Source organism: Chiloscyllium punctatum, chromosome 1 (genome assembly GCF_047496795.1).
Source record: "Chiloscyllium punctatum isolate Juve2018m chromosome 1, sChiPun1.3, whole genome shotgun sequence".
NCBI lineage: Eukaryota > Metazoa > Chordata > Chondrichthyes > Orectolobiformes > Hemiscylliidae > Chiloscyllium > Chiloscyllium punctatum.
The window spans coordinates 106,315,916-106,604,273 of record NC_092739.1 but is presented as its reverse complement, the minus strand read 5'-3'; the positions used below and the strand labels follow the sequence as shown (position 1 = coordinate 106,604,273).

At 39.9% G+C, this 288,358-nt stretch overlaps 2 protein-coding genes across 5 annotated transcripts; both read left to right on the top strand.

Annotated features, from left to right (window-relative positions):
- The first annotated feature begins 30,704 nt into the window (after positions 1-30,704).
- LOC140479505 (uncharacterized) lies at positions 30,705-65,016 on the top strand. The gene is made up of 46 exons (XM_072573335.1): positions 30,705-30,876; positions 31,344-31,415; positions 31,508-31,618; positions 33,261-33,332; positions 33,424-33,552; positions 35,191-35,262; positions 35,354-35,482; positions 36,170-36,241; positions 36,333-36,461; positions 37,154-37,225; positions 37,317-37,445; positions 38,136-38,207; positions 38,299-38,427; positions 39,116-39,187; positions 39,279-39,407; positions 40,100-40,171; positions 40,263-40,391; positions 41,080-41,151; positions 41,243-41,371; positions 42,062-42,137; positions 42,225-42,353; positions 43,041-43,112; positions 43,204-43,332; positions 44,023-44,090; positions 44,186-44,314; positions 45,002-45,073; positions 45,165-45,293; positions 45,986-46,057; positions 46,149-46,277; positions 46,968-47,039; positions 47,131-47,259; positions 47,950-48,021; positions 48,113-48,241; positions 48,929-49,000; positions 49,092-49,220; positions 49,911-49,982; positions 50,074-50,202; positions 50,890-50,961; positions 51,053-51,181; positions 51,874-51,945; positions 52,037-52,165; positions 52,856-52,927; positions 53,019-53,147; positions 53,839-53,910; positions 54,002-54,130; positions 64,898-65,016. Exons 1-46 carry the CDS (start codon positions 30,705-30,707, stop codon positions 65,014-65,016), a joined length of 4,695 nt encoding a protein of 1,564 aa, XP_072429436.1.
- A 65,336-nt stretch (positions 65,017-130,352) lies between these two features.
- On the top strand, positions 130,353-278,135 carry epg5 (ectopic P-granules autophagy protein 5 homolog (C. elegans)). Of its 4 annotated transcripts, none has more exons than XM_072571781.1 (44): positions 130,356-130,541; positions 131,105-132,172; positions 139,081-139,321; positions 146,070-146,206; positions 150,426-150,533; positions 155,179-155,252; positions 156,827-156,941; positions 163,273-163,387; positions 166,646-166,796; positions 168,942-169,103; positions 170,274-170,431; positions 176,983-177,137; positions 182,384-182,524; positions 184,760-184,924; positions 192,043-192,165; positions 194,310-194,569; positions 197,629-197,769; positions 199,292-199,436; positions 202,850-203,047; positions 204,152-204,262; positions 206,030-206,152; positions 219,982-220,148; positions 221,240-221,470; positions 224,944-225,067; positions 225,326-225,467; positions 225,880-226,051; positions 226,477-226,642; positions 232,746-232,888; positions 234,229-234,385; positions 236,348-236,542; positions 238,920-239,133; positions 240,746-240,891; positions 242,088-242,295; positions 244,141-244,216; positions 249,303-249,406; positions 249,819-249,998; positions 253,297-253,478; positions 254,789-254,992; positions 255,624-255,768; positions 257,922-258,161; positions 266,265-266,484; positions 268,117-268,332; positions 270,041-270,155; positions 275,909-278,135. In XM_072571781.1, the coding sequence occupies exons 1-44, from the start codon at positions 130,491-130,493 to the stop codon at positions 276,086-276,088; spliced, it is 7,869 nt and encodes a 2,622-aa protein (XP_072427882.1). In that variant the 5' UTR covers positions 130,356-130,490; the 3' UTR covers positions 276,089-278,135. The 4 variants fall into 4 exon arrangements, with proteins under 4 accessions (XP_072427892.1, XP_072427882.1, XP_072427875.1 ...); XM_072571774.1 differs by having other exon boundaries at positions 257,919-258,161; positions 275,909-278,134; XM_072571786.1 differs by lacking the exon at positions 197,629-197,769 and having other exon boundaries at positions 257,919-258,161; positions 275,909-278,134.
- Positions 278,136-288,358: the final 10,223 nt, after the last annotated feature.

Sequence of the window (288,358 nt, the reverse complement as noted above, 5' to 3'; positions counted from 1 at the left end):
TGTGAATGCAGTGCCAATCAAATGGGCTGGTTTTTTCATGGATGTTATCAAGCTGTTGGAGTTGCACTCATTCAGGCAAGTGGGGAGTATTCTATGCCTTGTACATGGTTGACAGGCTTTGGGGAGAGTATTCCTAGGCTCTGATCTGCTCTTGTAGCCATTGTGTTTATGTGCTCAGTCCAGTTGACTTTCATATCAATGAAAACCCTCAAGATGTAGACAGTGGAGGATTCAGTGGTGTAATAGCATTGAATGAAAAAGGGACAATCGTTACGTTGTCTCTCATTGATGATGGTCATAGTCTGGCATTTGTATTGTGCAAAAGCTACTTGCCACTTGTCAGCTGAAACCTGAATATTCAGTATGTGGATGTACCTACTAGTGAAGGTGCAAAACTTGACCTACTCTTGGGAAATAAGGCAGAGCAGGTGACTGGGGTGTCAATGGGGGAGCACTTTGGGGCTAGCAACCATAATTCTATTAGATTTAAAATAGTGATGGAAAAGGGTAGACTGGAGGAAGGCCATTTTTGATGGTTTGAGACAAGAACTTTAAAAAGCTGAGTGGGGGCAGATGTTCACAGGTAAAATAATGGCTGGAAAATGGGAAGCATTCAGAAAAGGAGTAACAAGAGTCCTGTTGGGGTGAAAGGAAAGGCTGGTAGGTATAGGGAATGTTGGATGACTAATGAAATTGACGGTTTGGTTTAGAAAAAGAAGGAAGCATATGTTAGGTATGGACAGGATAGATCAAGTGAATCCTTATAAGAGTATAAAGGCAGTAGGAATATACTTAAGAGAGAAATCAGGAGGGCAAAAAGGGACATAATAGCTTTGGCAAATAGAATTAAAGAGAATCCAAAGAGTTTTTACAAACACATTAAGGACAAAAGGGTAACTAGGGAAAGAATAGGGTCCCTCAAAAATCAATAAGGCAGCCTTTGTGTGGAGCCGCAAAAATGGGGGAGATACTAAACAAGTATTTTGCTTCAGTAGTTACTGTGGAAAAGAATATGGAAGAAGTAGAATGTAGGGAAATAGATGGTGATACCTTCAAAAATGCCCATATTACAGAGGAGGAAATGCTGGATGTCTTGAAACGGTTAAAGGTTGATAAATCCCCAGGACCTGATCAAGTGTACCCGACAACTCTGTGGGAAGCTAGAGAAGCTGGGCCTCTTGCTGAGATATTTGTGCTATTGATAGTCACAAGTAGGTGCCGGAAGAATGGAGGTTGGCAAATGTGGTGCCAATGTTTAAGAAGGGCGGTAAAAACAAGCCAGGGAACTATAGACCAGTGAGCCTGACATCGGTGGTGGGCAAGTAGTTGGAGGGAATCCTGAGGGACAGGATGTGCATGTATTTGGAAAGGCAAGGACTGATCAGCATTCCTGAAGAAGGGCTCATGCCCGAAACATCGATTCTCCTGCACCTTGGATGTTGCCTGACCTGCTGCGCTTTTCCAGCAACACATTTTCAGCACTGATTAGCAGTAAACAACATAGCTTTGTGCATGGGAAATCATGTCTCACAAACTTGATTGACTTTTTTTGAAGAAGTAACAAAGAGGATTGATGAGGGCAGACCGGTAGGCGTTTGACAAGGTTCCCCATGGGAGACTTGTTAGCAAGGTTAGATCTCACAGAATAAAAGGAGAACTAGCCATTTGGATACAGAACTGGCTCAAAGGTAGAAGACAGAGGGTGGTGGTGGAGGGATGTTTTTCAGACTGGAGGCCTGTGACCAGTAGAGTGCCACAAGGATCGGTGCTGGGTCCACTACTTTTCATCATTTATATAAATTATTTGGATGTGAGCATAAGAGGTTTAGTTAGTGAGTTTGCAGATGACACCAAAATTGGAGGTGTAGTGGACAGCGAAGAGGGTTACCTCAGATTACAACAGGATCTTGATCAGATGAACCAATGGGCTGAGGAGTGGCAGATGGAGTTTAATTCAGATAAATGCAAGGTGCTGCATTTTGGGAAAGCAAATCTTAGCAGGACTTATACACTTAATGGTAAGGTCCTAGGGAGTGTTGTATAACAAAGAGACCTTGGACTGCAGGTTCATAGCTCCTCGAACGTGGGGTAGTAGATAGACAGGATAATGAAGAAGGTGTTTGGTATGCTTTCCTTTATTGGTCAGAGTATTGTGTACATGAGTTGGGAGGTTATGTTGCAGCTGTACAGGTCATTGGTTAGGCCACTGTTGGAATATTGTGTGCAATTCTGGTCTCCTTCCCATCGGAAAGATGTGTAACTTGAAAGGGTTCAGAAAAGACTTACAAGGATGTTGCCAGGATTGGAGGATTTGAGCTATAGGATGAGGCTGAAGAGGCTGGGGCTATTTTCCCTGGAGCGTTGGAGGCTGAGAGGTGACCTTATATAGGTTTACAAAATCATGAGGGCATGGATAGAATAAATAGACAAAGTCTTTTCCCTGGGGTCGGGGAGTCCAGAACTAGAGGGCATAGATTTAGGTTGAGAGGGGAAAGATATAAAAGAGACCTAAGGTGCAACTTTTTCAGGCAGAGGATGGTACGTGTATGGAATGAGCTGGCAGAGGAAGTGGTGGAGACTGGTACAATTGCAAGGCATTTAAAAGGCATTTGGATGGGTATATGAATAGAAAGAGTTTGGAGGGATATGGCCCAGGTGCTAGCAGGTGGGACTAAATTGGGTTGGGATATCTGGTCGGCATGGACGAGTTGGACTGAAGGATCCGTTTCCATGCTATATATCTCTATGACTCTAACCACCAGAGACTTTGCCCCCTGACACCCACTGGCTCCAGTTTTGCTAGGGCTCCTTGTTGCTGCACTCGGGTGAATGCAGCCTTGAAGTCAAGGGCAGTCACTCTCATCTCACCTCTGGAATTCAGCTGTTTTGTCCATGTTTGGACCAAGACTGTAATGAGGTCAGGCTAGCCTCCACCACTTCCTCAGGCAGCTCCTTCCATATACCCACCACCAGCTGCTTGAAAAAGCTGCCTCTTAAGTCTCTTTTATATCTTTCTCCTCTCAACATAATCCTATGGCCTCTTCTTCTCAACTCCCCCATCCTAGGGAAAAGAGTTTGTCTATTTAACAAGATCCAAGTTGGAACTGAAAAGTGGAAGTTGACTTACGTGGTGAAGGTACAGGGTAGGAGTAAGATCAAATCGATTCATAGCCAAAAGCCTGATGGGAATCTGTTTAAATATGTCCAAACATTACCAAAGTTTGATGAGAAGGACAGAGAAGAATTTTCCATCTCATTTGAGAACGTGGCTAAACAAGTGAAATAGCAGGTGACCATGTGGGTATTGCTGGTTCAAACAAAGTTAGTAGGCAGAACTAGTGACATATTTGTATCATAATCTGATGAGATATCTAGGGAGTATGATGAGGTAAAAAAGGCCATCTTTAGTATATATGAACTAATAGTGCCAGAGGCCTACACACAAGGTTTTAAAAATCTAAGGAGGAAACCTGGTCAAACGTACATCGAGTTTTAAAGGATCAAACAACGTAATTTTGATAGGTGAATAAGGGCATTGAAAATAGATCAAACAATGACGCTTTTAGAAGAGTTCAAAAGTTCACTTCCTGGAGCAGTGAGAACTCAAATAGAAGAGCAGAGGACTTAAATTGCAAGACTAGCTGTAGAAATGGCAAATGTTTATGAATTAATTCACAAATCAAAGTTTGGAATCCAACATCAATTTCAATCTGTGGGGGACAGAAATTGGGGAAAAGAGAAATCCTCAGGTAGTAAAGGAATAGGAGATCTCATTGAAAATAGTAAACATAGTTTACCACAGGTTAAAAAAGAAACCCATGAGGGAATAAGCGAAATAAAAACCTCAGATAGTTTCATTATAATAAAGCAGAACACATGAAGTTGCAGTTTTAGTTGGTTAGAAAAGGAACTGAAAAGATGACTGTGAGAAAACAGGAGAAGCCAGTGGGGGTTATTAAAGTGGTAAAGATGATCCCAGTAGAAACTAAACATGTATACCATTTTGGATACTTTTGAGGGGATGACTTACCAAGGGTATACAGTGGGTCTGGCACAGAACCTGTCCCTGTTGCACACAAGGGAAGGAGGGAAAGGAGGAGAGTGTTAGTTATTGGGGACTCAATAGTTAGAGGCTCAGATAAAAGGTTTAAAGGAAACGAACGAAACTCGCGGTTGGTGTGTTGCCTCCCAGATGCCAAGGTCCATGATGTCTCGGATTGTATCTTTGGGGTCCTGAAGGGAGAGGGTGACCAGCCTCAAGTCGTTGTCCATGTAGGTACCAACGATATAGGTAGAAAGAGGGATAGGGATGTAAGGCAGGATTTCAGAGAGCTAGGGTGGAAGCTGAGAATTAGAGCAAACAGAGTTGTTATCTCTGGTTTGTTACCCCTGCCATGTGATAGCGAGGCAAGGAATAGGGAGAGATATCAGCTGAACACGTGGCTGCAAGGATGGGGCAGGAGGGAGGGCTTCAGGTTCTTGGATAATTGGGGCTCATTCTGGGGAAGGTGGGACCTGTACAAATCGGACGGTCTTCACTTGAACCAGAGGGGTACTAATATCCTGGGTGGGAAACTTGCTGGTGCTATTCGGGTGGGTTTAAACGAGCTCAGCAGGGGGATGGGAACCGGAGGTGTAGCTGCAGTGCACAGAAGGACAGGGTCAGGATTTCAGGGTCACAGAAATGTGCTGGCAGACAGCAAACTGGTTTGAAGTGTGTCTACTTCAACGTCCGAAGTATCCGAAATAAGGTAGGTGAGCTTGCAGCAAGGATAGGTACCTGGGACTTTGATGTTGTGGCCATTTTGGAGACATGGATAGAGCAGGGTGAGGAATGGATGTTGCAGGTTCCAGGGTTTAGATCTTTCATTAAGAACAGGCAAGGCGGTAAAAGAGGGGGAGGCGTGGCCTTGTTAGTCAAGGATAGTATAACAGTGGCTGAAAGAACTTTTGATGAGCTCTCCTCTACTGAGGTAATGTGGGCTGAGGTTAGAAACAGGAGAGGAGAGGTCACACTGCTTGGAGTTTTTTATAGGCCTCCGCAGAGTTCCAGGGAGGTGGAAGAGAGGATTTACAAAAGTATTCTGGGTAGGAGTGAAAGGAACAGAGTGGTCATTATGGGGGACCTTAACTTCCCCAACATTGACTGGAAATGCTATAACTCTAGTACGTCGGATGGATTAGGTTTTCTCCAATGTGTACAGGAGGGTTTCCTGACACAGTATGTCAAAGAGCCGAGAAGAGGGGAGGTCACACTTGATCTGGTGCTTGGTAATGAACCAGGCCAGGTGTTTGATTTAGTTGTAAGTGAGCACTTTGGAGAGAGTGACCATAATTCAGTACATTTAGTTTAGCAATGGAAAGGGATAGGTACATGCCATAGGTCAAGAGCTATCGATGAGGCAAGGGCAATTATAATGCAATTAGGCAGGAATTAGGATGCATAGAATGGAGTAGCAAAATGCAGGGGATGCAGACAATGGAAATCTGGTTTAAGGAACAGATATTGCGTGTCCTTGATAAGTATGTCCCTGTCAGGCAGGGAAAAAGTGATAAGGTAAGGGAACCGAGGTTTACAACAGAAATTGCATCTCATGTTAAGAAGAAGAAGGAGGCTTATGTGTTGATGAGGCAAGATGGTTCAGATGAGATGATGGAGAGTTACAGATCAGCCAGGAAGGATTTAAAGAGAGAGTTAAGAAGAGCAAAGAGAGGACACGAGCAGTCTTTAGCAAATAGAATAAAGGAGAACTCTAAAGCTTTCTGTAGGTATGTGAGGAATAAAAGGATGATTAGGGTAGGAATAGGGCCAATCAAAGACAGGAGTGGGAAGTTGAGTGTGGACCCTGTGGAGATCGGAGAGGTGCTAAACGAATATTTCTCATCGGTTTTCACTCAGGAAAAGGAGAATATTGTAGAGGAGATGAATGACGTACAAGATATTATACTCGACAGAATTGAGGTTAGTTATGAACTGGTGTTATCAATTCTAGAAGGAGTGAAAGTAGACAAGTTCCCTGGGATGGATGGGATTTATCTGAGGATTCTCTGGGAAGCTAGGGAGGAGATAGCAGAGCTTTTGGCTTTGATATTTGAGTCATCATTGTCTACAGGTTTGGTATCAGAGGACTGGAGGATTGCAAATGTTGTGCCCTTGTTCAAGAAGGGCAGTAGAGGTTACCTGGATAATTATAGACTAGTGAGCCTTACTTCTAAAGTAGGAAAGGTTTTAGAAAGGACCATAAGAGATAAGATTTATAATCATCTAGCAAGCAACAATTTGATTTCAGATAGTCAACATGGTTTCGTCAAGGGCAGGTCATGTCTCACAAACTTCATTGAGATTTTTGAAAATGTGACCAAGCATGTGGATGAGGGTAGGGCAGTTGATGTGGTATACATGGACTTCAGTAAAGCCTTTGATAAGGTTCCACATGGTAAATTGTTGGAGAAAATGCAGAGGCATGGGATTGAGAGTGATTTAGCAGTTTGGATTAGAAGCTGGTTTTCTGAAAGAAGGCAGCGAGTGGTGGTTGATGGAAAAGATTCAGCCTGGAGTCCGGTTACTAGTGATGTGACACAAGGATCTGTTTTGGGACCACTGCTGTTTGTCATTTTTATAAATGACTTAGACGCAGGCATAGGTAGATGGATTAGTAAATTTGCAGACGACACTAAAGTCGGTGGAGTAGTGGACAGTGTGGAAGAATGTTACAGGTTGCAGGGGGACTTGGATAAATTGCAGAATTGGGCTGAGAGATGGCAAATGGAGTTCAATGCAGCTAAATGTGAGGTGATGCACTTTGGGAAGAATAACAGGAAGGCAGAATACTGGGTCAATGGAAAGATTCTTGGTAGTGTGGATGTGCAGAGGGATCTTGGAATCCATGTACACAGATCCCTGAAAGTTGCCACCCAGTGGATAGTGCTGTAAAGAAGGCATATGGTGTGTTAGGTTTCATTTGTAGAGGGATTGAGTTCCAGAGCCACAATATCATGCTGCAAATATACAAAATGCTGGTGCAGCCACACTTGGAATATTGTATACAGTTCTGGTCCCCATATTTCGGGAAGGATGTGGAATCATTGGAAAAGGTGCAGAGGAGATTTACCAGGATGTTGCCTGGTATGGAGGGAAGGTCTTATGAGGAAAGGCTGAGAGACTTGAATCTGTTCTCATTGGAAAGAAGGAGGCTAAGAGGGGATTTGATAGAGACATACAAGATGATCAGAGGATTAGATAGGGTAGGCAGTGAAAGTCTTTTTCCTAGGATGATAACGTCAGCTTGTATGAGGGGGCATGACTACAAATTGAGGGGTGATAGATTTAGGACAGATAACAGAGGCAGGTTCTTTACGCAGAGAGTGGTAAGGGCATGGAATGCCCTACCTGCTAATGTAGTCAACTCAGTCACATTAGGGAGATTTAAACAAGCCTTAGATAAGCACATGGATGATTTTGGGATAGTGTAGGGGGACGAGCTGAAAATAGTTCACAACATCGAGGGCCGAAGGGCCAGTTCTGCGCTGTATTGTTCTAGGTTCTATGTTCTAAAGAGTTGCAAAAGAATATACAGCCTGGTCAGTGGATGGTTAATATGAAAGTACCAGATCTCTTTGAAGAATTTCCCTGTGTGGGTAACGTTTAATGATGTGTACCAGGAGGAATAGGGAAATAAATTAAAATTTTAAGAGATACAGAAGCAAGTAAATCTTTGATGGTGAGAAATAAGGAGATGTGAACTTTGGAAATATTCCAGAAAGGTGGTAATATGTGGAATTTGTGGTGAGAAGAGTAGTGTTCTATTGTATAGAGTGAGGTTAGAGAGTGCGGTGAGAAGTGAAGTGGTGGTAAGACTAATAGAGAAATTCTCTATTCTGGAGGCATAGTTTATCCTCAGGAATGATAGCTGCATCTCAGGTGGAAGTGATGCCTGCTTTGGTTGAAAAGCTAGTGGAAAATCAGGCAACTGATATATTACAGCAAGTATACCCTGGGACTTTTCCTGACTGTGTGGTAACCAGGTTACAGTGCCACAGGAGCAGAAATCAAAGAATAAAGATAAGGAAGTTGAAGTTCAATTATCAAATGATGAAAAAAAAGCAAGAACAGATAGAAGACAAAGTGGACTTTTGTTTGAGAGGTTAGTTGAATTGCAACAAAGAGATGAAAAACTAAAGTGTTTGTATCAAAAAGCAAACACAGAAGAAGAATGTGATGTGTATCCCAAAATGTTACCGTCTTAAAAATGAGGTTTTGATGAGGAAATGAAGACCATTAGATATTCAGGCAGATGAAAAATGTGCAGACATTATAAATTTGTATTACCAGTGGGTTATCGAACGGAGGTGTTGCAGGTAGTACATGATGTATTAGCAAGAGTTCATTTGGGAGGAAGGAAAACAGAAGCCAAAATACAACATCATTTTTTGAGCGGGACTACACAGAGATATGGTTGAATTTTGTCAGACATGTCATAAATATCAGGTAATAGAAAAACCTCAGGCAGTGATAAAACAAGTTCCATTAATGCCTATTCAGTATTTGAGGAGCCTTTCGCAAGGGTCTCAATTAATTGCATGGAAATGCTCCCTAAAAAAAGAGTGAATCAATATTTTTTGACCATAATGGATGTGACTACTCGATTTCCAGAGTCCTTTCCACTATTGTATTGTTTTCCCTGGAGCGCGGAGGCTGAGGGGTGACCTTATAGAGGTTTACAAAATTATGAGGGGCATGGATAGGGTAAATAGGCAAAGTCTTTTCCCTGGGGTCAGGGAGTTCAGAACCAGAGGGCATAGGTTTAGGGTGAGAGGGGAAAGATATAAAAGAGACCTAAGGGCCAGAGGGTGGTATGGGTATGGAATGAGCTGCCAGAGGAAGTGGTGGAGGCTGGTACAATTGTAACATTTAAGAGGCATTTGGCTGGGTATATGAATACAAAGGGTTTGGAGGGATATGTGCGGGGTGCTGGCAGGTGGGACTAGATTGGGTTGGGATACCTGGTCGGCATGGACGGGTTGGTCCAAAGGGTCTGTTTCCATGCTGTACATCTATCTCTATGACTCTCTGACTATGACTCTATGTAATATCATGGCCTCAAGGTTTGCAGAAGAGTTACTCAAACTGTTTACTAGAAATGAACTACCTACAGACATACAATAAGATCAAGGGCAATATTTTGCATCAAAATTATTCAAGGAAGTTATGGATAGCTTCGGAATAAAATGATTTAAATCAACTACACACCATGCAGAAATGCAAAGAGCATTAGAATGGTGGCATCAAACTTTAAAGATCATGTTGAGGGATTATAGTCAAGACTATCCAGAGAATTCAGATAAAGCATTTCCATTTGTACTGTCTTGCAATTCGGAATGCACCTAATGAATCAACTAAACTCAGTCCATTTGAATTAGCTTTTGGGTATGAGGTGAGAGGACCATTGAAATTAAATAAGGAGAAATTGGTAAGTGAGAGTTCAGAGACCACATATTTGGACTATGTGTCAAATTTTGAGGTTAAATAGAATGGATGAGTTTGCTAGCAGTACTTGAAAGTAGTTCAGGCAGCATCTGAGGAGCAGGAAAATCGACATTTCAGGCCAGATCCCTGCATACTTCATTCCTGATGAAGGGCTCCGACCCAAACTATCAATTTTCCTGCTCCTCAGATGCTGCCTGACCTGCTGTGCTTTTCCAGCAACACACTCTCAACTCTGATCTCCAGCATCTGCAGACTTTACTGTCTCCCAGCACTTGAAAGTAGCCCAGAATGTGATGAAACAGGAAGCAGACAAGAAATCAAACATTCATAGTTTCACTGGAGGAGATAAAGGTTTAGTCCTACTACCAGAAGTAAGTAAACATTTAAAAGCAAGGTTTAGTGAGTCTTATTAAATTGAAAGAAAACTACATGAGTTGAATTATTTGATAAGAACACCAGATAGGAGTAAAACTCACAGAATGTGTCATGTGAATATGCTCATAAGGTATTTTGATAGGGAAGGAAAGCAAAAGGAGAATGTGTTAGCTGTTACAACTCAGAGTGATGAACCAAATGCAGATGATTCTGAATTTGACATTGCTCAAATTCAACTGGATAATGTGAAAGTTTTCAAAAACTGGGATAAATTATTGAATTACCTTCCAGAGGAAAATCGAAATGATCTGAAAGAGTTATTAATCACATGAAGAGATATGTAGGAATAAGCTGGGAAATACTAATATGTTTAGGCATGATGTAGATACAGGAAATGGTATTCCAATTAAACAACATCCTGAAACACTTAATACTCTAAAATGGGCACAGGTTCAAAAAGAGGTTGAAATCATGCTCAAAGACAATAAATTCCAAGTGAGTTGCGAAGAATACAGCTCACCCACAGCGATGGTGCCAAAACCAGATGGAAGCCAACGTTTATATGGTGATTACCATAACATCAACATAGTTACAAAATATGATCCTATCCTATTCCATATGTGGAAGACTTCATTGAGAAAGTGGGACACACAACTTATATTTAGAAGCTGGACTTACTTAAAGGATACTGGGAGAAATTTTATCTGAGAGAACAAAGGAAATTTTGTTACACTGAAGGGAATTTACCAGTTTAAAGTTATGCCATTTGGTATGAAAAATGCACCAGCTACATTTCAAAGACTAATTAATAATGTCATTTTGGGATTACCTCATTGAGTGGTATACATAGACAATCTGGTGATCTTTAATCATACATGAAAGGAACATTTGAAGCATCTATTGGAATTTTTTGATTGACTTCAGAAGGTGGGCTTGGTGATAAACCTGGCTAAGAGTAAGTTCGCAAAAGCCCAAGTCATATATCATAGGCTGTATCAATGGACATGGAGAGATGGCCCCACTGAATTTGAAAACAAAGGTGAAGAGACAATAGACAGTAGACAATAGACAATAGGTGCAGGAGTAGGCCATTCAGCCCTTCAAGCCTGCACCGCCACTCAATATGATCATGGCTGATCATTCCTAATCAGTATCCTCTTCCTGCCTTATCTCCATAACCCTTGATTCCACTATCTTTGAGAGCTCTATCCAACTTTTTCTTAAATGAATCCAGAGACTGGGCCTCCACTGCCCTCTGGGGCAGAGCATTCCACACAGCCACCACTCTCTGGGTGAAGTAGTTTCTCCTCATCTCTGTCCTAATTGGTCTACCACGTATTTTTAAGCTGTGTCCTCTGGTTCAGCACTCACCCATCAGCAGAAACATGTTTCCTGCTGCCAGAGTGTCCAATCCTTTGATAAACTTATATGTCTCAATCAGATCCCCTCTCAGTCTTCTAAACTCAAGAGTATACATCCCCGTCGCTTCAGTCTTTCAGTGTAAGGCAATCCTGCCATTCCAGGAATTGACCTCGTGAACCTACGCTGCACTCCCTTAATAACCAGAATGTCTTTCCTCAAATTTGGAGACCAGAACTGCACACAGTACTCCAGGTGCGGACTCACCAGGGCCCTGTACAGCTGCAGAAGAACCTCTTTGCTTCTATACTCAATTCCTCTTGTTATGAAGGCCAGCATGCTATTAGCCTTCTTCACTACCTGCTGTACCTGCATGCTTGCCTTCATTGACTGGTGTACAAGAACACCCAGATCTCTCTGTACTGCCCCTTTAGCTAAATTGATTCCATTGAGGCAGTAATCTGCCTTCCTGTTCTTGCCACCAAAGTGGATAACCATGCATTTATCCGCATTAAACTGCATCTACCATGCATCTGCCCACTCACCTAACTTGTCCAGGTCACCCTGTAATCTCCTAACATCCTCATCACATTTCACCCTGCCACCCAGCTTTGTATCATCAGCAAATTTGTTAATGTTATTGCTGATACCATCTTTTATATCATTTACATATATTGTAAAAAGCTGCGGTCCCAGCACGGATCCCTGCAGTACCCCACTGGTCACTGCCTGCCATTCCGAAATGGAGCCGTTTATCACTACCCTTTGTTTCCTATCAGCCAACCAATTTTCAATCCAATCTAGTACTTTGCCCCCAATACCATGCGCCCTAATTTTGCTCACTAACCTCCTATGTGGGACTTTATCAAAAGCTTTCAGAAAGTCCAGGTATACTACATCTACTGGATCTCCCTCGTCCATCTTCAGAGTTACATCCTCAAAAAATTCCAGAAGATTAGTCAAGCATGATTTCCCCTTCATAAATGCATGCTGACTCTGACCTATCCTGTTACTACTATCCAAATGTGCCGTAATTTCATCCTTTATAATAGACTCCAGGATCTTTCCCACCACTGAGGTCAGACTAACTGGTCTATAATTTCCTGCTTTCTCTCTCCCACCTTTCTTAAAAAGTGGTATAACATTAGCCATCCTCCAATCCTCAGGAACTGATTCTGAATCTATCGAACTCTGGAAAATAATCACCAACACATCCAAGATTTCCCGAGCCACCTCCTTCAATACCCTGGGATGTAGACCATCAGGCCCCGGAGACTTATCAACCTTCAGACCTAACAGTCTCTCCACACCAAATCCTGGCAAATATAAATTCCCGTAAGTTCAGGTCCTTCAGCCACTGTTACCTCAGGGAGATTGCTCAGGGAGATCAGTGAACACAGATCTGAAGTACCCATTTAATTCTTCTGCCATTTCTTTGTTCCCCATAATATATTCCCCTGATTCTGTCTTCAAGGGCCCAATTTTAGTCCTAACCAATTTTTTTGCCTTGCACATACCAAAAAAAGCTTTTACTATCCTCCTTTATATTATTGGCCAGTTTACCTTCGTTCCTCATTTTTTCTCTGCGTATTTCCTTCTTAGTAATCCTCTGTTGCTCTTTAAAAGCTTCCCAGTCCTCAGTTTTCCCACTTATCTTTGCTATGTTATACTTTTTCTCTTTTAACTTTATATGTTTCTTAACTTCCCGTCAGCCATGGCCGCCCATGCCTCCTCCTGGGATCTTTCTTCCTTTTAGGAATGAACTGATCCTGCAACTTCTGCATTATACCCAGAAATATCCACCATTGTACCTCCACTGTCATCCCTGCTCAGGTATTGCACCATTGAACTTTGGCCAGTTCCTCCCTCATAGCTACATAGTTCCCTTTATTATTGTCACTTCCAATTGTACCCTCTCCCTCTCAAATTGCAGATTGAAGCTTATTGTATTATGGTCACTACTTCCCAATGGCTCCTTCACTTCGAGGTCTCTGACCAATTCTGGTTCGTTACACAATACCAGATCCAGAATTGCCTTCTCCCTGGTCGGCTCCAGCACCAGTTAGTGGGAATTTTCCCACACCACTGACAAAGAGGGAAGTAGTGCTATGATTCCAGGAACTGAATGGTTTTATTGAAAATTTGTACCAAATTTTAACTGCATGGCTGCTCCACTGACTAACTTTTTTAAGAAATGCAGAAAATTTCAGTGGATGGAGGAATGTCAGAAGGCATTTGACAGCCTGAAAACTGTGCTAACCATCATTGCAATGCTAGTCACACCTAATGTCGCAAAGCCATTCAAAACAGTTATCGATGTGAGTGATATTAGTGTTGGTGCTGTACTCTTGCAAGGAGACAAGATGATAGAAAGACCAATTTAACCTTTTCCAGAAAGTTGAATATTCATAAACGGAAATATTCACAATTGAGAAGAAGACCGTGCATTTGGTGTTGGTGCTGCAACATTTCAATGTTAATGTTGCCAGCAATGTGTCTGAGACAATTTTACATACTGATCATAACCTCATATGGTTTTTGGAAAAATTTAAAGATAAAAATACCAGACTGTTTAGATGGAGTTTGTTGTTGCAGACACTTAATTTGAAAATTATATATGTGGCAGCATGTCAGAACTCAATTGCTGACACCTTGTTCTGACCTTGATGAAGGAAGACAAAGGTTCGGTGGTGGAAGAAACTGTGTTAATTGGACTGCAGCATTGTACATTTGCATGCTCAGAGTCAATGTAATAGAGTAAGATTAAAGAGTTTTAAAAATGAAGCCATCTTTGTATCGTGATAGTTCTTTTTTGCGGGGGGGGGGGGGGTGGGGGGGATGTGCGGGTGGTGAAAGATGTGAGGATATAATGGTTCCAAGAGGTGTATTGTATCCTTTTCGGGAGCAGTTTTGACCCATATGTATGAGCTGTCTCTTTCAAGCCAATAAAGTGAACAACCTTGGGATTTATTTTAAGTTGGAACAATAGAAACAGCATGAAAGGGTGGCTCAGGCTCCCAAAGAACCAGGGTTCATTCAGCATTTGTTGGGGTATTGATGTTGCTTGTTGAAGCATGTGTGTATCTAGAGTCACAGAATCCCTACAGTGTGGAAGCAGCCCATTGATTCCACACCAACCCTCTGAAGAGCATCCCACATATAATGACCCCACTACTACATCCCTGCATTTTCCATGGCTATACTGCCTAGCCTGCACATCCCTGGACACTATAGACAATTTAGCAAGGCCAGTTCACCTAACCTGCACATCTTTGGACTGTGGGAGCAAATTAGAGTACCCGGAGGAATCCCACACTGACATGGGTAGAACATGCAAACTTCATACAGACAATACCTGCGAATGGATTTGAACCCAGATTCCTGGTGTTGTGAGGTAGCAGTGCTAAACATTGAGCCACCATGCCTACAGCTAAAAGCTTGGGTTCTCTCACCGTTGCCAGAATCATAAGTGAGATAATCTGCTTTACTGAATTTGCCTTTGCAAACGGTATATTTATGGGAGTTTACTACATGGGAACATTTGCTGTTTCGTAGTTTAAAATTCTACAATGCAATTAAATGGAGCTGCGATTTTAAAAACAAAAGAAAGAAGAATTTATATTATAATATCAGGGCTAAAAACCCAGCTTTGCTTAAAACTCTGCTGGAGAAAGTGAGGATTGCAGATACTGGAGAGTCAGAGTCAAACAGTGTGGTACTGGAAAAGCACAACAGGTCAGGCAGCATACGGAAAGCAGGAGAGTGGACATTTCTGCATAAACCCTTAATCAGGAATATGGAAGGGAAAGGGGGCTGAGAGATAAATAGCATGGTGAGGGTGGAGCTGAGAGGGAAGGTAGCTGGGAAGGCAATAGACAGATGCAGGTGAGAGTAATAGTGAAAGGATGTTGGGGAGACTGGAGTGGATAAATTGGAAGGAAGATAAACAGGTGGGACAGGTCAAAAGGGGGATGCTGAGTTGGATCTGGAATGAGGTGGGGGGCACTGGGAGATTTGGAAACTGGTGAAGTCAATATTGATGCTGTGTGGTTGAGTCCCAAGGTTAAGATGAGGCATTCTTCCCCATTTGTCAGGTGGCTTGGACTTGGCAGAAGAGGAGGCCCAGGACTTGCATTCCTTGTGGAGTGGGAGGGAGAGTTGAAGTGGCCTGCCATCAGTTTTTTGGTATGTGTCCCAGAAATATTCCCTGAAACGCTGTGCGAGTTGGCATTCTGTCTCCCCGATATAGAGGAGACGACATCGAGAGCAACAGATACAGCAGATGAGGTGGGTGGATGTGCAGGAAAATCTCCACTGAATGTAAGATCCTTTGGGGCCTTGGATGGAGGTGAGGGGGTAGGGTGGAAAGAAGCTTTTATACCGCCTGCAGCGGCAAGGGAAAGTGCCAGGTGTGGAGGGTAGGTTGGTGGGGGCCATGGACCTAAAGAGGGAGTCACAGGGGGAACGGTCTCTGTGGAATGCAGATCGGGGTGGGGAGGGAGGCTCTGATGGTGGGGTCTGATTGTAGATGGCAGAAATGTAGAGGATAATTGCGTTATATCCGGAGATTAGTGGGTGGAAGGTGAGGACCGGGGAGGGAGGATTCTATCCTTGTTGCGGTTGTCAATCTCTGATTTATAGTTCTCAGAGACATGCTTTTAAATACTACTCTATTAAGACACTCAAGCAAAGGGTGACCATAAAGCAGTCATACAACTAACTTAAACATAAGCGCAGAAAATTTGTCTCTCTCTATTTCTATAGAAACAGAATTGTACGCATTTCTAAATTTAAAGTCTGTTTCACCACCAGCCTCCAATGAGACAACAGAGGTTCAATCCATTTCTTCCCAGTCATCACATAAGACAGCATCACCTTTGGCAGGTTAGTACATGATCATCATTCAGTACTTCACTGTAATTAACTGACCACTTTCAGACACATTCTTCAAATAACGTTATCTTCCATGCCTACAGGTGGGTTAACAGAAATCACAACAATTTCATCTACATTATCAAGTACACCATTCGAATCAGCAACCACGCCAGCAGAGCAAACAACAGACTCAATATCATCCCACATAACTACAACTCCACAATATACAGGTCAGTATTAATCAATCTTTACAGTACTCCTTCTAACGAATAAGCAAAGGGAGTTTTCATCCTTCCTTCAACAACTCACCAATGTCTTTTTTTCAAAATACTCGCAAAGTACATACTTGGACAAATTTCTATCAACCAGCATCTCTGATTAAATAGTCATTCAAGTGCCTTCCTCCAAATTCTTTATCTCTTCATACATTTTCAGCACAATCTCCAACAAAGTTAAATCATTCATCCCTACCTTTAAAATGGGAAACAATTTTTCCACATTGTGTGCTACATTGTCCATTTGACAGCCATTGCTTTCTCACAATTTTAATCTATAATTGACAGCCAAGAATACCAGGAAGTTGTTCATTAATCTTACATTTGACATCAGTCCCACTTCCATAACGTTGTCAAATTAGCATGCACCAACAACACTAATGCAAATTCAGCAGATACAATCATTGATTTATCATTCAATATCTGATTACTGCACTCAGAGACATGCTTTTCAACACTATGCTGTTAAGACACACAAGCAAATAAACATTCTACATCATTCATACAACTAAATTGAACACGTGCAGAAATTTCATTTCTCTATATTTCGACAGAAACAAAATCATATGCTTTTCTAACTTAAAAGTCTGCTTTCTCACCAGCCTCCAGTGGAAAAATAGAGTTTCAATGTATTTCCTCTCAGTCATCAAGTCAGACACCATTTCATCTCTTTCTATTTCTATAGGAACAGAATCCTGGGCAACTTTAAACTTTAAATCTGTTTCTTCATCAGCCTCCAATGGGACAACAGAGGTTTCCTCCATTTCTTCCCAGTCATCAAGTCAGACACCATCACCTTTGGCAGGTAAGTACATCACATTCATCTGAACATCACTGTAATCAACTGACCGCATTCACACACATTCTAGTTACATTATCTTCCACATCCACAGGTGAGTCAACAGAAATAACAACAATTTCATCTACATCACAAAGTATGTCATTCGAATCAGCAACCACACCAGCGGAGCAAACAACACTCTCAATATCATCCCACAAGACTACATCTCCAGAATATACAGGTAGGTATTCATCAACCTTTACAATAGTCCTTCTAACGAACAAGCATAGGGAGCTTTCCTCATTCCTTCAACAACTTACCAACATCTTTTTTTCCAAAACACTCCCAAAGTACATACTTGGACAAATTCCTGTCAACCAGCGTTTCTGATTAAATACTCATTCAAGCACCTTCCTCCAAATTCTTCCCTCCTTCATAAATGTGGAGATCACTCTCCAACAAACTAAAATCTTTCAATCATTTCTTTGAAGTGGTTAATAATTTTTCCATATTAGGTTCAAACTCCATACAACAGGCCCTCCTTTCTCCCAACGACATTCTTTTCCATAATTGACAACAAAGAAATGGCAGGAAATTATTCATCAATTTTGTATTTCACATCATTCAGAACTGCCGTCACAATGTCCAATTCAGCTGCACCAACAACATAAATTCAAATTCACCAGAGTTTAAGGGAATTACAGTGATTTGATGCTTTCATCTTAACAATCATAAATGTTGCAATCATTGATTTATCATTCAACCTGTGATTTTCTGCTTTCAGAGATTGGCTTTTTCATTCACGCACTCAAGTAAAGAATGATTCTACTTAATTCATACAACTAACTTCAACACAAGTGCAGATATTTCATCTCTATTTCTAGAGAAACAGAATAATACACATCTCTAGACTTTACATCTGTTTCTTGATCATTCTCCAATGTGCTGCTCCTTTATCAAGGTTAGGTTGTCCTTGGGGTTTTTTTTCAGGAGGTCCTAAGGACACAGGCTCTGAAATGTCTGGGGTTAGACAATAGGCAATTGAGAATAGGTGCAGGAGTAGGCCATTCTGCCCTTCGAGCCTGCACCACCATTCAATATGATCATGGCTGATCATCCTTAATCAGTATCCTGTTCCTGCCTTATCTTCATAACCCTTGGTCCCACTATCTTTGAGAGCTCTATCCAACTCTTTCTTAAATGAATCCAGAGACTGGGCCTCCACTGCCCTCTGGGGCAGAGCATTCCACACAGCCACCACTCTCTGGGTGAAGAAGTTTCTCTTCATCTCTGTCCTATTTTTAAGCTGTGTCCTCTGGTTTGGCACTCACCCATCAGCGGAAACATGTTTCCTGCCTGCAGAGTGTCCAATCCTTTAATAATCTTATATGTCTCAATCATATCTCCTCTCAGTCTTCTAAACTCAAGGGTATACAAGCCCAGTCGCTCCAGTCTTTCAGTGTAAGGTACTCCCGCCATTCCAGGAATTGACCTCGTGAACCTACGCTGCACTCCCTCAATAGCCAGAATGTCTTTCCTCAAATTTGGAGACCAGAACTGCACACAATATTCCAGGTGTGGTCTCACCAGGGCCCTGTACAGCTGCAGAAGAATCTCTTTGCTTCTATACTCAATTCCTCTTGTTATGAAGGCCAGCATGCTATTAGCCTTCTTCACTACCTGCTGAACCTGCATGCTTACCTTCAATGACTGGTGTACAAGAACACCCAGATCTCTTTGTACTGCCCCTTTACCTAAATTGATTCCATTTAGGTAGTAATCTGCCTTCCTGTTCTTGCCACCAAAGTGGATAACCATACATTTATCCACATTAAACTGCATCTGCCATGCATCTGACCCCTCATCTAACCTGTCCAGGTCACTCTGTAATATCCTAACATCCTCATCACATTTCACCCTGCCACCCAGCTTAGTATCATCGGCAAATTTGCAAATGTTATTACTAATACCATCTTCTATATCATTAATATGTATTGTAAAAAGCTGCGGTCCCAGCACGGATCCCTGCAGTACCCCACTGGTCACTGCCAGCCATTACGAAATGGAGCCGTTTATCATTGCTCTTTGTTTCCTGTCAGCCATCCAACTTTCAATCCAAGTTAGTACTTTGCCCCCAATACCATGCGCCCTAATTTTGCTCACTAACCTCCTATGTGGGACTTTATCAAAAGCTTTCTGAAAGTCAGGTACACTACATCTACTGGATCTCCCTTGTCCATCTTCAGTGTTACATCCTCAAAAAATTCCAGAAGATTAGTCAAGCATGATTTCCCCTTCATAAATGCATGCTGACTCTGACCTATCCTGTTACTACTATCCAGATGTGTCATAATGTCATCCTTTATAATAGACTCCAGCATCTTTCCCACCACTGAGGTCAGACTAACTGGTCTATAATTTCCTGCTTTCTCTCTCCCACCTTTCTTAAAAAGTGGTACAACATTAGCCACCCTCCAATCCGCAGGAACTGATTCCGAATCTATCGAACTCTGGAAAATAATCACCAACACATCCATGATTTCTCGAGATACCTCCTTCAGTACCCTGGGATGTAGATCATCAGGCCCCAGGGACTTATCAACCTTCAGACCTAACAGTGTCTCCAACACCAATTCCTGGCAAATATAAATTCCCTTAAGCTCAGGTCCTTTAGCCACTGTTACCTCAGGGAGATTGCTTGTGTCTTCCCCAGTGAAAATAGATCTGAAGTACAAATTCAATTCTTCTACCACTTCTTTGTTCCCGTAATATATTCCCCTGTTTCTGTCTTCAAGGGCCCAATTTTAGTCTTAACCATTTTTTTGCCTTTCACATACCTAAAAACGCTTTTATCCTCCTTTATATTTTTGGCCAGTTTACCTTGATCTACTTGAGGAAGCTTTTAAGTTTCAAAACAAAACGTGTACAATGAAAGGTGAATGGCCAGTTCTCCCAGCTCAGTTGTACTCTGGTTTAGTTTGGTTTTCGCAGGCCATCATCTGTGAAGCAGGTCCATGCTGATCATCCCTCTCTCTGACATCTCTCTTGTTCGAACCTGTGTTGGACTTTACCATTTTTTGCAAAGGGGTCTTTATAGGGATTGTTGCAAATATTTGGAACAGCATCATTCAGTTAGGATCATCAAATTGGTTTTTGGATAGCTCAAGTTATTCTGTATTCTGTTGTCTTTTGTTTGTGTTTCATTCAGTACTCATGCAAATAAATTCTGTTTTGTTTAAAAGTGGTTGGGTCAGCTACATCACTCCTGGTATGTCCATTTTACACCTGCTTAAAACAATTAGTATAGTTGGGGTCTGTACTACTTTCTTGAAAAGTTTTGAGGAGGTCTAGCCTGGTCTATAACAGTTTGGGAGCTCTTTGCAGGATTTCTTCTATAGTTCTGATTTAGTATTAGGATTGCTGAACGCAAAGGCAGTGAGTGGTAGCTGTTCGTGCCTTTTGTTCCGGGTGTTGAACCTGGTTAGTTTAAACAATGCTTGGGATAGCAATGGCTCTTTCAGTCACCAAGAGTTTTCTGGGGGTGAAAGAAGTGACTTCATGGGTTTTATAAAGGTGAATAAGGCCAAGCTTCTGGAATTAGTGGGCACGCTGAGGTTGGAGCTGCCTCCTTTCCATAAGTCATTAATTGGAAATGCTGGTGTTGGACTGGGGTGTACAAAGTTAAAAAATCACACAACACCAGGTTATATTCCAACAAGTTTATTTGGAAGCACTAGCTTTTAGAGTGCTGCTCCTTCATCAGGTGGTTGTAGAGTATAACACAGAATTTATAGCAAAAGTTTACAGTGTGATGTAACTGAAATTACAGATTGAAAAAGACCTGGATTGTTTGTTAAATCTTTCATCTTTTAGAATGAAAACGTTGGTTTCAGATCTTTTATATGTAAATCACAGAATATTTAAAGATACATTCTCAGGTGAGCTTTAAACTTGGCATCATGTCGGCCCAGATAATGCGTGTAAGGTGGGAGTTGCCCTGTGTGAGGTTGTCTGTGCCGCAATGGTCAGACTGATTCTAATCTAAAAAATGGATTTACAGAGTCTTACATGGATTCATGCAGTTTTTGAGCAAGGTGAAATGTAATTCTGCACATACAAATTCACCCCACAAACTTAAATGTGTAAGTGTGTGGGAACAGGGGAGCTCACACCTTCAATGCATTATCTGGGCTGACATGACACCAATTGTGGAAGTTTACTTGAGAATGTAACTTTTAAATGTTCTGTGATTTAGGAATAGTTTAGGTGGCACGGTGGCACAGTGGTTAGCACTGCTGCCTCACAGCACCAGAGACCCGGGTTCAATTCCTGCCTCAGGTGACTGACTGTGTGGAGTTTGCATGTTCTCCCCGTGTCTGCGTGGGTTTCCTCCAGGTGCTCCGGTTTCCTCCCACAGTCCAAAGATGTGCAGGTCAGGTGAATTGGCCATGCTAAATTGCCCGTAGTGTTAGGTAAGGGGTAAATGTAGGGGTATGGGTGGGTTGCGCTTCGGTGGGTCTGTGTGGACTTGTTGGGCCGAAGGGCCTGTTTCCACACTGTAATGTAATCTAATCTAATCTAAAACATTTCAAATCTACTGCATACTATCCAGAGTCCCAGGGAGCACTATAAAGGCAGCATCAGACATTAAGTACCATGTTGAGGATTTATAGTCAAGTTTATCCAGATGATTGGGATAAGGGAATTGCGTTTATACTTTTTATGATGAGAGATGGACCAAATTCAGTCCATTTGAATTAGTTTTTGGGCATGAAGTGAGAGTACTACTAAAATTGATTGAGGAGAAATTAATAAGTCATAATTCAAATACCACATATTCGGACTATGTGTCAAATTTTAGGAAACGATTAAATCGAGTGGGGGAGTTAGCTAAACAGCATTTTAAAGTATGACAGCATACAACAAAACAGGAAGCAGGCAAGATATCAAAGATTCGCAATTTTTGTCGGGGATAGGTGTTAGTGTTACTTCCAGCAATAGGTGAACCGTTAAAAGCAAAGTTTAGTGGACCATATCAAGTCGAAAGGGAATTGAGTGAGGTGAACTGTTTGATAAGGTCTCCAGACAGAAAGAACTCTCACAGAGTGTGTCATGTGAATATCCTCAAAGGGGTTTTTAACAGGGAAGGAATGCCAAAGGAGACTGTGTTATTGATTACAACACAGAATAAAGAACCAAGTTCAAATGATTCTGATTTGGACAATGAGGAAGTTGTCAAAAATAGGGATAAATTATTGCCTCTCTATGCCTTCTAGGTATAGATAGAGTGGATAGCCAGAGATTTTTTCCAGGGTGGCAATGGCTATCACAAGGGGGCATAATTTTAAGGTGATTGGTAGAAGGTTTAGGGGAGAGGTCAGAGGTAGGTTCTTTATACAGAGAGTGGTGGAGCGTGGAATGCCCTGCCAGCAGTAATAGTAGAGTCTGATAAATTAGGGACACCTAAGCAACTCTTGCACATGGAAGATAGGTTCATCTGATCTTAGAGTAAGATAAAAGTTCAGCACAACATTGAGGGCCAAAGGTATTGTATTCTATGTTCTATGTTCTCTTATTGAGTTACCTTCCAGAGGAAATTCAAAATTACCTGAAAGAGTTATTACTATTGCATGGGGAGATATGTGCAAATAAGCTGAGAAGTACTAACCTAATTATGCCTGATGTAGTTAAAGGAGATGCTATTCCAAATAAGCAATATCCTTTTCGGCATAAACTTCTGAAGTTGGCGCAAGTTCAAATGGAGATTGAACGCATGTTCCAAGACGACATAATCAAAGTGAGTTACAGTGACTGGAGCTGACCCATAGTAATGGTGACAAAGCCAGATTGTACCCAACGGTTATGTGTGGACTATCACAAAGTCCATGTAGTTCCAAAGACTATTGCATGTCCAATTTCACGTTTGAAACACTCAGTTGAAAAGGTGGGACAAGCAACTTATATTTTAAGTTGGACTTGCTCAGAGGATACTGGTGGGTATCTTTGACCAAAAGAACGAAGATAATTTCGGCTTTCATAATGCCAAATGGACTGAATCAGTTTAAAGTCATGGAAAATGTGTCAGCTACATTTCAGAGATTAACCAATAAGGTCATTTCCGGATTACCCAATTGTGTAATTTATATTGATGACCCATTGATTTTCAGTCACACATGGAAGGAACATTTGCAACATTTATCAGAATTATTCAACTTCGGGAGGCAGGCTTGGTGAAAAACATAGCTAAAAGTGAATTTGCCAAAGCCCAAGTCATCTTCCTGAGCCATGTTATTGGACATGGACAAATGGCCACACTGAATGCAAAAACCACGGTCATAGGGGAATTTCCCATATCATCAGCAAAAAGAGCAGCACTACATTCCTGGGATTGAGTAGATTTTATTTAAAATTCATACCAAATTTTAGCAGTGTGGCTGCTCCATTCACTGAATTGCTAAAGAAAGGCAAAAAGTTTCTGTGGACAGCATACTGTCAAAAGGCATTTGACATCCTGAAAGTTATGTTAACCACTGCCCCGGTATTGGCCACACCTAACTACGCAAAGCCAGTCAAGGTGAAAAATCACACAACTCCAGGCTATAGTCCAACAGGTTTAATTGGAAGCACACTAGCTTTCGGAGCGATTCTCCTTCATCAGGAGCGTCGCTCCGAAAGCTAGTATGCTTCCAATTAAACCTGTTGGACTATAACCTGGTGTTGTGTGATTTTTAACACCGGCATCTCCAAACCATTCAAGGTGGATATCAAAGCAGGTGATGTAGGTGTTAGTGCTGTGTTCTTACAGGAAACAGTGAGAAGATAAGAAGTCCTATCGGGTATTTCTCCAGGAAATTGAACATTCATCAGAAGAAGTATTCAACAGTTAAGAAGGAGACTTTGAGCTTGGTGTTAGCATTACAACATTTCAGTGTTTATGTTACCAGTAATATATCTGAGACGGTCATATACACTGAACATAACCCAGTGAAGTTTGTGGAGAAATATATCAACAAAAATTCCACACTGTATAGATGGAGCTTGTTTTTACAGCCATTGAAATTCAAAATTGTGCATGAGGAAAAATGAGAAAATGTGATTGCAGACACATTGTTAAGACCTTAAGGAGCAAACGGAGGCATTTGATGGATGAAGTAAAACAGACTGAAACAAAATGGAGTAGTGCATGTTTGCATGATTATTGTCAATGTAATGTATATGTGTTGCAGTGTACCAACAATTTAAGATTCAGGGGTTTGAAAATTAAACCATCTTTAGATATTGATGGTTCTTTGTTTTTAACGGGGGAGGTGTGATGAAGCTACTCCTTTAACAAGGTTAGGTTGTCCTTGGGGTTGTCTTTCAGGAGGTCGTAAAGTTACATGCTACAAAATGTCTGGGGTTGATCTACTTGATGAAGCCTTTAAGTTTTAAAAATAATACTTGTACAATGAAAGGGGAGTGACCAGTTCTCCCAGCTCAAGCTTTACCCTGGTTTGGTTTGGTTTTAGCAAGCAGTCAGCTTTGAAGCTGCTAGACCCAAAGAAGCAGGTCCATGCTGATCCTCCCTCTCTCTGACATCTCTCTTGTAAGAACCTGTGTTGGATTTTTCCTTTTTTTACAAAGAGGTGTTTATGGGGATTATTGCAAATATTTGGAACAGCATCATTCAGGTAGGATAATCTGTTGGGTTTTCAGATAGCTCAAGTTATTCTGTATTCTGTTGTCTTTTTTGTTTGTGTTTCATTTAGCATTCCTGCAAATAAATTACATCTTCTTTAAAACTAAATGGTTGGGTAGGCTGCAATACGCCTGGAATATCCACTATACATCTGCTAAAAACAATTAGCAAAGTTAGGGTCTGAACTAATTTCTTGTAAGTTTTGAGGAGGTCTGGCCTGGTCATAACAAATGGGACAATAGAGTTTCAATTCATTTCATCCCAGTCATCAAGTCAGACACCATCACTTTTGACAGGTATGCATCACCTTCGTCCTGAACATCACTATAATGAACTGACCGCATTCACACACATTCTTCAAATTACGTTATCTTCCACATCTACAGATGGGCCAACAGAAATAACAACAATTTCATTGACATCACAAAGTACAGGAACCATACCATCAGAACAAACAGAGGCAATATCATCCCACAAAACTAACAACTCCAGAATATGTAGGTAGGTATTCATCAATGTTTAAGATACTCTTTTTAACAGCCAAACATGGGGGACTTTCTCTTCGCTTCAACAATTCATTAACATCTACTTTCCAAACCACTGACAATGTGCACACTTGAACAAATTTCTGACAATCTTCATCTCTTATTATTTACTCATTCACATACCTTCCTCCAAATTCTTTCTTTCTTGTTCCATTTTGAGTACACGATCTGACAAAGCCAGATCATTCAGTACTGTCCTCGAAGTGGGAAACAATTTTTCAACATTGCATTCTACATCGTCCACGTAACAGCCATTACTTTCTGACAACATCATTCTTATCTATAATTGACAACAAAGAATAGCAGGAAATCAATTTAGGTAAAGGGGCAGTACAGAGAGATCTGGGTGTTCTTGTACACCAGTCAATGAAGGCAAGCATGCAGGTACAGCAGGTAGTGAAGAAGGCTAATAGCATGCTGGCCTTCATAACAAGAGGAATTGAGTATAGAAGCAAAGAGGTTCTTCTGCAGCTGTACAGGGCCCTGGTGAAACCACACCTGGAGTACTGTGTGCAGCTCTGGTCTCCAAATTTGAGGAAAGACATTCTGGCTATTGAGTGAGTACAGTGTAGGTTCACGAGGTCAATTCCTGGAATGGCAGGATTACCTTACACTGAAAGACTGGAGCAACTGGGTTTGTATACCCTTGAGTTCAGAAGACTGAGAGGGGATATGATTGAGACATGTAAAATTATTAAAGGATTGGACACTCTGCAGGCAGGAAACATGTTTCCGCTGATGGGTGAGTGCCGAACCAGAGGACACAGCTTAAAAATAAAGGGGTAGACCATTTAGGACAGAGATGAGGAGAAACTTCTTCACCCAGAGAATGGGTGGCTGTGTGGAATGCTCTGCCCCAGAGGGCAGTGGAGGCCCAGTCTCTGGATTCATTTAAGAAAGAGTTGGATAGAGCTCTCAAGGATAGTGGAATCAAGGGTTATGGAGATAAGGCAGGAACAGGATACTGATTGAGGATGATCAGCCATGATCATATTGAATGGTGGTGCAGGCTCGAAGGGCAGAATGGCCTACTCCTGCACCTATTGTCTATTGTCTATTGTCTAACAAGATCCCATGACCATAAGTCACGGCACGAAGCAAAAACTAAAGAGAAAGATGAAGGAGTTGAGGTTCAGTTAGCAGACATGCTGTTTGACGTAATGGTGCAGGACAAACTTGAACAGACAGAGGGTCAGAGAGAAATGTTTATTCCTGAAAGGCTCAGGGACATACAACAGGAAGACAAGACGATAAAAGATATATATGTGGATGCATACTCCAAAAAGGAAGCAAAGAATATTCCTGAGGGTGATTATCTGAAAGATTGAATCCTAAGATGGAAATGGAGACCATGGCAGGTTACTGCAGAGGAGAAATGGACCAAAGTTTTCCAGATTGTGTTGCCAGGAGGGTACAGACAGGAAGTGTTATGGGTAGGACATGAACGACCTATAGGAGGCCACCTACAGGTATGAAAGACTCAGGCTAAGGTACAAAAGCATTTATATTGGCCTGCAACGCGTAAGGATGTGGTTAACGTTTGCTGTATGTGTCATACATGCCAAATGGTAGGTAAGCCACAGGTGGTAATAAAACCAGCACCATTGTTGCCAATTCCCGCATTTGAAGAACCTTTCATGTGGGTCATAATTGGTTGTGTAGGTCCCCTCCTGAGAACTAAAAGTGGGAACTAGTACTTGTTGACCATAATGGATGTGTCTACCAGGTTTCTGGAGACAATTTCATTAAGGAGTATCAAGGCAAAAAGGGTGGTAGAAGAGTTAATAGCTTTCTTCACGCGGTATGGGCTACCCAGAGCTATTCAGTCAGAACAACATTGTAATTTTACTGTCAGGCCTAAGAAGATCATAGATAGCTAAGATATACAGCACTTTAAGTCAAGTGCATATCATCCTGAATCCCAGGGAGCTTTAGAAAGGTGGCATCAGACCTTGATGACCATACTGAGAGCATACTGCCAGGATTACCCAAATGATAGGGATATAGGTATCCCATTCTTATTGTTTGCCATTAGAGATGCCCCAAATGAATCCACTCAGTTTACTCCCTCCAAGTTAATATTCAAAAATGAAGTGAGAGGCCCTTTGAAATTAATTAAAGAGAAATTGACAGGACCAAAATAGGAGATCTCACACTTGGATTATGTATCAGAGGTGAGGGAGAGATTAATTTGATTAGGTGAGTTAACTAAACAGCACCTAAAGAGGGAACAACGTAGAATGAAGCAGGTGGCAGATAAAACCTCTGAGACTTGGATGTTTTCCTGAGGGGATGATGTGTTAATACTGTTACTGTGACACAATCACTTGATGAAGGAGTGTCGCTCTGAAAGCTAGTGTGCTTCCAATTAAACCTGTTGGACTATAACCTGGTGTTGTGTGATTTTTAAGATTGAGAAAATGTTGAGTCAGGTGAACAATCCAGTAAAGATGCCAAGGAGAAGAAAACTATAAAGGGTATATCATGTGAACCCTGATAAAGTGTCAATGAGATTGGTGTCTATTCAATGTTATATATATGTAGTGGAAAAATGTTAAAATTAACTTTGATTAGTTTCATATGTATGTCACGATAATGTGGTTAAGGAATAGAGAAAAAAGAAATGAAGCAATCTTTCCATTGCGATTGTTCATTTTTGCTTAAGGGGGGAAATGTTATGAAGGTGTAGAGGTGTACTGTACTTTTAAGAGAGAGAAGAAGCTAGCAAGCACTGACTGAAAGCACAAAATGTCCTAAACAACCTAAAAAAGTAACTCTTGGTTGAAACAAAGAGCTGGAGTTGTGTTGCCATGGAACAAAAACAAATCCAAATTCAGGTAATCAGTTTAAATTATGCCCCAAATACGAAAATCCAATCAAATTTGAATATAGTGTTTTGATAACATCCAACTAATGAAATGATCTGATGTTTGGGGATATAAAACTGGACATTTTGAACACTTAGGGGGAGAACTGCCAAGAACACCAACAAGTATAGATTGCTAGCTGAATTGCTCTCTGAAAGGTACCTGTCCACAAGAAATTTGTGCAGCAGAACAGTGAAGTCGAGCTAGAGAACAACCTCCACAGGAAAATATAAAAAGGACAATCGACCAAGCTGACTGCTTCAGAAAAGTAATTCTTTTTTTGTAAATCTTAATCTGAGTATTTTATCAGACCAGTATTGTAGAGTGGGAGGTAAAAGATAGGTTTAAGAGAAAGGGTTTGTAAATACTTGTCTAATGTTCTCTTTTGGACTTAAATAATAAAATTGTTAATTTTTACTTGAAATATTGACCTTGGAGATAGTTCTTTGCCTCTTGATATTTAATAGATTATGACTCGAGGTGAGCTTCTCTGTAATTGTCATGTCAATGTATTAACTGACCAAAATCATACACATTCTTTAAATTACATTATCTTCCACGTCTACAGATGGGTCAACGGTAATCACAACAATTTCATCTACATCACAAAGTACACCATCCAAATCAGCAACCACACCATCAGAGCAAACAGCAGTTTCAATATCATTCCACAATACTGCAAATCCAGAAAAAACAGGTAGGTATTCATCAAAATTGGCAATACCCATCTGAGCATAGGAAGCCTTCCTCTTCAACAACTCACCAAAATCCATTTTCCAAAACGTTCACAATGTGTACACTTGGACAAATTTCTGTAAATTTTCGTCTCTCATTAATTACTCATTAATATACTTTCCTCCAAATCCTTTCTTTCTTCATACATTTTCAGTACATGCTGTGACAAAGCCAAACCATTCAGTACTGTGCTCGAAGTGGGAAACAATTTTTCAACATTGCATTCTACATCGTCCACATGACAGCCATTGCTTTCTCACAACATAATGCTTATCTATAATTGGCAACCAAGAATGGCAAGAAATTGTTCACCAATTTTACATTTCACATCAGTAAGACTACCACATTGTAAAATTCAGCTGCACCAAAAACACTAATGCAAATGCAGCAGAATCCATGGATACTACACTCATTTGAAATTTTTTAGCATTGCAATCACTGCTCTCAGAGACATGCTTTTAAACACTATTCTGTGAGGACACGCAAGCAAAAAAACATTCAACACATTCACACAACGAACTTAAAGACAAGTGCAGAAATTTCAATTCTCTCTACTTCTACAGAACCAGAATATTCCGCATCTCTAAACGTTAAATATGATTCTTCACCAGCGTCCAATGGGACAACACAGATCCAATCCAGTTCCTCCCATCCTTCAAGTCAGACACCAGAACATTTGCTAGGTTAGCCTATGATCTTCAATCTGTACAACACTGAAATTAACTGACCACCTTCACATATAACATTTTAGTTACATTATCTTCCACGACTACAGGTGGGTCAACGGAAATCACAACAATTCCATCTGCATCACAAAGTGCACCATATGAATCAACAACCATAACATCAGAGCAAACAACAGACTCAATATCATCCCACATAACTACAACTCCAAAATATACAGGTCGGTATTCATCAATCTTTACAATACTCCTTCTCACGAACAAGCATAGGGAGCTTTCCTCGTTCCTTCAACAAATTACGAACATCTTTTTTTTTCAAAGCACTCCCAAAGTACATACTTGGACAAATTCCTGTCAATCAGCGTCTCTGTTTAAATACTCACTCAAGTACCGTCCTCCAAATTCTTCCTTCCTTTATAATTATGGAGATCACTCTCCAACAAGCTAAATCTTTCATTCTGTTCTTCGAAATGAGAAATAATTTTACAAAATTGCATCTGACATCGTTCATAAGACAGACCCTGCTTTCTCTCAACATCATTCAACCCCATAATTGACAACAAATAAATGGTAGGAAAACATTTATCAATTTTACATTTCATATCATTCAGAACTGCTGTCACACTGTCAAGATCAGCGGCAGCTTTAAAATTAATTCAATTTCAGCCGAGTTTAAGGGATCAACAGTCATTTCACGCATTTCATCCTAACAATCATAGTTGTCGCAGTCACTGATTTATCATTCAACCTCTGATTTGCTGTTTTCAGAGAGAGGCTTTTTTATTAACACACTCAAGCATAATTCATACAACTAACTTCAGTATAAGTGCAGATATTTCAACTCTATATGTATAGGAACAGAATCATATGCATCTGTAAACTTTAAATCTGTTTCTTCATCAGCCTCCGATGGGACAACAGAGTTTTCCTCCATTTCTTCCCAGTCGACAAGTCAGACACCATCAATTTCAGCAGGTAGGTACATCACATTCATCTGAATATCACTGTTATCAATTGACTGCATTCACACACATTCCTCGAACTATGTTATCTTCCACGACTACAGAAATCACAACCATTACATCTACATCACAAAGTACACCATATGAATCAGCAACCATACCAACAGACTCAATATCATTTCACATAACTACAACTCCAGAATATACAGGGAGGTATTCATCCTTTATAAATATGGAGATCACTCTCCGACAAGGTAAATCTTTCATTCTCTTCTTCGAAATGGGATATAATTTTACAACATTGCATTCAACATCATCCATAAGACAGGCCCTCCTTTCTCTCAACATCAATCTTCTCCATAATTGACAACATAGAAATGGCAGCAAAATATTCATCAATTTTACATTTCATATCATTCAGAACTGCTGTCACATTGTCAAATTCAGCTGCAACTTTCGCACAATTTCAGCTGAGTTTAAGGGATCTACAGTCATTTGATGATTTCCATCTAAACAATCATAAATGTTGCAGTCACTGATTTATCATTCAACCTCTGATTTGCTGCTTTCAGAGAGAGCTATTTCCATTAACACACTCACCAAAGGATGATTCTACATAATTCATACAACTAACTTAAGCACAAGTGTAGATATTTCAACTCTATATCGACAGGAACTGAATCATATGCATCTCTAAAATTTAAATCTGTTTCTTCATCAGCCTCCAATGGGACAACAGAGATTTCCTCCATTTCTTCCCGGTCGTCAAGTCAGACACCATCACCTTTGGCAGGTAAGTACATCACATTCATCCGAAACATTATTATACTTACCTGATCGCATCCATACACATTCTTCAAATTATGTTATCTTCCACGGCTACAGGCAGGTCAACGGAAATAACAACAATTTCATCTACACTACCCAGTACACCACTCGAATCAGCAACCACACCATCAATATCATCCAACAAGACTACAGCTCCAGAATATACAGGTAAGTATTTCTCAATTTTTACATGACTCCACCGAACACCCGACCAAAGGAAGCGTTCCTCTTTCCTTCAAGAACATCTATTTTCCAAAACACTTACAATGTGCACATTTGGTCAAATTTCTGTCAACCATCAACTCTTACTAAAGACTCATTAACATACTTTGTTCCAAATTCTTTCTTTCTCCATATATTTTCACCTCACTCTCCAACAAAGCCAAATCTTTCATTACTGTCATCCATGTAGGATGCTATTTTTCCACATTGTTCCATGTAACAAGCATTTTATTCTCTCAACATAATTCTTCTCTATAATTAACAATCAAGACTTGCCAGGAAATTGTTCACCAATTTTACATTTCACATCAGTCAGAAATGCCAAAACATTGTCGAATTCAGCAGAACTCATGAAATCTGCTGTCATTTGATGTTTTTCATCCTAATAATTGGAAAAATTATAATCATTGATTTTTCTTTCAATCTCTGAATCTTTGCATTCAGAGAGAGGCTTCTTAATCCTGGTATATTAAGATCTTCTCTTTCCTCACTATTGGCCTGGGTCTCAACACCCCACCTTACGAATTTACATTCGTACAACTACCTTAAACACAAGTGCAGAAATTTCATTTCCCTCCTTTTCTACAGAAACAGACTCATCCGTACTATAAATTTTATCTCTGTTTCTCCATAAGCATCCAATGGGACAAAACAGATCCAATCTGATTCCTCCCAGATTGTAACCAGACAATCACGCCTGCCAGTTAGTCTTATTATTTTCATCCTGTAATCCACTGACAACGTCCACACACATTCTTCTGGTTACGTTATCTTCCATGCCGACAGGTGGTTCAATGGAAATTACAACAATTACATCTACATCACAAAGTACACCATTTGAAACAGCAACTTCAGCAGCAGACTCAATCTCATCCCACATAAGTAAAACACCAGAATATACAGGTAGATATTCATCAATCTTTACAGAACTCCTTCTAACGAACAAACACAGGGAGCTTTATTCTTTCCTTCATCAATTCACCGACGTCATTTTTTTCCAAAACACTAACAAGTTACATACATAGACAAATTTCTGTCAACCCACGCCTCTTATCAAATACTCATTCAAGTACTGTCCTCCAAATTCTTCCTTCATTTATAAATATGGAGCACACACACCAACAAGCTAAATAATTGATTCCGTTTCTTCAAAATGGGATATAGTTTTACAACATTGCATTTGACATCGTCCATAAGACAGACCCTCCCTTCTCTCATTCTTCTCCATGATTCACAACAAAGAAATGGCAGCAAAATATTCTTCAATTTTACATTTCATATCATTCAGAACTGCTGTCACATTGTCAAATTCAGCTGCAACTTTAACACAATTTCAGATGAGTTTAAGGGATCTACAGTCATTTGATGATTTCCATCTAAACAATCATAAATGTTGCAGTCACTGATTTATCATTCAACCTCTGATTTGCTGCTTTCAGAGAGAGCTATTTCCATTAACACACTCACCAAAGGATGATTCTACATAATTCATACAACTAACTTAAGCACAAGTGTCGATATTTCAACTCTATATCGACAGGAACTGAATCATATGCATCTCTAAAATTTAAATCTGTTTCTTCATCAGCCTCCAGTGGGACAACAGAGGTTTCCTCCATTTCTTCCCAGTCAGCAAGTCAGACACCATCACCTTTGGCAGGTAAGTACATCACCTTCGTCCGAAACATCACTATAATTATCATCCGAATTCACACATATTCTTCAAATTATGTTATCTTCCATGTTTACAGGTGGGTCAAAGGAAATAACAACAATTTCATCTACATTATCAAGTACACCATTTGAGTCAGCAACCACGCCATCAGAGCAAACAACAATCTCAATATCATCCCACAAAACTACATCTCCAGAATATACTGGTAGGTATTCATCAATCTTTACACGACTCCACCGGACACCTGACCATAGGAAGCCTTCCTCTTTCCTTCAACAACTCACCAACATCCATTTTCCAAAACGCTTACAATGTGCACACTTGGACAAGCTTCTGTCAACCATTATCTCTTATGAAATATACATTAACATACTTTGTTCCAAATTCTTTCTTTCTACATATGTTTTCAGCTCATCTCCAACAAAACTTTCATTACTGTCTTCCATGTGGGAAACGATTTTACCACATTGTCCATGTGACAAGCATTGTATTCTCTCAAAATGTTTCTTCTGTATTATTAACAACCAAGACTTGCCAGGAAATTGTTCACCAATTTTACATTTCACATCAGTCAGAAATGCCAAAACATTGTCAAATTCAGCAGAAATCATGAAATCTGCTGTCGTTTGATGTTTTTAATCCTAACAATTGTAAATGTTGCAATCATTGATTTTTCTTTCAAGCTTTGAATCTTTGCATTCAGAGAGAGGCTTCTTAATCCTGGTATATTAAGATCGTCAAGCAAAAGATGATTCGACATCATCCGTCCAGTTACCTTAAACACAAGTTCGGAAATTTCATCTCTCTCCTTTTCTACAGAAGGAAAATCATTCATATCTCTAAAATTTAACTCTGTTTCTCCATAAGCATCCAATGGGACAACACAGGTCCAATCTGATTCCTCCCGGATCACAAGTCAGACAATCACGCCTGCCATTTTAGTCTTATTACTTTCATCCTGTACATCACTGTAATCCGCTGACAACATTCATACACATTCTTCTGGTTACGTTACCTTCCACATCTAAAGGTGGGTCAATGGAAATTACAACAATTTCATCTACATCACAAAGTACACCATTTGAAACAGCAACAACAGCAGCAGAACAAACAACAGACTCAATCTCATCCCACGTAAGTGAAACGCCAGAATATACAGGTAGATATTCATCAATCTTTACAGAACTCCTTCTAACGAACAAATATAGGGAGCTTTCTTCTTTCCTTCATCAATTCACCGATATCATTTTTTTCCAAAACACTAACAAGTTACATACATAGACAAATTTCTGCAACCCGCGCCTCTTATCAAACACTCATTCAAGTACCTTCCTCCAAATTCTTCCTTCATTTATAAATATGGAGCTCACTCACCAACAAGCTAAATAATTGATTCCGTTTCTTCAAAATGGGATATAGTTTTAAAACATTGCATTTGACATTGTCCATAAGACAGACCCTCCCTTCTCTCATTCTTCTCCATGATTCACAACAAAGAAATGGCAGCAAAATATTCTTCAATTTTACATTTCATATCATTCAGAACTGCTGTCACATTGTCAAATTCAACTGCAACTTTAACACAATTTCAGATGAGTTTAAGGGATCTACAGTCATTTGATGATTTCCATCTAAACAATCATAAATGTTGCAGTCACTGATTTATCATTCAACCTCTGATTTGCTGCTTTCAGAGAGAGGTATTTCCATTAACACACTCACCAAAGGATGATTCTACATAATTCATACAACTAACCTAAGCACAAGTGTCGATATTTCAACTCTACATTGACAGGAACTGAATCATATGCATCTCTAAAATTCAAATCTGTTTCTTCATCAGCCTCCAGTGGGACAACAGAGGTTTCCTCCATTTCTTCCCAGTCAGCAAGTCAGACACCATCACCTTTGGCAGGTAAGTACATCACCTTCGTCCGAAACATCACTATAATTATCATCTGAATTCACACATATTCTTCAAATTATGTTATCTTCCATGTTTACAGGTGGGTCAAAGGAAATAACAACAATTTCATCTACATCACAAAGTATAACATCCGAATCAGCAACCATAACATCAGATCAAACATCAGACTCAATACCATCCCACGTAACTATAACTCCAGAAAATACAGGTCGGTATTCAAAAATCTTTACAGGACTCCTTCGAATGAATCAGCGGAAGAAGCTTTCCTCTTTCCTTCAACAAATCACTAACATCTTTTTTGTCAAAACACTCCCAAAATACGTACTTGGACAAATTCCTGTCAACCAGCATCTCTGATTAAATACTCATTCAAGTACCTTCCTCCAAATTCTTCCTTCCTTCATAAATGTGGAGATCACTCTCCAACAAGCTAAATCTTTCATTCTGTTCTTCGAAACGGGATATAAGTTTTCAACATTGCATTCGATATCGTCCATAAGACAGGCCCTCCTTTCTCTCAACATCATTTTTCTCCATAATTGACAACAAAGAAATGACAGCAAACTATTCATCAATTTTGCATTTCATATCATTCATAACGGCTGTCACATTGTCAAATTCAATGGCAACTTTAGCAAAATTTCAGCTGAGTTTAAGGGATCCACAGTCATTTGCTGCTTTCCATCTAAACCCCATCATAAATGTTGCAGTCACTGTTTTATCATTTAACCTCTGATTTTCCGCTTTCACAAAGAGGTATTTCAAGACACTCACCGAAGCATGATTTTACATAATTCATACAACTAAATTAACCACAAGTGTAGATATTTCATCTCTATCTCAATAGAGATGGAATCAGATACATCTCTAAACTTTAAATCTGTTTCTTCATCAGCCTCCAGTGGGACAACAGAGGTTTCCTCCATTTCTTCCCAGTCGTCAAGTCAGACACCATCACCTTTGCCAGGTAAGTACATCACATTCATCTGAACATCACTGTAATCAACTGACCGCATTCACACACATTCCTCAAATTACGTTATCTTCCACGACTACAGGTGGGTCAACGGAAATCACAACAATTTCATCTACACCACAAAATATAACATCCGAATCAGCAACCATAACATCAGAGCAAACAACAGAGTCAACATCATCCCATATAACTGCAACTCCAGAGTATACAGGTCAGTATTCATCAATCTTTACAAGTACTCCTTCTAATGAACAAGCGGAAGAACCTTTCCACTTTCCTGCAACAAATCACTGACATCTTTTTTGTCAAAACACTCCCAAAGTACATACTTGGACAAATTCCTGTCAACCAGCATCTCTGATTAAATACTCATTCAAGTACCTTCCTCCAAATTCTTCCTTCCTTCATAAATGTGGAGATCACTCTCCAACAAGCTAAATCTTTCATTCTGTTCTTCGAAACGGGATATAAGTTTTCAACATTGCATTCGATATCGTCCATAAGACAGGCCCTCCTTTCGCTCAACATCATTTTTCTGCATAATTGACAACAAAGAAATGACAGCAAAATATTCATCAATTTTGCATTTCATATCATTCAGAACGGCTGTCACATTGTCAAATTCAACGGCAACTTTCGCAAAATTTCAGCTGAGTTTAAGGGATCCACAGTCATTTGCTGCTTTCCATCTTAACCCCATCATAAATGTTGCGGTCACTGTTTTATCATTTAACCTCTGATTTTCCGCTTTCACAAAGAGGTATTTCCATAAACGCACTCACCAAGGCATGATTCTACATAATTCATACAACTAACTTAACCACAAGTGTAGATATTTCATCTCTATCTCTATAGAGATGGAATCAGATACATCTCTAAACTTTAAATCTGTTTCTTCATCAGCCTCCAGTGGGACAACAGAGGTTTACTCCATTTCTTCCCAGTCGTCAAGTCAGACACCATCACCTTTGCCAGGTAAGTACATCACATTCATCTGAACATCACTGTAATCAACTGACCGCATTCACACACATTCCTCAAATTACGTTATCTTCCACGACTACAGGTGGGTCATCGGAAATCACAACAATTTCATCTACACCACAAAGTATAACATCCGAATCAGCAACCATAACATCAGAGCAAACAACAGAGTCAACATCATCCCATATAACTGCAACTCCAGAGTATACAGGTCAGTATTCATCGATCTTTACAAGTACTCCTTCTAATGAACAAGCGGAAGAACCTTTCCACTTTCCTGCAACAAATCACTGACATCTTTTTTGTCAAAACACTCCCAAAGTACATACTTGGACAAATTCCTGTCAATCAGCATCTCTGATAAAATACTCATTCAAGTACCTTCCTCCAAATTCTTCCTTCCTTCATAAATGTGGAGATCACTCTCCAACAAGCTAAATCTTTCATTCTGTTATTCAAAATGGGATATGTTTCGAACATTGCATTCGACATCGTCCATAAGACAGGCCCTCCTTTCTCTCAACATCATTTTTCTCCATAATTGACAACAAAGAAATGACAGCAAAATATTCATCAATTTTGCATTTCATATCATTCAGAACGGCTGTCACATTGTCAAATTCAACGGCAACTTTAGCAAAATTTCAGCTGAGTTTAAGGGATCTACAGTCATTTGCAGCTTTCCATCTAAACCCCATCATAAATGTTGCGGTCACTGTTTTATCATTTAACCTCTGATTTTCCGCTTTCACAAAGAGGTATTTCCATAAACGCACTCATCAAGGCATGATTCTACATAATTCATACAACTAACTTAACCACAAGTGTAGATATTTCATCTCTATCTCTATAGGGATGGAATCAGATACATCTCTAAACTTTAAATCTGTTTCTTCATCAGCCTCCAGTGGGACAACAGAGGTTTCCTCCATTTCTTCCCAGTCGTCAAGTCAGACACCATCACCTTTGGCAGGTAAGTACATCACATTCATCTGAACATCACTGTAATCAACTGACCGCATTCACACACATTCCTCAAATTACGTTATCTTCCACGAGTACAGGTGGGTCAACGGAAATCACAACAATTTCATCTACATCACAAAGTACAACATCCGAATCAGCAACCATAACATCAGAGCAAACAACAGAGTCAACATCATCCCATATAACTGCAACTCCAGAGTATACAGGTCAGTATTCATCAATCTTTACAAGTACTCCTTCTAACGAACAAGCGGAAGAACCTTTCCACTTTCCTGCAACAAATCACTGACAACTTTTTGTCAAAACACTCCCAAAGTACATACTTGGACAAATTCCTGTCAAACAGCTTCTCTGATTAAATACTCATTCAAGTACCTTCCTCCAAATTCTTCCTTCCTTCATAAATGTGGAGATCACTCTCCAACAAGCTAAATCTTTCGTTCTGTTCTTCAAAATTGGAACATAAGTTTCCAACATTGCATTCGACATCGTCCCTAAGACAGGCCCTCCTTTCTCTCAACATCATTTTTCTCCATAATTGACAACAAAGAAATGACAGCAAAATATTCATCAATTTTACATTTCATATCATTCAGAACGGCTGTCACATTGTCAAATTCAACTGCAACTTGACCACAATTTCAGATGGGTTTAAGGGATCCACAGTCATTTGCTGCTTTCCATCTAAACCCCATCATAAATGTTGCAGTCACTGTTTTATCATTCAACCTCTGATTTTCTGCTTTCAGAAAGAGGTATTTCAAGACACTCACCAAAGCATGATTCTACATAATTCATACAGCTAACTTAACAACAAGTGTAGATATTTCATCTCGATTTCTTTCGGCATGGAATCAGATACATCTCTAAACTTTAAATCTGTTTCTTCATCAGCCTCCAGTGGGACAACAGAGGTTTACTCCATTTCTTCCCAGTCGTCAAGTCAGACACCATCACCTTTGGCAGGTAAGTACATCACATTCATCTGAACATCACTGTAATCAACTGACCGCATTCACACACATTCCTCAAATTACGTTATCTTCCATGACTACAGGTGGGTCATCGGAAATCACAACAATTTCATCTACATCACAAAGTATAACATCCGAATCAGCAACCATAACATCAGAGCAAACAACAGAGTCAACATCATCCCATATAACTGCAACTCCAGAGTATACAGGTCAGTATTCATCAATCTTTACAAGTACTCCTTCTAATGAACAAGCGGAAGAACCTTTCCACTTTCCTGCAACAAATCACTGACATCTTTTTTGTCAAAACACTCCCAAAGTACATACTTGGACAAATTCCTGTCAACCAGCATCTCTGATTAAATACTCATTCAAGTACCTTCCTCCAAATTCTTCCTTCCTTCATAAATGTGGAGATCACTCTCCAACAAGCTAAATCTTTCATTCTGTTCTTCGAAACGGGATATAAGTTTTCAACATTGCATTCGATATCGTCCATAAGACAGGCCCTCCTTTCTCTCAACATCATTTTTCTCCATAATTGTCAACAAAGAAATGACAGCAAACTATTCATCAATTTTGCATTTCATATCATTCAGAACGGCTGTCACATTGTCAAATTCAACGGCAACTTTAGCAAAATTTCAGCTGAGTTTAAGGGATCCACAGTCATTTGCTGCTTTCCATCTAAACCCCATCATAAATGTTGCAGTCACTGTTTTATCATTTAACCTCTGATTTTCCGCTTTCACAAAGAGGTATTTCCATAAACGCACTCACCAAGGCATGATTCTACATAATTCATACAACTAACTTAACCACAAGTGTAGATATTTCATCTCTATCTCTATAGAGATGAAATCAGATACATCTCTAAACTTTAAATCTGTTTCTTCATCAGCCTCCAGTGGGACAACAGAGGTTTCCTCCATTTCTTCCCAGTCGTCAAGTCAGACACCATCACCTTTGCCAGGTAAGTACATCACATTCATCTGAACATCACTGTAATCAACTGACCGCATTCACACACATTCCTCAAATTACGTTATCTTCCACGACTACAGGTAGGTCAACGGAAATCACAACAATTTCATCTACATCACAAAGTACAACATCCGAATCAGCAACCATAACATCAGAGCAAACAACAGAGTCAACATCATCCCATATAACTGCAACTCCAGAGTATACAGGTCGGTATTCATTCATCTTTCCAAGTACTAATTCTAATGAACAAGAGGAAGAACCTTTCCACTTTCCTGCAACAAATCCCTGACATCTTTTTTGTCAAAACACTCCCAAAGTTCATACTTGGACAAATTCCTGTCAAACAGCTTCTCTGATTAAATACTCATTCAAGTACCTTCCTCCAAATTCTTCCTTCCTTCATAAATGTGGAGATCACTCTCAATCAAGCTAAATCTTTCATTCTGTTCTTCAAAATGGGACATAAGTTTCCAACGTTGCGTTCGACATCGTCCCTAAGACAGGCCCTCCTTTCTCTCAACATCATTTTTCTCCATAATTGACAACAAAGAAATGACAGCAAAATATTCATCAATTTTACCTTTCATATCATTCAGAACGGCTGTCACATTGTCAAATTCAACTGCAACTTTAGCACAATTTCAGCTGAGTTTAAGGGATCCACAGTCATTTGCTGCTTTCCATCTAAACCCCATCATAAATGTTGCAGTCACTGTTTTATAATTCAACCCCTGATTTTCTGCTTTCAGAAAGAGGTATTTCAAGACACTCACCAAAGCATGATTCTACATAATTCATACAACTAACTTAACCACAAGTGTAGATATTTCATCTCGATTTCTTTCGGCATGGAATCAGATACATCTCTAAACTTTAAATCTGTTTCTTCATCAGCCTCCAGTGGGACAACAGAGGTTTACTCCATTTCTTCCCAGTCGTCAAGTCAGACACCATCACCTTTGGCAGGTAAGTACATCACATTCATCTGAACATCACTGTAATCAACTGACCGCATTCACACACATTCCTCAAATTACGTTATCTTCCATGACTACAGGTGGGTCATCGGAAATCACAACAATTTCATCTACACCACAAAGTATAACATCCGAATCAGCAACCATAACATCAGAGCAAACAACAGAGTCAACATCATCCCATATAACTGCAACTCCAGAGTATACAGGTCAGTATTCATCAATCTTTACAAGTACTCCTTCTAATGAACAAGCGGAAGAACCTTTCCACTTTCCTGCAACAAATCACTGACATCTTTTTTGTCAAAACACTCCCAAAGTACATACTTGGACAAATTCCTGTCAACCAGCATCTCTGATTATATACACATTCAAGTACCTTCCTCCAAATTCTTCCTTCCTTCATAAATGTGGAGATCACTCTCCAACAAGCTAAAACTTTCATTCTGTTCTTCGAAATGGGACATAAGTTTCCAATATTGCGTTCGACATCGTCCCTAAGACAGACCGTCCTTTCTCTCAACATCATTTTACTCCATAATTGACAACAAAGAAATGACAGCAAAATATTCATCAATTTTACATTTCATATCATTCAGAACGGCTGTCACATTGTCAAATTCAACTGCAACTTTAGCAAAATTTCAGCTGAGTTTAAGGGATCCAGTCATTTGCTGCTTTCCATCTAAACCCCATCATAAATGTTGGGGTCACTGTTGTATCATTTAACCTCTGATTTTCCGCTTTCACAAAGAGGTATTTCCATAAACGCACTCACCAAGGCATGATTCTACATTATTCATACAACTAACTTAACCACAAGTGTAGATATTTCATCTCTATCTCTATAGGGATGGAATCAGATACATCTCTAAACTTTAAATCTGTTTCTTCATCAGCCTCCAGTGGGACAACAGAGGTTTACTCCATTTCTTCCCAGTCGTCAAGTCAGACACCATCACCTTTGCCAGGTAAGTACATCACATTCATCTGAACATCACTGTAATCAACTGACCGCATTCACACACATTCCTCAAATTACGTTATCTTCCACGACTACAGGTGGGGCAACGGAAATCACAACAATTTCATCTACACCACAAAGTATAACATCCGAATCAGCAACCATAACATCAGAGCAAACAACAGAGTCAACATCATCCCATATAACTGCAACTCCAGAGTATACAGGTCAGTATTCATCAATCTTTACAAGTACTCCTTCTAACGAACAAGCGGAAGAACCTTTCCACTTTCCTGCAACAAATCACTGACAACTTTTTGTCAAAACACTCCCAAAGTACATACTTGGACAAATTCCTGTCAAACAGCTTCTCTGATTAAATACTCATTCAAGGACCTTCCTCCAAATTCTTCCTTCCTTCATAAATGTGGAGATCACTCTCCAACAAGCTAAATCTTTCGTTCTGTTCTTCAAAATGGGACATAAGTTTCCAACATTGCGTTCGACATCGTCCCTATGACAGGCCCTCCTTTCTCTCAACATCACTTTTCTCCATAATTGACAACAAAGAAATGGCAGCAAAATATTCATCAATTTTACATTTCATATCATTCAGAACGGCTGTCACATTGTCAAATTCAACTGCAACTTTACCACAATTTCAGATGGGTTTAAGGGATCCACAGTCATTTGCTGCTTTCCATCTAAACCCCATCATAAATGTTGCAGTCACTGTTTTATCATTCAACCTCTGATTTTCTGCTTTCAGAAAGAGGTATTTCAAGACACTCACCAAAGCATGATTCTACATAATTCATACAACTAACTTAACCACAAGTGTAGATATTTCATCTCGATTTCTTTCGGCATGGAATCAGATACATCTCTAAACTTTAAATCTGTTTCTTCATCAGCCTCCAGTGGGACAACAGAGGTTTACTCCATTTCTTCCCAGTCGTCAAGTCAGACACCATCACCTTTGCCAGGTAAGTACATCACATTCATCTGAACATCACTGTAATCAACTGACCGCATTCACACACATTCCTCAAATTACGTTATCTTCCATGACTACAGGTGGGTCATCGGAAATCACAACAATTTCATCTACACCACAAAGTATAACATCCGAATCAGCAACCATAACATCAGAGCAAACAACAGAGTCAACATCATCCCATATAACTGCAACTCCAGAGTATACAGGTCAGTATTCATCAATCTTTACAAGTACTCCTTCTAATGAACAAGCGGAAGAACCTTTCCACTTTCCTGCAACAAATCACTGACATCTTTTTTGTCAAAACACTCCCAAAGTACATACTTGGACAAATTCCTGTCAACCAGCATCTCTGATTATATACACATTCAAGTACCTTCCTCCAAATTCTTCCTTCCTTCATAAATGTGGAGATCACTCTCCAACAAGCTAAAACTTTCATTCTGTTCTTCGAAATGGGACATAAGTTTCCAATATTGCGTTCGACATCGTCCCTAAGACAGACCGTCCTTTCTCTCAACATCATTTTACTCCATAATTGACAACAAAGAAATGACAGCAAAATATTCATCAATTTTACATTTCATATCAGTCAGCACGGCTGTCACATTGTCAAATTCAACTGCAACTTTAGCAAAATTTCAGCTGAGTTTAAGGGATCCAGTCATTTGCTGCTTTCCATCTAAACCCCATCATAAATGTTGGGGTCACTGTTGTATCATTTAACCTCTGATTTTCCGCTTTCACAAAGAGGTATTTCCATAAACGCACTCACCAAGGCATGATTCTACATTATTCATACAACTAACTTAACCACAAGTGTAGATATTTCATCTCTATCTCTATAGGGATGGAATCAGATACATCTCTAAACTTTAAATCTGTTTCTTCATCAGCCTCCAGTGGGACAACAGAGGTTTACTCCATTTCTTCCCAGTCGTCAAGTCAGACACCATCACCTTTGGCAGGTAAGTACATCACATTCATCTGAACATCACTGTAATCAACTGACCGCATTCACACACATTCCTCAAATTACGTTATCTTCCACGACTACAGGTGGGGCAACGGAAATCACAACAATTGCATCTACACCACAAAGTATAACATCCGAATCAGCAACCATAACATCAGAGCAAACAACAGAGTCAACATCATCCCATATAACTGCAACTCCAGAGTATACAGGTCAGTATTCATCAATCTTTACAAGTACTCCTTCTAACGAACAAGCGGAAGAACCTTTCCACTTTCCTGCAACAAATCACTGACAACTTTTTGTCAAAACACTCCCAAAGTACATACTTGGACAAATTCCTGTCAAACAGCTTCTCTGATTAAATACTCATTCAAGGACCTTCCTCCAAATTCTTCCTTCCTTCATAAATGTGGAGATCACTCTCCAACAAGCTAAATCTTTCGTTCTGTTCTTCAAAATGGGACATAAGTTTCCAACATTGCGTTCGACATCGTCCCTATGACAGGCCCTCCTTTCTCTCAACATCACTTTTCTCCATAATTGACAACAAAGAAATGGCAGCAAAATATTCATCAATTTTACATTTCATATCATTCAGAACGGCTGTCACATTGTCAAATTCAACTGCAACTTTACCACAATTTCAGATGGGTTTAAGGGATCCACAGTCATTTGCTGCTTTCCATCTAAACCCCATCATAAATGTTGCAGTCACTGTTTTATCATTCAACCTCTGATTTTCTGCTTTCAGAAAGAGGTATTTCAAGACACTCACCAAAGCATGATTCTACATAATTCATACAACTAACTTAACCACAAGTGTAGATATTTCATCTCGATTTCTTTCGGCATGGAATCAGATACATCTCTAAACTTTAAATCTGTTTCTTCATCAGCCTCCAGTGGGACAACAGAGGTTTACTCCATTTCTTCCCAGTCGTCAAGTCAGACACCATCACCTTTGGCAGGTAAGTACATCACATTCATCTGAACATCACTGTAATCAACTGACCGCATTCACACACATTCCTCAAATTACGTTATCTTCCACGACTACAGGTAGGTCAACGGAAATCACAACAATTTCATCTACATCACAAAGTATAACATCCGAATCAGCAACCATAACATCAGAGCAAACAACAGAGTCAACATCATCCCATATAACTGCAACTCCAGAGTATACAGGTCAGTATTCATCAATCTTTACAAGTACTACTTCTAATGAACAAGCGGAAGAACCTTTCCACTTTCCTGCAACAAATCACTGACATCTTTTTTGTCAAAACACTCCCAAAGTACATACTTGGACAAATTCCTGTCAAACAGCTTATCTGATTATATACACATTCAAGTACCTTCCTCCAAATTCTTCCTTCCTTCATAAATGTGGAGATCACTCTCCAACAAGCTAAATCTTTCATTCTGTTCTTCGAAATGGGACATAAGTTTCCAACATTGCGTTCGACATCGTCCCTAAGACAGACCCTCCTTTCTCTCAACATCATTTTACTCCATAATTGACAACAAAGAAATGACAGCAAAATATTCATCAATTTTACATTTCATATCATTCAGAACGGCTGTCACATTGTCAAATTCAACTGCAACTTTAGCAAAATTTCAGCTGAGTTTAAGGGATCCACAGTCATTTGCTGCTTTCCATCTAAAACCCATCATAAATGTTGCGGTCACTGTTTTATAATTTAACCTCTGTTTTTCCGCTTTCACAAAGAGGTATTTCCATAAACGCACTCACCAAGGCATGATTCTACATTATTCATACAACTAACTTAACCACAAGTGTAGATATTTCATCTCTATCTCTATAGGGATGGAATCAGATACATCTCTAAACTTTAAATCTGTTTCTTCATCAGCCTCCAGTGGGACAACAGAGGTTTACTCCATTTCTTCCCAGTCGTCAAGTCAGACACCATCACCTTTGGCAGGTTCGTACATCACATTCATCTGAACATCACTGTAATCAACTGACCGCATTCACACACATTCCTCAAACTACGTTATCTTCCACGACTACAGGTGGGTCAACGGAAATCACAACAATTTCATCTACACCACAAAGTACAACATCCGAATCAGCAACCATAACATCAGAGCAAACAACAGAGTCAACATCATCCCATATAACTGCAACTCCAGAGTATACAGGTCGGTATTCATCAATCTTTACAAGTTCTCCTTCTAATGAACAAGCGGAAGAAGCTTTCCACTTTCCTGCAACAAATCCCTGACATCTTTTTTGTCAAAACACTCCCAAAGTACAGACTTGGACAAATTCCTGTCAACCAGCATCTCTGATTAAATACTCATTCATGTACTTTCCTCCAAATTCTTCCTTCCTTCATAAATGTGGAGATCACTCTCCAACAAGCTAAATCTTTCATTCTGTTCTTCAAAATGGGACATAAGTTTCCAACATTGCGTTCGACAGCGTCCCTAAAACAGGCCCTCCTTTCTCTCAACATCATTTTACTCCATAATTGACAACAAAGAAATGACAGCAAAATATTCATCAATTTTACATTTCATATCATTCAGAACGGCTGTCACATTGTCAAAATCAACGGCATCTTTAGCAAAATTTCAGCTGAGTTTAAGGGATCTACAGTCATTTGCAGCTTTCCATCTAAACCCCATCATAAATGTTGCAGTCACTGTTTTATCATTTAACCTCTGATTTTCCGCTTTCACAGAGGTATTTCCATAAACGCACTCACCAAGACATGATTCTACATAATTCATACAACTAACTTAACCACAAGTGTAGATATTTCATCTCTATCTCTGTAGGGATGGAATCAGATACATCTCTAAACTTTAAATCTGTTTCTTCATCAGCCTCCAGTGGGACAACAGAGGTTTCCTCCATTTCTTCCCAGTCGTCAAGTCAGACACCTTCACCTTTGGCAGGTAATTACATCACATTCATCTGAACATCACTGTAATCAACTGACCGCATTCACACACATTCCTCAAATTACATTATCTTCCATGACTACAGGTGGGTCAACGGAAATCACAACAATTTCATCTACACCACAAAGTATAACATCCGAATCAGCAACCATAACGTCAGAGCAAACAACAGAATCAACATCATCCCATATAACTGCAACTCCAGAGTATACAGGTCAGTATTCATCAATCTTTACAAGTACTACTTCTAATGAACAAGCGGAAGAACCTTTCCACTTTCCTGCAACAAATCACTGACATCTTTTTTGTCAAAACACTCCCAACGTACATACTTGGACAAATTCCTGTCAAACAGCTTATCTGATTATATACACATTCAAGTACCTTCCTCCAAATTCTTCCTTCCTTCATAAATGTGGAGATCACTCTCCAACAAGCTAAATCTTTCATTCTGTTCTTCGAAATGGGACATAAGTTTCCAACATTGCGTTCGACATCGTCCATAAGACAGACCCTCCTTTCTCTCAACATCATTTTTCTCCATAATTGACAACAAAGAAATGGCAGCAAAATATTCATCAATTTTACATTTCATATCATTCAGAACGGCTGTCACATTGTCAAATTCAACTGCAACTTTAGCAAAATTTCAGCTGAGTTTAAGGGATCCAGTCATTTGCTGCTTTCCATCTAAACCCCATCATAAATGTTGGGGTCACTGTTGTATCATTCAACCTCTGATTTTCCGCTTTCACAAAGAGGTATTTCCATAAACGCACTCACCAAAGCATGATTCTACATAATTCATACAACTAACTTAACCACAAGTGTAGATATTTCATCTCTATCTCTATAGGGATGGAATCAGATACATCTCTAAACTTTAAATCTGTTTCTTCATCAGCCTCCAGTGGGACAACAGAGGTTTACTCCATTTCTTCCCAGTCGTCAAGTCAGACACCATCACCTTTGGCAGGTAAGTACATCACATTCATCTGAACATCACTGTAATCAACTGACCGCATTCACACACATTCCTCAAATTACGTTATCTTCCACGACTACAGGTGGGGCAACGGAAATCACAACAATTTCATCTACACCACAAAGTATAACATCCGAATCAGCAACCATAACATCAGAGCAAACAACAGAGTCAACATCATCCCATATAACTGCAACTCCAGAGTATACAGGTCAGTATTCATCAATCTTTACAAGTACTCCTTCTAACGAACAAGCGGAAGAACCTTTCCACTTTCCTGCAACAAATCACTGACAACTTTTTGTCAAAACACTCCCAAAGTACATACTTGGACAAATTCCTGTCAAACAGCTTCTCTGATTAAATACTCATTCAAGGACCTTCCTCCAAATTCTTCCTTCCTTCATAAATGTGGAGATCACTCTCCAACAAGCTAAATCTTTCGTTCTGTTCTTCAAAATGGGACATAAGTTTCCAACATTGCGTTCGACATCGTCCCTATGACAGGCCCTCCTTTCTCTCAACATCACTTTTCTCCATAATTGACAACAAAGAAATGGCAGCAAAATATTCATCAATTTTACATTTCATATCATTCAGAACGGCTGTCACATTGTCAAATTCAACTGCAACTTTACCACAATTTCAGATGGGTTTAAGGGATCCACAGTCATTTGCTGCTTTCCATCTAAACCCCATCATAAATGTTGCAGTCACTGTTTTATCATTCAACCTCTGATTTTCTGCTTTCAGAAAGAGGTATTTCAAGACACTCACCAAAGCATGATTCTACATAATTCATACAACTAACTTAACCACAAGTGTAGATATTTTATCTCGATTTCTTTCGGCATGGAATCAGATACATCTCTAAACTTTAAATCTGTTTCTTCATCAGCCTCCAGTGGGACAACAGAGGTTTACTCCATTTCTTCCCAGTCGTCAAGTCAGACACCATCACCTTTGGCAGGTAAGTACATCACATTCATCTGAACATCACTGTAATCAACTGACCGCATTCACACACATTCCTCAAATTACGTTATCTTCCATGACTACAGGTGGGTCATCGGAAATCACAACAATTTCATCTACACCACAAAGTATAACATCCGAATCAGCAACCATAACATCAGAGCAAACAACAGAGTCAACATCATCCCATATAACTGCAACTCCAGAGTATACAGGTCAGTATTCATCAATCTTTACAAGTACTCCTTCTAATGAACAAGCGGAAGAACCTTTCCACTTTCCTGCAACAAATCACTGACATCTTTTTTGTCAAAACACTCCCAAAGTACATACTTGGACAAATTCCTGTCAACCAGCATCTCTGATTATATACACATTCAAGTACCTTCCTCCAAATTCTTCCTTCCTTCATAAATGTGGAGATCACTCTCCAACAAGCTAAAACTTTCATTCTGTTCTTCGAAATGGGACATAAGTTTCCAATATTGCGTTCGACATCGTCCCTAAGACAGACCGTCCTTTCTCTCAACATCATTTTACTCCATAATTGACAACAAAGAAATGACAGCAAAATATTCATCAATTTTACATTTCATATCATTCAGAACGGCTGTCACATTGTCAAATTCAACTGCAACTTTAGCAAAATTTCAGCTGAGTTTAAGGGATCCAGTCATTTACTGCTTTCCATCTAAACCCCATCATAAATGTTGGGGTCACTGTTGTATCATTTAACCTCTGATTTTCCGCTTTCACAAAGAGGTATTTCCATAAACGCACTCACCAAGGCATGATTCTACATTATTCATACAACTAACTTAACCACAAATGTAGATATTTCATCTCTATCTCTATAGGGATGGAATCAGATACATCTCTAAACTTTAAATCTGTTTCTTCATCAGCCTCCAGTGGGACAACAGAGGTTTACTCCATTTCTTCCCAGTCGTCAAGTCAGACACCATCACCTTTGGCAGGTAAGTACATCACATTCATCTGAACATCACTGTAATCAACTGACCGCATTCACACACATTCCTCAAATTACGTTATCTTCCACGACTACAGGTGGGGCAACGGAAATCACAACAATTTCATCTACACCACAAAGTATAACATCCGAATCAGCAACCATAACATCAGAGCAAACAACAGAGTCAACATCATCCCATATAACTGCAACTCCAGAGTATACAGGTCAGTATTCATCAATCTTTACAAGTACTCCTTCTAACGAACAAGCGGAAGAACCTTTCCACTTTCCTGCAACAAATCACTGACAACTTTTTGTCAAAACACTCCCAAAGTACATACTTGGACAAATTCCTGTCAAACAGCTTCTCTGATTAAATACTCATTCAAGGACCTTCCTCCAAATTCTTCCTTCCTTCATAAATGTGGAGATCACTCTCCAACAAGCTAAATCTTTCGTTCTGTTCTTCAAAATGGGACATAAGTTTCCAACATTGCGTTCGACATCGTCCCTATGACAGGCCCTCCTTTCTCTCAACATCACTTTTCTCCATAATTGACAACAAAGAAATGGCAGCAAAATATTCATCAATTTTACATTTCATATCATTCAGAACGGCTGTCACATTGTCAAATTCAACTGCAACTTTACCACAATTTCAGATGGGTTTAAGGGATCCACAGTCATTTGCTGCTTTCCATCTAAACCCCATCATAAATGTTGCAGTCACTGTTTTATCATTCAACCTCTGATTTTCTGCTTTCAGAAAGAGGTATTTCAAGACACTCACCAAAGCATGATTCTACATAATTCATACAACTAACTTAACCACAAGTGTAGATATTTCATCTCGATTTCTTTCGGCATGGAATCAGATACATCTCTAAACTTTAAATCTGTTTCTTCATCAGCCTCCAGTGGGACAACAGAGGTTTACTCCATTTCTTCCCAGTCGTCAAGTCAGACACCATCACCTTTGGCAGGTAAGTACATCACATTCATCTGAACATCACTGTAATCAACTGACCGCATTCACACACATTCCTCAAATTACGTTATCTTCCACGACTACAGGTAGGTCAACGGAAATCACAACAATTTCATCTACATCACAAAGTATAACATCCGAATCAGCAACCATAACATCAGAGCAAACAACAGAGTCAACATCATCCCATATAACTGCAACTCCAGAGTATACAGGTCAGTATTCATCAATCTTTACAAGTACTACTTCTAATGAACAAGCGGAAGAACCTTTCCACTTTCCTGCAACAAATCACTGACATCTTTTTTGTCAAAACACTCCCAAAGTACATACTTGGACAAATTCCTGTCAAACAGCTTATCTGATTATATACACATTCAAGTACCTTCCTCCAAATTCGTCCTTCCTTCATAAATGTGGAGATCACTCTCCAACAAGCTAAATCTTTCATTCTGTTCTTCGAAATGGGACATAAGTTTCCAACATTGCGTTCGACATCGTCCCTAAGACAGACCCTCCTTTCTCTCAACATCATTTTACTCCATAATTGACAACAAAGAAATGACAGCAAAATATTCATCAATTTTACATTTCATATCATTCAGAACGGCTGTCACATTGTCAAATTCAACTGCAACTTTAGCAAAATTTCAGCTGAGTTTAAGGGATCCACAGTCATTTGCTGCTTTCCATCTAAAACCCATCATAAATGTTGCGGTCACTGTTTTATCATTTAACCTCTGATTTTCCGCTTTCACAAAGAGGTATTTCCATAAACGCACTCACCAAGGCATGATTCTACATTATTCATACAACTAATTTAACCACAAGTGTAGATATTTCATCTCTATCTATATAGGGATGGAATCAGATACATCTCTAAACTTTAAATCTGTTTCTTCATCAGCCTCCAGTGGGACAACAGAGGTTTACTCCATTTCTTCCCAGTCGTCAAGTCAGACACCATCACCTTTGGCAGGTTCGTACATCACATTCATCTGAACATCACTGTAATCAACTGACCGCATTCACACACATTCCTCAAACTACGTTATCTTCCACGACTACAGGTGGGTCAACGGAAATCACAACAATTTCATCTACACCACAAAGTACAACATCCGAATCAGCAACCATAACATCAGAGCAAACAACAGAGTCAACATCATCCCATATAACTGCAACTCCAGAGTATACAGGTCGGTATTCATCAATCTTTACAAGTTCTCCTTCTAATGAACAAGCGGAAGAAGCTTTCCACTTTCCTGCAACAAATCCCTGACATCTTTTTTGTCAAAACACTCCCAAAGTACAGACTTGGACAAATTCCTGTCAACCAGCATCTCTGATTAAATACTCATTCATGTACTTTCCTCCAAATTCTTCCTTCCTTCATAAATGTGGAGATCACTCTCCAACAAGCTAAATCTTTCATTCTGTTCTTCAAAATGGGGCATAAGTTTCCAACATTGCGTTCGACATCGTCCCTAAGACAGGCCCTCCTTTCTCTCAACATCATTTTACTCCATAATTGACAACAAAGAAATGACAGCAAAATATTCATCAATTTTACATTTCATATCATTCAGAACGGCTGTCACATTGTCAAAATCAACGGCATCTTTAGCAAAATTTCAGCTGAGTTTAAGGGATCTACAGTCATTTGCTGCTTTCCATCTAAACCCCATCATAAATGTTGCAGTCACTGTTTTATCATTTAACCTCTGATTTTCCGCTTTCACAGAGGTATTTCCATAAACGCACTCACCAAGACATGATTCTACATAATTCATACAACTAACTTAACCACAAGTGTAGATATTTCATCTCTATCTCTATAGGGATGGAATCAGATACATCTCTAAACTTTAAATCTGTTTCTTCATCAGCCTCCAGTGGGACAACAGAGGTTTCCTCCATTTCTTCCCAGTCGTCAAGTCAGACACCTTCACCTTTGGCAGGTAAGTACATCACATTCATCTGAACATCACTGTAATCAACTGACCGCATTCACACACATTCCTCAAATTACATTATCTTCCATGACTACAGGTGGGTCAACGGAAATCACAACAATTTCATCTACACCACAAAGTATAACATCCGAATCAGCAACCATAACGTCAGAGCAAACAACAGAATCAACATCATCCCATATAACTGCAACTCCAGAGTATACAGGTCAGTATTCATCAATCTGTACAAGTACTCCTTCTGATGAACAAGCGGAAGAACCTTTCCACTTTCCTGCAACAAATCACTGACATCTTTTTTTCAAAACACTCCCAACGTACATACTTGGACAAATTCCTGTCAACCAGCATCTCTGATTAAATACTCATTCAAGTACCTTCCTCCAAATTCTTCCTTCCTTCATAAATGTGGAGATCACTCTCCAACAAGCTAAATCTTTCATTCTGTTCTTCGAAATGGGAAATAATTTTTCAACTTTGCGTTCGACATCGTCCATAAGACAGACCCTCCTTTCTCTCAACATCATTTTTCTCCATAATTGACAACAAAGAAATGGCAGCAAAATATTCATCAATTTTACATTTCATATCATTCAGAACGGCTGTCACATTGTCAAATTCAACTGCAACTTTAGCAAAATTTCAGATGGGTTTAAGGGATCCACAGTCATTTGCTGCTTTCCATCGAAACCCCATCATAAATGTTGCAGTCACTGATTTATCATTCAACCTCTGATTTTCTGCTTTCAGAGAGAGGTATTTCCATTAACACACTCACCAAAGGATGATTCTACATAATTCATACAACTAACTTAAGCACAAGTGTAGATATTTCAACTCTATATCGACAGGAACTGAATCATATGCATCTCTAAAATTTAAATCTGTTTCTTCATCAGCCTCCAATGGAACAACAGAGTTTCGCTCTATTTTTTCCCGATCGTCAAGTCAGACACCATCACCTTTGGCAGGTAAGTACATTAACTTCGTCCGAAACATCACTATAATTATCATCCGAATTCACACATATTCTTCAAATTATGTTATCTTCCATGTTTACAGGTGGGTCAAAGGAAATAACAACAATTTCATCTACATTATCAAGTACACCATTTGAGTCAGCAACCACACCATCAGAGCAAACAACAATCTCAATATCATCCCACAAGACTACATCTCCAGAATATACTGGTAGGTATTCATCAATCTTTACACGACTCCACCGGACACCTGACCATAGGAAGCCTTCCTCTTTCCTTCAACAACTCACCAACATCCATTTTCCAAAGCGCTTACAATGTGCACACTTGGACAAGCTTCTGTCAACCATTATCTCTTATGAAATATACATTAACATACTTTGCTCCAAATTCTTTCTTTCTACATACAGTGGTTCGCACTGCTGCCTCACAGCGCCAGAAACCTGGTTTCAGTTCCCGCCTCAGGCGACTGACTGTGTGGAGTTTGCGTATTCTCCCTGTATCTGCGTGGGTTTCCTCCGGGTGCTCCGGTTTCCTTCCACAGTCCAAAGATGTGCAGGTCAGGTGAATTGGCCATGCTAAATTGCCCATCGTGTTAGGTAAGCGGTAAATGTAGGGGTATGGGTGGGTTGCACTTCGGCGGGGCGGTGTGGACTTGTTGGGCCGAAGGGCCTGTTTCCACACTGTAAGTAATCTAATCTAATCTAATATATTTTTAGCTCATCTCCAACAAAACTTTCATTACTGTCTTCCATGTGGGAAACTATTTTACCACATTGTCCATGTGACAAGCATTGTATTCTCTCAAAATGTTTCTTCTGTATTATTAACAACCAAGACTTGCCAGGAAATTGTTCACCAATTTTACATTTCACATCAGTCAGAAATGCCAAAACATTGTCAAATTCAGCAGAAATCATGAAATCTGCTGTCGTTTGATGTTTTTAATCCTAACAATTGTAAATGTTGCAATCATTGATTTTTCTTTCAATCTCTGAATCTTTGCATTCAGAGAGAGACTTCATAATCCTGGTGTATTAAGATCGTCAAGCAAAAGATGATTCAACATCATTCGTCCAGTTACCTTAAACACAGTGTCAGAAATTTCATCTCTCTCCTTTTCTACAGAAACAAAATCATCCGTATCTCTAAAATTTAACTCTGTTCATCCATAAGCATCCAATGGGACAACACAGGTCCAATCTGATTCCTCCTGGATTACAAGTCAGACAATCACGCCTGCCAGTTTAGTCTTATTACTTTCATCCTGTACATCACTGTAATCCGCTGACAACATTCATACACATTCTTCTGGTTACGTTACCTTCCACATCTAAAGGTGGGTCAATGGAAATTACAACAATTTCATCTACATCACAAAGTACACTATTTGAACCAGCAACAACAGCAGCAGAACAAACAACAGACTCAATCTCATCCCACATAACTGAAACACCAGAATATATATTCATCAATCTTTGCAGAACTCCTTCTAACGAACAAACATAGGGAGCTTTCTTCTTTCCTTCAACAATTCACCAACATCATTTTTTTCCAAAACCCTAGCAAATTACATACATGGACAAATTTCTGTCAACCCGCACCTCTTATCAAACACTCATTCAAGTACCGTCCTCCAAATTCTTCCTTCCTTTATAAATATGGAGCTCACTCACCAACAAGCTAAATCGTTGATCCTGTTCTTCGAAACTGACCGCATTCACACACATTCCTCAAATTACGTTACCTTCCACGACTACAGGTAGGTCAACGGAAATCACAACAATTTCATCTACATTGCAAAGTACAACATCCGAATCAGCAACCATAACATCAGAGCAAACAACAGACTCAATATCATCCCACATAACTCCAACTCCAGAATATACAGGTCGGTATTCATCAATCTTTACAATACTCCTTCTAATGAACAACATAGAGAGTTTTCCTCTTTCCTTCAACAATTCACCAACATCTTGATACAGAGGAAAGTGATCAATCTGAGACTGGTACAGTTGAGAACAGAAGCGAGTCAAACAGTCAGGGCAGGCAGGGACAAGGTAGCACTAATAAATTAACCTGCATTTATTTCAATGCAAGGGGCCTAACAGGGAAGGCAGATGAAATCAGGGCATGGTTAGGAACATGGGATTGGGATATCATAGCAATTATGGAAACCTGGCTCAGGGATGAGAGTGACTGGCAGATTAATGTTCCAGGATACAAATGCTACAGGAAGGATAGAAACTGAGGCAAGAGAGGAGGGGGAGTTGCATTTTTGATAAGGGATAGCAACACAGCTGTGCTGAGGGAGGATATTCCCGGAAATACATCCAGGGAAGTTATTTGGGTGGAACTGAGAAATAAGAAAGAGATGATCACCTTATTGGGATTGTATTATAGACCCCCCTATAGTCAGAGGGAAATTGAGAAACAAACTTGTAAGGAGATCTCAGCTATCTGTAAGAATCTCGCCCATAGGTGTTCAAAGTTTGGGAGAAGATTTGTAGCTCGGGTGCTCGTTGTTGTGGTTCTGTTCGCCAAGCTGGGAATTTGTCCTGCAAACATTACGGCCCCTGTCTAGGTGACATCCTCAGTGCTTGGGAGCCTCCTGTGAAGCTTCACAGGAGGCTCTCAAGCACTGAGGATGTCACCTAGACAGGGGACGAAATGTTTGCAAGACAAATTCCCAGCTTGGCGAACAGAACCACAACTATCTGTAAGAATAATAGGGTGGTTATTTTCGGGGATTTTAACTTTCCAATCTGACTGGGACGACCATAGCGTTAAAGGGTTAGATGGAGAGGAATTTGTTAAGTGCGTACAAGACAATTTTTTGATTCAGTATGTGGATGTACCTACTAAAGAAGGTTCAAAAGTTGACCTACTGTTGGGAAATAAGGCATGGCAAGTGACTGTGGTGTCAGTCGGGGAACACTTTGGAGTCAGTGACCATAATTCTATTAGTTTTAAAGTAGCGCAGTAAAAGGATAGACCAGATCTAAAAGTTGAAGTTCTAAATTTGTAAAAGGCCAATTTTGATGGTATTCAGCAAGAGCCTTCAAAAGCTGATTGGAGGCAGGTGTTTGCAGGTAAAGGGACGGCTGGAAAATGGGAAGCCTTTAGAAGTGAGATAACGAGAATCCAGAAAAAGTATATTCCTGTCAGGGTGAAAGGAAAGGCTGGTAGGTATAGGGAATGCTGGATGACTAAAGAAATTGAGGGTTTGGTACAGAAAAAGAAGGAAGCATATGTAAGGTATAGACAGGATACATCGAGTGACTCCTTAGAAGAGTATAAAGGAAGTAGGAATATACTTCAGAGGGAAATCAAGAGGGCAAAAAGGGGACATGAGATAGCTTTGGCAAATAGAATTAAGGAGAATCCAAAGGGTTTTTACAAATACATTAAGGACAATAGGTAAACTTGGGAGAGAATAGGGCCCCTCAAAGATCAGAAGGCAGCCTCTGGGTGAAGCCGCAGAAAATGGGGGAGATACTAAATGAGTATTTTGCATCAGTATTTAATGTGGAAAAGGATATGGACGATATAGACTGTCGGGAAATAGATGGTGACATCTTGCAAAATGTCCAGATTACAAAGGAAGAAGTGCTGGATGTCTTGAAACACATAAACATGAATAAATCCCCAGGACCTGATCAGGTGTACCTGAGAACTCTGTGGGAAGCTAGAGAAGTAATTGCTGGGCATCTTGCTGAGATATTTGTATCATTGATAGTCATAGGTGAAGTGCCGGAAGACTGGAAGTTGGCAAACGTGGTGCCACGTTTAAGAAGGGTGGTAAGGACAAGCCAGGGAACTATAGACTAGTGAGCCTGACCTCGGTGGTGGGCAAGTTGTTGAGGGGAATCCTGAGGGACAGGATGTACATGTATTTGGAAAGGCAAGGACTGATTCGGGATAGTCAACATGGCTTTGTGAGTGGGAAATCATGTCTCACAAACTTGATTGACTTTTTTTGAAGAAGTAATAAAGAGGATTGATGAGGGCAGAGCAGTAGATGTGATCTATATGGACTTCAGTAAGGCGTTTGACAAGGTCCCCCATGGGAAGCTGATTAGCAAGGTTAGACCTCATGGAATACAGGGAGAACTAGCCATTTGGATACAGAACTGGCTCAAAGGTAGAAGACCTTCTAATGAACAAACATAGGGAGCTTTCCTCTTTCCTTCAACAATTCACCAACATCATTTTTTTCCAAAACCCTCGCAAGTTACATACATGGACAAATTTCTGTCAACACGCGCCTCTTATCAAATACTCATTCAAGTACCGTCCTCCAAATTCTTCCTTCCTTCATAAATATGGAGTTCACTCTCCAACAAGCTAAATCTTTCATTCTGTTCTTCGAAATGGAAAATAAGTTTTCAACATTGCATTCAACATCCTCCATACGACAGGTCCTGCTTTCTCTCAACATCATTCTTCTCCATAATTGACAACAAATAAATGGCAGGAAATTTGGAAATATTTGGAAAGTTAAAGTCCCCATAAGAACTACACTGTTACTCTCACTCCTGTCCAGAATGATCTTTGCTAGAACTATTCGGAGGCCTACAGAAAACTCCCAACAGGGTAACCTCTCCTTTCTTGTTTCTAACCTCAGCCCATGCTACCTCAGTAGATGAGTCTTCAAACGTCCTTTCTGCCACCGTAATACTGTCCTTGATGAACAATGCCACACCTCCCCTTCTTTTACCATCTTCTCTACTCTTACTGAAACATCTCGATCCTGGAACCTGCAACAAGCATTCCTGCCCCTGCTCTATCCATTTCTCTGAAATGGCCACAACATCGAAGTCCTAGATACCAGTCCATGCTGCAAGTTCACCCAACTTATTCCAAATGCTCCTGGTGTTGAAGTAGACACACTTCAAACCACCTTCCTGCTTGCCGGTGAACTCTTGCAACCTTGAAACCTCATTTCTGACCTCACTATTCTCAACCTCCTGGACACTGGAACTACAATTTAGGTTCCCACCCCCCTACTGAATTAGTTCAAACCCTCCCGACCAGCATTAGCAAATTTGCCCCCCAGAATATTGGTACCTTTCAGGTTCAGGTGTAGACCATCCTGTTTGCAGAGATCCTACTTACCCCAGAATAAGCCCCAATCATCCAGATATCCAGAACCCTCCCTCCTGCATCATCCCTGTAGCCGCGTGTTCAACTCCTCTCTGTTCCTATTCCTCGCCTCGCTAGCATGTGGCACAGGCAACAAACTAGTGATAACAACTCTGTTTGTTCTAGCACTAAGCTTCCACCCTAGGCATTAATATCTAAATAAGGCAGAACTATCGTTACCTGTCGACACGCTGCTCCAACACAATGCTACCTCGACTTCGTTCATTTGAATGGGATATACAGTCATTTGATCAAAATAATACAACCAAACATTCCCATTAAACATTAACATCTCTGAATTCTTTTCAATGGCGTGGTTATAATTAGGTATGGCACTGGTGAAATCAACTGGACGTACGCACTAAACAACCCCACCGCCCTGTAGCCGACTACTTCAATTCCCCCTCCCATTCCGCCAAGGACGTGCAAGTCCTGGGCCTCTTCCACTGCCAAATCCTAGTCACCCAATGCCTGGAGGAAGAACGTCTCATCTTCCACTTTGGAACGCTTCAACCACATGGCATCAACATCGATTTCATCAGTTTCCTCATCTCCGCTCGTCCCAACTTATCCCAGATCCAACCCTCCAACTCGATACTGCCATCTTGAACTGTCCAACTTGTCCAGCTTCCTTCCCACCTATCTGATCCACCCTCCACTCTGACCTATCACCATCACCACACCCCTGCATCTACGTACTGCCTTCCCAGCTACCTTCCCACCAGCCCCAACCCCCCCGCCCCTCTATTTATCGCTCAGTCCCTTTCCCCCACTCCCTTTCCTGATGAAGGGCTTTTGCCCAAAACATCCATTCTGCTGCTCCTCAGATGCTGCCTGACCAGCTGTGCATTTCCAGCACCACAATTTTCGACTCTGATCTCCAGCATCTGCAGTCCTCATTTTCTCCTGGTTGTAATTACTGTTCAAACAAGATTATGCAGCAAATGATTCTTCTCTTCAATCATACAGCTGGCCTGACAAATACTGAAGTTTCATCACAAAACCTAACAGCAGTATCAGAATCAGGAGAATCTCCAACACTCCCAACTCCTTCCAAAATACTATGCCCAATACATCCTCCAATGGATCAATGGAGATTCCAATGGGTTCAACCTATTCCTCAAATCATACACAGACTCATGCTTCAGGTAATCCACAATCTTTCAAAGATAAATATAAATATTGGGTAAAAAACTTTAGTTGGTTCAATGGCAACTAAACTATTTTTAACTTCAAAAGCAATGATAGTGTCAGATACAAAGATCACACAGTCAGGGCACACTGATCCATAACAATCTCAAAAAGGAAAGTACCCCAGGTTATAATTACAGCTGATAAATATTAACCCAATATTAACAAAATTTCTTGACTGTAGTATTTTATCAGTTCTTGCTGCATTAATCTTCTTACTTCAGAATAGACAGAATGCTTAACTACAACACCAACAGCATCCTTCACATTCACATTAGTTTTCAGAATGAGTTTCAGTTTGCTCTTATTTCACATCAAAGCATTCTTCACTTCACATAAGTGTCAACTGTAATGACATTAAAACTGACTGCAGCAACAAATTTCCCTGCAATAACTGAGATAGGTATGGAATCCTTATGCTCAAACTTCAATCATCGACTATTCCACCATGTAAGCACCTCAATTGCCTTTGCCATCTGGTTGTCATTAGCTATCTCCTGCACTAAATTACAAATTACACATTCAGGTATTATCTTCCATTATGTATTATAAAATTGCATTTTGCACGTCTCATTCCAATGCTCTTTGTAAACTGAAAACACACTCCCCAGTGACAACAACATTTTTAATCCTTACAATCCATACGGTAAACACCACCCGACATTTGTCTCCAATCTCTACGGTCTCTCCAACAGGAATTACTTTCTCTCAAAACGTCTTCCTTCCTTTTAATACCAAAATGTCACTGAAAGCAATTAGCATATTTTACTGAATAAAACAGAGTGCCATCACATCTCAACAAGCTGTTACAACAGAATACTACAACTTCTTCAGTCTGAAGCCCCACTCTCTGAAACTGGATGCTCAGTTTCCTGACCCACAGGCCACAATCAGTGAAGACTGGGGACAATATTTCATCCTCACTAACAGTCAACACTGGAGCTAGCCAGGGGTGTGTACTCGGCCTCCTACTGTACTCACTGTCTACCCATAACAGACTAATGTCATATACAAGTTCACTGATGACACCATCATAGTCAGGCAAATCTCAGATGCTGACAGAACAGATTACAGACAGGAGGGGAAGACCTGAAAAAATTGTGCACTGAGAACAACCTGGCTCTCAGTGCCAGCAAAACCAAGGAACTCATTACTGACTTTCGGCAGGATGTTACTCATGCCCCCCTACACATTAGCAGCACAGAGGTGGAACGAGTGGAGAGTGTCGTGGGAGTGGTCATCCATAACAAGCTTGCTTGGGCTACTCGTGTGGACGCACTAGTTACAAAAGCCCAACAATGTCTCTTCTTCCTAAGGCAGCTGAGGAAATTTGGCATGAAGGCAAATACCCTTGCCAACTTTTATAGGTACCCCATCGAGACCATTCTGTCTGGATGTAAATCAAAGATCCATCCCACCCAGCAATGTTTTTCTACAACCTCTACCACTGAAGTCTGAACACAGGCACCAGCCAGTTTTGAAACAGTTTTTACCCGACTGTTGTTAGAATACAGAATGGACTCACAAACACTGAACATTTGCCTGTAACTGTGTTTTTGTTTTTGCCGCTGTTTACCTATTATTTACTTATCAATGCTACTTTGTGATCTGTCCGTACTGCTCGCAAGACAGAGCTTTTCACTGTGCCTCAGTACACTTGACAATAAATTCAATTCAATTTAATTCAATTCATTGAATGGATTTCAGTTATTTCATCAAAGTAACTCTATCATAGGTTCACATCATATCATCACTATAATTGAAGTTTTTTAAATGGCATGGTTAATGACTGTCGAATTAACGCGTTGAGCAAATGATTCTTCCTTTTCATCCATACAGCTGGCTTCACAACAAATCCAGAAATTTCATCACACACCCCAATGCAGGATCCGAATCAGTAGAATCTTCAACACTTAAACTTATTTCTACAAATACTATACACACCACATCCTCCATTCAATCAACGGTGATTCCAACTGTTTCACCATATTCATCAATTCAGACACTCACCCATGCTGCAGGTCATTTATACCTTCTCTTGGTGATTGCCATTGTAAATATTTGGTACATTACACAATTCATACTTCAATATTTATCTACATTAGATATATCTGCAGCTGGTTGAAAGGAAAATGCAATGCTTTCAACTTCTTCAACAATTATAGGATCAGGATCAAAGATCCTACAGTCAGGGCACACATCAGCGGCATTTTTACGATCTCAAAAAGAAAGAAGAGCAGTAACATCAGGCAAGCACAAATCAGTGCTGACAATATTAATATGATTTCTTTATTAAGCGTCAGATCTTTCTGCAAATATCTCCATTGCTTTAGGTTTGTCAGGATGCATAATTACGTGACTAACATTCTATGCATCTTCAAAATTCACATCAGGTTTTGGCACCACTTTCAATTTGCTTTGAAATCACACCACACAGTTTGATTCTGAATGTAAAGCATTCTTCATGTCCCTGCAACAACTGAGTCAGGTATGGAATCCTCATGCTCAGACTCCAATCATTCATCACCAAGGAATTCATGAATCTCCATTCTGACATTCTATTGATTCTGTTCTACTTTACATCCCAAGTTTAATTGGCACACACACTATTTCATTCTCAGAACAGCCTGCTACCATTTCGGCATCTGAATGGGGTACATCATTGTCAGCTTAAAATATAACTCGTTTTTTTCCACATGATAAACATGAGTGAATTCCTGTAAAATGCCACAAATTACAGGTTGGGACATTCCAGTCATCTTCCATCATTGAGTAGGACAAGCTATTTTCATGTCTCCTTCTAATTCTGAACCTCTTGGTAAATTGTTAGCACACTCACTAACAATCACAACATATTTATTCCCATTATTCGATATGGTAAACAACACTAACGTCTTGTATGCTGTTTCTCCCACTGGCGTTCATTGCTTTCTCTAAAAACAGGGCTTCCAGAACTTTAGTACCAAGGTGTAACTGAGCGTCAATCACTTATTTTAATGTATGAAAAAGGGGGAAATGTCATTCTATCTCAACACTCTGCTACAACAAAATGCTACCTCAACTCCTTCTGTCTGAATGGGATATTCAGCCATTTGATAAAAGCAACACAACCATACATTTACTTTAAACATTAACTTCGTCAAATTCTTTTCAATACCATGGCTATAATAACTGTTGAAATAAGACAATCCAGCAAATAGGTCTGTCTCTTCATTCACACAGGTGGCTTCACAACATCTCCACATGTTTCATCACAAACACTAACGGCATCGTCAGAGTCACCTGAATTTTCAACACTTCAAACTCCTTCCACAAATACAACACACAGCACATCCTCCAATGGATCAACTGAGATTCCAGGCATTTCAACCAATTCATCAATTCCAACATGGTCTCATGCTTCAGGTAATTTTTGATTTCATTTGATTGATTATTTTCATATGTACTTAGGTACACTGAAACGTTTTGTTTTGTATTCAGAACACGCAGATCATACCATACAAAGATGTGGATGTGCCGGTGTTAGACTGGGATGGACAAAGTTAAAAATCATAAAACACCAGGTTGTAGTCCAACAGGCTTCTTTGGAAATACTTCCAAAGAAAACTATTGGGCGATAATATACCGTACAAAGATCAAAGAGCAATGGAACAGAGAGAGAAATGTATAGTTTTGGCTGCAAAGAAAGTAGAGAAAAAACAAGATCAACTTTGAGTTGAAATCTGTTAGGTCTATTCAGAAATCTAATAATAGTGGGGCAAAGTTGTTCTTGAAGTTATTGCGATGTGTGTTTAACAGAAGAAATTGGAGTTTAGATCAGAGTGGTGCTGGAAAAGCACAGCCTCCAGGGTGGAGAGATAAATAGGTGAGATGGGGCTAGGGAAATGTTGGCAAAGATTACAAGAGGTGAATGGGGGTGAGGATGGAGGTGATAGGTCAGAGAGGAGGGTGGGGGTAGATAGCAAAGAGTACAATAGGTGAATGGTGATGGGCATGGAGGTGATAGGTCAGAGGAGAGGGTGGAGCGGATAGGTGGGAAGGGAGATTGGCAGGTAGGACAGGTCATGGGGACAGTGCTGATCTGGAAGATTGGAACTGAGGTAAGGTGGGGGAAGGAAAGAAGTTGGAAGGGATTTTAACAGAGGTGAGATGGGTCTTTTATGATCCAAGGCAGCAAAAAGGGTAGATGGTCTTTGAAAGATGAATGCTGTTGTTAATACTCGGTAAATTACACATACATTCTTCAGTATGGATCTATATTTCACATATTTGCAGCTGGTCCAATTGGAATCACAATGTTTTCAAACTCTTCAAGAATTATCCTATCAGAGTCAAAGATCCTACAGTCGGGGCACATGGCATCATGATCCACACCTGAATGAAAAGTATAGCTGTCCCTGCAGCCAAGCACCAATCAATGCTGATAATATTAACCTAGTATGAACATGAATTCGTCTTTATACTATTTTCTCAGTTCTCTCTGCAGTTATCTTCTTTGCTTGAGGATTGACAGAATGTGTCAATACAACATAAACACTTACAGAATTTTCAAAACTCATATCACAGTGTATCTCATTTCATCTTGGTCTGATATCACATCACTCAATTTGATTATGAATGTAAAGCTTTCTTCACTTTCCAGAAGCCTCACGTATAATGACATCAAAACTGAATGCAGCAACACATGTCCCTGCAACAACTGAGTCAGATATGGAATCCACATGCTCAGACTCCAATCATTCATCACCAAGGAATTCATGAATCTCCATTCTGACATTCTATTGATTCTGTTCTACTTTACATCCCAAGTTTAATTGGCACACACACTATTTCATTGTCAGAACAGCCTGATACCAATTCAGCATCTGAATGGGGTACATCATTGTCAGCTTAAAATATAACTCGTTTTTTTCCACATGATAAACATGAGCGAATTCCCGTAAAATGCCACAAATTACAGGTTGGGACGAATCTGTCATCTTCCATCATTCAGTAGGACAAGCTATTTTTCATATCTCCTTCTAACTCTGATCCTCTTGGTAAATTGTTAGCACACTCACTGACGATCACAACATTTTTATTCCCATTATTCAATATGGTAAACAACACTGACATCTTGTATGCTGTTTCTCCCACTGGCGTACATTGCTTTCTCTAAACACAAGGCTTCTATATTTAATACCAACGTGTAACTGAAAGTCATTCACTAATTTTAATGTCTGGAAAGGGGGAATATGACTTTATATCTCAACATGCTGCTACAACAGAATGCTACCTCAACTCTTTCTTTCTGAATGGGACATTCAGCCATTTGATAAAAGCAACACAACCATACATTTACTTTAAACATTAACATCGCCAAATTCTTTTCAATACCATGGCTATAATAACTGTTGAAATAAGACAATCCAGCAAATAGTTCTGTCTCTTCATTCATACAGGTGGTTTCACAACATCTCCACATGTTTCATCACAAACACTAACGGCATCGTCAGAGTCACCTGAATTTTCAACACTTCAAACTCCTTCCACAAATACAACACACAGCACATCTCCCAATGGATCAACTGAGATTCCAGCCATTTCAACCTATTCATCAATTCCAACACGGTCTCATGCTTCAGGTAATTTTTGATTTCATTTGATTGTTTATTGTCACATGTACTTAGGTACACTGAAACGTTTTGGTTTGTGTGCAGTACATGCAGATCATACCATACAAAGATGTGGATGTGCCGGTGTTAGACTGGGGTGGACAAAGTTAAAAATCATACAACACCAGGTTGGAATCCAACAGGCTTCTTTGGAAGTACTTCCAAAGCTTCTACTTCCACAGACACCTGTTGGACTAAAAAATACCATACCAAGATCATAGAGCAATGGAACAGAGAGAGAAATGCATAGTTTTGGCTGCAAAGAAAGTATAGAAAAAACAAGATCAACTTATAGTTGAAATCTGATAGGTCCATTCAGAAATCTAATAACAGTTGGGCAAAGTTGTTCTTGAAGTTATTGCTATGTGTGTTTAAGTTTTGGTATGTTCTGCCTGACAGAAGAAATTGGAGTTTAGATCAGAATGGTGCTGGAAAAGCACAGCAGGTCAGGCAGCATCCGAGAAGCTGGAAAATCGATGTTTCGGGCAAAAGCCCTTCATCAGGAATAGAGGCTGCTGCCTCACACCGCCAGAGATCCGGGTTCAATTCCTGCCTCAGGCAACTCTCTGAGTGGAGTTTGCACATTGGCCACACTAAATTGCCCATAGGGTTAGGTGTAGGTGAATGGGTCTGGGTGCGTTGGGCTTCGGCAGGTCAGCGTGGACTTGTTGGGCCAAAGGGCTTGTTTCCACACTGTAAGACATCTAAACTTGACTCCTTCATTATACTATTTTCTGAGTTCTCTCTGCAGTTATCTTCTTTGCTTGAGGATTGACAGAATGTGTAAATACAACATAAACACTTACAGAATTTTCAAAACTCATATCACAGTGTATCTCATTTCATCTTGGTCTGATATCACATCACTCAATTTGATTATGAATTTAAAGCATTCTTCACTTTCCAGAAGCCTCACGTATAATGACATCAAAACTGACTGCAGCAACACATGTCCCTGCAACAACTGAGTCAGATATGGAATCCACATGCTCAGACTCCAATCATTCATCACCAAGGAATTCATGAATCTCCATTCTGACATTCTATTGATTCTGTTCTACTTTACATCCCAAGTTTAATTGGCACACACACTATTTCATTGTCAGAACAGCCTGATACCAATTCAGCATCTGAATGGGGTACATCATTGTCAGCTTAAAATATAACTCGTTTTTTTCCACATGATAAACATGAGCGAATTCCCGTAAAATGCCACAAATTACAGGTTGGGACGAATCTGTCATCTTCCATCATTGATTCGGGCAAGTTTTTTCATATCTCCTTCTAACTCTGATTCTCTTGGTAAATTGTTACGCACTCACTGACGATCACAACACATTTATTCCCATTATTCGATATGGTAAACAACACTGACATCTTGTATGCTGTTTCTCCCACTGGCGTGCATTGCTTTCTCGAAACACAAGGCTTCCTGATATTTAATACCAACGTGTAACTGAAAGTCATTCACTTATTTTAATGTCTGAAAAAGGGGAAGATGACTTTATATCTCAACATGATGCTACAACAGAATGCTACCTAACTCCTTCTTTCTGAATGGGACATTCAGCCATTTGATAAAAGCAACACAACTATACATTTTCTTTAAACATTCACATCGCCAAATTCTTTTCAATACTATGGCTATAATAACTGTTGAAATAAGACAATCCAGAAAATAGTTCTGTCTCTTCATTCATACAGGTGGCTTCACAACATCTCCACATGTTTCATCACAAACACTAAAGGCATCGTCAGAGTCACCAGAATTTTCAACACTTCAAACTTCTTCCACAAATACAACACACAGCACATCTCCCAATGGATCAACTGAGATTCCGGCCAATTCAACCTATTCATCAATTCCAACACGGTCTCATGCTTCAGGTAATTTTTGATTTCATTTGATTGATTATTGTCACATGTACTTAGGTACACTGAAACGTTTTGGTTTGTGTGCAGTACACGCAGATCATTCCATACAAAGATGTGGATGTGCCGGTGTTAGACTGGGATGGACAAAGTTAAAAATCATACAACACCAGGTTGGAGTCCAACAGGCTTCTTTGGAAGTACTTCCAAAGAAACCTGTTGGGCGATCATATACCGTATAAAGATCATAGAGCAATGGAACAGAGAGAGAAATGCATAGTTTTGGCTGCAAAGAAAGTATAGAAAAAACAAGATCAACTTTGAGTTGAAATCTGTTAGGTCCATTCGGAAATCTAATAACAGTGGGGCAAAGTTGTTCTTGAAGTTATTGCTATGTGTGTTTAAGTTTTGGTATGTTCTGCCTGACAGAAGAAATTGGAGTTTAGATCAGAGTGGTGCTGGAAAAGCACAGTAGGTCAGGCAGCATCCGAGAAGCTGGAAAATCGACGTTTCGGGCAAAAGCCCTTCATCAGGAATAGCTGTAGGAAGCCTCCAGAGTGGAGAGATAAATAGGGGAGATTGGGCTAGGGAAATGTTGGCAAAGCTTACAAGAGGTGAATGGGGGTGTGGATGGAGGTGATAGATCAGAGAGGAGGTTGGGGGTAGAATGCAAAGAGTACAATAGGTGAATGGGGGTGAGGATGGAGGTGATAGGTCAGAGAGGAAGGTGGGGGTAGATAGCAAAGAGTACAATCGGTGAATGGTGATGGGGATGGAGGTGATAGGTCAGAGGAGAGGGTGGAGCGGATAGGTGGGAAGGGAGATTGGCAGGTAGGACAGGTCATGGGGACAGTGCTGAGCTGGAAGGTTGGAACTGAGGTAAGGTGGGGGAAGGAAAGAAGTTGGAAGGGATTTTAACAGAGGTGAGATGGGTCTTTAATGATCCAAGGCAGCAAAAAGGGTAGATGGTCTTTGAAAGATGAATGCTGTTGTTAATACTCGGTAAATTACACATACATTTTTCAGTATGGATCTATATTTCATAAATTTGCAGCTGGTCCAATTGGAACCACAATGTTTTCAAACTCTTCAAGAACTATCCTATCAGAGTCAAAGATCCTACAGTCGGGACACATGACATCATGATCCACACCTTAATGAAAAGTATAGCTGTCCCTGCAGCCAAGCACCAATCAATGCTGATAATATTAACCTAGTATGAACATGAATTCGTCTTTATACTATTTTCTCAGTTCTCTCTGCAGTTATCATCTTTGCTTGAGGATTGACAGAATGTGTAAATACAACATAAACACTTACAGAATTTTCAAAACTCATATCACAGTGTATCTCATTTCATCTTGGTCTGATATCACATCACTCAATTTGATTATGAATGTAAAGCATTCTTCACTTTCCAGAAGCCTCACGTATAATGACATCAAAACTGACTGCAGCAACACATGTCCCTGCAACAACTGAGTCAGGTATGGAATCCTCATGCTCAGACTCCAATCATTCATCACCAAGGAATTCATGAATCTCCATTCTGACATTCTATTGATTCTGTTCTACTTTACATCCCAAGTTTAATTGGCACACACACTATTTCATTCTCAGAACAGCCTGATACCAATTCAGCATCTGAATTGGGTACATCATTGTCAGCTTAAAATATAACTCGTTTTTTTCCACACGATAAACATGAGCGAATTCCCGTAAAATGCCACAAATTTCAGGTTGGGACGAATCTATCATCTTCCATCATTGATTCGGGCAAGTTTTTTTATATCTCCTTCTGACTCTGATCCTCTTGGTAAATTGTTAGCGCACTCACTGACGATCACAACATATTTATTCCGATTATTCGATATGGTGAACAACACTGACGTCTTGTATGCTCTTTCTCTCACTGATGTACATTGCTTTCTCTAAACACAAGGCTTCCTTATATTTAATACCAACGTGTAACTGAAAGTCATTCACTTATTTTAATGTCTGAAAAAGGGGAAGATGACTTTATATCTCAACATGCTGCAACAACAGAATGCTACCTCAACTCCTTCTGTCTGAATGGGACATTCAGCCATTGATAAAAGCAACACAACCATATATTTACTTTAAACATTAACATCGCCAAATTCTTTTCAATACCATGGCTATAATAACTGTTGAAATAAGACAATCCAGCAAATAGTTCTGTCTCTTCATTCATACAGGTGGCTTCACAACATCTCCACATGTTTCATCACAAAAACTAACGGCATCGTCAGAGTCACCAGAATTTTCAACACTTCAAACTCCTTCCACAAATACAACACACAGCACATCCTCCAATGGATCAACTGAGATTCCGGCCAATTCAACCTATTCATCAATTCCAACACGGTCTCATGCTTCAGGTAATGTTTGATTTCACTTGATTGTTTATTGTCACATGTACTTAGATGCACTGAAAGGTTTTGTTTTGTGTGCAGTACATGCAGATCATACCATACAAAGATGTGGATGTGCCGGTGTTAGACTGGGGTGGACAAAGTTAAAAATCATACAACACCAGGTTGGAGTCCAACAGGCTTCTTTGGAAGTACTTCCAAAGCTTCTACTTCCACAGACACCTGTTGGACTAAAAAATACCATACCAAGATCATAGAGCAATGGAACAGAGAGAGAAATGCACAGTTTTGGCTGCAAAGAAAGTATAGAAAAAACAAGATCAACTTTGAGTTGAAATCTGATACGTCCATTCGGAAATCTAATAACAGTTGGGCAAAGTTGTTCTTGATGTTATTGCTATGTGTGTTTACGTTTTGGTATGTTCTGCCTGACAGAAGAAATTGGAGTTTAGATCAGAGTGGTGCTGGAAAAGCACAGCAGGTCAGGCAGCATCCGAGAAGCAGGAACATCGATGTTTCGAGCAAAAGCCCTTCATCAGGAATAGAGGCTGCTGCCTCACACCGCCAGAGATCTGGGTTCAATTCCTGCCTCAGGCAACTCTCTGTGTGGAGTTTGCACATTGGCCACGCTCAATTGCCCATCGTGTTAGGTGTACGGGAATAGGTCTGGGTGGGTTGGGCTTCGGCAGGTCAGCGTGGACTTGTTGGGCTAAAGGGCTTGTTTCCACACTGTAAGTAACCTAAACTTGACTCCTTCATTATACTATTTTCTCAGTTATCTCTGCAGTTATCTTCTTTGTTTGAGGATTGACAGAATGTGTAAATACAACATAAACACTTACAGAATTTTCAAAACTCATATCACAGTGTATCTCATTTCATCTTGGTCTGATATCACATCACACAATTTGATTATGAATGTAAAGCTTTCTTCACTTTCCAGAAGCCTCACGTATAATGACATCAAAACTGACTGCAGCAACACATGTCCCTGCAACAACTGAGTCAGGTATGGAATCCTCATGCTCAGACTCCAATCATTCATCACCAAGGAATTCATGAATCTCCATTCTGACATTCTATTGATTCTGTTCTACTTTACATCCCAAGTTTAATTGGCACACACACTATTTCGTTGTCTGAACATCTTGATACCATTTCAGCATCTGAATGGGGTACATCATTGTCAGCTTAAAATATAACTCTTTTTTTCCACATGATTATCATAAGCATATTCCGTAAAGTACCACAAAATACAGCTTGAGACGAATCTTTCATCTTCCGTCATTGATTAGGTCAAGCTATTTTTCATATCTCCTTCTAATTCTGATCCCCTTGGTAAATTGTTAGCACACTCACTAACATTCACAACATTTTATTCCCATTATTCGATATAGTAAACAACACTGACATCTTGTGTGCTGTTTCTCTCATTGATGTGCATTGCTCTCTCTAAACACATGCTTTCCTTATATTTAATACGAATGTTTAACTGAAAGTCATTCATTTATTTTAAGGTCTAAAAAAGGCCGAAATATCCATATATCTCGACACGCTCTTGCAACAGCATGCGACCTGAACGCCTTATGTCTGAATGCAATATACAGTCATTTGATAAAAACAATACAACCATTAATTAACTTTAAACATTCGTATTGCCAAGTTCATTTAAATACCATGGCTATAATAAATGATAAAATAAATCAGTCCAGCAAATGTTTTTGTCTCTTCATTTGTACAGGTAGCTTCACAACATCTCCAGATGTTTCATCACAAACACCAACTGCAACATCAGAATCACCAAAAGCTCCAACCCTAAAAACTCTTTCCATAAATACTATACCCAACACATCCTCCAATGGATCAACTGAGATTCAAACCATTTCAAACTATTCATCAATTCCGACATTGACTCATGCTTCAGGTAATTTTTGATTTCATTTGATTGATTATTGTCACACGTACTTTGGTCCAGTGAAAGATTTTGTTTTGTGTGTAGTACACACAGATCATACCATACAAAGATGTGGACATGCCAGGGTTGCACTGGGTAGGACAACGTTAAAAATCCTACAACCCCAGTTCGTAGTCCAATAGGTTTCTGTGGAAGTACTTCCAAAGCTTCTACTTCCAAAGAAACCTGTTGGACTATAACATACCATCCAACGACCATAGAGTTATGGAACAGAGTGAGGAATACCAAAGTTTTGGCTGCAAAGAAAGTATTTTTATCTGTCCACACCAGAGACTCCCTGCTTCATTCCTGATGAAGGGCTTTTGCCTGAAACGTCAATTTTCCTGCTCCTCAGATGCTGCCTGACCTGCTGTGCTTTTCCAGCACCACTCTAATCTAGACTTTGATCTCCAGCATCTGCAGTCTTCACTTTCAGCTATAAAAACCAAGATCAACCTTGGGTTGAAAGTTGATGGGTCCATTCAGAAATCTAATAACAGTGAGGAAAAGCCGTTCTTCAAGCTATTGCTACGTGTGTTTCAGTTTTGGTATCTTCTGCCTGACAGAAGAGATAGGAAGAGATTTTAACAAAGGTAATATATCATATCAGTTGCATGACACTATGATCCTGTGCTATAAATTCTGTGTCTTATGATACTGCCCCTCTAGCTACCTGATGAAGGAGCAGCGCTCCTCAAGCCAGTACGTTCAAATAAACCTGTTGGACTATAACCTGGTGTTGTGTGATTTTGAACTATGACAAAATCATATAAAGATTTGAGTCCTTTTGCCCTGTGGTTCTCATCCGCTATCACCTGTACTCAATTACAAATTACACATTCAGACGTATCTTCCATTATGTATTAGAAAACTCTCTTTTGCACATCGCCTTCCAATGTTCTTCTGCTTTGTACACTGATAACACACTCACCAATGATGACAGCATTTTTAATCCTGATAGTCCGTAAAGTAAACACCACCTGATGTCTTGTCTCCTGTCTCTCTGACAGGAATTGCTTTCTCTGAAAATATCTCTTCCTTCCATTTTCATACCAAATGTCACTGAAAACAATTCATGTATTTTAATGTGTAAAACAGAGCACTATCATATCTCAATGAGCTGTTACAACAGAATGCCAAAACAACTCCTTCAGTCTGAATGGAATCCACAATTATTTCATCAAAATAATACTATCATAGGTTCATTTTATAGCATTACTATAACTGAAGCATTTTAAATTGCATGGTTAATGACTGTCAAATTAATGCATCGAGCAAATGATTCTTCCTCTTCATTCATACAGCTGGCTTCACAACAAGTCGAGAAGTTTCATCACACACCCCAACTGCAGGATCCAAATCAGCAGAATCTTCAACACTTAAACTTATTTCTACAAATACTATACCCACCACATCCTCCAATCGATCAACAGCGATTCCAACTGTTTCACCCTATTCAACAATCCAGACACCAACTCATGCTGCAGGTAATCTATACCTTTTCTCGACAATTACCATTATAAATATTTGGTACATTACACAATTCATTCTTCAATATTTATCTGCATCTGATATATCAACAGCTGGTTGAAAGGAAAATGCAATGCTTTCAACTTCCTCAACACCTATAGGATCTGACTCAAAGATCCCACAGTCAGGGCACACTGCAGCACCATTTTTACAATTTCAAAAAGAAAGAACAGCAGCAACAACAGAAGCACAAATGAGTGCTGACAATATTAACATGATTTCTTTATTTATATCTGACATTAGATCTTCCTGCAAATGTCTCCTTTGCTTTAGGTTTGTCAGGATACATTATTACAAAACATTTTATGGATCTTTAATGTTCACATCAGATTTTAGTCCGTGCAGTAAACACCACCCGACATCTTGTCTCCTGTCTCTCTGACAGGAATTGCTTTCTCTGAAAACATGTTTTCCTTCTTTTTTCATACCAAAATGTCACTGAAAACAATTCACATATTTTAAAATCTGTATTATAAAATAGAGCAACATCACATCTCAATGAGCTATTACAACAGTATGCTACAATAACTCCTTCAGTCTGAATGGGATCCACAATTATTTCATCAAAATGTTACTACCACTGGTTTACTTTATATCATCACTATAACTGAGGACTTTGAAATGACATGGTTAATGACTGCTGAATTAATGGGCCAAGAAAATAATTCTTCCTCCTCATTCATACAGCTGGCTTCACAACAAATCGAGAAATTTCATCACACACCCCAACTGCAGGATCAGAATCAGCAGAATCTTCAACACTTAAACTTCTTTCTACAAATACTGTACTCACCACATCCTGCAGTCGATCAACACAGATACCAACGATTTCACCCCAATCATCAATTCAGACACCCACTCATGCCTCAGGAAATCTATACATTTTCTAGATGATTGCCATTGTAAATATTTGGTACATAACACAATTTATTCTTCAATATTTATCTACATTTGATATTCTGCAGCTGGTTCAATGGAAAACACAATGGTTTCAACTTCTTCAACGACTATAGGATCCTAATCAAAGATCCCATAGTCAGGGCACACTGCAGCGGCATTTTTACAATCACAAAAAGAAAGAAGAGCAGTAACAACAGACAAACAACAAATCAGTGCTGACAATATTAACATGCTTTCTTTATTAAAACCTGGCATCAAATCTTTCTGCAAATATCTCCTTTGCTTTAGGTTTGTCAGGATACATAGTTACATATCTAACATTTTATGCATCTTCAACATTCACATCAGATTTTAGTTCTACTTTCAATTTGCTCTGAACTCACATCAAACAAGTTGATTGTGAATTTAAAGCATTCTTCACTTTCCAGAAGTATCACATATAATGACATCAAAACTGCCTGCAGCAACAAATGTCCTGGCAACAACTCAGTCAGGTGGCCACTTTTCTTTGTTGCCTGTCCCGAAGGTCCGAGGTCGAATGTCCCAGACCACTGAAGTGTTCTCCGACTGGGAGGGAAAACCCCTGTCAGTCAATTGTTGTGTGGTGTGCATTCATCCATTGCTGTAGTCTCTGCTTAGTCTCGCCAATGTACCATGCCTCAGGGCATCCTTGCCTGCAGCGTATGAGATAGACAACATTGGCTGAGTCCCATGAGTACTTGCCACGTACATGGTGGGAGGTGTGCCCACATGTATGGTGGTATCCGTATCGACATTCTTATACCTCTTTATACTTACACTCACACACATACACACACTCTGTCACAGACACTCATAACAACCCCACACATACACACCCACATGCACACATACACATATAAGTTTGTGGGGTGAATTTGTACTTGCAGAATTACATTTTACTTTGCTCAAAAACTGCATGAATCCGTAAGATACAGTAAATCCGTTTTTTAGATTAGAATCAGTCTGACCATTGTGGCACAGACAGCTTCACATAGGGAAACTCACACTTTCAATACATTATCTGGGCCGACATGACACCAATTGTTAAAGTTCACTTGAGAATATAGCTTTTAAAAATGTTTTGTGATTTACATATGAAAGAACTTAAACCAACATGGTCATTCTAAAAGGTGAGAGACTTAACAAACAATTCAGGCCTTTTTCAATATATAGTTTCAGTTACATCACGCTGTAAACTTTTGCTATAAATTCGGTGTCTTACAATCTTATTCTCCACAACCACCTGATAACAGAGCAGCACTCCGAAAGCTATTGCTTCCAAATAAACCTGTTGGATTATAACCTGGTGTGGTATGGAATCCTCATGCTCAGGCTCCAATCATTCATCACCAAGGAATTCATGAATCTCCATTCTGACATTCTATTGATTCTGTTCTACTTTACAGCCCAAGTTTAATTGGCACACACACTATTTCATTGTCAGAACAGCCTGATACCATTTCAGCATCTGAACGGGGTACATCATTGTCAGCTTAAAATATAACTCATTTTTCCACATGATAAACATGAGCGAATTTCCATAAAATATCACAAATTACAGTTTGAGATGAATTTGCCATTTTCCATCATTGATTAGGACAAGCTATTTTTCACATATCTTCTAATTCTGTTCCACTTGGTAAACTGTTAGCACATTCACTAACATTCAGAACATTTTTATTCTCATCATTCAATATGTAAAGGACACTGTCATCTTGTGTGCTGTTCCTCCCACCGATGTGCATTGCTTTCTCTAAACACATGGCTTCCTTATATTTAATACCAAGGTGTAACTTAAATTCATTCACACATTTTACAGTCTAAAAAAGAGAGAACTGCCCATATATCTCAGCACGCTGATACAACAGAATGCGACATTAACTCTTTCTGTCTGAATGCAATATACAGTCATTTCATAAAATTGGAATACAAACATGCATTCACTTTAAACATTTGTATCACTGAATTCTTTTCAATGCCATGCTATGATAAATGTTAAAATAAATCAGTCCAGCAAATGTTTTTGTCTCTTCATTTGTATAGGTAGCTTCACAATATCTCCAGATGTTTCATCACAAACACCAACTGCAACATCAGAATCACCAGAAGCTCCAACACTAAAAACTCTTTCCATAAATACTATACCCAACACATCCTCCAATGAATCAACTGAGATTCCAGCCATTTCAAACTATTCACCAATTCCGACATTGACTCATGCCTCAGGTAATTTTTGATTTCATTTGATTGATTATTGTCACACACACTTCAGTCCAGTGAAACATTCTGTTTTGTGTGCAGTACACGCAGATCAGACCATGTAAAGATGTGGATGTGCCGGTGTTAGACTGGGGTAGACAAAATTAAAAATCACACAACACCAGGTTGTAGTCCAACAGGCTTCTTTGATCAAACAATTTGATTGTGAATTTAAAGCATTCTTCACTTTCCAGAAGCTTCGCACATAATGACAACAAACCTAACAGCAGTAACAAATATCCCTGACAACTGAGTCAGATATGGAATCCTCATGTTCAGAGTCCAATCATTCATCACCAAGGAATTCATGAATCTCCATTCTGACATTCTATTGATTCTGTTCTACTTTTCATCCCAAGTTTAATTAGTACACACACTATTTCATTGTCAGAAGGGCCTGCTAGCATTTCAGCATCTGAATGGGGTACATCATTGTCAGCTTAAAATTTAACTCTTTTTTTCCGCATGATAGACATGAGCAAATTCCCGTAAAATATCACAAATTACAGGTTTGTGACAAATCTGCAATCTTCCACCGTTGATTAGGGCAAGCTATTTTTCATACCTCCTTCTAACTCTGATCCTCTTGGTAAATTGTTAGCGCACTCACTGACGATCACAACATGTTTATTCCCATTATTCGATATGGTAAACAACACTGACATCTTGTATGCTGTTTCTCCCACTGACGTACATTGCTTTCTCTAAACACAGGGCTTCCTTATGTTTAATACCAAGGTGTAACTGAGCGTCATTCACTTATTTTAAAAAATGGCAGAACTGACTTTATATCTTGACATGCTGGTACAACAGAATGCTACCTCAACTCCTTCTGTCTGAATGGGACATTCATCCATTTGATAAAAGCAATACAACCATCTATTCATTTTAAACATTAATATCCTTGAATTCCTTTCAATAACATGGCTATAATAACTGTCAAAATAAGACAATCAAGCAAGTGTGTCTGTCTCATCATTCATGCAGGTAGCTTCACAACATCTCCAGATGTTTCATCACAAACACCAACTGAAACTTCAGAATCACCAGAATCTCCAACACTTCAAATTCTTTCCACAAATACAATACCCGGCACATCCTCCAATGGATCCACTGAGAATTCAGTGGTTTCAACGTATTCATCACTTTCTACACTGACTCATGCTTCAGGTAATTTTTGATTTCATTTGATTGATTATTCTCACATGTACCTAAACAAAAAGCAAGATCAACATTGGATTGAAATTTGAATGGTCCATTCAGTAGTCTAATAACAATGGGGAAGAAGCTGCTCTTGAAAGTAATACTGTGAGTGTTTAAGTTTTTGTATCTTCTGCCTGATGAAAGAGTTTGGAAGAGATTACAACAGAGGTGAAAGGGATCTTTTATGCTCCAAGCCAGCAAGATAGGGAGATGGTCTTTCAAAGACGAATGCCATTAATATTTGGTAAATTACACATACATTCTTCAGTATTTATCTGTGTTTCACATATCTGCAGCAGGTCCAATTGGAACTACAATGTTTTTAACCTCTTCAAGAACTTGATTGAACTTTTTGAAGAAGTAAGGAAGAGGATTGATGAGGGCAGAGCAGTGGACATGCTCTATATGGACTTCAGTGAGGCTTTTGACAAGTTTCTTAATGGGAAACTGGTTAGCCAGTTTAGATCTCATGGAATACAGGGAGAACTAGCTATTTGGATACTGAACTGGCAATAGACGTCTCCATATGGATTTCAGCAAGACGTTCAAAAAGGTCCTGCATTGATAGACTGGTTAGTAATGTTAGATCATATGGGATACAGGGGAGCAAGCCAACTGAATCTTACCAATGGGCCAAAGAGTGGTAGATGGTGTTTAATTGAGATAAATATGAGGTGTTGCATTTTGGTAAGGCAAACCTGGGCAGGACCTATATGGTTAATGGTATGATCCTGGGGAGAGTCGCAGACCAAAGAAACCTTAGGATGCAGTTGCATAGTTCCCTTGAAGGTAGAGTCGCATTCAGACAGGATTGTGAGGGCAGCATTTGGTACACTTGCCTTCATTGGTCATAACATTGAGCCTAAGAGTTGGGAGGTCATGTTGCAGCTGTACACGACATTAGTTAGGCCACTTTTAGAATATTGTGTGCACTTCTGGTCTCCTTCCTATTGGAAAGATGTTGTAAAACTTGAAACGGTTCAGAAAAGGTTTACAAAGGTGTTGCCAAGGTTGGAGCGTTTGAGCCGTAGGAACAGGTTGAATAGGCTGGGGCTGTTTTCCCTGGAGTGTCGGAGGCTAAGGGGTAACCTTATAAAGGTTTACAAAATCATAAGCGGCATGGATAGGATAAATAGACAAAGTCTTTTCACTGGGGTGCGGAATCCAGAACTATAGGGCATAGGTTTCGGGTGAGAGGGGAAAGATATAAAAGTGACCTAAGGGGCAACTTTGTCACACGGAGGGTGGCATGTGTATGGAATGAGCTATCAGAGGAAGTGGTGGAGGCTGATACAACTACAGCATTTAAAAGGCATCTGGATAGGTATATGAATACGAAGAGTTTAGAGGGATATGGGCCAGGTGCTGGCAAATGGGACTAGATTAGATTAGGATATATGGTTGGCATGGATAAATTGGACTCAGGTTTCCGTGCTGTACATCCCTGTGACTCTATGACTCTAACTATAGTGTCAGAATCAAAGATCCTACAGTCAAGGCACACTGCATCATGATTCACACCATCCTTAATGAAAAGAACAGTTGTGACTGCAGCTAAGCACTAATCAATGCTGATATTAACTCAGTATTAACACAATTTCCTCATTATCAGTAGCTTATCAGTTCGCTCTGCAGTTATCTTCTTTGCTTGATTATTGAGAGAATACGCCGCGGTTTTGTAGTAAACATTACTCTTGGTAGACTAAATTAAAACACCCCTTTCAATCCATTACTGCTTCCTCACACCTTCAATTCTTAACAGCCCCATGCTGCATGCTGTGTTTCGGCCAATTTCTACAGCATGATGTAGAGGAGCCAGTGTTGGACTGGGGTGGACAAAGTAAAAAATCATACAACACTAGGTTATAGTCCAAAAGATTTATTTGGAACCACTAGCTTTCAGAGCACTGCTCCTTTATCAGATAGCTGTGGAATAGGATCATAAGACACACAATTTATAGCAAAATATTACAATGTGATGCAATTGAACAAACCTAGATTGCTGAAAAGTCTTTCATCTTTTAGAATGTGTTGCAGGTTTCGGTCCATTAATATGTAAATCCTAGAAATTCATTTAAGTCACATTCTCGAGATAACTTAAGGTTTTTCAAAAAAGGTGATATCTTAGCTCAGACAATGCATTAAAGGTTTGAGGTTACAGTCTGTCTGTATCCCAATCTTGAGTCAGACTGGTACTATTTCCAAAATCGGAGTTTAAAAAATCGTACATGGATTGACTGCCTGCATTGATTACCTGCAGGTTGTGTGCTTTTTGAGCAAAATAGAATAGCAAATATAATTCTGCAAATGCAAATTCATCCCATAGACGTATATGTGTGTGTGTATGCTGGAGAGAGAGAGAGTGAGTGTGTGCATGTGTGTGAGTGTGAGTACACGTGAGAGAGTATGTGTTTATATGTGTTAATGCTTGGTAAAGTGTGTGTGTAAATGAGATAGAGTATAATCCTGTGAGAAGTTGTGTGCGTGGGTGTGAGTGTGGGGCATGTATATGTGTGTGTGTGTGTGTGTATGAGAAAGAATCTGTGTGAGGTGTGAGTATGCAAGAGTGTGTATATGAGAAAGTATAGAGTGTGGTGTGGTATAGAGTGTTGTGTGACATGAACCCAAGGTCCTGGTTGAGACAATCCCCGTGGGCCGAACTTGGCTATCAGCTTCTGCTCAGACACTCTGCTTTGTTGCACATCCCGAAATCCACCTTGGAGGATGGTCATCTGAAGATCCAAGGCCGAATGTCCCTGACTGCCGAAGTGTTCCCCAACTGGGAAAAAACACCCCTTTCTGGCAATTGTTGCATGGTGTCCATTCATCCGTTGTCATAGCCTCTGCTTGGTCTCGCCAATGTACCATGTTTCAGGGCAGACTTGCCTGCAGTGTAAGGGATAGACAACGTAGGCCGAGTCACAAGTACCTGCTGCATACATGGTGAGTAGTTGTCCCCACATGTAATGGTAGTATCCGTGTCGACACTTTAACACATCTTGCAGTGTTTGCCATGACAGGGTTGTACGGTATTGTGATCGATATTGCCCTGAAGGCTGGGCAGTTTGCTGCGAACAATGGTCTGTTTAAGGTGTTGTAAAGATGTGGGTGTACCTTTAAGAGAGTGAAGATCTTGGCAAGTACACCGAGTGCTGGAGAATTTACAAAGTAACATTTTGATTAAGAACAAACAGCACTCACTGAGTGACCTGGAAACAAAAACAAATTTGAATTCGGCCAATCAGTTTAAATTATACCCCAAAATAATACCAATTTCCAATCAAGTTTGAATTGAGTATATTGACAATCTTAAAAGCCAATGACACAATCTGATGCTCTGGGGTATAAGAACAGGGGGGGGGATTGAACAGTTGAGATGAGAACTGCCAATTTTAGCATGTACCAGACTGCTTGAAAAAAATGTCTCTCTTAAAAGTACCTTTTTGATCAGTAACCTGTGATGTAGAAATCCTAAGAAAAAGAAAAGACAACACAGGAAGATCCGAATACATGATTGAAAACTGGCTGGTTTTGAGATAAGAAGTTTTGTTTTGTAAATCTTAATTGGGAGTTTTATCAGACTAGTATTATAGAAGGGAAGATAAAAGATATGTCTGAGAAAGAAATTGTAAATAGTATTCTCTGTTATACTTTAAGGATTAAAATTGTTGATTTTTACCTTACATAGTTCTTAGCTGCTCCAATTTTTACACATTACTGCATAGGATAAATCTTTTCTATGTTGCTGGTTTTAAATTAAGCAGGAGAGTTTACCCTGTGTCATAACAAAGGTTTGATGGTTGTTCAAAGGCAAGAATTGGAGGCATAGGAAGGTCTTGGTGAGATGCTCATCCTCATCGATAATATGTTGTAGGCTGTGAAGAACGTGGCATAGTCTCTCCACTCCCAGGAAGTACTGGACAATGAAGGGTATCCTATCGGTTGCATCCCGTATCTGTCTCTTGAGGAGGTCATCATGGTTTCTTACCATGGCACATCAGAACTGGCAATTGATGATCTTATGAGGGCATCCTTGAGCACCTTCAGGTGTCTATCTTCTGAACAGATCCTGTGTATGTGTAGGGCTTGTCCGTAGGGGATGACTGTTTTAATATGTTTAGGGTGGAAGCTAGAGAAGTACAGCATCATGCAGGTATCTGTGATTTTGTGGTAGAGTGAGGTACTGAGATGCCCATCCTTGATGGAGGTGTGTGTGTCCAAGAATGGGATAAATACTAAAGTGTAGTCCATGGTAAGTCTGATTCTGGGATGAAACTTATTGATATCACTGTGCAGTTGTTTCAGTGACTCCTCATCATGGGTCCAGAGAAAGAAAATGTCATCAATGCATCTGGTGTATAGTGCTGTTTGGAGATCCTTGCAGTAGCAAAGTCTTATTCAAACTTGTGTATGAATACATTGGTGCAAATTTGGTCCCCATGGCTGTTCCGTGTGTCTGGATGAAAGACTGGTTGACAAAGATGAAAACATTGTTGTCGAGGATGAAGTGGATGAGTTGTAGGATGGTATTCAGAGATTCACAGTTGTTGGTATTGAGTACCAAGGCTGTTGCAGCGATGCCGTCATTATGGAGGATGCAGGTGTAGAGTGCTGAAACGTGCATTCCGACAAGGAATGTTCCTGGTTCAACCAGTCCGTGGGTGTTGAGTTTCTGTAAGAAACCTATAATGCCATGACAGAAGCTGGGGGTCCCCTGTACAATGGGTTTCAAAATTCTCTCGACATAGCCAGAGAGGTTCTCACACAGGCTCCCATTGCCTGACATGATGGGACGTCCAAATGTGTTGGCTCTGTGTATCTTCGAAAGGCAGTAGAAGTCCCCTACACAAGAGGTATGTGGGATGAGAGTGCGTAGAGTCAAGTCTTGACCAATCTGTTCAGATGTCAATGCTGTTCGGTTGTCAGTCTACTGCAAGCGAGTATACCGACAAGTGAACAACCAGGAAAACTACAGGCAGCTATTGGCTGAACTGCCCAAAGAACACACCCATGAACTGAACAGATTGATCAAGGCTTTTGATCTAGTCCTTCAGAGTTCCCTATGCATAGTCATCCCATGTACTTCACGCGTAGAGGATTTCTACTGCCTTATGAAGATACACAAAGCCAAGACACCTGGATGTCCATCACATCCGGCAATGGGACTCTGTGTGAGAACCTCTCTGGCTATGTTGAGAGCATTTTGAAACCCATTGTACATGGAATCCCCAGCTTCTGTCACAACAATACAGATTTCTTACAGAAACTCAGCACCCACAGATTAGTCAAACCAGAACATTTCAGCACTTTACACCAGTGTCCCCCATGATGATGACATCACTGCAACAGCCTCAGTACCCAACACTAACAACTATTCCTGATGAAGGGCTTTTGCCCGAAACGTCGATTTTCCTGCGTCCGAAATGTCCTGAGACCTTGGAGTGCAGATTCATAGCTCCTTAAAAGTGGAGTCACATGTAGATAGGATAGTGAAGAAGGCTTTTTTTATTGGTCAGAGTATTGAGTACAGGAGTTGGGAGGTCATTTTGCTGCTGTACATGACATTGGTTAGGCCACTTTTTGAATATTGCGTGCAACTCTGGTCTTCTTCCTCTTGGAAAGATGTTGTGAAACTTGAAAGGGTTCAGAAAAGATTTACAAGGATGTTGCCAGGGTTGGAGGATATGATCTATAGGGAGAGGCTGAACAGGCTGATGCTGTTTTCCCTGGAGTGTTGGAGGCTGAGGGGTGACCTTATAGAGGTTTACAAAATTATGAGGGGCATGGATAGGATAAACAGACAAAGTCTATTCCCTGGGGTCGGGGAGTCCAGAACTAGAGGGAAAGATAAAAAAGAGACTTACGGGGCAACTTTTTCATGCAGAAGGTGGTACGTGTATGGAATGAGTTGCCAGAGGAAGTGGTGGAGGCTGGTACAATTGCAATATTTAAAAGACATTTGGATGGTAATATGAATAGAAGGGTAAATCTCTGTATTCCTGATGAAGGGCTTTTGCCCGAAACGTCGATTTTCCGGCTCCTCAGATGCTGCCTGAACTGCTGTGCTTTTCCAGCAACACGCTAATCCAGAATATGAATAGAAGGGGTTTGGAGGGATATGGGCTGGATGCTGGCAGGTGGGTCTAGGTTGGGTTGGGATATCTGGTCGGCATAGACGAGTTGGACTGAAGGGTCTGATTCCATGCTGTACATCTCTATGACTCTGTGACTCTATAACTGGAGTGATGAATATGCCCAAATACATAAAATCCCCCTGTGACCACTTAAATGGGAATCAAGATTCGCCCTCATGACCGAGCACCTTCGTAAGAACATCCATAGGCATAGCCTCTGATTTTGCAAAGTTAATCTTGTACACCGAAAAGGTGCCAAATAAGCTGATGTATTGTATCAGGCAAGACACCAAAACTGTTGGATTTGACAAAAAATGAGGACATTGTCCTCGTACAACAATATTTTTAGTAATTTTGACCACACTTCTGGAGCCGATATATTAGGATCCCTACGAATGGCCTCCGCCAATGGTTCAATCACCAATGTAAAAAGCAATGGCAAAATGGGACAGCCCTGTTGGCTGCCCTAAAAATACCAACACTGCTTGATCGTACCCCATTGGTGATGACTGCAGCAAGAGGTTCACTGTAGAGAACCTTTCCCATTTTATAAAGGCTTTGGCCAGGCCAAACGACTCTAAAGTATAAAAAAGGTACGGCTATTCAACTTAGTCAAATGCCTTCTCTGCATCTAGGGAAATCACCAATCCCTGTATTGACTGTTGTTGACACGCTTGAATTACATTAAGCAGCCTCCTAACATTATTGGATGACCTGCAGCCCTTTATGAAGCCCGTCTGGTCCTCTTTAGCAATAGAAAGTAACACAGTCTCCAGCCTTAATGCAAAAGTCTGAGAGAGGATTTTAAAGTCAACATTTAAGAGTGGAATGGGTCTGTAAGGAGCACAGTCCTCTGAGATCTTCCCTTTTGTAAGAATAAGCGAAATATGGCCTCTCTTAGAGATGGCAGGAAACAATCATGACTGTACGAGTCATTGAACGTGTTGAGCATCAGGCCTGACAATATGTTTATAAATTCCTTATAGAATTCACTGGAAAGTCCATCAGGACCGGGCGCCATTCCACTCTGAAGCTGCTTCACAGCCTCCTGCACTTCTTGCTCTGATAAGCAGGCATTGAGAAAAGACTCTTATTTTGGGGGTCACACCTGGGAGCTCCAGATCCTTGAAAAAGGGCTCCATCTTGGCCCACCCTTCCTCACAACCCCCAGATTGGTATAATTCAGAATAAAATCTCTGGAATGCCACATTAATCTTTTTGAAATCACATGTTCGGTTCCCAGACCCTTCCCTAATCACGTAATGGCTTGAGGGGCATTCCTTTTCCTGGCAAGATATCCTAGGTACTTGCCCGGCCTGTATTGCAAAAGTGAGCTCTGTCTTTGCTGTCTGCCTGAGCACGGAATTCAATGCAGACCGCAGCACCATAATCCTCTGTAGCTTGTCCAATGAGGGCCTATCAAAGTAAGCCTTCTCAGCTGCCTTCAACCATGCTTCAAGGAGACGTTGCTGCTCACCCTTCTGCAGCTTCCTTTGGCATAGTAGGAAATAATTAACCCCCTGGCATAGGCTTTGACAGTTTCCCAATGGATGGACGGGCTACTAACCGAGCCTGAATTAATGTCTAGGACCTCCCTAAATTCCTTACAGAAGTACTCCACAAAATTATTATCCATAAGGATAAAGCAATCCATTCACCAGTGCCTCAGGCCCACTATAGCATCCTTAATCTTAACCAACAGGTACACTGGAGCGTAATTGGCGATAGTAATATTACCAATCATACAAGATGCCACCAAGTCCAGGGTTGCAACGGGGGTCAGAAAAAAATCAATTCTGGTGTGACATCTGTGTGGATTGGAAAAAAACATAAAATCCCTGCCTCTAGGGTGGACACGCCTTCAAACGTCCACCAACCCTAACTCCACACACAGATCCACTAATTGTTGAGTTTGTACTGAAGGTGTCGGGGGGCCTTTGGGAAACCTGTCTACTGTGAGATCCATAAGACAGTTAAAGTCTCCCCCAATAATGATATGCTGAGACTCGAGACTGATCAATTTAGAGAATGCATCTACCAGAAATTTGAGGGGATGGGCCAGAGGGCAAAAAACATTTAAAACACCATATTCTTCCAAGTTTATCAGGGCTTTGAGGATTACAAACCTCCTATGTGTGTCTTTCACACATTCTAGTAACTTAAATGGGAGATTCTTCCTAACTAATATAGCCGCTCCCCTACTTCTAGTATTAAAAGATGAAAAGTAAACCCGATCAAAGCCATTCTGCTGTAGATTCAAATGCTCCCTACCATCCAAGTGTGACTCCTGTAATAAAGCAATATCCACCTTTTCCTTTCTAAGATTCCAGAGTACATTTTTCCTGTTAATTGGTGAGTTACTCCCCTTGATGTTCCAGATACACCATTTAATCAAGTCATTAGCCATAACCTTCTGCAGTAACATTTCTATTCCAGAGAGGAGGAACTCGAATTACAAATTGCCAAGCCTTAGTGTCGCAAGATCCATCGGATATAAAAACTACATAAGCTAAAACCACTACAGTTAACAAACCTACAAAGCTATCAAAGATTATGTACAACAAAAATCATAAAACAAACCAACATATAAAGCGCCAATGGCGCTGAATAGGGGAACTCACCCCCTGTCCAAAGGTAGCATCTACACATCCCAAAATCCAATTTCCCATCCTGCTGCCAATGCTGCAGCCAGGGCACTTAAATACCTGAACCGGGCATAAACTGCCCGTAAGTAAGCATCCAGCCATCCCAACCGTTTTCCCCCCCTCCTAGCTAGAACTACACTGCAAACACAAGCAGAAAACAAAAAAAAACATGACAAAATAACAATGTAAACAAAGAAATTTTGAAAAAGATAAGTACCCCACCCATTCTTTAGTATAATTTAACTTAGAAATTGAAAGTACAAACCCCAACCACCCCAAGTATAATTTGGACCAGATTGTTACCAACAAAAAAAAGGAAAAGAAAGCCCCGACCGGACTTCCTCTTTTTTTAAAGTAAAGTTGGGACATACCCAAACAACACTACAATTTGTACATACTAAATTGTTCAGATTAAGTTAATTTATCCACAAAGTCTCTTGCCTTCTCCTACGTGTCAAAGAGATATACGGATCCATCTAAAGTGATCCAAAGCATCGAGGGTACCTCAGAGAGTACTGGGTCCCAAGCTCCACCAGTCTTCTCTTGATACCATTATAGGATTTTCTTTTCTGGATCACCATCGCTGATAAGTCCTGGAAGAACATGATCTTACAGCCCTCGTAAACTTGGGCCTTCAGATCCTTCCCCTGCATTCTGAAAGTTTCCACGCTTCTCTCTGTATCTCTATTGTGATGAAACTGCACCAGGATAGGACAAGGACGTTGGTCCAGACCTGACCGCCACGCCATGATCCGGTCAGCCCTCTCAATCTTCAAGCTTCTCATTCCAGCCTCCAAGTTAAGGAATTTCAGCAATTAGTCCTCAACAAATTCCACCGGCCACTGACCTTACTTACCCTCTGGCAGACCAATGACCTGATTATTTTTCTCCTGCCCCTGTTCTTGAGGTCATCAACCTGATTAAGCAAATTACGGACCTGCATCTCCAGGGCCTGGATCCTATCCTTGGAGGAACCAGTATCAGCTTTCACCACTGTGATGCTGTATTCTACCTCATCCGTCCTTTTCTCCAGGTCTCCCAGCTGCTGGTCATGCTTCTGCAGCACGATAGAGATCGGGGCCAGCTTCTCTTCTATCTGCTTGCTCAACATCTCGCGAGGTTTTGCAAGCTCCTTCACCAGGACCTGGTAGGAAATCGAGTCCAAGGATCCTGCAGGCTGGGCCTTGGACCCAGCCTCAGACATATGTCCTCCCTTCTTCAGCATCCCTGGACAGCAAAAACCAAGGCAAGTTGCTCTCTGACAGTTTCCTGGGACTCCATGACCTTTCCAGACTCCCAGGATATTGCAGTGGTCCGGGTAAGGCGTGTTAGGACTTTGTCCTGCTTGCAATGCGGTGCGGAGCTCTCAACATGATCTTCCTAGATCGCAGCCATCTTGGATCCTCTCACACCCGCACTTTTAACTGCTGTTGAGACATCGATTTTTAAATCCCTAAGCACTGAAAAGAACACTATCTCATAAAGGGGCATCACCCAATTTTACAATTTTATCTTTTTTACACACTAAGTTTGTGATACTCCTGCTCTATCAGTGCAGATGTCACACAAACCTTTGTGTACAATAGATAAAACTATGTAACACCACAGTGATATAATTTTAATATATCTAAGAACTATACTTCAAAATTCCATCACTGTCTCAAAGTGTGCTATTGTAGTTGCTGAATAAAGAGGCTTTTTTTGCCACTCACCAATTTCAACCATTATTTGAACACGATCCCACAACGTGAATTTAAAACATTCTTCACTTTACAGAAGCTTCAGATGTATTGACATTAAAACTGACTGAAGCAAAAAATACCCCTGCAACAACTTTGTCAGGTATGGAATCCACACTGGGACTCCAATCATTTATCACCAAGCAACATGTTGATTATTGTACATTCTGCCATTCTGTTCATTCATTTTCCTCTTTCATTTCATGTTAGATTGGCACAACAACAAAATCAGTGTTGGAAGACACTTCTAACATGGCAACACCCGAAACAGCTATGTCAGAATCATCTAAAACTTTGAGTGTTTATTCCATATGGTTCACATGAGCTATTTCCTGTACAAAATCACAAATTACAGGTTCAGACTTATCTTCCATTATGTATTATAAATGTCTATTTTTCATATCTCCTTCCAATGCTCTTCTTCTTTACATATTGATAACACACCCACCAGCAATTACAACATTTTAATCCATATAATTCATAAGGTAAACACCTCCCAACTTCTTGTGTGCTATCTCTCCAACAGTCCTTTCTTTCTCTCAAAACATCTCTTATTTCCGTTTAATACCAAGATGTCAATAAAAACAATTCTTCTATTGTAAGATGGAAAGCTGAGCTGTCATTACATCTTGACATGCTGTTACAACCGCAAATGCTACATCAACTCCTTCAGTCTGAATAGGATCGACAGTTATTTGATCAAAGTAATACCATCACAGATTCATTTTATGTTATTAATGTTGCCGAAGTGTTTTAAAAGGCATGGTTAATATAACTGTTGAATGAAGAGTGCTGAGCAAATGTTTCTTCCTCTTCATTCATACAGCTGTCTTTACGACAAATCCGGATGTTTCATCACAAACCCCAACTACAACATCAGAATCAACTGAATCTCCAATATTTAAAACTCTTTCCACAAAAACTATGCCCAACATGTCCTCCAACAGTTTCACCCTATTCAACAATTCAGACACCAACTCATGATTCAGGTAATCATGATATTTCAAGGTGAATGTCTTTGTAAATACTTGGTACATTATACATATATTCTTTCATATTTTTCTGTATTTTACATATCAGCAGCTGGTTCAGCAGCAATCAACTGTTCTGAACTTTAACAACAACAATAGTGTCAGATTCAATTATCACACAGTCAGGGCACACAGCATCAGGATTTCTATTATCTTTTAAGAAAAGAATAGTTGTAACTACAGCTAAGCACAAATGAGTGCTGATGATATTAACCCAGTATTAACATGATGTCTTCATTGTAGTATTCCATCAGTTCTCTCTGCAATTATCTTCTTTGCTTGAGGATTGACAGAATGCAGTACATTTACAGCACCTTCCCATATTCACTTCAGATTTTAGTTCCAGTTTCATTTTGCTCTTGTTGATCTTGAACTTAAAGCATCCTTCCCTTTACAGACGCTTCAGATGTAATGACATCAAAACTGACTGAAGCCACAAGTGTTCCTGCAGCAACTGAAAGAGGTTTGCAATCCACATACTCAAGTTCTCATGTTAAGCAAGAACTTTCAAAAGTTGATTGGGAGAGGTTATTCACAGGTAAAGGGCCAGATGAATAGTCAGAGACTTTCAAATATGAGATAACGAGAATCCAGAGGCAGTATGTTCCTGAACATGTGAAGTATAAGGCTGGTAGGTATAGGGAATGCTGGATGACTGGAGAAATTGAGGCTCTGGTCAAGAAAACAAAAAAGGCAAATGGTAGGTATAGACAGCTGGGATCAAGTGAATCACTCAAGGAGCATAAGGGCAGTAGGAATATACTCAAGAAGAAAGTCAGCAAGATAGAAAGGAGACATGGTGTAGGAGGGAGGGGTTCAGATTTGTTGGACATTGAGGAAGGTGGGGAAGGTGGGACTATTACAAATTGGACAATCTACACTTGAACCAGACTGGAACTAATGTCCTTGGGGGAGTTTTTGCTACTGCTGTTGGAGAGGTTTTAAGCTAATGTGGCAGGGGGCTGGGAACCAGAAGGAAGACAAGTAGACAGAGAGGTGGAGACTGGAGACTGTAAGAATTATGAAGCTAGCATTAATAAGGGAAAGAGTAGGCAGAGAGCAGATAGGCGCAAAAGAACTGGTGGCCTGAAGCGCACATACTTTAATGCAAGGAGTATAGTGGGTAAGGCAGATGAATTTAGGGCTTGTATTGGTGCCTGACTTTATTGCAATCACAGAGATTTGGTTGAAGGAAGGGCATAATTGGCAACTAAATGTTCCAGGACATAGACACTTCAGACAGAACAGGGAGAGAATTAAAAGGTGGAGGGGGGAGGAGGGCATTGCTGTCAGGGATGATATCACAGCTGTGCTAAAGGAGGACACTGGAGGGCTTGAGTAGTGAGGCCTTATGGGTGGAGCTGAGAAATAAAAAGGGTGCAGTTACATTGTTGGGGCTGTATTACAGCGTGAGGTAGAAGAACAAATGGGTAAAATGATTATGGAAAGATGTAGAGGCAACAAGGTGGTGGTGATGGGAGATTTTTAATTTTCCCAACATTGACTGGGATACATTTAGTGTCAGAGTTTGTGCAGGAGAGTCTTTTAGAGCAGTATGTCAATAGTCTAATGAGGGGAAGAGCCATATTGGACTTGATGTTGGGGAATGAGCCAGGCCAGCTGATAGAAACTGCAGTGGGGGATTTCTTTAGGAACAGTGACCACAATTGTGTAAGTTTCAGAATATTCGTATACAAAGAAGAAGAGTGGTCCTAAGGGAAGAGTACTAAATTGGGCCAAGGCTAATTATATTAAAATTAGGCAGAAGCTGGGAAATGTAGAATGGACACAGCTATTTGAAGGGAAATACACATTTGAGATGTGGGAGACTTTCAAAGATAGGTTAAAGACAATGCAGGATAGGCATGTCCCATTGAAGGCAGAGGATAGGAAAGGCAAGATTCGTGAACCGTGGATGACAGGAGAAATCATACGACTAGCCAAGGGGAAAAGGGAAGCATACATAAGGTCCAGGCAGCTAAGAACAGAACGAGCCCTGCAAGAATATCGGAAGAGTAGGACCAAGCGAGATAAAAAGGATCATGAAATAGCTTTAGCGAGCAGAATTAAGGAAAATCCCAAAGCCTTTTATTCTTATATAAGAAGCAAGTGGGTAACTAGAGAAAGGATTGGTCCACTAAAGAATAAGGAAGGAAGGCTGTATGTCGAACCTGAGAGAATGGGTGAAACTCTGAATATTACTTTGCATCAGTGTTCACTGAGGAGAGGGACATAATGAATGTTGAGATTAGAGATAGAAGTTTGATTACTCTGGATCACATTGACATAAGTAGGGAAGATGTGTTGGGTAGGCTAGAGGTTATTAAGATGGACAAATCTCCAGGACCGGATGGGATCTATTCCAGGTTACTGAAGGAGACAAGTGACGAAATAGCTGGGGACCTATCAGATATCTTTGTAGCAACCTTAAACACAGGTGAGGTGCTGAAGGACTGGAGGGTTGCTCATGTTGTCCCCCTGTACAAGAAGGGTAATAGGGATATTCCGGGTAACTACAGACTAGTGAGCCTGATGTCAGTGTTGGCAAAGTTGCTGGAGAAGGTACTGAGGGATAAAATCTATATATATTTGGAAAAGAATAGATTTATCAGTGATAGGCAACATGGTTTTATGTGGGGGAGATCGTGCCTTACTAATTCTTTGAGGAAGTGACCAAGTTGATAGATAAAGGAAGGGTTGTAGATGTCATACACATGAACTTTAGTAAGGTGTTTAATAAAGTTCCCCATGGTAAACTAATGGAGAATGTGAAGTCACATGGTGGGCAGGGTGTTCTAGCTAGGTGGATAAAGAACTGGTTGAGCAACAGGAGACAGAGAGTAGTAGTTGAAAGGAGTTTCTCGAAATGGAGAAAGGTGACCAGTGGTGTTCCATAGGGATCAGTGCTAAACCCATTCTTGTTTGTGATATACATAAATGATCTGGAAGAGGGAACTGTTGGTATGATCAGCAAGTTTGCAAATGACATAAAGATTGCAGAGTTGCAGAAAGCATAAGGGACTTTCAAAGAATACAGGAGAATATATATAGACTGGAGAGTTGGGCGGAGAAGTGGCAGATGGAATTCAATCCAGGCAAATGTGAGGTGATGCATTTTGGAAAGTCTAATTCCAGAGCAAATTATACAGTAGATGGAAGAGCCTTGGGAAAAGTTGATGAGCAAAGAGATCTGGGAGATCAGGTCCATTGTACCCTGAAGGTTGCTGGATAGGGTGGTCAAGAAGGCATATGGTATGCTTGCCTTCAGTGGACAGGGTATTGAGTATACAAGCTGGCAGGCCATGTTAAATTGTACAAGACATTAGTTCAGTTGCATTTAGAATACTGTGTACAGTTCTGGTCGCCACATTACCAAAAGGATGTGGATGCATTGGAGAGGGTGCAGAGAAGGTTTACGAGGAAGTTGCCTGGTATGGAAGGGGCTAGCTATGAAGACAGGCTTAGTAGGTTAGGATTGTTTTCATTAAAAAAAAAGGAGATTGAGGGGTGATCTGATTGAGGGTATGGACAGAGTAGATAGAGATAAGCTTTTTCCCAGGGTGAAGGATTCAACAACAAGAGGTCATGCTTTCAAGGTGAGAGGTGAAAAGTTTAAGAGGGATACACATGGCAAGTACTTCACACAGAGGGTGGTAGGTGCCTGGAACGCATTGCCAGCAGAAATAGTAGAGGCGGGCACGGTAGATTCATTTAAGATGCGCCTGGACAGATGCATGAGTAGGTGGGATACAGATGCTTAGGAATTGAGTGACAGGTTTAGACAGTGGATTTGGATCGGCTCATGCTTCGAGGGCTGAAGGGCCTGTTCCTGGGCTGTAAATTTTCTTTGTTCTTTGTACATGAGATAGCTTTGACAAATAGGGTTAAGTAGAATCCAAAGAAATTCTACAAATACAAATCGGGGTGGCAGGTTGGTTCAGTGGTCAGCACTGCTGCCTCACAGTACTAGGGTCCCAGGTTCGATTCCAGCCTTGCAACTGTCTGTGTGGAGTTTGCATATTCTCCCCATGTCTGCGTGGGTTTCCTCCGGGTACTCAAGTTTCCTCCAGAGTCCAAAGATGTGCAGGTTAGGTGAATTTGCAGTGCTAAATTGCCCATAGCGCTAGGTGCATTAGACAGAGGGAAATGGATCTGGGTGCATTACTCTTTGGAGGGTCAGTGTGGACTGGTTGGGCCGAAGGGCCTGTTTCTGCACTGTAGGAAATCTAATCTAAATACATTATGGGTAAAAGAGTAACCATGGACAAAATAGGGCCCCTTAATGATCAACAAGGCCATCTATGTGTGCCACCCAGGAGGTAGGTAAGATACTAAGTGAGTATTTCGCATTAGTATTCACAGTGGAGAAGGATATGGAAGCTCAAGAACTCAGACAAAATAAACAATGACATCTTGAAAGGTGTCCATATTACAGGGGAGATTGTGCTGGACATCTTAAAATGCATAAAGGTGGATATATCCCCAGGACCTGATCAGGTATATCCCAGAAGTTTCTGGTAAGCTAGGGAAGTGATTGCTGGACCCTTTGCTAAGAGATTTGTGTCATCAATTGCCACAGGTGAGGTGACGGAAGACTGGAGGGTGGCTAATGGAAGGTGGCCACTATTTAAGAAAGGTGGGCAGGAAAAGCAAATGAGCTATGGCCAGTGTGCTTGATGTCAGTGGTGGGTATGTTGTTGGTGGGGATTCTAAGGGACAGGATTTACATGCAGTTGGAAAAGTAAGGACTGATTAGGGACAATCAATATGGCTTTGTACGTTGGAAATCGTGTCTCACTAACTTGACTGAGTTTTTGAAAATGTGATAAAGTAGGTTGATGAAGGTAGGGGGGGATGATGATGTCTATATGGACTTCAGCAAGACATTCAACAAAGTTCCGCATAATAGATTGGTTAGTAAGGTGAGATCACATGGAACCCAGCAACGGCTAGCCATTTGGATACAAAATTGGCTTGAAGGTAGCAGGCAGGGAGTGGTGGTGGAGGGTTGTTTGTTGGACTGGAATTCAGCGACCAGTGGTCAACACAAGGATCAATACTGGGTCATTGCCTTTTGTATAATTTTTTATCAATGATTTGGATGTGAATGTGGGATGAATGGTTGGTAAATTTGCAGATAACATCAAAATTGGTGGTATTAGACAGTGAAGAAAGTTATCTCTGAGTACAACAGGACCTTGATCAGATGGAGGGGGGGGGGGCGGTGCAATGGGCTGAGGAATGACAAATGCAGTTTAATTTAGATAAATGTGAGGTGTTGCATTTTGGTAAGGCAAATCAGGACAGGACTTATACACTTAATGTTAGGGTCCTGGAGAATTTTATCAAACAAAGAGACCTTGCAATGTAGTTTCATAGTTCCTTAAAGTTGGTGTCACAGGTATGCATTGTAGAGAAGAAGGCATATAGTATGTTTTTCTTTATTGATCAGTGCCTTGTGTATTGAAGTTAGCTTGTTGCAGTTATACAGGACATTGATTAGGCCACTTGGGAATACTGTGTTCAATTCTGGTCTCTCTGCTATTGGAATATTAAGTACAGTTCTGGTCACCACACTACCAGAAGCACATGGCTGCTTTGGAGAGGGAACTGAAAATGTTTATCAGGATGTTTCGTGGTATGGAGGATTCTGGCTATCAAGGTTGGCTAGACTGGGTTTTTTTTCCCACTAGAATGCAAAAGGTTGAAGGACAACCTGATAGGAATTTGTAAGATTGTGAATGGCATAGATAGAGTGAAAATTATGAGGCTTTTTCCCAGGGTGGAGGGGTCAATTACTAGGGGACACAGGTTCACAGTGTGAGAGGGGAAATTCAAAAGCGATGTATGAGGCAAGTTTTTCACACAAAGGGTGGTGAGTGCCTGGAACACGTTGCCAGAGGAGGTGGTGGAAGCAGACACAATGACAGCATTCAAGAAGTACCAGGATGAATACATGAACAGGAAGCAAATTGAGCGATATGGATCCCATAAGTGAAGACAGTTTTAATATGGATGGGCAAACTGTGATGGCACAGGCCTGGAGGGTCAAAGGGCTCTTTGCTCTTAAAAGATGTTCTTAAATGTGAAAAAGTGCAGAAAAGAGTTCCTAGGATGTTGCTGGGGTTGGAGAGTTTGATCTATTGGGAGATGCTGAATGGGTTGAGGCTATTTTCCCTGAAGCATCAGAGGCTGACGGGTGACCTTCTCAAGGTTTGTAAAATCATGAGGCACATGGATAGAGTGAATACCAAGGCCTTTTTCCCAGGATAGGGGAGTGCAAAAGTGAAGAGTATCGGTTTAAGATGAGAGGGGAAAAACATAAAGGTGACCTATTAGGTGACTTTTTCATGCAGCGGACGTTACATATGTGGAACAAGCTGCAGAGTAGTGGAGGCTGATACAACAACAACATTTGAAAGGCATCTGTATGGGGATATGAGCCAAATGCTGGCAAATGGGATTGGATTAATTCAGGATATCTGGTTAGTATGGACGAGTTGGACCGAAGAGTCTGTTTTAGTGCTATGACGCTCTGACTTGAAGTGTGTCAAGCAAATGATTCCTCCTCTTCATTCCTACAGGATTAGAATCAACAGAATCTCCAATGCTTAAAACTATTTCCACAAATACTCTACCCAGCACATCCTCCAATCGATCAATGGAGATTCCAATGGTTTCGCCTGATTCATCAATTCAGACACCAACTCTGTCTTCAGGTAATCCATGATCTTTCAATGACGAATGCCATTGTAAATACTTGGAACATTAAACATTCATTCTTGAGTATTTATCTGCTTCCTACATACCTGCAGCTGGTCCAATGTCAACCACAATGGTCTCAACTTTTGCAACAATTATTGTATCAGAATCAATGATCCTACAGTCAAGGCACACTGTATCAGGACTCTGACCATCGTAAAAGAAAGAAGAGCTGTAACAACAGACAGACAAGTGCCACACAATGCTGACAATATTAACCCACAATTAACATGATTTCTTTGTTAAAATCTGTATCGGATCTCTCTGCAAATAAGATTCTTTGCTTTACGTTTGTCTGAAAGCATAGGTATAATATGAATACTTAAATCATCTGCAATATTCAAATTAGATACTAGCTCCAGTTTCATTTTGCTTTGATATTGCACCAAACATGTTAATTTTAAATTTAAAGCATCCTTCATTTTAAAGAAGCTTCAGAAATAATGACAACAAAAGTGACTGTAGCAACAAGTGTCCCTGCAACAGATCAGTCAGGAATGAAATCCTCACACTCAGATTCCAATCATTGATTAATGTACATTCTGCCATTCTACAGTCTGTGTTCCATTTTTCATCGTATGTTTAATTGGCACACATACAAATTCAATGTCAGAAGGGCCTGCTACCATTTCAGCATCGGAATTGGGTACATCAGAGTCAGATTAAAATTTGTCTTTTCTCCACATGATTAACATTATCTAATTCCCGAAAAACATCACAAATTAGAGTTTGAGACAAATTTTTAATCTTCCATCATTGGTTCGTAAAGTCTATTTTTCATACCTCCTTCTAATTTTGTTCTTCTTGGTAAATTGATAGCATATTCACCAATGACCACAACAATCATACATTCACTTGAGAAATTAGTATCACCAAATTCTCTTTAATATCAGATTATAATCTCTGTTGAATTAAGAGAATCGAGCAAATGTATTTTTCCTCTTCACTCATACAGCTGGCTTCACAACAAATCCAGAAGTTTTATCACAAACACCAACTGCAGTATCAGAATCAGAAGAATCTCTAACATTTCTGCTGGTTCTGAATTCTTCCTACCAATAGTATATCCAACACATCCGCCAATCGATCAATGGAGATTCCAACTGTTTCACCCTATTCATAAGTCATAAACAGACTCATGCTTCAGGTAATCCATGACCTTCAAAGACAAATGCCATTGTAAATATTTGGTACAATAACTAACACTTTCCACAATAATTATCTGCATTTCACATATCTGCAGCTGGTCAGTGACAACTGCAATGGTTTTACTTTCTTCAACAACTACAGTATTAAAATGAATGATCCAACAGTCACAGCGTACTGCTTCAGGATTTCTACCATTGCAAAAAGAAAGTAAAGCTGTAACAACAGACAAGCACCGGTCAATACTGACAATATTAACTTACTATTAACATGATTTCTTCATTAAAACATTTTGTCAGATCTCTCTGAAAATATCCCCTTTGCTTGAGGATTGACAGAGTACAAAAGTACATTATTAACTTTTAATGCATCTTCAATATTCACATCAAATTTTCACTCCAATTTCATTTTGCTATGATATCACATCAAACATATTAATTGTGAATTTAAAGTGAATTCTTCACCCTGCAGAATCTTCTGATGTAATGACATCAAAACTGACTGCAGCAACAAGTGTCCTAACAACAAGTGAGTCAGGTATGCTATCCTTGCTTTTGGATTCCAGTCATTGATCATGAAGGAAAGTGTTGATTATTATACATTCTACCATTCCTGTGATTATTTTTCTACTTTCATCTCATGTTTAATTAGAACATAAACAAATTCAATGTTGGAAGGCCTTACCACTATATCTTGCACCATATCACATGACTGGCCTGCATCAAACTCATCTAAAATTTTAAGTCTTTCTTCCATATTGGTAACATGAGCTATTTCCTGCACAAAGTCACAAATTGCAGATTCAGACAGTTTGATATCTTCTATTATGTACTACAAAACTCTATTTTTCACATCTCCCTCCAATTCTCTTCTTCTTGTTAAATCTACAATTCATTCATCAGCAATGGCAATATTTTTAACCCCTACAATCCACAAGTTAAACAACACTGACTTCTTGTCTGCTGTCTCTCAGAACAGTCATCTGGTCTCTACACATCCAAGCTAACCTGCTACTTGCTTGACTCCATAACATGTTGCTTTAGAAAACTATCCCTAATATACAAGTTGGTTGTCCTAGCTTCACTTTCTAATTTGATTAACCCGATCAACATGAAGATTAAGGTCACCCATAACTATTGTTCTATTCTTTTTACATGTTCCTATTATTTATTAAATTATAACCTTTCCTACAGAGTAGCTGCTGTTTTGGGGGTTTGTTCAATACTCCAACCAAGATCTTCTTCCCCTTGCTATTTTATCTCCAACGAAATAGTCTATAAATCATTTGAACCTAGATCAGCTCTCACAACCATCCTAATTTTTTTTCATATTAATTGTGCCAACCCATCACCTTTTCCATCCCCTTCTGTCTCTCCAAAAGGTCAACTATCTCTGGATGTTCCCAGTTTTGATCTCCTTGTAACCACGTTTCTGTGGGCTTTGCGATTATATTCATTTACCTCGATTTGTACCATCTATTTGTGTACTTTATTTCGAATGTTTTCTACATTAAAATACAAAGTCTTTTAGTTTGTTCCAGTATTAAATTATCCCACACTTTTATGGTTCTTTGGTACAATACAACATTCAAATATTTTATCCCTTCTTTTATTTTCTGGCAGCGATCAGCCCCGACACTCACCTGTGTTTTTACCTTCTTCTTTAACTTTGATTTTAGAATTTTCTGTGCAACTGAACCTACCAATTAGTTTAAAGTCATACTTACAGCTATAATTATTGGATTCATATGGCCTCTGGTCCCTGCATGATTCAGATGGGACATGTCCCACTGGAACAGCTTCCTTCTTCCCCAGTACTGGTGCCATTATCCCATGAATTCAAACCCATTTCTCACATCAATCTTTGAGCCATGCATTTACCTCTTTGATCTTGTTGATCCTGTATCAATTAGTCTGTGACTCAGATAGGAATCTGGAGATTTTTGGTTCTAGCTTTCAATTTAGCCCCTAGCTGCTCATATTCCCTCAGCAGAATCTCTTTCCTCTTTCTACCTATATCTGTGGACTACAATAACTGATCCTTCCCTGCCCACTCCAAGTCTGTCTGCAGCCTACATCAGATATCCTGACCCGGCACCTTGAAGGCAATAGTCTTCTGGACTCTCAATCCTGGCCACAGAGAACAATGTCTACTCCCCTGATTATAGCATCCTCGAATACAACTACATTTCTCTTTTCTCCCCCACTTTAACATTCTTCCCTGTATCATGGTGCCATGGTCAATTTGCTCGTCTTGCCTAGAGCTTCTGCTCTCTTTACTCAGGAAGCAAGAATCTCAACCCTGTTAGACAAGCTCATGTTCTGAAGCTCCTTCAGCACTACCTCCTGGATCCGCCTACCTGCTTCACTCATCTTTCTGTCCCTGACCACTGACCAAATTCGAAGTGATTAATCTAACGGGTGTGACTGCCTCCTCAACACAGCACCCAGGTAACACTCCTCTTCCTTATGAGTCACATTGTCTGTTGTCTGAAGCTTAGACTCCAGCTCATCAACTCTGGGCCAGAGTTCCTCAAGCAACTGACACTAGCTACAAACTTGGTCACTACAAACCATTATGGAGGTCACCAGCTCCCACATCATGCAAGTACAACACATCACATGGCCCTGCATCTCCAGTTTATTTTCTTTGATATTAAACTTTTTTAAAATTCCTAGTAGTGTTTAGTTTTTAATCTGTAAAATATTTATCCTATTTAGTTTTAATCCAAAAGTAACATAGTAAATAGTGAAACAGTCGACAAGGTGGCTCAGTGGTTAACACTGCTGCCTCACAGTCCCAGGGACCTGGGTTTGATTTCCACCTTGGACAATGGTCTGTGTGGAGATTTCATATTCTCCCCATGTCTAAGTGGGTTTCCTCTGGGTCCTCCGGTTTCCTCTCACAATCCAAAGATGTGCAGAGTAGGTGAATTGACCTTGCTAAATTGTCCGTGGAGTTCAGTGTGGAATTTAGAGAGATTTATATATTATGGCTTATGAGTGACAAGAAAATGTAGATTAGGTGCATTAGTTAGGGGTAAATGTAGTCATAGAGTAGGGGAATGGGTCTGGGTGAGTTACTCTTCCGAGTATTAGTGAGGACTTGTAGAGCCAAAGGGCCTGTTTCCACACTGTAGGGATTCTCGGAGGAGCAGCTATTACCAATCAATAAACTTACTATTTTCCAGAGATATCACACTTTGTTTTGTGCTGGGTCCCTGACCATGGACTACAGTTTATCACATTAAAATACCTTATTAACTATGAACTAAAAAAAAAGCAAAAAACATCCTTTCCCCTCAGCACTGAAAATTAGTATGCATGTTTTGCATCTTAGTCAAAAAGTGTAGTGCTGGAAAAGCTCAGCAGGTCAGGCAGCATCCGAGGTGCAGGAGAGTTGGCATTTTGGGCATTATCCCTTCATTAGGAAGGGAAAGTAAGGGAGTCTGAGAGATAAATAGGGTGTAGGGTTGGGGAAAGGTAGGTGGGATGCGGGTGTGAGGTATTTGTGATATGTCAGTAGGGAGGGTGGAGCGGATAGGTGAAAAGGAAGATGGACAGGTCAAGAGGGCAGCGCTGAGTTGGAGGGCTGGATCTGGGATGAGGTGGGGGGAGGGAAGATTTAGAAACTGGTGAAATCAATGTTGATGCCATGTGGTTGTAAGGTCCTGAGGTAAGTAGCTTTGATTTGGCAGTGGAAGAAGCCCAGGATTTGCATGTCCTTAGGGGAGTGTGAGGGTGAGTTGAAGTAGTTGGCCACAGGGCAGTGAAGTTGTTTGTGGCATGTGGACCAAAGATGTTCCCTGAACCTGTCCTACCTGTCCATCTTCCTTCCCACCTATTCACTCCACCCTCCCCACTGACCAATCACAATTACCTCCCACACGCATCTACCTATCACCATCCTACCTTCTCTCCAGCCCCACCCCCATCCCATTTATCTCTCAGCCCCCTTCCCATTTATCTCTACATTTCTGATGAAGGGCTTATGCCCAAAACTCTCCTGCTCCTCAGACACTGTCTAACCTGCTGTGCTTTTCTAGCATCACAGTTTTTGACTCTGACTCTCCAGCATCTGCAGTCTTCACTTTCTCCTGATTTGCATCTTTATCAGGCATTCAGATTGTGTCTTGAATACTTTGTTAAGTTTTAGATTAGATTCCCTACAGTATGGAAACATGCCCTTTAGCCCAACCAGTCCACACCAACCCTCCAAAGAGTAACCCACTCAGTCCCATTTCCTCTCTGACTAATGCACCTAATGCTATGGGCAATTCACCAGACCTGCACATCTTTGGATTGTGGGAGGAAACCAGAGCACCCGGAGGAAACCCACGCAGACCCGGGGAGAATGTGCAAACTCCACACAGTCACCCAAGGCCAGAATCGAACCTGGAACCCTGGTGCTGTGAGGCAGCAGTGCTAACCGCTGAGCCACCGTGCCGCCCTTTTGGTCTCCTTATTTAAGAAATGGTGTTCATACATTGGGGGTGGTTCAGACTCTGACTCTCCAGCATCTGCAGTCCTCACTTTCTCCTGTTTTGCATCCTATACAAGCATTTAGAAGTCTTGAATAATTTGTTAAGTTTTGGTCTCCTTATTTAAGAAATGGTGTTCATACATTGGAGGTGTTTCAGAGGAGGTCTTCAAGATTGATATTTGGTCTTGACAAAGTGGACAGGGAAAGGATGTTACCTCATATATGTTTGTCCAGAAGGAGGGGCTCTGTCTAAAATTAGAGATCGCACTTTGGGACAGAGATAAGAAGATTTTTGTTTTCTCAGAGGGTTGCAACTTTTTAACTTACTCTTTCAGATGGTGGTGAGATCATTAAATATTTTTAAGGAAACAACAGATTGATTTCCTTGACTGGCAAGAATCTAAGGTTATCAGGAGTAAATGGGAAATTTAAAATACAAACATACCAACCATGATCCTACTGAGAGCAGAATCTGTCAGAGCAGAATCTGTGAACAAATGATCTATTCCGAGTCCTATTTTGTTTATTCGTGTCCACCAACAATCACAATTGCTTCAGTATTCACAGACAATTTTAGTTACATTTTCATTTTAATCTTGTATTATATCAAGTATGTTGATTGTGAATCTAAAGTACGTTCCCCTTTGCAGAAGCATCAGATGTAGTGCCATCAAAAGCAAATGCAGCAACAAGTCAATCTGCAACAACTGAGACAGATATGGGATCATCACATTCTGCATCTCTTTTTCTGAGTAAATTGACAGTGCACACATCCGCAAGGATAACACTTGCATCTTCAAAGGGTAAGTAATTCTGACTTGTTTGTATAATTAAGTCAAAAATGTAACTGCAAATTATTCACCATTTGTTATATATGCATCTAGCTAAACAGCCATTACATCTCAAAATGCTGCTACAATGCAAACCCAACCTCACCAGAGTTGGTGGGATCTACAGTAATTTAATTCTTTGTCTCAGAACAATTAGAACACCTCAATCACAGAATCACTTTCTTATTTCTATGATCAATTCTCTTGAATGACAAGTTATATATTTTGTCCGGATCTTCACCACTCTTACTATCTGTGATATGGTGTAGTTAAACCATCTGCAATGTTGTTGATAGATTCATTGTTACCAATTCTTCTTATTGGCGTTAGATTAAGCTACTGATACTAAGTGGAAAATAGCTGCCACACAAAGTCTTTGATAGAAGATAGGCTCAATTTTGATAAACAGTCGAGGATAATTACGTAGTACTGAGGCAGACTAAGGCTACTATGCACATGGAATATACTTTGTGTGGAGGACTTTAATGGAGAAAGTGAGGACTGCAGATGCTGGAGATCAGAGCTGAGAATGCGTTGCTGGAAAAGCTCAGCAGGTCAGGCAGCATCCAAGGAGCAGTAGAATCGATGTTTCGGGCATGAGCCCTTCTTCAGGAATGGAGGACTTTAATCTCCAACACAAGTGTTGTTTGACAGCACCGCTGCATAGTGGAGTCCTAAAGGTGGATCAACAACAGATAATGAGATCATTCTCGTCAAACCAATCTTAGTGATTCGTGGTCTTGTAGCTACAGGTTTCTACACTGTACAAATGCGATAACTCTAGTACATTGGATGGATCGGTTTTTCTCCAATGTTTACAGGAGGGTTTCCTGATGCAGTATGTCAAAGGGCCAACAAGAGGGAAGGCCACACTGGATCTGGTGCTTGGTAATGAACCAGGCCAGGTATTTGATTTAGTTGTAGTGAGCACTTTGGAGAGAGTGACCATAATTCAGTTATGTTTAGTTTAGCGATGGAAAGGGATAGGTACATGCCACAGGTCAAGAGTTATCGATGGGGCAAGGGCAATTATAATGTGATTAGGCAAGAATTAGGATGCATAGAATGGGGCAGCAAAATGCAGGGGATGCAGACAATGGAAATGTGGAGCTGGTTTAAGGAACAGATATTGCGTGTCCTTGATAGGTATGTCCCTGTCAGGCAGGGAGGAAGTGATAAGGTAAGGGAACCGTGGTTTACAATAGGAATTGCATCTCATGTTAAGAAGAAGAAGAAGGCTTATGTGTTGATGAGGCAAGATGGTTCAGATGATGCAATGGAGAGTTACAGATCAACTAGGAAGGATTTAAAGAGAGAGTTAAGAAGAGCAAAGAGAGGACATGAGCAGTCTTTAGCAAATAGAATAAAGGAGAACTCTAAAGCTTTCTATAGGTAGGTGCGGAATAAAAGCATGATTAGGGTAGGAATAGGGCCAGTCAAAGACAGAAGTGGGAAGTTGAGTGTGGACCCTATGGAGATCGGAGAGGTGCTAAACAAACATTTCTCATCGGTTTTTACTCAGGAAAAGGAGAATATTGTAGAGGAAACGAATGAGGTACAAGTTATTAGACTAGAAAGGATCGAGGTTAGTTTCGAACAGATGTTATCAATTCTCGAAGGAGTGAAAGTAGACACATAACCGGGCCGGATGGGATTCTCTAGGAAGCTAGGGAGGAAAGCCCTTGGCTTTGAGATTTGAGTTGTCATTGTCTACAGGTTTAGTACCAGAGGACTGGAGGATTGGAAATATTGTGCCCTTGTTCAAGAAGGGCAGTAGAGATGACCCAGGTAATTATAGACTGGTGAGCCTTACTTCTGTTGTCAGAAAGGTTTTGGAAAGGATTAGAGTCATAGAGTCATAGAGATGTACAGCATGGGATCAGACCCTTTGGTGCAACCCGTCCATGCCGACCAGATATCCCAAACCAATCTCGTCCCACCTGCCAACACCTGGGCCATATCCCTCCAAACCCTTCATATTCATATACCCATCCAAATGCCTCTTAAATGTTGCCATTGTACCAGCCTCCACCACATCCTTTGGCAACTCATTCCATACACGTACCACCCTCTGTGTGAAAAGGTTGCCCCGTAGGTCTCTTCTATATCTTTCCCCTCTCACCCTAAACCTATGCCCTCTAGTTCTGGACTCCCCGACCCCAGGGAAAAGACTTTGCCTATTTACCCTATCCATGCCCCTCATAATTTTGTAAGCCTCTATAAGGTCACTCCTCAGCCTCCGATGCTCCAGGGAAAACAGCCTCAGCCTGTTCAGCCTCTCCCTATAGCTCAAATCCTCCAACCCTAGCAACATCCTTGTAAAGCATTTCTGAACCCTTTCAAGTTTCACAACATCTTTCCAATAGGAAGGAGACCAGAATTGCACGCAATATTCCAACAGTGGCCTAACCAATGTCCTGTACAGCTGCAACATGACCTCCCAACTCCTGTACTCAATACTCGGAACAATAAAAGAAAGCATACCAAACGCCTTTTTCACTATCCTATCTACCTGCGACTCCACTTTCAAGGAGCTATGAACCTGCACTCCAAGGTCTCTTTGTTCAGCAACACTCCCTAGGACCTTACCATTAAGTGTATAAGTCCTGCTAAGATTTGCTTTCTCAAAATGTAGCACTTGGCATTTATCTGAATTAAACTCCATCTGCCACTTCTCAGCCCATTGGCCCATCTGATCAAGATCCTGTTATAATCTGAGGTAACCCTCTTCGCTGTCCATTCCACCTCCAATTTTGGTGTCATATGCAAACTTATTAACTACCTCTTATGCTCACATCCAAATCATTTATGTAAAAGACAAAAAGTAGAGGACCCGCACGATCCTTGTGACACTCCACTGATCACAGGCCTCCAATCTCAAAAACAACCCTCCACCACCACCCTCTGTCTTCTACCTTTGAGCCAGTTCTGTATCCAAACGGCTTGTTCTCCCTGTATTCCATTAGATTTAACCTTGCTAATCAGTCTCCCATAGGGAACTTTGTCAAACACTTTACTGAAGTCCATATAGATCACATCTACTGCTCTGCCCTCATCAATCCTCTTCAAAAACCTCAATCAAGTTTGTGAGACATGATTTCCCACGCACAAAGCCATGTTGACTATCCCTAATCAGTCCTTGCCTTTCCAAATACATGTACATCCTGTCCCTCAGGATTCTCTCCAACAGCTTACCCACCACCAAGGTCAGGCTTACTGGTCTATAGTTCCCTGACTTGTCCTTACCACCTTTCTTAAACAGTGGCACCACGTTTGCCAACCTCCAGTCTTCTGGCACCTCACCTGTGACTATCGATGATACAAATATCTCAGCAAGAGGCCCAGCAATCACTTCACTAGCTTCCCACAGAGTTCTCAGGTACACCTGATCAGGTCCTGGGGATTTGTCCACCTTTAACCATTCCAAGACATCCAGCACTTCCTCCTCTGAGGGTGATTTAGCAGTTTGGATTAGAAACTGGCTTTCTGAAAGAAGGCAGTGAGTGGTGGTTGATGGAAAATATTCAGCCTGGAGTCCAGTTACTAGTGATGTGACACAAGGATCTGTTTTGGGACCATTGCTGTTTGTCATTTTTATAAATGACTTAGACGCAGGCATAGGTGGCAGGTGACACTAAAGTTGGTGGAGTAGTGAACAGTTTGGAAGAATGTTACAGGTTGCAGGGGGACTTGGATAAACTGCAGAATTGGGCTGAGAGGTGGCAAATGGAGTTCAATGCAGCTAAATGTGAGGTGATGCACTTTGGGAAGAATAACAGGAAGGCAGAGTACTGGATCAACAAAAAGATTCATGGTAGTATGGAAGTTGCGGGGCATCTTGGAGTCCATGTACATAGATCCCTGAAAGTTGCCACCCAGGTGGATAGTGCTGTTAAGAAGGCATACAGTGTGTTAGGTTTCATTCACAGAGGGATTGAGTACTGAAGCCACAATATCATGCTGCAACTATACAAAACGCTGGTGCGGCCGCACTTGGAATATTGTGTACAGTTCTGGTCCCCATATTTTGGGAAGGATGTGGAAGCATTGGAAAAGGTGAAGAGGAGATTTGCAAGGATGCTGCCTGGTGTGGAGGGAAGGTCTTATGAGGAAAGGCTAAGAGACTTGGGTCTGTTCTCATTGCAAAGAAAAAGGCTAAGAGGGGATTTGATAGAGACATACAGGATGATCAGAGGATTAGATAGGGTCGACAGTGAAAGTCTTTTTCCTAGGATGATGACATCAGCTTGTACAAGAGGGCATAACTACAAATTGAGGGGGGATAGATTTAAGACAGATAACAGAGGCAGGTTCTTTATGCAGAGAGTGGTAAGGGCGTGGAATGCCCTACCTGCTAACGTAGTCAACTCAGCCACATTAGGGAGATTTAAACAATCCTTAGATAAGCACATGGATGATTTTGGGATAGTGTAGGGGGACGAGCTGACAATAATTGACAGGTCACCGCAACATAGAGGGCCGAAGGGCCTGTTCTGCACTGTATTGTTCTATGTTCTATAGCTGTGTTCAGTTCTTTCCAGATTTCTTACATTGCATTAAAATAAATGTTTTGAAGATTTTGGTGAAGACATTGTTGAAAGTTTGCCAGCCTTTTTCAGGTCTTGAAGCTGCTCAATGTTGAACTTTTTTTTCTAAATGGTTACTTCATCTTCAGCTGTTTCTAGTGATGGTTGATGGACAAACAGGAGCAGAGGAGCCAATGGTCTGTCCAATAGTCATTTGCACTGCTCATGCCTTTACTAACGAGGATGTCCTTTTGGTCTTGGGATCATAAACCAGTGCTCTCATTATAAATGCCTCCATGAAGTCCTGAACTTGCCTTTTTGGCAGAACAGTGTGTTGATGATAACCAACTGATGTTCTGTGCATTTTCTGAGCAGGAGAATCCAATGAAGTTGTGATTCCTGACTCCTTCCTTTCTGGTGGGTTCTGTCCAGAGTTGGAATTCCTTTTCAACCCTTTCAGTCACTTCTCACTAGTATCCTTACATACAGATAAGGAAGGACACCACTTCGACTGGGACAACACATCCATCCTAGGACAAGCCAAACAGTGACACGCACAAGAATTCCTAGAAGCATGGCACTCCAACCGGAACTCTATCAACAAACACATTGACTTGGATTCCATTTACCACCCCCTGAGAAAAAGAACCGGAAATGACATCACCATAGGAAATGACATCACCACACAAAATGACATCAGCAACCCAAAGAAACCCAAACATATAAATAGAAAGCAGGAAACATCAGTAGTGCTTTGTCCGCAGGCTCACTGAAGATGTTATCTAGTATGGTGATGGAATGTCTGAAAATGAACCTTCCAACTCAGCAAGCAAACCTATATCCAGAAAGTTAACCTGAGCTACAAATCTCCTCAAAACTCACTAACTTCTCAGTAACGGTTATAATATCACGCTCCCATGCTCTTCGTTCAATTACCTTATTCCATGGATCTCTTGCAATAAAGTACATACCATATAACACTGTCAATTCCTTTGTTCTATATTTTCTAACCATCATTTCCTCTGCCTTTTGAATACACTTACCAATTTTCCAACTTTTTTCTATTCTTCTCAATCTACCCTGAAAGTCCCAAACTATTTAAGACATCCTCAACAGCACAAGCAAAATCCACTATGAGGATATTAGTCACAGTGATGTTAAGGTACATTCTTTCTGGCATCTCTCTGGCTATGTAATCATCAGCTTTATTTTCCTAAATCTGTTCCAACATATGGCACCAGGAGGAATCCAGAAAGTAATAGCTTTCAGGTCCTACTTTTCCATTTTCCCCAGCTCTGTAAATTCTTGCCTTCACTATCTGATCCACCTTTCTGCCTACATCAGGGGTCTAAGACTAGCAAGATGTGTGTTTGGGTGAGGTGAGGTAGGGGGAGCACATGTAGTCTAGCTACCACAATATGATGGAAGGTGTAGACATTAAGCAAAATGACCATTGTTAAATTAAATGCTCTTTCCTGGATGGCTTCAAGTCTCTTGAATGTTTTTGAAGCTCCATCCATCCAGGTGGATAGTACATACATTTTCGCTGTCCTAACTTGAGGCTTTCGGATGCCAGCAGGTTTTGAGGGATCAGGAAGTGAGCAACTCATCAGACTTCTCAGCCTCTGCCCTCATCTTGCAGCTGCAATATTGACAGGGAAACTTATTTGAGCTTCTTTGTAATGGCAACCCTAAGCATTATAGCAGAGAGCAACTAAGTGATGCTGCTGCAATTTAAGATTAAAACAGATGACTGGATTTTCTCTTGTTTGAAGTGGTCCTTCTATTTCAATTCTATGCCACTTAATGTTATCTACAATATTTTTTGAATACCAAGTTTTTTGAAGAAGTGACAAAAAAATTTGGCGAAGGCAGAGAGGTGGACGTTGTCTATATGGACTTCAGAAAGGCATTCGACAAGGTTCCACATAGTAAACTGATAAACATGGTTAGATCATATGGAATCCAGAGAGAGCTAGCCATTTAGAAACTAAATTGGCTTGAAGGTAGGAGACAGGGGGTGGTGATGGAGGCTTGTCTTTTTGTACCAGATGCCTGTGCCCAGCAATCCGCCACAAGGACTGGCATGGCAAAATTGGTTGTGTAGTGGACAGTGAAGAAGGTTACATCAGATTACAATGGGACCTTGATCAGATGGACAGTGTGCCGAGAAGTGGCAGATGGAGTTTAATTTATATGAATATGAGGTGTTGCATTTTGGTAAGGCAGAACTTATACGCTTAATTGTAGGGCCCTAGGGAGTGTTGCCAAGCAAAGAGACCTTCAGGGACAGTTCAAAGAGACCTTCATAGTTCCTTGAAGATGTACTCACAGTTAGACCGGATAGTAAAGAAGGCAGTTGGTATGCTTGCTTTTATTGGTCAGTTCATTGAGTATTGGAGTTGGGATGTCATGCTGTGTCTGTACAGAACATTGGAATACTGTGTTTAATTCTGGTCTCAATTCTATAGGAAAGGTGTTGTTAAACCTGAAAGGGTGCAGAAAAGATTTATAAGAATGTTGCCTGGGTTAGAAGATTTGAGCTATAGGGACAGACTAAATAGACTCATAGACTCATACAGCACAGAAACAGACCTATCAATCCAACTGGTCCAGGCTGACCATTTCCCAGACTTATCTAGTCCCACCTGCCTGAGGCTGAGGGGTGACCTCATACAGGTTTATAAATTCATGAGGGGCATAGCTAGGCTAAATAGCTGATATCTTTTTCCCAGGTAGGGGAGTCCAAACAAGAGGTCAAAGTTTTAATGTGAGAGGGGAAAGATTTAGAAGGGAACTAAGGGACACAATTTCACGCAGACGGTGGTACATGTATGGAATGAGCTTCCACAGGAAGTGGTGGAAGCTGGTACAATAACAACATTTAAAAACATTCTGGATGGATTGGAAAGGTTTAGAGGGATATGGGCCAAATGCTGCCAAATGGGAATAGATTAATTTAGGATTAAATTAAAGGGTCTGTTTCCATGCTGTACAACTCTATGTTTGTAAGACTCCGTATGTCAACACAAGCCAAGGTGTTTTCCAGGTCCTGAGGTAGATTGTCTTAGGCTGTTTCTTTACTGTAGTAACTGGTGAGTAGAGCTTAATAAGCAGAATTATTAGTGAACGTCCACTTTCCTGACTAGGATGAAGTGATACTTAGTGATGCTATAGTTGAAGATATTGGGCTTTGGATCCTTCCTGCAATGATAGCTTGGGTCTGTGATTACTAGCCTCCAGCAACCACAACCATCTTCCATTGAGTCAGATACAACGCCACCTGCTAGTAAATATTCAAATGCAACTCATCTATTAGTTCAAGTAGTCATGTGGTTAATTATGGAACTTTTAAGAAAGCATGGGTGATTTCTTTTACTTTATTCTTATGGATAATTGAAATTGCTTCTGCAGAAACTAAGGTGCCATCCTCTACAGTGGCCTCAAACTCAACAAGTAAAGCAGTTGTATCAATACCAACCTGGATGATCATCATCATTGCCATAGCTGCTGTTCTGCTCCTGGTCGTAGCTGTACTCATAGGCTATGTGGTAAGAAATTCTGTTACACATATGAACTTTGTGTCCACATATGCTGTTCAACAAGTCAGACAAGTATATATTGAAATAAAAAGCTTACAACAGCAATATAATATTCTGGTGAGGAATTTCCATGGGTGGGTCTCTCATTCACCTATGGAAATCAAGGAAACCCTGAAAAACCCAACACAAACTATCAGAAAATTCAATGGAAAATCACCCCATGTTTGTTACAGTTTGCAATTGGCCCTTGCCAAATTCTAAAATATAAGCTCTAATAGATGAAGAAAGTGGCTTTTCACCCTTAGTCTTCAACTTTCTCAAATTGATCAAATTACTGTTACACATTAATAATGAAAACTGTGCAGCACATGAGATCAATGTCTCATTGTGTACTTGCTGGTTGAAAACCAGTTGACCAACTAATCCCATTTTCCCAACTTTTCGTACGTTAGCAGTGGGTTATAGCACGTCTGGTGTACATCCAAGTGCGTTTGTCAATCTGATGAGGTTTCAACATCCACCTTCTAGCCTCCACAACACTCTGGGTGGCCAAAAAAAAAAGAAACCAATTTAAAGTTATCAGTTAGGCAATGTATTCATGCACAGGATCCTGTTTTGTGGATCAAATGCAGACATTGAACCTTTTTCATGGAGGGTATGGAGACTGCTAATCCCTGCTGCACATCACATGGCAATACCTCGACCAGTTGGAGTCTACCTGCTGGTAAGAGTTTAATCCGCTAGTTGGAATTGACAGTTAACAGATCCATGCATCTCCATGCCAACCACAGTTAAATGAAGCAGCTCCCTCTACTCAGCATCCAGTTACCTCCCCTCTCCCTAATAACCAGGACTTGATGTGTAGTCAGCATCTCTTTAGCTGTGTTTCTTAAGCAGAAAAAAAAGTAATAACTGCTATTTAACATTTTTAATAACCATTTTATAAAGTTAACTATTTATTGCAGTCACATTGACTTTACTCATAAAGTTATGTTTTCTTCACATCGTGACACCTTTTCAAAATTCATGTTTAATGTTGCACCAAACCAGATCTCAGGCAACAGCTGCCTGGTTGCCTGCTAAAGGAGAACGGTATGTTCACAAGTTTGGTTGCTGGACAAACACCATCGCCCATGATTTTATTCAATAATCCTGCCAGTACCTCTGGTATGTCTTCCTTTCTCATCAGCTGAGGATTCCTCCCACCTCCAACACAATGATTGACAGGGCCATCAAATGGGTGCTTTCCATTTCCTGCATTTTTACTGTCACCCTTCCCCCTCCTTCACAACCAATATAAGTGCTCACCTTCCACCCACCTCCATGTTCAAAGGATCATCCTCTGCCATGTCTGTCACCTCCAGCTTGAGGAACAGGCTGCATCTTTTGAACAGGCATTTCACCGCTTTCCACATTTCAACAATTTCAAACCTCAACCTCTGCCCCCATTTCGTTTCCCCTTTTTAGTTTTGGTTTCACCTCACTTTTCTCTTGTTTTTTTGATTTTGGGTGGCAGTTGTTCATCATTCCACTAATCACAGCTCTTCAAGAGACAACATTTGTATCTTCATCTGGCCCTTTCCTGCACCCTTTGGCCACACATAGAAATTCCTTTGTAACTAATTTCAGATTTTCAGACAAGCCACGCATGTTCATTTTATTAGTCAGATGCCTGCACTGAAACTAGAACATTGCCACTTTGATGAGGATCCCACCATATCACAAAAATGTGCTGTTTCCTCCAAAAGTAACAGAAAATTTTGATTTCAGTTTTATGTTCACTAGTTTTTTTCCACTTTTATGATTCATTGCGTATGTTCGTCCTGCAATGATTTACTAACCTTTGCTCCCTACAGACTGCAATGTATGTTTATCAGAAGATTGGGGCATACAACATGAAAAACACACAAGACAATTGTTATCTCCAGTTTGGATCATGGAGGAATATTGATGAAGAAATAATGACATCTTGAAGGACAGTCTTTGCTTGTACAAGATCATCATTATTCTGGATGAAATACAAAATAAGCTTATATTTCTTTTAAATTAGGACTGTGTTTAATTTAAAATTTCTAGAATATAATATACTATATTTTAAATAATGTTGAAGTTTGTATGGCAAGATATTTTTCTGTAAGGTAGCATAAAAATGGGAAAAGGTGAATTTTTATGTGCTACCTATACAGTATCGGTATGGGGGGATCTTCATCAAAGTGGAAAGCGTTCGAGTTTCAACCCTGTTATCTCTAATTAAACAATTAAAAGGAGGAGGAGGCTTCATAGACACTTGCGCCCTCAGTTGATGAGGAGCCTAGAACATCATCGCAAAAGACAAGGCTGAAAACTTTGCAACTATATTCAGCCAGAATTTCTGAGAGAATGATCCACCTTGACAAGCTCTTGAATTTCCCAGAATCACAGTTGCCAGTTTTCAGTCAACTTGATTCAATCCACATAATGCTGAGAATGCACAGGATACTCCAAATTTTATGGGCCTGGTAATACTCAGCAATAGTACTGAAGATGTGCTCTAGGACTTGCCACACACTTAGTCAAGTAGTTTCAACACAATTATAACATTGGCACCTGTGCACAAAAAGCAGCACAAATCCAATGTGGCCAATCACAGTCCTGTCAGTCTTTTCTCAAACAGTGAAGTGATGGAAGGAGATGGTAACAGTGCGATAAAGTGGCATTCACACAGTAATAATCCATTCACTGCTGGTCAGTTTGGGTTTCATCAAGACCTCTCAGCTCCTAACCTCATTACAGCCTTGGTCCAAATATGGAGAAGAGAGGTGACATCAAAGCAATTTTGACTGATTTGGCAATATTATTGGGAGGTTATCTCTGGGAGGTTATCATTGACGAGAAGCTAAACTGGACCAAGCATACATATGCTGTTTGACATGAACAAGTCAGTGGGTGGGAATTGTATGATGCGTAACTCACCTTGTTTCCTCAAAGTCTGTCCACTATCTACAAGGCACAAGTCAGGGTGGCACAGTAGTCAGCACTGTAGGCTCACAGTGCCAGGGACCTGGGTTTGATTCCAGCCTTGGGCAACTGTCTGTGTGGAGTTTGCACATTCTCCTCATGTCAGCGTGGGTTTCCTCCCACAGTCAAAAAATGTACAGGTTAGGTGGATTGACCATGGTAAATTGCCCATAGTGTCTAGCGATGTGCAGACCAGGTGAGTTAGCCATGGGAAATGTAGGCTTACAGGTAGGGGTCTTGGGTCTGTGTTGGATGCTTTTCAGAGGGTTGATATGGACTCAAAGGACCAAATGATCAGGCCTGTGAGCCCACCCCTGTGTCAGCCACTTCTATCTCAATTTATCATGTCCTGCATAAAAGCCTTTGACTCTATTTTCACTTGTCTAACTTGCTTTTCTCAATTAACATTCACAAATATCAATATGCATTTTGACCATATCTTGGAGGGATTCCTCAGTCAAGATTGAGATCTTTTCTTCTTCCTTCCACTAATTGACCCTCAGGCATCATTAACAATGTGCCCATTCACTACCTTGATCTTCCTCCCATTCCATTCCGTCTCCATCTCACTTAATTGTGTTCTACCTACCCTCCCTAAATTATCTAACCTCGAAACAACAATGGAACCTGAACATTGCTCTAAATATTCTAACTACACTTTCTGTTGATTCACCATGTGTAATTTTGGGAGAATGAACAGTTAAAAAATGGTAACTACCACAATATTCTGATTATGTATGAAGATACACCTAGATACAAAAACAAATTTATTAGAAATGATGTTTGCAATAATCACATATCAGCACTTTACAGTGCTATAGCAACAAACCTCTTTTTCACAATTAAACATTATTTATTTGGTTATTAAATGTAACAATATATTTAACTTTGATAGTTGACTCACACTGGGATTATTTTGTAATATTAGAAATTTGTTAATGATTTTAATCTACAATTAACAATTTTGATTTAGTTGGCTTTATTTCATTAGAAGCTTCAGAGCATGATCTGAAATGATTTCCCATAAGTCAGTTTTCTGAAATCTTAACAGAAAATGCCAGAAACACACTGACTAGGTCAGGCAAATAATGTAGAAACAAAATTAATGTTGCAGGTCCAGGTCCTCTCATCAGAACTGGGAAAAGTTTGAGGTATGATAGGTTTTGTCCAGGGGTTAGGTGAGAAAAGGATAGAAGGAAGGTGTAATATATTGTAGAAGATATTGAACTATTCTTTCAGGGCTATGGAGAGAATTGTGATGAGTAGAAAAGATTCCTGATGAAGGGTTAAGACTCTCTTAGTCCTCAAACACTGCCTGATGTGCTGTGCTTTTTCCAGCACTACATTTTATCAACATTGACTTCTCCAGCATCTGTCATCCTCACTATCTCCTATGGGGCGAAAAGAAACAATGAAACAGAAGATATGCCTAAAGCAGGTGCATTACTGTGAGAAAGCAAAAATATGAGAAAAAGAGAAAAAAACAAACAATGCACAAGCAACCAAATGAGGTTACAGTCTGAAATTATTGAACATAAATTTGGGACCAGAAGGTTGTAGAGAATCTAATCAAAAGATGAGGTGCTGTTCCACATGCTTTCATTGAGCTTTACTAGTAAAGGACAGAAAGGTCAGCATAAGAGCAAGGTGGAGAATTAAAAGTGAAGCACCACCAGAAATTCATAGTGATGCTTACAAAATAAAATCAGGTAAACTGCAAGCAGTAGCAAATCTATGGTTGGAGGTCTCAATGTAGAGGAGACTGCAACGTGATCAGCGAATACAGGATACAAAATTGAAAGCAATACATATAAATCACTACTTCACCTGGTCTCACAGAAGGAATGTTCCCTTCAGAATGTTGGAGGAGAGAGGAGGATCGACAGGAGGAAAAGGAAAGATGAGTTCAGTAGTGAATGCATCAGTGCAATTTCAGAGTGACAGAAATCAAAGTTCTTCCTCTTAATTCTCTTCTATATCCATCACCCTAGTTTTGTTTCTTCCTCCTTGTGTTTGTGGCTTTGCTCTTAAAAGATTTCCCTCTTCCCCTCATTTCCCTTCCTCCCTAAACCAATCTCTTCTCCAATAAGCCCCCTTTCCTCCCTCATCCAACCACTCCCTATGCAACCTAAATGTCCTCCACAAATTTATCAGCAATCATGCTCATTTTCCACCTTGCTTTATCCTATTCCCCTCCTTCTTCTACCTTTCCTTCCAACCTTTCTACAGCCCCTTCCATCTTTCTTCAATCCCACCTATCCTTCTCCACTTTTTACTCCTTCTTAAATTGTCTCTCACCAATCCTCTCCCACTCCCTCCAGCATTGGCCTTCCCTTAATCCCCTTGCCCATGCATCCTGCCCTTCCTCTAGTTTCTCACTCCTCTTTCCAATCCTCCCCACTTCCTCACGATCCCAAATCTAGCTTCATCCCTTCCTTCTCCTCAAACACCTGCCCTGTCACCACACACTTCCATCACTCCATCCTTTCCTAATGCCCTCTACCCATATTGCCCTCTCCTCCATCCATCACCCCCTCTCCCCTTCTCCACTCTCTTCCAATCCCACTCTCCTTCTTCCTCTCTTCCATTCACTCTCTCCCTACTCTCTTTCTCCCTGCCTCTTTCTGTCCACCTCCTTCAACCTCCCTCCCCTCTTTCTCCCTGACCTTTCTCCAACCTCTCTCTTTCAACTTCCCCATGTTCCATACCTCTCTCACTCTCCCCTCTCCCTTTCTCCTTCCTTCCTCCCTCTTTCCTTCATCCGTCCCTTTCTTCTCCCATCTCCCCCAAGGAGTTGAAGATGCAGATTAATGATTGGTGTGAGAGGAATGGAGTTTCAGTTCACAGGGCACTGGCACCAGTATTGAGGAAGAAGGGAGTTGTTTTGTTCAGATGAACTTATTTGAACAGTGCTGGGACCAATCTCTTGGTGAATCGAATAAACGGAGAAGTAGAGAGAGCTTTAAAGAGTGCCAAGGGCAGAGTTTTGTGAAGAGGGATTATCTCGGCATACAAAAAACAAGGATATAGTGGCAATTATTTGGAGAATGATATAAGTGTGACAAGAATGGAGTGTACAAACATGAATAAACATCAACAAATAGATCAAAGGGAAAAGAATGGTTAAATAAAAACTATAAAGTTACTGGCTCTTTTCTTAAACACATGTGATACTTGGGAAAAACTTTTACAATTAACACCCAAATGTTAATGGGTGTAATCTTCCAGCAATTTCAGAGACTTACCGAGTCATAGAGATTTACAGCACGGAAACAGACTTGGCCATGCCAAGCAGATATCCTAACTTTAAATCTAATCCCATTTGCCAGCATTTGGTCCATATCCCTCCAAACATTTCCTATTCATATACCCATCCAGATGCCTTTTAAATGTTGCAAATGTGCCACCCTCCACTACTTCCTCTGGCAGTTCATTCCATACATGCACCACCTTCTGCGTGAAAAAGCTGCCCCTTCCATCCTTTTTAAACCTTTCCCTTCTTACATTAAACCCATGCCAGCTAGTTTTGGATTCCCCTACCCTGGGGAAAAGACCTTGACTATTCACCCGAGCCATGCCCCACATGATTTCATTATTTCGATAAGATCATCCCTCAGCCTCTGATGTTCCAGGAAAAAGAGCCCCAGCCTATTCAGCCTCTCCCTGTAGCTCAAATCCTGCAACCTGGCAACATTTTTGTAAATCTTTTCTGAACCCTTTCAAGTTTCACAACATCCTTCCTAGAGCAGGGAGACTAGAATTGCACACAACATTCCAAAAGTGGCTTAACCAATGTCCTGTACAGCTGCAACAAGACCTCGCAACTCCTCTACTCAATGCTCTACCAATAAAGGAAAGCATACCAATAGCCTTCTTCACTATCCTATCTACCTTCGACTCGACTTTCAACGAAATATGAACCTGCAAGCTTTCTCTGTTCAGCAACACTCTCCAGGACTTTACCATTAAGTGTATAAACCCTGTCCTGATTTGCCTGTCCAAAATGAAGCACCTCACATTTATCTAAATTAAACTCCATCTGTCAATCCTTGGCTCATTGGCCCATCTGATCAAGATTCCATTACACTCTCAGGTAACCTTCTTCACTGTCCACTACACCTTCAAATTTGGTATCATCTGCAAACTTACTAACTATTGGACACTCTGGCAGGAGGAAACATATTTCCGCTGATGGGGGAGTGCCGAACCAGAGGACACAACTTAAAAATACGGGGTAGACCATTTCGGACAGAGATGAGGAGAAACTACTTCACCCAGAGAGTGGTGGCTGTGTGGAATGCTCTGCCCCAGAGGGCAGTGGAGGCCCAGTCTCTGGATTCATTTAAGAAAGAATTGGATAGAGCTCTTAAAGATAGTGGAGTCAAGGGTTATGGAGATAAGGCTGGAACAGGATACTGATTGGGAAAGATCAGCCATGATCATATTGAATGGCAGTGCAGGCTCAAAGGGCTGAATGGCCTACTCCTGCATCTATTGTCTATTGTCTATTGTCTATACTGCCTATGTCCACATCAGTCCTCCAAGGCGGACTTTGGGATATGCAACAACGCAGAGTGGCCAAGCAGAGATGATAAACAGGTTCGAATGGCCTCAACCAGGACTTTGAGTTCACGTCACACTGCAGGCTATGTCACCCCACCACACTATACACTCTCTCAGACAGGCGCACACACACACACGCTTGAATACTCACACAGACCCTCTCTTACACACATGCTCTCTCTCATACACAAACTCTCATAGGCTTATACTCCATCACGCTCACACACACACTTTACCAAGCGTGCACACATGCAAACACATTCTCCCAAGTGCATTCAACATGCACACACTCACACACTCTCTCTTTCATGCTCGCATGCACATATAAGTCTATGGGGTGAATTTGCATGTGCAGAATTATATTTGCAAATACATTCTATTTTGGTCAAAAAGCGTTCAATCTGCAGGCAGTCAATGCAGGCAGCCAATCCAATTTTATAAATTCCTACTTTGGAAATAGAACCGGTCTGACTCAAGATTGGGTTACAAACAGACTCTAACCTCACACTTTTAATGCATTGTCTGAGCTGTCACCTTTTTTTCATAAAACCTTAAGTTATCTCAAGAGTGTGACTTAAAATAAGTTCTGTGATTTAGATGTTAATGAACTGAAACCTGCAACCCATTCTAAAAGATGAAAGACTTAACAGCAATCTAGGGGTGCTCAATATATCATTTCAGTTGCATGACACTACAACCTTTTGCTATAAATTCTGTGACTTATGAACCCTGCTCCTCAGCTACCTGATGAAGGAGCAATGCTGCAAAAGCTAGTGCTTCCCTGTTTGACTATAACCTGGTGTTGTGTGATTTTTAACTATGTTCACATGCAAATCATTTGTATAAATGATGAAACGTTGTGGACCCAGCACTGATCCTTGTGGCACACCACTTGTCACAGTCCTCCAGTCTGAAAAGCAATCCACCACCACCTCCCTCTCTCTTCTACCTTCAAGCCAGTTCTGCATCAAATGACTAGTTCTCTCTGTATTCCATGTGATCTAACCTTGCTAACCAGTGTACCATGAGGAACTTTATCAAATGCCTTACTGAAATCTATATATATATCATGTCCACTGTTCTGCCCTCATCAATTCTCTTCGTTATTTCTTCAAATAACTCAATCAAGTTTTGTTCACAAACAGATCAAATTTGGAAAACAAATGTTCAGGCTGGACTAAAAGTGTGATGGGTACTTTTCTTAGGACAAGATGGAATAAGAATGATAGCGAGAAATAATCTTGGATTTGATGATATAGAATTCTTAATGGTGGAGGTAAGAAACTACAAGAGGAGACGACACAGTATGGGTAGTTGATAAGCCACTTAACATTAGCTATACTGCAGGACAGAAAATAAATTTGGAGATAATGACAGCATGTGAATAAAGTCAAAAGTCGCAAGACACCAAGTTATGGTCCAACACACTTATTTAAAATCACAAGCTTTCGGAGCTTCATAAGGTGAAGTGTTCACCTCGCGAAGGAGTAGTGGTCAGAAAGCTTGTGATTTTATAGAAATCTGTTGGACTGTGTGTTGTGTGACATTTGTCCAACACCGGCATCTCCACATCATAACATGTAAATAAAACAGTGCATAATCATGGAAGACTTTAATCTTCCCATAGCTTAAGAAAATCAATTTGTCAGAGTTGACTGGAATGGACAAGGGAGAGAGTTTAAAAGAAAGAAAGATGTATGTTGAAGAAAATAATTATCAAAATAAAGATATATAACAGGGAGGATGAAGGATTCATCCAACAAAAGTGAAATAACTGCGCAGAGGCCAGTTCCCATCACCAAATCACCCTTTATTTACTAGTACACGGTACACTGGCTGTGGTCAGCCAGCTCGGAGTCAGTCCTCAAGTGAGGAGATTCTAATCTCCAGGTTATATTGGTCAGTCAAGGCATCCCTGATTAACAACTCCAATCAAGAACCTCATAGTTCCAATCATTACACCCCTCTGCACCCTAATTCCAGGGAGGTGGGCCTGGTCTTTTGCTTGTTGCTTCTCTTGCACCATGTTTGCCCCAGGTCCCGTTCCTCTGACTTAGACTCAGACATGAGCGGCGTGTCCAAGACTGTGGCCCATACCTTGCATCTGGAATGTTTCAGGAGAGTTTCCTCCTCTTCTATTGGCAGTAACAGTATCAAGGCTGCATCCATTTAGACTCTGAGGTTTTCTTGCCACTAGATTGAGGGGGAGCACCTGCAGGTTCTGACAGGCCCTCTTGTTGCTCTGAGGGGCCAGCTATGTTTTGCTCTTGTCCCATTATGACATAACACATCTGGAAATTTCAGGTTTAACCTGGTGGTGAATCTTCTCCCTATCAGCAACTCCTCTGGAGCTACCTCTGTTGTTGCGTGTGGGTGATCCTATAATCAAACAGGAAACGGGACAGTTTGGTATTAATTGACCTTGTAGTCTGCTTCTTTAAGCCTGCCTTCAACATTCTGGCCAGTCTTTCTGCTATCCCATTGAATGGTGGATGATATAGAGTTATTCTTTTCTGCCGAATGTAACTGGACTTTAGGAAGTATTTGAATTCCATGCTGGTAAATGATATCCCGTTGTCCATGACCAATACTTCCAGGAATCAGTGTATTGCAAAGAATGCTGGAGCTTCTCAGTTGTCATCCCTGAGTTTGCTGAACAAACTTTACACACGTCCAACCACTTTGAATGGGCATCCACAATGACCAGGACCATCAAGTCCATGAAAGGACTGATCATAGTCAACTGTATAACCCAAATAGGTCACTTGGCACACCTGGAAAACACATTTTTCCTGTCTAAGGCATACACCTACCTGGGAGAAACATTTAGGCATTATATCCAAGTTCTCTAAATGTCGTCCCTGTTTTTAGTATGTCATCCAGATAAATGGCAACCTGAGGTAGCCCTTGTAAAATGCTCTCCATGGTCTGCTGGAAAAGAGTGCAGGCTGATGACATCCCAAATGGCAGGCTTGTATGCTGATATAAACCCTAATGGGCATTAATTGTTGAGTACTTCTGTGACCCCTCATCCAATTGCGATTGCAGGTAGGCATGGCTCATATCCAGCTTTGTAAAGGACAGTCCCCCAGTCTTTGTGTACAAGTCCTCTACGCGTGGGATCGGCTACCAACCCAGTTGTAAGAGGTGGTTTACCGTTTCACCACAAACGCAAGTGAGCTGTCAGGCTTCATAATCGGTACAACCAGTGCTGTCCATTCTGTAAACCGCTTTGGTTTGAGGTTTATTCACTTTTCAGCCTCCAGATTTCTGTCTCTACTTTTGCCCACAAGTTAAGTGGCACTGGGCAGACCTTGCAAAATCTCAGAATGGCTTCCTGGCCAACATATAAAGTGACTTTGGCCCCTTTTATACTCCCAAGCCCTTCTTGAAAAACTCCATGTATTTCATTAGGTGGTCATTTCACAATTGAAAAATATTGAGCCAATCTAGGTGAATCTTTCTCAACCTATTCTGCCTCAATAGGCTTGGGACCAAGCCTTTTACTACTATCAGTGGTAACTGCACCAACTGCTTGTCATAGGAGACCAGAACCAAAGTTGTATCCTTAATCTGCAATGGTTTCTCAGAGCATGTACATAGCATAACTGGGTCTTGTACAAGCTTAAAGGAATCCCGAGTGAATCTTGTTAAAGACAGATTCTGCAACCACACATACAGCTGTAACCTCCATGGGAACTGACTGACCATTTAACTGATTAAAATTAATATTTGGTTCCTATTTGAGTGTCACTAAGCAATTTAATTAGAGTCATAGAGATGTACAGCATCTTTGGTCCAACCCGTCCATGCCGACCAGATATCCCAACCCAATTTAGTTCCACCTGCCAGCACCCGGCCTATATCCTTCCAAACCCTTCCTATTCATTTACCCATCCAAATGCCTCTTGAATGTTGCAATTGTAGCAGCCTCCACCACATCCTCTGGCAGCTCATTCCATACATGTACCACCCTCTGCCTGAAAAAGTTCCCCCATAGGTCTCTTTTAAATCTTTCCCCCTCACCCTAAACCTACGCCCTCTAGTTCTGGACTCCCCGACCCCAGGGAAAAGATTTTGCCTACTAACCCTATCCACGCCCCTCATAATTTTGTAAACCTCTATAAGGTCACCCTCAACCTCCGACGCTCCAGGGAAAACAGCCCCAGCCTGTTCAGCCTCTCCCTGTAACTCAAATCCTCCAACCCTGGCAACATCCTTGTAAAGCATTTCTGAACCACTTCAAGTTTCACAACATCTTTCCAATAGGAAGGAGGCCAGAATTGCACGCAATATTCCAGCAGTGGCCTAACCAATATCCTGTACAGCCGCAACATGACCTCCCAACTCCTCTACTTAATACACTAACCAACAAAGGAAAGCATACCAAACGCCTTCTTCACTATCCTATCTACCTGTGACTCCACTTTTAAGGAACTATGAACCTGCACTCCAAGGTCTCTTTGTTCAGCAACACTCCCGAGGACCTTACCATTAAGTGTATAAGTCCTGCTAAGATTTGCTTTCGCAAAATGCAGCACCTGGCATTTATCTGAATTAAACTCCATCTGCCACTTCTCAGCCCATTGGCCCATCTGGTCAAGATCCTGCTTTAATCTGAGGTAACCCTCTTCGCTGTCCACTACACCTCCAATTTTGGTGTCATCTGAAAACTTACTAACTATACCTCTTATGCTCACATCCAAATCATTTATGTAAATGACAAAAGGTAGAGGACCCAACACTGATCCTTGTGGCACTCCACTGGTCACAGGCCTCCAGTCTTTCCAGGAGTGCACTCTCCTGGGTAGCTGCCTACAAGTTTTCCTACTCAGGTCAGACCTTGTAGAGTACTTTGCTGTCTTGAGCCCAATGGCTTGCTGGCTCAGATCCTGAAGAACTGTTTAGCCATTTGGCCGAGGCTCAGCTTTTTTGTGGGGTTCTTCTGTGGTTTGGCCTAGGGTCCCTCTACTCAGGACATGCTCTGTGTGAAGCTCTGTGATTGCCTATGTTCAAGTGGTTTCCCCAAGCTCAGTTGGACAGATGAGGGTGTCCACTTCCATTGGGATGCCCTGTAATTCACACAATCCACTTGCTGCATGTTCTAATGACAAGGCCACCTGCAATGCCTGTTTGAAATCCAGTTGGGCTTCAGCTAGTAAGCGCTTCTGCATGGTTCTGTTATTATTCCCATATACCATCTGGTCTCTCAGTATCTCTTTCAGGATTAACCCAAAATCACATGCCTCAGCCAGTCATCGTAACTTCGTCAAAAATCCTGATATAAATTCACCTGGTTCTCTAACAGCTGAACAAACTGATAACATCTCAAGATTAAAGGAGGTTTTGGGTCATAATATTCCTTAACCAGCTCCATCAACTCTTGGGAGGTTTTACTGTCTACTGTCTAGTGGGAAAGTTAGCCCCAAAGACTGAAAATGATGCGGGTCCACAAACAGTCAGAAGGATTACATATTACTTTCATCTGCCAGAATGTAATTTGCCCAGAAAAATCTCATTCTTTGCACAGATTGAGCCCAGTCTTTGACAGCAGGGTCAAATGTGTCAAACTTTTCAAATAGAGAAATGACAATTGCAAGTGAATGTTCTTCAGTCACATCCTGTTTTCACCCGTTGCCATTGAAATAGCTGCACTGAGACCGGTTCCTATCATTAAGTCACCCTTTAATTACTAGTGCACAGTACACTGGCTGTGGCCAATCAGCTCAGAATCATACAGTCACACAGAGGCAGGCCCTTTGGCCCAAACTGGTCAATGCTGACCAAAATGTCCATCTATACTAACCCTATTTCCCTGCACTTGGCCATTACGCTTCTAAACATTTCATATCAATGTATTCGTCCAAATGCCTTTTCAATGTTGATAATGTACTCACATCAAACACTTCCACTGGAAGCTCATTCCATATGTTTACCACCCTCTGTATAAAAGATTGCTTTTATTCTTTCCCCTCTAACCTTAAAATGATACCTTCTAGTCCTCAATTCCCTGACCCCGGGAAAAAGACTGAGTGCATTCACTCGATCCATGATCTCGTGATTTTATACACTTCTATAAGGTCCCTTCTCAGTCTCCTGTGCTCTAAAGAAAAAGTCCTAGCTTGTCTAACCTCTCTCTATAACTCAGACCCTTGAGTCCTGGCAACATCTTTGTAAATCTCTTCTGCACTCTTTCCAGTTTAATAACATCCTTCTTACAGCAAGGTGACCAAAACTGAACACAATACCCCAAGTGCAGCCTCACCAATGTCCTGTACAATTGCAACATAACTTTCCAACTTCTATACTCAATGCCCTGACTGATGAAGACTGATGAAGTGTGCCAAATGCATTTTTCACTCCCCTGTCCACATGTGATTCCACTTTCCGAGATCCGTCCACCTGAACTCCAAGGTCCCTCTGTTCCACAACATCCTTAAGGCCCTTCCATTCATCATGAAACCCCTACCTTGATTTGACTATCCAAGGTGCAAGACCTCACACTTAGCTCTAGTAAACCCCATTTGCCATTTCTTGCCCACTTCCCCAGCTGATCAAAGTTCCTGCTGCAATCTCTAATAACCTTCCTCACTGTCCACGATACCACCTATTTCAGTGTCATCTGCAACTTTACTAATCATGCCTTATACATTCTCATCCAAATCATTGATATCGATAACAAACAGTAATGGGCCTAGCACCAACCCCTGAGACACTCCACTGGTCACAGGCCACTAGTCCGACAAGCATCCTTCCACTATTACCCTCTGCTTCCTACCATCAAGTCAACTGTGTCTCCAGTTTGCCAGCTTTCCCTGGATTCCATGCAATCTAACCTTCCAGAGCTGCCTACCATGTAGAACCTTATCAAAGGCAAAAATCACACTACACCAGGTTATAGTGCAACAGGTTTAATTGGAAGCGCATTAGCTTTCGGAGAGTTGCTCCTTCATCAGGTGGTAGTGGACAGCTCAATTCTAACACAGAATTTATAGCAAAAATTTACAGTGTGATGTAACTGAAATCATACATTGAAAAATTGATTGTCTGGTAAGCCTTTCATCTGTTAGACTACCATGATAGTTTCACTTCTTTCATGTATAAATCACAAAACCTTTATTTAAAAAGTTGCATTCTCAGGTTAGCTGTTAACAATGGTGATAGCTAGATAATATGTTGAAGGTGTTAGTCCCTTGTGTTCTCTGTCTATGCCAGGATGTTTAGATTGGTTCTAATCTAAAAAGTGAGATAACGGAGTTTTACATGAATTCATGCAGTTTTTGAGCTCAGAGTTCTACATGAATGCATGCAGTTTTTGAGCTAAGTACCATGTAACCTGCAAGTATAAATTCACCCCACAAAATATATGTGTGCATGTGGGTCTTTGTCTGTCTGTGTGTGTCTGTCTGTCTGGGTTGGGGGTTGTGTGTGTGTGTAGTGAGTGTAGAGTGTCTTAAAACTGTGAGGGGGTGCATGTGTGAGTGTGGGAGTGTGTGTGTCTGTAAGGGTATGTGTAGGTGTCCATGTGTGCGTCTGTGTATATGTGTGTCCATGTATATGTGTGTATAGGAGTGTCTTGTGTATGTGAGAGAGAGTGTGTGTGTCGGAGTATCTTTGTGTGTGTATAGTGCAATGGTGATCACCTGTAATGTGACATGATCCCAAGGTCCTGGTTGAGGCCCTCCCTATGGGTACTGAACTTAGCTATCAGCCTCTGCTCGGCCACTTTTCGCTGCTGCCTGTCCCGAAGTCCACCTTGGAGGATGGTCACCCAAAGGTCTGAGGTCGAATGTCCTGGAGCACTGAAGAGTTCCCCAACTGGGAGTGATCACTCCTGTCTGTTGATTATTGTGCGGTGCCCATTTATTCGTTGTCGTAGCCTTTGCTCAGTTTCCCCAATGTACCATGCCTCCGGGGATCCTTGCCTGCAACGTATAAGATAGACAACTTTGGTTGAGTCACATGAGTACGTGCCATGTACAAGGTGGGAGGTGTCCCCACACGTAATGGTGGTAACTATGTCCACAGTCTGACACGTCTTGCAGCGCCTACCGTGATAGGGTTGTATGGAATTGTCCTGAGAGCTGGGCAGCTTGCTATGAACAATGATCTGTTTGAGGTTTGATAGTTGTTTAAAGGCAAGTAGTGGAGGTGTGGGGAAGGTCTTGGTGAGGTTCTCATCCTCATTGATAATGTGTTGCAGATCACGAAGCTCCTTATCAAAGCCCTTACTGAAATCCATAAAGACTAAGTCTATCACCCTGCCCTCATCAACCTTCCTGGTCACTTCATCAAAGAACTCTAACAAACTTATGAGGCATGATCTCCCACACACAAAGCCATGCTGACTATTCTTAATCAAATCTGTTTTTCCAAATGCATATATATCTTATCTCTCAGCACTTTCCTGATGAAGGGCTTTTGCCCGAAACATTGATTTTCCTGCTCCTCGGATGCTGCCTGACCTGCTGTGCTTTTCCTGCACCATACTAATCTTGACTCTAATCTCCAGCATCTGCACTACCCACTTCTGCCTCTCTTATCTCTCAGTCAGTCCTTAGCTGAGGAGATTCTAATTTCCTAGCTATATTGGTTAATTCAAAGCATTCCAGATTGGCTCAACTTTATAACACCAATCAAGAACCTCATAAGCAATGAGGTCCACCTGGTTCCAATCACTACAAACAGTTAACCAACTTAAGGATAGTGTCAAGTTGAAAGAAAAATAATACAATGTGGCAAAGATTAGCGGTAAACCAGAAGATTGGGAAAGTAGTTAAAAACAAAAACAAAAGATAACCAAATAAAACATGGAGAAAACAAATTAAGGGTAAATCAACAAATAATATAAAATGGACAGTAAGAGCTTATTTAAGTATATGGAAAGCAAGTGAGGGGTCAAAGTAAATGTAACCTATCTTCGAGAATGAAGCAGGGAAAATAATAATGGAGAAATAACAGAAAAATTGAATAAGTACTTTGCATCAGTCTTTCTGTTAAAATATTCTAATACCATTCCAAAAATAGGTTGGTAATCAAGAGGCAAAAGTAAGGAGGAAATATGCACAATACCTATCACTAGAGAAACAGTACTAGGGCAACCACTGGGGCTACAGGCCTCTTCATCTCTATTTTGGGCAACTGACACAACACGGACATCTATGCAATTTTGGAGAAGATTTATAGCTCAGGTTGCGGAACACTGAACTGGTAGATTTGTTCTGAGATGTTTCGTCACCATACTAGGTAACATCATCAGTGAGCCTCCAATGAAGTGTTGGTATTCTGTACCGCTTGTTATTTATGTGCCTTAGTCTGTTGTGGTGGGTGATATCACTTCCAGTTCTATTTCAGAGAGGTTGGTAAATGGGGTCCAAATTGATATGTTTGTTAATGGAGTTCTGGTTTGAATGCCAGGCCTTCAGGAATTCCCATGACTGTCTTTATTTAGCCTATCCCAAGATGGATGCATTGTCCCGGTTTAACTGGTGTCCCTCTTCATCTGTGTTTGTGGACCCCAGTGATAGTTGTTCATGTCCTTTGGTGGCAAGTTGGTGCTCTTATAGCCTGGTGGCTAGTTCCTGCCCGTTTGTCCAATGTAATGTTTGTTGCAGTCCTTGGAGGGTATTTTGTATATGACATTCTTTCTGCTGGTTGTTGGTATGGGGTCCTTTAAATTCATCAGGAACTTTCTCAGTGAGGTGATAGGTTTGCAGGCTACCATGATGCCTAGGAGCCAGAGTAGTCTGGTCGTCAACTCCAAGATGTCTTTGATGTACATAGGGTGGCTAGAGTCTCTGGGCGTGTTGTGTCTCCCTGTCTGTTGTGCAGAATCAGTGGACTGCACTTATTAGGTACCGATTGTTCTAGAACACGTTGTACAGATGTATTTCCTCAGCTTCTCGTATTTCGTGGGTGCTGTAGTGTGTTGTGGCTCAGTTAAATAATGTCCTGATGCAGCTCCGTTTTGTGGGTGTTGGGATGATTGCTCCTGTAGTTGACTATCTGGTCCGTGTGTATGACTTTCCTGTAGATGCTGGGTTGCAGCTCTCCATTGGCTTTTCATTCTACTGTGACGTCTAGGGAGTCTGTTATTGTTCTCTTCCACTTTGGTGAACTTTATATCAGTGAGGATGTTGTTTATGTGTTTGTGGTTTCTTCAATTTATTGCGTTTCGTGATGACAAAGGTGTCAACCACACAGCATACCCAAAACGTGGGCTGTATCATGGGAAGGGTTGTTCATTCTAACCTCTGCATAACTGCTTCTGCTAAAAGTCCTAATATTGATAATCCCACAGCCATCCCATTGATTTGTTTGCAGATCTTGTCATTGAAGGTGAAGTGGGCTGTAAGGCACAGGTCTACCAGTTTGAGGGTGCTGTCCTTGCTGACAGAATTGGTGCTGTCAGGCATTTGTGTCCTTAACGGCAAGAGGGTACCCTCACCAACCACCTATCACAATCACCACCCACCTGTGTCCACCTATTGCCTTCCCACATACCTTGCCCCAGCCACAACCCAATCCCCATTTATTGCTCATCCCTCTTCCCCTCCACATTCCTGATGGAGCCCTTATTACCGAAACATCGACTCTACTACTCCTCAGATGCTGCCTGATCTGCTGTGCTTTTCCAGCGCCACAATTTTTGAATCTGGCATGCATCCTGAGGTATTAAAAAAGTAGTTGGTGAAAGAAAGATGTACTGGTAGTAATTGTCCAGGAATCCTTGGATTCTGTCCCAGATGATTAGAAAACTACCAATCTAATGCACTATAGGCTAGTTAGCTTAACATCTGTCATTGAGAAAATGTTAGATTTTATTCTAAAAATGTAACAGCAGTGCATTTAGGAATACATAATATGTTCATGCAAAGTCAGCATGGCTTCATGAAGAAGAAATCAGCCTTACAAATTTATTAGAATTCTTTCAGGCAACACACAGACATATTTAGATTTCCAAATGGTCATAGAGATGTACAGCATTGAAACAGACCCTTCACTCCAACCCGTCCGTGCCGACCAGATATCCCAACCCAATCTAGTCCCTCCTGCCAGCACCCGGCCCATATCCCTCCTAACCCTTCCTATTCATATACCCATCTAAATGTGGTTCTACAAATGGTGTTTGATAAGGCAACTTAGTCAAACTTATGGTATTTAGGTAGCACATTAACAGAGAGGGCTCTTGCCCAAAACGTCTATTCTCCTGCTCTTCGGATGCTGCCTGACCTGCTGCTCTTTTCCAGCAGCACATTCTCATCTTTGATCTCCAGCATCTGCAGTCCCCACTTTCTCCATAGATAGAGAATTGGCTAATTAATAGAAGACAAAAATTTGAACAAACTAAACATTTTCAGATCGGCAACCTGTATTAGCAGAGTGCCACATAGTGGCAGTGTTCTGGACACAGTTACTTACAATATGTATTAATAACTAAGTTAAAAATCATACAGCAATTATAGTCCAACAGGTTTAATTGGAAGCACTAGCTTTCTGAGCGCTGATCCTTCATCAGGTGGTTAATAACTCGGATGAGTGAAGTGAATGTACTTTCACCTCGTTTGCAGGCAAGACAAATTCAGGTGGAAGAGGGAGTGGAAAGGGTGACACAAACAATCTACAGACTGATTTAGACAAGATAAACACGTGGACCAAAACAGATGAATGTGAGGTTATGCAATTGGGCAGGAAGAAGAGCTGGATATTTAACGCAATCAAAAACAAAAGAAAAAAACATCTGAAGAATCGTCACTGGACTCGAAACGTTAACTCTGATTTCTCTGCACAAATGCTGCCAGATCTGCTGAAATTTTCCGCAGTTCCTCATTTCCAGCATCCGCAATTAATCGAGGACGACCGCAAGAAGCTGCGGCACACAGACTCCGAACATCCTCCTCCTCCGGGAATCACAAATCCCGCCCCCTCCTCTGGCGCATGCTCACACTCTCAGGTCACCGTGGGCGGTTGTGACCTGTGACCTGTGACGGCCGAGCGGCCGTTCCTCTCAGTCTCGGCCTCGGGCCTACATTGGGATCTGCGGTTTCTGATGGCGGAAGCGGTGCGCCCGAAGAAGTCTAGGCACTCAGCAAAACTGGAGGTAACAACGAAAGGAGCAGTGGAGGCTTAGGCCGAGTCCGCTTTGGGGGTTGAAGGCAGCGAGGTGGCACTGGGGAGATATCTGGAATAATAATTCTTGTCCGTATCTCTCGGTTGTTTTGAATCTGTCATTTTCCTGGAAGTAATACTGCTCTGTCGCATTCTCTGTTCATGGAGTCTCATGGACATCTCTAAATCTTATGCAATTCCAGACATCTTTTAAATAAAGATCTGTGTAGTTGAATAAAACTGCCACATATATTTGGCACGACTGAATAAAATCATTTATCTCAGCAGCAAGTAAATAGTTTTCTTACCAAATGTAATCTTTCTTCACAGCTACCAGTGGGCATGATCCGAAATAAATTCAAAATTCCCCATTTGTCTTAAAACGAAAGGCATTATTGATTTTCTGCTCTTAGATGGAAGGGAACCATGTATGTCTACAAGAAAATACAGCATTTAGTCATAACAGTGTTGAGTTATGGTTTATGGAAAGTGAAACTGATATATCAAACCAGATAAAAGTGGATGGCTAATATGTCTTTTTTTTTGGATTTTCAGGACAAAAAGAAAAAAGCTACCACAGAAATTAAGAAAAAAAGTTCAAAACCTGAATTAGATCAAGAATCAGTTTCTAGAGAAATAACAAAAACACAGATTTCCTCATCCAGTTCTACTGAAGCCAATAAAAGCCAAAAAGAAACTACTTCAAAACCTAATGAGGGCCAAAGTGAAGATCACCAGGTTCTTCCAGATTTGCTGGAAGCTGAGAATACTATAAAAAATACTCAAGAGTCTGGGTCATTTGTGGAATTGGTGTCCACTGCAATTGCAGAAACTGAAATTTATTCCGAACAACATGTTGGATTGGACAGGCAAGATCAACAGTATCATGTAGACCACACAAAAAAATTAAAACATCATCATACCCCTGATGGTAACACTGTACTCCAAGAGGGATGTGGGATTCCACAGGCTAATGAACTATCTTGTTCTAGTAAGACTACTACTAATCAAAACAAAGAACACTTACAGGTTATTAGTGATGTTGAATCTGCTGTTTGCAGTGTTTCGGACCAAATTCTGTCATGCTCCAGAAGTAGTACTACACAGAACATAACAGTTGATTTGAAGGAAAAGGCGGTCACTCAGAATAAGAATGTTAAAAACCCTGCTATTTTAATACTGGATAATTGTGAGAAAGAGACTGTGGATATGAAGCTGCAAAGTATCATGATTGATCTTCCAGTACAGTTAACTGTAGAAAGACTGTACCCTGATTTGCCATTAGAGGTTAAGGAAGACACTGGAATTGCATTCATTGAGCCGGTTTCATCTCATTCTGGAACACTGTATCCAATTATTCCAAGTGAAATTGTGCCATTTTCAAAAGAAGAACTCAAAATGTTTTCATTAGGTTCATGGCTAGAAAACGTTGATACATATGTTGAAGAATTTCTTTCTGTGGCCACTCAGGATAAAAATGACCTTTTTGAACTTCTTATGAACTATGGACGATGTAGGAAACAACTTCTGCAGGCTGAAGCAGAATTGCAGACCATGATGTGTGATTATGAGAGTATCGAAAAAAGGCTGTGGACATTCAATGAAGAGCAACTGACTCTTCAGGTCAGTTTGTTTTTACTTCTGCTCAATTCATCCTAGACTTGCAACTTGTAAACAGAATTTATTCATTATTGATATCTTTTGTGGTCAAGAGAATCACATTTGGCTCACTTTGTGACATATTAATACAAAATTGGAGATCAAAGGTAGACTCTGAATTGTATTGTTTTGATGGAAAATCATCAGCCTGAAATAATGGTTTTGTTTCTTTCTTCATAGCCACTGCCTGACCATAGTACTTTTTAAGCATTTTCTGATTTTTACTACAGACTTGAAACATCTACAGTATGTTACTACTTTATTTATTTTTGGTTCTCTATCACATTATCAATTGTTGCCTGTCTGGCTAGTATTATGAAATCATCAATACTGATATATCAAGATTTGATAGAATCTGAAGTTTGTTTATTTGCTTGGACGCAGCTGCTGAGACTTGAAGAATATGCTTTCAAAGCTGATGACTAAAAACCCATACTGAAACTACAGCAGCAGTTTGAGTTCTGTTTGTAAAATCATCTGGATAAGCAATAAAGCTTTTGGATTTTCATTTTGAATTTTCTGTTCTATGTCATTTTGTTGCATCTGCTTCAAATGTGGGAGCTAGAATCATTGGCCAGAATATATCTATCTGTCTGTCTATGTACCTGTCTTTCCTAATTTAATTTGTTTAATTATTTAATGATGAATTCCTACACTTCTGTTTTCAGATTTCCAATATTTAGGATTATTTTGTTTTGGCCAGATATACATTGATTCAACTTTCCACGTATTAGCTTCTGAACAGCATTAATGGTAAAATTTTGCAGTCGGTACCACATAAATATTTTAGAGAAAAATTCAGACAGGTTGGAGTTATGCTAATCAAGTCAAGGTTCTGTCTTTAGTCACAAACAAAGGCAGCTGGGAGGTAAGTCTCCAAATTTAGGTAGTATCACATCACGTTTAAAAATATGGTACATTGAGGAATATGGAAGACTGCAAGAGTCATCTCTTGAGTGAATTAGGAAAATGGCCACTCATGACACATGCAGTTCAATTTAAATGCAAAGTAGTGAAGTTGGAACTACATTTGCATCCTCTTGTCGCATTTGTGCGGTTGAGAAGGTGATGTTCAAAACTACATCTTTGAATGATTAGGGTCATATGCACTTTTCTGAAGTCAAACTGAGTGGTTTGATTCTTAGAGAATAAAAGAAGATTTAGGTTGTATTGCTGGGAAGAAGGTAATTAGAGACAAACCTCGAGTCTCTGGAAATCATTGAAAAAAGTTTTAAATATTGGGTTAAAAGTTGGGCTTTTAACTGTCCATTTACTTTTAATTGAAAGTGAAATAGGATCAAAGACACCTAATTAGCATTTCTGCCAAGATGGAAGATTTATGTTTCATGGCAGCACGAAGACAGCAGAGGAAACTGTTCTGAGATCAGGTTACAGGCTTCTCTACAACTCATCAAATTTCACAGTCTTGAAACACATAAAAGTGGATAAATCCCCAGGACCTGATCAGGTGTACCCTAGAACTCAGTGGGAAGCTAGGGAAGTGATTGCTGGGCCTCTTGCTGAGATATTTGGACCATCAAGTCAGAAGGTGAGGTGTTGGAAGACTGGAGGTTGGTTAACGTGGTGCCAATGTTTAAGAAAGGTGGTAAGGACAAGCTGGGGAACAATAGACCAGTGAGCCTGACGTCAGTGGTGGGCAAGCTGTTGGAGGGAATTCTGAGGGACAGGATGTACATGTATTTGGAAAGGCAAGGACTGATTAGGGATAGTCAACATGGCTTTGTGCATGGGAAATCATGTCTCACAAGCTTGATTGAGTTTTTTGAGAAGTAACAAAGTGGATTGATGAGGGCAGAGCGGTAGATGTGATCAATAAGGCGTTCGACAAGGTTCCCCATGGGACACTGGTTAGCAAGGTTAGATCTCATGGAATACAGGGAGAACTAGCCCAAAGGTAGAAGACAGAAGGTGGTGATGGAGGGTTGTTTTTTAGACTGGAGGCCTTGTAACCAGTGGAGTGCCGCAAGGATCGGTGCTGGGTCCACTACTTTTCTTCATTTATGTAAATAATTTAGATGTGAGCATAAGACATATAGTTAGTAAGTTTGCAGATGATACCAAAATTGGAAGTGTAGTGGACAGCGAAGAAGGTTACTACAGATTAAAACGGGATCTTGATCAGATGAACCAATGGGCTGAAAAGTGGCAGATGGAGTTTAATTCAAATAAATGTGAGGTGCTGCATTTTGGGAAAACAAATCTCAGCAGGACTTATACACTTAATGGTAAGGTTCTCAGGAGTGTTGCTGAACAAAGAGGCTTTGGAGTGCAGGTTCATAGCTCCTTGAAAGTGGAGTCGCAGGTAGATAGGATAGTGAAGAAGGTGTTTGATATACTTTCCTCTGTTGGTCAGAATATTGAGTAGGGGAGTTGGGAGGTCATGTCACGGGTGTACAGGACATTGGTTAGGCCACTGCTAGAATATTGCGTGCAATTCTGGATTTGAGCTATTGGGAGAGGTTGAATAGGCTCAGAGTCCCTTTTATATCTCTTTCCTCCCCCCCCCCCCCCCCCCCAAAAAAAAAATAACCAATGCCCTCTCGTTCTAGACTCCTCTACCTCAGGGAAAAGACTTTGTCTATTTATCCTATCCATGCTCCTCATGATTTTCTAAGCTCTATAAGGTCATCCCTCAGCTTCCGATGCTCCAGGGAAAACAGCCCCAGCCTGTGCAGCCTCTCCCTATAGCTCAAATCCTCCAACCCTGGCAACATCCTAGAAAGGGTTCAGGAAAAGATTTACAAGTTTCATAACATCCTTCTGATAGGAACAAGACCAGAATTGCATGCAATATGCCAAAAGTGGCCTAACCAACGTTTATTTCACATTTACTTTTTCAGTTGGTAACATAAGTTGTCCTTTAATAGTATCTTTTGTTACTGCTGGTATGTCATTGCACCTAGTTGGGTTAAAAGCCATACCTGCAAGCTTTTGCAAATGCAAGGAATAATTCCAGTGTTTTAGAACCTTGTCATAACTAGCTTGTTCTGGGTGTTGGTTTGCTCGTTGAGCTGAAAGGTTCATTTCCAGATGTTTCATCACCCTACTGGTAACATCTTCAGTGGGCCTCAGACGAAGCACTGTACATGATTCCTGCTTTCTATTTATATGTTTGGGTTTCTTTGGGTTGGTGTTGTCATTTCCTGTTCTTTTTCTCAGGGGGTGGTAGATGGGGTCTAACTCGATGTGTTTATTGATAGAGTTCCGTAACTCATCGAGTTAGATCCCATCTGCCACCCCCGAGAAAAAGAACGGGAAATGACATCACCACGGGAAATGACAACACCAACCCAAACATAGAAAGCAGAAATCATGTAGAGTGCTTTGCCTGCGGTTCACTGAAGATGTTACCTAAGAGGGTGACAAAATGTCTGGAAATGAACCTTCCAGCTCAATGAGCAAACCTACATCCAGAACCTCAACCTGTGCTACAAATCTTCTCAAAACTCGCTTTTACTAGCTTGTGTTATAAGTAGTCAGTAGAGAGTGGAAGTAGTGATTGGGATGGTAATTGATAGGTTAAGCTTGTCATTTTTTTCACAAATAAGGCAAAAGCTATTGTGTAGATTTCTTTGTCAACGTTATCTTGGCAGCTTGGCTGGCTTAATTTTTCTATTATTATGGACCAGCTCTTTCTTGTCATCTCGTTTTGTCACAAAAATTGCTCGAAAAAATTCTTTTGAGACACAAGACCCAAATCTGTCCACTCATATGGTGAAACATCCTCCAGAAACTCAGCAGGGATTTGCCAGCATCAATAGTATTTGATCTGCCCCATGCGCTCAAAATATTCTTTATTTCATGCAGGAAGTTTGAAAGCATACCACTCAATTTGAGATGTGGGAAAGGTGGGATGGAAGGACTTGCTGGTCTATATGAAATTCAGTAAGCTGCTGCAAATAAGACAGCATATTCATACAGTTAGTCTGGCATAAATCATGATCTAAGTATGAATTATAATTCCAATTTTGTATTTCCATGTGTGTTTTGAATTTTCAGTATTCTTGAAATTAATTGGACTGATAACTACATAATTGGAGATATTTCAAGTTTTAGATCTCTGTGCCAAAGACTGAACTAGTATCATAAATTTAATGTGGAATTTGCAAGATGGTGGTAAGATTGCACGAAGTACACAAAACCACAGCATTTTAGTTCATTCATGGATATGGATCAACATAAAAATGGGAAGAACTGGACTGTAGTTTTCTATTTCCACATCTAAAAAGCAAAATGTTAGATTATTCTGTTAACAGTCATGGAGCCATAAAAAAAAAACCCATAGAAGTACAAACAGTTGAGCAGGAGCAGCTTGCTCCACTATTCAATATGACCATGGCTGATCATCCAATTTGGTATCCTCTTCACCCTTTCTCCCTAGACCCTTTTGATCCCTTTAGCCCAAAGAACCAGATCTAACTTGATACATTCATCTTCTGTGACAGGAAATTCTGAAGGCTTGCCACTGTCTGGGTGAAGAAATTTTCCTCATGTCAGTTCTAAATGGCCTGCCCTGTATCCTTTAAACTGTGACCACTGGTTTTTCTTACAATGTTTGTCCCTACTGAATTTTAAACATAAAAATTGGAATTAGAGAACTAAGAAGAAGATAGAGGGCCCAATTCGTACAGCATCCCACAAAATTAATTTTTTAGTTCTTACTAGGCTCGGACTATTTTGTCCATGTTTTGTGGAACACACTGTGAATGCTTTGCATGTCTGATCGTATCGTGGAGGGAGAAATCATTAGTCTTTGAGGTTTTTGACTTTCCATCAGAACTGAGAAACGCTCGATATGTAACTGATTCTAAACAAGTGAATGAGTGGGAAAGAAAAAACAGCAAGAAGAAAAGCAAAATACTGTGCATGCTGAACATTTGAAACAAATGCGCACTGCTGGAGAAACTAGACAGGTTTGGCAGCATCTGTAGAGAGATAGCGATACAGAATTAATGCAGTTCTGACAAAGTCATACTGGTTTGTAAACGTTAATTCTGTTTCTGTCACCACAGTTTCTGCCAGATCTCCTGAGTTTCTCCAGTGTTCTGTGTTTGAAGCAAAAGAGAAGGTCTAATTAATTATTTTAGCATGGAATATGAGCATTTAGTGTTTTCCACTTTCTCCACCTAAGATTTTTGTTGATAAAAGCTAGCATCCTTCTTCATGTAGCTTGTAAAATGAGCCAGTTTCATTACTGTTAAACCAGTGCAATGGCATCTTTAAAAAGTAAGATTTTAATTCTTTCCATACAAATGTTGTCTCCCTGCATATGGAGCTGTTCTTGGTTGCAAATTTAATTTTGAAGCAGGAAGCAGCTGATCTGTAATGCAGAATTGGACTCTGTTGCAAATTCTTCAGCTTCATGTTCCAACATAATGTAAGAACGTCTGTAGACGTCTCTACACAGATATAGAAAGCATCCAACAAAGATTCACCAGAATGAAACCAAGAATAGGAAATTTTTGTTGTTTCATAGAACTTGCATTTGAAATGGAAATGTGATTTTAAAAGAAAATTCATAGGAAATGGGTGTCCCTGGCAAGGCGTGCACTTTAGACATCCCTTAAATGTTCTTGAACTGACTGGGTTCTTAAGCAATTTTAAATGCTGGAAGAAATACTAAAACGTGACACACAAACAAAGATTAGAAATGATCGGTGAATCGAAAAAGTAAAACGTTTTTAAAAAAAAGCATGGAAGTTAGTTTTTGACTTGGCCAGGACAAATGGATTGTGAAACACTTCATACATCAAGGATGGTGATTCTGGTGTTGCTGACTTTGGCAGCTGAATGGTTGTTTGGGGATTCTTGGTTCTGCAGTTATCCAAAAGGCTTTTTCCCATGTTCATTAACCTTGGTTTTGTTGACTTGTTTTCAGAAATCAGAAAGAGAGGTACTTTTCATTATACTTGCACATTGAAACCGGGGTTGTAGTTGGTTTTTAACTGTCTTTCTTGTGTGTTGTTGGATGGATAAAACAAACATCTCTTTCTCCCCGAGCTGCCTTTTTCAACTCCTGTTCGTAATCTAGGACACAACCTACAGCATATGGCCTTTTTCTTAGGGGAATAGTCAGTACCTCATTATCTCTGTAGCCACAGATCAGCTTTCTTTTGAATGATGTATCTACTTGGAAGTGTTGCTGTCTGAAGTTCCCCAGACATACTTCAGGTGCAACATTCCGTTGTTCCTCTCTGGACTTTGTGTAACTCATGCAGGAATATTCCAGATAGCGATTAAATTTATATTCTCAGCTATCCTTTGGCTGCTTTGCCCTTTTAAAAAGTGTGCACCTAAAAATTTGTAATTAAATTAGGGTTATGGCCCACTATCATGACAGTGGGTGACTGAACCTCAGTATGACCATTTCTTGTTTAAGATGAAATAGAATATATTAAACCCACTTGTTCTTGTGTCTTGTCGATCTGTCTCATTCATAGTATTTTATTAATGGATTGAATGTTTACTCATAAGATTGTCAAGAATCTATTCAATTTTCCACAATGTATAGGCATTTACAGATCCTGAACTGTTGATATATTCTTAAAGAGAGAATATTCCGTGAATACCTGGAACTTGTACACCTTTTACTCTACCAGTTCTGGAAGGTTGAGGTATAAAGGAAGTTTGAAGATGGCAATGGTTTGCTGATGTAAAGAAGGGAAGCAGTGTACATGGTTTTTACAATTAATATGTTTAAGGATTGGGTGGCATTAATTTTTTTTGTTTAATACATTTGACTTACGGTATCCAGTGCAAAATTGATTTTTCACAATTTCACCATCTGCATAGAGATTTACATCACCTTTCCTTCGTTTTACATATGGCCATGTGTTTTGCTTTTTTTATAGGGAGTTTGTGCTGATCAAACAAAAGTTACAGCCTATCATCGATATCAGACTGTGGAGATGAACAATTCAGTTGTTGCAGAGCTTCAACGGATTTTGAGTATTAAGGCTGATCACTTGCATCAAACATTGGCTTTACATGCCTATACCTCAGTGCTTTCTCGACTGCAGGTGGAATCTTACATCTACAGGTTGTTAAACAGCTCAACAGCATTTAGAACAGTGGCAATTCTACGTAGACAAGGTTAGTATACCTTGAGTGGATAGCTCATTATTTTCAATGTGGATCTTCAGTGTAGTAACGCATTTGCACCAAAATACTAATCTGTCTTTTCACGTAAGAATATATTTTATATATATATTATATATTCTTGGTACTCTCTGTCTTTATTTCTCTCTCTTTCCAGATATTTTATTAATATTTTGCATCTTGGTGATAAAATTCTCTTAAATTTTTCCAGAAGCCAGTTGACTAAGGACTAAAGTAACAAGCAAGTGAGCACTTCTATTTGATTTCAATCCACTAGGAAGTTTTCAGTTGGCATGGAACCTTAAGTGCACCTCCTTTCATTGGAATACACAAATAGTCTTTTTTGACATTCTGATTGTTTGACTTAAGGACAGATGTTTTCTGGAGAATGTAATCTTGAAAATGTAAACAAAAAACTAAACTTATGGAAATGAATGAGGTCAAACTGTCTCCTAAACTAATAGCTTGATAGCTTTGGGTTTGAATCTTCAATCAAAACCATATGATTAGGTTGAAGATATAACTTCATTGGACTAGTCATGATATGAAAAAGACATGAGAAGAGGTACAAGCCAGAAAGGTTAGCATATCATTGAAGACTGTTCTGTGATCTGTACTTATATGATACCTACTATATTCCTACCTGGACGATTTTTTCAATATCGTGTCTAGGATGACTGTAATATCCTCCAGTTAAACATTTAGAAGATTGAAACATTGTCTTCAATCTCAATCTCAAATTCTGTTCTCTTGCTACTGGATCATTCCTATCCCTGGCCATCATCCTAGATTTAACCAAACTGTACGCAGTCACTACATCATATTTGACCCTGATCTGAGACCATAATCATAACATCTCAACTACTGCATCTGCTGCTTTCATTGTCAACATGTCTTCCCCCCCCCCCCCCCACCCCCCCACTCTTAGTTCCTCAGTCTTATTCTAAACCCTTATTTACGTCTTCATAACCTTCAAATGCAGTTGTTCCAGTGCTTTCCCTTCACATGCTCTGTAAACACCAATTTGTCTAAACCACGTCCGTCTATATTTGTACAGACCTGCAGTGGCTCTTGGTTCACCACTCTGCCAATTTAACAACAATCTCCTCTTCATGTTTAAATCCCCGCGTGAGCTCACCTCTTCCTATTCCTGCAAATGTCTTGAGCTCTACAACTTCCCATAACGCACTGTTCTTGGACTGATACATACGGTCTTCATTCTGCCATTGGCAACCACATCAATCATCAAGACCCCACATTTTGGATTTCTCTCCCTAACTCTGCCTTAACCATCCTTATGACCATCCTTTTAAAAAAAAGACTATTTTGACCAACGAGTTACCCTTTCAAATATTCCCCATGGCTTGGTGCCATTTTTATCAGATCATGCTTCTGTGAAGTATCTTGGAACTTTCTTTGTCCCCAAGGAAAATGTACTAAGTAAGTACAAATTGTGATTGGAACTAAACTATTGTCTTTGATCGAGTAAATCTAATTGTCATTTTCGTGTCACGTATTAACTTTCCAAATAGAATTGGACTATTATCTAGAGTGAAAATATTTTCAGGGCTATGAGGAAAAGGTGGGGTACTTGGACTAGGTGAGTTGCTTTTGCACATACCCAGCACAGACACAACTGGCTGAATGGTTATCTTCTGTACTGTATGATTTTCCTTGTGCAATAAAGTAGCTTATTGAATTGCCAAGCGTTAGCTTAGTTGACCTTGGAAATTTCAAGTTGAAGATTTTCGCATTCAGTACAAAATGCAAAATAAGGTATGCCATATCCTAATGTTACAGTATTATCCAAGTATATAAAATGAAGTGTGAATCAATTCCCATGAAAGAAACATACTCACACCTCTTATTGAAGAATTGAATGGACTCAAAAATGTATCTTCAGTAGACCTGAGTTTGTAGCATGAAGTTGTCAGAATTTTGTGCAGACTTATCTACTTGATGAAACAAAGGCAGGTGTCTCAATTTGGCCACATTAAATATGTTTTCAGAATCCAATAAAGTTATGTAGAATGATCATCAGAAGAATTTAATTACATGTTTTTATCTTTCATTAATTAAAAGGATGAGAATTTTAATTTGGCACGAGTGATATTGAACCAACAGAGGCTAAATGAGTGACTGAGTGAGTTGAACATGATACAAATGGCAGAGTTTTGTGGTTCTGATATGTTGCTGGAGAAGAAACAGACTGTCATAAATTCCAACTGATAAACATAGAACAGTAGAGTACAGGAACAAGCTCTGCAGCCCACTTTGTTGTGCCGAATGTGATGCCAAATTAAACCAATCCCTTCTGCCTGGCCTTAGTCCATATCCCTCCATTCCTTGCATACTCATGTGCTTATCTAAAAGTCTCTTAAACACCCCTATCGTATCTGTCTCCACCACCACTCTTGGCAGAATGAACCAGACTCTTACCACTCTCTGTGCAAAAAACATTTGCCCCTCAATCTCCTTTGAACTTTCTCCTTCTCACTTTAAATGCATGCCCCCTAGGATTAGACATTTCAACTCGGGGTGGGGGGGGGGGGATTTTTTGACATCACCCTTATCTATGCATCTCATAATTTTATAGACTTCTATCAAGTCTCTCCTCAGCCTCCACTGCTCCAGAGAAAACACCTCTAGTTTTTCTAGCCTCTCCTTATAGCTCATACCCCTTAATCCAGGCAACATCCTGGTAAACTTCTTCTGCACCCTCTCCAAAGCCTCCACATCCTTCCTGTAATATGGTGACCAGAATTTAATGCAATATTCTTAAGTGTGACCTAAACAAAGTTTTATAAAGCTGTAACATGGCATCCTGACTTGTACTCACTATCCTGACCAATAAAGGCAAGTACTATATGTCATACGTTTTTGTTACCACTCTGTCTACTTGTGTGGCCACTTTCAGGGAGCTATGGACTTGACCACCCCCAAGATCCCCATGTACACCCATGTTGTTAAGCATCCTGCCATTAACTGTATACGTTTCCTTCACATTTGATCTCCCAAAGTGCATATCTCACACTTCCCGGATTAAACCTCAACTGCCATTTCTCTGCCCGTGTCTGCAACTGATCTATATCCTGCTGTATCCTTTGATAACCTTCTACAATATCCACAACTCCACCAACCTTTGTGTTGTGTGCAAACTTAGTAACCCACCCATCTACATATTAATCCAAATTACTTATATATCACAAACACCAGAGGTCCCAATAGGATCCCTGTGGAATACCACTAGTCACGGACCTCCAGCCAGAAAAACACCCTTCCACCACTACCCTCTTTCTTATATGGGCAAACCAATTCTGAATTCAAATAGTCAAGACACAGTGGATCGCATGCATCTTAATCTTCTGAATGAGCCTACCGTGAGGGGCCTTGTTGAAAGCCTTACTAAAATCCATATAGACAACATCCGCTGCTCTACCCTCACCAATCACCTTTGTCATCACCTCAAACTTCCATCAAGTTGGTACACCAAGACATGGCCTGCCCCTCGCACAGTTATGCTTTTCCAAATGCACGTAAACCCTATCCCTCAGAATCTTCTCCAACAGCTTCCTGATGACCAATGTGAGAGTCACCAGTCTGTAATTTCTGGATTATCCATATTTCCTTCTTGAAACAGAGGAACAACTTTAGCTATTCACCAATCCTCCAGGACTTCTCCAATGCCGAGCGAGGCTAGAAGGATCTTGGTAAAGACCCCAGCAATCTCGTCTCTTGCCTCTCTCACTAATCTGGGGTAGATTCCATCAACCCCTGGGGAGTTATCCATATTAATGCTCTTCAAAAGACCCATCACATTTCTTTCTTGATCTCGAAATGCCCTAGCATGTTAGCATGCTTCACACTAATCTCAATAACCTTCGTATCCTTCTCCTGGGTGAATACTAATGCAAAGTACTCATTTAGGATCTTTCTCACATCCTCTGCCTCCAAGCACAAGTTCCCTCCTTTGTCTTTGAGTCGTCCTACTTATTTATCCTCTTGTTTTTAGTATGTGTATAGAATGCCTTTGGATTTTCTTTAAACCTACTTGCCAAGGTTATTTCATGGCCCTCCTTGGTCTCCACACTTTTCTGTCGTCTTCATATTCCTCTTGTTAGATTTTAACTTTCTAAACCTTACATATGTTCCTTTTTTTCCTTCAACTAAATTCACAACCTCTCTCATTATCCAAGGGTCTCTTACCTTGCCCTCCTTGTGCTCCTTCCTTACTGGAACATGCCAGTCCTGAACTCTGATCATTAGGTCTTTAAACAACTCGCACTTGTCAAATGTGGACATGCCCAATAACAGTTGTTCCCAATTAACTCTCCATAGTTCCTGCCTAATACTAACATAATCTGCCCTCCCTCAATTCAGTAGTTTCCTGCAAGGTTCTGACTTATCCTTATTCCTAGCTATCTTGAGACTTGAGAATTTGTGATTATTGTTTCCAAAATGCTCTCCCACTGAAAGATTAGTCACCTGACCAGGCTCATTAGCCCTTACAAAGTCCAATACAGCCTCTCCCCTCGTTGGATTATCCACATACTGTTTCAAGAAACCCTCTTGGATGCACCTAAGAAATTCTGCCCATCTATGCCACTTGCTCAAAGGAAGTCCCAGTCAATATTGGGGAATTTAAACACATTCACTTTGACAACCCTGTTGTTACTGCATCTTTCCATAATCTGCCCATGTCTTTGTTCCTCAGTGTCTCAGTGGCTGTTAGGAGTCCTATAGTATAATCTCATCAGAGTGATAGCACCCATCTTATTTTTGAGCTTTACCCATATAGCCTCAGTGGATGGCCCTCCAGTATGTCTTCTCTGAGTGCAGATGTGACATTCTTCCTGCTTAGTACTGCAACTTCTTCATCTCTTTTACCTCCCTGTCTATCTTGTCTAAAACAACGAAACCCTGGAACATTCAGCAGACAGTCCTATCGCACTCTCAACCAAGTCTCTGTAATGGCCACAGCACTATAGTACATCTATAGTGTACATTCATCTGCCTTATCCATAATACTTCTTGCATTGAAATAAACACACAGCAGTGGATCAATCCCATTGTGTTCATTTACCTGACTCTGCTGTCCTTTCTTTCAGACTTACCAGTCTTAACATCTACCTTCCCCTCAATCCCTTCACTTGCTGACCTGCTGCCCTGCTTCCTAGCCCCCTGCCACTCTTGTTTAAACTCTCCCAAGTAGCACTAATGAACCTGCCTGTGAGGATATTGGTTCCCTTCCAGTTTAGGTGCAATCCATCCCTCTTGTACAGATCACCCCCACCCCAGAAGAGGTCCCAATGATTCAAGAACCTGCAGTCCTGCCTCCCTGCACCAACTCATCTGTCCTATCTTACTCTCCTTGCCTCACTAGCATGTAGCACTGGTCGTAATCCAGAGATTACTACCCTCTACATCCTGCTTTTCAGTCTCTTTCCCAACTCCCTGTACTCACTGTACAGGATCTCATAGCTCTTTCTACCTCTGTCATTGGTACCAATGTACACAACAACCTCTGATTGCACACCCTCTCCCTTCAGAATTTCATGCAGCCATTCGGAGACATGATTGTCTCTATCCTGGAGTCTCAAACACTACCACGGAAACACTTGTCTGTGTCCCTAACTAGTGAGTCTCTGACCACTATTGCTCTCTTGGATTTTGCCTGACCCTGCTCTACAGCACAGCCAGTTTTGGTGCCACCGGTCTGGCTATTGCTGCTATACTTCCTGAGAGGCTATCTACCCCAACAGTACCTAAAATGTAAGAAAGGGGAATAATCACAGGCAAATCCTGCACTATCTGCCTCCCTCTCTGGGCAGTCCCCCATCTACGTAACTGATTCTGTGGTGTGACCACTTCCCCGTAACATGTGTCTGTCATACTCTCTGCCCCCTGTGTGCTCCTCAGTGTGTCTAACTGTCATTTCAACCAAACCACATGGTCTGTGAAAAGTGCAGCTGGTCACCTTCCTGCAGATGTAGTCGTCGGAGCACCAGACTGCTCCCTGATCTCTCACATCTGGCAGGAGGAGCACATATCACTGCCCTATTTTCATCTTTGCCCCTTTACACCAAGACAAATGAAGAATCTTATCTTGCCTTTACCTTAACATTATAACTTTACGTAATAAAGTTCTGTTTCAATTCCAAGTGCGGAAACTACTAGCAGCATTTGATATTCACCATTTAACAAAGGGTAGGATTTCAGTTGATAATATTTTTCACTACTATTTATGGAAATTACATGGTCAAGCTGTTAAATGTTAGCAGTTCAGCCAGTTGTTTAGGCTAATGGCAACACTCATCCCAACTTTAGGAGGAACGTTTTTCTAGAATTCTAGAAGTATCTCTATCTGAGAAGTACAACTTTAGTGTTTTAACTGTCATTAGTTGTTCCCATTATAATGGAGAAATGAAAATAAAGACAAAATAAAATCTATTGTTCATTTTTATGATGAAATTCCCTTTCAAAAATGATTTTATATTGAAATAATAAACATGGTGAAAGTTCAATTTTATGACACTGGATACTTTTTTGAAAAAAAAACCCCTACCAATAACATACACAAAAATAGAAATTGCTGGAAACGTCCGACAGGTCTGGCATCATCTCTTGAGAGAAAGCAGAGTCAACATTTCCAATCTAGTGACCCACCTTCCAAACACCTTCTTTCGTTCAGTGTTTAACCCACTAATATCATATCTGTCAGTTTTCTTTTTATTTTGTGCAGATGACCAAGCAGTAGACTGCAGCCATTCGGATCTGCAACTTTTAAAAGAAAACATCACTGTACTCTTTAGTTTTACCCGAAGAACAATTGAAGATGGTCAATTCCACAGTGACATTCTTCTCTGGCTACAGAAATTGGTATGGAATTACAATGTTGGGACTTGTTATTAAATTTCCATTCATAAAGTATACATTTGTGGGTGTATCTAGGTGCATTTGTTTCATTATAGTTTTCACTCAAATCACCACTAAACCCTCATAGTTTCAATTGTAATTAGTGTTCAACATTCAACACCTTTGACCTGCGTTTGTTTCACATAATTTACCTGTTAAATGTCATTCACCATTCTGTACATGTAGGTGTCACATAGCTGCAATTTTGGGAAGACGTTATGTGGAGAAAACTAGCTGAAAATCAAGGAAATAGCTTTCCATTGGAACTACAGCAATGGTGTGCAATTCAATTATTTCATTGGTGTACATCGACTCCCTTTGGCTGCCTTTATTCCATCATCATTGATGTCATCAAGTAACACAACTTTATCTATCTACACAACTTATGATACTTCCCAATGTGGTATCATATGCAAATGTGAATATTGTTATAATTCCATAATACCATAAAGGAATCAATCCTTTAATCCTCACTGAAATACATATACTCAAACATTGGTGAGGGGTCATCCTGTTTTAACATTATAATGCCATGTTCATTTGGCATGTCATTACTTGGTTTTTGTCTGGCAAACCTCTGCATGTCATTCAGTGCTAGCGCTTTAGTTCATTTGGCTTCATGAAACCCTTAATCGAATTGCTAACGCAGCACACGTTATATATAATAGCAAAGTACTTTAGATGCTGAAAGTGTGAAATAGAAACACAAAGTGCTGAAGGAAGTCAGCAGTATGGCCATATCTATGGAAATAGAAACAGGATTAACATTTCAACTTGCAAAAGAAGAATTTGGACTCTAAACATTCATTTGTTACTCTATCTACAGATACTGCCAGAGCCACTGAATTTCCCAAGCACTTTGTATTTTTACTTCACTTACTCCTTAACATGTATTGCTTAAACTCATGCATTTAGTAGGATTGTAGGATGACTTCCAGTTTGGTGCCTTAGAGCCTTCTGTTTCTGGAGCTTTCCTCTAAGTAATTACTAAGCCATTCTGGACTTGAGTCATAGAGTCGTACAGCACAGAAATAAACTCTTTGATCCATGCTGAACAGATTTCCCAAACTAAAATAGTTCAATTTGCCTGCATTTGGCCCATAACCCTGTCAACCTTTCCTATTCATGTACTTGTCCAAATGTCTTTTAAATGTTATAACTATATCTGCATCTATCACTTCCTCTGGCAGTTCATTCCACAGATGAACAACCCTATGTGAAAAAATTGCCCCTCAAGATGCCTTTTAAATCTATCTTTTCTCACCTTAAAATTATTCCCTCTAGTTTTGAACTCTATCATAGGGAAAGACCTTTGCTATTCACTATATCTATGCCCCTCATGATTTTATAAACCTCTAGGGTCATCCTTCAACCTCTTGCACTCCAGTGGAAAATGTCCCAGACTATCTCATTATAACCCAAGCCCTCTGAAATATCCTTGTAAATCTTTTCTGTACCCTTTCCAATTTAATAATATCCTTCCTATGACAGACCAGAACTGTACACAGTACTCAAAAAGTGACCTCACCAATATCCTGTATAGCTGCAACATGATGTTTTTATCTTCCCCAACTGTTTTGGAGACGACTTAACTGCACTGTCACAGTTACTGAACCATCAGTAACCTTAATGATTCTGCCTTTATAAACGGAAACTTGTTTCTATCTCTGTCTCCCTCTGTTTTACAGCGTCTTGCTGCTATCCGATGGCCCAATTTAATTTCTCTTCTACCTTTACTTTCTAAAGCATTGAACTATTAATCTCAAAGATTTTTTTCAAGACCTCATTCAAATACATGTCAACAAACTCCAGAGGATTTGTCACTAAACTCTTCAAATTCAGTATTTAAAAATAAGCTATGAAGTAAAATATGCTTTTTTTTTATTTTGATAAAGTATCACAAGCGGTTATTGTACAAAGTTGAAGCATGTGACATTGGTAGTCATGTGCTAGTATGGATTGAGAATTGCTCATCTGGCAGCAGACAGAGTTGGAATAAATGACTCATTTACAGAGTGCAAGGAGGTGACAAATGGGACACTGCAGGGATCTCTGCCTAGGCTGCAATACTCAGTGTATTATCAATAATTAGAATAAGGCAATCAACTGTAAAATTTCCAAGTTTGCTGTCAGCACAAAACTAGGTAGAAATGAGTGATGAGGAAGACATAAAGAGGCATCAGACAAATTTTGATAAGTTGAGTGAGGGGCAAATACATAGATGCTGTCTATATGTTAAGTTGTCCACTTTGAAAGGAAAAACAGAGTGGTAAAGTATTATTTAAATGATAGATTGGGAATGATACCTGGCAACTCTCATACACCAGTTGTTCAAAGCAAGTATATAGACGAAGCAAGTATTTAGGAAGGCAAATGGTATGTTGGCCTTCATTGCAAGTGGGTTTGAATACAAGGACTAGGAAGTTTTACTGTAGCGGTACAAGGCCTTAATGAGATTGCACCCAGAACGTTGTGTCCCATTTGGTTTTCTCACTCAAGAAAAGATATAATTGCAGGAGAGGGAATGCACTCAAGTTTCACCAGACATACTCTTGGAAAGGCCAGTCTCTCATGTGAAGAATGGAAGGATTGAAACTGTTTTGGTTAGTTAAGGGTTATAGCTTTAGCCATATTGTCATTAATGAACAAAGCTTGTGCAGAAAAATGAATGACAAACAAGACATTCAGACTATCTAGGCTAGTAGCATGGAAGCCACATTATCATAGGTCTTGGATGAAGAATAAACAATGCCTCTGAAAAACTGAGAGGAAAACTAAGATAATGCACATTGTACATAAATTGCTGGAAAAGCTCATCTGGTCTGGCACCAATTATTCAGAGAAATCAGAGTTAACATTTTGGTGACACTGGTCAACACTGATTTCTCTTCACAGTTGCTGCCAAACCTGCTGAACTTTTCGAGTAATTTCTATTTTTGTTTCTGATTTATAGCATCCACAGTTCTTTCGGTTTTTAATGAACAATGAAGTTTGGAGATTGTAACGTGCATGTTGGAATCTGCATAAAGTTTGGATGTAAACCTCCCAAGTGAGCTTTAAATTTCAGTGTTGAAAGGTTTCCTCTCCTTATTTCCATATGATATAAATGATCATTGTCCTGTTTCACTGAAGTCCTCATAATTTGCCAAGTTGACCACCATAACATCAAGACTGAGTCAACTGGGCCTCAATTCACTGGTGTTTAGAAGTATGAAAGTGGATCTTATTGAAGAGAATAAAATTCTGGCAGGGCTGGACGGACTGGATGCAGAGATGATGCTTTACTTGGCTAGTGGTGCATAACAGGATCACAGTCTCAGGAGATGCGGCAGACTATTTCAGACTGAGATGAGAAATCTCATATCTCAGTAGGTCGTGAACCTAAGAAATTCTCTGCCACAAAACGCTGTGGAAGCAAAATTACTGAGTACATTTGAAAAACAAGTGGGTTTCTAGAAGCTATAGGTGCGCTGGGGTTTGGGGAGAGTGGCAATATGATGTTGAACTCGAGTCCATGATCATTAAGATAAGGCGCAGAAGCTTCAGAGGAGATGTGAGGGAAAACCTTTTCGCTCAGAGGATGGTGGGAATCTCACTGCCTGTAAGGGTGGTACAGGCACAAACCCTCAGAACATTTAAATATTTAGATGTGCACTTGTCATGGTAACGTGAATAAGGCTCTGGGCCAAGAGTTAGTAAATGGGATTAGCATAGTTAGTTGGTTTAGCCAGTGTAGATGAAATGGGCCGAAGGACCTTTTTCTGTAATGTCGATCTCTGTGACTATCTAATGTTGAATAGCAGAACAGACTTAGTAGGTCAAATAGCCTACTTCTGCATTTCTATGTTTCCTTCTTCATACTTAATATCGAAACACAAATCAAGCTCAAACTTATGTCATTTCCACACTTTGAAACCCAAGTTTTCAAATAGTAATAATAATATATTATCAACGTTCACCACAATATACAATTATTTATACCTGCGTGCAGCTACTTCACGTATATGATGAAAAGCTGAGGTTCCAAAACAGACACTCAAAAATCCTTGTCAGAGGTGTAAGCAATTAGAAAAGTCATTTTTTGTGACATTTTCATCTTACCAGTGGTGGAAAATGATGATTATTACAAAACACCTTACTTTATGTGCTCTGAAACTCATTTGTTAATAATTAATCCTTTTAGGTCGCAGTATTACACCGAGTTGGCTCTGCTGCTGATCAACTCTTTATTCTGAATCACATCCTTCACTGCCCAGCAGGTGTGAGCAAATGGGCAGCCCCACTTGTAAAGGTATGATTTTACTGAGTGCATGAAACTACTACAGCCTTACTGATGTTTTGAATGTAATATTCTTAAAGAAAATTACTTTTTCCATTTCTGTAATGTTTGACTATTCTAATTTATGATAAAATAATACTAATAGCACCTTCCAATACAAATGTGAATTTTTTTGTGATTTATAAGTTTGAAAAACTTTTTAAATCTGACACACGGTATTTAACATTTGAATTTCATCATACTTTATAAATTGTACCAGGAACAGATACATTTCATAAATGTTGTAGAGATTTCTCCTAACTCAATTACAAGTCACCACAGTATTGCATAATTTCTTTTAGCAATTGAGTCCACTTATTGTGGTTAATTTTTTTATTTATCTAATTGTACAATGTTTGACAATTTTTTTAAAAACTCAAAAATAACATCATTACTCTGGTTTCCACTGCTGCCAATCATTTTTAATAATTGCTGTCAATAACTAAATTGTAGGGCAATTGTTAATTTTTTTCAATGTTAAGCTGACAGTACTTTAAGGTGGAATATAGAAGTTGTGAGGATATAAAAGTTTGGTGACTAATTATTGGATAAGTAATGTAGAGGTGGGTGGCACGGTGGCACAGTGGTTAGCACTGCTGCCTCACAGCGCCTGAGACCCGGGTTCAATTCCCGCCTCAGGCGACTGACTGTGTGGAGTTTGCACGTTCTCCCCGTGTCTGCGTGGGTTTCCTCCGGGTGCTCCGGTTTCCTCCCACAGTCCAAAGATGTGCAGGCCAGGTGAATTGGCCATGCTAAATTGCCCATAGTGTTAGGTAAGGGGTAAATGTAGATGTAGGGGTATGGGTGGGTTACGCTTCGGCGGGGCGGTGTGGACGTATTGGGCCGAAGGGCCTGTTTCCACACTGTAAGTAATCTAATCTAAAAAAAAAGGTGTAGACTAATAAGCCAGACAATGTGAATTCTACCCCCACCATGGCTGTTTGGTAATTTTAATTCTGTGTACAAAAAGGTTATGCATGCTAATGAGTAAAAGTGAACACAGAACTGGAATTCAACATGTTAATGGCATAATGCCAGCGAATATTGAATTAGAGTTGATGATTCATCAACGTTAATTTATCCCTCAAAATATTGGCAGTAAAAAATGAGTGCCAGAAGGTTTCTATCCTGGAATTTAAAATTAAGTGTGTGAAAACATTGCAATTTTCCAAAATGGTCTTGGTGTGGGAGCCATTTCTTTGTATTAAAAAGTTGCACAGGTAATTCTTTGTTAAGGAGAGGCAAAGGGAAAATAAACAATCTATTGACCAGTGTCAGTTGTCAGGAAATTAGTTAAGAACAGACTGATGAAACACCTTGAAGTTTTCAGATGATCAGAGCAAGTCAACATGGTAAAAGGTGGTGAAAGCTCTTCTTGCGTGAGAAACCCAATTGAATTTTTTGAAGACATGTCTAAAGTAATAGACAGAAAAATGTTCGTAGATATTAATTGTATGGCATTGCAGGATGCATTTGCTGAACTCTCTCATAAGAGACTGTTAGCAGAAAATAAAACTCATGGGACTGAAGGCAAATTATTGGCCTGGTGAGACTAGCTGAGCAGCAGGAGACAGATTCTGATTAATTGGCAACATGTAACTCTCAATATCTCTCAAGGATTTGTGTGCATCAACGATTCATATTTATTAACAATTAGTGTTTCTCTATCTCATCACCTGACAATGTTTGCTGATGGCAGGTGGCATTGTAAGCAATATAGATGGAGCAATAAAATTATAAAGCACAAGGTTATAAATGGAATTCCAATATATTGAAAAAAACCTCAAATTCCCTTGTAGAGCGGGACATTTGTATACACATTTGAAATCTCATGGGCATAAATATATATGGTGTGTATCAGTCCGAGTCTATGTTTGGAAATTTAAAATCCTTTATCATTACAACCATATTTTTCTTAGAGATATCTGAGATCTCCTTGGGTATTTGCTTCTCAATTTTTCGCTGTCTATTGGGTTTCTGGTCTTATGGCCTGATAATTGTTTTGTGAGTTGTAGAAAACAGGTCAGCTTTGCAAAGAGCAAACCCAAGAAAGCAAGACACTGAGGAAAGACGGTGTTTTCAAAATGAAAGACAGAGTTCATGCTCTGAAGATGTTGAAGTCAGTGTTGAGTCCTTAAGTTGGTAAACTGTTGAAGCAGAAAATGAGCTGTAGTTCCTCCAGCTTGCGTCAAAGTTCACTGAAGCACTGCACTGCAGCATGCCTAGAAAGGTTACATTGATATTGTTGCAACTAGCCTTCCTTTAAATGGCACTAAGATCTGAAGTGTGGTACTGGAAAAGCATAGCATCTGAGGAGCAGGAGAGTCCATATTTTGAACATAAGCTCTTCATTGGTGTAATGAAATGACAAGCAACTAGAAGTCATAATTATTTTTAAAGACAAGTGTGTCAGCCAAGTGGTTGTCCAGCCTGAATTTGGTGTTGACAATACTGATGAAACCTCATTGTGAGCAGTCAGCACAGTAGATTAGATTTTAAAGAAGTACGAGCACAACCCTGCTTCACCTGGAAGATGTATTTGAGGCTTTAGATGGCAAAGAGAAGGTTAAAGACCAAATGTTACACTTTTAGTTATTGCATGGGCCATAGAGGGTGTAAAGGTGTCCAGAGTGACAAAGGAGTGATCAGGATATCATGAAGGGAATGGTTCCCTGCAGAGTGTCAACCAGGGAAAGAAGAGGAAATTATGTTGTGTGGGGTTTCCTGATGGAGATAGAAGAAATGGCAGAGAATTTGAACATCTAGAGTACAGCAAATGCGGTTAGAAAAACATTTCTTGTTGTTAACTTGTATGCAAAGAAAATTTAGGTTACTATGACAAGGAAATTGATTAGTATTAGAATCTATAGTTTGAGTAGGCCAGCAGTCAGCAAATCTGTGAATGCAAGGGCATTTGTAGCAGATATCTTTCCAAGGTATTTGTACCATAATTCAGTTCAGTGTGATATGCAAGAAAAGTATTGCTGGTAAAAATTAAAGCCTGATTTATTTGTTTGGCAAATAGATTTGGTTTTACAATGAGTCCTGACTTGAATATTTGTCAGCGATTTAAAAACTGTACATTTATATTGTCGAATGGTGAGTTGAATTTGATTGAGACCATCGTTAATTTTCTTCTTTTTCTCATTTTTGATTTGGAACTGAGAATTGAACTGTGAACAGCAACTTGTTTTTAAAAAAGGAGTAAACAAAAGATAGATATTTGCTATTGAGAATTGGCCAGGAAGATAACCCAGTTCAAGTACTTTTCCAAAAGACGCTATCGATGAACCGACACCAAGGTGTGGTTATACTCAGTACTGGCAGTTTGTTGGTCAGTCAAGGGAGGACTGGCTGCTGGACAGCTAGCCACAGAATATTGGGAGGGGGAAAGAAAGAAAAGTTAAAAGGTGAACTGGTTTGACTTGGTATTTGGGCAGGAGGCATTGTTGCTTTGGAAGATGCTGGATTAGTTTTTTGGGTTTGTTCTCTCTGGTTATTCTCCAGTTATTTCATGAAATTCTGAGCTAAGAATCTGATCTGTAAGGATTCAGAAAAGGTCTCTGGGGATCTGCATTGTCCAGATATTTCATATTCAATCAAGATACAATCCTGTGTGCCTGTAATACAACTATCAGATTACATGAAGGCTGGTTATTATCATTAAAACGGTTATCAAGCTGGCAATTTATGATTCCTTGAGTTAAATTTATTCCATAACACTGTCTGCCCGTGTGGTAGTAAGGTTGGTGAACAAAGATTGGACTTAGATTGTAGATATTAATTAAATTGCCTTGTAGTTCATCGATGTTATGCTAAAGTCATGTTATTATTAATAATAAATTGTTAATTTTTTGTTTGCGTTATAAACTTGGTGTCCAAATCGGTTATTTATAAAGTCTAGTTAGAAACAATTGAGCACTTTTGTGGGTCATCAAATGTTTTAATTTCACAGGCTTCACAGTGTTAACAAGTCTGATTTGGTTTTGATTGCTATCTCTGTGACATAACAGAAGCATTCTACTGAGTGGAACCAAAAAACCCAAATAATATTGCAGTGATTGTTGGAAGAGTGGTGGGTGGAAAGAAACTCTTAAATAAGTTGAATCACACAAAGGGAGGTAGTTATTATTGGAGACTGCCTTTGGACTGGGATATGCATTGCCTCAAAAAATTCCTCAGAGTAGTCTTCATGCTAGCAATCTGCAGCTAGCTGCCCCTTCATAATGTCACTCAAGAGGTAGTTTGGTTGCACATGTCTGGCTCAATTCCTAATCCTTCAAATATGAAGTGGGGCATATTGCTTTCCCAAAGTCCTTGAAGTATCTCCGTTACAGTATTGTGCAGCTGCCTTCATCACATGGCAACAGTCCAACAACGCAACCTGTCACCTTATCCAAGAAATGGATGAATAATAAATGACTGGTTTGCCAAGTAAGTTCATATCCCAAGAAGGAAGGTATTTCACATGATAATTGACGCATTCGCATGTATAGTATCATGAAATTGCTATGGGGCAACATGGTATGTGTCATCCCTGGTATGTACTTGTAGTACAGTGCATGTTTCCTGTGATGAAATATATGAAGGCAATTTATCCAGCTTTTTTCTGTTTCAGATAACAGTATTCAATAATCCTTCAGGAGTCTTCCTCTTTATGCAAGCCCTAGCCTTACTTCTGTCACCAATCATGTAAGCATCTGTGATTTATCAATATTTCTTCAATATTCAATATTTTTTTTCATCCTTGCCCTGCTTGTATACAGAGGAACCACAATTATCTGAAGGATACTGGCGGGCAGTATTTGGTTCAGTTAATCGAATTCCAGATAATTGACAGCCTACCTCAACATATGCACTAAATCAAGCCTCCTCTAGAGAAGTATCTAGCTCTCCTTCAATTGTAATGTGAAGTTCTTACTGCTTGGGGAATGACGTTATTCAGTGAATGTTAAAAATGTTGCCCCTCATTACCATTGTCAATTGTTCCCTAATGGCCCTTGGGAATAAAAACTGTCATTTTTACCTCATCTGACTTGTGTCACTACTCCAGACCCATAGTAATGTATTTTACTCTTAAATGCCTTCTGGGTAATTAGGGATGAGCAATGAATGTGGGCATACCCAGCAATGCCCACATCAAATAACTAGTTTCTTAAAAATTGTGTGTTAACTCAGTTAAGGGTCTACACCAGAAAACCAGAGATTTGGTGCAACTCCGACAAGTATTGATTTCTTTATCTGGAAATTTATGCACTGACACTACCAGATTGTCACTAAAGTCTAATTGGGCTAAACGAACATGCACTGGCTCATGTGACATTTTTCTGGACACCAGGGAATGCCTTCCCACTGCCATACATACGAAGTTTTTAAAAGCCATGGATAGGTCTTCATTGAAATATTTTGATCTATTAATTGCATTGAATATTGAACTCGAATTTTTGTTACCCTTATTTGGCAAATTTTAGTAGATCCTACCAAAGTGACTCCTTGGAGTAGGTACTACTTCTAGCAAGTAAATTGGAAAAAAAAAGTGTTCCTTTGGGGTAAAAGGTGTTAATGTCGAATGTAGAAAGGTTACATTGATATTGCTGCAACTAGCCTTCCTTTAAATGGCACTAAGATCTGAAGTGTGGTACTGGAAAAGCATAGCATCCGAGGAGCAGGAGAGTCCATGTTTTGAACATAAGCTCTTCATTGGGAATGTTGGAGGAGGAGAACTTCTTCAAGGTAGGCATCCTTGGAAGAGGCTCTGCAGTAACATTCCTGATAAAGAGCTACCGCTCGAAACGCCGACTCTCCTCCTCTTTTCCAGCACCACACTTTTTGACTCTGATCTCCAGCATCTGCAGTCCTCGCTTTCTCCCATTAAGATCTAAATCCCATTGTCATTCATGCCATTCCTTCACTTGTTGAGGGAGGTGTGCTATGCTGTTGTGACATATAGTTTTTACATCTCCACTCTTGTCTCGTTAAGTGCTTTATTTTCTTGAGTTAACTCAATTTTGGTGCAGCCCTGTGAGGCTGACTACTCGAAGATTTAGTATTGCATTCAGTCTTAAGTCACAACATCAGTTTCTATTTTTTTGATGCTCGACAATTCTTATTGCCTTCTGATACTAAATTGCTTTAAAACACAAAGTCTTGATGAACTTCATAATTTTGCAACATTTTGTGTCTGAAATTATATTTAAAATACAGGTTGTAACTAATTGCAAATTTTACATAGTCATTTAAAATATATTTTGGTCAAATAATCTTAGGCATCGATCTGAGTTTCTGGTGAACATAAAGCCAACGAACAAAAAGCTACCACCACCTACACCAGAAGCAAAAGACATACAGAACTGGACCTTGGTAGATGAAGCTGGGGAAGAGGTATTGACTTTAACTTGTTTATCTTGAATAGGTTGATGCAAACAAAAAAAATTTTCTGTTATTTTGATAGTGTTGAAAAATAAGTAGTCGTATGTTGTGAATAATTTTTAAAAATTACTCGAAGCAACATGAAGTCTATGATCTCCTTAAATCATAATTAAGATATTAAAAATTTGCTTTGCAGGTTGAACCAAAGTTATTTGTTAGAATTAATTAGATTAATTGATTTAAGTCATAATGGACAGAGCAAAACATTGTTCATCCAGTTACGGCTGAAAAATGACACACAACTTAATTTTGATTTTATGGCCCCTAATTATGAGAAAGGTCTGAGAATCTAAATAATGTTTTGTGCCAGAGCCAGTGACTGCAAATTTTATGCTATGATAGATCTAATAAGTTTTTTTGAAACTTTGTGATAATCTATGAATTTTTAGAAAGCTGTTTAAAATTAAGCATCAGTTTGTAGTAAAGAGCAGACTTGAAATAAGTGATCAGTCCTTCACAACCGAGTTCAAAGATCTCTTCACACAAATTAATAGAATGTGTTGGATACTCCATTCGATATATTCAGAATTTTGGTGTCTAAAGGAATATGTGGAACACGCAGCAAGGTGAAGTTTTGGCAGAAGATCAAACATGATTACATTGAATGAAAATGTTTAAAGAGTCGTACAGTCCATTCCTACTTCTAATTTTTAATGTTCATAAGTAACAGGATTTAGTCACAAAGTACCTATTGTACAATGGAATTAACTATTTCAAATTCATCTTAAAAGAAAAATCATACTTCATATGAACCTTTTAGGATAATTTTTTAAATGTTATTTGTGTAAGCAAACGTAGTTGATAATTTTACATACAACAGGATCTCAAATTTCAGATGAGTCAAATGGCAAGCTAATTGTTTCTTTTGGAAATTGAAATAGGAATTTTCAAAGAATTTTTATCTCCAGGTCCGTTATACCTACATGAATTATTTTTTGATTTCATACTTCTTATTCACTGACATTTGTCGAACCCAAGAGCAATTTCCTGAGCACGTGTACTGGTACTGAGTTGGAGTTTGTGAAGTAGGATACAAAACATTACCATTAAAGAAAATAGAAATTTTTAGGAAGAGCTGTTTTGAGTGGTAAAAGTTGCAGAAAGAAATTAAAGCAATTGAAGAATTCATGTGGATCATTGGAACTGACAAGTTTTGAAACCGAAAATGGGTGTCTCCTGTTGCAGAGCTCAAATGGGAAGAGGAGATGACTTGAGTTGGGAAGGTGCCAGGGACTTTCAGTACTTCAGTACTACCCTGCAGTGTCAACCTAGATTAGGTGCTGAGAAATCTCTGGAGTAAGATATAAACTCATGTCATAAGAGTTCTGACTCAGATGAGCATGCTATTCATGAGCCAAAATAATTACTTATGGGAAAAAAGGAAATTGTTCTAGTTTTCAGGCCAAAATTCTCATCCAGTATTGAAGCCAACAACAGATTAGCCAGCTGTACCTGTGCTGTTTGTCGGGTCTTACTGTATGTAGTTGCCTGTCAGCAATTAATTAATTAGTTGTGCATACCAGAATTTCAAGAGAGTCGGGGCCTGAGGTGAGTATAGTGGCCGTCACTAAGAAAAGGTGCCAGGAAAGTTGAAAGGTCTTAAGTTGAATAAATCAACAGATTAATTGAGCTACAGCCCAGATCTCTGAAGGATATAGCTGAAGAGATTGTGGGGGCATTGGTAGGAATTCCTCAGGAATCACTGGAGTCAGGGAGGGTCCCAGAGGACTAGAAAATGGCAAATTTAGTACCCTTTTAGAAGAAGGGAGGGAAGTAGAAGACAGGAACTTATAGGCCAGTTAGCCTGACCTCATTGTTGGTAAGATTTTCTGTCCATTATTAGGGATGAAATTGCAGAGTACTTGGAAGTGAGTGCTAAAATAGGGCTAAGTCAACATGGCTTTGTCAAGGGGAGGTCATGCCTGAATTCTTAGAAGTATGTAACAAGTTAGACAAAGGAGAGCCAGTGGATGTAATATATTTGGATTTCCAAAAAGTATTTGATAAGGTGCATTGCATGAGGCTGCTAAATAAGATTAGAGCCCATAATGCTAGGGACAATGTAGTGGCACAGATAGAGGATTGGCTGACTGACAGAATGGGGATAAAGGGGTCTTTTTCAGGATGGCACCCAGTGACTAGTGGAGTTCTGCAGGATTCCATGCTGGGTTGATGACTATTCACATTATACATGAACAGTCTGGATGAAGGAACTGATGGCACTTTTGCTAAGTTTGCTGATGACACAAAGACAGATGGAAAGGTAGTATTGAGGAAGTGGGAAGGCTACAGAAGGACTTGGAAAAACTAGGAGAATGAACAAATAAATGGCAGATGGAGTGCACATATGCACCTTGATAGGAAGAATAGAGGCATAGACTCTTTTCTAAATAGTGGATTAGTGGTGCTGGAAGAGCACAGCAGTTCAGGCAGCATCCAACGAGCAGCGAAATCAACGTTTCGGGCAAAAGCCCTTTACCTCTTTTCTAAATAGGGCAAGGCTTCAGAAATCTGAAGCACAAGTGAACTTAGAAGTCCTAGTTCAGGATAACATACAGGCTCAGTTTATACTTAAGAAGGAAAATGCAATGTTAACATTCATTTCAAGAGGTCTCGAATACAAGAGCAGAAATGTGCTGTATAAGGGTCTGGTCAGACCATATTTGGGACACAGGAACCTCGTTTTTCTGAGCGAGGCACTATTTCATTTGGATAATTGATTAAATGCCTTTCCTCTGGGACTCGAAGTTTTTAAAGTCTGCTCCCCATTCAGGAGAGGAGACAGCAGCACACCGCACGCGAGTCCCCGCCCTACTGTCCAACACCACTCCCTGCCCACCCCCTGCACCGTCCAACACCACCCCTGCCCCCATCCAACACAGCTTCTTGCCCCCGTCCAACACCACTCTCTGCCCAGCCCCACCTGCCCCAACCCCATCCAACACTGCCCCCCTTACCCACCCCCCCAAATCTGTCCAATACGCTCACCCCCACCCACCCCCACATTCATCCAACACTGCCCTCCCCAAAATCTGTCCAACGTGCTCACCCCATCCCCCTCCAACACTGTCCCCTGCCTGTCCCCCAACCTATCCAAAATCACCACGCTTCTCCCCCCCCCCCCCCCCCCCCCCCAAACCCAGTCAACTCCCATCCCCTGTCCAGGGCAGCCAGACTGGACACCAACAACAAGAATGCTGCTGCTGCCTGCCTTTGTGGGGTAAATCTCCAAATAATCAGCACGCGCGTGCGCACACAAAGACAACTTTTTAATGCAACTTTTTGACAGGTTCCACCTTTACCCTGTACAGGACGATGTTGGAGAGATTATCTGGGGAAGGGGGTTTAGAGTATACCCCTTTGTAGAACTGTAGGGAAAGTGTGGAGAAAGAGATAGGGCAGGAGGTCAGTCATTTGGAGACAGTGCCTGTTTAGTCATTGTAAGCAAAACACGCGATCAGTGTTGGAAACATGTCTTTGATTAAATGTTTCTATCAGGACCTCGAGATCTCCTTCGGATAATCCAATATTCAGATAATTGATATTCGGCTAATTGAGGTTCCTCTGTATTTTGAACAATCTTGGGCCCCATATTTAATGAAGGATATGCTGACCTTGGAGGGAGCCCAGATTGATAGTGTCTAACATGAATAGTTGTCCGAATATGAGCCTCTATGGAACTCCACTAGTCACTGGCATGAGGGCATGAAGGATTTGTCATATGAGGAGCAATTGAGGACTCTGGTTCTGTGCTCAGTGGAGTTTTGAAGGATGAGGGAGGTATTTCATTGAAACGTACAGAATGCTGAGAGGCCTGGGCAGAATAGATTTGGCGAAGATGTTTCCACTATTAAGAAAGACTAGGATCCAAGGGCCTCAGAGTGAAGGGACGCCCCTTCGAAACTGTGATGAGGAGGATTTACTTCAAAGGGTGATGAATATGTGGAACTTATAGTCGCAGAAGGCTGTGGAGGCCAGGATTTTGAATATATTTAGACAAAGATAGATAAGTCTTGATTAGTAACAGGAATGAAAGGATGCTAGAAGAAGCCAGGAGAATGAGGTTGAAAAACATACCAGCCACAATTAAAGGAGGAGCAGATTTGATGGGCCAAATGGTCTAATCCTAATCCTCTATCTAATGGTCTGTGAAGCAATGTTCCACAGTTTTGAAAAGGAAATATAAAGGTGCAGTTACTTTTTTTTTGCATACTTTATTATCAATTGACTTATTTTTATGCTTAAAAATAAAGTCCCAGGCTAATCACATAGGGACATAAGTTCAATTCATACCATGTCAGATGATGGAATTTAAATTCAACTAACAAAACATTCTGAAAGTGAAAGTTCGTCTAGGTGATGGTGGCCGTGAGCTAGCATTGATTGTAGTAAACAAAGATCTGGTTAACTGGCGAGTAGGCATGAATTGGCGAGTAGCTAATGTTGTTCCTCTGTTCAAGAAGAGAAATAGGGATAATCTAGGAAACTATAGATGGGTGAGTCTCACATTAGTGGTTGGGAAGCTATTGGAGAGAATCCTTAGGGATAGGATTTACATTCATTTGGAAATGCGTCGCTTAATTAGGGAGTGTCAGCATGGCTTTCTGTGGGGCAAGTCATGTCTTGCCAACATGATTGAATTTTTCAAGGAGCTGACAAAGGTGGTTGATGAGGGTAGAGCAGCGGATGTTGAATATATGGATTTTAATAAGGCTTTCGTCAAGGTAGCTTCATCCAGAAGATTAAGATGCATGAGATCCATTGTCACTTGGCTACGTGGATTCAGAATTGGCTTGCCCATATAAGGCAGAGAGTGTTGAGGAAAGGTGTTTTTCTGACTTGTGATCCATGACTAGTGGTATTCCGCACATATCGGTACTGGGACCTCTGCTGTTTGTGATACATACAAATGACTTGGAAGAAACTGTAGATGGGTGGATTAGTGAGTTTGCAGAACATACGAAGATTGGTGGAGTTGTGGATAGTGTAGAAGGTTGTCTACAAGGTTGATACAGTGGGTCTAGATCAGTTGCAGGCATGGGTGGAGAAATGGCAGATGAAGTTTAGTCCAGGTAGGAATGAGTTTCTGCAATTTGAGAGATTAAATGTTAAGGAAATATGTACAGTTAATGGCAGGATCCTGAACAGCATGGATGTACAGAGGGATCTTATGGTTCAAGTCCACAGCATCCTGAAAGTGGCCATGCAAATAGATAGGATGATAAAGAGAGTGTATGACTTGACCACCTTTATGGTCAGGGAATTGAGAACAAAAGTCGGGATGTCATGTTGCAGCTTTATAATATTTTAGTTAGTCCACAGTTAGAATACTGTATTCAACTCAAGTTTGCCACATTACAGGAAGTATGTGGAGACTTTGGAGTGGGTGCAAAAGAGGCTTACTAGGATGCTGGTTTGACAAAGGGTCAGTTAGACTTGAAACATCAGCTCTTTTCTCTCCTTACAGATGCTGCCAGACCTGCTAAGATTTTCCAGCATTTTCTCTTTTGGTTACCAGGATGCTGCCTGGATTAGGGGGAATGAGCTATAAGGAGTGGCTAGAAAAACTCAGCTTGTTTTGTCTGGAGTGGCAGAGCTGAGGGGAGATTTGATAGAAGTCTATAAAATTATGAGTTGTATAGATAAGGTTGACAGTCAGATTCTTTATCCCAGAGTTGAAATGTCTAATGCTCTGGGCCACGTAAGGTGAAAGGGAAGGTTCAAAGTAGATGTAAGGGGTAAGTTTTTTTTATACAAAGTGGTAGGAGTCTGGAACGCGTTGCCAGAGGTGGTAGTGGAAGCAGATATGATAGGGGCATTTAAGGGACTTTAGTTAAGTGTATGAATATGCAAGGAATGGGGGGATGTGGACCAAGGGCAAGCAGAAAGGATTAATTTAATTTGGCGCCCTGTTCGGCACAACATCATGGGCCAAAAAGCCCATTCCTATGCTGTACTGTTCTAATATCCCTTATAGAAGAAACTGCTATTATCTGGTCTAGTCTACATATGACTCCAGACCCACAGCAATACAAGTTAACTTTTAGCTATCATTGGAAAGGCCCAGCAAGCCACTCATTAGAAATAGGCTTCAAAATGCTGGCTTGGCTGTGACATCCATATCCCTTGAAACAATAAAGAAAGCAAAAGCTGTGCAGATATTATGCTGCATCTCGGAGGCTAATAGGAGTGAAGTTCTGGGGAAATGTGTCATATATTCTGAAACAAGTTTATAAAATTAAAGTATCATTGTTACCATGTTTCATATTGCTTCCTAATCTAGGATGAAGATCCTGAGACTAGCTGGCTGCTATTATCTGAGGATGACTTTGTTACCCTTCTGTCACAGTTTCCTTTTGATAAACTATTTAAGCAATTACTTGGGATAACTGTAAAAGGTAATTATGACTTTTCTAGACAGCAAATGTCCTAGGGTAATACCACTAATTTGAATGTTTTTATAATTACAAGAGCATCATGCCAGGCAAAGCACAATAGTGTTTTGTAAACGAATGTTGGGGAAAGAGTAAAAGTTGCAAATCTTGGATTTATAAATGCTTTTAAATACTAAAAATTGCTGTTTGTATTTTCAGTTTCCATAAGGAACAAGAGTGAACAGCCAATTTATGCAAAGCTTTGATCAAAGTACCATGGGAAGTTTTGGGTGCTGCATTGCAAAAGGTTTTACAACATGTTCAGCATGGATTAGCCAAGATGAATCCAGGAAGCAAGATTGGTTATGGGATTATGAGGAACAATTTATGATATGTGGTGCATTTCCTCTAGAATGGAGAAGACTAATTTATAGATTTTTTTTTAAATGATGGGGTATGATGATGAATAACAAAAGTTCGAAATTGAGAATCAGCGCTGATGAGGGTCACCAATTTAAAATAGTCAGCAAGAGTAACGATTCATTTCTGTCTGCATTGTTGGAGCATAGTGTGCTTTGACACAGTAGGGGAGGGAGGCATTTCATCCTTTTTGACAAATGTGGATCAGGATTCGTTACAGTAGTCAGTGTTTCAGTGAGTAATAAAATTAGATTTGAATTGTTCTTGCAAAGAACCAGTACTGAGACAGTGGGATAAGAGTCATACTTTGTGACTGTTGGAAACAGGATTTTGACAGAGTTTTCCATCTCTTGCTGTACCCTTTTCACAGTTCTGTCTCCTCTGTCTGGAACCATTTCTTTTCACTGTATCATTTAGTAATTCAGCATTTCTCACACAAGAACTACTTATTTACTTTCACTGGATGTGGACTTCATTATGTTGTTGTTTATCCTTAATTGCCCTGGAGAAAATGGTGGTGTGCTGCCATCTTGAACTGCTGCAGTCCTGTGTGTGATAGGTATATCAACAGCTGTGTTAGAAAAGGTGTTCCAGCACTGTGATAGCTCCAAATCTGGATGTTATGTGACGTGGATGGGAACTTGGAGTTCGTTGTTCCCGTGCGTCTATTGCACTTGTCCTATTACATGTTGGAAACCACTGGTTTGGTAGATGTAGTCAGAGGAAGCTCAACGAGTGACTGCAGTGCATTTTGCGTATAGTGGTACACTCTTACCTAGGGGCTGCCCCGATAGTAAGTTGGAATCACAGTGACAACTCTGTACTTTGGGGACCTTGTGCTGGGAATATAGCCACTTAGGAAGAAACAGAAATTAGAGTGAGGGGTAACCTTTGAATAAATGAGTTGGTACCATGTGGTCTTTCATGTCACAAGCCTGCATCCTCAACCTGGTGACAACTATGTAACCACTGTCGATCATTATAAAAGCCCTTTTGATTTACTAATGTACCTGAGGTGAGAAAATTTGTGTCCTTATCCAATTTGGCTTACATGAGACTCCAGACTTACAGTGATGTGGATCATAGAATCCCCTACAGTGCAGAAAAAGACCATTTGGCCCATTGAATTTGCACCAACTTTCCAAAGAATGTCCCACCCAGACCCCACTCTACCTATCCCCAAACTCCATATTAACCATGGCTAATCCACCTAATCTGCACATTCCTGTGCACTACAGGGCAATTTAGTCAGACTAATCCACCTAACCTGCGCATCTTTAAACTATAGAAGGAAACAGGCGCACTAGAAGGAAACCCATGCAGACACAGGGAAACCATGCAAATTCTACACAGACAGTCATATAAAGCTGGAATTGAAACCAGGTCCTTGCTACTGCAAGACAGCAGTGCTAACCACTTAGCTACTGTGCCGCCGTAAATGTGGTTGACTCTTAACTGCCCAATGGACAATTAGGAATAGGAAATAAATGTTGGCCTCATTGTCAATGACTATATCCCATAAAACTGAGAAAGGGGGAACCAAACAGTGTGATTTTTCCTGAGGCCCACACCCCTCTAGGGTTGGCTTTGATCATTTGCAGAAGGGTTGAATGCTTTTGGTAGCTGGACAGTGTGCCAATCAAGTAAGTTGCTTTATTCTAGATGGTGTTGAGCTTCCAAATAAGTGAGAGTTTTTCACCATATCCTGACTTGAGTTGTAGATGTTGGACAGGATTTGAGAGCAGAATTATTTGCTGTAGAATCAATATTTGTATGGTTGATTTAAATTAAGTCTGGTTAATGACAACTCCCAGAGTGTCAACAGTGTGGGAATCAGTGATGATAATGCTATTTACTATCAAGAAGAAATTTCTCCCTTGTTGGAGATGGCCATTGCTTGAAACGTTGCTGGGGTGAATATTATCACTTATCAGCCCAAGCCTGAATGTTGTCCAAATCTTGCTGCATATTGTCAGGGCATACTTCGCTATCTGAGGAGTCACGAATGGTACTGAACATTGTGTAATTGCCAACGAATATACCCACTTCAGACCTTAAGATGAAGAGAAAGATATTGAAGCAGCTGAATAAAATTGGGCCTGAGGAAGTACCCAAAGGACTCCCCTCCAGTAGTGTGCTGATACTGAAATAGATGGCCTGATTAATCTTCACCATCTTGCTTTGTATTAGATATGACTCCAACAGTTTTCAGTCTGATAAGAGTTGACTTAGTTTTGCTCAGGCATAGTTCCTGTCGACAGCTCCTTTGATGTCAAGGTCAGTCAGTCTCTGTTCGCATCTGATGGTCAGCTCTTTTTTTTCCATATTTGGACCAAGGCTATAATGAGGTCATGTGGCTTTGGACAAGCCAGTACTGGGTGTCAGATATGATTCTTTCCATCACTTTTCTGATGATGGAGAATAGACTGATGAGCCAATTGTTGGCTGAATTGGATTTGTCCTGCTTTTTGCAAGCAGGATATACCTGTGCAGTTTACCACAATGTTGAGTAGATACCAGTGTTGCAGCAGTTGTGTAGTAACAAATAGGAATTTACAGATAGGAAATGAATTTGCATGATTAACATAAGGGGACCATATTATTGTGGTCTGCAAATCTTACATCGTGTCATGAGATTTTAAGAGACTTGTAATTTTCACTGTGTTCATCCAGATAAAAGAAAGTAGCAGTTTGTTTCTGCCCTTGTTATATAAGAAATGATTAAATTCATCCAGTGTAGTGACTGTGCACTTGGGAGGATTTTACAGCTATCTTACAGAATGATTATTCCATCCATATCATGTGAATGTGGTTTCAAGAAGATTTTATAAATGTCATTACAGAAGTTTTCATATTCAATAGGTGAATACAATCCAGAAAAAACCACAAGTGAGCAAATGATGAAGATAATTGGATTCGCATCCTCATTGGTGGAACTGCTGGCAGTGGGTTTGGAGACTTTTAACAGAGTACGATACAGGCAATTTGTGAAGAGGATTGGTCAGATGATCAGGTGAGATAAAGGTAGTGTTGGATAAGAATTGTGCAGTTGGCCTCTGGATTGCATTGATAGAATCAGCGATGATGGTTAAGAAATGAAAAGCTGAGGGTACACTTTTGAGTGTTCTTTACACCAAACACACAGATTGGGACAAAGTCACAGGTTAGAATCCTCTGCTCAAGCAGAGCATGAAGGTATGACAGAACTTCTAAATTCTTTATGCAAGTGGAAATAAAATGGTCAGATATGGGACAAATCTAGAGTCATAGAGTGTTAGTTCTTTAAAAAAAAAACTTATTAGGGCCTCTGGTAACTAAGTGACGCATTCCTAATAGCATATACCTAAATTATTAAAATAAAGTGAAAGAATAGATAGTATAGGCATGAGCTGCAATTTTCTAGTACTCCTTTAGTACCTATTATAGTATTGTAGAAATGTAGCTATGTTCAAGAAGAACTGGTTTCCAGTGACTGCAAACCAGTTGTTAACATCAGTTGTTGGCAATCACTTTGACTTCAATATTAATTCACCACAGCAGACCAGGAAGAGTATGTAGAAAAAATTTAGAAGTTTGGACAGCCCTTCAGTTTTCCTCATGGCTACACATTTGATTTTTTTAATGCAATAGCTTTTCTGGCATGCAGTCTAAATTAGGTTGTATCAGTGAAGTTAAACATCTGGCTTATATTTGTTTGCCATGTGGGTTTCTCCATGTTCATGATGCCTAGCAGCACCAGATAGCTAGAGGTGATGGGTCAAGAAATGCCTTTCATGTAGCTTTTCATTGGATAGGATAAGCAAGGGTATTCAGGGAAATTTCTAGCCACTCCTCTGCCAGTCAAGGCTTCTCTCCTCACTACATTGATTGGTGACTCATCTCCAAAACCCCAGACCCTTGCAATCAATTATTTCCTTGTTGCTAAAGTCCAATTTAAGTTTCATTCCTGACTACTAACCCCTTCCCACTGAACCTAGATCACATTTCCTTCCTGCAGTTACTTTGGCCTATCAGTTACTTTAAAGTAAATTTGATACTATTTATGAAGTATTGGCAAGTAATAATTAAAGTCTCTAATGAATGTAACATATTGTAAGTTCAGGTTGCAAGTTTGCTCACTGAGCTGGAAGGTTTGTTTTCAGATATTTCGTCACCATTCTAGGTAACATCATCAGTGAGCCTCCTTTCTATAAATAGAAAGTGGGACATAACACCAGCACTTCACCGGAGGCTCACTGATGATGTTACCTAGCATGGTGATGAAGCATCTGAAAACAAACCTTCCAACTCAGCGAGCAAACTTACAACCTGACCCTCAATCTGAGCTACAAATCTTTTCAAAAATTGCACATATTGTAAGTTTTCAGAAAATCTTCTGTACATTGTTTTATAAGGAAAGAGAGTTCAGATAAATGGATTAGAGAACTAAAATGGTTTATACCAGCACAAAATGTCGATTTCATGTTCATTGCATGCATAAATATGAATTTAAATTGCAATATTTGCTAATGATCTAGATTTGTTACTGGAATCAAGATGACTGAATACATTTTAAAACTTCTTAAATTTTTGAAAATTTTTAAAACTAGGAAATTTGACATTTCACCCTGGCATCTGTTGATTGAAACCATAACTAACTGAGTTGTTCAATCCTTGCTCACCAAAATCTCCTTTAAATATGTCTTTAAGAAGGCAATCTGCAATAATGAACAACTTTATTTGCATGATGAGCAAGTCAGGAACAAAGAATAATCATTGACTATCTAGATTGGGAAAGGTTCATCCTGATTAAATCATAGCCCTCTTTAAAGCCCTATTAAAGCATTTTGCTTGTTTATACCATTTTTTTCATTTCTCAGATTCTTCTGTTGGTAGTCTACATTTTTAAAATATGCTTAAAACATTTTTCCACCATTATTACATGCAAAGGCCATTTTGCATGTTGTCTGTTTGCAAACAAATGTTTTAAACTTAAAATGCATAATAAAGAGAAATTTAAAAGCACAAATACATAATATTTGCAGCAAGAAAACACACAATGTGAATAAAACATCAGATGCTTGGATGTAGAAGACACTGAGGAGATATAACATGACTTGTTTAGATAATTCATCTTTTCTCAGTTTTTAAACTGTTCTATTTTCAAATGAATTACTAGGAGGACGATTTGTTACGTAAGTGACCACTGGGCTCAGTATGTCACTTTTCATAAAGAGAATGAAACTAAGATGTATTACCAGTTTTACTCTCTCGAAAAGCTGCAAATAGAATTTGATGAGCTGGTTCTTCGGGCAGTACTTCATGTGCTGAAAGCTAAAAGGTGTGTTGATGTCAAAGTATGTGTATATACAAATAATCAGTTTTGTTCTGGAGTCATTACAGTTTTAATGCATTCTTTAAACATTTGACTCTTCATAGAGAAATTATTATGGTTAGATGTTCACATGTGCGTATGTGATTATAATGTGGATGGGATGCCAATCAAAAGGGCTGCCTTGTTTTGCCTATGTCAAAAATCTTGACTGTTGCCATTGAATGTCTCTCTTGTTGGAGATGGCCACTGCCCTCCATTTGTGTGGCATGGGTGTTACTTGTCCCTTATCAGCTTAAGCCTGAATGTTTTCCATTTCTTGCTACATTTGGGCACAGACTGCTTCAGTACTTGAATTGTGAATGCCACTGAACACTGTGGTAATCTGCACATATCCAATTTCTGATCTTATGATGGAGGGAAGATAATTAATAAAGCAGCTGAAGATGATTGGACCTAAAGACCCTGAAGAATTCCTGCAATGATATCTTGGGGCTGAGCATATTGGTCTTCGACAATCACAACTACCTTCTATTGTGCTGGGTATGACTCCAACCAGTGGATTGACTGCAATTTGTTTAAGGCTCCTTGATGCCCACACTTAGTCAAAAGCTGCTTTGATGTCAAAGGCAGTCACTCAGCCCAGTTCACTATGCCAACTATGATGGGCTCCTCATACCTGCACCTATTAATCAATTGGCAAGGTGGGAGAAAGATGGGTTAAATCTCTTGTACAGCAGAAAAACATTCAAAAGAACTAAGGATGCTGAAAAAGAGAAATAAAAACAGTTGTTGGAAAAACTCAGCAGGTCTGGCAGCATCTGTGAAAGAGATGGTGTGATTTCTCTTCACAGATGCTGCCAGACCTGCTGAGCTTTTCCAGCAACATCTGTTTTGTTTCAATCATTCCATACCCCTTTAGATCAATACAAATTGGACAGTGGAGTTGAGAAGAGTGAACGGTGATTATACACTGAAGGTTGTTCAATTTGTATTGGGAAAATCAAGCCTTCATCAGTGATGACTTTTCAAAGTAGCTAGCTTTGGAAAATCTTAAACATATTTATTGTATAAATTATACATCTGGCTGACCTAAACAAAAAAAATAATTAATGTATATATAATAGATCTCAATTATTTTAAGAAAGAAATAAACCTAAATGTATTTTGCTATAACAGGTTGGGAATTTGGTTTTTCATGTCTGAGATGCCCTTTGAAACATTATCAACTCAGATGATATGGAAACTCTTCTACATTCTGCACTGTGCAGAAAGTGAAAATATTGAGGAGTTGTGTGCTTCTCTGCATACTGATGAATGCAAAAGTAAACTTAAAGGTATGAACATGTTTTTCACATATCGTTATATATATGCAATATTGATTATGAGAATTAAATTAAAAATAATGTGGGTAAGAGTGATTAGGAGAAACATCTTCTCTGTGAAGTAGTATTGATATTTCAAACTTCGTCTTTTTTCGGCTGTCTCAATGTTGCTTCTCTGTCTATACTTGTTTTTTTTTTTTACCTTGTTCTGATCTCCCTTGCATCAATTAGTATCTGTTAATATAAATCCTATTTTCAGAAACGAGCAGTATATATTTCCCTGTATGCACAATGAATTACATCATTTCATAAGTTTTAAATGAACAGCTAAATAACAATTCAGGTAATATAAGTTACTCAGGAAATTGAGCATTGAAATGAAGGCAACAGTGCTGGAAAGCAAAAGTATTGTTGGCATAACTTAGAAAAATAGGAACAGGAGTTGCCGTTCGGTCTAACCAAGTATAATGCACCATTCAATATGATCACAGCTGACCAAAGACTTCAGTACCTTTTACCCATACTATCCAAATAATCCATTAAGCCATTGATAGGCAAAAATGTTTCATTCTCAAAGGCTAAGCTTCCACAGATCTCTGGGGTACAGAATTGCGAATTCATTATCTTCTGCACAAGTAAAAATATTGCTTCTCATCTTAGTCCTAGGTGGCATTCTCCCTTATAGTTATATATTGTGCAACCTGGTTTTAAACTTCCTAACCAGGAGAAACATCTTGGCTACATTTACGCTATCTTTTAAATACCTTCAATTAGATCATTTATTGCAATTCAAGAGAATACAGGCCCAATCTTTCTTCATAAGCTAGTCACACCATCCCGGAAGCAAATCTTGTGAACTTCATTTCACTCTCTCAGTGGCGATAATATATTTCATGAGATAAGGAAATCGCAACTACTTATACACAACTACTGCAATTAACAGTCTAACCTAACTCCAATATAATTGAAGCAAGACCTCACTACTTATGAACTCAAATGCTTTTGCGATAAGGGCTACTATTTTATGAGATTTCTTAAAAGCTTGCACAAAACCTTCAGTTAATCTCCAGTGATTTGTTGCCAAGAGCATCCAAACCCCTGGAAGACGTAAGTTGTCAAACCTGTCACCATTTAAGAAATACTCAAGCATGTACTCCTACCCAAGTGAATACTCTCACATTTTTGCATTTATTTTCCATCTGCCATGTTCTTGCCCACTCACTAAGCATGTCCAAATTCTCCTGAAAACATTTCACATCTTCCCCACAACACACATTCCTGCGTAGCTTGGTATCATTGTATATTTATTGGTATTATATTTGGACTTCATCTTCAAATCATTGATATATATTGTGAATAGCTGGAGAACAAGTACCGTAAAAATAACCCTGCCTGCCACTTCAATTCCCTGGCTAACAGTTGTATGTCAGGCCTGCTGCAGTGGTCCGCAGCAAGACAGTAGTAGCTGGAAGAACAGCGTCTCATTTTCCACTTGAAGACCCTGCAACCTTCAGGACTCAATAATTTAGGGTCTGAACTCTCCTTCATTGTCCTTGGCCCACCCCTACACCCCAGGCCTTGTCATCACATGGAGGAGCAAATTAGATACAGATGCTGGAATCTGTATTGAAAGCAACAAATTTTGGAGATCATAGTCAATCAGACAGCATCCATGGAGACAGAACAAACTAACATTTAGAATCTAGATGACTCTCATAGAACATAGAACAATACAGCACAGAACAGGCCCTTCGGCCCTCGATGTTGTGCCGACCTGTGATCTATTCTCAGCTCGTCCCCCTACACTCTCCCATCGTCATCCATGTGCTTATCCAAAGATTGTTTAAATCTCCCTAATGTGGCTGAGTTAACTTATTTGGCAGGTAGGGCATTCCACGCCCTTACCAATCTTTGAGTAAAGAACCTGCCTCTGACATCTGTCTTAAATTTATCATCCCTCAATTTGTAGTTATGCCCCCTCCTACAAACTGACGTCATCATCCTAGGAAGAAGACGTTCACTGTCTACCCTATTTAATCCTCTGATAATCCTGTATGTCTCTTATCAAATCCCCTCTTAGCCTTCTTTCCAGTGAGAGCAGACCTAAGTCTCTTAGCCTTCCCCATAAGACCTTCCCTCCAGACCAGGCAGCGTCCTGGTAAATCTCCTCTGTACCTTTTCCAATGCTTCCACATCCTTCCCAAAATATGGTGACTAGAACTGTACACAATATTCCAAGTGTGGCCACACTAGCTTTTTGTATAGTTGCAGCATGATATTGTGACTTTTCATCGGAGCTGAAGTAACGTATGAAGAAGACAGTTTGGGGGTGAGGTTAGTAGGCTTAGGGTGTTGGTGGAGAAAAGATTTTGATAGTTCAAATAAAGTGATCAGAATGTGAGAATGGCAGAACATCAGTATGTCTCCTGCCACACTTGAAAGGACAGACACTGGGTTGGGGGGGAGGGGTGAGAGGACATGACAACAAGCTAAAAGAAAAGGAAGAAATGGTTCACAATTTGCAGGTGTTGAACTCAATATTAGGTCTAGAAGGCTGTAAAGCACCTAGTCTGAAGGTGAGATGTTGTTCCTCCGGTGCGTGCTGTGATTCACTGGAACACTGCAGTATGCCGAGGCCAGACATGTGGACATGCAAGCAGGATAGGTGTTATCACATGGGTTGCTTTCAGCAGAGCCAACCCATTTCACCTACTTATGGTCCCCATTATCAGCTTTCTTCCTTCCCTGGCATACCATTATCCATTCCTTTGCCTAACTATCTTTCTGGCCTTTGGGCTCCATCTCCACCTGTTCTCGCACTCCCTCAAACTCAGCCGTCTTCAATATATAGGAACCTCGATTATCCGAATGAGATGGGTGGGCAATATTTCATTCGAATAATTGATTATTCAGTTAATTCATACAATGTCTCTCCTCTGGGGCACAGAGTTTTCTAAATTTTCCTTTTTTCTCGCTCTGCCTGCCTTGCTCCCTCTCTCTGTCTCGGTGTTTGTTTCTGAGCAGAGGCACACTTGTGTAGAAGAGACCTGCAGCATTGCTGAAGCCTCCAGCACTCACCCTCCAGCCTCATCAGTTCAATGGGATTGACACAGTGAGCTTCCCGTTCAGGAGGTTCGGCAGCAGCACACCACCGTGAGCCACCCCACATCCACCTCCCCCCCCAATCTATCCCCACCCTGTCCTTGCCCCCACCAACCATCTGTGCCCCGCCTCCTGTCCGACCCCTGTCCCCCTCTGGGGCAGCCAGATTGGACACCAACAGCAAGACCGTTGCTGCCTTTGGGGCGAGAGTCTCAAAGTAGTACACGCATACACGCAGCCGCACACACAACTTTTTACTGCAAAGTTTTGATAAGTTCCACCTTTGCACTCTACAGGGCAATGTTGGAGAGATTATCTGGGGAAGGGGGGGGGTTGGGTTTAGAGCACACCCCTGTGTAGAACTTCAGGAAAAGTGTGTGGAGGGGAGAGAGAGGACGGGATGTCAGTCATTTGGAGACAGTGCCTAGACTCCTATCGATGTCCAGGACTGTTCTCGGCAGCATTTCAGTAAGCTGAATTCATTTTTAATCATTGTAAACAAAAGACACGATCAATGTTGGAAACACCTCTTTAATGTAATGTTTCTGTTGGGGCATTGAGGTGGGGGGGAGTGTTGGACAGATTTGGGGTTGGGCAGGGGTTAGTGTTGGATGGGTTTAGGAGATGATGTTGCATGGGGGTGTTGGGCGGGAGTGAGACAGACGGGGTTGGGTAGCAGACATTAACAGCACAGAGGTGGAACAAGTGGAGAGTGTCAAGCTCCTGGGAGTGGTCATCCACAATAAACTTTCTTGGACTCTTCATGTGGATGCACTGGTTATGAAGGCCCAACAACGTCTCTTCTTCCTCAAGCAGCTGAGGAAATTTGTCAAGTCAACGAATATCCTTGCCAACTTTTATAGGTGAGCCATTGAGAGCATTCTGTCTGGATGTATCGCTACCTGGTATGGGAACTGTACCATTCAAGATAGGAGACGATTGCAGAGAGTGGTGAATTCGGCCCAGACAATCACAAAGGCTAACGTCCCATTTATAGAATCCATCTACCAGGTCCTCTGTCAAGGAAAGGCCGCTAGCATTCTCAAAGATCCATCCCACCCTGGCAATGTTTTTCTACAACCTGTACCACGACGGAGTAAGTACAGAAGCCTGAATACACGCACCAGCCAATTTCAAAACAGTTTCTACCCTACTGATGTTAGAATACTGAATGGACTCTCAAACTCTTAACTTTCACCTGTACCCTTGTTTTTGTTTTTGCTGCAGTTTGCCTATTATTTACTTATCTGTGCTACTTAACAATGTGATCTGCCTGTATTGCTCGCAAGACAAAGCTTTTCACTGTGCCTCTGTACATGTGACAATAAAGAAATTCAATTCAATTCAATTCAATTCAAATGGACTCAGGAGGTAGCTTTCAGGTGGTGGTGTTCCCATGTATCTGCTGCCCTTGTCCTTCGAGATGGAAGTAATCATTAGTTTGGAAGGATCTTTGGTGAATTTCTGCAGTGCATATTGTCAATAGTACACATAGCTGCTGCTGAGCATTAGTATGGAGTATGTGGATAAATGTGGATGCAGTGCCAATCAAGTGGACTGCTTTGACCTTGGATGGTGTCTAGCTTCTTGAGTGTTGTTGAAGCTGCACTTCTCCAGTACAGTGGAGAACATTCTATCAGATTTCTGACTAGTGTCTTACAGATGTGGACAGGCTTTGGGAAGTCAGGAGATGAGTTATCCGCTCCGGTATTCCTAACTTCTGACCTGCTCTTCTACTCACTATGTTTGTGTGGTGAGTTTCTGGGAAAATGTAACTTCTCCCAGGATATTGATAGTGGGGGGTTCGGTGATGATATCGCCATTGAATGTCATGGAGCAGTGGTTAAATCTTAGATTACTACTCTTGAGCTCCTGTTTTCAATTTGCTGCCTAACGCCTTGTATTCCACTTTCAGAACCTCACCTACTTGCTCCCTACGCCATTGGTACCAATGCAGACCACGACTACTGGCTGATTCCCCTCACTTCAAAGGTTTTCCTGCATGCCCTGGCATTATTGCCCTTCCAATCTCATCGTCCTCCACCACCCACTCCTGGCCAATATAGTTGAGATGTCTTTGGTGCGATGGATTTGTCCCTTGCTGCACTCCCCTGAGGAACCATCCCTTCACTAGTTTCCAAATAGTGTACCATTTGCCATGCACTATGGATTCAGGAGACCTTGCACTATCCACCTTGTTTTCTGCTCGCCACCCATTCCATCTATGCCTGTATGTTTTTAACCTGCATTATAAACATCTGCTGTATGTGCCAGTCACGTATCCACAGAGATTCCACTGCAGCTCCAGCTCCGAAACACAGAGCGCAAGCTTTTCCGTGGTGACACTTTCTATAGGTGTGTTTGTCTGAGACCCATAGTGTGTCCATGACTTAATACATACTGCAGGATGTACATTTCACTTGTTTCACTGACTTGCCATCCCATAACTCTGAAAATTATTTGTCACCTTCAGAATAAATATGAATTTAGTATAAAGACTTACTGGTAAATTATTTTCCTTCCATTTGACATGTTGTTTTGTTTTGACTTGATTTAAATTTTCTCCCTTTTACTGGTGTTCCTTTCTGAAATATATGAAGCTTCCACTTTATGAATATTTTGTTTTAGTTTTCAGTTATTTAGATTTACTTCTGAATGGAGGCTTCTCACCAACTGATAAACATACAGATTTACTATGGCATCACCTTGGAGCTTTATCAAAGTCACCTCTCTCAGCACTGCTATGTTCAGAAAGATTCCACTTCCGGCACTTCATGCTCTTTTTAAGTTGCTGCCTCCCCTCTCAATGTTATGTTCAAAAGGAAATTGCACCCTACACACTGCATTCTTTTAAATTCCTGCCTCCACTTGTGGCACTGAATAGAGAACGAAGCCACTCCCTACTGTCCATACCTTTTAAATTTGCTACCTTTTCTGTCAGTGCTGTATACAGAAGGTGTTTATTCCTCTATCTCCAAATTCCAAACTTGCTGCTTCCTCCTCAGCACTGTGTTCAGCTTGAAGCCGCTGCCTTATTTGAATTGGTTCGAATGTGACTCCGTTCCCAGACTCTTAGTATCTGCGGATGATGTCGATTGATAAAATTTCCGAAAACAAAACTAAAATGTAAGGTAAAGATCATAAATATATTAATGTGAGCCTTTCCTAGCATATGTACAGAAGAAATAAAGTATAAAGCATCCCAACCCTTCAAAAGAAACTTGTCACTTGTAATTTATTTCTTTCAAGAAAATGGTGTAGGTATAACTTGCATTTAAATTTCTAAGCAGCACATTTATAGGAGAAATGCATTTTAAAAATATGGATCTGCTGGCCCAAGCCACTTACACTTCACTGTGAAAAAACCTTTTAAAGGTGCATTGCTTCCAATTTATTTGACAGTACATGTTAATAGCTCTGCTTTGAAACCCATTCAATTATTTATCTCTATTTTGATTCAGACCCTGAACATCAACAAATGTTTGAACAATGTCTGTCCAACATTACCAACTCCGAAGGAATATGCCTTCTCACCACATTTGCACATATGACTCAACCAAAGCAAGGAAATGTTGATCAAGAGTTTGTGAAGACAGTTGCTTTAGAAATATATGAGGTACGCAAATAATTTTAAAATTGAAACCCTCTTCGATGATTAGTATTCATGTTGAGCTGTAAGAGACAACAATAAGCTTGTGTAAAAGTTCAGCACCTTAAAATGTCATGATTAATATTTTTCAATGCTACTGGCTGCAAGTCATTAATGATTATTGTTCCATAAACTTGAATTAGTGCATATAATCTGTACTGTGTGGGAGTACGTGAAATGCTTGAGTGTACTTCTCACTGTCAATTAGCTTTATTGAAGATGAATAGTTAGATTTAGAGTGCAGATTTTTTTCATGTAGCTTTTTAGGACTGTAGTTTTAGTTAAATTGGCATTAGAAGCTCTCACTCTGTGATTTCCCCCAAAGTGTCCAATTAGTGGTCAGAGGGTGTGCTCTTATCCAAATAATGATGAAGAGTGGCCTCTTGATCCTCAAGGTGGAGTCGTTCTCTCCAATTTTTCAAACTCTTAACAAAAATAAACAATTGTAGCCCAGGTATTGAAGTTAAGGATCCACTGCAGAGAACAACCTGCAGTTGCATCTGAAGGTAGGCAGGGGGATAGGCCTCAAACCTGTTGGGTGTGCCGGTCTGTTGTCCCAGAACCACTTTGAGGCAGCTGCCTTATACCTGACACCACCGAGAGCCACCTTTTGCCAATAATACTTAAGTTACCTCTCAGTGTTTCACAGTGGCTATCTGGCATTTGTGAGCCCAACTGCTCCCTGTCTTGCCTCCAGGCAAGTGGCCTAAAGACAACCTTGTGACAGGAAATCATTGTCCCAGTCAGTGGCATATATTTTTATGCCCACCTTTCTCCTCATCAACATAGAGCATTAAATTCCTGCCCAAAGTGTTTGATGTATTTGGGATATTAGTGAACCAGAGAGCTTTTTCTTGACAATCAACAATAAAAACTGTCTTATTTGCAATAAACAAAAACAATCCATTCTTCAAAATCTGCTTATTGGTTTGATGTCATGGACATCTTTAGACTCCTAATTCCAGATAATAATTGTAATCAAATTCCACTATCTGCCATGGCAGGATTCAAACCAACGTCTCCAGAGCGTTATTGGGGTCTCGGGATTAATAGTCTATCGAAAATACAATGGGATCATCACCTCCCCATTCAAATTGAGCCTTTGTGACCTAAACTGGGGAAAGAGGAAGATTGTTCCAATTCCTGATTGCTGTTCAGTGAATCTGGTGAAATTCTACTGTGTTACTTGAAACAAATAAAAACAATTTAATATACTTTGATACTTTGTTAAAATTGTAATATGTTTCATAGATAAAATGTTCACCTTAAATAAATTCAAGTTTAAGTGATATGATCTAGGAGTTGAAGTTGCCTTACCTTGTGGATATCTTAGTGTTGGATATTGGAAGATTGTATTGAATATATGTTAGCTTATCCTCTGATACAGCAATTCTTTTAACATTAAAATGCAGGAAGACCTCAATTAATTTTTGGGCTAAGTGTGTAATTGACAAATTAACTTACATGCAGATCTGTATGAGGTTATACATTTTTGTAGGGTGAACAAGAAAGTTTCACAGTACTGAAAAATATGTCTAAATAGGGTAGAGAATCAAAGGGACTAGAGATAACTAAAAGTAGGAACTCAGGTTTTTTTAAATATAATTAGCAAAAAACAGCGGGTTTATTTCTAGAAGTTCAGAATTAGCAAGTCCAGTAGTCATGTTCATAGAGTCATGTGTTACAGGACAGTAGGTGACCATTTGGCCCATCGTGCCTTCAATGGCTCATTAAATGAGCAACATTACCTCATGCCAATCATCTTATTTTTGCCTTATGCCTAGCAAATTCTTTATGTACAAATAATCATCAGTGCTATCTTGAATATCTCAATTAAACCTGTACTTATCACATGTCCAAGCAGTGCATTCTATAACTACAAGCTAAGAGAAAAAGATTTTCTTCACTTCACCCTAGTGCCTTTGCAGATCAATTTAAATCTATGCCCTGTTATTTATTTACAAGCAGAAATTGTTTCTCTATTACTTGATCCAGCCACACTCAATTTTGAAGATCTCTGTCAGATCTCTCTCTTCTCTCCAACAAGAACAGTCACAACTACTTCAACCTTCCAGCTGTACATCATCTTTTTGGTCCCTAATCAGTCCTCCTGTTCTCACCCTTGTCCTCTCTATATGGTCATAGGAAGTTTTGGGACACTTCTTGTGTTGGCTGCCACTCTTTTCTCATAATTCCTCTTTGCTCCTCTTATTTGTTTTTTCACCTCCCCTCTGAATCTTTGATATTCCTCTTGGTACTCAATTTTATTTTCCACCTGTTTGTCATTAGCACAATTTTCCTCTTTATCTTCATTTCAATCTCCTTTGCTTTCCACAGAGCTCTGATTTTGTTTATTCTACCATTCCCATTTGAGGGAATGTACCTTGACTACACCTGAACCATCTTCTCTTTGAAGGTAACCCATTGTTCAGTCACTGTATAGTTTTCCTGCCAACCTTTCACTCCTAATCCTGCTCATCTCTGCTCTTGTCCCATTGAAGCCTGCTGTCTAGCATTTGAATTGTCTCACTCTAGTTGTTCAATTTGTATGGATTCTTAGTTTGACTACACATGTACAGTGAGCACTTCTAGTCATGTATTACAGGCAGGATTTGGAGGCACTAAATATAATGCAAGAGACATGCAGAAGAATAGTGTCAGAACTAAAAGGTTATATTTATTGGGAAAGATTTAATCGATTGGAGTCTTTTTCACTAGAAATGGCTAATGGATGTTCTGATAAAGATTTTGAAATGGTTGAAATAGTATACATTTCAAGAAAGTGACCAAAACTATGTATGATAGTCATTGGTAAATAGAGAATTCAGGCAAAGTCTCTTTATGTAGAGTGATTATGATGTGAACTCCATGACCATAAGGAAGTGAAAAACATACATACATTCAAAGCAAAGCTACATAAGCGCATGAAGGAAAATGGAATAGGGTATGTTGATGAAGAGGAGTAGAACATAAACTCTGGCACCAACCAATTAGGCAGAATGGCCTACTCTTCTACTGTAAATACTCCTTGAAAAAGTTGTCTTCTATTTATTCCTTGAGATTGAGCATCACTTTTTTTCCACACAATAGAAACATAGTGCCATATGCAGAGCAGATAATGGTAGGGAGTTTGGAGATATAAGTTCTTAGGAGATATGTGCACTCTCTCAGATGCCTTAGCTGCACCTCTGCTTTTTCCCAGTAAAGTTTCTTAATGAGTTTGATGCCTTCCCAAATGACATCAAACTCATTAAGAAACTTTACTGGGAAAAAGCAGAGGTGCAGCTAAGTCATCTGCGAGAGTGCACATATCTCCTAAGAACTTATATCTCCAAACTCCCTACCGTTATCTACTCTGCATATGGCACTATGTTTCTATTGTGTGGGGAAAAAAGTGATGCTCAATCCCAAGGAATAAGTAGAAGACAACTTTTTCAAGGAGTATTTACAGTAGAAGAGTAGGCCATTCTGCCTAATTGGTTGGTGCCAGAGTTTATGTTCCACATCACTTCATCAACATACCCTATTCCATTTTCCTTCATGTGCTTGGGATACTCATAAGGTGAAGGGGACGTTTACCCTCTTGAAGACTGTTTTAAGGATATTGCCAAAATTCTTCCATTGGATTGCTGGGAGTATATGCCCAACTGAGCTTTGAGTAGAGGAGTTGCATCGAGTGGTGTCAAATAGCTGAATAACAGGTCCAACAACAGGATGACCAGGCTAGGACAGTGTTTAGAAGAGTAAGAGGAGACTTAGTTGAAACCTCTAAGATCTGGAGGGGTTTGATCGGGGAGACGTGGAGTGAATGTTTCCTCTTCAGGAAAATTTCGAACTAGGAGTCATTATTAGAAAAGAAGGCCTCACCAGTTAAGACAGAGATGAGAATTTGTTTTTGGTGCATTGAGAACATTTTTCTTCGAAAGGCCATATAAGTACAGACTTCAAATATTTTTAAACAAAAAGTAGATAGATTCTTGGTAAGCAAGAGGATGAAAGGCTGTCAGAAATATGTGAAAATGTGGATTTGCGGTTACAATCAGAAAAGCCATGATCTTATTAAATGACAGGGCAGGCTTGAGGGATCAAATATCAATTGGTTTTTTTGTATGTTTATGTGTATATGTCATCTTCTGCCCAATAGAGGTGATTTTGAGTGAATAATGCCTCAATGCTGACCATGTGGACTTGAGAGGCAACATTGATGTTAATACAATCTTAAAAAGACACAGTTGGTATAATTTTTGAAGGTGGTGTCTGCTGTAGTTTGTCCAAATCTCTAAAGCATATATGAATGCAGGGTTGCTGCTGACTAGTAAACCATAGCCATTGTCTCTGTTTTGAGATTGTGGTCCTCTAATGTTCTTCCTCAGTCAGCTGAAAACAGCTCTTACATTGGAATTGATCATTTTGCATTAACTTTTAACTTTGTTGAGAGGAGGGTCCCAAGGTTTGGAAAATAGCCAGCAATCAGTGTTGGGAGAGAGCAAGAATTGTGGGATGACTTTCTTGCGTTTTTTTGTGAAGGAGTCAACAAATGACCTAGTATCAGTTTCTGAGTAAACATCGTCTGCTGGTTGATGCTCAATGACTGAAGTTAGAGTAATTCTCATTTTCTGGATTAAGGCAGTATAATTTGAGCAATTTCCCATCTGTTCTGGCACTTCTTTCCATGCCTGAGAATAATCTTCTGGTGGTATGGGGCAATGTTGCAGCAAGGAAGATAAATAAAAGGGTTGATGTGATGATACTGCTATGTTTGACCCCAGCCTTCACTGAAAGGTCTGTGGTGGTTCTTTTGGAGTTTCACATAGTAAATGTTGTCATGGAAGAGGTAAAAGATTGTGACAAATTTCTGAGGGTAGAAAATGTCAGTGAGGATGCTTATAAGCCATGAGTAGGGTTGAATTAAGTTCCTGTTCCAGAGGCTTATCATTGAAAGGGATATGGTGTGAAAAATCATAATTGGAGCAGGTAAACATTGAGGAAAAAGTGCTTTATTGATTAATTGGGTGCTCAAATAGGAGAGAGTATTTTATTGTAATTTTTTTTGTGGTTATGATGTCTGCTCAAACTCTCTTCAAAAATTATAAATTCAGCATTACAGAGGTAGTATCACCACCACCTTGGAGTTGCCAACTAAGGTAATGCAGTATGGTGATACATTTCTTTGTGCATATATAAAATGTGTGATTTTTATTTGTCTATTATAGGTAGCTTTTGTAAGTCTTTGCACGAGAGAAACCTTTTCCAAAGTTGGCCGCGAACTTTTGGTCACAATTTTGACAGCTAATCCTGATATAATCTCTATACTTCTGGATCGGGTCCGAGAAACTATTGAAACAGTTGGCATGGTATGTTCTGTTTTAACATTGAATAAGATGTCAAAGCTTTGATCATTAATCAATTAGTTAATTTTAGGTTGAAGAAATGTAATTTACTTTGTGAACTACTAACCCCTAGTGAAGTACGAAATATATTTACTATGAAGAGGAAAGTATAACCTTTTCTGTTACAACGGTTAATATATAAATAACTTTTAGTATCCATAGTAAAATGTTCCAAGACGCTTCACTGAAAAGTTATCATACAAAATTTGACATGAAATGTTAGGTTAGATAGTCAAATCCTTGGTCCAAGAAGTTGTAAGCATCATTAAGATGTAAGAGTCAAAGCTAGAAAGATAAAGAAGTTAGGGAATTTGAGAACTTAGGATCTACATGGCTGAAGTAGAGAACTTAAAATCAGGAATATCCAAGAGGCAAGAATAGAAGGAGCAAAAAGATTTGGAAATTAGAAATACAGTGGACAAAGGATTTGAAAACAAAAATGATAATTGTAAAATAGCATTACTGAACGAGGAGCCATTGTCGTTCATTGAGTGTGGGAGAGCTGAGTAAATACAACTTGGTGGAAGTCAGATTATAAGCAGTTTCAGAAGTTTATGGTGGGTAGAAGATGGAAAACCAGCCAAGCTAATCCACAGCCATCAAGTTTGTGGGTGACAAAGGCATGAAGTTGGGTTTCAGCTGCAGGTGAGCTAAGACAGTAAGATTTTTTCTTAATCAACCTCTTTAAGCATTATTTCACACCTCTGGAGCACATGGGATTTGAACCTGGGTCTCCTAGTCCAGAGGTAGGGACATTACCACTGTCCCACAAGATCCCTGGCTAAGGTAGCAATGATGCAGACTTTGAATTGATTCAGTTGCACATTTTAAGTGTATTAACCATATTGGAACTGGGATTTAATGATAAATAATTATACATTCTCTCCTTAATAAACTAATATCTGGTTCATTCTGGTGAAAGCTTCCTCTGCTAACAAGTCAGGTCCCATGCAAAATGATATACAGATCACAGGTTCCCAAATAAACAGATCACAACAAAGGCTAACATGAGGAGTAAAAAATATTTATGCTATTTTGAAATAAAATTGCTGGTACAAAGAGTTGTTTTGAGTTATTTAATAGAGTCAGAATTGTTGAAGGTTTTATTTCGTATCCCTTCTGACCTAATGTTGAAGCAAGAACAAATTACTTAAATACAAAAAATATGAAATGAAATCTGACAATATTAAAAACACACAGCACCTTATTAACATTTCAAAGAGATAGGCAATATGTGTACCTATATATGTACATTTTGTTCTTAAAATTAAATGATCAAAAGGTAAAATGTTGAGAAATTTTTACCTCTGTACATTTTATACTTTCAGTTTAGTATTTAGATTACCATTGAAGTGTTAATAAAATCCTTCCATGAGCATGTTTATTATTCTACTAAAATAAATTAGCAGCTCGCGAAAAATGATACCAATTGCAATCGCTGTGCATGTATTTCAAAATACATTGCAAACAATTTTATCTCAACATTTTAAACTTATTATTACAATGACAACATAAATTTAATGGATGGAAACACAAACGGAAATTGCTGGGAAAGTTCAGCGAGTCTGGTAGTATCTGTGGCGAGAAATCAGAGTTAATGTTTTGGATCGAATGACCCTTCCTCAATTAATTCTGAGGAAGGGTCACTCTACCTGAAACGTTAACTCTGATTTCTCTCCACAGATGCTGCCAGACCTGCTGAGCATTTCCAGCAATTTCTGTTTTATTTCTAATATACAGCATCTGCAGTTCTTTTGGTTTTTCATTTAATGGACAGATATCTATTTCTGCTTTAGAAATGTTATTAATATTGTTTCTATTGCTATTTTATGTAATATATATATATATAGGGAATATGTTGCAGCTTTCAGCACAGAGATAAGTTCAAGAATAGAATAAATTCAAAATGCAGCATGAAATTGTCATTTCTAAGACCCTATAAAACTATAATAGCAATTTGATGATTAAGCATGAAGCAATCAGAATGGGGTTGAGAATATCGGAGAAGTGTAACAAAGCAGACTTTATGATCTGCACATCGTTGAATAGCTTTGTGCAATCTGGGCACAAATTAGAAATTTAGACAAGGAAGCAGATGTGAACTTACAAAATCTACAATCTAATGTTGGTCTTAGAGACAATACTGGAAGCATTTTTGTTCTTTTGGAGGAAAGAAACTCATCAAAGTTTTTGTTGTAGGTTTCTCTATACCTATTTAAAGAACTTCCCCTGCACTTATGGAAAATCACTTCAACTGAAATTGATATAGTTCGTGAGTGGCTTCTGAACTACAGTTTATCCACTGTGCAGAACAAGTTGGCTTGCATCATACTTGAAGGACTGAACTGGGGTCTTGATGAGCAGGTAGGTTATTGAAATTAAAAAGGGCAAAAGTTACATTTTGCTAACCATTTACCAAAACTTTATCATTGGTTCTTAATGCTGAGAATCTTGAATTTTTTTTGTTTAAAGTGACTTTATATTATCTAGTACATGTAACGCAGCCAGAGCCACAGTAGAGATTGTTTAAATTGGATTAATACCTGAAACAACAGTTGAAATGAGTCACAGTCTGGAGTCATGGTGTTCAATGACAGGTCATTTTGTTATAACACATGCTTCATCAATGCAGATTTGCTGTAAAGCCATTGACGAATTGAGGATGCTGTTTTTAGAGCGCAAAGTTTTAAAACCTGTTGGCTGCAATGCGATTACATCACCAACACTTTAAGCGCTGTTTCTAAAGTGCCAATTTTCTATAATATGGGGTTGTAGGAGAACACTACCATCTTGTTATAGAAGAACTGACTATTATTTAGTTTGGAAAAATTTCACATTAGACTGTACTTTATCAATTAGAGTTGTAACTTGGATGCATCTTTACAGATGTAAAGCTGAGCTTGCCATTAAGAGCACATGCTTTACTACTTTATAACAATGACTGCACTTCAAATGCTTAATTGGCTAGAAAGTGCTTTCAGACATCTAGAGGAAATGCAAAGTGCTATATAAATGCAAGTCTTTCTCTGGTACATTGGCATTGGTTAAATATTACTTAATGTATATTTGTTACATTACTTAATGTAAGTAATCTGATGCAGTTGTTTTAAGTTAGTCTGTTTTGGGGTGAACATTAATTTGCTAAAGTGGTGCAATGAAGACAGTCAATTTGACCTGCTTTGCATTCTGTCAGTCTTGTTTGCTTAAAGATTAAAGCAAAGCAAGGTACTTGTAGATGACGAGGATTATGCTAATTATGGGTAAACTACTATACTACAGGTATCACAGGTGGTTCAAAAATAGTGGCGCTGGAAAAACGCAGCAGGTTACATTGTTGAGAAGGGGAAGAGAAAACAGGCCATCAAAAGTGGAGAATAGTTTTAGATTCATTATGGGAGAATAAAATGTCCATTTCAGAGACAGTAAAGATTAGTTTTGACATGAGATTTTCAGTTATGTTTAAAATCATATAACATGCCTCAAAATAATGGTCCAGATCTTCCAGTTCCCAGATAGTTGTTTTGATGTGATTTGATTTATTGTTGTCACATGTACCTAAGTACAGTGAAATTTTTGTTTTACATGCAGTGCAGGCAGGTCACAGGGAATTAAGCTTCTGTATCTTCTGCCTGACTGAAGAAGTTGGAAGAAAGTATAACTGGGTGGGAGGGGGTCTTTGATGATGTTATGATTTGGAGGTGCTGGTGTTGGACTGGGGTGTACAAAGTTAAAATTCACACAACACCAGGTAATAGTCCAACAGGTTTATTTGGAAGCAGTAAATCTTGGAGCGCTGTTCCTTCATCAGGTGGTTGATCAACCTGTTGGACTATAACCTGGTGTTGTGTGCTTTTTAACTTTGATGATGTTGGCTGTCTTTCCGTGGCATCGAGAAGTGTGGATTGAGTCAATGGATGGGAGGTTGGCTTGTGTGATGGTCTTGAAAAGTGTGGTGCTGGAAAAGCGCAGCAGGCCAGGCAGCTTCCGAGAAGCAGGAGAATCCTACTCCTTGGATGCTGCCTGGCCTGCTGCGCTTTTCCAGCACCACACTTTTCACCTCTGGTCTCCAGCATCTGCAGTCCTCACTTTCTCCTTGTGTGATGTCTGGGTTGCATAGATACCTTTCGGTAGTTTCTTACGATCCTGAGCAGAGCAGTTGCCATACCAAGCCGTGATGCACCCAGATAGAATGTCTTCTGTCGTGCATCTGTAAAAGTTGGTGAGAGTCCTTATGGACATGCTGAATTTCCTAAGCCTCCTAAGGAAGAAGAGGTATTGTTCTGCCTTTTTGACTATCGCATCTACATGGGAGGACCAGGACAGATTGTTGGTTATCGTCATTCCTAGGAGCATAACACTCTCGACATATGACACTCTAGTCATAAGATGTGCAGCAGGTGTGGGCAGGAGTCCTGGAAGGGAACGTGCAAGTGATGGTGCTCTCATGGATCTGCTGCCCTTATCCATCTAGGTGGTAGGCAAATCTGGACCCTACCTATCCAAAACTATTCCATTTTCATCCATATGTTTATCCAATGACCATTTAAATGCCCTTAAAGTTGATGAGCCTACTACTATTGCAGGCATTGCATTCCATGACCCTACTACTCCTCTGAGTAACGATACTACCTCTGACATCTGTCTCTCAATTTGAAGCGATGTCCCATTGTGCTAGCCATCACCATCCAAGGAAAAAGGCTCTGACTGTCCGCCCTATCTAACCCTCTGATTATCTTATATGTCTGAATTAATTCACCTCTCAACCTTCTTCTCTCTAATGAAAATAGCCTCAGGTCCCTCAGCCTTTCCTCGTACGGCCTTCCCTCCATACATCCTAGTAAATCTCCTCTGAACCCTTTCCAAAGCTTCCACATCCTTCCTATTATGTGGTGACTAGAATTGTAAGCAATACTCCAAGTGTAGGCGCACCAGAATTTTGTACAGCTGCAGCATGACCTTGTGATTTCGAAACTCAATCCCTCTGCCAATAAAAATAAACACACCATATGCCTTCTTAACAACCCTATCAACCTGGGTGGCAGTATTCAGGTACGTGGACACCGAGATCTCTCTGCTCATCTACACTACCAAGAATCTCACCATTGGCCTAGTAGTTTTTATTCCTGTTGCTGCTTCCAAAGTGAATCATCTCACACCTTTCTGCATTAAACTTCATTTGCAACCTCTCAGCACAGCTCTGCAGCTTATCTATGTCCCTCTGTAACCTCCAACATTATTCAGCACTATCGACAACTCCACCGACCTTATTGTCATTTGCAGATTTACTAATCCATCCTTCTATGTTCGTATCCAGGTCATTTGTGAAAATGACAAACAGCAGCAGCCCAAAACAGATCCTTGTGGTACACCACTAGTAACTGAACTCAAGGATGAACATTTCCCATCAACCACCACCCTCTGTCTTCTTTCAGCTAGCCAATTTCTAATCCAAATCACTAATTCATCCTCAATCCCATGCCTCCATATTTTGTACAATAACCTACTGTGGTGAGCCTTATCTAATGCCTTACTGAAATCTGTATACACCACATTAGCCGCTTTACCTCATCCACCTGTTTGGTCACCATCTCAAAGAACTCAATAAGGTTTGTAAGGCACGACCTACTCTTCACAAAACTGTGTTGACTATCCCTAAATAACTTATTCCTTTCTAGATGATTATAAATCCTATCTCATAACCTTTTCCAATACTTAACCCACACCTGAAGTAAGGCTCACTTGTTTGTAATTACCAGGGTTGTCTCTACTTGCCTCCTTGAACAAGGGGGCAACATTTGCTATCCCCCAGTTTTCTGGCACTATTTGTGTACACAATGACGACATAAAGCTCAAAGCCAAAGGCTCTACAATCTCCTCCCTGGCATCCCAGAGAATCCTAGGATAAATCCCACCCGGCCCAGGAGACTTATCTATTTTCGTACTTCCCAGAATTTCTAACACCACCTCTTTGTGAACCTCAATCCTGTCAAAACTAGTAGCCTGTGTCTCAGTATTCTCCTCAACAACATTGTCTTTTTCAAGTGTGAATACTGACGAAAAATATTCATTTAGTACTTCCCCTATCTCCTCGGACTCCACGCACCAATTCTTAAATATCTACTCTATTTTGTTTCCTATTCCATGAGCCCTAATACTATTTTTCTAGATGAAAAACTCAAGCAAATTGCATCTAATGAATTACTCTCAGCTACTTCTATACTACTTGTATTCTAAGAAAAGGCAGCATTAACATTAGAATATGAGAACTAGATGCAGGAGTCAGCAGTTCAGCCTGCTCCACCATTTGATACAATCATGGCTGATCTCAATTCAGTCTCAAATCCACTCTCCTGCCCACCATTCATAACCCTTCAACCCATTACGAAGTAAAAGTCTATCTCCTCCTCAAATTTACTCCTGTCCCAGCATCAAAGTAATTTCTACTCATCTCTGTTTTAAAACTCCCTTATCCTAAGACTATGACATCTCATTCTAGATTGCCCCACATAACAAAGCATCCTCCTAAACTCAGAGTTTCATAAGTTCAGAAGATAGAGGAGCAGAATTAGACCATTTGGCCCATCAAGTCTGTTCAGCAATTCAACCAAGGCCGATATGCTCCTCATCTCCATTTTTCTGCCTTCTCCCCATAACCCATATCAATTAAAAATCTGTCATCCCCTCCTTAAATCTACTCACTGATCCAGCATCTAGCATACTTTGGGATGGCAAATTCCGCAAATTCACAACCCTTTGGAAAAAGTAGTTCCTCCTCAACTCTGTTTAAATTTGCTCCCCTTTATCCTAAGACTCTGACCTCTCATCCTAGAATGCCCCACAAGAGGAAGCATCCACTCCTCATCTATTTCATCCACACCTTTTATCATCTTGAATAACTCAGTTTGATCACCCCTCATTCTTCTGAATTCTACAGAGTATAGGCCTAAACACTTCAATCTCTTTTCATATGACAAACCCCTCATCTCTGGAATCAATCTAGTTCTAAACTACTTCCAATGCCTCTATCTTTCCTTAAATAAGGGGACCAAAATTGTGCACAATACTCCAAGGTGGTCTCACCAATGCCTGTATAGTTGCAACAATACTTCCTTACCTTTAACTATAAAAGCCAACATTCCATTCGCTTTATTTATCTGCTGTACCTGCATGCTAGTTTTCTGTGACTCATGAATGAGGATACCGAGATCTCTCTGAAATTTAGTACTCCAAAGTATCCCTCCATTTAGATAATAGGTCACTGTTCCATTTTTCTGACCTAAATGTATGCCCTCACACTTATCCACATTCAACCCCATCTGCCACATTTTGACTCACTCTCCTAACCTATCTATATCCATTTGTAAGGTTCTTATTTCTTCATTGCAATTTACCATCCCACATATTTTTGCGTTATCCACAAATCTGGCTATTGAGCCTTTTATCCCTGTATCTAAGTCATTATGTAGATTGTAAACAGCTGGAGCCCAAGGACCGAACCCTGTGGCAACCAACTAATTACTTGTTGCCATCCAGAAAGTATCCTATTTATCCTGACACTCTATCTTCTGTCAATCAGCCAATCACCTATCCAAGCTAATAAATTACCCCTAATCCCATAGGATCCAACCTTCTGAATTAACTTTTTGTGTGGCACCTTATCAAATGCCTTCTGGAAGTCCAGATATATTACATCTATAGGATCCCCATTATGCACTTTGCTGGTTACATCTCCGAAGAACTCTTGCAAATTAGTCAAACATGATTTGCCTTTCTAAAATCATGCTGATTCTGATGTTTAGTGTTTTGACTTTCCAAATGTCCTGATATTGCTTCCTTGATAATTGATTCTAACACTTTCCCAACAGAGATGATAAGGGATTGATTCGCACGCTTCATTCTGCAAATGCGCCAATGTCCATGCCTAAATCTTTGTGCCGTTCTGCACATACACCAGTGTCCATGCTGTTCCACACATGCACAACATCAGTTCCAGCCTTCGTGCTGTACTGAACATGTGCTGAAGTGTCTGCGCCATTCTGCGCATGTTTGATGTTAGCATTGGTCGTCATGCCATTCTGTGCATGCGCCAATGTCAGCTGCCATCAGAGCAGCTTTGTGTGAGAGGTACTGAAGAGAAGAGTTTTCTTACATTTTTTAAATGTACTATGTTATGTTTACTTTTGTTTAATTAATAAATATGACTTCAACCTTCATTCAGGCTGTACTACACTTTGCGCTAGACTTTTGGGTGATTTTTAAGCTATCGTAAGTGATATTTTTTGCTTGTCTGCCCCAGCCCCACTTTTCCCATAGGCCCCATTATTTATATTACTTAATTTTGTATTAAGTGAGATTTCGCTGGAATGCAACTACAGCATTATCGGAGAACTACCTGTTTTCTGCAATTCATGCATAAGGACATTCAGATCTGTCTGCACTGAAACTCGCTGGAGTTTGTCTCTCTTTGGACAATAAATTGCCTTTCTATTCTTCCAATAAAAATGGATAACCTCACACTTATCCACTTTAGACTTCATCTGCCAAATTTTGGCCCATTCCCTAAACCTATCCATATCCATTTGTAAATTTCTTATTTCTTCATTGCACCTTATTTTCCCACCTATTTTAGTGTCATCTACAAATCTATCCCTGCAACAAAATCATTAATATAGATTGTACATAGTTTGGGCCCAAGGATTGAACCGTGTGACACCCCAGTAGTTACATCTTACCAAATGGAAAAAAGACCCATTTATCTCACTCTCTGCCTTCTGTTCGTTAGCTGATGCTGTATCAAAGGTAATAAATTGCTTCCAACTGCATGTGATCTTATCTTATTGTATCAATCTTCTATGTGGCACATGATCGAATGCCTTCTAGAAGTCCAGATATACAAATCCACAGGATCCACATTATCCATATTGCTTATTATATCTTTAAAGCAACTTAGTCATTATGATTTATCCTTCATAAAACCATGCTAATTCTGATGGATTGTATTTTGACTTTCTAAATGTCCTGTTATTACTTCCATAATAATGAATTCTAACAATTTACCATGACATATTAAATAACTGGTCTGCGGTTTCCTACTTTCTGCTTCCCTCCCTTTTGAATAAATGTGTTGCATTAGCATTTTTTCAATATACTGGAACCTTTCTGGCAATTTTGGAATATTTTAAATTACGGATTATTTCTGCTGCCACTTCCTTTAAGACCCTAGGATATAGGCAATCTGGTCCTGGGTATATTGGATCCAAACTGCACTAAAATAGAATTACAAGGGACCTTTCTGGGAATAAAAAGTATACTAATTCAAAGTATACTCCAAAAATAGGACACAATTACAAAAAGTAATGAAAAGTAATTTTGTTAGAGCATTAAAGAAACATTTTACCTGAAAATTTTAAAACTGTTATGCAGATTAAGGTGTTTTGACACAGAGTAATATCTCTGAAGTACTATTTTGTTTTACTTTATAGCAATCAACCCTTGCACTTGATGCTTCCCTTCACACAGAAGTAGCATTGATGGTTCTGGAAGTATATCAGAAGTACCTCACTGATAAGCCTTACAGTGGATTCATTTCTGAAAGCATAAAACAGGTAACACATGCAAGAATCCCACTAGCTGAACAATGTTATGAAATAGAATGTGTGAAATATTCCAGAATATTTTTGCATATTTTTATTATAAAAGTTATCAAATAAAATGCCTAAATAAAGAAGTGATTGCATATGCTGACTGTAATGCCTTCAGATGTGAGAAATGCAGTTTTATTAATTTGCATATTATTTCAAAATAAGTACAGGGGAACCTCGATTATCTGAACAAGATGGGCGGCACTATTTCGTTTGAATAATCAAATATTTGCTTAATCGATTTAAATGCTTTTCCTCTGGGGCTCGGAGTTTTTAAAGTCTGCTCCCTGTTCAGGAGATAAGGCAGCATCACAGCGCATGAGACCCCACCCGCCAAACCCCTTCCAACACCGTCCACCCTCCAACACAGCCCCCTGACCCCAGCACACAGCGCGCGAGCCCCCACCCCCAACACTGCTCCCAGAACCCCATCCAACACTGCCCACCCCCCAACCCGGTCCAATAACGCCCCAGCACAAAGCCCACAAGCTTCCGCCCGCCCCCAGAACCCCGTCCAATACCACCCCCACCCCCTCTCTGGGGCAGCCGGACTGTACACCAACAACAAGGCTGCTGCTGCTACAGCTGCCTTTGTACGGTAAGTCTCTAAATAGCACACGCACACACGCACGCACGCACGCACGCACACACACACACACACACACACTGTTTTACTGCAACTTTTTGATTCATTCCGTGATTGCCCTGTACAGGACAATGTTGAAGAGATTATCTGGGGGGGGAGGTGGTTTCGGAGATGAAGAGTACACCCCTCTGTAGACCTCCAGGAAAAGTGTGGAGAGAGAGGGCGGGAGGTCAGTCATTTGAAGATGGTGCCTGTTTAATCACTGTAAACAAAAGACGCGATCACTGTTGGAAACGCACCTTTGATGTAATGTTTCTATCGGGACCTCGAGATCTCATTCAGATAATTGGTATTCGGATAATTGAGGTTCCTCTGTATATGGATGTCAGCATTAAAGAATGCAACAACACAGGGTGCTTTGTGAGCCAAGTGCTAAGACTGAAATAGATGCATGCAGTGTAACTCGGCTGCCAGTCAAAAGTGCTCTTTGGAGATGCTGTCATTGAGGACGCAAAAGCAGAATGCTGAGGCTCAAAGCTGCACCTTTTATCTCCCTCTTCATGCTCTTGAAGATATTGTGGCCTGTGTCCAATACTAACATGGGCAGGAGCAAGAGGATTCAATGAAATGATTATCTTCCATATTTGTAGATCGCAAAGCGTGGCCTTAAACTGGGTGCCACCAAGTCTGCATAACATTCTTCTAACAAAGCAGGTTCACTGCACGTAGAAAGAACAATTCTCTCTGAAACAGTTAGCACCTGGTCAGGCAGTTCAAGGCCTGTCTGATTTTGACAGGAAGTTGGTTGTCCAAGACCAGGCTGCATGAATGCTGTTTGTTCCTGCTCTGCAGTTTGTAATTGCAGAGTTCAGCTGGGTTTAAACCTGGTTTCCAAATTTCAAATTTTTATCTGTGCTCATGAATAAATGTTAATATTTCCATAACAATCCTGGAAATCATGGATTATAATAGTCAATTACACGTTTTGTCATTTTGCTGATACTTGAGATTAGACAGAGTGAAGTGAACAGAGAGTGGTTGAATTTGTCCTTTTGTTTGTGGACTGGTTGTACATGAGCAACTCCCACACTAACAGCCTGTTTTTTGTAGTTATACTGGAATATCATGGCTACTAGCACAACTAGTTTTGGAGTCTTCTGCACAACATCTAGGATGGTGTTAGCGCCCCATTGATGTTTCTGTATCAAATGCACTCAGCCAACTTGATATCAAATGGAATGAATTAAAATGGTTAAAAACTGACATTTGTATTACTAGGCACCTTGGGACATTTGTGCAAAGTCTTTTATATTGACATTATTGAGGATCAAGAAATTCTTTTAAATAAAATGAAGAAGTGTCACCATATTATTCTTAACATAACGATATTAAAACTTTGCCATATACTTCAGTCATTTGTAATGCAGTGAGCCAAACTTTTGCTTGGTAACAATCTTGTGCTAATTAAACATTTGAATTGTATTGCTACTACATATTAACACTTTTGATCTTTTAATTATAGGTGTCATATTTGGCTAATGTTGTTCGCCTGAATCAGACTCCTGAGGCATTATTTAATCACTGGGCATGGGAATTGGTTGTTAGGCTGAAGTTGTGCAATAATCAACCCTGCAGTACCCAGGATCAGTCACCATTTAACAGCTCTTTTACTGCGCCTGAATTGAATGAGTCGCCTAACTTCCATCCTCTTTCTAAAGCTGTGAAAGCTGGCATTCCTATTGGTTGTTATCTTGCATTATCAATGACATCAATAGGTCACAGGTATGATGTGAATAGTGTATGTCATGTTCAAGAGTAAAACTAGCTATGCATCTTTGGGAAAAAAAGAGGTTACTGTAAATAAGTGTTAACGTTTTTGAATAATGATTCGGAGATGCTGGTGTTGGACTGGGTTGCACTAAGTTAAAAATCACACAACACCAGATTATAGTCCAACAGGTTTAATTGAATAATTTTCCAGCAAATCCAACCCCTATATCAATCAAAAGGGGGCGGTCAAGAAACAGTTCCTTTTGAAGTCTTCCAGGTCTCCTGCTTCACCTTTGGGTTATGTAATACAACAACGCTGAACTTGTCTTCAGTTATTTTCTTTTGCCAATAATGCTGTCACGTTGTTTGACATTGGGGAATTATGTGTGCAGAGTTTCTATTTTCTTTCCATGGGATAAGGTTTAGCATTTATTAACAATTCTTAATAGGTCCTTCAGAGCTGATGGTAAGTTGTTTTTTTTTGAACCACAGCAAGTTGATGTTTAGAACATAGAACATAGAACATTTGTTTGTGGGATTTGGGCCTCTCTGGCTAGACCAGAATTTGCTGTGTCCTTCGTTATTACCCTGAGGGCAGTTAAGAATCAAACACTTTGCTGTGGTCTGGAGTCAAATACTGCCAAGCATTGTAAGGATGGCACATTTTCTTCCCCAAAGGATATTGTTGAACAGTGCTGTAAAGGAAGGGAGATTCAGGAATATGACCTAGCAACAGTAAAGGAATAACAATATATTTTCAAGTCATTGCTTGGTACCTGTGGAGCACAAATATAACTTGTCACAAATCAGCCCAAGCCCAAATGTTGTCCAGGTTATACTAGATTATGGACACTGCTTAAGTGTACGAATACGAAGATGGTGCTAAGTAATTTACACTTCCCAGCTGACATGCTAAATTCTGACCTTAAAATGGAGTGAAAGTCACTGATGACCATCACCTTAGTTTTGTTCGCCTTGCTGCTCCTACTCCAAAGGCAAGAATCTGTGCTAGAGTTTGAAACTCTACATGTGTGAATCTGGGCAGCAAGATGTTGATCATGGATGCTGTTAAAACTGGATATGATACTATCCTCTCGCATTGTATACAGTATCCAATAAATAGTATATAGAAAAGTACAGCACAGAACAGGCCCTTTGACCCACAACGTTGTGCCGAGGTTTAATCCTAATGTAAAAAATAGTAAGTTAACCGACGCACCCCTCAACTCACTGCTCTCCATGTGCCTGTCCACGTATATATGTCAATCAGGGCAATAATTCTTACTATACAGCTTTTTAGAACATGTAAATAAAGACCGTAAGAAATAGGAACAGGAGCAGGCTGTTCAGCCCCTCAGGTCTGCTGAACAATTCAATAGGATCATGGCTGATTCAACATTCCTCATGTCCACTTTCCTGTCCTTTCTCCATAACCCTTGATTTTCCCCATTGATCAAGAATCAGCCTATCTCAGCCTTAGATATTCGCAAGTACTGTGCCCCACAGCTCTCTGTGGCAAGGAGTTCCAAAGACACTTAACTCTTTGAGGGAAGAAATTCTTTCTCATCTCAGTCATAAAGTGGCACCCTTTTATTCTGAGACTATACTTGCTGGTCCTAAACTCTCCAATGCAGGGAAACATTTTTTCAGCATTTATCCTGTCAACCCCCTTAAAAATCTTATGTTTCAATGAGATCACCTCTCATTCTTCGAAATGTCAATGATTAGTCTCTTTCCTCTTTCTGTCATATTATTGGTACCTATGTGGACCATAGCGACTGGATCTTCCCCTTTGACTCTGTTCCTCTGCAGCCCAGATGAGACATTCTTAACCTGAGCACCAGGCAGGCAGCACTCAAGACTCTCAATCTTGGCCACATAGAAATGGGAACTATACCCCAAACTATACTATCCCCAATTACGACATCATTTCTCTTTTCTCCCCACTTCATAGAATCCGTACACTCTGGAAACAGGCCATTTGGCCCAACAATTCCACACTGACCCTCCAAAGGGTAATCCACCCAAACTCATTCCCCTACCCTGTACTTACCTCTGACTAACGCAACTAATTTAGTTGCCCTGAACAGTGTGGGCAATTTAGCATGGCTAGTTCACCTGACCTGCGCATCTTTGGATTGTGGGAGGAGACTGGAGCATCTGGAAGAAACCCATGCAGACATGGGGAGAATGTGCGAACTCCATACAGACAGTCACCAAGATAGGAATTGAACCTGGGTCCCTAGTGCTATAAGGCAGCAGTGTTAACCACTGTGCCACTATACCACCTCGAGGTGACAACACTCTTGAATGGTTCTCTGTACCATGGTGCTATGATCAATTTGCACATCTTCCCTACAGTCCCTTCTCTCGTCCATTTAAGGACCAAAAGTCTTAAATCTGTTAGACAAGCTCAAGGACTCGGGCCTCTTCAGCACGACCTCCTGGACTCCTTGTTGACGCATCCTTCTGTCCCTTACCACTGACTAAATTTGAGGTAATTATTCTGAGGGGTGTGACTGTCTCCTGAAACACAGCACTCTGGTTTGAAGCTCAGACTGCAGATTATCAACTCTGAACAGGAGTTCTTCAAGCAACCAAAGCTTACTGTAGAAGTGGTCACTGTGATCTACAGCTCCCAAATGCAGGGTACAACACAAAACCTTGCCCTGCATCTCTATTTTATTACTTGGTTCTTAGTTAAATAGTGTTGTTTTCTAAACCATGAGTCAGCTACATTTGGAAAGATGTAGCTGTAGCATCCTTTTATACATTTCCATACTGTGAAAGATGGAAATTAATAGTCATAATTGAGACACGTTCAAATGGCAAGTAACTCATCTTTATATTTTAGTGTGACAGGGAAAAATATAGTGCCATAGCCTTCATCTCCATGGCAATATGTTAACATATTTCATGGCATTCTCTCCTGGAATCCTCTATTAATTGTTGCATGCTATAGCCCATAAAGCAGTTCAGCTGGCAGCTTAAATGCTTACAGGTTTTAATTAAAGATATAAAGTCCATGTTATGATTGTCTGAATCTGCTCATGTTTTAAAATATCTTTTAGCATTGACAAGTTCTGCTCTGAAGGAATACCTTTGCTGGGTGTACTTGTGCAATCAAAACATCTTAAAGCAGTAGTGCACATGTTGGATAAGATCTTGCCACTCTTCTACCGATGCCAATATTATCTTCTGAAAAATGAGCAGTTAAGTAGAAGCTAACTTACATTCTGCTTCAAAAATAAAACTCTTCTATTCTTCTTCGTTACTTGTCGAGAGTAATGGCTTAGGATTCCACAACAAATAAGCAAATGCTTTAAAGTTTCTCAGTGTTGAAAGACAGAACAGCTAATTGCTAACGTTAGAGTATAGTTTGTGTGCATCATGCTGACTTTGGATGTTACATTTTCTTGATACTCTTTTCAATGCACTTATTAACAATTTTGAATTAAATTCTTATTTGAGTCATATTTATCATCACCTAGATTTGAATGATGCAACTTGACTGTTAAATTACATTTTTAAAAGTTATATTTATCAGTGAAGATTAAGGTCACAAAATTGCTTGATATTTATTAACTAATTAATTCTGAAAGAATTAGACTATCACAAATCACTCAAATTGATTTAATGTTATGAAAGTTTTTTTTAATTCTTGTCTAAACTAGAGTATTCAGACCACAGGATTCATCTCCAATAGTTCTTTTTGCTTCCTTAATTTCTCATTTTTCATTTCAAGGGAGGGGCTGTCTGCTAATACTCATTATTGGGGAGCCTAACTCTGTCTGAGCATTATATCTTCATTTCAGTCCAAATGGGGAAGGCGGTTCCCCAAATTGAGGTGTGGCAGCTGCCCACACAGCTGGGGGTCTGGGGTTGTATGTGAGGCCTGAATGAAGAGGAATCATGAAGGGACACCTGTGGGGAGTGACGTTGGTAGCATAAAGTTGGGGTGGGGGATGGGGGATGGAGGAGAACTCAAAAGTGAGGTTGAACAAAGCACACCCTTCCCTGGGTCTTTTCAACAGCTCCCCATACTCATCATGTAACAGCACCACTAACAAATTATCCCTAACCATGTGTGATCTTAACCTTGTGTATTAGCCTTTTGTGTAACATCCAATGCCTCCTGAAGTCCAGATATATTACATCTACAGGATCTCCATTATTCACCTTTCTTGTTACATCTTCGAAAAAACTCTAGGCAAATTAGTCAAATATGATTTACCCTTCATAAAACCATGGTACATTGTGTTTTGACTTTCCAAAGTGCTTTTATAACCTTCTTAACAATGGATTCTAACAGTTTCCCAACCATACTTATTAAACTCAATTGTCTATAGTTTTCCCACTTCTTGTCTTCCTCCTTTTTGAATAAGGGTGTTACACAAGTACTTCTCCAATCCACTGTAACCTTTCTCACATCCAGGGAATTTTGGAATGCTATAAACAATGAATCCACTCTCTATGCTGCCACTTCCATTAAGATACTTGGATTTAGACCATCATGACCTGGCGATTTGTCTGTCTTCGTTCTCAAATATTTGCACTGTACATTTTCCCTAGTAATGATTATTCTCAGTTTCTAAAACCTCTGTATTACCTGTTACTAACAATATCTGTTATGTTTTGTCTCAACACCAAGTGTAGTTTTGAATTATGACGAGGAAACTTAATATTAAGCGAATTTAAAAACTCACTATTTCTTTCTTTCTTCCTCTACTTCAGGTTTTTAATGTATATGCAGCTTTTTCTGCAGACTGATAGTGGTATACTTCAGGGAATGACTCAGCAAGTGACCCAGAAAGTAGCACAACATTTGATTGGCATCAGCTATGGAGAAAACATTAAATTGTTAAACAGCATGATCCAGGTATAGTTAATTAGATAATGCTCATAAAGGATTGATACAAGAAATTATCAAACAAAGAACATTGACTTGCATTCATGTAGTACCCTTCACTGGCATCAGAATGTCTCAAAGTGTATTCCAAAGTGTTATCATTGTTGTAATGTACTTGTGTCACATGTTGCCACAGATGCAAACACTGCCACTTTTAACCAGTAATCAGCCAGGATTAGGTTAGCCTCAAAACTGCCTGTGCTTACCATCACTTCTCCTCTGAAAAGGACAGAAGTGCAATTAAACACAGAAATCAAAAGTTGCTACCAGTTCTCCAAAGGATCCCCCCTCAGACTGCAGTTATTTAGAAATTACTAAGCCAATAAGAAATTGCTGTTCCACATGATTAGTCTTGCAGTAGAACCTTTTGAACAAGCAGATTTTACCATCAAGGCATACAGCCATACCCAGCAAGAAACAGAGCTGCTGAAATGAAAACTTTGCCATATAATTAGGTTTTTAATAACATGCTAAGTTCATTATCACCATTGAGAAACCTCTCTGGCTGTGGAAAATGAATTCTATATTTGTAGATTGTCAGATTTATCCATTTTGTTTTTAAATATTCATTTTTTTTAATGTTTGACATTTCACCTTCAACTTTCATACTACTGCTACTTCCTGATCATTTGTTTCACTCGCCATGAAATTTAAAGTGGAGATTAAACAGATTAGTTAACCTGGTTTTGTGTGTGAGAGAATACTTCAGTGTGATTGATTGCTTGATGCCATTACTATAGCTGGAGCAACCACTTTGATCTATGCCAAATTATACAACTGTCAGGAAAGAAAAAATCCACACCAGAGATCACTAATCTTTGTGGTCACCTTTCTTAGGATGGTCTTGCTGCTGACTTCTATGTCTGATTCTATTCCAGCTGCACTATTATAAAGCATTTATCCCAATTGAACAAGATCTATTGTTAACACAATATCAGCTGGATGTTACTTAATAATGAATAATTTTACATGCATTGTGGAAAATCACTTAAGTCACTATTTTGTAGTTAGATTTCTGGTGTAGCTAAACATTTGATATCTTTGAACAAGAAATGCCATGGCTACAACAACAGGTTAAAAGCTCAGCATTTCTATGCTCAATTTTCCTGGTGTACTGCAGCTCCAAAGGCATTTAAAGTTTGATTCCAGCCAGGCCAAAGTAGCCGGCTTGATCAACACTCATTCCTCAATCTTAAGCATTAGATCCCTTCACCACACTGCAATAAACTTCACGTTGTATCAGCTACAAAATATACTGCAGCAACTTTGAAACAGGTCTTCCTCAAATACAGAAACTGGAGAGATGTTGATATAATGGCAATGTCACTAGGCTAGTAATCCAGAGGTTTAGGCTAATCCTCTGGGGAAGTACACAAACCCTGGGCAGCTGGGGAAATTTAAATTCATTTCATAAATCTGATTATAAAGTTAGTCTCAGTGATGGTGACTGTGACCACGATCATTGAGTGTTATAAAATCCTGTCTGGTAAACTAATTATTCTTTAGGGAAGGACATCTGCCAGTCAGCCTTGGTGTGGCCAGGATCTGACTCCAGAGCCATCATATCTTGTTAACTTTTATTGCCCTCTGAGTTGTCCAGTAAGCCAGACAGTTTGAGGGCATTGAGGAGTAGGTAACAAAAGGCCAAGGACACTACCAATCCATGGAAGAATTAATAACTTCCACAACCATGGAAGAATTAATTACCTTCTCAAACTACAGCTTGCACCACCGAGGAAGAAGATATAAGACCTTGGGTATTTTCTCCCTCAAAGGTCTCCTCCAAGGTACACAACCATCCTAACTTGGATCAGTAATCTATTACCCTAACAGCATTCTACATTCACCACATGAATTGAGGCAGAACAAGGAGATGGAATTTTGCCATCATCTTTGAGAATAGATAGGAATGGGTAGTCAATTGGTCAGTAATGCCTATATCCCGTAGACGTTTACAGTCACCTGACAGCTTTGACAGTATTTCTGCTTAATCTCTTGCAAACAGATCCTACTGTGCCAAGGTGGGTGAATCTGGCTACTTCAGGATATTTATTCAGTTCTGGGGATAGCTCCATCCAAAGTCTGGTTTCTTTCCACTTAGACTAGTTGCTACTACTGTATTCTAAGAAATACTTGTATTTGGATGTACTAATTTATAAACAAATCTTAATAATTTCACATGTGATCCACATGAAACTTTTATCCCTCTTACTCTAAATATCCTAACCTCTCGTGTTTTATTCTGAGTAGATTTTCAGTTTGAAAATCAGCTTCTTAATCTCTAAATTTTTCAGCGCATCATTAGGTTTTTCCAAATTTTTGCATTTACTTAATTTGGACTCCAAAAGCAAAAGTCTATCTTTTAAGTTTCAATCACTTTAAACACACATGTAACAAGTTATAATGAGAATCTTAATTGTTTAGCAAATAAGATCATACTCATTAGCTGGCAAATACTTCCCTGGCATTAAATAATGATATACTAGACAACACAAGATCAAACTGACTTTTCTTTAAGGCATTCCTGGATTTTTCTTCTTCCCAGATGGCATCCCTGAGCATTTATTGAAAGTGTGGACTCTTGCAGTAAATGGGGAAGTAGGGGTAGGTAATAAATGCTGGTCCAGCGAGTGACTCCTACATCTTGTGTACAAATAAAAAAATTAGATCAGACCTTTAAGAATCATTTGGTTTAAAAATATCATTTGAACTGCCTAGAATTAGCTTTAAGGTGGCTGAGATTTCACATGGTTCAAAATATAATTTTTGATGTCAAGTTTTTTTTCTGTATGTTCTCCATAAGATGGTGTCAAAATTGAGTATTACAAAGAATGCTAGATAATGTTCAAGTAAAAGTGCAGTCATGGCTCACGTGGTAGCACATTCTGTTTGATTGAGAAGGGTATGAATTCAAGTCTCACTTCAGGACATGAGCACAAAGATCGAGGCTGACACTCTAGTACAGTACTGATGCAATAGGGAAGTAATGTCTTTCAGATGAGAGATTCAACAGTAGACTGGTCTGCCTTCTCAGATGGATATAACAGATATCTTGATACTCGTTCAAAGAAGAATGGGGCAGCTATCCCTAGTGTCATGGATAATATTTATTCCTCATTTTGCAATACAAAACAGATTACGTGACCTTTATCACATGGCTGGAATTTGCTCTGCAAAAATTGGTCTCCAAGCTGCTTATGTTGTTATAATGATTATTCAAAAGTGCTTAATCGGCATGAAGTGATTTAGCATGTGTAGTGGTCATGAAAGACATTTATATGATGTATTTCAGAGAACTGCTTTTTATGTTCACATAAGTATAATAGTTAATGCATTTGGATATGATGCTGTAAAAATCAATTAACTGCCTTTCATGTTTACAGACTCACATCTCAGAAAACAATAAACCTGACAGAGTTGGAGCAGCTGCTGTTCTGGAATTTTGGACTCAGGTCTTGACAAGCCAACAACTTTGGCACAAAGACAGAAGTGTTTTGTATTTGATGAATAACCTTTGTAAGGTGGCATTTCTTTATCAACAGGAAGACTGTTTGCAAAAGTCCCTTTATCAACTGCACAAGGTATCTTGCAAAAACCTTCAAACTAGCCAAAAAACTGTTAGTACAGCTGAACATGGAATACATATGGTAAAAACAATGACTGCAGATGCTGAAAACCAAATACTGGATTAGTGGTGCTGGAAGAGCACAGCAGTTCAGGCAGCATCCAACGAGCAGCGAAATCGACGTTTCGGGCAAAAGCCCTTCATCAAGAATAAAGGCAGTGAGCCTGAAGCATGGAGAGATAAGCTAGAGGAGGGTGGGGGTGGGGAGAGAGTAGCATAGAGTACAATGGGTGAGTGGGGGACTCCCCCTCCCAATCTGCCGAGGACATGGAGGTCCTGGGCCTCCTTCACCGCCGCTCCCTCACCACCAGACGCCTGGAGGAAGAACGCCTCATCTTCCGCCTCGGAACACTTCAACCCCAGGGCATCAATGTGGACTTCAACAGCTTCCTCATTTCCCCTTCCCCCACCTCACCCTAGTTTCAAACTTCCAGCTCAGTTACTGTCTCCTTGACTTGTCCGACCTGCCTATCTTCTTTTCCACCTATCCACTCCACCCTCTCCTCCTTGACCTATCACCTTCATCTCCTCCCCCACTCACCCATTGTACTCTTATGCCACTCTCTCCCCACCCCCACCCTCCTCTAGCTTATCTCTCCATGCTTCAGGCTCACTGCCTTTATTCCTGATGAAGGGCTTTTGCCCGAAACGTCGATTTCGCTGCTCGTTGGATGCTGCCTGAACTGCTGTGCTCTTCCAGCACCACTAATCCAGTAAATGGAATACACGTGGTTTCATGCAGATGAAAGAGTAGCCAAATATCATTTAAAAAACTTTCTTCATTTATCACTGTTCAGTAAGAGAACTTAAACCATAAACTAGCGAAGAATTTTCATTTAAAAACATTTAACACATATTTACATTTTATATTGCAAAAAAGGCACAGTATTAAAATTAATTATTTATTTAGGACTGTCCATATAAGGTATAAATTTGTTTCCTCATTTACAATTCTTATTTATGATAGTGAAGCCTGTTACAGTTGTATAAATCCAGTTATATGATGTATTGTTTCTTATAAATATCTAAAAAGGTATTCTTATTTGCATAAAACGTTTAGAGTGCCCTTGGATACCATGGTGATCGTGGATTGTTCACTTCATTCATGAGCTGGATGTTAGCTGGCAACTTGACTCCATCATTTATTGAAGGCAGTGCCACTTCAACTGAGGTAAATCCTTTTCTATACGACATGTGCACACACACACACACACGTACATATATATATATTAGATATATTAAAATTCTAATCACATCACTAACAAGACAGCCTGCTTTAAATATTTTTAATAACTTGTATATTGGGCTTTGGGCTGACAAGTGACAAGCAACATTTGCGTCACACAAGTACCAAGCAATGATCATGTCCAACAAGAGAGAATATAGCCATTGCCCGTTACATTCGATGGCATTGTTATCACTGTATCTTCCATTAACTACATCCAAGGGTTACATTTGACCAGAAACTGAACTTGTCTAGCCTTATCAATACAGTAGCAACACGAACCAGCCAGAGGTAGAGAATCCTTCAGTAAATAGATCACCAACTGACTCCCCTAATCCTGTCGATCATCTACATGGCACAAGTCAAGGATGTGATGGAAAATTCCCCATTTGCAGCTCAACAACACTCAACCTATCTGCTGTTTCTCGCCACTTGCCTGTTCGGCCATCCAACCACTGCCCATCCTGGATGATTGATGTCACAGGCTGCTGATGTGTGTTTCTCCTCTTGCCCCTCCCACCTACTTCCCTCTGACCCCCATCACTCAACATCAATGTGGGATTGAAGTGATTCAGACTTCTGGGTTCTGAATTCTATTATTCATACTTCTGGTACCACCTACATGTCCATTGATTCTGTGTGTTCACATTCTTCACTTCTGTGATGTCAGAGCACGTGCACATTCTTTGCACAACTTGGAGATGGTGTTTGCACCAACACAGCCAGGAAAGAAACCAAGATACAGGTCTTCATGGAGAGAGTTTATAAACTTGCCCAGTCTAATCATCCTCACCTCAATTGGCATCCCTGCTACTTCCTTTTTGTGATATTTTCTTACCAGCCTGTTCAGAGATGTTATTACACACCTTTGGAGCAGATGGGACATGAACTTGGGCCCCCCTGGCTCAGAGGTAAGAAAAATAATACTGAATCACAAGAGTCCTCTGTTCCCTATTTGTTTTTTTTTTATTTAACCTAGTTTTCTATTCAGATGTTTTTACCTCTGGAGCAGGTGACACTTGAACGTGGGCCTCCTGATCCAGGTGTAGGGTCCTGAAGAGGACCCAAAACCTGATGGAGATCTTTGTAATCAATCTATTCAGAGATGTTATTACACACCTCTGGACAAGGTTGGATTTGAACCCAGTTCTTCCTGGCTTTTAGGTAGGAAGACTGCAACTGCTCCACAAGAGCCCTCTGCTCCCTACTGATCAGACCATTAACTTCCACATGTTTTTCTATCAACCTTTACAACTATATGAACAAACTATAATAATGTGATCGACCATTCTTTAACAATGTCTACATTTATAAAGAAAATTTCTGCCATCAAGTAATAGTTCCATCTCTGCCCCAGGTGCCATAAGGCAAAAACGAACAGTAATACAACACAGATGTAACACAATGGGTGACTTTAAAATGGGAACTGTGAGAATGTCTTGCCTCCAGCAGTGCAGCAATTGAAGTCGAAATTACTGTGAAAGGAGGTATTGGATAAATGCTTGGCAGAGTTCTTCTAAAGTGTAATGACTTGTTGATGTTTAACATTTAGGATGAGTGAGAAAACTGGGTACTTGTGCATTCATTGTTTTTTAAGCATCGAATGCACGTAGAGGCTATTGTACCAAAGCAAAAAAAAAGTCTCATTTTCTGAATTACTGAGGTTAGATATCTGTTCAGTATCACAATGCTTTACCAACGTCTTCTAAATAGGTGTGGTTCTCCTGGATCATATTTAACATGGAGGCAATCTTCGAAGAAGATTCTCAGCTCCGTAGATATGTGGAATTTGAATTAATCAGTAAACCATCAGTTACTCCAGATCAAGCCTTAAGGGTATGTATTAACTCTACGTAAGCTAATTGTGTATAATGCGATTTATCGTGTCTTGACCAGTCTAATTGAGTATGAAGACTAATTTATGTGAATGCGTTCAATTTAGCCAAAATCTGTTGACTTTATGTGTATTGTGGCACAGAAGTTCCAGATTCAAGTCCCACGTACCATGGTGGTGTGTGTCATAACATGTCCAAACAGGATGATTTCATAAAATATGATAACTGGAAAGTACTTTTATTGGTGAATTTGGTTATTGATAAATTTCGTGCTTTTATCATTTACAATTGCCAAATATACCAGTATTGGCTGCCCTTCTAACAGCATTTCTTTCATCCTCACCTGGAATTGTTTCTGCTTCTGGTGATCAGCGGGATAGGAATTTGATGCCTTTTTTGTTTGTCTCTTGTAATTTATTTGGATTACAGTGTACTTAATTAAAGAAGGTTGTTGTAAAATCTAATATATTTACAAACATCACAGTGAGAGGAAAGATGGCTGTTATGGATCAGAATACCAGGCATCCCAACCAAACTGTGTTGGGAGTATGGGGGAGGGTGTGTCTAGTAATGGTTTTCAGAACCCTATTTGGGATCTCTTCTGTCAATGAGGCAGAACTGTTACGAACTTTGATATGCAGAGAGATCTTGAAAGTCTGTAGCTCCCTGAAATTGGCAACACAAGTAGATAAGTTGTAAAAAAAAGCATATAGCATGCTTACATTCATCAATCAGGGGTTTGAATATAACATTTGGCAAATTGTGTTGGAGCTATATCAGACTTTGTTAGGCCACATTTAGAGTATTGTATGCAATTGTGGTCCCCACGCCATAGGAAGTATATGGAGGTTTTGGAGAGGGTGCAAAAGAGATTTGCCAGGTTGTTGCCTGGTTTGGTGTATATTAGCTATAAGGAGAGGTTGGACAAACCTGGATTGTTTTTGCAAGTGTTAGAGGCTGAGGGAGTGACCTGATAAAAGTATATTGAATGATGAGAGGCTTGGATAGAGATTATAATCAGAGTCTATTTCCCAGGTTGGAAATGTCAGTTACTAGGGGGCAGAGAATTAAGGTGAGAGAGGAAAGTTTAACAAAGGCAAGTTTTTTACACAGAGAATGGTAGGTGCCTCAAACATGTTGTCAGGGAAGGTGGTAGAAGTAGATACAATAGCAAGGTTTAAGAGGCATTTAGACAGAATGAGAACATGTAGGGAATAGAGGGATCTGGACCATGGGCAGGCAGATGGATTTATTTTAGAATAGCATCATGGTCGGCATAGATATGGAGTCTGAAAGACCTGTTCCTGTACTGATGTTTTCTATGTTCTGTAATGTGCGGTAGCTAATTTTTGAAGTGCTGGGCTAAGGACGTGGTGGCTGTTAGCCGATCATAAGTGATTGACTTTCTGGCAGGCCCCAGTGTACAGGTGCCAGTATTCAGCCAATTTCATTCAGTCTGTGATAAAACACAGCTGAAGGCACTGGATGGTGCAAAGGCTGAGTCCAGATATATTTCAAATGTAGCACCAAAGATTTATGTTCTAAGACATGCCACTCCCCTAGCCAAGTTCTTCCAGTACAACTCCAACGCTGATATAACCCAAAAGTCTGAGGTATTACCCAGGTATGTCCTATCCATAAAAGCAGGACAAATGCAATCCAGTCAATTACTGCACTGTCAGTCTATTCTTGATCACCAGTGTAGTGATGAAAAGTGTTATCAATAGAGGTGTTACCTGGTTTTTAATCAGTAATAACTTGTTCACTGACATTCAGTTTGGATTCAGCCAGAGTCACCTAGTTCTTGACTTCATTATCGCCTTGAACAAATGCAAACCAAAAACACTGAACTCGAGGTAAGGTGAGAGTGACATCAAGGCTCAGCGGAGAAAATGTGCCATCAAGACAATTGGGAGCAAAACTGAAGTCAGTTGGAATTGGGGAAACCCCTCCTCTGATTAATCATGCATAGCACAAAGTAAGATGGCTATGGTTGTTGGAGGCCAGTTATCTCAGCTCCAAGAACCTCATCACCTCAGGAGATCTCCCACCCACAGCTTCCAACCTCATAGTCCGGGAACCCCGCACTGCCCGGTTCTATCTCCTTCCCAAGATCCACAAGCCTGACCACCCTGGCTGACCCATTGTCTCAGCATGCTCCTGCCCCACTGAACTCATCTCAACCTACCTTGACACTGTCCTATCCCCCCAGTCCAGAAACCCCCCACATACGTTTGAGACACCACCCACGCCCTCCACCTCCTCCAAGACTTCCGTTTCCCCAGCCCCCAACGCCTCATCTTCACCATGGATATCCAATCCCTCTACACCTCCATCCGCCATGACCAGGGCCTCCATGCCCTCCATTTTTTCCTCTCCAGACGTCCCCAACAGTACCCTTCCACTGACACACTCATTCGATTGGCTGAACTGGTCCTCACCCTTAACAATTTCTCCTTTGAATCCTCCCACTTCCTCCAGACCAAAGGGGTAGCCATGGGCACACATTTGGGCCCCAGCTATGCCTATCTCTTTGTTGGCTATGTAGAACAGTTGATCTTCCGTAATTACACCGACACCACTCCCCACCCCCTCTTCCGCTACATTGATGACTGCATTGGCGCCACCTCGTGCTCCCGCAAGGAGGTTGAGTAATTCATCAACTTCACCAACATATTCCACCCTGACCTTAAATTTATCTGGACCTTCTCTGACACCTCACTCCCCTTCCTGGACCTCTCCATCTCCATTAGTGACGACCGACTTGACACTGACATTTTTTACAAACCCACCGACTCCCACAGCTACCTGGATTACAACTCTTCCCACCCTATCTCTTGCAAAAATGCCATCCCGTATTCCCAATTTCTCCGCCTCCGCCGTATCTGCTCCCAGGAGGACCAGTTCCACCATAGAACACACCAAATGGCCTCCTTCTTTAGAGACCGCAATTTCCCTTCCCACGTGGTTAAAGATGCCCTCCAACGCATCTCGTCCACATCCCGCACCTCCGCCCTCAGACCCCACCCCTCCAACCGTAACAAGGACAGAACGCCCCTGGTGCTCACCTTCCACCCGACAAACCTTCGCATAAACCAAATCATCCGCCGACATTTCCGCCACCTCCAAAAAGACCCCACCACCAGGGATGTATTTCCCTCCCCACCCCTTTCCGCCTTCCGCAAAGACCGTTCTCTCCGTGACTACCTGGTCAGGTCCACCCTCCCATTCTGGCACTTTCCCCTGCCACCGCAGGAACTGTAAAACCTGTGCCCACACCTCCTCCCTCACCTCTATCCAAGGCCCTAAAGGAACCTTCCACATCCATCAAAGTTTTACCTGCACATCCACTAATATCATTTATTGTATCCGTTGCTCCCGATGTGATCTCCTCTACATTGGGGAGACTGGGTGCCTCCTAGCAGAGCGCTTTAGAGAACATCTCCGAGACACCCGCACCAATCAACCAAACCGCCCCGTGGCCCAACATTTCAACTCCCCCTCCCACTCTGTCGAGGACATGGAGGTCCTGGGCCTCCTTCACTGCCGCTCCCTTACCACCAGACGCCTGGAGGAAGAAAGCCTCATCTTCCACCTCGGAATACTTCACCCCCAGGGCATCAATGTGGACTTCAACAGCTTCCTCATTTCCCCTTCCCCCACCTCATCCTAGTTTCAAACTTCCAGTTCAGCCCTGTCCCCTTGACTTGTCCGGACTTGTCCTACCTGCCTAGCTCCTTTTCCACCTATCCGCTCCACCCTCCCCTCCCTGACCTATCACCTTCATCTCCTCCCCCACTCACCCATTGTACTCTATGCTACTCTCTCCCCACCCCCACCCTCCTCTAGCTTATCTCTCCACGCTTCAGGCTCACTGCCTTTATTCCTGATGAAGGGTTCTTGCCCGAAACGTCAATTCCACTGCTCGTTGGATGCTGCCTGAACTGCTGTGCTCTTCCAGCACCACTAATCCAGAATTTGGTTTCCAGCATCTGCAGTTATTGTTTTTACTTCTTTTATCTCAGCTCCAAGTCATAGTAGCAGGAGTTCTCTGGGATTGTGCCAAGGTCCAGTTATCTTCAATTACCTTCCCTTCTTCAATAGGTCTTAACTGTGGGTGTTTACGGATGATTGCACAGTATTCCATTTATGTCTCCTCAAATACTGAAGCATCAGTTTACATATGTAGTAAGACCTGGACAATATTCAGGCATAAATGAGTAAGTGGCAGGTCACATTCATGTCACACACCTTCACAATGACCATCTACAACAAACAAGAATCATCATTTCTTGACTTTTAATCATATTACCACCAGTGATTCGCACCAATGCTGTCTTTTGGGTTACATTGACCAGACACTGAACTGGACTAGCCATACAAATACTGTGGCTGCAAGAACATGTCAGAAGCTCTGAGGCAGACACCTCATCTCTTGACACCTTAAAATCTACCCAAAACATGCAAGCCACAATTCAACAGTATGATGAAATACTCTTCACCTGCCTGAATAAGTAAGCTCCATCAACACTCAACAAAATTGATCATGTGTAGGTATGATGAGCCGAACGGCCTCTTTCTGCACGATAATAATTCTGTGATGTCCTGGACAACCTCTACTTGATTGGAACCCCATCTGCCATCTTAAATATTTAACATAATTCACTATCAACACACAGTGACTACAGTGTGTGCTGTAGACAGGATGATTTTCAGTAAATCAGTTCAGCTACTTCAGCATCTTCTAAACCCACAATCTCTACCACCGAGAAGGACAAAGGGTAGCAGATGCATAGGATCACCATTTGTTAAATTCCCGTGCAAGCCGTGCACCATCCTACCTTGGGATCACTGTCACTGGATCAGAATTCTAGAGCACTGTGCGTGACTCTGCAACAGTTGACAAAGTAGATTCATTTCAATCGTCTCTCAGATAATTAGGGATGGGAAACTGGTGCTACTTTGCCAGTGATGCCATATCCTGTGAAAGAATAAAGAAAAAATAGAGCTGTCAACACTTATTTGAGTCATTCGTGCATTTTAGGTCATTTAATTGACCATTTGAAATCAGCTCACATGATTTCTTTAAAAGACACATTCCACAACAAATAAAGGTTGGGACCCTTGAGTTTTGCATTATTTGTGGGTTCATACAATGTCTTTTGTAACCAGTTCCAAGATTTAGGAGGCCACCCATGAACAGGTCTAAGTGGGAAGATATGGAATGTTAAACAGACAAGATAATCAGCATTTCTGCAGCAATTGAACCCAGTGTCCCACACAACTGTTGCAATGCAAAATGAGGCCATTCAGCCCATTGTATCTGTAATGGCTCTCCAAATGAACATTATGATTTAGTGGCAGTCTCCTAGTCCTCTCCATAACCCTATGCATTGTTTATTTTCAAATAATTGTCTAATGCCTTCTTGAACCTCTATCCGCTGTATTTCCAGGCAGTGCATTCCAAATGAGAACCATTTGCTCGGTGAAAGAGTTTTTTTCTCACATCTCACTCACTTCTTTCATATTTAAATACATTTGTGCCCTTCCATTCTTGATTCTTTTACGGGTAGAAACAGCCCCCTCAAGATTTTGAAAGCTTCAGTCAAAGAGCTGAATTCGTCAGGTGAACTAATCAATGCTATATTTGACCAAATGTAGCATCAAGGAATCCCAGCAAAACTTGAGTCAGTGGGAGTCAGAGGAAAGCTATCTGCTGGTTGGTGTCACACTTGGCACAAAGGAAGATGGTTGTGGTTGTTGGAGGTTGAGAATCTCTCCAGAACATCTGTTCAGTAGTTCCTCAGGGTAATATTGTATGCCCAACTATCTTCAGCTGCTTCATTAGTTACCTCCATCTATCACAAGAGCAAAAGTGGGGATGTTCGCTGATGACTACAATATGTTCAGCACTATTCTGGACTCCTCATACTGTTGCAGTCCATGTTCAGATGCAGCAAGACTTGGAAGAAGAACCAGGTTTGAGTTGACTGATCACAACTAACATTCACACAAGCGCTAGGCAATGGCCATTAATAATAAAAGAGAATCTAACCATCCCTCATTAACACCCGATGGTACTACCATCACTAGATTCCTCCACAATCAATGTTCTGGGGTTACCATTGACGAGAAACTGAACTGAACTACCTCTGTAAGTACTTTGGCTACAAACGCAGGTTAGGGGCTAGGAATCCTGCGCTGAAAATGTGTTGCTGGAAAAGCGCAGCAGGTCAGGCAGCATCCAAGGAACAGGAGAATCAACGTTTCGGGCATAAACCCTTCTTTGGGAGTGAGGAAAGTGTGTCCAGCAGGCTAAGATAAAAGGTAGGGAGGAGGGACTTGGGGGAGGGGCATTGGAAATGCAATAGGTGGAAGGAGGACAAGGTGGGGGTGATAGGCCGGAGTGGGGTGGGGGCGGAGAGGTCAGGAAGAAGATTGCAGGTTAGGAAGGCGGTGCTGAGTTTGAGGGATTTGACTGAGACAAGGTGGGGGAAGGGGAAATTAGGAAACTGGAGAAATTGGAGTTCATCCCTTGTGGTTAGAGGGTTCCTAGGCAGAAGATGAGGCGCTCTTCCTCCAACCGTCGTGTTGTTATGGTCTGGCGATGGAGGACTCCAAGGACCTGGATGTCCTTGGTGGAGTGGGAGGGGGAGTTGAAGTGTTGAGCCACGGGGTGGTTGAGTTGGTTGGTCTCCTCGATATTGGAGAGACAGGCCACCTACTTGCAGAACGTTTCAGAGAACATCTCACCTTGACCTCCTTCCACCTATCGCATTTGCAATGCCCCTCCCCCAAGTCCCTCCTCCCTACCTTTAATCTGAGCCTGCTGGTAATGAACAAGTTAGACACAGGAAATCCTATGATCTGTTTGAATTTCCAGAAGGCCTTTGACAAGGTGCTGCAGAGGAGGCTGCTAAATAAAATAAGAGCCCATACTGTTAGAGACAAGATACTGGCATGAATAGAGGATTGGCTGACAGGCAGAAAGTGGGGATAAAGGAGTCTTTTTCAGAATAGCAACCAGTGACTCATGGAGTTCTGCAGAGCCCCATATTGGAACCATAACTCTTCATGTGGTACATGAATGATATGGATAAAGGAACTGAGGATGGTGTTGCTAAGTTTGCAGATGACACACAGGTGGAGGGACAAGTAGTTTTGAGTCAGGGAGGTTGCAGATGAACCTGGACAGGGGAGTGGGCAAAGAAGTGGCAGATGGGATACAATGTGAGAAAGTGTGATGTTATACACTTTGGTAGCAAGAATATAGGCATAGGTTCTTTTCTAAATGGGGAAAGGCTTCAGAAATCTGAAGCACAAAGGGACTTAGACATCCTAGTTCAGGACTCTCTTAAGGTTAACATGCAGGTTTACATGGCAGTTAGAAAATCAAATGTAAAGTTAACATTAGTTTCCAAATGGCTTGAATGCAAGAATAACGATTTACTGCTAAGGCAGTATATGGCTGTGGTCAGATTATATTCGGAATATAATGAGCAGTTTTGGGCCCTGTATCTAAAAAAGGATGTCTTGCTTTTGGAGGGGTTCCAAAGGATGTATCCAAGAATGAGCCAAGGGATGAAGAGCATGTCATGTGAGGAACAATTAAAGATTCTGGGTCTGTACCCAATGGAGTTAAGAAGGATAAGGGGCACCTTATTGAAGCCTCAGAATGAAGGGACAACAGTTCAGAACTGAGTTGAAGAGGAATTTCTTTAGTTAAGGGATGGTGAACCTGTAGAACCTATTGCCACAGAGGACTGTGCAGGCCAAGTCATTGAGGGTATTTAAGAACGTTAGATTCTTGCTTAAAGCAGATTAAAAATTACAGGGAGAACGAAGGAGAATGGGTTTGAGAGACATATCAGCCATATTTGAATGGCAGAGAAAACTTGATAGGTCCAATGGCCCAATTCTGCTCATATATCTGATGGTCTTATCATAGACTTAAGCAGTTAAAGCAGGAAACTTATCAGCATCTTCTCACAGACAACTGGGAATGGGTAATAAGTGCTGGGCTATCTTGCCCAGATACCAAGAATAAATGAAAACAAAATCTTCCCTTGGATTTCTCCTCTTCGAGTAAAGCAGTCCCAACTTTGCCAAACTCTTTTCAGATTCTCAACTTACCATTCTTATAAAGCTCTCCTGCACGTTCTCCAGTGCATTCACATCATCCTGACACGTGCCGCACAGAATTGTACGTAATACTGCAGTTGAGGTCTCACTGGTCTCCCATTGTGCACATGGCATAGCCTCCTTACTCTTATACTGAATGCCTCTATTAATAAAGCCTAAGATACTGTATACTTTATTAACTGCACTCTCTATATCTCCTGCTATCTTTTATTGATTTAGGCACATGTACACCCAAGTCTATTTGTTTTTTGCAGCAAAATGTGTTGCCTCTCACTTCTCAACATTAAATTATGTCTGCCAGCTATCCATCTACTCCTCAAACTCATGAATATTGTTTTGAAGTTCTACATTGTGGACGTCACAGTTTATAATTTTCCCAAATATTTTATCATTCTAAATTTGACAAACTATCCTTTGTACTCCATGTGTAGATAATTGATATATGTTAGGACAGGCAAGGATCCCAATACCAACCCCAGGAGTACTCCATGACAAATTTTGTTCCAAACTGAAAAGTATGTGAAATATTACTTTGTTTTTTATCCAGCCAGTTTGTATTTCTGTTGCCACTGTCCTTTTTATTCCATAGCTTTTTGCTGTACATCTGTCTAAATTATTGTTTATAAAAGTTAGCCCATTACAAAAGCTAAATTGTCTGGACTGTAATTGCTGAGCTTTTCCTTGCAACAGAGCTTAATGTATGCATTTCTGGTTCCGCTGCTGAATCCAGGGAAAACTGAAACATCACGGCCTCTATCTCCGCACTTGGTACTTTCACATCCTTCAACACCTGAGAATGACTGTCACTTGGTCCTGTTGCCTTGTCAACTCTTAAGTTGACAACATATTCAGTATATAGAACATAGAACAGTACAGCACAGAACAGGCCCTTCAGCCCATGATGTTGTGCCGACCACTGATCCTCATGTATGCGCCCTCAAATTTCTGTGACCATGTGCATGTCCAGTAGTCTCTTAAATGTCCCCAATGACCTTGCTTCCACAACTGCTGCTGGCAATGCATTCCATGCTCTCTCAACTCTCTGTGTAAAGAACCCGCCTCTGACATCCCCTCTATACTTTCCTCCAACCAGCTTAAAACTATGACCCCTTGTGTTAGTCATTTCTGCCCTGGGAAATAGTCTCTGGCTATCGACTCTATCTATGCCTCTCATTATCTTGTATACCTCATTTAGGTCCCCTCTCCTCCTCCTTTTCTCCAATGAAAAATGTCCAAGCTCAGTCAACCTCTCTTCATAAGATAAGCCCTCCAGTCCAGGCAGCATCCTGGTAAACCTCCTCTGAACCCTCTCCAAAGCATCCACATCTTTCCTATAATAGGGCGACCAGTACTGGACGTAGTATTCCAAGTGCGGTCTAACCAAAGTTTTATAGAGCTGCAACAAGATCTCACGACTCTTAAACTCAATCCCCCTGTTAATGAAAGCCAAAACACCATATGCTTTCTTAACAACCCTGTCCACTTGGGTGGTCATTTTAAGGGATCTATGTACTTGCACACCAAGATCCCTCTGTTCCTCCACACTGCCAATAATCCTATCCTTAATCCTGTACTCAGCTTTCAAATTCGACCTTCCAAAATGCATCACCTCTCATTTATCCAGGTTGAACTCCATCTGCCACCTCTCGGCCCATCTCTGCATCCTGTCAATGTCCCGCTGCAGCCTACAACAGCCCTCTGTACTGTCAATGACATCTCCAACCTTTGTGTCGTCTGCAAACTTGCTGACCCATCCTTCAATCCCCTCATCCAAGTCATTAATAAATATCTTCCTTAACAATTTTGAACTTGATTAACTGAGATTCCTTTTCCTGTCTCAATGGTCTGAATAACATCTGCTTTCTTGGTAAAGACAGAAGCAAGTTATTCATATAGTGCCTCAGCAATACCAACTGTCTCTGAAGAAATTCATCCACATTTCATTCGTAAATAGCCTACCCCATATTCTTAAACTGTGACCCTGGTTCTGGACTTCTTAGTCATCGCAAACATCCTTCCTATATTTTCCCTGTCTCGTACTGTTATAATTTTTTAGTTTCTGAAAGATTACCTGTCTCCTCATTCTTATAAATTGTAGTGAAGATAATCCTAACCAGTCTACTGTCTTTTCATGTGTCAGTCCTGCCATCTTTGGGATCACTCTGGTAAACCTTTGTTGCACTCTGTCCATAACCAGATCTCATGCTGCCCAGTCTGCCTCCTGTAGGTGCATCTGATATCTGTCTTCACACTGAGGATACCCTCTACCATGTTGCATGATATTACCATTGTACTTAGACTTGTTGCGCTCTCTCCCTTCACAAATAGGGAGACCAGAACTGCATACAGTACTCCAAATGTGGTCTCACTAAGGCCCTGTACAATTGCAACATGATATCTGCTGCTGTACTCTCACCCACTTACCATGAAGGCCAACATATCATTTGTTGCCTTCACTACCTACTGTACCTGCATGCTTCATTAAAGCCCTGTCTCCTGCACCATCATTTCATTTCATATATTCATCTGTCCATATCCTCTTATTTCTGTGTTCACTTAGATGTGGTACTGGGTACTATGAGATTGCTACTTTTGAATTCCTGCTTGCTAATCTTCCTTATGTTCTGACTATGGGACTATATCCCCTTTTCAACTTATATCCTTGGTATCAACACAGACCGCAACCATAGACTGATAATCCTCCTCTACAAAAATGTCCTGCAGCCAATCTGACACATTTTTAACATTGATACCAGGGAGCCAACATACCAATACAGCCACCTTAGCAGGAAGCAGTGGAATGGTGATATTGTTGTTGGCCCAGTAAGCAAGACACCCAGCTAATGCTTAGGGATCCTAGTGTAAGCAAATACGAAATTAAAACTCTGATGATGACCATAAAACCATTGTTGATTGCCATTAAAATCTATCTGATTCACTAATGCCCTTTTAATGAAGGAAATCTGCCATCTGTGTCTGATCTGGCCCACAGGTGACCCCAGACCCCAGCAAAGTATTTGACTCTTAACTACCCTTTGAAGTGGACTGCATCAAACAGCTGAAACAGGCCACCTAGCATTGGCCTAGGTATCAGAAATGACAATGGTGAAATCGGCCCTGTCAATGCTGCAATGAAGACATTAGAAAAGTTAGGAGAGCAGTCACACAGATTAATTGAGCAACGACCTGATATGGTTATATTCACAGAGTATTATCTTAGAGACAATGTCCCAAACACCACCGTCATCACCGTCTCTGGGTATGTCCTGCCCCACCATCAGGACAGACCTAGTCGAGGTGACAATCCACTAGTATATAGTTGGGAAGGATTGCCTCTGGGTGTCCTCAGCATTAACTCCTGACCCTTTAATGAGTGAAAACACCAAGTCAAACATGGTCAAGAAAATTTCCTGCTATAATTATCATTTATTATTGATGAATTCATGTTGAATGTTTGATTAGAAGCACTGGGGGTGGCAAGGAGGCAGAAGATATTCTGGGTGGCCATCACCAATAGCAGCTTGGTAGCACCACTACTAGTCAAGTCATAAAGGGCACAACAGCTTGACTGGGTCTGTGGCAGGTGGTGAGGGAACCAGCAGAAAGGAGAAAATAACTTGATCTCATTCTCCCCAGTCTGCCTCCTATAGGTGCATCGGAAGTCCTGACTTCACGTTTAGGATACCCTCTATCAAGTTGTATGATATTACCATTGTACCAATTGGGATATATTTCAAACTGACCTAGCAACCCAAAACTGGAGATTGAGGTGCTCTCAGCCATCTGTACTGAGACCAACTGGACTGCAGAGTCAGCTGACCCTGCCAGACATGAAGTCAGTCACCACCACCTTCTTGAAGGTAACGGGGGAGGTCCAGCCTTGCAGACATCCCCAAAAGAATTTTTTTTAATTCCTGGGATCATATCTACAGCTACAGAAATACTTGTCTGTTCCCTGATTAATGAACCTGTTATCACTTACTGCTTTATTTTTCTCCCCCCTCCTGTATAGCTAGTCCACCAATGGTGTACCAGACTGGAACTTGCTGCATTGGTCTGAGGAGTAATCATCCTCACCAATATCCATAATAAAAAACTGAATCTTGGGCATGAGTACAGTGGAATCCTGCACTAGCTGCTAGATTCTCTTGAGCTGTCTGGCAGTCATCCTTTCTGCCCCTATTGAAGCTATATAAGCCTTCAATTCCCACTCTGCCTGCATGCTCCTTACCTGCATTGTGACCATCTCTCTGAAAGTGCTACCCACATGAGGGGTACGGATACGGTAAATAGACAAGATCTTTTCTCTGAGGTGGGGGAGTCCAGAACGAGAGGGTATAGGTTTGGAGTGAGAGGGGAAAGATTTAAAAGGGACCTAAGGGGCATCTTTTTCATGCAGAAGATGGTACATGTATGGAAAGAGCTGCCAGAGGAAGTGGTGGAGGCTGGTACAATAATGTTTAAAAGGCATCTGGATGGGTTTATGAATAGGAAGGATTTAGAGGGATATGGGCCAAATGCTGACAAATAGACCTATTTAAGTTAGGATATCTGGTCGGCATGGGTGAGTTGGACCAAAGGGTCTGCTTCCATGCTGTACATCTGAATGACTCAATGACACACAACTCTCAGCTTTACAGATGCGCCAATGACTCCAGTTGCAGCTCAACTTCCAAAACCAAAGCTCATATTTCTGCCTGTGGTAACACTTTCTGCACATATTCATCTAGTTCCACTGAAGTGTATACAATTCTCCAAATGCCACGGGATATACTGTCCACATGGCTGAGTTGGCTTGCTGTAACTTAAGCTTACTTTTATAGTATTAATTATAAACTGAAGATTAGAGATTAATGAATTTATCATTATCTGTTTCATTTTGATTTTAAAACCCTGCCCTCTTGTGCTGCTTTTGAAGTCCTGAATTCCTTGAGGCTGACTTGCTTTAAAAAGGAACTCTCTATCCCTTACTCAGCAAACTGGCAGCAATTCCACTCTGTCCCACTAAGCTAAATCTCTCATTTATACAACTGAGATCCAGAGGAGTCTATTGTCTGGCAGATACTGAACTAGTTTCGGGCAGTTACTTAATTAATTGATTTCATCTTCTATCCAGTATTGACACTGCGCACTGTTCTTGCTGCCCCACAATTGCAGTTCACTTAACTATTAACTGCACCACCTAATCAATATTCAAGTCCCAGATTCATAGTTATGATATTTTCTTTGACCAGATGCATGCCAGCACAGAAACTCCTTTATCTCTACAATAGAGCTGTATAAGCATTCATTCCTAGAGATAGTTTCTGTCTCCCATAATGCATGGAAATTCAGTCTTTTAGATCAAAATATTACAAAATTTACTATCTAATGGATATGTGTTAGAAGGTAGCTAAATAATCATTCATCTTCCCTTCTCACCTTTCATCCACCCCAAGCAAGCAATACAAAGGACTGATACCATTCCAGAAACCAGGAAATACTTATGTTAAAAAAAAAGTTTTAGATCATGCTTAATCAAAGACAAAATCAAATTTTATTCTCATATTTTTACTTTATCAATGACAAAATTACCACAACAGAGAGTTTTTTTTACCCAGTCTTACAGACCCTAGAAGTATCAACCTGTGCTTTTACACTTTAGAAAAGTGGAGAATTGATATCATTCATTGTCTAATTTATTTACAGAAGGCACAAAGCCATTTAAAATTGCCAGTTGTTCCATCCATTCAGCGGCTAATGATCTATCGCTGGGCCCATCAAGCTTTAGCTACTCCTGCAGATCATCCACTTCTCCCTCTCATCTGGCAGAAGTTCTTCATTCTCTATCTTCATCGGCCCGGGCCAGAGTTTGGGTAACTTTTTAACACTTTTGAGTTACTTTTCTTGCTGAGTCATTTCAAACAGTCTATTTAAATATTAAATGAATCACTTAAAACTTGGGATAAAGTGTGTATTTCCTGTTCTTAAAAAAAAAACTTACTTCTTGCTGTCAGCATTTGTAATTGATTAGTTTGTCAGCTTTTATAAATTATTGAGGCAAAATTTCCCATTTAATTTTAATGTAACTGTTGTCATTAATGCTTTAATAATTAAGTGAAGTCTTGCCAAACATATCTCCTTTTCATTTCTTAAGTGTAGCATACAGAAATTGGCTACATTTTAATTTCATTTCAGAAATGTTAAAACAGTTTTTAAAATTTAAAAATATATATCAGTAGCCTGAAACTCTACCCATTTAATGTCTTTTCTTTGATACTCATTCCTGTAACTAGAGACCTGACTATAAAGAAAATGCAGGAGAAAGTGAGGACTGCAGATGCTGGAGATCAGAGTCGAGAGTGTGGTGCTGGAAAAGCACAGCAGGTCAGACAGCATCCATGGAACAAGAGAATCAGTGTTTCAGGCAAGATCCCTTCATCAATGAGGCTTCCTGATGAAGGGCTCTTGCCTGAAACGGTTGATTCTTCTGCTCCCTGAATGCTGTCTGACCTGCTGTGCTTTTCTAGCACTACGCTCCTGATTATAAAGAAAATGCAGTCTGCTGCTCTCCTTCAGCCTAGAGTTATGTTTCTGGTCCCTTTTTTTACAGCTTCAGATTGCCCTTTTCTCAGCTATGAATAAAATTGTCACTGTTCTTCAATTTTACATGGAGAGAATGGAAACCAAATGCAAATTCAGTATCAGACTTATGAAGAGCCACTGATTTAGATTTTCTTTTTGACTACTTCAGAGCAGGGTAACTCAGTTGATTGGTATTGTAAAATGATAGAAGTTCTTATGTATAACAATTGAGGATATGATTTGAAATGCTGAAGAGTATTCTGCGGTACAGATCTGTCACTTTTGGAGCAAGCAATGCATATGAAATCTCAATAATTTGGTGTAATTTTAATTGTAATATTTGTACTTGAAAGAAAATTCCAATAGCTTATCTTTTATTCAGTTTGCCAGTAAGTGGCTGTATTGGAAAACGTTATTTTTATACAACTTCGCACTCTAACTTACTGAAAGAAATGAAAAAGCGCCTTGTCGAAATAGCAGATTTTCATCATGCGGCTGGTAAGGCTGTAAAGGTCTGGAAAGATGGAGACAATGCCTCAACATTGAATGAGAACAATGCAAGTCATCTGCCTGAATCTATGACATCTCCAGAGCTTCATAAAGAATTGCTCAGGTAAAAATAACTTCTGCAATTTATTTACTTGCAACTCTTGCCATTACATGACAAATAGAAAACATTTCCCACAGCTAAAATCTCTGCATTATCTATTTATGTGGTAGGAGGTACAATCCATAAGACAAAGCTTACCCCATGAGAAGATAACAGTCCTGGATTGAATAGTATGAATTAAATGAAATTGAATTTTGAATCTAGAAACATTTATGCAGAATGTAGAAGACCAAAATGGGGGTGTAGAAGGACAGATGGTTTTACTAGCCTGTCTGTTGCATCTCTGTATTTTCTCTGTCAGGTTATGGTATGTCTGATATATCATTTGATTACTCTAACCTAACTTAGTTGGTTTGGATTGTTCTGCAATAGTATTAAGATATTGTATATGATTATTATTTAACTGAATCCACTAATTTGATATTAGTTCTCTCCTCAGAGACTAAGTTTGATTGACAGGGGCCATGAGTTGCTTGAGGTTAGGTGAGATAGATGTTCACTAGAGATTTGAGCCAGTGGAATTGGGAAGATTTGTGGGCTAGTATTAGAGGAGGATTTGAGGTCAACAGTTCTGAGGGATACAAAGATTGGTTCTGGTTCTGTTGAGGAGATCACGACCTGGTAGGACTGTGCAGAGGAGATTGAAGATCTTGTATAAGATGGATGATTAGTAATCTCAGAGATTGCTCAGGCAGGAATCTGGAAGTATGTATGGAAGCACTTACCCTGCAAATCTCCAATGTTTTTGCCTCAAGAAATTTGTTGAGTTAACTAGCATTTGAGAAACCCAGCTGATGGCTGTTAAATTTCCAAAGCTGTGTGACAATGTGGCACATTCACTTTATCATATTTAAAGTTGCAGTCTGCTTCTTTGAATTAGATTAATTACTCATCCAACTTCTTGCTTCTTAAAACCTCACATGGGCAGGTTAGCGTTGTGTTTGAATCAGGAATTTGATTTTTCTGACTTTTAACTGAACATGCAGCAATTCCAAGCCACATTTCTTAAAGTTAATGTTCTCCCCTTGTTGCTCCTACCATTTCGATTCCTCCCTTTCTCACAGGTGGTACTGTAATCAATCCCTGGTAATGTGAAATTATTTTTGAACCAAAGAAATTTAAAATGTCTAATAATTTCAATTGCCTTACTTGATGGACTATAAGTTCACATTTCTTTTTTTAAAAAAGTTGCTTAATTTACCATGTGTCTTGTGGTTTGAGCATTATCCTGTCGCACAGATGATTAACACATCATTCATTGAATCCAATGAGCCCAAGACAATAAGTATAAACAAAGAATTGTGGGTACTGGAAAACTGAAATAAAAACACAAATTGCTAGAGATACCAGCAAGTCTGGTAGCATCTGTAGAGAGAAAAACAAAGTTAGTGTTTGAGCCCAGTGACCCTGCATCAGAACAAATGTTACTATACATATATATATATTTACACATGAAAGTTATGCATGACTGAACGTAGCAAGAAGAGCAACCAGTGAAAATATACAAGTGCACTTTTCATAGGCATGTTGCACAATGGCCACAGCTGGAAAAGCAGTTTAAAAATTGGTTATTAGACCGTTGACACAATGGAATTTGTGGAGCCACCAAAATGAGTGTGTGTGAAACATGATAAATAGCAGTCGCAAGTGGGATTACTGATTTTGGTGGATCTGTATCATACTGTTACAGATTTGTGAAGGTGTAGGGGCTAAACATATTCATTTAAACATAATGACAACAGAACATTTCAAACAGCAATTTATATTTCACCAGTTTGTGTTTATTGCAAGGAAAAACTGAAAAATAGAATCCCTATAGTGTGGAAACAGGCCCTTCGAACCATCAAGTCCACACCAACCCTCTGAAGAGTAATCCACCCAAAACCACTCCCCCAGTCTATATTTACCCCTGACTAATGCACCTAACCTGAACATCTTTGGACTATGGGAGGAAACCAGAGCATCCGGTGGAAACCCACACTGACACGGGGAGAATGTGCAAACTCCACACAGACAGTCACCCAAGGCTGGAATTGAATCAGGGTCCCTGGCGCTGTGAGGCAGCAGTGCTAACCTCTAAGCTGCCGTGTTTTGAACTTAGGATAATAGTTAACTTTCTTAACTTTGGATGTTCCATCAAACAAAGCAGTACGTTAAAAGAGCGAAAACAGTAAATTAAAAAATATCTGGTCGTAAGAGGACCATCACCTTAGCATGTTCTGATGACAAACTCTAACCATTACTTATCTTTTGGAGGAAACCCACACGCAACTTTAAAATTTTGTAGAATTCTTCACGTTCATTCTAAGGGATGACTGAATGAAGAAAGTATACAGTTGTGGCTCAGGAACCTGTAGACAAATTGACCAGGTAGGCTACTGCCTTGAGAAGAACAACCCTATTAGCACGTGACCAGTTCCACTCTATATCTTAACTGAGGCCACAAAAAAAAGGGTTATAGAATTAAAAGACGCAAATGGAATTGCAAGCCTTTTATGGTAAACAAACTTTTAAAACATTTATACATTAGGAATGGATGGAGGCTCCAAAACATGACTGATCACTAACAGAGCAAATGAAGCAAAGGTCCATTTATTAGATGTGTGAGTGAGTGAGAAATTTGAGGCAAATTGTGAAAACATTTATTGTTAAATCATTCAAAAATGGAAAGATCAGTAGTGCCCTAGGCAACAGTGAAGGTGGAGGCAATGACAAATCACGTAAGAGCAGTAATAAGGAATTTTTGGGCTTCTGTAATTATTAAGACTCAATGCTGCACTGTTAGTAAGTGTTAGTAATTAAATTTTGTGCTGCATTGTTTTGTTCTATGACAGCAAATCTCTATATGCTCTGAAATATTTATTTGGAGTTTTCCTTTTAAAAGTCCTCATGTATTTTATGTTCCAGTCCATCTTACTGTCCAGCAAATATAGCAAGCAATCTAACTGATGAAGTATAAGCCTGGTGCTTAAATAATTTTCAAGTGCTTTGAATTTAGAGCGGATTCCTTTTCACTGGCTGGGGAGTTTAAAAATAGATTAGAGCCAGACTGTTCTGGAGAGAAATGAAGAAACACTTATTGGACACAATATATGGTAGAACTTTGAAACAGTCTTCCACAAACAGCAGTAAATGCTCAGTTTTACATCTGAGATTCATTCTTAATCAAAGGTATTCAGGCAAAGATGGCTTTAAGGAGTTACATTATAGACCAATTGTTGAACTGGTTCAAGGGAATAAATACCTTGTTCTTATGTTGGTATATGTAAATACTTTGATATCTACCAAATCAAGATTATTGATCTGATTGAGAGAGATTATTTAGTGATTTTACTTCTCTGGAATCTTACTGGTACAGGGATTGAGCTGTGATTATCCATGATGTCAATTCGTGCAACTCTAAAGCAGTTAATTGTATGAATCATTTTGTTCTGGGATGAAGGTGCTACATAAACGAGTGATTGTTCTTTTAATAGGCTTTTCCATGTTTTTGCCTTTTGGCTGGATGATATGAATCTACAAAAGACTGATCTTTATCTGCCTTCTCTGCCAGTGCAGTATGATACGCACAGATTGGCAAAGGTTATGCAGAACCAGCAGGTAAATCTTCATGCTTATCATGCTTTAACCCAAATAGATCATTAAGTAAGTTATTTTTAATCAAGCTGTTCAGATTGATTATAACATACCTCTGGAACAACTGGGCTTGTTCTAAAATCAAGCGAAAAGGACTTCTGGCTCCAAGCACAGTATCACTGCTCCACAAGAACGCTAATCCTTAAATAAGAGATATGAAATAAAATTAGCCTAATTCAGTCTCGTCGATACAAGCCTTTAACTTGTCTTATGTTTATTTAGGATCTTTGGACTGAATACGTTGATAATGAGCGTATTAAGCATGAATTCACTGAGACATCGAATCTCTGGATCCAGCTCCACCAAAAGCCTTCTGCAGTATATAGGACTTCAAATTTGAATAACTTTCTTAATCCACTTTCAGGCAAGTTTTCAAAATGCTATATTGTAAATAAAAATGTTAACAAATGTAAAGTGTATACATTTAATAAAGGCTAGAATTGAAAGCATGCTGATGTATGTACGAGATGATTTATTTCTTTACCATGCTTCTGTGATGGAAATCATCTGTAACTTGGCAGACCAGTAGGAAGTTGAACATCAGACAGCAGAATTTAATTTTTAAAAAAACACCAGTATGAAAAACAGATACTAACATCTAGGTTTTATGAAACCAATGTGAAGGTCTGGTTTTCATCAAGGGAATTAAACTTGGGAGACTGTGCCATGATTCACCAAATTGTGGAAAGTAATGGCACCACTAATTGGTCCTTCTCCTAATGATGAGGTTTTTTCCCACAACCATTATGGTGACTAGTTTTTTCTTTCCATTCTAGCAAAAGACAGAATCTTCAGCAATCTGAAGACACATGATGTCCCTGCACCTACTCTATCCATACAATGTGTGAAAGCTCCTGTTCCAGATATTATTGAAGCTAGTCTATCAGACAAAAAGGTGGCAATTAAACTCGTTCAACAAAATCTTAACATCTTACGACAGCAAGCGAAGTAAGTGACTAGCCACATTAATTACTCTTTTTGTTGCTTGAGGAAAGGATATTTTTGGTGGTTCAAATCAAATTGTATCTGGCAACACTTGGTGACTTAGAGCTAATGACTGATGAATAGTTCCTCAGGAGTGATGATATAGGAGAAGGTGAGGACTGCAGATGCTGGAGTGATGATGTCTCTCGAAGAGTGATGATATGTCGAGCTGTTTTCACCTTGATGTGTACATCAACATATTATTTCATCTCTTGACATAATATTCACCAATAACAGCCACATTTGTTCACTTCTGTTGTTGTTTGTTAATTAATGGTAAATTCGCTATTGGTAAATCTAATCTAAACTAAAACAACATATTACTAAGATTGACTTAAAATATTTCGTGGATCATGGAGGAATGCAAAATAACCTTTTCTGTTCTTCAGAATTGCAGCCCAATGGGAATCACAGCAAACGGGGCTGGACTGTGAACTTTTGGAAACTTTACCTAAATTGTACAGCAATCGAGAGGAACAAATCACAAAGAAACTAGAATGCCGTGGTAGCTCTTTAAATCATGTATGCCAAGGAGCAGCAAAAATCTCTGTGAAGGTTAGGAATTATTTCCACATGTTTATGCTACATAACTAAATTAACTATAACTTAATACTTAATTCATTGCCTTTAGATTATGAAAAAATTGACCCAATCAATTGTGGTACTTCAAAGGCTAGAGTATCTTTCATTATGATGGAAATGAGGGTATTATTGCCTTGACCTGGTCATTCTCATTTTCAATACTTGAAGGAACTCTGAATTGACTAGATTTGAAACCATTCCAAACACACCTCTATAATGTACGTTGTATCATAGAAAACTTTCAGTTTAAGTAGATGGGTTAATACAAATGAATATATTTTTGCATTTTTTTTAACATAGTTTCCATATTTGGTACTTTGCAAAGCACCTCACATTGAATGGTATTTCATTTTGTAAAGAAAGAAACAAAACTTTTATACAGTAACATTTCCTAACTCAGGCTGACTCAGGTTCCTTCAGTAAACAGACAGGAGGCTGGAAGAACACAGCAAGCTGGGCAGCATCAGTAGATACAGAAGTCGATGTTTCGGGTGTAACCCTTCTTCAGGACTAGGTTTGGGGGTTGGGGGAGGCAGGGGCAGGGTGGTGAACTGGGACAGATGAAGACAGCTGGATGATACGACCTGGTTGGTCAATGGGAGGAGTGAATCAGGTTGGTGGCAGAGAGCAGTGGAAGGAAGGGGGAGGGGCTGGGAAGAGAGTCTGGGAGAGAGCTTATTTGAAAGTGGAGAATTCGATGTTGAGTCCTCCAGGCTATAGGGGCCCAGGCGGAAGATAAAGGTGAACAACGCCTCATCCGGGTTCCTTTATACAGCAATGGCAATTGCAGTCAGTATCGAAACAGAGGCATTCACTGCTGACTGCTTGAACAATTGCAACTTTACCTTGACCATAAGCTGAATTGGAAACCTGCTGTCCCAACCTGCAGCATGGGTCCAATTGTGAAGCCTCTAGGTAGGCTGAGTGTTATGGTACATTGCCAGCAAAGCCATAAGCTGAAACCTCCTTAAAGTTTTTGCTAGCTCAGTGACAGGTAAATGTTCCATAATCTTTTGCCAACATCAAATAAGGAATTCCAAGATAGCTGTGTATAGGTTTTAAATTGTATCACCTCCAAAGCTCTGTTCTGACAACCCCTCCTCATCTCATCCCAACGTCCTGACCCCTGTTTGTTTGGGAGAGCATTTGCAGGCACAACAAATAGTGAAACAAATAAAATTAGGTATGCTCAAGTAACCAGAATTGGAGAAGTGCGTGTATCTCAGAATTGTCAACCTGAAGGAGATTTTGAGATGAGCAAGCCAAAATTGTGGTAATATTACTACACTGGAAATCCAGAGGTCCAGGCTAATCTTCTGGGAAATGGGCTGAAATCCATGAGCAACTGCTTGGATTTCCATTTCAATTTATAAAATCTGGTATATAAAATTAACGTCCATAAAACTATCAACGAATGTAGGAAACTCCTATCAGGTTCACTAATGTCCTTAAAGGGAATGATGAAATCTGGCAAACTGACCTGGTCTGGCCTAAATGTGACTTCATGCCCACAGCAATGCGATTGACTCTTAACTACCATTGAAATGGTCTGACACGCTACTCGGTTCAAGAACAATTAGGAATGGACAACAAAATCTGGACTTAGCAGCATTGTCCACGTCGCATGAAACAACAAAAATAAAGAAGTGATAAGAGCAAAGAGAAGGAAACATTTATTTGCTGTGCATCTGCCATTACTGTCCAATAGCTAACTAATGGTATGCAGTATAAGTGGAAACCATATAAATATTTTATCTTTGTGGCCTGAGTTTGATTTCCCATTTACCAGTTTTATACGAAGACTAATTTCATGAAATCTTCTGATCTTCACCTCATTAAGTTATGCATCTAGACTTGTTGACATCCTTGCCGTGGAATCATGCAGCTAAAGTGGTAAAAGTGCTCACCACTTTTGGGTTGCTCCAACAGGAATTCTGCTAGCACTATCAATATCTCAAGCCCAGCTGCACACCTCTTTGGATGCAGTACTGAAGCAGTCCATGCCCAAATGCAGCAAGACCTGGACAGTGTTCAGACTTGGGTTGACAAGTAGCAAGTAACATTTGTGCCACACAAATGGCAGGCAATGATGATCTCCAAAAAGAGAGAATCGAACTATTACCATTTAACTTTCATTGATGTTACCATCACTGAATTCCCCCACTATCAACATCTTAAGGGTTACAATTGATCAGAAGTCGAACTAAACTGAACCAGCCATAGTCAGAGGCTAGGAAACCTGCGACAAGGAGCTCACTCGATTCCCAAAGCCAGTCCGTCATCTACAAGGCACAAGTCAGGAGTGTGATGAAATACTGCCCATTGCTTGAATGAATGCAGTTCCAACAACACTCAAGAAGCTTGACACCGTCCAGAAGAAAGCACACCTCTTGGCATCATAGCCCCAAGCAGTTGCTCTACCACTGACCATAAGTAACAATTGTAAGTATCACCTGCAAGGTGAGAGAGGAACAAGAAGGCTCAACCTCACTCCAAGGTGCAACTTCTTCTCAGGGTTCTAGCAGGTGCCAGTAGGGAGGAGGAATCTCACACACAACCCACAGAAGCTTCTTCTCAGGACACTTCAATGGCACCTGCAATCAAAATATCCACTAATTATGTTTTCATTCACATGGGCCTCCTGTGATCCCAAAGTTTACAGAATGCTAAGCTGAAGAGGATGTGCTGCATCAAGACTCAAGTGTCGGCCCAAGTTGCTCCAGGAAGCCTGCCCAAATCTTCCTGGCTGACGGGGATAGCTACAGAACAGGTTCCCTCCACATCAGTTATGGAACTCGAGGTCACGCTCCAATACATTAGGAGAGCGCAAGAGGAAAGGTTTGCATTCAAACAGAGAGATTTTCAGTCTCTTCAGATGTCCCATTGATGAAAGAAGTTATAATGGTCAAACTACCAACCCTTTCACTGCAGATAACCTCAAGCCATCAGAGATGCTTGAACTTTGACATTGATGACAGCTGTCATGGCATTACATTTTGATGTGGAGAACACTGAGCCTGGTTTTTAGTAATGCTTCTGTGTACGTTCCATCCTGTGTATGAACCTTTGAAGGAAGCACACGGCTCTTCATGTGCATTCTCTTTCAGTGTAGTGGTCTGCTGAGAACATACCATCTCTTGTAGGTTCAGTGCTCTCCTTCAAGATGCTAAAGCATTTGAGGGCAGCTTAGCAGTCTGTGCACTTTCAGAAATATTGAAGGATTAACGGATGATAGAAGGGTCAAAAGAATCCTGAGGGTCCTGTCAACCTGTTGGATGTCACGAGAGGTTCACTGCACAGCCATTGGAGATTATATACTGAGTGAAGCTTTAAGAGCTAGCTAGCCTTAATTCCTATTCAATGCTAGGTCTCACACTCATTGATTACTGCTGTTTCCCTAATGGTCAGTAGAATATGTAATATGTAGCATTTGAAAATGGAATTTCCTGAAGCTTTTACTAAGCAGGGTCTGCTTGCCATATTATCAATTGAATGTCAGTTATGGATTTACCCTCAAACAGCCACCCCCAGTCTAATTTCTCCTGCTCCTGCCTTCCCCCAGTTTAGCATTTTTACCCGGGGACCAATCCTACCCTGATCTGGAACTAACTTAAAACTTATGGAATTATGATCACTGTTCCCAAAATGTTCTCAAAACGTCAATAACCTGGCCAGGCTCATTCCCAAGTGCACCTATCCACTCCACCCTTCCACTGACCAATCGAAATCACTTCCTACCTGCATCGATCTATTGCCATCCCTCCTACATTTCCCCCAACCTCAGCCACTCCCTCTATTTCTCAGCCCAATTCCCCGTCCCCAGCCCTGATAAAAGGTTGTGACCTGAAATGTCAACTCCCTGTTCCTCTGCTGCTTGACCTGCTGTGTTGTTTCCAGCTTCATGCTTAATAAACTCTGACTTTCCAGCATCTGCAGTCCTCACTATCTCCAAGCCCATTCCCTAGTTGGACAATCTGCATACTATTTCTGGAAACCCTCCTGAATGAACCAAACAAAATCTGCCCCATCCAAGATTCTGGCCCTAAAGGAATATTGGGGCAAGTTAAAATCACTCACAACAACAATATAGAAATATAAATCAAAATTTAAAGCTATACATAATTTCTTCACTTCAAAATCCAAATTTGCAAATGACAGTAACAATATGTTGTGAACCGACATCACACCAATTAAAACAGAGGTTGTGAATTCATGAAATTCTCTACCCCAGAGGGCTATGGAAACTGAGTTATTAATTGAATTGAATTGAATTTACTGTCATATGTACCGAGGCACAGTGTAAGGCTTTGACTTGCGAGCAATAAAGGCAGATCACAGTGTTAAGTAGCATAGTTAAGTAAATAATTGGTGAACAGTGGCAAAAACAAAAACAGAGGAACAGGCAAATGATAAGAGTTTGTGAGTCCATTCAGTATTCTAACAACAGTAAGGTAGAAACTGTTACAAAACCAGCTGGTGCGTGTGTTCAGGCTTCTGTGCCTTCTCCCCAGTGGTACAGCTTGTAGAAAACCATTGCCAGGATGGGATAGATCTTTGAGAATGCTGGTGGCCTTTCCTTGACAGCGGGCTTGGTAAATGGATTCTGTAGATGGGAGGTTGGCCTTTGTGATTGTCTGGGCCAAATTCACCACTCTCTGCAATCATCTCCAATCTTGAATGGTACTGTTGCCATACCAGGTAGTGATACATCCAGACAGAATGCTCTCAATGGCGCACCGATAAAAGTTGACAAGGACATTCACCATCATGCCAAATTTCCTCAGCTGCCTAAGGAAGAAAAGGTGTTGTTGGGCCTTTGTAGCCAGTGCGTCCATATGAAGAGTCCAAGAAAGCTTGTGAATGACCACTCCCAGAAGCTTGACACTCTCCACTCGTTCCACCTCTGTGCTGTTAATGTGGAGAGGGGCATGAGTAACATCCCGCCGAAAGTCATTAATGAGTTTCTTGGTTTTGCTGGCATTGAGAGCTAGGTTGTTCATTATGTTCAGGAGTTATGGTGGCACAGTGGTTAGCACTGCTGCCTCACAGCGCCAGAGATCCGGGTTCAATTCCCGCCTCAGGCAACTGTCTGTGTGGAGTTTACACATTCTCCCCGTGTCTGCGTGGGTTTCCTCCAGGTGCTCTGGTTTCCTCCCACAGTCCAAAAATGTGCAAGTTAGGTAAATTGGCCATGCTAAATTGCCCATAGTGTTAGGTAAAGGGGTAAATGTAGGGGAATGGGTCTGGGTGGTTTGCTCTTCATAGGGTCGGTGTGGACTTGTTGGGCTGAAGGGCCTGTTTCCACACTGTCAGTAATCTAAAAAGATATTGACGTTAATAACCTGGACATGATCTAGAATGGTGGAGTAGCTGAATGGCCTAACTTTGCTCCCATGTTACTATTTTGCATCGTTGCAAATCCCAGACACCAAAGAAACAAACATATAGTTCATAACATTCATGTTCTTTTAAATAAGACAAGACAACTGCTTCAGGATTTCATACTTATTGATTAATGATGTGAAAAAGGCAAATATCATTGGAAAGCACATTAAATATCATTGAGTGACCAAAAGCAGGGATCATCAATAAATCCAATAAAAAGAGCTCTTATAGTGCAGTGGCAATGTCCATCCCTCTGACCTGGGAGATCTAGGTTTATGTCCCAACTGCTCCAGAAGTGTGTAATAATACTTCAGAACAGGTTGCTGAAAAATAAATCCAATAAGGAATTCAGGTCAAATGTCTTTAGCCTAGAGAGTGGTTAGAATATGTGATGTTCCACAACATGAAGTATTTGAGGTCAGTAGATGATTTTAAGGGAAGCTAAATATGTACATAACAAAGGTATAAGGTTATGCTGAGATGACTTAGATGCAAAGCATTGTGAAACATCAATATTAGTGTACATTATGTAGGCTAAGTGTCCTAAGCTTTATACACACAATAGTATTGGGATATTAATATGTAGTATATTGCTGCAGAAAATTAAAATTTTAAAATGTATGCCGGTTGGGTTGTGTATATCTAAGTAATCTGAAAATAATTAAATGATGAATTTCTGTTCAAATTTCAGTGTAAAGAATTATACAAGAATTCTGCCATACAAAAGCAGCTTGATGATTTAGTGAAAGACATTAAGCAGCTACAAATTGATGTTGCAAAACCACCACCTCAAAACATTGCTGAAGCTGCTGTATATGTGGAAAACTTTATAACGTAAGTTAATACTCCAAAAAGAAATAATGTTGTTGCTGAGAAATAGTAGATGCACTGTCAGTACTTTACATTCATCAAGACAGATGCTAGAATGCCAACAAATCATACTGCATGGAAAAGTGTGCTAATCGGTTGACAAGTTGACTGTCATCAAAGTAGTACCTTAGAGAATGCACAGTTCTTACTTCCTTTGAAATTTGGCACTGTTGTACCTGTCCTAATGGGTGCAAGTCTAAAATTTTCACAACATATATTCAAGTATACTAGATACTAAAAATTGATGTGTGGTTTATTTGACAACCTAATTCTCAGATTAAACAAAGAGTCAAATATGCTTTCATTGAGCTCCCTTATGGAAGGTGCAAATATTTTCTGAAATTTCCATTTCTATATTTCATTTACTTTTTGTTTACCTGGACAAATGTGTGATTTTTAACATTTTTTTAATAAGGTTGAAGCATTAAACCCCTAATACATTGAATCACTGGTGAGATAACAATTTATCAAAATAATGACTTGTATTATATCCACACAAGTGTATTTATATTAATTTTTTTACCATTGTGTTATTTCAATTTGACATTGTGTGAATCCTCTGAAACCCCTGAACCGGCATTTCCGCCAACATGGCATCTTTCTATCCATTGCTCGGTCAAAGTTATTGATTTCCACTTTGTAATTTTTTCTCCAGTGTTCCTTTCAGTTTACTTTTTGGCCCATTGTTGTCAACTTTAAATCTGATGGTGCAAACAAAGGTTTCTCTCCTGTGCCACAATGTTGAAGATTTTAGATAGTCATTGCCTCCAACCCACACCCCTAAGGATTTTGCCTCAGGTCTTAAAGATTCTATTGGGATTGGTCAACCTCTGGTACTACATTGAGCTAAATTTCATAGGTGCTAAGTCATTCCAACGTGGGAGGATTTTAGCCGAAGTCAATCACTCTTCTGTTGCATTGACAAAATAAAAGCAGTCCTTTGCTGGATTATCTGATTTGGATGAATCACCCGAAATGAAACTGCATTTCCCCCATAAGAAAATTATACCATTACACTCTGATTTGTTCCCAGGATAAGCCCATCCAAATATTCTCTTTATTGTTATTCTTAAAAATACTTTCACATCTCATTTTATTCTTGGTGATGTTTTTAAATTTTGAATAGTCAGTTAACAAAAACATTTTTATAAATGCATACTGTATAAAGTGTTCTTCCAATTGTGTTTGTGTGTGAAGAAGACATATATACATCAGTGTTATTTTTGACCTTTTGTTACCTGCATAATTTCTAAGTTACCATCATTGTTTGTTGGCTTCCTCATTTAAGTTATGATTGTTTCTAGGGCCTTGGTAAATGCCTTCAAGTTGCATCATACAGAAACTTTTCAGAAAGTTGGCATTGCTCTGTTCTATGAGATTGTGTCTTTTGTCTGTGATGAAACACAGCGACATCCACCAACAAGGCAGTTTTTTACATCATGTATTGAAATTCTTGGACAGGTATGGAGGTTTTTTTTTACACATTACTGATATATAAACCAAATAAGTGCTCAAGGTGTAAATCCAGTGGCTAGTATTTTGGTGGCGTTAAAACCAATCCAATCTTGATGTCATCTGGATTGTGGTTTGGGTGAAATTCTTCTCAAACAATTTTAGCAAAGCAAACAAAAAACTTTTATGCTCGCATTAACCATCTGAGGTTACAAGGTAACATTTGAGAACATGAGTTTCAGCTAATTTTATTTCCCTCCTAAACACCCTGAAGCAAAGTTGCATTGCCCTTCCCACTGGTCAAAAACTGTCTATCGGCACGAGGCATAAAAATGTTCTAATATTGTCACTAGCATAATTGACCTTTGAGCGCCCTGTCTGAATGCACACAGCATTCACAACAAGATAGCTAAATTGATGGTAGTAGAGTCAATAGAGTATGATTTAATTGCCATTTATGCAGGCTTGGCTACAGGATGATCTCGACTGCAAACCGAATATTAAAGGATATCATCGTTTAGGTTAGATAGACAAAAAAAGATATAGGGTAGTATTGATAATATTGGATGGGATCAATGAATTATTGAGAGCAGATCTCTTATCAGATTCTGTGCAAAATTATTTTCTCACTGTTTGAACGAAGGTAATAGCCCATTTAGGTTAAATTAGTTACCTATTTGTAATTTGAAATTTAGCACAACCATCGAACTATTGGACAAAAACATTAATATCTTCCTTTAAAATTTTAAAGGAATTATCAGTATTTTAGATGAGTAAATTTAATCTTACTTGAAGTTTAGTTTGAACTTACCACATCATAAGGATTTACTAATTTACTCAACTAACTCCAGTACTGTGACCAGCAACATGCTGAAAGGATCAGTACTGGATCCTCTGCCTTTTTGTCATCTATATAAACAATTTGGATGTGAAAATAGGAGGTATGGTTAGTAAGTTTGCAGATGACACCAACATTGGTGGTGTACTCAACTGCAAAGAAGATTACAACAGGACCTTGATCAGATGGGTAAATGGGCCAAGGAGTGGCCAATGGAGTTTAAATTTGATAAATGTGCGATGCTGCATTTTGGTACGGCAAATCAGAGCAGGACTTGTCCACTTAATGATAAGGTCTTTGGGAGTGTTGCCGAACAAAGAGACCTTGGGGTGCAGGTTCATAGTTCCTTGAAAGCAGAGTCACGGGTAGGCAGGGTAGTTAAGTAAAGGGATTGATATGTTTGCCTTTATTGGTCTGAGTATAAGAATTGAAAGGTTATATTGTGGCTGTACAAGGCATTGGTTATGTCACTTTTGGAATACTGTGTTCAATTCTGGTCACCCTGCTGTAGAAAGGATGTTGTGACATTTGAAAGGGTTCAGAAAAGCATTATCAGGATGTTGCCAGGTTAGACAGTTTGAGCTATAGGGAGAGGCTGTATAGGCTGGGGCTATTTTCCCTGGAGTGTCGGAGGCTAAGGGGTAATTTTATAGAAGTTCATAAAATCATGAGGGGCATGGATAAAGTGAATAGTCAAGGTATTTTTCCTAGTGTAGAGGAGTCCAAGACTAGAGGGTATAGGTTGAGAGGGGAAAGATTTTAAAGGGACTTAAGGGCAACGTTTTCATGCAAAAGGTGGTGTGTATATGGAATGAACTGCCATAGGTGGTGGAGATTGGTACTGTCGCAACATTTAAAAGGCATCTGAATGGGAAGGGTTTAGAGGAATATGGACCAAACGTTGGCAAATGGGTCTAGACTTATTCAGAATGTCTGGTTGGCATGGACAAATTGGACCAAAGTATGTTTGCATACTGTATGTTCTATGATTCTATAATTCTTGGAACAACTTAAGGCATTTATTGAATTATTTTGCTCCATATTTTGATTATTACATTTTCACTTGATGCAAGTAAAATTTCAAACTATTACAATTAAAGGTAAATCTAAATATTTTTCTATGATTTGTGCAGGTTTTTCTGAGTTGTGCTAAAACAGAAAGCAAAACTTTGTTGAAAAAAGTTCTTCAGAACAGAAGATTATGCAACCTTTTGTCACCATACTTCACTCCAAATATATCTCCAGATGAATTTGTCAATCTTTATGAAGAAGTTGTCAAAGTCCTCCACACAGATAGTGGAGATGTCATCTTCATGTTACTAACAAAGGTAAAGTTGTTCTTTTTAGAAACCATTGAAATCTGGCTACTTTAATTGTCCACTTAACTAACTAATTATTTTATACTTCCCCTTCACTGAATCAAAATTTGTATCAAAGTTGCAGAATTCAATGTCAGCGATATGTTGCAAGTCTGACTGCATTCTTTTAGTTACCATATCTAAGTTTCATAAATTTCGTTTTGGATTACAGGTAACACTGGCAGAATTGCAATCATCACTTGAAAGAACTGTGAATGCTTTAAATCAGAAGCAAACATAGAGATTGCTGGCAAAATACAGCAGGTCTGGTAGCATCTGTGAAGAGAAATTGGAGTTAATGCTTTGGGTCAAGTGACCCTTCCTCAGAACTGAGGAAGGGTCACTCAACCTAAAACGTTAACTCTGATTTCTCTCCACAGATGATGCCAAACCTGCTCAGCTTTTCCAGCAATTTCTATTTTCATTGCGTTCATCACTCATTAGGAAGTTGAGATAAGCCTGTTTGAAATGTTGCAGTCCTTAGGTGATACACTTCCAAATGTTGTTAGGCAAAGAATTCTACGGCCACATCCAGATCATTTATAAAAATGACAAACAGCAGTGGCTCCAAAACAGATCCTTGCAGCACACCACTGGTAACTGAGCTCCAGGATGAACATCTCCTGTCACCCACCATCTTCTTTCAGCTAGCCAACTTCTGGTCCAAACCGCTAAATCACCTTCAATCCAGAAACTCCGTATTTTGTACGATTGCCTACCATGTGAAACCTTATTAAACGCCTTACTGATGTCCACGTACACCACATCAACTGTCTTACCATCGTCCACCTGTTTTGTCACCTTCTCAAAGAACTCAATAAGGTTAGTGAGGCATGACCTACCCTTCACAAAACCGTGTTGACTATCCCTAATCAAATTATTCCTTTGCAGATGATTATAAATCCTTTATCTTATAACCTTTTCCAACACCTTAACCACAACTGAAGTAAGGCTCACTGGCCTGTAATCAGCAGAGTTGTTCCAACTCCCCTTCTTAAACAAGGGAACGACTGGCATTACTCCTGTTGACAATGATGACATAAAGATCAAAGCCAAAAGGCTCTGCAATCTCCTCTCTGGCTTCCCTATCCAGCCCCTGAGTCTTATCTATTTTCAGATCTTCCAAATTTGCTAAAACCTCCTCTTTGTCTACCTCAATTCCATCTAATCTTGTAGCCTGTATCTCCATATTCTCACTAATATTGCCCTTTTCCAATGTGAATACTGACAAAAAGTATTCATTAAGTGCTTCCCCCATGTCCTCAGATTCCACCTACAACTTTCCATTACTATCTTTGATTGGCCCCAATCTTACTCTAGTCATTCTTTTATTCCTGATATACCTATAGAAGGCCTCGGGGTTTTACTTGATCCTATCCGCCAACAACTTCTCATGTTTCCTCCTGGCTCTTCTTAGCCCTCTGTTTAGATTTTTTCTGGCTAATTTATAACTCTCAAGCCCCCTAACTGAGCCTTCACGCCTCATCCTCACATAAGCCTTCCTCTTCCTCTTGAAAAGAGCTTCAAGTTCTTTAGTAAACCATGGCTCTCTGTCTCGACAACCACCTCCCTGCCTGATTGGTATATATTTATTAAGGACCCGCAGTAGCTGGTCCTTGAATAAGCTCTACATTTCAAGTGTGCCCATCTCCGGCAGTTTCCTTTCCCATCCTATGCATCCTAAATCTTGTGTAATTGCATCGTATTTACCTTTCCCCCAGTTATACCTCTTTCCCTGCGGTATATACCTATCCCTGTCCATTGCTATTGTAAACATAACCAAATTATGGTCACTATCGCCAAAGTGCTCAATATTGTTGTACTATTTTCTGATATTGGATTATTTCAAGTTGTCTGGACTTCAGTTTTTTAAATGCTTTCACACAATTCTTGTCTTAATTTTATTGATACCAAAGCAGTCTTATGATCTGAACCAATGTTGGCTGAAAAGAATCTGCATAACAGAACACATAATTATGCTTATATAAACAGGAAAATACATTCAAGCGAAACCATTTTTAATTACTTGTGTGATTATGTTCCATGTTTACTAGAGAGGTAATACAGAAGTCTTTTTTTGCTTCCTTTATTAGAAAGATATGTTCACTACCATCAGTTTGTTACTTAAACAGAAGAAAAGTAACTTCTCTAGTTTTCTCAACAATCATAACTTTTCTCAAGTCGTCTTTTTGCACATCTGCAGTCATGGCAGTGGTCACAGAATCTAGAATGCCTGCAGCATAGAAAAAGACGATTTAGGCAGTATAAATAGTTCACCTATCTACTCTGTCCAGAACACTCATGATTTTGAGCATCTCAAAAGTTGATTTCTATTTTTATTTTACAGTTTGACCTTATTTTGTGGTTGAATTCTACCAAGCCAGCTATGTCTGAACGGACGCGGCTGTTGGAGACCATTCATTCAGCTCTGACTTTGTGTGGCTTTCAACCAGAGGAAGAAGTTCAAATGGCTTTTAACATTTTTTGCAAACACTGGATGTATGTTCTACAGTATCAATTCCCTGATCACTATAGTGACTTCCTCAGACTTCTGATGCAGAGTAAGTAGTTATCAATGGGAATTTTCATGAAGGTGGAAGATAACATTTTTTAATGGTAAATTTGCATTATTTAGATTTGCTTATCCAATTGACTTGTCAAACCCAGGACACATTTGTCTAATTGAATTCTTCTAATTTCATTGATATTTTTGCTACCCAGCTAGGCTCACTCAGGAATTAGTTAATATTTTGTAACTATATAGAATATTGTTACCTAAATAGACAGAAACATGGATTGTTACACAGACAATGATTTTGCTTGGAAGTATTTTCCTGTTTTTAGAAGTATAAAATTCTTCAATCCCATATCAATCTAAAATTAACATTAATTCCTCTAAAGTTGTGTTAGTTTCAAAAGTATAGTAGTCCTCTCTCCTTCTGTCCCACATGCCTGCCTGCAAAAACATCCAATCTCCATACCACCCTCTGATAAAGGCTCCTGGAAAAAAAATACTGTGCCCACGCGCTGAATATCCTTTTTGTTTAATTACTTCCCTCTTTCAGCTGAGGATCAGATAAACTTTTATTATCATTAAATCTGAGGCAGTTGGCAGATGAGCCTCCTAACTCCCCAAAGCCTGTCCACTTTCTGCAAGGCATAAGTCAGACGTGTGATGGACTACTCCCCACTTGCCTGGATGAGTGCAGCCCCAACAACACTCAAGAAACTTGACACATTCCAGGATAAAGCAGCCCGCTTGATTGGCACTACATCCATAAACATCCACTCACTCCACCACCAACACTCAGTAGCACCACTGTGCATTATCTACAAGATGTACTGAAGAAATTCACCAAAGATGCTTAGATAGTCTATTTCAAACCCATGACCACTTCCATCTAGGAGGACAAGAGCAGCAAAATAATAGGGGAACCTGACTACAGGTTCCCCTCTAAGCCCTCCCCATCCTGGCATGGAAATATATTGTGATGTGGAGCAGCTGGTTTTGGACAAGGGTGGACAAAGTTAAAAATCTCACAGCATCAGGTTAAGCACTGCAGTTCAACAAAGCAGTTCACCACCACCTTCCCAAGGGCAGTTAGGGATGAGCAATAAATATGGCCAGGCAGCTAAACCCACATCCCATAAAATAAATAAAGATAATTGCCAGGAGTTTCAGTTTTGGCTGTTGCATTGTGGGTTTTTTTTGCATCAGTTACAGTATACAGTAGATTGCTCTATGTAAGTTGAAAGTTTAACTTAAAACCATCTTTTTGGATATACTCAACACCTTTTTAGCCACAACATGCTGTACTCACATTGCTAATCTGCCTCAATGTTTCCACCCACAGTGGTACCTTTTAACTAGGCACAAGGGAACCAAGCAGGTTAGACGGTGTGTTGAAAGATGTGCGTTAGTTTTGTCAGATCCACACACAATAGAGCCCATACCCCAAATGATAAAAATGCTCTGGCATTTAGCACATATGCAAAGATTTTGGATGGAGTCTTTGAGGCTTCACAGATCACTTTGTAAAATTTTACCAACATCTCTGATTAGTTCATAATGTTGTTTTACAAATGCAAGAAAGATAATTCATACAAGACAGCACCGAATTATTAGAGCTGTTGAAAAAAATGTCTCCTCATTTCTTTTTCACTCTGGTTAAGGCTCTTCAGAACAGAGATTGAACCTTGACTGCTGGAAGATTGCTTTGAAAACCTTAAATTGTACCTCTGAAGATGAACATGAGCTCCCAGTTGTAAAATGTGCAAAAACACACCAACGTCCTCAGATCAGGCTATCATATGAACAGGTAAAGCACAGTCTTATCAATTGTTTTCCGACATGAGAAAAATAATTGAATATCCCACCTCAGGTAAATCTAAAAAAGACATTTGACATTGTTACTGGAGTTGCTTGCATTGTTTTGCATTCTAAGTATTTCTTAAAGATTTTTTATCATTCTTGCATTCATTTCAATTTTAATATTGTCTGACTTCTCTTCCCTGCAACTCTCCTGCACACGCGCACACACACACACGAAATGATGTCTCTCAACTTTAGGTTTTAATTATTACTTCACAATTAAACTCTTTCCGTCTTCAAGTACAGTAAAGTTGAAACAAAGACATACAACTCCGCACACAGTTGTGTTTTTCCACTTTTATAAACTGCCTTATAAGTGTGTAGGTGCTCAGATGAGAGGGTGTATTTACAGCACAACACATTTACATCAGTAATTTCCATTAGTTTCAGTAGATTTTACATCTGAAATTAAATAATTTGTTTCCTATTTCTTTAGAAGTTAAAGTTTTGTTAATACTGCAGGTGGGAACACCTTTACAAAGGGAACTCTCCAGAGCTGAATGAACCAAAAAGTCTTTACCTCCTATTACTTATATGTAGTCAGAAATGTGTTCCAAAAAATATATTTACAGAAAACAAAAGAAGCTCAAAATGACCATTATTCCTAATGAGTGAAATTTAGTGCATCTGATTCTTTATTGTTTAAGCGTGTTTTAAAAAATGATTGTGAAAAATGTAATACAGAAACTAGGAATAGGAGTATGCCATTCAACCCTTCAAGCCCATTCTTCTATTCAACATGATCGTGGCTTTCTTCTATCTTAAAGCCATGGTCCTTTATTTCCATATTCCTCGATGCCTTTAATATCTAAATACTTATCAATATCTTTCTTGAATATGCTGAATGACCACAGCTTTCTGTCGTAGCAAATTGCACAGGTTAAGCAAATGAAAAAATGTTTCCTCATCTTGGTCCTAAAATTCATACCTACCCCTTTTTCTGAAAGTTAGGTTGAGAATAAGTGATTCAGAATTCAAATCACTCTTAAAACCTTACTTTACTCAGAGGAGTTGCGGTTTACCTTTTTTTTTAATAAAGCAATTTCAAGCAAAATTTTGAATTTTTTTAATCTGAATATTTTGAGATAGAATCGGTAAGACAATACATATTATGAACACTTTAAACTCTGTTTCACCGTACAGGTACTGGAAACCATACAGTGGCTGTCTGATTTCTTCTTCAAACTGCGCCTTTCAAAAGCAGATTTAAGGAGCTTTGGTCTGTTTTCAAAGTGGACTCCATACATGAATGAAGTGAAGAAATTATTGATGTTTCTTGTGAGGTTTCTTATTGATTCAGAGATTGCCAAACTTGCCCAAGAACCTCCATCCAGCATCAAAAACGTGACAGGTATTAACTGAAGGATAGGATTGATGAATCAGCATTTGACACTTAATTAAGTAAAAATTGCATCGTACTTTTCACTTACTAAATATGGTGTTAAAATGTTAGTGTTGATATTAGTAACTGATAATATGAAATATGCATATTACTTTGGACTAATGAAGTTACTTAATGCTGTAATCATTTGTAAATTAACCAATTGATCATTCACTGAGTTAAAAACTTGTCCCTTGATTCTAACAGGAACTCTAACAAATGCCTGTTGCACAAATACCCATGAAAGTAAACAAATTGCATTCACTGTTGTAAGTCCAATTCTATCTACACTGAAAATGAGCACAACATCAGTTAATATGTCAATACTCTACTTTGTAAGACACCAAGTTCAAATGCATTTCGCTCTGTACGAAAATGAATTTTGATGCATGTTACCTGTCCAAATCCACCTTTTAAGGTGTTTTTTTTTCATTCATGAGACAATGTGATGTGTTTCATGTCATTTGATTTAATATGTGGCTCTCTTCTAAGTAAAAATGTTGGGAACCCAAATTCCACTTTCGACATTCAACATGGAAATAATGTATTTTTGCAGCTACCCTTTTTTTTGGATGAAGTTTTAAAGCTAGATTCCATCTGTAAGCTTAATTGATGTAAGTGGGTATTAAGACTCTCTATCGCTATATTTGAAAAGAATATCAAGTTTGCATGGTGTCTTAAATACTATTTCTTTTTCAATCAATGCCACCAAAATTGATTTAATTAGGGTATTTATTTTTTGTATAGCTATTGGTAAGTTGCTGCTGTAGATGTGACATGAAAGTGACTATACGTCTGAAAGAATTCTCTGGATGGGAGTATTTCGATAAAGGCCTGATGATGTGATTAAAAATCAAGTTAATCTGGCATGTAATTGGCCTCATCAGAGTTGTCTGGTCTCAACCATAAGTAACTGAATAAGTATTTTGAAAGAGAAAGAAAAACATCCATATGTTAGTGCTTTTCATGATTTCTGAATGTGTCCATGCACTTTACAGCTAAAGAAGACTTTTGATGTATAGTCAGTGTTGTAATCTGGGAAACTTGGCAGGCAGCTTTTGCACAGCTGTATGATGATGATGATGATGACCAGATTTCTTTCTAGTGGTGTTGATTGAGGAATAAATGTTGCCTTGGAGACTTGGAATAACTGTCCACTTCTAAATTGTGCCAAAAGATCTTGTCTGCCCATCTGGGAAGGCTAATAGGACTTCAGTTTTAAATTTAATCTGAAAGATGCACCTCTGAATGTTTAGCCTTTGTTACAATGGAGTGTCAAACTCAAGCCTTTGGAGGGGGTGTTAAATTTACATCTTTTTACTCAGAGAAGGAATCTTTCAATTGAGTCACAGCAGAAGGGAGAATGTTTGATGCAGTAGGATTTGTGGAAAACTCTGTTTACTTAATATTAAAATTTCATAATATTAACAATCTCTAACAGTGTGTTACTTTTTTGAGTTTCCCTAAATTACTTTAATTGATAATGAGGAGATAAATTATCAAGCAGCTTGCTGTTAGGAAAAGAAATTAGGCTGTGATTTAATACATTCCAAATAATGGGAATAATCATTTGTCCTCTGGTTAACTATTGTATTAATGTGCTACATCTGATTTATCACTTATGAAGCATGATACAAAATGTGCGTTATTGAATTGGTTGTAAAATTCAGTTGTAAATTGAGTGGCAAAACATATTACTTTAGAGTAGTTCTTTTATTCATTTTACAAATAATAAATCAAAACTGTCTATTATTTCAGCTATTTAATCTAGTTTCAGTAATCCAGCCTTAATAATTTGAGTTTATTTCATTTTAGGTTTGAAAATGATATATGCAAAACTGGTGGGACTTTTCAGGCCGTGGCTACTGGTACTAAATACAGAGGAAGCAAGGTAACTATATTTGTAAAAACAAAGCAACATCAATGCTGGAGATCTGAAATAGAAAGTGCTGTAAAGGCCACTACTATGACTAACCACCCAACTGCAAGGCCACATTTACAAATTTTTGTTCTCAGCAGAGTTGACCAATTTTCTGCATTAACATCTATCATTAACACCTTCTCTTCATCCTTCATTTTTCTACCACCACTAGCACTCCCTTTTCCTTTCCCATCTGTTCCACTTGGGTGTCCCGGCCTCTACAACGTTATTGCTTAACTATGTGTTGCTTAACTTTTCCTTAACTTTACAATGCACCTCAAAAGCGAACTTTTACAACCAGTCCTCTGATATGTTCAGATCTCTGCTTGGTGTTGCAGGTTTTATTATGATGTTTAATAGGGCATTTATATATTTTCCCATATCTAATGACACAACTCCTTTGTTGCGCACAATGGATCAATCTTAAAATTCTGTACCCATCAAACAACATTATAGAACTCACAGTTTCTATAATGCTAGTATTTTCATCAGTTACACATGCCTCCGATTTCTGCCATTTGCTCCAGTTTTGTTTCATGTTAGATGTTGTTTATCCGTGACCTCATCTATTGATATGATATGTTAATATGACCTAATCACATCTGAATCTGTAATTCCTCATGTACCAACCAAGATTACAATTGCAACAATTTAACAGTAGAGTAACCTCTGGCCACATTTCCTGTTACTGAATAATCAGACCAGCACTTTGAAAGTTCCTTTCATTTGTGTTTCCCCCGTTCACTGAATTCGCACAGTTGCAAGGAGCTCATGCACTTGACACTTTGATCTGCACCTTCAACCACTGAGACTATACGATGTAAGAGCAAAAGTAGGCTATTCAGCCCATTGTGTCAGCTCCACCATTCAATGAGATAATGGCTGATCTGATAATCCTCAACTCCACTTTCCTGCGAATTCTACATATCCCTTGATTTCTGTACTGATTAAAAAAAATCTGTCTGTCTGAGCCTTGAATATGCTTCATGACACAGTCCTGGCAGCACTCTGCAACAAAAATTTCCACAGTTTCACTTCTGAGATTATACCCTCTGATCCTGGATTCTCCCACAAGGAGAAACAACCTCTCCACATGTACTCTGTCAAGCCTCCTAAGAATCTTAAATGTTTTAATAAGGGCTCCTCTCAATCTTGTAAACTTCAGTGAGTAAAAGTCACACCTACTCAATCTCTTATCATAAAATAATCCCTTTTTAAACAGGATGAACCTGATGAAATTTGTATAGATTGTCTCCAATGCCAATATATCTGTCCTTCGGAAAGGTAGCCAGATCTGTTCACAGTATTCCAGTTGTAGTATGACCAATCCTAGCATAGTTTTACCAAAATCTCCCTATTTTTATTCTCCATTCCATGTAATAAAGGCTTGGCCTAACATGCCTTATTACCAACTGAATTTGGATGCTATCTCTCAATGATTTATACAGGAGGAGCCCCAAATCAATTTTATGCTTCAGCTTTCAGCAGTCTTCAACAGGGCAGGCATTGCAATAATTGTCTTAGAGTCATATGGCATAGAAACAATCCCTTTGGCCCAGCATGTTTATTTCAACCAACAAACAGTAAAGTAGACTAATCCCATTTATGTGCATTTGGGCTATAGCCTACTAAGCTCTCAGAACTCTCGCTTCCCCCGCCCCCCCTGGGCCCTCAAGCCTCATTCCTGATGAAGGGCTAATGCCCAAAACGTTGATTCTCCTGCTCCTCGGATGCTGCCTGACCTGTGCTTTTCTGATATTGTGGCCTAACCAATGTTTTATAAAGTTGTAACAAGACTTCCTTGCTCCTATAATCTACAATCCGGTTAATGAAGGCAAGCATCTCATATGTTCTTCACCATCCTGTCTACTGTGCTGACATCTTGATGGATCTATGGACTTGTACACAAGGTCCCTTCATTCCTCAGTACTCCCTAAGGACCTACTATTCATTGAGTGTATCCTTCCATTATCACAACTTCCAAAGTGCATAATTTGGAACATCTGGACAGCAACGACACCTACTTCAGACTCCTGCTCATTGACTACGGATCTGCCTTCAACACCATTATCCCATCCAGCTTGATCTCAAAATTCTGAGATCCAGGTCTCGGCTTCACCTTCTGGAACTGGATCCTCAGTTTCCTGACCCATGGACTGCAATCAGTGAAGGTAGACAACTGCACCTCCTCCACAATAATTTTCAACACTAGAACCCCCCCCAAGGAAGCCTTCTCAACTCCCAAAGTATGCCCTGTACCCCCATGATTGTGTAGCCAAATTCCAAATGAACGCCATCTACAAGTTTGCTGACAATACCACCTTGATGGGAGGGATATCGAAATGATAAGTCAGAATACAGACAGGAGATGGAGGGCTTGGTAACGTGGTACAATGATAACAATTCTCTTTCCGAGTTGGCAAAACTAAAGAACTGATCATTGAATTCAGAAAGAAAGGAGAAGAACATGCCACCGTCTACACTAACGGAGCCGAGGTTGAGAGTGTCGTGTTCCTAGGAGTGACAATAACTGACAGCCTGTCCTGGACTTCCCAAGTGGTTGCAACGTCAAGAAGGTACAACAATGCCTCTTCTTCCTCAGGCAGATCAGGAAATTTGGCATGTTCATAAGGATCCTCACCAACTTTTATAGATGCTCCACAGAAGTATACTATCTGGGTGAATAACCACCTGGTACAGCAGCTGCTCTGCCCAGGTTCGTAAAAAACTACAGAAGATTGTGTGCACAGTCCAGACTATCACAGAAGCCAACCTCCCATGCATGGACTCTATTACCTCTTGTTGCTGCAGAAAGACTGCCAACATCATCAAAGACTCCTCCGTTACTCCTCTCCTACAACCTCTTCTGTCTGGCAGAAGATACAAAAGCTTGAACACATGCAGATTCAGGAACAGCTTCTTCCCTACTGTTATTAGACTGATCAATGGACTCTCTCACTTCAAATAATGCAGATCTTGTAAATGTTGTTCTTGCCGAATGTATATCCTTTGCGGTGTAAACTCCATGCCTCATTCTGTCCAGGTTTTTTCACCCTACGATCTGTATGACCTTGCTTATTATGATCTGCCTGTATTGCTCACAAACCAGGCTCTTCACTGTCCTTAGGTATACATGACAATAAATCAAATCAAATAATCTCGCACTTCTCGGGATTAAATGCCATTTGTCGTTGTTCTGCCCAGTTTACCAGCTGATCACTATCGTTGATCCTGGAGCCTGAGATCATTCTCCTCATGATCAAAAAGATCATTAATTTTCATGTCATCTGCAAATTATATTTTCTGCATTCATGTCCAAGTTGTTAATACACATTACAAACAGCAAGGGCCTGAGCACCGAACCCAGTGGTATACTGTTGGTCACAGGCTTCAAATCACATAGATAATGCTCCACCATCACCCTTTGCCTCCTATGTGTAAGCCAGTTTTTGATCCAATTTGCCACCTTACCTTGGATCTCATTGGGCTTTTATCTCTTAGACCAGTCTTCCATGTAGGACCTTGTCAAAGGTCTTACTGAAGTCCAAGTAAACCACATATAACTCTCAGATGTCCTCCTTCATTACTGCAATGATGGTTTCTTTTAACAATAATGCAACACCCCACCTCTCTTACTCCTGCCCTATTACGCCTGAAATTTCTATAGGAGAAAGTGAAGACAGGAGATGCTGGAGATCAGAGTCGTATGGTTGCAGGCTCCCAAGGCAGAATATGAGGCATCAACTACTTGCCAAAGCATAACTCTCTCTCTCTCGCTCTGTCGCTCTCTCTCTCTCTCTACACAGCGCCTCTCTCTCTCTCTCTCTCTCCCTCCCCTCTCCCCCACAGCCCCTCTCTCTCCCACACTGTCTCTATCTCCCCCCCCAACTCCCCCTCAATTCTTAATAAACTACAAAGAACAAAAATAAGGACTTTATGCTCTCTCTTCTTCCAGTGCTGTTCACCTAGCCTCTAAACTTGGAAATGTCCAACAGTGTTCTGGGGACATAAGCTCAAATCTCAGTGTGGCAGGTGGTGAAATTTGAATTCAAGTAAAATGTGGAATACAAAGCTGGTCCAGTGGCCATTACACAACCATTGCCAATTGTCATTCAGTCACTCGGTCACTCATGTCCTTTAGGACCTTCAGCTGTTTTATTCTTCCTGCCTATGTCCATAACTTCATCTTTTCCCACATTAGATTTCATCTGCAATGTTTTTGCCCAGTTGTGTAACCTGTCCCTCTGTAGACTCTTTGTGTTATCCTCACTACTTACCTTCCCACTTTTTTTTGTGTAATCTACAAATTTGGCGATTGTACATTCACTTCCATCCAGAGCAGTAAAATACATTGTAAATATATGTGAGCCCAGCACTGATCCAGTGGTACTTCATTAATTACAGGTTACCATGCTGAAAATGCCCTCTTTATCTGAACTCTTCAATTAGCTAGCCAGTCCTCTAAACATGCTAATATTACTAACTGACACCAAATCCCATCCACCCATCATCCATGTGCTCACTGATTGGCATTACCTTCGGGATTAATGATGCCTTGATTTTAAAAAATGTCATCCTTGCTGTCAATACCACAGCCGCCTCATCCATAACTGTAACCTCCTCTCACTGCATGTTCCTCCAATTTTGGTCTTTCATGCATTCACAGTTTTAATTGTGTCCTTGTAGTCATGTTTTCAGGTGGCCATGCCTTCAGTTACCCAGCCCATAAATTCTGGAATTAGCTCCCTAAATCTCTTAGCAGCTATGATTCTCATTTAAGAACCTCCTTAAAGCCTACCTCCTTAACCAAGCTTTTAGTCATCTGTCCCAGTATTTTCTTACATTTAACTTATTTACACATTTGTTACCACCCTTCTGTATAGTGCTTTGAGATGTTTTGCTATATTACATGCAAGTTATTGTGGTTTCTTCCTAATTCAACCACTTAAATGATTTTGAATGATTATTACTTTAACAAGATTTTTTTAACAGTTAATTGCAAATTGTAACAATGCCTATATTTAATTGATCATCCAAATTTTGTATTTTTATAAAGCAATAGTCGTTCATATCCTTGGCTAGAGATTGACACTCCAATAGCATCTGGCGTGGTGAAGTTATTTACTAAATGTGTTGATTATCTGCACCAAAAGTTTAAAGGTAATTTCTGATTTATTTAAGCCTTTAATTCTGGAAAGAAAGGTGGATTTTAAGCAATGTGTATTAAATTCAGAAATCGTAGAATGGTGGATGCAAGATGAGTGACTGCTTTTTTTAAATTGTGTCAACATGTTCAATATTAATTTCAAGTACTTCGCAACACAATAATATTAGAGAAAGTTTTGCGTTTGTGTAATTGTTAGATCCTTCCAAAGTGCTTCCACACCCAGTAAGCTATACTTTGAGCTGCAACTTTTACGTTAATTGGATAAAACTAAGGTAATGATTATTAAAAGAAAGCAAGCATAAGTTTGTTTTTCCATTTTAGCCTCAACACAAATATTTAAAATCATTACAGTTGTCATTTTCTTCATTGTCCACAATATTGTCTTTTTCACTCCTTTTCTTACAGATAAACTAATTCCTGGCCAAAGAGGGGCTCTTTGGTTCCACTTGATGCATTATTGTGAAACTTGCACAATACCCAAATTGCCAGAGTATATCCTGTATACCTACCACTCAGAATATTCCAATCTGCCATGGAACGAGTTGTACCCCGACCAAGCCTTAATGGAAGAGTTCTTTAAAGTAGGTCACTTTGTGAAAAGTTGTTCTAATATCTCTGACTCAAAGAAAGACAGGATTGAGTACCTCATGCTTTCTTGAAAGATAGGGAAGAAAAGATAGGAGAATAGGTAGCAGTACTGACTAATAATAATATTACAGCGCAAGAGAGATGATGTCTCTGAAAGATCAAGGGTATAATGGATTTAATTAGAAATATTTTTTAAAAATCAAGGTACAACACACTATTGGGTGTGTTCTATAAATACCAAATAAAGGGAAAGACATAAAGCAAAGGAAGTGTAAGGAAATTAGACAGGTTGCAAAGCCTATGGAGGAGTTTATTATGCTAGTGTAAGCTGGCATAGAAACACTGTAAAAGTCTGAGATGGAAAGAAGTTGAAGTGTGTTCAAGTTAATGTTTTTAGATCATGATGTTTCTAGCCTAACAAGACATTCCTGGTCCTAGAGAATGATCTGAATAAAGCCTCAGAGTGGGAACATTTAATGAACAGTCATCATAAGATTTAGATTAGGTAAGGAAGAATCTGAGCAAAACAAAATAATTGGAGGGCCAATTCAGTGCAGTGACAATAGATCTGGTACAACTAATTAGAATCAAAGATTGTTCAGTTCGTGTTTTGCCTGCCAATGAGCTGCCATTAAGTGAAGATTATTCGGGCATACTGAAGTGGAAGCAAGTTAGGGCATGCAAAGCCAGAACTCGCTGGATGACAATGGGAGTAAGAAGAAGACAAAAGAGGTGTATACGGTAAATGTCAGATTGATAATACAAGTGAGAACCAGGGTCAAAATAGTGAAAGAGGAAATAGCTGAAACATCAGATGGACCAATTATTGCTAATGAATGCACTTGCAAAATTGACTGTACTTAGATGTTATCAAGACAGCAGAAAAAGATCAAATGCATCCGAGAATGTGGAGAGAAGTAAGGGTGGAGGAAACGGATTAATCGTGGCTTCAAGAAATTGGATAATGATCTATCTAGAAAATAAATCCAGGATTGCGTGGAACAGGTGGACAGGTAGGCTGAGTTTAGTTGCTGTTGCAAAGCAAGCCGATATGTCAGACCAAGTTGACTCCTGTGCCGTGACAATTCTACAGTTTGTTCAGAAAAGGGCAAAAGCAAAAGTTACATGACACCAGGTTATTGTCCAACAGGTTTATTTGAAATCACAAGCTTTCAGAGCACTGCCCCTTCGTCAGGTGAAGTCTTCTCTGAAGTGAAGTCTACTTCGTGTGACGAAGGGGCAGTGCTCCGAAAGCTTGTGATTTCAAATAAACCTGTTGGATTATAACCTGATGTCATGTAACTTTTGCTTTTGCCTTTTTCTGAACAAATTGTAGAATGGTCACAGTACAGGAGTCGACTTGGCCTGACATATCGGCAGGCTTTGTAAGAGCAACTAAATTCAGCCTACCTGTTACTTGGTGTCATGTGACTTCTGAATTTGTCCACCCCAGTCCAACGCCAGAACCTCCACATCATCAGCAAAGGGATGAGAGCAGTATTTAGTCTACTGATGTTTTTAAAATGAGAGCAGCATTTATTGCCCATCGCTAATAGCTTTCAAAGATGGTGGTGAATCTCAAACTATTTAACCAAATGTATTAAGAATTTTTTAACAAAACAATTTGTCTAAGTTTGTAAATCTTGTATCCAAGTCACCTATTTTCACCCATCTGGTAAAACTTGCTCAGTTACCTTTTGCAGTGTTTGAAGGTCACTTCATCAGGGATTAATACTTATGCTTTGTGATGCATATGCTTGTGAGATTAATACTTACACTTATGAGCTGGGCTGAGAAATGGCAGATGGAGTTCAACCTGGATAAATGTGAAGTGATGCATTTTGGAAGGTCGAACTCGAATGCTGAATATAGGATTAAAGACAGGATTCTTAGCAGTGTGGAGGAACAGAGAAATCTGGGTGTGCAAGTACATATATCCCTCAAATTTGCCACCCAAGTGGATAGGGTTGTTAAGAAAGCATATGGTGTTTTGGCTTTCATTAACAGGGGAATCGAGTTTAAGAGCTGTGAGGTTTTGCTGCAGCTCTACAAGTCCCTGGTGAGACCACATTTGGAATATTGTGTCCAGTTCTGATTGCCCTACTATAGAAAAGATACAGAGGCTTTGGAGAGGGTGCAAAGAAGGTTTACCAGCATGCTGTCTGGACTGGAGGGCTTGCCTTATGAAGAAAGGTGAATAAGCTCGGACTTTTCTCTCTGGAGAGAAAGAGGAAGAGAGGAGACCTGATCGAGGTGTACAAAATATTGAGTGGAATAGATAGAGACGTTTCCCCAGGGAGGATTGACTGGTACGAGGAGTCATAGTTTGAAGATATTAGGAGGAAGGTATAAAGGAGATGTCAGAGGTAGGTTCTTTACACAGAGAGTTATGTATGCATGGAATGCGTTGCCAGCGGTGGTGGTGGAAGCAGAGTAATTGGGGACATTTAAGCGACTGCTGTGCATGCACATGGGTAGCAGTGAGTTGAAAGGTGCGTAAGTTAAGTTATTATATTTTACATTAGGATTAAACCTCGGCACAACATCGTGGGCCAAAGGGCCTGTTATGTGCTGTACTTTTCTATGTATCTATATAAAATACTAGTGTTTTAATGGTTTTAAATTTTCTAGATTCGCTCATTCTATTTCTAAATGTCTTCTTATGTAAAAGCTTATTCTGCACTACAATGTGTATCTTATAATGAAATGAATAAGTGAATAAAAAGATTAAATATACTTCCCGATTTTTTGACAGACTCTAATTGCGAATCTGTTTCCATTGTTAGATTTTTTGAAACAACAGTTAAAACTGATGAAATAAAAGAACAGTATTGAAAATTGCTTGATATTGCAATGATTCATTTAGCAGTTTGGCATTTTTACAATGGAAGAATGGAGTACTTTTTGGCACTCTTGGTCAAACATTTGATTGTTTTAGTATTGAAGTTATTACTTATTACACAATGAAATAGATCTTTGCCAGATAATGTAAGCATGGATTGGTTCCTTTTTAGATTATTCAGTAAAAAGAAGATTTATAACCAAGCGTAGGCTGTCTGAAATGGAGCAATTGTGTAAGTAGAGTACAGCTGCCGAAGAGATGTTGAGAGCATAATAGAATTGACTTTCAGGTGCAAGGTTTTTCTATTTCTTCTGTTTGTGGAGATACATTATAGTCCAGAGAAACACTCTAACATTCAATGTTTATGTTTAATCTTAGTTTAGTTCTACATAAACTCATGGCGAGGACAGTGGTCAATCTCGATGTTTAATCTTGGTCTTATTTTTCAGGTAGAGAGAGGAAGCCCAAAGAGCTGTTTCCTATTTTTGGGGTCTTTGCTTTGTGAAGTTAACTGGGTTAATGTTCTTTCTGATGCTTGGAATCCCCAGCCTCTTTTTCAGACACGGAATATGATTGTCTATTTGTTATTTATGATGGTTTTTCTATCAAAAGAAGACAAACTTATACGTAAACCAGTAAGTAGTTTTGTATTTTTTTCTTTCTACTGGGAGGGACTGTCATACTTCATAAAAGCAACAAGTTTATTAATTCTTTGAATAACCTGACTATCACTGTCATTTGTTGTACTTAATGCGGTTTCTCAAATAAACCATAATTTAGAGAATTTGTTCCATAATTGATCCAGAAAAGTTTATTTTGACATCCAGAATTACGACATATAATTTCAAATCTGTACCTGAGATATATCTGTCTGTGCAACCAAGGTTGAAAAAAGAATCAAGCTCATCTATGTTACAAGTTGTTTGACACTTTTGCTGTGAGACCATCATACAGCCACAGAGGTTTAAAGGGCAGGACATTACAGTGCTTTGATGGGGCAAAGACAGCAGCAAGGAAGATAAGCAAGTGATGTCAACCTGATGCATCATCTCAAAATGTAAATGATGGGAAAATAGGATTAATATCTGAAATGATATTTGTAAATATCATGTAGCAGACCTGAGGGGAAAGAGACATTATAAAAAGCATTGTGAAAGGAGGCAATCTGTGATTTTTCTGGTTCTGAAATGTAGGTATGTAATCAGCTTTAATAATACAGAAAACATTAATTGTGACTGTAGCATTATAAAGTATATTTATGTCAATAGCCACAGTCTGATTTGATGGTATTTTTGACCACGAGTCAAAAGTGTCACTAGCATAGAAAATTCTTATTTTCGCTGTCTAATAATGTATATTATTATATCAGTTCACTAGGTTGGTAGCTCGGATGAGAGTTACCATTTGATGAAAGGGTAAGTAAGTTGGCTCCATACTATTGAGAGTTTCAAAGAATGAGAGGTGATCTTTTTGATTCTGAAGGGGCTAGATAAGGTGGACAGTGATAGGTTGGTACCCCTGCATGGGGAATCTAGAAAATGCAGTAGCAATCTCAGGATAAATTACCAATCATTTAGGATGAGGATAAGGAGGAATTTCTTTAGTCAAAGAATTGTGAATCTTTGGAATTCTTTATTCAAAAGGATTGTGGATACTTCATTGTTTAATACATTTAAGACTGAGATAGACAAATGTTTGGTGTGTGATCAGCCATGATCGTAATGGATGGTGGACTGAGGTGCTCCTATTTCTTAATTTCTGAAAAGTATTGCTTCTTGAAGAATTGAAATCCTTTCACCCATATAGGAATAATTGCATATATTTAATTCTTAAATGAAGTAAAAGAATTTTACTGTGCATTTTGGAAGCTTCAGAAAATGTTGAATAACTATGTTTATTTAATTGTTTTCGAACTAAAGTTTTGTTAACCTGCTGATCTCTTTAGGAATCCTCATTACGTAGCCTTCTTGGACAATCAAGTGCAATACCCTGGCATTTTGTGGACATAGCATCATATCAAAATGTCATGAGCTACTTCAGTACCCATTACTCACCCTCCACTGTCATTCTAAAAGATCCATCAAATGAGCTGATACTGAAGCTTTTAAAAATTGCTGCTGGTTTTTGTGAAACGTTGGACGTACACAGCGTAAGTAGATGTAGAAGTTTAAAATATTTATTTGGTCAGGAATTTGTGTTGAATTTATCTGATTGCTTTTCTATTTCATATTTCCAGTACATGATACACTGTGATATATTTGCTTTTGAACAATGTTCATGAACGAAATGCATCTCTGAGCAAATATTCCAAATCAGCTTGTATCTTTATTCAGCATTTTGTATGAGACATTAGACACAAACTGCACAAATTCATGTAAATGTTGGAAAACAACAAAAAATTGAGGCTAAATAATGACTCTCACTTGCTTTGCCCTAAATCCTTGCTAGTAAGGGTGCTGAGAGTTTCTGAATGTATTATTACAGAATAACCTCAGATTCTGAAGCAGAACTCTACAGCTGGTGCATGCACAAAAAGAAACACCATACAACTGGTTTAACAGTAATTACAAAGAGGCAAAGAAAAATCAGATTGATTCATTTCAAGAATATGATACCTGTGCACCAATTTCAACCTTCTAGTCACCTGGTTTAGATATATCAGATATTTCTAAATTTCCTGTGGTCACATAATAAATTGTTCTTCTGAGGAATTTGATTTTATTTTAATCTCACATTTGTGAATACTATAGTTGCTGATACGATATATATGGTTTCTCTAGGATGCTACACATAAATCCAAGGTATATGTCCACCAAGTTGTCCAGTGCCTCCTCACTTTGGATCAGAATGGTCAAATAGTCCATGCTCAACTAAAACATGAAATGATAACACTATTGGATGATATTGTTATCTTTAACCCACCAGGTCAGTGCAGTCTGAAAACTACCTAGGTGAGAGCTTGTTTATGTCATTGTAAAGCCTATTTCTAATATTTCCTACATTACATACTATCTGCTTTTTCGTCTTGTTACAACATCTCAAGTACTTTAGCATATGATGAAATTGAGAAAAAGTAGGACAGCTCCACTTTTATCACAGCAGTCCATGTCAATGGAACAGGAGCAATGTTGAGTTGAGATGCTCAGGCACCGCTTTGCATCAAAATGAGGAATGATAAATTGAGGCATTCTGATATGTTGCTGCCTACATCTATTATCTACACATTTTGCCCATCTTCTTCTCTATATCAATTTATGAAGAGCTATGAAATTGCCCTAAGATTGACAAAGACAGTGAAGTAAGTACATGAGAATATAATGAAAACATTTAACGTTTTAAGCTTAGTATGACTCCTTTGCACCAGAGAAGTGTCATATTGGACTCCATGTTAATTCTACAAATTAATTTACCTGCCATTGATTCACATCACTATATATCTTTATAGAACAATAAATCTATAATATTATATGTAATAAATCAACCTTAATGATGATGACCAAAAGATAGGTAGGAAAGTGAATTGTGAAAGGACATCAGGAGCCTCCAAAGAGATGTAGAAAGAGGAACAAAAAACTGTCAAATGGAGTACAGTGTGGGCAAGTATGAAATTGTCCATTTTGGCAAAAAGGGTAAAAAAGCCTATCATCTACATGGTGAGAGGATGCAGAGAGGCCTGGGTGTCCTACAAGAACCACAAAAGGTTAGAATAGAGTTACACCATGCAATCAGGAAAGCCAATAGAATGTTCTGTTTATTGAGAGAGGAAATGAATGCAAGATTAGAGAGGTTATGCTTCTCTTATATAGGACACTGGGGAGACCGCATCTGGAGTACTGAGTACAGTACTGGTTGTCATCCTTATAGAAGGATATTAATACTTTTGAAGCAGTTCAGAAAACATTTACGAGACTAATATCTGGAAGGAGTGGATTGGATTATAAAGAAAGGTTGGACAGGTCAGTCCTCTGGAGTTTAGAAGAGTCAGGGTGACAGAATTAAAACATATAAGATCCTGAAAGGACTTGACCAGGCAAATGTGGAAAGGTCATTTCCTCTTGTGGGAGAATCTCAAACTCAAGGTCACAGTTTAAAAATAAAGAGTGGCCCATTTAAAGCAGAGATAAGGAACTGTTTTTCTCTGAGGATTGAGAGTCTTTGGAATTTCCTTTCTCATCTGGACTCCTGGCTATAGGAAGGATGTTGTGAAACTGGAAAGGGTTCAGAAAAGATTGACAAGGATGTTGCCAGGGTTGGACGATTTGAGCTATGGGAAGAGGCTGAATAGGCTGGCACTGTTTTCACTGGAGCATTGGAGACTGAGGGGGTGACCTTTATAGAGGTTCATAAAATCATGAGGGGCAGAGATAGGGTAAATAGACAAGGTCTTTTCCTAAGGGTGGGGGAGTTCAAAACTAGAGGGCATAGTTAAAGATGAGAAGGGAAAGATTTAAAAGGGAACTAATGGGCAACTTTTTCACACATAGGGTGGTGCGTGTATAGAATGAACTGCCAAAGAAACTGGTGGAGGCGGGTTCAATTACAACATTTAAATGGCACCTGGATGGGTGTATAAATAGCAAGGGTTTAGTGGGTTATGGCCAAAATGCTGGCAAATGGGACTAGATTTATTTAGGATATCTGGTCGACATGGACAGAAGGGTCTGTTTCCGTGCTGTATATCTCTATGACTCTAAAAGGTAGTGGATGCAGAATCTTCAAATATTTTTAAGGTAGAAATAAACAATCTTGATTGCCGGGGGAATGTAAGATTATTGGGAATATGCAGAAATGTAAAGTTGAGGTTAAAATCAAATCAGCTGTGATCTTATTGAATAAGGAACTGCCTTGACAGGTAGAGTAGCCTTGTTCCTTGCTCATATGTTGACATTTTCAATTGATTCAGTAATTATAGATCTTTAGAAAGGAATGATTCAGATGTCTCCATTAGAAATATACTTTTAAAAGAAATAGCAAATTGTATCTTATAGTACATTAATGATTGCTTTATTATTTAAATGCATTGATTTGAAAATAAATTTTTCATGGATAGTTTATTTTGAATATTCCTTTCCCAGAAGTGGACAGTCAAATGCGTCACATGGCAATAGCCAGCCTTTTTATGGAAGTGTTAATGATGCTGAATAACACAAGTATTACATCAGCTGAGTCATTGCGAGAGAGCTTGCGGTCATGGATTGAGACTAAGGTGTGCTATAATCTATCACTACCACTACTGACTGCAACTTGTCAAAGTCTAGCATCTGTTAAACATATGGCTGAAACAACTGAAGGGTGCATCATGGCTTATTTCAAAGAGGGTAAGCAATTTGTATATGTTTGAATTTAATTGAACTTAAATTAAAATACAATTGGATTCTGTTCTTGTCTACAAAAGTTACTCAGTATTCCAGCACGTTCTGGACTGCAAATATAACCTCTGACTTAGTTTGTAGTAGAAAAAATATCTTCTTAAATACCGCTTCCAAGTCCCTTCACTCTTATCTCCTACAATTAGTGCAAGACTGTAGACTCATTTGACACTGATATTAAGATCATTCAATAGCTGTCACTACTTCATCTCTCCCGTCCACTAACTCATTGGGCAAACCTCCTAGAGTGCTCCTTCCTTATCTAAGTTCTGCCCTGGTATCTTTCTCTACTTTTCTCATACCTCTCTCATACTTTTTTCTGAGTTCATCAAATCCTTGAGATTCATGTTCTTGATCCTATTTCCACTAAATTGCTGCTTACCCAGCTTCCCCCTTAATCCCTATGGTAGCTGATGAAATAGCTCTCTCTTCAGGGTATTATTATAGTTGTAAAGATGGGCTACACAGATTTTAATTTTTGTCATCTCATTGTTATACCTGAGACCTTTCAAGGACGAAAATGATTATTGGTCTAAAAGGCAGTGAATCTGATAAATACTACTCTCGTGACATAATTAAAACATATAAGATCCTGGAAGGACTTGACATCGGTGAATGTAGAAAGGTCATTTCCTCTTGTGGGAGAATCTAGAACTCAGGGTCATAGTTTAAAAATAGAGTCACCTATTAAAAGCAGAGAAGTGGAACTATTTTTCTCTGAGGATTGAGTGTCTTTGGAATTTCCTTTCTCAAAAGGCAGTGGTTGCAGAATCTTTAAATATTTTCAAGGCAGAGGTAGATAGATTCTTGATTATGTAGGATAATGAGAGATATGCAGAAATGTAGAATTGAGGTTAAAATCAGATCTGCCATGATTTTATTAAAAAGGAAGAGCCTTGATGGTCCGAGTTGCTTTCTCTTGTTTTTTGTTCATATGTTGAAATTTTCAATTGATTCCATACATACAAATTTTTAGAAGGAAATGTTCCAGATGTTCCACTAGGTGGTGCAAAGAGCACACATTTGCAAAGAAGTGATATGTTCACTAGGCGCCTTTATTAAGACAGAATGGAAATCAAACAATTGTCAAATTCAAATTAGTTTCAGCAGCTGCAGTATTTGGCTATTGTATTAAAGTAAAACAGTGTCTATTGTGAATGAGCCTGGCTGTAGGATAGGGATAACTTTATTGTGGGTTTACTACGTTAAGAGAGACATTATGACTCTAAGAAGGGCCTTTGATTTCAAGTTTTTATATTTACAACTTTCTTGGCTGCAAGTTTCTTCACAGATTGATTTTTTTTACTGTTGATCTCCTCATTAATTGTTTCTTTACTATTGGTTAATCTATCTTTGTTGCCACTTTATCCTGCATTTTCTTGTTAGTGCCTTTTAAGGAGCCAGAAATACACTATCCGATTGCTTGCACTGGGTAGGCCTTCTCCGCTTTCCTCTTGAGACCAGATTCTCCACATCAATCCCACTGCCAGCAAAGCTTTCTTTATTATAGCCTTTCAGTCACTGTAACCTACCATAGCCACCTTCTGCTTCAGAGTATGGACAAAGGCACCTAATGTCAAGTCACCTATGCCATCTGTGCAGGCTGAGGCCATTTTTGCTGTAATGTGCACATGCTCAACCTTTGCCAGCCATCTTGGGACAGACTTCAGGCTTAAAATGGCTACTGTGATCACGTGACCATAGATTGAAACAAGTTCAAGAGTCACATGTGGAATCAGTGAAACTGCACCAAAATTACCACATTATCTAAAGATTTCAAAATCAGGCAACAAAGCATCAAAACATTTGCACCTCCTGCTTAATTCGTACTTATTTAATAATTTCACACATTGGGAGAAGAAAGGCTTGCCTGCAAGCTATCTAGCTTTGAAAGACAATGTGTCTGGACTCAGGAGTCTGCAAATAAACACTATTCCAACTGCTAATTTTTAGTAGTAGAAGAGAAAAAAAGTGTATGGATTGATAACTTGCTCCTTATCATCTTTGAAGACAACACCCAATTAATAAGTGAATTGCGGGACAAAATATTCAATGAGAACTTAAAGTTATCTACAAGTTTTGCCACTGCTGAGGATGCTTGGTTACAATTAAACAACAGTTATTGAATTGAATTGAATTTATTGTCACTTGTACTGAGGCACAGTGAAAAGCTTTGTCTTGTGAGCAATACACATAGATCACAGAGTTAAGTAGCATAGATAATTAAATAATAGGCAAAACAAAAACACAGGTAGAGGTGAATGCTAAGGGTTTGAGAATCCATTCAGTATTCTAACAACAGTAGGGTAGAAACTGTTACGAAACTGACTGGTGCATGTGTTCAGACTTCTGTACCTTCTCCCAGATGGTAGAGGTTGTAGAAAAACATTATCAGGGTGGGATGGATCTTTAAGAATGCTGGCAGTCTTTCCTTGACAGCGGGCCTTGTAGCTGGATTCTATAAATGAGAGATTGGTCTTTGTGATTGTCTGGGGCGAGTTCATCACTCTCTGTAACTGTCTCCGATTTTGAATGGTACTGTTGCCATACCAGGTAGTGATACATCCAGACAGAATGGTCTCGATGGTGGACCTATAAAAATTGGCAAGAGTATTCGCCATCATACCAAATTTCCTCAGCTGCCTGAGGAAGAAGACATGGTTGGGCCTTTGTAACCAGTGCAGCCACATGAAGAGTCCAAGAAAGCTTGTTGTGGATTACCACACTCAGGATCTTGACACTCTCCACTTGTTCTACCTCTGTGCTGTTAATGTGTAGGGGGGGGGGCATGAGTAATATCCCGCTGAAAGTCAATAATGAGTTCCTTGGTTTTGCTGGCATTGAGAGCTCGGTTGTTCTCAGTGCACCATTTCTCCAGGTCTTCCACCTCCCATCTGTAGTCTGTTTCGCCGCCATCTGAGATTCAACCGACTATGGTGGTATCATCAGCGAACTTGTAAAAGGCATTAGTCTGGTATTTGGCGACGCAGTCATGGGTATACAGTGAGTACAGTAGGGGGTTGAGTACGCACCCCTGGAGGGCTCCAGTGTTGATTGCTAGTGAGGATGAAATATTGTCCCCAGTCTTCACTGACTGTGGCCTGTGGGTCAGGAAACTGAGGATCCAGTTGCACAGAGTGGGGCTTAGTCTGAGATCACTAAGTTTAGTAATTAGTCTTAAGGGGATAATAGTAATGAAGGCTGAACTGTAGTCAATGAGTAGGATTCTTACATAGCTATTCTTGGTGTCAAGATGTTCTAAGGAGGAGTGAAGGGCAAGTGATATGGCATCTGACATGGATCTGTTGTTTTGATAGGCAAATTGGAGTGAGTCAAGAGTAGTGGGGAGGCTGGAGTTGATTAATGCCATGACCAGCCTTTCAAAGCACTTCATGATCACCGAAGTTAGGGCCATTGGGCGGTAGTCATTGAGACATGCTGCATGAGCTTTTTTAGGCACAGGGATGATGTTGGCCCTCTTGAAACAGGCAGGGACAGTGCCCTGCTGCAGGGAGAGGTTGAAAATGTCCAAGAAGACCTTTGCCAGTTGATCTATGCATGCTCTGAGTGCAAGGCCTGGTACTCCATCTAGTCCCATTGCTTTCCTTGGATTCACACGCAGGAAAACTGATCTGACCTCTGATGCAGTGACTGTTGGGATAGGTTCATCAGGACTTGTCGGAATAGGTGTTACTTCTCTATCGAAAGTCTGCTCAGTGTGAGCATGGAAGGCGTTGAGACAATCTGGAAGGGATATGTCATCGTCTGCTGTTTTGCACGTCTCTTTTTAGAACTTGTGATGTCATTCAGTCCTTGCCATCGTTGCTGGGTGTCTGTCTGGGTCTCTAGTTTGGATTGGTATTGGTCCTTGGCTGTCTTATTGGCTCTGTGAAGATCATACTTGGATTCCTTTTATTTGAGCAGGTCTCTTGATCTGAAGGCCTCATGCCTGGTTTTCAGCAGGTTCTGTATACCCTGATTCATCCAGGGTTTCCTGTTGGGGAGCACATGGGTTGACTTCCTCAGTATGCAGTCCTCCATACACTTGCTGATAAAGTCTGTGACGGTGGTGGCGTACTCATCCAAGGTACCTGCAGACTGTTTGAACGTGGTCCAATCAGCTGATTCTAGACAGCACCGGAGTTGATCCTCTGCCTCCTCTGACCAGCACTGGACCTGTATCCGCAAGGGGGTCCCCTGCTTGAGCTTTTGCCTGTAAGTCAGGAGAAGAAGCATGGCATTGTGGTCAGAATTCCCGAAATGAGGGCGGGGAATGAAGTGGTAGGTAGCCTTCACAGTGGTGTAGCAGTGGTCTAAAATGTTCAGGCCCCTGGTGGAGCAGGTAATGTCCTGGTGGTACTTGGGAAACACCTTCCTTAGATTGGCTTGATTGAAGTCACCAGTCACAATAAACAGGGCCTCAGGGTGTTCCGTCTCCAGGGTGTTAGTGGTGGAGTACAGCACATGCAGAGCTTCCTCAACCTTTGCTTCTGGCGGTGTGTACTCAGCAGTTAGTATAGCAGCAGTAAATTCCCATGGTAGATAGAAGGGGCAGCATTGGATGGTGATCTCAGGTTAAAAAAACTTTAGGACCTAAATGATTCTAATAAGGACTTCCAATTTGTGTGGGCTTTATTCGTCCTGCATGTACAAGACACACACTGCTTTTAAACTTATTACATATGTTAATATGTGTGTTTGTTGCATTTTATAATCTTTTCTAAGGATTAGTAGGTAATAACATTTCCATGTCTTTCACCCAAAAATACTTTGCAATTGGCTCCTTCATTTTAATGTAGGTCACTACTACTTGAATTAATTGGTGCTCATCATTTTCAGTACTGCATGAACAAAGATTTGAGGTACGTTTTCATTTTCCACTCCAAATTCCATTCCATACTAACTCTATCCTCCCTTACGACAGTTGGCATCATATTGAGCATGGCATCATGGGCTGTGAAGGGCTTGTGGTCTGAAGAGTTGTACTGTTCTATGTTCTAAGTAAAAAGAAAGTGAGGACTGCAGATGCTGAAGATTAGAGCTGAAAAATGTTTTGCTGGAAAAGCGCAGCAGGTCAGGCAGCATCAAAGGTGATGATTCCTGAAGAAGGGCTTATGCCTGAAACGTCGATTCTCCTGCTCGTTTGATGCTGCCTGACTTGCTGCGCTTTTCCAGCAACACAGTTTTCAGCTATGTTCCAAGTAAGCCAACCTGTTTACAATCTTAGTGTTACACTTTCCCTCAACATGAGCTTTCAACCTCATTTCAAGGCGTCACTATTCCTATCTATGTAACATCACCCAGCTTCATCTCAAATCAGCTCATCTGCTGTTGAAACCTTTTACTATTCTAACATGTTGCTGACCGGTCTCCAACATCCTACCTCTGTAAAATTGAGATCATTCAAACGTTCTGCTGCCCGTGTCTTAACTTGCACCTGGTACAGTTCCCTGTCACCCTTGCACTCACTGACCCACAATGGTTTCGAGTCATCCTTCCTTCCAGATCCCACAATGACCACACATCTACCTGTCTGTAATTTGCTCCAGCCCCACAACCCAAGATTCCTACACTCTATTTCTAGTCTCTTCTTCATCCCCAGTTTTAACCATTCTAGTATTTTATAAAAGTATTTGTTTGTGAAGAGTTGGTGTCACAGGCTGGGCTCGGCGAGCATTAATTGCACATTGTCTAATTGCATTTGAAAACATGGTGGTGAGCCACTGCAGTGCTTGATGTGTAGGTACATTGCAATTCTGTTTAGGAGGTAAATCCAGGATTTTGACACAATGGCAATATAGTTCCAAGTCAGATAGGTATGTGGCTTGGAGAGAACTAACAAGTGGTGTTCCCATGCATCTTCTACCCTTAACCGCCTAGCTGGTTTCGATAGCCTTAGTGAGTTACTGCACTGCATCTTGCAGATAGTACTCACTTCTGCCACTACGTACTTGTGATACAAGGATTGATTGTTGAAGGTGATGGATAGCATGTCAATCAGGGAAGCTACTTTTGATTTTAGAGAGTTTGAAATCACAGTGCCCAATGTAAGTAATCAACAATTTCTGGCAATTTTCAGATAGTTTATTGAGAAGATGGTACATTAGTTAATGGATAAAGAAAGTATGCAGCCATGATAATTGGGGATGGTTCACTGATACCAGAGGGCAAAGAGGCATTTGGCGTGGGATATGCTGACATCATTTAAGTGTTAGGAGCAGCATCTGAGTGTTAGGGAACTTTTCCCTCGGTCTTCCTCCTCCTCCTCCTCCTCTTCTTCTGATCTGTCTTCCATCTGTGTGATGAGTACCGCTCAATGAAAACTGTTGTCTGGAGAATGCCAGGTGAGAATGGCTGCCTACAAGGTCTTCTTGATGCTCCTTGCCCCTTGAGCACTTATTGTTCTATCAAGTTTATAGGGGCAGATTATTTTCTCTGTGTCAATCAATTGTCTGAACCCTTTGGCCATTGGACATGGGACAACTACTCATGATCGTCGCCCCTTGCCCACCTCCAAATAGAAGTTCCTCAGGAGGTTCATTCCACACTTGAATCACCCTCTGTGTAAACAATTTGCCTCTCATGTCTTTTTTTTAAACCTTTCTCTTCTCACCTTAAAATTGTGCCCTTGATCTTTAGATTCCCCCATCCTAGGGCAGCTACCATTAATTCTATCCATACCTCTCACTATTTTATTCTATTTGTTTGGGCGGCACGGTGGCTCAGTGGTTAGCACTGCTGCGTCACAGCACTAGGGACCCAGGTTCAATTCCTGCCTTGGCCCACTGTCTGTGTGGAGTTTGCACATTCTCCCCATGTCTGCATGGGTTTCCTCCGGGTGCTCCAGTTTCCTCCAATCCAAAGATGTGCAGGTTAGGTTAGGTAGGTTGGCTGTGCTAAATTGCCCATAGTGTTAGGTGCATTAGTCAGGAGTAAATGTAGGGTGATAGAGTAGGGGAAAGGGTCTGGGTGGGATACTGTTCGGAGGGTCAGTGTGGACTTCTTGATCCAAATGGCCTATCTCCACGCTGTAGGGAATCTAATCCATTTGAAGGTTAGATTTCATTCCTTCTAATAACAATACACTGATAATAGAGTATATTTGGCACCAGTTAAACTGTTGATGCTAGTTCAATACACATCTTGACCTCTGTTTCTCATAATTCTTCTCTTCTGTCTTGCCATGCTAGAATTTTGTAAAGTACAGATGGCTGTAATAGGTGTTAAATTACATATCATGTTACATAGTAAATAGTAGGAAAATACAGTTTTAAGGAATCCCAATATCCAACACAGCATTGTGTTGTGTGTTGATGATCTTACCTTGAGGGGCTAGGCTCCACGCTCAGGATACCATCCTTACCTTTCTCTGTTATGCTTTCTTACTGTGAAATATTCCTTAAAGCTTATCTGACCTGATATTTCCAAATGTTGCATTATTTTTAATGCTGTTCTGAAGCACCTTGGGTATTTATTATGTTAAAGGTGCTACGTTAGGATACATAGCACAAGTAGGGCATTTGACCCCTTGAGCCTGTTCAACCAATTTATAAGATCATTGCTGATCGGATTGAGTCCTTAATTGTATTTTCCTGTCTGCCTGCTATATCCTTTGACTCCCTTGTCGATCAAGAATCTCTCTAATTCAGCCTTAAAAATATTCAGTGAACCTGTTGCTTCTGATGAAGAAAGTTCCACAGACTGAAACTCTTCAGAAAAAAATCTCAACTCTGTCTTAAATGAGAGTACACTTTTTGTTTGCACAAATGCTTAATATTTCATCTAGAAATATTTCTTGTAAGAGTATATGTTAGCTCCATTTATCCACAACATTGTACCTACAATTCCAGACAAAGCCTGAGAAACTCTTAGTTGTTCCCAGCATTTTTACAATTAATACTAAGCAGTTTTCATTTTATTTAATATATCCCAACTTTTAATTTGAAAATAATTCCACATGAGCAACATATTTGTATACTTGATTTGTAACAAATCAGATTTTTATTTTAACTTCTTTTATTGTTTCAGTAACTAATTTTTTTTATTATCTAGGAGCATGTCTAGATCAGTATTTTGGATGGGGACCAATTTTGGTATCTCTTCAAGTACCGGAGCTAACAGCAGAAGAATTTCTCAAAGAGTGCTTGAATTTAGGAAGTTACTTGACACTTTATGTGTATATTCTTCAGCGTTTGAACATGGAGCAGACTCTATCCAATGAAATGAAAATGCTGGTTCTGCTTAGCAAGTGGATAGAACAAGTCTTTCCTTGGTAATATTGATTTGATTATTACATTATTTAAATAATCTAAAAGTTTTAAGTAATTTTGAAAGAACTTTCATAGGTTTTTCTTTCAAATTATAATTGAAATTTCAGACTAATGTAAAGGTGTTTTAATTTGCACAGAACTATAATTGTGTCAGGAAACTTGTATGAAATATGCGTATTGGATTTGCAAGCCAGCCTCTCTAATTTGCTTTCCATCTTCCAATTCATTTTAATTGAGTAGTTGAGAAATTGCACCTTATAATTTTTCTGTATATTTGATTGTGGTATAAAATGAAAAACGACTGATTTTAAAACCAAGGACCGGGAAAAGAATTGCACTTTCACAAACATGTTACTGGAACTCTGTCAGTTGCATTTACACTGTTGTTTTGCAAGCTTGGGGGAGGACGGTTTAAAAGGTACGGCACCTGGGTATGTGTGTGAGAGATATGAGATTTAGCCAGCAACAGGTAGTTGATTAATTTGTGCAGTTGTCACCAGTTCTGGATGCCAGAGGTTATCAGTCTAATGATAGGTCTCTGGCAGCTGGGAGGTGAACAGCTTATGGGTGTGAGTACAGTAGAAGTTTCCAGACTGCTAGAAAAGCAAGTTCTGTATCTTTAGCTTGCTGCAGTAAAAATAACCAAAGCCTGAAGAAAGCCACATGTTTTCTTTCACAAATTGCTGTAGCTGTTACCTTTAATCATTATCTTAGAGACTTGATAATCAGTGTACTAATCACCCTGTGCCACCTGTAAAACAAAATGAAAGAACTTGGAGAAAAGAAATCAAAGGACTGAAGGTTTGGGAAGCAAAAGAAACATCTCATCGAAACCTGTGGGGTGGTGCTGTTGAACTACGTTTACCTAGCTTGTTTTTCCCTCCATCCATAGCACCCTTTTTTTGGGGTTTCTGTGTCTGTCCATTTGTGTGTTTAGGTGTTTCACCTAGTAGAGTTATAGAGGTGTACAGCACGTTCTTAGTTCACAGTTTTCTTTACCAGTGGCTAGAACTTATTTATCGTAATAAATAGTAATTTTTGTTCTGGATAGGAACGTGGGTCAATGTTTTCTGTTAACTTGCTGCCATAATACAGGTGGATTGGGGACTTTGTGTGCTTTGGTTAAGTCATTAACGTTTGAAGCAATACCTGGAGGTATGAGACCTGAGAATGACTACTTCTGAAGTGGATTGTGACAGCCTTTCAATTTACACACTTGTTATTCCCACTGTCAAATAGATAATGGAATAAACATCAAACAAAAATGCTAAGAGAAAGATTTAAAATTAGGGTAACTACAGGAAAGAGTAAAATTTGAATGAAATATCAAAGGTGTTGAGACAAATGCAAGTAGAAGTTTGAGGATGAAATTATGTGCAATGTGTAAATCTGTAAGTTGCTTAGAGTTGATACTACAACAACTACACTGGTGCAGCTTGAAATTTATTGGGAGAGAGTGTTGGTGCTGAAAACACACAAAAGGGAATTTGATAACACTTAATTGAAGATGGATTTGTTTTAATACAAAAAAAAATTCATTTCAAACTTTAGGAATTATGGCTACTAATCTGGTAGATATTCAAGTGAGATTTTAAGTTATATTGAAAGTTAACATTGTTTTCTTTCTCAAACAGCAATACAAATGATGAGGCTAAGCTCTTCCTGTGGTGGCATAAAATATTGCAATTAGCATTAATTCAGCTTGAGCAGAACGATGTAACTGCATTGGAAATTTTGATCAGGATACTAAGCGAATTTCAAATGAAGCAAAGTCATCTGGCAGAGGAGAAGCTCTCTTCCGGACTTCTAGGAGCTATTGGTCTTGGAAGGAAATCTCCCCTCTCAAACAGGTGGGCATATTGTTTAAAGTTTAAAAAATATATGTTTGCATTGTAATTTTTGCCTCTGTCTTCAGTGACAAAGAAATCAATTCTTTTAGGTATGGAAAGATCACAGCATCAGTCATAACTTACTAGGTTCAAGAATATATTTTTTACTATTTAATTCATATATAAATAATATTTTACCAAGCTGTGTTCAAAACTAGAAATGTTTAATATATTTCACTGAGAAAAGTTAGCATATATATTATAAATTTAATTGCTTTAGTGTGCTTTTTAAGCCTATTTTCTGAATAATATTTCAAATTGTCTATTTGATATTCCAGGGTTATAGAATTCATAACAGTTATGAAATATTTTGCAAGTTATAATTCTAATTAACAATTGTTTTCTTGAATGTCTCATTTCAGTGTGACAGATAAAGTTCAAATGAGTTATAAACCATTCAGTCAACATTTACAGTTTGATATAAATCACTTCCATGCTTTTGTATTTCTAGCATTTCATGTTTTCAATCCCGTGCTTGTCTCTTTTCTAATGCTAATAGAGGTGGCTGGCATGGCCCAGTCCACGGTGAGTTAAAATAGGAACCTATGAAATGATTGTTTGGTTGGTAAGGGTTACAAATATATATACAATGTTGTAAATATTCAGTAAAGGAGCTGAAAGTAAATTTGTACATCAGTCTACAAATAGAAACTCAGTTTCTCTTCTGAGAAACTGCCTGACCTACTTAGTATTTCTCGCACTTTGTGTTTTATCCCAAATTTCCAGCATCTGCAGTATTTCACTTTACATATATGTGAAATGTGATTCTCTCTACACATCTGTATTCTCGAAATGTGAAGTTTGTAGTCTTTCTAATTAAATAGTTGTTAGATACCACAGGATGTAAACATTGCTGAAGAGATACTAAGTTGAAGCTTTTGGTCTTGCATTCGTCAAGATTGACACTCAAAATGGAAGAGGAACACCAATTTATACAGCATGAGAAGAAAGTGCTGATTGGTTGAGCATGGTTGGCATGAAGATGCAGCAGGAATTGTTAACGATCAATCTTAGTTGAAAATCCTCAGATTTGACTGGTACACTCTAATTAGACAGGGTGTTTCCTGGAGGAGTGCAGCTAAGATTGACCTTCTCTGTGACTCTTTTATCAATGAACAGGGTGCAATCTATGGCAAACTCTTTTGCCTACATAGAACCAGATCCACTACATTAATATGAAGCTTCTAAATCCAATGCATCATACTCCACACTTAACTGATGATACTGAATTAGTGTTTGGTGTGATCCTTCACAGTCAGGACAATAGATGCAGGAGTAGGCCATTCAGCCCTTCGAGCCTGCACCGCCATTCAATATGATCATGGCTGCTCATTCCCAATCAGTATCCTGTTCCAGCCTTATCTCCATAACCCTTGACTCCACTATCTTTAAGAGCTCTATCCAATTCTTTCTTAAATGAATCCAGAGACTGGGCCTCCACTGCCCTCTGGGGCAGAGCATTCCACACAGCCATTGAGTGGATTCACAAACTCACGTCTAATATTGGACATTGTATTCTGAGGTTTACAAACATTAACTATTTGAGCATTATTGGTGTGTTATCCTCTACAAATAGTCACAGGGACTAAAAGATTCAATTTCATGTGAATTTAAAAACCCACACAAAACAAGAATTGAATTAAGATTTCTGATTGTTTTGATTTTACAGGTTTCGAGTGGTGGCACGATGCATGTCAGCTTTCCTATTGGTACAGCTTCCTGCAGAAAACCGCATTCGATTAAAGCCTAGCTCAGAACTGCAGCTATCTCCCAAAGCACAGCAGGTATTGAGAACCTGCACAATGAATTCACTATTGCATTTCCTTTCTCATAAATAATAACAGTTAAGGAAGGCAATTCACCCCATCAGAATTCTCCTGTTGAGAAGTGTTTTACACTATCATCCACCCTAAAACTGTAGTATGTAATTAGTGAATGATTTTCCTTTATTATACTGTATCAGGAGTCAGCTCCATATGTTGATAGCTGATTGTTAGATCTGAGACTTTCGCAGATTTAAAATGGCTTTGTAAAAGAAGGAAACATGGACCTAAAATATTTGCAGGAGTCCTCTGATCACAGAGTGAGGCAAGCTTTGTGAGGCACATGTGGAATAAATTAACCTGTCTGCACTGAAATAACCGTTTTATTGAAGGATATCAAAACCAGATAACTGAGTTAACATTAAGAAATTCACATCTCCTATTTAATTAATTCTTGTATATAATTTCTCTCTTTTTCTCTCTCTCTCACCATCTTGTAAAAAGCAGTTAATGAAGAAGACACAAAAATATTTACAGGTTCTGCTACTGATGTATCTACAAGTAAACAATGAAATCAACGATGGTTTCTGCTTTCAAATCTAACACCTCAAAGACTCTATGGCCCACTTAGAATCCCTACAGGGTGGAAACAGGCCCTTCGGCCCAACAAGTCCACACCAACCCTGCGAAGAATCACCGAACCAAACCCATTCCCCTACATTTACCCCTGACTAATACACCTAACCTATACATCCCTGAACACTGGATAATTTAGCACAGTCAATTCACTTAACCTGCACATCTTTGGACTGTGGTAGGAAACCAGAGCACCACGCAGACACAGGGAGAATGTATACACTCCACACAAAGAGTCGCCCAAGGCTGGAATTGAACCAGGGTCCCTGGCACTGTGAGGCAGCAGTACTCAACACTAAGCCACTATGCCGCCCTGCTTAACCTTTATTTTTCCCTGTCTGTACCCAGACATTCTCCCTTTTAAATTTATTATTTGTGTGGTGCATTCCTTACAAAGTTTCTCAGTTATAAAATTTCTCTACTTTTCACTCAAGGAAACCTTTGTGGTTGGATCTTTCATTTCCAGAGAGCTACGTTTTAAATGTGATAGCTGCATGCTTAAAAAGAAATTAAAAGTATGATTGGGGGAAGTTTAAAACACACCTTTTTTCCCAAATCTAACAATGGCACCTTTCTCTGCGATATTATTGCATCAATCCCAGACCACTCGAGCAGTTTATTTTTAAGGCAGTTAGATGATATTAATTTGTGTAATCTTTCAGCATGAAGATACCGTTTGGGACCAGGACTGACCCCCTGGAAACATTTTAAGGAAGTAGCCTAGACCCTAACTTTTTTTTAGTTAAAAGGCAGATGTGGAGTGGATATTTCAGGTGTGATGCAGCTGGTCAAACCACACAGCTTTGAGCAAAACAGAGTTTATTTAAACACTACAGTTGAAACACAAACAAAAGAAAACAGAATTTAGAATAGTTTAACACCATGGATATCCAGTCCCTCTACACCTCCATGCACCATGACCAGGGCCTCCAAGCCCACTGTTTCTTCCTCTCCCGACGTCCCCAACAGTACCCTTCCACTGACACTCATTCATTTGGCTAAACTGGTCCTCACCCTCAATAATTTCTCCTTCCAATCCTCCCATTTCCTCCAGATGAAAGGGGTAGCCACAGGCACTCGCATGGTCCCCAGCTATGCCTGTCTCTTTGATGGCTTTATCTTGCGGAGTTACACCGGCACCATTCCCCGCTAATTGGTGACTGCTTCAGTGCCACCTCATGCTCCCATGAGGAGGTCGAACAGTTCATCAGCACATTCTACCCTGACCTTAAATTCACCTAGGCCATCTCTGACAGCTCCCACCCCTTCCTAGACCCCTCTATCTCCATCCACGACGACTGACTCAACACTGACATTTTTTACAAACCCACCGACTCCCACAGCTACCTGGATTACACCTCCTGCCACCCTACCTCTTGCAAAAATGCTATCCCTTATTCCCAATTTCTCCGCCTCCACCGTATCTGCTCCCAGGAGGACCAGTTCCACCACAGAACACACCAGATGGCCTCCTTCTTTAAAGACCAAAATTTCCCCTCCCACGTGATTGAAGATGCCCTCCAGTGCATCTTATCCACATCCCGCACCTTCGCCCTCGAACCCCATCCCTCCAACTGCAACAAGAACAGAACTCCCCCTGGTCCTCACCTTCATCCCCACCAGCCTCCGCATACATTGCATCATCTGCCAACATTTCCGCCACCTACAAACGGACCCTACCACCAGGGATATATTTCCCTCCCCACCCCTATCCACTTTCCGCAAAGACCGTTCCTTCCGCGACTACCTGGTCAGGTCCACATCACCTAACAAGCAACCCTTCTCTCCCCCCCCCCCCCCCCCCCCTCCCCGACACCTTGCCTTGCCATTGCAGGAATTGCAAAACATGCCCACACCTCCCCCCCCTCACCTCCATCCAAGGTTCCAAAGGACCCTTCCACATCTATCAAAGTTTCACCTGCACTTCCACACGTCATTTATTGTATCTGTTGCTCCCGATGCGGTCTCCTCTACATTGAGCAAACTGGACGCCTTCTTGCAGATCGCTTTAGAGAACATCTCTGGGACACCTGCACCAACCAACCAACTCCCCCTCCCACTCTGCCGAGGACATGCAAGTCCTGGGCCTTCTCCATCGCCACTCCCTTACCACCCGATGCCTGGAGGAAGAATGCCTTATCTTCTGTCTTGGGACCCTTCAATACCAGGGCATCAATTTGGACTTCACCAGTTTCCAAATTTCACCCCCCACCCATCTTATCCCAGTTCAGCATCGCCCTCATGACCTATCCCACCTGTCCATCTTCCTTCCCACCTATCAGCTCCATCCTCCTCTCCGAACTATCACCTTTACCCCCACCTCCAACCACCCACCTCACTCTCACTCATCAGCCTCATTCCTGATGAAGGGCTCCAGCCCGAAATGTTGATCTTCCCGCTCCTTGGATACTGCCTGACCTGATGTGCTTTTCCAGCAACACACTCTCAACTCTGATCTTCAGCATCTGCAGACTTCACTGTCTCCTATTGGCAAACTTAACTGACCCGACATAGCAACTTAACTAAGGAGCTGTTCCAATTCCTGTAACATCCCACAAAAAAAACCCCTTGGCAATAGATAAATTCAAACACAGGTTCTTATAGGCAGGAAAGATTTCAGAGACAAAAGTCAGTCAAGAATCATCTGCTGAAGCTTGGAACCTTTCTCTGGACTGTAGGAGCTTCTGCTACAACTTAACTAGCAGCTTCTCAATGTTACAACTAAGCCAAACTAGAAAAAACCCTGAACTGGGAGAACTGGCCACTCCCCTGCCATTGTTAAATTAGACATTTCGGTACCTCTGCTTTTACGACCTCTATTGAATAAAACTCAAGGATAAAATAACCTTTTTAAAGTGACAGCATTGTCACAATGCCTTAGTCACTTCCACCTTCAGTAGCGGCAGAAACTAAGTACAGGAAGATACGATGCCTCAATAATAATGATATTGACTAGAATCCATAAACCCAGGGTTATGTTCTAGGGTCACAAAAACAGAAATTGCTTGGAAAGCTCAGCAGGTTTGGCAGCATTCATGGACAGAAATCAGAGTTATGTTCTGGAGACATGAGTTTGAATCTCACCGTGACAGACAGTGAAATTTGAATTCAGTAAAACTTTCATTTAAAACATAGCTTAATACTAACAACCATTGTAACGTCTGTAGATTTTCCTTTAGGCAAGGATATTTACCATCTTTACTGGATCTTCTAGACAGTTAAGGATGGATAATAAACGTTGGCCTAACCAGCAATCCTAACCTCCCATGAAAAATAAAAATCACTGGTAGCCTGCTTGTAGTTACTGTATCTCCAATGTATGTAATCAGTAAGTATGAAACCCAGGCGATGTCTGAGATATTATCACAGTGTAAATAATAATGCTCATAAACGTCTTCAGAACTGGGTCACTGGGCTCAAACATTAATTCTGTTTTCTCTCGACAGATGCTGCCAGACCTGCTGAGTTTCTACAGCAATGTCTGTTTTTGTTTCAGATCTTCAACATACACAGTTCTTTATTTTATACTTGTATAGTTTGTGTCTTTGCACTAAGTGCAAAGGTCCCTTTCACATCTTAATTTAACCCATTTTACATGTCACTTTTTCTTTCCTCATTAACAATTCACAATTACCCAATTAACCTATTAACTGGGCCACTAATCACTGGGACCATCCAGTTCCCAATCCATGTCTGTATATTACCCCAGTGCCATCCATTTTAATTTTAACATGCTAATTTCTTAAATCTTCTGAAACCCCAGGTAAACCACATCGACTGGCTACCTCTTATCAACTCTAGTAGTTATATCCTCTCAAAATTCCAGTGGAGTTATCAAATTTGATTTCCATTTCACAAATCCTTGCCAACTCTGTAAACCTGTCACTGTTTTCAAGTGCTGTGCTATTAAATCTTTTATAAGGGACTCTAGCATTTTCACTGCAATTAATGTAAAGCTAACCAGTCCAAAATTCCATGTTTCATCTATCTATTTTTTAAAATAATTGGATTACATCAGCAAGTTTCAGTCCAATCCATAGGAGCTGTTCTAGAGTCTATAGCATATTAAAAGATGACACCAATGCATCCATTATTTCTCTACTTTCTTAAGTAACTGGGGATGTAGATTATTGGGTCCTGGGGATTTATTGGCCTTTAATCCCATCAATCTTTCAACACCATGCCCCTACTAATACTGATTTCCTTCAGTTCCTCCTTCTCACTTGACCCTGTGTTCCCCAACATTTGTGGACTTTTTTTTATTCGGCTGTAGTGGTCCCATAATATATGCAAGCAAAAGGTTTCATTGTATTCCACTTACTATATCAGCTATTGAAGGCATTTTGTTTTCATGTAATGCAATCAAGAGTTCACCTATTTAACAAAGTATATTCACCAGCTGATCCCCAAAACCTGTCCATAATTACATGGCACAAGGCAGTATATGATGGAATATTCCTCACTAGCCTGGATTAGTCATAAAGGCTTAGAGATTTACAATGCAGAAGGAGGCCCATCATGTCCATATTGATCAAAAACAGTCATCTCACTATCCTAATTCCGGTTTTTCAGCACTTGGATGACTAGGTCTCACTCTAAAGCTTGATACCATTCAGTACGAAGCAGCTCATTTGGTAGGCTTCACATCCACAAAAATTCAATCCTCCTCCTACCAACACTCAATAGTAGCTTCCTGTAGCTTCTGTGCTGCAGAAATTCCCCAAGGCTTGTTAGACAGCACCTTCCAAATCCATGTCCACTCCCTATCTATCCAATAAGGATAGTAAATACATGAGAGCATCACCTGCTGCAAATGTGCCTCTAAGCCACTCACTATTATGATATGGAAATCTGTCGTTGTTCCTGCACTATAGCATGTTAAAATCCTGGAATTCACTCTATATCAGCACTCTGGCAGTTTAAGAAGGCAGCTTCCCAAGGGCAACTACCAATAGATAATAAATGCTGCCTCATCCAGGAAAGCCCATATCCACGAAAAAAAATAAAATCGTAAAATCACTACTAACCATTTTTACTTTGCCAACTAAGTAGTTTTAATATAAGCAATATTTCTCAATTGTGAAAGATGTTATTCTGTACTTCAAAGAATTATTTTTCTTTTTCTTTCTCTATTTCAGGCCCTGAATGGACTTGAATCAATGTCATTGAGCAAGTATGCAGATTACCAAGAAGAAATTTCACAGGCTACGTTATTTATCAAGAACCCAAACTATTGTCTTTTGGATGGCAACAAACTATTAGCTATTCTTCTGAGTTTCCTTTACCCTGACACACACTATCTGGACATTATTCGCTAAATATTTTGCCACAGCAGCAAGTCCAATATTTTCATTAAAATGAATTCATAAGAAAAATGGAGAGACAGTATCTCCACTGATGGAATTTTAAGTAAATTACTGCATTAATAAATTAGTTCAGGTTATTAGCTTGTTTAATAAGAGCTCTTTACAGAAATTCTTTAGAAATAAACAAAGTCATTGTTAAAGGATATCAGCCTACTACTTGATAATCCACAGTTTTGTATTTATGTACTAAAATCTGATGTGTAATATCAGTGAGTTTCAAACATTTCTATTGTTGATAAAGCATATTCTACATCTTAAGTCCTCTGTTATGAAATAATCAATTAAATATTGCACCTTGCATTCAACAAATGAAGAAAAACAAATTAACTGATGCAAGTAAGGATATGAGCAACAGACATTTGGGTGAAGTTTGGTTATAATGGAAATTACAAAGCCAAAACAGAAATGTGGTAATTAGTTGACTTTAAAAGTAATCAATCATCTATTGAACCCATTCTTAAATGTTCACGTGATCTGTCTTTTATCTGCTAATTTTGCTTGTGCATTCCACAGCCTTGTAACCCTTAGCATAAAGAAACAAAACTCTTGTTCTCCATCTTTGATTTTTTTCAATTAGTCTTAAACCTTGTTTTGGACCCAAGAATCACAGGAAGTAGTTTTTATGTATTGTGTTCCATTCCTTTCTAATTTTAAATGCCTCTATCAAATATCTGTAATTTATTGAAATTATATTTGAAGGAAAGTTGTTTTCTGACTGCATAAACCAAACAATTTTTTATTCTCAATTATCAGTTACTTGAAGTGGAATTCTGTGGTTAAGTATCATTAGTCTTGAAATTATCTATGGAAATGCAATGAATAATTAATATATTCACTTGGAATCCAGATCTCTGCTATTTTAAATGTGAAACCATTTATGTGTATTCTTTTTTAAAATGGGCTTCTTTAAAATAGCGCTTTGAAATCAGAAAGTAGCAACAGCCTTTCTGTGAGTGCCTTTATCTTTTCACATGTAAGCACACGATGCAAATAAACTATAATGTACTTTTAATTTTCATAAATATTTTGACATTCAGCTGATGGTATCAAGATTATTTAACAAAATATGTTGTGACATTATAGGTGCCATATCATCTGAAAATTCTATATATTGAATATTATACTAATAAAGTTGAAGACTTTCATTATTACATAATGAATGTGCAGTGGCAAACTGGACTTGTATGCATATTCACCTGGGAAAATGATCTAATGCTAGTCAAACTATATCCTTTTTGTTAAAATGACATTCAAGTTAATTGATGAATTGTTAATGATAGTGAATCTCAGATGCTATTAGTTATGGAACAAGAAATAGTAAACTCATAACAGTCAAGATCTAAATTAGGTAAATTAGTTTAATAAACGTTTCATGAACCAGATAGTAAAGCGTACAGCAACTACAATATTCCTCAATGAATGCAGGAAAGCATTTTGTCACAAACTTATATTTTAAAATATCTAATTCTAACTGAATAATTTTTTGTTTAAAAAGTCGAGCTGTTTAAGTGATTTAATCTGTATGATTCAAGTTATTGAAAGCACATATTGGATGCTGCTATTCGTGATGTGATGCTCTTCATTTTACAGAACTGAGTAAAATTGAGTTCAAGTGAAATCCGTGGTACCTTCCACAATGTGAAGGATTTCTTGCACTCTTTCTTTAGACATTCAACTTCAAAGTCATTTTTTTTTTACATTGGTATTATTTTGATGGAAGCTACTGCTAGGCTGATGTTTGAAGTGTCAAATAAGATTCAGTTAATACTTAAAATGTGCAATATAATGCTTCTAAAGTGGCTCTTCCTGTAAAAAAAATGTTTTTTATGAAATTGGAAGTACATGTGTATTTGATATTTAATAACTGTACATTGACAATAATCTTTATCAAGTGTGGTTTTATTTTTGAGCAGTGTTGTATATAAGCTACATTGTGGTCTTTTATTCTTTTGTGTTCACAAACTTTGAATCTTGAATGTTAATGTACAGTATGAAAATACAGAAAAGAATAAACTTATTTCCTTTCTAAGTGTATCAGTGTATTTCCCTTATGATTCAAAGTGCATTTCGGAAGTGTAAATGATTTTGTTTAGTTTGGTAGAATTAGGTATTTTTACTCAAAACATTAACTCTGCTTTTTTCTCTACAAAATTAAAAATCACACAACACCAGGTTATAGTCCAACAGGTTTATTTGGAAGCACTAGCTTTTGGAGCATTGCTCCTTCATCAGGTGGACAACCACCTGATAAAGGAGCAGCATTCCGAAAGTTGGTGCTTCCACATAAACCTGTTGGACTATAACCTGGTGTTGTTTGATTTTTAACTTTGTACACCCCAGTCTAACACCATCACCTCCAAATCTTTCTGTACAGATGGTGCCAGACCCACTGAGTTGTTCCAGTATTTCCTGATTATACTTGCATGTAAAATGTCTATTTTATACATATGATAGTCATCACTTAGTTACAGTATAGAATTGTAAGCTTGTATTTACTCACAACTTGTTTGCAGCAATCTCGCCAATTTCTCTATTGCCATAGCCCTCTTCAGCATTAGGGCTATCCAGTAGAGCTACCCAAACTGGGTGTCCAAATACCAAGTGGGTTCCTGACCTCCAAGGCAGCAATGCCAAGGGGTTTCAATTTGCTTAAAATAGCAGTACCCCTGCTCTAATGGGTCCCTATTCTCACTACCCATTCTCATACTTTTTACTGAGGTATCCCAACAATTTTCAATCCTCGATATGGTATCAGAGCGGGGAAACAGTTTGGGAAGCACCACTCATGAATATTCTAATATTCTGAATTCTCAGAACTAAAAACAAAAAATAGTTTTCTCTGCCTGGAGCAGAGACCTTGCAGAAATCATGGAGTAATCTTTGGGACCCCAAACAAGGATGATGAACTGTGGAGTACTTCTTGTTTCTATCTCAAAATGACCCTGATTGTGGTGACAGAACACTTCTCATTGTATCTCCCAGATATATCTGACAATAAATCATTCAGAAAATTCACTGTATAGTTGGTTCTGCTATAGTGCATTTTCGTGCAATCCCGTATTATAAAAAAATCATGTAATAGCAACGTCACTTAAACTAATGGGGCCAGAATCATGTTATAACCAATACACACTTTAAAAGTTTGAGCTTTAGAAACAGTGTCCCCAGTTCAACAATCGCGTTATAGAGAATTTGCATTAATAAAACGCGCATTACAGCAGAACGACCTGCATCTGTGAGTTCACAACTCGCAAATTTGTCTATCTGCACTGGAAATTAAGGAGCAACTAAATTCAACATCTGCAGCCACACTCTCATTTCTGTGTTTTTTGACCTGTGCTTTAACTCTCAAATGTCATCATTCATGGGTGTTCTCAGATACAGAACCTTCACATATGGAGGAATGACTATACATATAGGAAGCATTGATTAATTCCCTCAATAAACTAAGACTGTTTCATATCAATAATCTTACACATGATTTTAGAATTTTATTCAACTTGCCTTTCCTGTAGGGGTAGGTCATTACAATCAATACAAGGATCACTTCTAGGAAAGATGAAGCTAGGTATTCTCCAACTCATTATGTGCCACCTTGAGATTGAGTAACAAATAATTGTACATTGATAATCTTGTCTGTCATCTCTTTTCTGCTGGCCACATGTTCTATTACAATAAGAGAATAACAAATATCATCATTTAATTCAGTAGTACAACCTAGAACTGAGGAAGTAGGGAACTTGTGAATCAAAAAACATGAAACTGGCAATAAGTACTAAGAATGATGAAAACCACCAATTCTAAATCTTCAAACAACCCATCAAAAATTTAAATCAATGAAATTACTTAGGAAAAAGAATATGCAAATGAACTTAAGAAATCAATCATGTGGCTGTTACAGTCTGCCATATGTGCCATTCAGTATGATCATCTTTGAAAATGACTGATCTTCGGTATGATTTGGCGATGCCGGTGTTGGACTAGGGTGAACAAAGATAAAAATCACACAACACCAGATTTGATGAAGGGCTTTTGCCCGAAACGTCGATTTCACTGCTTCTTGGATGCTGCCTAAACTACTGTGCTCTTCCAGCACCACTAATCCAGAAGCTGGTTTCCAGCATCTGCAGTCATTGTTTTTACCTCCTTAATTGGAAGCACACCAGCTTTCGGAGCGCCGCTTCTTCATCAGGTGATTATGGAGGACACAATTGTAAGGTACAGAATTTATAGCAAAAATTTAGTGTGATATAACTGAAATTGTACATTGAAAAATACCTTGTCTGTTGAGTCTTTCATCTGTTCAAATACCATGATAGGTTCACTTCTTTCATGTGTAAATCACAAAACCTTTTTGTTTAAATTGCATTCTCAGGTTAGCTGTAACAATTGATGTTAGCTAGACAATATGTTGAAAGTGTTGGCCCCCTGTGGTCTCTGTCTATGCCATGATGTTTAGATTGATTCTAATCTAAAAAGTGAGATCAGAGTTTTACATGAATGTATGCAGTTTTTGAGCGAAGTACAATGTAACTTTGCAAGTACAAATTCACCCCACATTATATGTGTGTGTAGTGTGTCTTATGTCTGTGAGGGGATGCATGTGTGAGTGTGGGAGTGTGTGTGTGTGTGTGTCTGGGCTGGGGAGTTGTGAGTGTCTGTGTATGTGTGTGTATAGTGCAATGGTGGTCACCTGTAGTGTGACATGAACCCAAGGTCCTGTTGAGGCCCTCCCTATGGCTATGGAATTTAGTTATCAGCCTCTGCTCGGCCATTTTTTGCTGCTGCCTGTCCCGAAGTCTGCTTTGGAGGATGGTCACCCGAAGGTCCAAGGTTGAATGTCCTGGACCACTGAAGTGTTCCCCAACTGGGAGTCAGTGTGTCTTCTAAGCAGCTAAAATTTTAAAACTTGTAGATTTCATCACAATGGCTACATTTAACTTTGGAATTGTCATTGGGTTCATGGCTATCTTTATTACCTTTTAATCTAAGTTACCACCAAATCTTGCTTTGTATTTTGCTGACATTATTTGGAGATGTCTGTGTTAGATTGGGGTGTATGAAGTTAAAAATCACACAACACCAGATTTATTTGGAAGCACTAGCTTTCTGAGCACTGCTGCTTCATCAGGTGGTTGTGACAGCTGTTATTATGTTCACTAAAAACAAGTCCTACAATTTGAATGGGTTCAGTGTGTTCTATTTCACTTTATGTATGAAGAGAATTAAGACAACCCAAATCATGCAATGCTACCCAAGTTGCCTGCATTTTTAGTTTCAAATTTTCAAATACAATGATCTTTCAAAAGATTTGTTTGGGTAAACTTCACAGGCTGAGAGTGCAAGAAAAATGTTCATTCCAAAAATAACTACATCTCATTTTTTGTTCTGAAGTTTACAGAAGGTTTAAAATTTGAAGAGTTCTGGACTTGAAGTTGGTTCTCAATTTTCCATATGAAGTGTTTTTTTCCTATAGCCAAAAATTTTTGTAGAAGTTTAAAAAGGCTGATATTGTAAAATGAGGACTGGGAACTTTTTGTATCCCAGCAATGGAGGATGAAGAAACTTAAGGGAAGTGTAGAATGTAAATGTGACAACATTACTGATGAAATAAAATTGATCAAGAGTTGACAGGTCTGCAAAGGACACCTGCGGGAGATTGTGATAGCAAATTTAAAGAACTTAGTATGAGAGATAATGTACTTCTATGCATTAAAGATTTGCTAACAGATGGAAAGTAGGCTGAGCAGAAATGGATCTTTCTGGTCTTAATAGACTGCGACTAATGCATGCCTCAATAATCAATGCTTGGTCCTTAGCTGCTCACAATGTACATCGATGGTTTGGATGTCTAACCAGATACAATATTACCAAATTTGCAGATCTCACAAAGCTAAGCATGAATATGTGTTGTCAGGAAAATGTGGAATGAATTCAAGAGGATTTGGCCAAGCTTATAGAGTGGAAAAGAATATGGCAGATAGAACATCCATGTGGAAAAATGTGAGGTTTTCCACTTTGGTAAAAAGAACATATAGGCAGAATATTTGAAAACCGGTAAGAGATTGAAAAGTGTAGATGTGCCATGGGGCCTCAATGCTCTTGATAATTTACTGAAGGTTAATATGCAGGTCCACCAAGTTGTTCAGAAGTTTAATAGAATGTTAGCTTTTATCAGAAGAGAATGTGAGATCCTACGGAGTGTTGCTGAACAAAGAGACCTTGGAGTGTAGGTTCATAGTTCCTTGAAAGTAGTCGCAGATAGCTCGGATAATGAAGAAAGCATTTGGTATGCTTTCCTTTATTGGTCAGAGTATTGAGTATTGAAATTGGGATGTCATGTCGCGTCTGTACAGGACATTGGTTAGGGCACTTTTGGAATATTGTGTGCAGTTCTGGTCTCCTCCTTATTGAAAAGTAGTTGTGAAACTTAATAAGGTTCAGAAAAGATTTACAAGGATGTTGCCAGGTTTGTAGAATTTGAGCTATAGAGAGAGGCTGAATAGGCTGGGACTCTTTTCCCTACAGCATCAGAGGCTGAGGGGTGACCTTATAGAGATTTGTAAAATCATGAGGGGTAGGGACAGGATAAATAGAGAAAGTCTTTTTCCTATGGTGGGGGAGTCCAGAACTAGAGGGCATAGGTTTAGGGTGAGAGGCAAAAGATATAAAAGGGACCTTTTTCATGCAGAGGATGTGCATATATGGAATAAGGTGCCAGAGGAAGTGGTGGAGGCTGATACAATTATAGCAATTAAAAGGCATCGGAATGGGTATATGAATAGGAAGGGTTTGGAGGGATATGGTCAAGTGCTGACAAATGGAATTAGATTAGGTTAGGATATCTGGGTGACATGGAGACGTTGGACCTAAAGATCTGTTTCCATGCAGTATACGTCTATGACTCTTTAAGTCTATCTTCAATTGTATAGGAGCTTGACCAGACTGCAATTGGAGTAGTGTGCAGATTTGTTTTCAGGAGGAAGTGCAATAATGGTTCATTAGAACTTGTTCCTGGGATGATGGGACTGTCCTAAGAAAAGAGATTGGGCAAACTGTATTCTGTAGTGTTTCAAAGAATGAAAGGTGATCTCATTGAAACTTACAAAATACTTAAAGGTCTAGTCAGCGTAGATGCAGGTAAGCTATTTCACTGGTGGGGAGTCAAAAATCAGGAGCCATAATTTAAAAATAGAGGATACCTTTTGGATCTGAGATGAGTTTTTTTTATGAGTTGGTGAATCTTTAGAATTCTCTACTCCAGGGACTGTGGAAGCTCAATCTTGGAGCATATTTAAAGGAGAGATTGATAAATTTTGTTTATCAATGGCATAAAAGATTGTGGGTAAAAGGCATTGAAGTCATGATTATATTAAATGGTGAAGCAGGCTTCTCCTGTTTCTAAATTTCAGAACAAATTACAACATTGAATTTAAGTTGAATTTAAGACCTATAAACAAATGCTGTAATTTCATCTCCCCATTGTTGTTGGGTTGTGCCTTCCTTCCCTATTGCTGACAGAAAATTGATTGATCAGTGAACCAGTCACCAAATGGCCCCTTAAATAAATCTCAGATACTTCAATCTGGCAGTTCAAAGAAGCATTCATGCTACCAAATCTTGCACAAATTCTTGAACATGTTACTAAGTTTGAAAACAGTGTTGGTTTTGTATATGTCAAGGTGGATTTTTTCACAAAGGTTAAAAATTACTCTTAAAGTAAAACTTACTTTCAATTTTATGTATCCTTATTGTCTTTCTGCAGTAAATTGAACTTCCAACAATTCCTTAAATATATATCGGGCAGAATAATACCAAAATAAGACATAGCTAAATTTGGCAATATCAATATTAGGGAATAGAAACAGGTCAAAGATAGTAGTCAGATTCATTGAATTTTCTTTCAACTGGGAATACAACTTGTTTCTTTATAATTCATAATTCTTAAAAGCATTCTTTAATCAGAAAAGCATGTAGACATAAGTTACATGAATTTTGTTTTATCCACTGAAAAGATGAATGTATTAAAGATTTTTTTTTGACCTTTCAGCATTGTGAACAGAAATGTATGCTGTGTGTTTTGGTCATCAGACCAGTGATTCAAGCTACTTCCAAATATTTTTCAGGCCACTGTTTAGAGTAATTTAAGGGGAAGATGATAGCCTAGTGATACTATCAATAGCCTGTTAATCCAAAAACTCATGTAATGTTCTGGGGACCTGGGATCAAATCTTGCCATGGCAAATGCTGGAATTTGAATTCAATAAAAATTTGGAATTAAGAGATGGTCAATGACCGTGAATCCACTGCTGATTGATGGGGAAAACTTATCTGGTTCACTAATCTCCTTCAGGGAAGGAAACCACTGTTCTTACCTGGTCTGGCCTGTATGTGACTCCAGATGCACAGCAATGTGGTTGACTCTTAACAGCCCTCTGGGCAATTAGGGATGGGCAATAGATGCTTGCCCAGCCAGCAACAGCCTCGTTCCATGAATGAATAAAGAAAAGTAATCATGCTGCCAGAGCAGAAGATGATAGTAACAAAGTATTCCCAAAAATAAATTGTGTACACCAGGAGTATTGCAGGCCCTTCAAAGTGAGAGACATATGTTTCTACAAGAGAACAACAGCTAAACTGATATTTAGAACCATGTATCTACAACAGATCCTATGCCTAAACATTGCTTCCTTCTTTTAGCTTCTCCTGTTTTGTTTGGGATCATGAAAATATTGGTTGGACACCCTTCTCTGTTTGCTCCTATAACAATCCCATTAATGTCTCTCATCATCAGACCCTTCCATCTGATCTTAGGGCTTCCCCTTCTTCATGATACTGCTATCTCCAACACTTCATGTAATCACACTCGAAGACATGATTCAATTTCAATATCTTCCCAGCATTTATTACAATGCTTCCACAGTGATCATTGATCCCCTGATGTACTGGTTTCTGTTCTTTTCCTGTTTTTAACTACTTCACATATTCATCCATACATCCACATATTATTTATACCTTGTAAATTGCTCCTCATTTTGCCTATGTTTCTGCACTACATTGGAAGGCCAGTCTCTCAACTGTCTTGTAACTTCTTTACAGAAGTTTCAGTAGTACTTTCCTAACAGGTCACACTCAACTGCACTTCTTCCAATTGAGACACTCACTCTTCTTCCACGTTACTTGAGTGGTACACTTTGTACATTTTCAGTAATAGTCGCACATACTTGTCAGGGACACACAGACGTTCTCAAACTGCCTCCCTCAGCACTCCTCTAGCTCAATTACAATGTTCTTCATGTTGCTTTAGCCTTCCTGATATTCTTCCATCACTTGTCAGAAAACAAAATTGTCATTGGAGTACTCTGAACGTGATTCCAAAGTGATTTTCATGGATTTATCCTACCTTTCTTATTTTATTATTCCACAACTCTTTTGTAGTTTAGATTAGATTACTTACAGTGTGGAAACAGGCCCTTCGGCCCAACAAGTCCACGCCGCCCCGCCGAAGCGTAACCCACCCATACCCCTACATCTACCCCTTACCTAACACTACGGGGAATTTTAGCATGGCCAATTCACCTGACCTGCACATCTTTGGACTGTGGGAGGAAACCGGAGCACCCGGAGGAAACCCACGCAAACACGGGGAGAACGTGCAAACTCCACACAGTCAGTCGCCTGAGGCGGGAAATGAACCCGGGTCTCTGGCGCTGTGAGGCAGCAGTGCTAACCACTGTGCCACCGACATGAAGGCATGTTGTAAGTATTTAATTCCTCCATACTTGGAATCATGAAATTTCCCTTTTCAATACTGATGTCAGAGTGCTTTACGGCCTTGGGATTTCCTTTCTTAAAATAATTGAGTGTCTTGCCAATTACCTGGATCCCATAATCACTTCCCCTAATATCTCATGCAATGTCACTGCCCAACCATTCTATGGGGGTAAAAATTTTGAACAGTTAGTATTTCTGTAATTCTCTTGGCTTCTTATTCTTCCAAATTTGCTATCATTATCATTGCCAAAAAATATACAAAAAAGAAAGTTGTGGCAGTTCAATCATCTCGGGACTTCATTGCAAGAGTTTCTCAGAGTAGTAAATTGGATCCAATCGTAATGGGTCTAAACTACTTCATTAATGATCTTCTTCCATCAGGTCAGATGCAGAAGTGATCACTGCTGATTGGACAGTATCATAGGAGGATAGAACCATAGAAATGGTACAGCACCGAAGGGGGCCATTCAGTCCATCTTGTCCATGCCAACTCAAAGACACACAGATGATCTTTCTGATCCCATCTTCTTGTACATGCCCCATAGCCCTATAGCTTACAGCTCTTAAGGTGCAGATCCAGCTATTTTTTAAAAAGAGTTTTAAATTTGCTTCTCCAAGTAAAAAATGTTTGATTTATCTCTGTCCTTTTCCATATTAATACTAAATCTGTCCAAATTGTGGTCATTATCACCAATATGGTCACCCACTGTCATATCACCCACTTGCCTATTTTCATTTCCCAAATCTAAATCCAGAATTGTCTCTCCTCTTGTTGGGTTTATCATGTATTGTTTAAAACAGTTTCCTGGATATAGAACATGACTTTTTCACCCTCAATGCCCATTAATTTATTTGAAACCCAATTTATATTGGGATAGTTAGTCTCCTACTAGTATTGGGTCTTATTCTTACATGCAGAAATTTGTCTACATGTATGTTCTTCTATCTACCTCTCACTAAATGGGGGTCTGTAGTATACTCCTAGTAGTGTGACTTCCTCTTTTTTTATTCCTAAGGTCAGACCATAAAACCTCATTTGTTAACCCATTTACTATATCATCCCTTCTCAGTGTTTTTAATCATTACTGCTACCCCATCACCCTTTTTTGTCACCCACTCTATCCTATCTAAAAACTCCATATCCAGGGATATTAAGCTGCCAATTTTGCCCCTCCTTTAGCCAGGTTTCCATTATAGCAATAACATCATGTTGCCATGTGTCTATTATTGCCCTTAGTTCATCTGCTTTGTTTGCAATGCTCTTGCATTGAAGTTTAAAAAGCTCAACCCTGTCATGGCTTTGTGCATGGGAAATCATGTCCCACAAATTTGATTGAGTTTTTTGAAGAAGTAACAAAGAAAATTGATGAGGGCAGAGCAGTAGATGTGATCTATATGAACTTCAGTAAAGCATTCGACAAGGTTCTCCATGGGAGACTGGTTAGCAAGGTTAGATCTCATGGAATACAGGGAGAACTAGACATCTGGATACAGAACTATCTCAAAGGTAGAAGACAGAGGGTGGTGGTGGAGGGTTCTTTTTCAGACTGGAGGCCTGTGACCAGTGGAGTGCCACAAGGATCGGTGCTGGGCCCTCTACTTTTTGTCATTTACATAAATGATTTGGATGCGAGCTTAAGAGGTACAGTTAGTAAGTTTGCAGATGACACCAAAATTGGAGGTATAGTGGATAGCAAAGAGGGTTACTTCGGATTACAACAGGGTCTTGATTAGATGGGCCAATGGGCCAAAAAGTGGCAGATGGAGTTTAATTAAGATAAGTGTAAGGTGCTGCATTTTAGGAAGGCAAATCTTAGCAGACCTTATACACTTAATGGTAATTTCCTAGAGAGTGTTGCTGAACAAAGAGACTTTGGAGTGCAGGTTCATAGCTCCTTGAAAGTGAAGTCGCAGGTAGACAGGATAGTGAAGAAGGGGTTTGGTATGCTTTCTTTTATTGGTCAGAGTATTGAGTACAGGAGTTGAGACGTCATGTTGTGGCTGTTCAGGACATTGGTTAGGCCACTGTTGGAATATTGCATGCAATTCTGGTCTCCTTCCTATCGGAAAAATGTTGTGAAACTTCTTAGATTCCCTACAGTGTGGAAACAGGCCCTTCAGCCCAACAAGTCCACACTGACCCTCCGAAGAGCAACCCATCCAGACCTATTCCCTTACATTTACCCCTGCACCTAACACTATGGGCAATTTAGTATGGTAAATTCACCTAACCTGCACATCTTTGGATTGTGGGAGGAAACCGGAGCACCCGGAGGAAACCCACGCAGATACGGGGAGAATGTGCAAACTCCAGACAGCTGCCCGGGTCCCTGGGGAATGTAAAACTAGGGCCACATCTTAAAAATGTGGGATGACACTTAGGTTAAGATGAGAAGATCTATCTTCATTCAGACAATTGTGAAACTTTGGAATTATATGCCTCTGTTA

Bases quoted from the DNA above. Each gene is read 5' to 3' on its own strand.
- LOC140479505 (XM_072573335.1), top strand. From the start codon at position 30,705: ATGTTATCTTCCACGACTACAGAAATCACAACCATTACATCTACATCA. The intron at 35,483-36,169 runs GTCGGTATTCAA...TTTCTTCATCAG, and splicing joins TATAACTCCAGAAAATACAG to CCTCCAGTGGGACAACAGAG. The intron at 45,074-45,164 runs GTAAGTACATCA...CCACGACTACAG, and splicing joins GACACCATCACCTTTGGCAG to GTAGGTCAACGGAAATCACA.
- epg5 (XM_072571774.1), top strand. From the start codon at position 130,491: ATGGCGGAAGCGGTGCGCCCGAAGAAGTCTAGGCACTCAGCAAAACTG. The intron at 132,173-139,080 runs GTCAGTTTGTTT...CTTTTTTTATAG, and splicing joins AAGAGCAACTGACTCTTCAG to GGAGTTTGTGCTGATCAAAC. The intron at 225,468-225,879 runs GCAAGTTTTCAA...TTTCCATTCTAG, and splicing joins CTTTCTTAATCCACTTTCAG to CAAAAGACAGAATCTTCAGC.